The sequence below is a fragment of the Lampetra planeri genome, chromosome 63 (assembly GCF_965212315.1).
Source record: "Lampetra planeri chromosome 63, kcLamPlan1.2.h2, whole genome shotgun sequence".
NCBI lineage: Eukaryota > Metazoa > Chordata > Hyperoartia > Petromyzontiformes > Petromyzontidae > Lampetra > Lampetra planeri.
In genome coordinates, this window is record NC_136169.1 from 651,396 (window position 1) to 938,457 (window position 287,062).

Consider the following 287,062-nt stretch of genomic DNA (forward strand, 5'->3'; position numbering starts at 1 on the left):
CACTCGCTCACTCGCTCACTCACTCACGCGCTCACTCGCGCACTCGCGCACTCGCGCACTCGCGCACTCGCGCACTCACTCACTCACTCACGCACTCACTCACTCACGCACTCACTCACTCACGCACTCACTCACTCACGCACTCACTCACTCACGCACTCACGCACTCACGCACTCACGCACTCACTCACTCACTCACGCACTCACGCACTCACTCACTCACGCACTCACTCACGCACTCACTCACTCACTCACGCACTCGCGCACTCACTCGATCACTCGCGCGCTCGCTCGCTCGCTCGCTCGCTCGCTCGCGCGCTCGCTCGCTCGCTCGCTCGCTCGCTCGCTCGCTCGCTCGCTCGCTCGCTCGCTCGCTCGCTCGCTCGCGCGCGCGCTCGCTCACGCACTCACTCACTCACGCACTCACTCACTCACGCACTCACTCACTCACTCACTCACGCACTCACGCACTCACGCACTCACTCACTCACGCACTCACTCACTCACTCACGCACTCACGCACTCACTCACTCACGCACTCACTCACTCACGCACTCACGCACTCACTCACGCACTCACGCACTCACGCACTCACTCACTCACGCACTCACTCACTCAATCACGCACTCACTCAATCACGCACTCACTCACGCACTCACGCACTCACGCACTCACTCGCGCACTCGCTCACTCGCTCACGCGCTCACTCGCTCACGCGCTCACTCGCTCACTCGCTCACGCGCTCACGCGCTCACTCGCTCACTCGCGCACTCGCTCACTCGCTCACGCGCTCACTCGCGCACTCGCGCACCTCGCGCACTCACTCACTCACGCACTCACTCACTCACGCACTCACTCACTCACGCACTCACTCACTCACTCACTCACTCACGCACTCACTCACTCACTCACTCACTCACTCACTCACGCACTCACGCACTCACGCACTCACGCACTCACGCACTCACTCACTCACTCACGCACTCACGCACTCACTCACTCACGCACTCACTCACGCACTCACGCACTCACTCGCGCACTCGCGCACTCACTCGATCGCTCGCGCGCTCGCTCGCTCGCTCGCTCGCTCGCTCGCTCGCTCGCTCGCTCGCTCGCTCGCTCGCTCGCTCGCTCGCTCGCGCGCGCGCTCGCGCGCTCGCTCGCGCGCTCGCGCACTCACTCGCTCGCGCACTCACCCACTCACTCAAGCACCCACTCACTCAATCACCCACTCAATCACCCACTCAATCACCCACTCAATCACCCACTCAATCACCCACTCAATCACCCACTCAATCAATCACCCACTCACTCAATCACCCACCCACTCACGCACTAACTCAATAACTCACTCGTTCAATCACCCACTTACTCAATCAATCACCCACTCACCCACTGACCCACCACTCAATCACCCACTCACTCAATCACCCACTCACCCACCCACTCACCCACTCACTCACTCACCCACCCACTCACCCACTCACTCACCCACTCACTCAATCACCCACTCAATCACCCACTCAATCAATCACCCACTCACTCAATCACCCACCCACTCACGCACTAACTCAATAACCCACTCGTTCAATCACCCACTTACTCAATCAATCACCCACTCACCCACTGACCCACCACTCAATCACCCACTCAATCACCCACTCACCCACCCACTCACCCACTCACTCACTCACCCACCCACTCACTCACCCACTCACTCACTCACCCACTCACTCACCCACTCACTCACCCACTCACTCACCCACTCACTCACCCACTCACTCACCCACTCACTCAATCACCCCTCACTCTTCCACCCACGCAACTCACATGCTGGTGATGATTTTAATTGGCCATTGAGAATCCCCGGACGAACTGCATGTGCTAAGCACAAAGGACTGACCAAGCAGACCTCTTAGGGCACACTACGAAACTTGCTGATAGTTGTTGTTGTTGTTATTGTCATCATTCGTTACAAAGGGAAACCGGTGGCGAATGCGTTGCATATGAGCAAAAACTGATCCAACACTGTGTCCGTCCAGTGCTTGCCACAAACGAACCACAACACCACGTTGCTGATCTCATCAGCAAGGAGCGATAAAACCACCATCACGCGAACTCCGCTCATCCTCACAGCAGCGGTTTTTGGCCCAACTATCGAGCAAAGATGGTCACCGCATCGCGCAGAACTTTCAAATGCGCTTCTACGACCGTCTGGAACGCTCTTCCTTGCGATGTTAGGAAGCAGCTAGAGCTATGCACTTTCAATTCTCAATTGAAAACTCGTTTTTTTAACTGCTTATTGTTGTGTTTAGTTCGTTGTCCTTACCCCCGCACCTCCAATAACCAAGTTTGCCCACGGACAGTGGTGCCAAAGCAGTTCTACATACACACGTACATTCCGTTCTCCTGTAACGCATGTTTTCAGAACGCGAATTGGAGGTATAACGTGACGGACGTTTCCGGGAACGCATGTCTTTTTTGATGGCACGGGTGCTAATTGGATTGAGTGAACATAACTACGCACTTAATTCTAGATTTGAAGCTTTCGTGACTGCAATGATTCATCCTCTTAGGTTTTTTCGGTAAAGTCACGTAGGTAAAAATTTAAAGTAAAAGTTAATAAAAGTAATAATGGAAATAAAATAATAAATCACGACGTTTCGGAGGCAACACAAGTCTCCGTCATCAGGTGAGACCGTCACAGCTGTGACGGTCCCACCTGATGACGTCGTGATTTATTATTTTATTTTGTTTCCACTATTACTTTTATTAACTTTTAATTTTATTTCTTACCTACGTGACTTTACCGAAAAAACATAAGAGTATAACTACGTACGCAGAGCGAGTAGGAATAAGCAGTGGTTGTAATGGGGCGTAGCATCATCATCATCATCAATGCACGAGGCATTGGGATGCTGCTGGATCCTGCTTCTAGATTGCTAACCCACGCGCCATCAGCCTGGTTGTGTTCAGCCCTGCGTTACGCATCATCTCACGTGTGTGTGTGTATGTGTGTATCGTGGACTTGTGCTTTATACCCCACCTACATAATTACATTATTTATTATTACGCAATTTTAACTACCACCACCACCAGGGCAATATAGAACAGACTTGCGCTTCCCCCCTATATTATAGACGAGCTTTACTACCCGGCTTCGCCCGGGACTTGGATTCACCACGCCCGGCCGCCTTTGTCTCCCCAGTGGCGATGTTCACACAGCACAGCAGTTACTCGTTTGAGGCTGAGTCGACCTAGGGGAGGGCCCAGGACCGGTTCAAATAATCGTCACCGGTGGTGGCCGTGAGTGGGAATCGAACTCGGCTCGCCGGGTTCGTAGCGCGGCGCACTAACCACTACACTACAACGCGTCACGCTTCCACGTGCGCGGGTCACGTGACAGATGTGACGTCACAGCTCACTTGCCGTGCAAAAAAAGATGCATTATTGAACTCCCCCCCCCCCCCCCAAAAAAAATACTAAAATGTATTTTTATAATTTGTGCATGGTGTACTATCTGGAAAGTACCCACATGGCAAATTTCAGGTTTGTTGCATGTCGGGAAGCACGCTGAACATTTTGAACAGACCCACATAATCACAAATTTCCCTTTTATATATAGAGATGATTTGTTATGCCACCACCAGCGTTATAGAACGCACGGACTGTGTAATTGACCGTGGCCCATCCGCGATGTGCATGTCTTGTTACGTGTATATATTTGTTCTTGTTGTTGTTATACCAGGACCATGTCTACGATGCAGGCCAGATTCCCACCCACGAACGTAGCCTCCTCCCCACACGTGGTCTGCCCTGGTGCGGTTCACGGTCAATGCTCCGGCGTTCTGTCAAGGCAATACGGAGCTTACCAACAGCACCAGCAACAACATCAACAGCATCAACAGCATCCTCAAAGCCTCCTGCTGCATCACCACCACCACCAGCAGCAACACCATCAACAGCAGCAGCAGCAGCAGCAGCAGGAGCTTCATCAGCTTCATCATCATCAGCAGCAGCAGCAGCACAAAGATCTGGTGAAGCCCCCGTACAGCTACATAGCCCTGATCGCGATGGCCATCCAGAACTCGGCGGAGGGGCGGGCGACCCTGAGCGCCATCTACCAGTTCATAGCGGGGCGCTTCCCTTTCTACCGCGAGAACAAGCAGGGCTGGCAGAACTCCATCCGACACAACCTCAGCCTCAACGAGTGCTTCGTCAAGGTACGTGCACGTACGTACGTGTCTGTGTGTGTGTGTGTGTGCACTTGGCCTGGCACAAGCGTCGTGGTGACGTCACCGCCACTTAGTGGCGAATGGCGCTTGTTGATGTTGTTGTGCACGTGGCGCAGCGGTTAGCGCTCCGCTGCGCTATGAACCCGGCGACACGGGTTCGATTGCCGCTCACTGCCAACATCAGTGACGATTATCTGAACCGGTCCCGGGCCTCCCCTAGGTCGACTCAGCCTCAGATGAGTACCTGGTGCGGTGCGTAAACATTGCCACTAGGGAGACAAAGGCGGTCGGGCGTGGTGCTGGCCACCCACCCCCTCGTGTACCGTTCCGGCCTTCATAGGTGCTCGCTAACAGCACTTGCCCCTACAGTCTGTTAAGGCTATACAGGGGATCTTTGTCTTTGTATGCACGTAAATGTATGTTTAACTTATTTCGCACCACCCTACGTAGAAGCCAACCGTGTTAATCGGAGGTCTGTGGATCTCTGTGCGAGTCTATGGGTCTCCGTGTGGTGAGTCTATGGGTCTCTGTGTTAGTGTATGGGTACTCTATGTGAGTCTATGGGTCTCTGTGTGGTGAGTCTATGGGTCTCTATGCGTCTGTGGGTCTCTGTGTTAGTGTATGGGTACTCTATGTGAGTCTATGGGTCTCTGTGTGGTGAGTCTATGGGTCTCTATGCGTCTGTGGGTCTCTGTGTTAGTGTATGGGTACTCTATGTGAGTCTATGGGTCTCTGTGTGGTGAGTCTATGGGTCTCTATGCGTCTGTGGGTCTCTGTGTTAGTGTATGGGTACTCTATGTGAGTCTATGTGTCTCTATGTGAGTCTATGTATGTTGAACTTCTTTCACAATATGTAGCCAATAGTGCTAATCAGAGGTGCGGTGAAAGGACAGCAAACTAAACAAAACAAGCAGTTTTAAAAAATGCGTTTGTCAATCTAGATGATGATCTAAAAGTGCATCATAGCTCCATAGTGGCTTCATAATATCGGAAGGAAGTGTGTTCCAAACGGCCATAGAAGCGCATCTGAAAGCGCCGCGCGATGCAGTGACCATTTTCATTCGATGGTTAGCCAAAATCCGCCGCTGCGTCGATCCCGTGATGATGGTTTATGTTCCTTGACGAGATCAGTGAGGTATTGTGGTTAATTTGGGGCATGCACTTGGTATGTAATGAGCGCGACCGAATCATGTATTTGTCCAGCAACCGGAAGCAACCGACAAGGCTCGATTTTCTTGGTTCTTTCGGTAAAGTCACGTGGAAGGGAAATAATAAAATAATAAGAAATGAAACAGAGACGCCGCGACTCTAAGGTGCTCTTTTCCTCCCACCCAGCTTAAATACAGTACTCTGCCAAGCTTGGCGGTGTTCATTGGAGCGCTGTCTTTCCGACAGCTCTGTTTCTTCACCTGAGGACGGCTGCTTGTATTGTGGCCGAAACGTCGTGAGAATTTTATTTTATTTAGTTTTATTTTTATTATTTTATTATTTCCCTTCTACTTGACTTTACCGAAAGAACCAAGACAATGAATCCCTGCAGTCACGAAAGCTTTAAATCGAAAAAGGCTCGATTATTGAGTTGTAATCATCGCGGTTTGTCGACGATACGCTACACACCACCACAATGTTGGCCATGTCACGACTCAATAGTGGTCAAGTGTGTCGTAGAGCCCTGATATGATCAAATGACATGTTCTGGTCGAGTATGGTGCCGGGGCTCTTTAAATAAGTAGAGAACTGAATCCTGGAGTCCGCGACCACCACACCCGATCCTCCCACAATCTGTTTTTTGCCTGAGCCCGAGTGCCAACGAGCAGAACCTCAAATGTTTCTGGATTAAGCAGCATTTCTTTTCGTGCAAAGCGCACGTGTGCCACTCGCGTGCAATCTTAGCGGTTACTGAGGCTCTCCATAGCTAAACCTTGACTTCACTGCGGAGTACACTTGTGGTATCATCAGTATATTGATGGAACTTGATGTGATGCGATGAGAAGACATCGGCCAAGGGCCCGACTACGGACCCCCGTGGTACGCCGACTAGCTTGACGAAATGTCATCAACCATGTAGGTGCGACTCAATCCACCCCAATGCCATGCCCGATACACCGAACCTTGACCTTAGCCGCCCGATAAGTATCTTGTGGTGAATGGTGTCGAAGGGGCTGGGAGATTGAGGCCAACCACGGCTGCGTCACCCCGGTTATCCGTGATCTTGTGGAGGCCATCAGTGATCTTTAGTAGAGCCCTCTCAGTGTTGTGGAACTTCCGGTACGCTTCTAGATTTGAAGCTTTCGTGACTGCAAGGATTCATATTCTTAGGTTTTTTCGGTAAAGTCACGTAGGTAAAAAAATTTAATTTAAATTAATAAAAGTAAAATAAAATAAAAATAAAACAATAAAAATCACGACGTTTCGGAGGCAACACAAGCAAGCGGGCTGTGACGGTTCCACCTGAAGACGGAAGCTTGTGTTGCCTCCGAAACGTCGTGATTTTTATTATTTTATTTTTATTTTATTAATTTTAATTGAATTTTTTTACCTACGTGACTTTTCCGGTACGCTGACTGCAACGAATTAGATCTGCCTGTCGCAGCGACGTGGGGAAGTGACCGTTTCAGACGCATGCACTCCATGACCTTTGAAATCGCACTCAGGTTTGCGATCGGGCGATCGTTTGCGGGGTCACTGTGGCTCAAGCCAACTTTCTTCAGCAGCGGTGTTGCCTGCGCCATGTTGAACCGGTCTGGGTAACAGCCCCTCGCTGAATAAAAAAATTTCCAGGTGGACAATCAGCAGCGTGAGCACCGTTTGAGCACGGTTTGAGATGCGACGTGTAGATGTAGTCGGGCAGCGATGTCTTACTTGGCAGCCGTGCGATGAACATTGACACTAGATTTGAAGCTTTCGTGACTGCAAGGATTCATATTCTTAGGTTTTTTCGGTAAAGTCACGTAGGTAAAACATCAAAATTAATAAAAATAAAATAAAATAAAAATCACGACGTTTCGGAGGCAACACATGACGGAGACTTGTGTTGCCTCCGAAACGTCGTGATTTTTATTTTATTTTATTTTTATTAATTTTGATGTTTTAACTACGTAACTTTACCGAAAAAACCTAAGAATATGAACATTGACACCTCTGCCACCAACATTGGTACCGGGGTCTTGGAGTTTTGCATTGGCTCCAGGTCGGTCAAACTCAGACGGCAGACCGGGAGAATGCATTGTCTTCCAGTTAAACACACTGCCATCTCGATCGTCAACATTTATTGGCGAAGAACGTCACAAGTACTGTGCACAGACCATGTTGACTGGCTAATGGGTGTTTGGTGTGTAGCAGGACCCTTCATGACATGCCACAGAGCTACGGGGGTCGCGAACCGACTCATTGACACACAAAGCACAGAACGAACTGCTCGACTCAATAATGAGTCAGTTGGCACATCTGCAGGCGGCTCTGCAAGCGAGGAGCTGTACAGTCTCGAAGCCAGTTTTCTTCCAAAGACGCCTCCAGCCTCCGCCGTGTCTGCTTCGCAGCGATCGCCCCGGGTGACAGCCGGTCACTGCGCACTTTCCCCGTTATCTTTGTGCTTGTTGTTCGGATGGGCACTCGCACACACATACCCATAACTCTCACACACACACACTTCCCAAACACACTCACACGCCTGCCTGTCTGCCTTCTCCAATCTGCCAGGTGGCACGAGACGATCGCCGGCCTGGCAAGGGCAGCTTCTGGACGCTGGACCCGGACTCGCACAGCATGTTCGAGAACGGCAGCTTCCTGCGACGGAGGAGGAGGTTCAAGCGGAAGCGGCGGGCTGGTGGTGATGGTGGTGGTGATGGTGGTGATGGTGGTGGTGATGGCGGTGATGGTGGTGGAGGATTCAACGTGATGGATCATCGTTACACCGATGAGGAGGCCTCAGAATTGAAGCTCGCCCGGGCCTCAGTGGGGACTGCTGGTGGCCCGGATCGTCCGCTGTCATCGTGGTCATCATCATCATCATCCTCCTCCTCCACCTCGTTGTTATTGTCGTCGGCGTCTCCATCATCGTCATCAGCATCGTCAGCGTCATCAGCAGCGTCGTCATCGGCTTCGCTCGCTGTGCGCGAGCTCTCGCCACAGATGGCGACGACGACGATGGTGGCGCTGCTCGTGCCCAAAGTTGAGAGCCCTGACAGCGTCAACCTGAGCAGCGGTAGCAGCAGCAGCAGCAGCAGCGGCGGCGGCGGTGGTGGTGTTTGTGGTGGTGTTTGTGGTGTTGTTTGTGGTAGTGGTGTTTGTGGTAGTGGTGTTTGTGATGGTCGTGGTGGTGGTGGTGGTGGTGACAGCCTGAGACGAGAAGCAAGCCCAAGGAGTGCGGTGTCGACGTTTCCGATGCCGTCCACAAACTCGAAGCTTCACACGGGCGTCCCGTCACGTGGCCCGCATGGACACCACGTGGGTGGTGGTGGAGATGTTGTTGGAGTACGAGGAGGTGCTGGAGGATGTGGAGTAGGTTGTGGCGATGGCCGTGACGACCGCATGTCCCTAAGATATCAGCAGGCCCAGGGGATGCTGCCTGCCTATGATGGTATGCGGGACCAGCAGAGTGGATTGTACCTGGGCGGAGAGGGGAGTGAACAGCAGCAGCGACATCAACAGCAGCTGCGCGTGGAGGAGCAAGGGGTTGAAAGAGCATCGCTCGAATGCTCGCCGCAGATTCAAGGCGTCATCAATCTGAGCACCGGTCATAACCACCACCAACATCAACAACGTCATCATCACCATCAGCTGCAGTTCCACCACCACCACCATCAGCAAGATCAGCAGCAGGCTGATGGACAGCCTCAAGTCACAGCTGACGAGATGTCAGTTGATGAAGAAACCTGCTCACGATTATCTCTTTGGTATCAACACCACAACCACAACAACCACCACCACCATAACAGTCACCAGCACCATCACCAGCAGCAGCAGCAGCAAGAGTTGTCCACGTATGGCGTGAACATAAATTCTGACCACCATCATCAGCATCAGCTGTTGAGCGTTCGAAGCCATGCTGACAAGACACTTGGATTCCCGTACGCCGCTGCTGATGGCTCTGACAACTATCGCGTGGCGTTCAGATCAACGCCTGCTACATATCGGTCGTTTGCTTGCGACGTGAATAAGTACTGACGGTGGCTGGAGTCGCATCGGGTTTTATGGTTGAGCATGCAAGGACTTGCGTGTGGGTCTCTGTATGAATGGATGGGTCTCTCTGTGAGTGAGTCTATGTGTCTCTGTGTGCGTCTACGGGTCTCTGTGCGAGTCCGGTCTCAGTGTGAGTCTATGGATCTCTGTGTGAGTCTGTGGGTCTCTATGTGAGTATATGGGTCTCTATGTGAGTCTATGGGTCTCTGTGTGAGTCTGCGGGTCTCTGTGTGAGTCTATGCGTCTCTATGCGAGCGTATGAGTCTCTGTGTGGGTCTATGGTCTCTGTATGAGTCTATGGGTCTGGGGTGTGTGGGTAGGTGTTGGTGTTCGAGACAGCAAGCCTGGGGTGTTGGGGTCGACTTGAGGGTTTCTGGGTAACACCGCATTGCATTGTTCAGTGGGGCATCAGGAAGTGGAGTGGTGACTACTCCGGGTCCTCTTGACCTCGGCTGTGACACAGAACGTTCAATGTCTGGCGCATACGTTTTCTATATACAGGGACTCTTCTACTTATGAACACCCGACTTACGAACTTTCAGAGATACGAAAAAAAGCCGCCTGTATATCCAGTTGCCTGTTCGGACCGAGACTCATAAGTTCAAAATCCGCGCAATAGATTGCGGTGGTGGCATCTACATCTGCAGAACGTGAAGAATCGGTGGCATCTACAGCTACAGGAGATTATACAACGCTTAAAGCCATTCCCCGTGTTTAGTATACACACCGTACAACGCGTTTGGACTGACAAATAAATCGACTTACGACCAAATCGACTTACGAACAGACCCTTTGGAATCTTACTCGTTCGTAAGTAGAGGAGTCTCTGTAAACGCCCTGCGATGCGAGGGCGCAATCGGGGCACCACGGTGGCTAGGAGATGTTAACTACCTCGCCTGGTATACAGGAGGTCGTGGGTTCGATCCCAACCCTGACGATGCCTGCTTGTATATGTTTAGAGTCTGCGTCTCTCTCTCTCGCCCCGTGGTAGCGTAGATTTTTCTCCGGGTCCTCCGGTTTTTCTCCTCCACATTTAGAATCACGTGTTTAGATATTAATTCATTGGGCCATCATTTGTGATAGACAGATTCGCTTATAAAAAAAAAAGAGCTACATTGCTCAGTAAGCCTTACCTGGTAAAAGAAATAAAAGTTTAGTTTAGTTTTAGCTTATGTTCTCGAGTTTTATAGTTATACATTGTGGGGTCGAAAATGCCACTGTTCTCGCATTAAAAATCTTCTTACTTTGCTTTACCGAATAGAAAAAAAAGTAATACAATGCTGTATCTTTAACTGCACATGTTATCATTCACAAACCTGCAAGGCAAATACAAAGATCCCTGGATAGCCTTTATAAGACTGTTGGGGCAAGTGCTGTTAGTGAGCACCTCTGAAGACCGGCACTGTGGCACACGAGGGGGTAGGTGGTCAGCACCACGCCCGGCCGCCTTTGTATCCCCATATCAGGCCGAGTCGATCTAGGGAAGGTCCAGGACCGGTTCAGATATTTGACGTCAGTATTTGTCGGCCGTGAGTGGGTATTGAAGTCGGATCTCTGCCGGGTTTGTAGGGGAGTGAGCTAACCGCTGGCCCACCGCTCCCCACACACACATGCTCATTTGCGATTAGAACGGTTGGCTACGTACGGTGCAAAAGAAGTTCAACATATTCGCATACACAGACTCACTCAGAGATCCATAGACTCACACAGAGACACATAGACCCATCACACAGACCCATAGACTCACACAGAGACACATAGACTCACATAGAGATCCATAGACTCACACAGAGACCCACAGACTCACACAGAGACCCATAGACTCACACAGAGACCCATAGACTCACACAGAGACCCATAGACTCACACAGAGACCCATAGACTCACACAGAGACCCATAGACTCACACAGAGACCCATAGACTCACACAGAGACCCATTTATTCAGAACTGCTTGTTTGTGCTGTGTTTAGTTTGTTGTCCTTCCCCCGTACCTCAGATGAGCGTTGTTGGCTACGTACGGCCCAGAATAAGTTGAACACACACATACCACAGCCTTAATCTTGCAACTACATTCATGTGTAGAAAGTGCCATTTTTATAAAGTATTACAATAGCACGAACGATATTTTTCTAAAAACATTTTATATTAAGAAACGTTTGCTGTTGACAGTGTTGTTACAGGTATAAAATATGAGCGCCGTCGGTAAATACATTTGCTATTGCTGTACGATATCGAAGGGTGTTGAAAAAAACATTGATTAGAATTGCACAAAATACGTAGAATATATATTCTCCAGGTGTACATAACGAACGCATCCACGATTTAAAATCGCATTGTACAGACAAAATAAACGGCTTCTCTTCCAACCCTCTTTGGTTCTTTCTGTTAAAGTCACGTAGATAGAAAATGTATCGATCGCGACGTCTCGATCGCAACACAAGCAGTCGTCATCAGGAGAAAGAGATGCTTGAGGTGGGCAGAGCTAGAGATGGGATTTGCATGTAAATGTAAGAGATTAGGATGTCAATGTGAGACGGCTCCAGCAACCGGGGGCTGTGCCAAAGAGATGATTAGCATGTCAATGCCAGAGAAGAAACGGAAATAGCAACTACGAGGAGAGACACACATGGAGAGAGACACACATGGAGAGAGAGAGACACACAAAGAGACACCGAACCTCCGAGCAAAGGCTGCGGTAAGCCTCCTCATTCTCCGACGTGGGATGCTGTAGCCGATGAGAGTGGGCCTGTCGCTTTTTCTCAGCCAGCTTGAACACCTCCTCTGTCAGCCAGGTTCTCTGGGGAGGTCTGGACCGCGTACCCAAAGTAGCCATTGCAGCTGCATGAGCCACAGACCTAAACCTCGACCATTTCCCCTCGACATCAGGTGGAGTGGGGGACGATGCCAACCCCAGCCGCAAGCGATGATTACATTCTCGCTTGCAACTTTCATCAGCTAGCCGAGACCATGCCACTAAGGGTTTGAATGGGGTCCTGGGTGTAAACCCACCACTGGAGTTGAAGAATGGCAGGCGCATCTTACAGATGACTAGTCGATGGTCAGTTCTGTCACTATGTAGTCCAGCAGATGTTTTTGCTTGGACCCGGCATGCATCCATGATGTTGTGTGGATGGAACAGAGTGTTGGTAATTACAAGCCCATGGGCTGCACAAAATCTAGCAGCCTCCTGCCGTTGTTATTGAGCTGATCTGGCCAATGCCTTCCAATCACTCCAGACCAGGTGCCAGCATCATGACCAACTCGGGAATTGAAGTCACCCAACAAGATGACTCTATCCCCCGGGGCCACTTTAGCCAGCACCTATGATAGGAGGTCATAGAAGGCATCTGACTCATCGGCCTTGCCTGCATCCCTCGACAGATGTACGTCTTAAATGGGGGCATAATTAACCATGAGAGACACACAGAGAGACACAGAGAGAGAGACACACACCGATAGAGACAGAGAGAGGCACACACATAGAGAGACCTACACAGAGAGATACATACGGAGACACACACAGAGACACAACACAGAGAGACACAGAGAGAGAGAGAGACGCACACAGATATGCAACCCACACACAGAGAGAGACACAGAGAGAGAGACACACACACAGAGACAACAACAGAGAGAGAGACACACATAGAGAGACACATAAAGAGAGAGAGAGAGACACACACAGATGACCACAGAGAGAGACACACATAGAGAGACACATACACAGAGAGAGACACACACACAGAGACAACCACAGAGAGAGAGACACACATAGAGAGACACATACAGAGAGAGAGAGACACACACAGAGACATAGAGAGAGAGAGACACACCCAGAGAGACAAACAAACAGAGAGACACACACAGAGAGAGACACACACACAGAAACATCACAGCCAGATATACTGTAGTCTGTTTAAAAACGAGAGCTCCCGACACATCGAGGGACAGCGGCAACGGTAGCAGTGTTAGTGAGACACTTTGCCCGTTAGTGTGAAGACATTTAACCTGCTGATGTACTCATGGAGTCGGAAATAACTGCTGACAGGTAGAATGGAAACATCACAGTCAGTTACGACTTTATCTTCGCTTCAAACCCAGAATGCTTCCTTGCGGCGTGTTTTGTCCAAAGGCTAAATCAACATCGCGAAAGGCATTACACTGAACATCATCAAAATCATCCCTTCACCATCATCAAAAATAATTCCTCCACCATCATCCCAATCATCCCTCCATTATCATCCAATCAACCCTCCACAATAATCAACTTGTAGACAATGTCCCGCGCGTCCACAATCCCAATGTTTACATACTGCAGAAAGATTCCGATGAGCTTTGAAACTCTCTATCACAGATGTCTCAAATCTCCTCCATCGAGATCACTCCAGCTCACTCCTTCCTTCGATAATCCCTCTCATCACCACCACGCTCTCATTATCAACACCCTCTCATTATCACCTCGATCTCATCACCACCACTCTCTCATCACCACCCTCTCATCATCACCACCAACCACTCATCATCATGATCACTACCCTCTCATCTTCACGACCACCCTCTCACCACCACCACCCTCTCATCATCACCACCACCACCCTCTCATCATCACCACTACCACCACCTCATCACCACCACCGTCTCATCATCATCACACCCTCATTATCACGAACCTCTCATCATCACCACCCTCTCATCACCACCACCACCCTCCATTCACCACCCTCTCATCACCATCACCACCACCACCCTCTCACCATCATCATCACCACCCTCTCATCACCACCCTCTCGTCACCACTACCCTCTCATCACCACCACCACCCACTCATCACCACTACCCTCTCATCACCACCACCACCACCCTCTCATCAACACCACCACCACCACCACCCACTCATCATCACCACCCTCTCATCATCATCACCACCACCACCACCCTCTCATCATCATCACAACCACCCTTTCATAATCACCACCACCATCCTCTCATCACCACCACCACCACCACCACAACCCTCTCATTTTCTTGGTTCTTTCGGTAAAGTCACGTAGAAGGGAAATAATAAAATAAAATAAATAAAACATAATAAAATCAAATTCTCACGACGTTTCGGCCACAACGCAAACAGCCGTCCTCAGGTGAAGAACAGGTCTGTCGGAAAGACAGCGTCCGGACGCTGTCTTTCCGACAAACCTGTTCCAAGAACCAAGAAGATGAATCGAAATGTAACCCTCTCATTATCAAGCCGAGGTTCACACCCGAGACTTTATTGAAACACACAAACCCTTTCACTTGACATAAGGTTCCCAACAAATCGTACCAACTCCACACATTCACCCATCTCTAATAATCCTAAAGAACCCCATATTCACGCATTAAAAACAAGATTAAGTTCATCTTAAGACAGCCAGTCTTTTACGCGTAAAACAATATTACATTAATATTATGACAGTCCGTCTTTGCGTATAAAACAAACTTAAGTTGACATTAGAGCCATCTCCCTTGTGAGCAATAAACAATCGTAAGTTAATCTTACGACATCCCGTCTTCATGCGTACAACGATCTTAAGTTGATATTTGAACATCCCATCTTTGGCGCATCACACAATCTTAAGTTAAACTTAGAAGTGTCCGTCTTCTAAGCGTCTAAAACGATCTTCAGTTAAATCTTAGAACGGTTCATCTTCTAAGCGCATCAAGCTATCGCTCTTAAGGGCGGCACAGCAAACGAGGATCAATGCGGATCGTATCATCGCGATCGCGATGGTGATCGTTTTACTATCGTCGAGATTGGCTCACCGTTCCATCGCTAAAGGGGCCGTCCATAAATGACGTCACGCGATTTTGGACGATTTTTGACCACCCCCCCCCCCTCCTTCGTCACACGGCGTCACAAAAGTCAGACCCCCCCCCCCTCAAATATGACGTCACAAAGCTCTGCCCCTCCCTCCAAACAACACGCTTCAAATCGCTTTAAACTATTGTCATTGTAGTGCGCGTTTAATGTGGCGCTGCACTCTGATGTTGTAGGAGAAACCATTTATTAAAAAGTCTATTTAATCAAGTAGAACGTGTTGTCTATATTCATTTAAAGTTGCGCATTTTGATGTGACGTCACATTTCTCAAACCCCCCACCCCCCTCGTCACACATCGTCACAAATGTCTGACACCCCCCCCCCCCCCCTAGGTGGGTGACGTCATTTATGGACCGCCCCAAAGACACACAAACACAGTCTACCGTTGTACAGCCCTGCCGATTCCCTGTGGTGGAAATTCCACATTTCTATGCAGGGGGGGTTGGGTGCAGTGAACGCGTACATCCGTTGGGCACAAACACTGTTGAATTCCACAGCACACAATGTGGGTACTCGTTTTATCGCCCCTCTCCCCGGCGGGAAGGATGATGGGCTGAGTCAACAACCCAACATCCACCCAACTACCAAAACGATTGCGAGCCACCTGGGCAGTGTGTCTTCACCGTTACTGCAGCCCTGCACCCCGATGTTCCACAATCGTTCAACAATGTCGAATGTTAATAAACACGTAGGATTTTGATTTAAAGCTGTTCGTGACTGCAGGGATTCATCTTCTTGGTTCTTTCGGTAAAGTCACGTAGAAGGGAAATAATGAAATAATAAAATAAAACATAATAAAATGCAATTCTCACGACGTTTCGGCCACAACGCAAGCAGCCGTCCTCAGGTGAAGAACAGGTCTGTCAGACGCTGTCTTTCCGACATCCCTGTTTTTCACCTGAGGACGGCTGCTTGCGTTGTGGCCGAAACGTCGTGAGATAATTTGTTTAATTTTCTACCCACGTGACTTTTACCGGAAGAACCAAAAAGTATGGACCTTACCTGGTTTCGTACAAAAGAGTTTAGATCTCGTCTAACAGGCACTCGCCCCAAACGAAAGCTTGTGTTGCCTCCGAAACGTCGTGATTTTTATTTTACTTTTATTAATTGAAAAATTTTACCTACGTGACTTTACCGAAAAAAACCTAAGAATACGGTGTGTTGTGTTTGTTGAAGAGTAAACCGACAGCAACATTTACAATTCGAGTGGCTGTGACGTTGCGATTACAAAAAGCAGCAGCATCAGGCGACGGCCACAGAAGTGTGGTGAAATCCTCCTCCCCGCGTTGCAGTCTTAAATATAACGGGGAGTAAATGCGATGCCGTCACTTGTGAACCAATCAAGACCAGATGGGGCCGGTGTAATGTATTCATATAAATGACAATAGATATCTCTTCTTGCTTGGGCTGTTCACAGTTAATCAACAAAAGTTGACATTTACGCGATGTATACCCCCCCCCCCCCAAAAAACAACCTCTGTTATGGATAATAATGATCGCGAAAGCGCTCCAACGTGCTAATCTAGAGCTCCACATGCGTTATCACGTAAACGCACGGATGCATTCGACACAAAACCTAAGCCCACTATTGGATACAAATCTTAATTTCACCGCTACGCGTGCATCAGGCTCCCCCGACAAAGCAGGACTAAGATCACAAGTGATGAGTTTTAATAGATTTCCTCTGTGGCTTGGAGATGATCCTACTGGCCGTGTGGAGCTACAGGTGTAGATCTAGCGCGTGGTGGTGGTGCGTGGTGGTGGTGCGTGGTGGTGGTGATGGTGCGTGGTGGTGGTGCGTGGTGGTGGTGGTGGTGCGTGGTGGTGGTGGTGCGTGGTGGTGGTGGTGCGTGGTGGTAGTGGTGGTGCGTGGTGGTGGTGCGTGGTGGTGGTGGTGCGTGGTGGTGGTGGTGGTGGTGGTGGTGCGTGGTGGTAGTGGTGGTGCGTGGTGGTGGTGCGTGGTGGTGGTGCGTGGTGGTGATGGTGGTGCGTGGTGGTGGTGGTGGTGCGTGGTGGTGGTGCGTGGTGGTGGTGGTGGTGCGTGGTGGTGGTGCGTGGTGGTGGTGCGTGGTGGTAGTGGTGGTGCGTGGTGGTGGTGGTGGTGCGTGGTGGTGGTGGTGCGTGGTGGTGGTGCTAGTGCGTGGTGGTGCGTAGTGGTGCGTGGTGGTGCGTGGTGGTGGTGGTGATGCGTGGTGGAGGTGGTGGTGGTGCGTGGTGGTGGTGGTGGTGGTGCTGGTGCGTGGTGGTGCGTGGTGGTGCTGGTGGTGCTGGTGGTGGTGTTGGTGGTGGTGCTGGTGGTGGTGCTGGTGGTGGTGGTGCTAGCGCGTCGTGGTGGTGGTGCTAGTGCGTCGTGGTGGTGGTGCTGGTGGTGCTGGTGGTGCTGGTGGTGGTGGTGCTGGTGGTGGTGGTGCTGGTGGTGCTGGTGGTGCTGGTGGTGCTGGTGGTGGTGCTTGATTCTGCTGCTGCTGCTGCTGCTGATGCTTCAGCTGCTTGATAATGATGCTTACTGATGCTGCTGATGCAGCAGCTGACGACGCTGATGCTGCTGATTATGCTACTGAAGCTGCTGCTTAATGCTACTGCTGATCAGTTTAACACGTAGGAGGCTTTCGCGACAAATATCATCCATAACAGAGTGGTTTTGGGTTAGATCGCGTAAATATGTAAATGTGTCGTTAAAGCCCGCCACCACCCGACACAGCCGACGAGTAAAGGTTGTAGCAAACTGAACGTGGCCAATTCGTCACGAGTACAGCACACCGCTTGTGTGTTGGAGAGCCAAGCCACAACACTTACAAGAATGTACCTTGTACCAAGATTGTAAATGTTGAAGCTATCATGGCTGCTGATGATGTTGATGCTGCTGATGTTACTACTGTGCTTAATGATGCTGCTGCTGATGATGCTGCTGATCAATGCTTCTGATGATGTTGATGCTGCTGATGTTACTACTGTGCTTCATGATGCTGCTGATGATACCGCAGCTACTGCTTAATGATGCTGCTGCTGCTGATGATGATGCTGTTGATGCGCTGCTCATGCAGCAGATGATGATGATGCTGCTGATCATGCTGCTGAGGATGTTGATGATGTTGCTGCAGCTGATGATGCTGCTGATGATGATGTTGATGATGTTGATACTGCTGATGCTAGTGATGATGATGATGTTGATGCTGTTGATGATGTTGCTGCTGCTGATGATGTTGATGATGATGTTGATGTTGCTGATGCTGATGATGTTGATGATGATGTTGCTGATGATGTTGATGCTGCTGATGATGTTGCTGATGATGATGCTGCTGATAATAATATTGATGTTGATGCTGTTCCTGATGCTGCTAATGCTGATGATGATGTTGTTGCTACTGATGCTGCTGATGATTATGCTGCTGATGCTGCTGCTGATGATGTTGCTGCTGCTGATGCTGCTGATGATGATGTTGATGCTCCTGATGCTGCTGATGCTAGTGATGCTGCTGCTGCTGCTGATGATGATGATGCTGCTGCTGATGATGTTGATGATGTTGTTGCTACTGATGCTGCTGATGCTAGTAATGATGATGCTGCTGCTGATGATGTTGCTGCTGCTGATGCTGCTGATGATGTTGCTGCTGCTGATGCTGCTGATGCTAGTGATGCTGCTGCTGCCGCTGCTGCTGATGATGATGCTGGCCGTGTGGGTTGAGGGTTAGGGTCACGCTCCCCCCTGAGACGCCGCCTCCCGCGAGCGAGCGAGCGGCACGGAGAGCCCCTTGAGCGTCGCGAAGCACAGCAGGGCGCTCAGCACGTAGGCGATCGTGGTGAGGGCCGCGAAGAACTGCGGGAGAGAGGGAGACACGTGGGGAGCGTGAGACGGAGACGGAAAAACATAGACATGGCGTAGGGAGAGAGGGGGGTAGAGAGAGGGGGGGGGGTATAGAGAGGGGGTAGAGAGAGGGGGGTAGAGAGAGAGAGGGGGGGGGTAGAGAGAGAGGGGGGGGTAGAGAGGGGGGGGGTAGAGAGAGAGGGGGGGGTAGAGAGAGAGGGGTAGAGAGAGAGGGGGTAGAGAAAGAGAGAGGGTAGAGAGAGGGGGGTAGGGAGAGAGAGGGGGGATAGAGAGAGAAGGGGTAGAGAGAGAGGGGGTAGAGAGAGGGGGGTAGAGAGAGAGGGAAGGGGTAAGAAGGAGGAGAGCAGAGCGTGACGTTTTTTGTGAAATCTTTCATTTAAAAATGGGGGGGGGGGAGCACATAAAGCAAATCAATGAAAAAAACAAAAAACGAAATGATGAACGAAGCAAAGTTCCGACTACACCGAGCATCTTCTTGTTTCCTCTGATCGACACGGGAGAGAGGGAGAGATTAAACCAATTTTATTGCTGCCAGCAGGCAAAAGCACTGGAGCCGATTTCGATACAAGACCCATCGCCGACAATATTTCGTGCAGAAATGTGAAGAGGAGGAATCCTTCCATTCAGAAGTGATCCCCGTCAGCTACTGCTACCCCCCTCACCAGTGGCGGCTCCTGCAAAATCTCTCAGGGGGGGGCAAATGTCTGGATGATTTATAAGGATAAGGTCCACCCATGCAATGGATAAATTAACAGCTTAAGCATGTAAAGGCAACTTCACTTCTTTAATATTAATGAAAAATAAAGTGACTCTTACAATACATCTCCTTGTTTGTTTCTATACTCACTATTATTACACTACTTACATCACATTACTCGCTTAATACACTGCTTACTTATAGTGAAATTTTGCTCTTCTCTCTTTCAAAGTAGCAAAGTGATCAATTACTCTCTCATTGAAAGCAGGCATGTTCCTGACTAGTTCCCTCTCCATGGAAAGCATAGCCATTGCATTCAGACGTTCCTGTCCCATTACATTTCTCAGGAATGTCTTGATTCTCTTTAAGGTTGAGAAACACCACTCAGCTTCAGCAGTTGTCATGGGAGTGGTTATGAGGATGTTCAACAGAGCAACAGTCTCTGAAAAAGTATCCTGGAGGTTGTACTTCAGCAAAACCTGGTACAGCGCTAGTGCACCACAGCAGCCCTTGAATTCTGGACTCTCATAAATGACAGACAGTTCAGTCTTCAGCTTCGCCTTATTTAACATAGGGTATGCCCTGACAGTGATGTTCAGAGCCTCAACAGGGAATGTATGGCCATGCTGTTGAAACATCTCTCCTTGTAGCAGCGTGGCACTTACAAGGTGGTCGGTAAAGGAGAACCTTTCTTTGGTGTGCAATACAGTATATAATTTAATGTTGGGTTTGTCTATGGCAGTATATAGTAGGGTGTAGACTCGTGTGATGTAAGAGAATAAAGTTTAGATGGAAGCATATTATATTTTTTTACGACGTAGAATTGTAATGTATTACTTACTGTTAGTAACTCAACGTATTGTAGAGTATATTTAGTATACTGATGATAATATGTAGTTTATACTTTAGTTGTTTACGTGGTGGTTTTAGTTACTGCAGCTACATACTATTAACACTCCTTCCCTTCATTAATGCTACCCTTATCCCCTCCCTTTGATGCTGCTAATCCTGCATAATGCACGGGCATATGCAGTACTAGTCACATACCTGCATTTCCCATAAATATGCTAAATTCCTCTTGATATTTCATATTCTTTTGTTAAGGCTCCCCCTTTCTTCCCCCCTTCCAACCCAGCTTATATACATGCTCCAAGCACGTGTGCTGTTTCATTCAGACGCTGTCGCCTCGACAGACCTGGTTTTCACCTGAGGACGGCTACTTGCGTTGTGGCCGAAACGTCGTGAGAATTATTTTATTATGTTTTATTTTTATTATTTTATTACTTCCCTTCTACGTGACTTTACCGAAAGAACCAAGAAGATGAATTCCTGCAGTCACGAAAGCTTTAAATCGAAATTCTACTAGGTGGCGACAAATAAAATTGTTGACTGAAACGTGCTGACGTATGATGACGTAAGCACGTTAGTGCGAGCCCTCCCGGAAGCCATAGAGAATGCATTGCTGCGCCCGCCTTTCGAAAAAAAACATCTTTGAATGTAAGTCTATGGGACCACTCGGGGCGATTCTCAGCTGGAGTGAAATCGCCCAAAAAGAGGCGGTACTCCACAGAACGTGACATGACGCTGATTGGACTATATCCAGAGGCACAGTGACGGCTAGCATAGCTCTGTGGTTGAATGAGATTGTTAATTTGATTGAAAAAGTCCCTTTCACACATTGGTGGTGCGTCGCCCAATCGCCCTAATGAAGAAACCGCCCCTGCGTTTGGCTCCTGTATACAGGCACATTCAGTCTCATGGAAATTAACAAGCGGCTCAGTGGCCCTTTTTCCGTGACGTGGGGCAGCAGACAGAGATGCATTCTCTGGGCTGAAGTATGCCCTGTCTGTTGATCCACTCTTAAGCTGCCTGAGACAAACTCTGTCTGGTTTCAAGGTTCCAGGACCTGAAAATGCAGTCATCAGGGCCTCTGCATCCGCAGGCAACATATGCGTCATGGCGGCCTAGGTGTGTATTAGTCGTCTTGTGCCAGGGTGAACTGGGCCAAGTGTGAGGCTCTCTGTTTGGGGTCAGAGTGCAGCATGCATTCTGTGCTCCGCCCAGGAGAAGTCAGTTGGTAGCTGACTGATATAATTATGGGTAAATTTCTGGCATGGGCATGCCTCGCTCCGCAGATGTTCTTCAGGGGGCTTGCGCTCACCGCTAATAACCTGGCAGCATCTGTGCTGTGGCACAAGGCCAAAGTCCTCCAGCTTCCGGGCTGGCTACTCACCGGAGTGAACCGGTCACTTGCTCACTTTGTATGGCACGGGACGCACTGCTGAGGCCGGAGGTTCTCTGCTGCCGGTGGGTGAGGGTGGTCAAGGCTTGGTGGACGTCACCGCCAGGCTTCTGGCCGTGAGGCGGTTGTTGTAGGAACAGGAGGAGCTACCCTGGAAGTTGTCAGCCCTCAGCCTGCTGAGCGACGCAGGCAGGTAACTGGGGTATTGAAGGGAGCTCTTCCTGTTAGACCTGGGTCTAGTCGACTACACAATGCTGCCACGTTATTATTAGAGCGTGTTGGACGCGTAGTGGAGATGTAATTGTAGCAGTGCGCGCACGCACTATGACCTTAAACAATTTTTGAACGAGCCCTTGTTCTGTGATGGCCTCTTCAAAGGCATAGAGGATAGAGGACTTCTGGCTCGTGAATGGCCAGCGGTGTAAGTGGAAGACTGCAGCTGAGATTACCAGCACTGCGGGACTTTGCTCCATTCTCGCCAGGGAGAAGCTGCTGTGGGATGTGCTTCGAGCCATGCAGAAGCTGTGTCTGAAGCAGGAGGCACTAGAGGCCAGTGGCGGCCACCCCTCCTCCTCCTTCCCGGAGTTGTGCTTCGCCTGCACTCCAGGGCGCAATGACTCTGGGAAGCTTCTGAAGCTCGGAGGCTGCAGGGACGTGTCCCTAAAGAGCGGCCAATCAACTTCAAGGACAGTGCATATTATTATCATTATCAGAGTTGCTTCTTTTTGTTTGCTTTTTTGACTACTTGTGTTGTGGTTATTGCAAACATGATTCCTTGAATAAAGGTGTCAGTTTTGTACCAGTTTAAAAAGGGTAAAAACCTACTACTATATTTTGCAACTGGTAAAGGAGATGTCTCATAGTGCAAATGCTTACCCCGAGCTCTCAATACTCTGATATTGCACTGTGTTTGAGTTGTACGCCTTCTGGTGTCATCTGGTTCAACACCAATGGGGACTAGGCTCTAAAGAAAGCCGTCTCGGGTGTGGACCAATCAACTTCAAGGACAGTGCATATTATTATCAGAGTTGCTTCTTTTTGTTTGCTTTTTTGACTACTTGTGTTGTGGTTATTGCAAACATGATGCCTTTAATAAAGGTGTCAGTTTTGTACCAGTTTAAAAAGGGTAAAAACCTACTACTACTTGAAGAGCCTGCTCAAGGCACGGCTTCAGGGGGAACACGCGTACCACTCCAATGCCCGGGTGACACGCTCGTGTTTTTTGATCAGAGGGGGGCCGGTCAAGCCCTCTGCACCAGTGCAAACAGCATTCTTGATTTTACTTTTGAACGAGCTTATTTGTCGCGCGTGTAGTGCGTAACGACGTAGCGTTGTGACGTGCGTGGCACGTGCAGTTCATGTGTCGCGGGTAGTGTTTGTGACGTGCACACGTGATGCTGTAGTGAATGTGATTTGTATCGAAATTGGCACCGGTGCTTTTGCTGCTGGCAGCAATAAAATTGATTTTAAAACTCTCTCTCTCACTCCCTCTGTGTCTCTCTATCACTTGCTGTCTCTCTCTCTCTCACCGCGGACGCAGCCCGATTGTTGAAGTGTCTGGTGTTTCCTGTCACGCTCGCCGCGTTCGCGATGAAGGCCGACAAGTAGAGGACGCTGCCTATGGCGTTGATGGAGAACACCTGGGGGAGAGAGACACAAAGAGACACAGATCTCCCGTGCATCCTGTAACAGACTTTTGGGGCAAGTGTCGTTAGCGAGTAGCACCTACGAAGGCCGGCACTGTGAGTGAGTGGGAAGTCAGTGGGTGAGTGGGTGGGTGGGTGAGTGAGTGAATGGGTGGATAAGTGAGTGGTTGAGTGGGTGAGTGGGTGAGTGAGTGATTGGTTGAGTGCGGGAATGGGTGAGTCAGTGCGTGAGTGAATGGGTGGGTGAGTGCCTGGGTGAGTGGATGAGTGGGTGCCTGAGTGAGTGAGTGGGTGGATCAGTGAGTGGTTGAGTGCCCGAGTGGGTGAGTGGGTGATTGAGTGATTGGTTGGTTGAGTGCGGGAATGGGTGAGTTAGTGCGTGAGTGAATGGGTGTGTGAGTGTCTGGGTGAGTGGATGAGTGGGTGCCTGAGTGAGTGAGTGAGTGGATCAATGACTGGGTGAGTGCCCGAGTTGGTGAGTGGGTGAGTGAGTGATTGGTTGAGTGCGGGAATGGGTAAGTTAGTGCGTGAGTGAATGGGTGTGTGAGTACCTGGGTGAGTGGATGATTGGGTGCCTGAATTAGTGAGTGGGTGGATCAGTGAGTGGTTGAGTGCCCGAGTGGGTGAGTGGGTGAGTGAGTGATTGGTTGAGTGCGGGAATGGGTGAGTCAGTGCGTGAGTGCCTGGGTGAGTGGATGAGTGGGTGCCTGAGTGAGTGAGTGGGTGGATCAGTGAGTGTTTGAGTGGCCGAGTGGGTGCCTGAGCAAGTGGGTGAGTTTATACCCCAACCTGAACTCTTACAATGACGCGGAAGTGTGGTATTCGACAGTGGAAGGCGGTCAGCTCGAAGATGAAGAGCAGCGCGGTGAGGATCCAGAACAGCACGGCCACCAGCATGACCCAGATGTACTGCCCCATCCCCGAGAAGTTGGTGTCCGAAATCAGTGCCCACACCAGAAAGCCGCTCGCCTGCGGACGTCAGAGTTCAATGCGCAGAGACCACATCATAGCAGAGGTGGGACAAAGTCATTGTTATGCAAGTCCAAGTCGAGTCGCAAGTCATCAAATTCATGACTCGAGTCTGACTCGAGTCCAAGTCACATGACTCGAGTCCACATCTCATAGGTGGGACAAAGTCATTGTTATGCAAGTCCAAGTCGAGTCGCAAGTCATCAAATTCATGACTCGAGTCTGACTCGAGTCCAAGTCACATGACTCGAGTCCACATCTCATAGGTGGGACAAAGTCATTGTTATGCAAGTCCAAGTCGAGTCGCAAGTCATCAAATTCATGACTCGAGTCTGACTCGAGTCCAAGTCACATGACTCGAGTCCACATCTCATAGGTGGGACAAAGTCATTGTTATGCAAGTCCAAGTCGAGTCGCAAGTCATCAAATTCATGACTCGAGTCTGACTCGAGTCCAAGTCACATGACTCGAGTCCACACCTCTGCATCATAGACCCATCACGCAGAGAGCCATGGACGCACGTAGAGATATATAGAGACGAACACAGAGACACAGACTCATCACACACAGAGCCATAGACTCATCACACAGAGAAACTCATAGACTCATCACAGAGACACACAGACTCACATAGAGACACACAGACCAAGTACAGAGTTTAACAAGTAGAGACATATCGACTCATCAGAGTCAAATAGACTCATCACCGGGAGACCTTTTGACTCGCCACACAGATACCCATAGACGCATTACACAGAGATCCACAGACTCACACAGAAACACATAGACTCACGTAGAGACCCATATACTTGTGTAGAGACACATAGACTCACACAGAGACACATAGATTCACACAGAGATACAGAGACTCACGTAGAGACCAATAGACTCACACCGAGACACATAAACTCACACAGACGCACATAGACTCACATAAAGACACAAAGACTCATCACATCGAGGGACCATTCATAACACAGAAACCCATTGATGTTGAGACCCATAGGGTCTCTGTGTGAGTCTATGGGTCTCTGTGCGAGTCTATGGGTCTCTGTGTGAGTCTATGTGTCTCTGTGCGAGTCTATGGGTCTCTGTGCGAGTCTATGGGTCTCTGTGGGAGTCTATGTGTCTCTGTGTGAATCTATGGGTCTCTGTGTGAGTCTATGGGTCTCTGTGGGAGTCTATGTGTCTCTGTGTGAGTCTATGTGTCTCTGTGTGAGTCTATGTATTGTATGTATGTTGAACTTATTTCGCCCCACTGTACGTAGCCAACACAAACACTTATTGCTGAACTAGTAACTAAATCATTAGACCTCCTTAGAACATGTCAAAGCAGCTTCTGTTTGGCCGATTAGAGGGTGCTAAATGGGCCCGACACGGGCTAGAGATGAGATGGAGCTGATGCAGTACAGGAGGATGTGAAGCTGAGTGGACTTGCTGATGAACGGTAACAGCGGTGTCAAGATCGGCCACAATAGAGGAGGCTCGTGAAGACCGCTTCTGGCCAGTTGGAGGCAGTCACCCTACAGCTACAATGGAGGGCGGAGGAGCAACGCTCACAACAATGAGCGGAGCGCCGGGCGGCTAAAATGTGGCAAGTTGGCACAGTAGGGGGCACAGCTGGTGGTACATCGGTCAATCATCTCAGTCAGTCAACCCATGGCACCTGGGTCTGTCCCGTAACCTCCTGCCAGCAGCGATCCTTCAAGCGGCCTCAAAGTGCACCTTGCCTGGCACAAGCGCCGTGGTGAAGTCACCATCATTTAGTGGTGCATGGCGGGTATTGGTATTGGTGAGTGTACATAGTGGGGTTGGTGGTGGTGATGGTGGTGGTGTGTGTATACAGGGGGTTGAGTGGTTGGTGTAAGAGGCGTTACCAGCTCCACAATGGCCAGGATCCCGTCGGCCGAGCGCAGGTAGTTGAAGTTGCAGGTGCAGGTGACTGATGCGGTGCGCTGAGTCGTGGTGGCAGTGGTTGCGTGCGTGTTCACGCTCGCCATGGTGCTGGTGTCACCCCCTTTGCCTGCAACTGACACATAGACACGAAGACAAAGATCCACCTCCCCAGTATCGCTTTTAACAGACTGTTGGGACCAATCTAGATTTGAAGTTTCCGTGACTGCAGGGATCCATACTCTTTGGTTCTTTCGGTAAAGTCACGTGGGTAGAAAATAAAATGAATTAAATCACGACGTTTCGGGCGCAACACAAGCGTCCGTCATCAAGGTGGGACAACCACAGCAGGAAACAATTGCTGAAGTGGGCAAAAGGGCTGCTGTAACAGGAGGCTATATAGGTAAGAGAGAGGGAGGAGCAAGGGGGGGGGAGAGATAGAGAGGGGGGTAGGGGTAGGGGAGTTCTGCGAAAACGAAAGTGGTCGGGGCTGGGACTGGGGAGCTGAAGCAATGGAACAAAATGCGGGGGGGGGGGGGGAAGTGGGCGTGTTGTTAGGAACAAGTTCTGGAAGGAAGGAGGAGCAGAGAAAGAGAGATGACATACAGACTGCACATTTATAGCAGCCAAATAACTATCTAAACGCGTGACGTTGATTGTGTACATGGAGGGGGAAAACCGCAGGACCCGGAGAAAAATCCACGCGGCCACGGGGAAGAAAGAGGGACATGCACATTCCAAATATACAGCAGCAGGCATTGTCAGGGTCGGGGATCGAACCCACGACCTCCTCTAGACCAGGCGAGAGAGTTAGCATCTTGCCACACACACGGTAAGACAGCAAGACAGCCACAATGGAACTCTTAGAATCAGGCTAAGGGCACTATAGGGTTCAACGTTCACGGCCCAGGCTCACAGAGCCAGAATAAGAACCCTGTGCGGTTGTCAGGGTTCAGTTGCAATTGTCGAGGTGTTATTCCACACTCTCCGTGTTGTCAGCGGGTAGCGTCACTTGGGTCAACAGGGGGCGGAAGAGTGGCGACGCCGATGTTAAGGGGCTACGGCAAAAGGGGCCAACGGTGATTTCTGTGATGACGGATCCTGGGCAGAGGTCGCAAACGGGTTTTGATTCCTTACCCGTGCCCGGCCGCACCAGGGTCGCAAACGGGTACCCGTACCCTACCTGATACCCGGCTACCCGTACCCAGCCGGGTACGGGTAGGGTACCCGATTGCGACCTCTGGGATGAAGCCATGTTGCAGGCGCGGGTGGGTTGATTCTAGGAACTTGAATTGTTAGAAGAGACAAGACGTTGGGAAATGAGTGACAAACAGTTACTCACCAGTGACTCACGGCCTACCCGTACCCGTACCCGGCCACACCAGGGTCGCAAACGGGTACCCGTACCCTACCCGATACCCGGCTACCCGTACGCGGCCGGGTATTGGGTAGGGTACGGGTATCGGGTACCCGGTTGCGACCTCTGATCCTGGGACACAATCCACAACCCCGGGCGGGCGGATTGGGGGATGACGTCACCCTTCCAGGACCTGGTGGAAGATTCTGGAAGGGAGGCGGGGCCAGGGCGGAGCAAGCCCCGGACCTGTATAGAAGTCGGGCCTCTCAGCGATAGAGGGTCAGTCCCCTCCGCTCCCAAGACCCAAGACCTGGGCTGAAGCTAGGACCCTGGACCCCAAGCTCCACCGTCCTTCTAAGGGCCGGAGCTCAGTGAGGCCAGTGGTCAGGACCTGATGGTACGGTCAGGTCAGCGTAGCCTCCCCTAGAGCCCCAACGGAGGTCGGGGCATTAGCAGAGTCCCCAGTGTTCAAGTTCATTTATTAGGTATAGCCCTGTGAGCCATTCGGCTCTTGAATCGGGTGCAACCGCAACAAACAAAAAACAAAAACATGAACAAGAAAACATCTTAAAGTGAATATGTGACTGAGTGCAAACAGAAAATCAAAGAAAAGACAGCAAAATATAGGGCAGTGTAGCCTGGAGACCATACCTCCCCAGGTATCGGGTCAAGGGGCCGCTACCCCTTTGTGTTAGGGACCCTGTAGAAAAGAGTAATAAACATCGTGTTGCCTCAACCAGTGTCTCCCCTGGTTTCTGACCCACTACACAATGCCCACACATAGACACAAAGACAAAGATCACCCCGTATAGCCTTAGCAGACTGTTGGGGCAAGTGCTATTAGTAGCGAGTAGCAGCGCCTATGAAGGCCGGCAATCTGGCACACGAGGGGGGCAGGGGGGTGGGGGCTGGCTTACACCAGACCCGGCCGCCTTTGTCTCACCTAGAGGTGATGTGTACTATATTCCGCACCAGGCACTCATTTCAGGCCGAGTCGAGCTAGGGGTGGAGGAGACCCAGGGCTGGTTCAGATAAGTCGCTGCCGCTGGGTGTTGTTGGTGGCCGTGATTTGGGGATCGCACTCAGGTTCCCGGGTTTCCTGGCACAATGCGCTAACTGCTGCGCCACCACTCCCCACACACAAGTAAGCAAAGACGAAGATGTTAGTCTGTTTAACACGTAGGAGGCTTTCGCGACCAATATCATCCATATTAGAGTTTTTTTGGGGTTAGATCGCGTAAATATACAAATGTGTCATTAAACCCACCACCACCCAACACGGCCAACTAGTAAGGGTTGTCACGTAAACAGAACCTGTGACTTTACCTAAAGAACCAAAGAGTATGGATTCCTGCAGTCACGAAAGCTTCAAATCAAGACAGAACGTGGCCAATTCGTCACTAGTACAGCACTAGTGTATAGTGAAGTGTATAGTAGTGTAGTGTATAGTGTAGTGTATAGTAGTGTATAGTGTAGTGTATAGTAGTGTAGTGTATAGTGTAGTATACTAGTACAGCACTAGTGTATAGTGAAGTGTATAGTAGTGTAGTGTATAGTGTAGTGTATAGTAGTGTAGTGTATAGTGTAGTGTATAGTGTAGTGTATAGTGTATAGTAGTGTAGTCTATAGTAGTGTAGTGTATAGTGTAGTGTATAGTCAAGTGTATAGTCGTGTCGTGTATAGTGTAGTGTATAGTGTAGTGTATAGTAGTGTAGTGTATAGTGTAGTGTATAGTGTAGTGTATAGTGTAGTGTATAGTAGTGTAGTCTATAGTGTATAGTAGTGTAGTGTATAGTAGTGTAGTGTATAGTGTAGTGTATAGTAGTGTAGTGTATAGTGTAGTGTATAGTAGTGTCGTTTATAGTGTAGTGTATAGTAGTGTAGTGTATAGTGTAGTGTATAGTGTAGTGTATAGTGTAGTGTATAGTAGTGTAGTGTGTAGTAGTGTAGTGTATAGTGTAGTGTATAGTGAAGTGTATAGTAGTGTAGTGTATAGTGTAGTGTATAGTAGTGTAGTGTATAGTTTAGTGTATAGTGAAGTGTATAGTGTAGTGTATAGTGTAGTGTATAGTAGTGTAGTGTATAGTGTAGTGTATAGTGAAGTGTATAGTAGTGTAGTGTATAGTGTAGTGCATAGTGTAGTGTACTAGTACAGCACACCGGTTTATTGGAGAGCCAAGCCACAACATTTACCATCTGAGTTACGACGTTTCGCCAGTCATTACAACCAGCTTCATCAGGCGACAGCCAGATTTGTGAGAGAAGTCCACCTGTTTCGTTCCTTATGTAGTGGCTCAACTTGGAGACAGTAAGACCTGGATGGACTTCTTTATTTAGCGAGCACCATCGAGATAACACACAACACCCTACGTGGGTGTACACGGTTATTATTAAGACCATCTATTGTCGGCGGCACTACGTAGTTAGAACAGTCGGTGGGCTGTCTGCCTAGCGGCGCCCCGGGATGGTGACGATGGAGACGACGTCGATGAGAAGGTGACCACGATGAGATGGTGACGTCGATGAGATGGTGACGTCGATGAGATGGTGACGATGATGAGATGGTGACGTCGATGAGATGGTGACGATGATGAGATGGTGACGACGATGAGATGGTGACGATGATGAGATGGTGACGACGACGAGATGGTGACGACGATGAGATGGTGACGACGATGAGATGGTGACGTCGATGAGATGGTGACGACGATGAGATGGTGACGTCGATGAGATGGTGACGATGATGAGATGGTGACGACGATGAGATGGTGACGATGATGAGATGGTGACGTCGATGAGATGGTGACGACGATGAGATGGTGACGTCGATGAGATGGTGACGACGATGAGATGGTGACGATGATGAGATGGTGACGATGATGAGATGGTGACGATGATGAGATGGTGACGTCGATGAGATGGTGACGACGATGAGATGGTGACGTCGATGAGATGGTGACGACGATGAGATGGTGACGACGATGAGATGGTGACGATGATGAGATGGTGACGATGATGAGATGGTGACGACGATGAGATGGTGACGTTGATGAGATGGTGACGACGATGAGATGGTGACGACGATGAGATGGTGACGTCGATGAGATGGTGACGACGATGAGATGGTGACGACGATGAGATGGTGACGACGATGAGATGGTGACGTCGATGAGATGGTGACGATGATGAGATTGTGACGACGATGAGATGGTGACGACGATGAGATGGTGACGTCGATGAGATGGTGACGACGATGAGATTGTGACGACGATGAGATGGTGACGACGATGAGATGGTGACGATGATGAGATGGTGACGTCGATGAGATGGTGACGTCGATGAGATGGTGATGACGATGAGATGGTGATGACGATGAGATGGTGACGACGATGAGATGGTGACGACGATGAGATGGTGACGTCGATGAGATGGTGACGACGATGAGATGGTGACGACGATGAGATGGTGACGACGATGAGATGGTGACGATGATGAGATGGTGACGTCGATGAGATGGTGACGTCGATGAGATGGTGACGATGATGAGATGGTGACGTCGATGAGATGGTGACGATGATGAGATGGTGACGTCGATGAGATGGTGACGATGATGAGATGGTGATGTCGATGAGATGGTGACGACGATGAGATGGTGACGACGATGAGATGGTGACGTCGATGAGATGGTGACGATGATGAGATGGTGACGTCGATGAGATGGTGACGATGATGAGATGGTGACGTCGATGAGATGGTGACGACGATGAGATGGTGACGATTTTGGACGGTTTTTGACCCCCCCCCCCCTCATCGTCACACGGCGTCACAAAAAGTCAGCCCCCCCCACCTCAAATATGAGGTCACAAAGCTCTGCCCCTCCCCCCCCAAAAAAAATAAAACATGCTTCAAATCGCTTTAAACTATTGTCATTGTAGTGCGTATTTAATGTGGCGCTGCACTCTGATGTTGTAGGATAAAACGTTTATTTAAAAGTCCATTTAATCAAGTAGAACGTGTTGTCTACATTTATTTAAGGTTGCGCATTTTGATGTGACGTCACATTTCTCAAACACCCCCCCCTCGTCACACATCGTCACAAATGTCTGACCCCCCCCCCCCCCCCCCAGGTGCGTGACATCATTTATGGACGGCCCCTTATACTCCCAGCGTGGCCTTGCTCCGCTCTCGACCACGCCCCCTTTCTGGAATGTACTAGCGGGTTTCCGGGGTTTCTCGATGGGCCCCTTCTGTGACCTTTGCCCCCGAGATGTCCCCCTCTCGTGTATATCGTGGCCTGCTGAAGTAAGTACTGCCGTACGCGGCAGTTACCCTTTTCTGCCAGCAGCCGGCGCTATACCACTACACTTATATAGAGGCGAATATGTGCTGACCAAACTTATGCGCTCGTGAGTCAACGTGCATGGTGCGTGCGCATTATGCGGGCCAATTGATCGTGTCGTTCCTGTCCATTAAAATACCCGTACCAACGGTAATCCCTATTGAAGTTTGGTGGCCTGTATAGGCATGCATTTAAACGATGAATTATTTGATGATTCGCTTCCGTGTAGCACTAAGTTGGTAGCTATCCGAATGGTTACAATTATTTTTACTTCTTGAAATTTTGAGGGATTCTCTAATTAGTCTTGGCCAGTAGTCGATGGTTTTGCACAGAACTTCAACATCATCAAAAGCAATCGAGTGTTCTCGATGGCACGCGTGTTCTGCTACTGCTGACAGTTGTATTTGGGAGTATTTCATATTTCTCTGATGCTCTTTTCGTCTTGTGCTGATCATTCGTCCTGTTTGCCCAACATAACATTTACCACACATGCAGTTAATCCGATACCCACCTTCTGTTGATAGCTTCGGTAAAACATCTTTTGTACCAAATATTAATTAATGTATTTTATGTACCCTGCCAAATCTGACTCGGGTGTTTTGTTTTTCATGTTAAAGAAGCGCTGCAAATGAACGATTACATAGATGCACAAATCAACAGGACATTGAATGCCAAAACTAAATCAAATAACACGAGCATTGAAACTGCCCAAGTAATTAAAACGATCAAAATACCTTACATTGAGGGAGTAACTTATCAATTGGCCAGATGTTTGGAAAAACAAAACATCCGTGAAAGATTTGGCACGGTACATAAAATACAGAAAATTCATATCTGGTACAAAACAAAACGTCGTACTCAGATTGTAAATGTTGTGGCTTGACTCTCCAACACACCGACGTGCTGTACTAGTATACTACACTATACACTACTATACACTACACTATACACTACACTATACACTACTATACACTACACTATACACTACACTATACACTACACTACACTATACACTACACTATTATACACTACACTATACACTACTATACACTACTGTACACTACTATACACTACTATACACTACACTATACACTATACTATACACTGCACTACTATTCCCTACACTATACACTACACTATACACTAGTGCTGTACTCGTGACGAATTGGCCACGTTCTGTTTACGTGACAACCCTTACTAGTTGGCTGTGTCGGGTGGTGGCGAGTTTTATATATTTACGCGATCGAACCCAAAAAAACATCTACTATGAAAGACAAAGATCCCCGTTATAGCCTTAACAAGCGTTATTAGCGAGGAGGAACAGAGAGAGAGAGAGAGAGACACGCAGACTTCAAATAGATTTTTCTTTAATCCGGTAAGGCCCCACTGAGCTACGTAGCTTATCTTCAGAAGCGATCTGGTCATAATAAATTATAACCAACGAATTGGCATATTTTTTACTTCTTTCGGAAAGAACCAAAACTATGAAATGATATATCATCATCATCATCACGTGGAAAGCCATAGCAGCCACATACTTCTTGGTTCTTTCGGTAAAGTCACGTAGAAGGGAAGTAATAAAATAATAAAAATAAAACATAATAAAATAATCCTCACCTGAGGACGGCTGCTTGCGTTGTGGCCGAAACGTCGTGAGAATTATTTTATTATGTTTTATTTTTATTATTTTATTACTTCCCTTCTACGTGACTTTACCGAATAAACCAAGAAGATGAATCCCTGCAGTCACGAAAGCTTTAAATCAAAATTCAGCCACATACTCTAAACGCATGTTTTTACAGACTCATAGAGACCCATAATAGACCCACAGAGACACATTCTCATAGAAACCCATAGACCCAAAGCAACCCACAGAGACCCACACTAAAAGTTAACGAGTTTTATTTTACACCATTGGAACCTCATTTGCCAGAAGAAAAAATATGATAATTGGTTTTTTACCCTTTTAAATGGCAACAAAACTGCAGTCATAATGCAAACAAAAGTCATAACTCTGCACTGTGACGCCAAAAGGCGTTTTGGCGTCATCTGGTCCAACACCATGTGAGACTAGGCTCTAAGGATAGCTGTCTCGGGTGTGGATCAATCAACTTCAAGGACAGTGCATACATTATCAGAGTCATGTTTTTTTGTTTTCATTATGACTGCAGGTATTGTGGTCTATGCAAACTTGACTCCTCGTGAAAAAAAGGTGTCAGTTTTGTTGCCAGATAAAAGGGTAAAAACCCAATTGTCATATTTTTATTTTATGAAGTCCGGCACTCTGGCACATTCATTTCATTTCATTTATTTGGTATAACCCTGTGAGCCATTCGTCTCATGATGGGGGTTGGGTAACCGGCACCATGCCCCGGGCCCCCTTTGTCTCCCCGTAGTGGCGATGTTTACTACACACCTCACCAGCACGTACTCAATTTGAGGCTGAGTCGACCTAATGGGACGGATTCAATTACATCCGGCGCTGTTCTTTGGCCGTTGGCCGTGAGCTGGAATCGAACTCAGTCGCCCGGGTTTTGGAGAGCACCGCATGCCATCCGTAGCGTGACCGCTCCCAGCCTGCACACACATACACGTGTACATGAAGGCGCATACAGCCCCATAAATAGTTTAACACTATCCCAGAAGCGCACGTCTATGGGGTGTTGGGTGGTCAGAACCACGACCTTTGTTCCCCCAAAAAGCCAATGTTTATCCACAAAACACACACAACGTACATCGAACGCACTTGTGCACCGCTCACTGTTAGATTCGGCTGCTTCTGCTGCCGTCTGGAACGCTTCTTCCTTCCGACTTGATGGAAGCCACCGTGGGGCTGTACAACGTTTAAATAATCATCTAGATTGACTGACTCACATCTTTAGAACTGCTTCTTGTTGTTGTCGTTGTGTTTAGTTTGTTGTCCTTCCCTCCACACCTCCGATTAGCGCGGTTGGCTACGTACGGTGTGAAAGAAGTTCAAAATACACACATAGACTCACACAGAGACCCATAGACTCTCACAAAGAACCATAGACTCACGCAGAGACACATAGACTCACATAGAGACCCATAGACTCACACAGAGACCCATAGACTCACACAGAGATCCATAGACTCACGCAGAGATCCATTGACTCACGCAGAGACCCATAGACTCACACAGAGACCCATAGACTCACACAGAGATCCATTGACTCACGCAGAGACCCATAGACTCACACAGAGACCCATAGACTCACGCAGAGACCCGTAGACTCACACAGAAATGAGAGACCCATAGACTCACACAGAGATCCATAGACTCACACAGAGACCCATAGACTCACGCAGAGACCCGTAGACTCACACAAAAATGAGAGACCCATAGACTCACACAGAGACCCATAGACTCACATAGAGACACATGGACTCACATATAGACCCGTAGACTCACACAGAGATGAGAGACCCATAGACTCACACAGAGACCCATAGACTCACATAGAGACACATAGACTCACACAGAGACACATAGACTCACACAGAGACCTATAGACTCACATAGAGACACATATACTCACACAGAGACCCATAGACTCACGCAGAGACCAATAGACTCGCACAGAGACCCATAGACTCACACAGAGATGAGAGACCCATAGACTCAATAGAGACCCATCTCATTCGAACTGCTTGTTATTGCGTTCAGTTACAAATGCATACATCTCAGCGTGGCTTTCCTGAATAAATAAGTCAATCGTAAATATGTATTCTTATTAATTTTCTTAGGTTTTTTCGGTAAAGTCACGTAGGTAAAAAATTAAAATTAATAATAGTAAAATAAAATAAAAAATAAAAATCACGACGTTTCGGAGGCAACACAAGCTTCCGTCTTCAGGTGAAGTCGTGATTTTTATTTTATTTTACTTTTATTAATTTTAATTAGAATTTTTTACCTACGTGACTTTACAGAAAAAACCTAAGAATATGAATCCTTGCAGTCACGAAAGCTTCAAATCTAGAATTATTCTTATTAATTTATCTTGGTTCTGCGATGTAGCAACCCACACGCCACCTGCGCTCTCAGACGCGTTCCATTCCTTGGCCTCCCGTCGGTGGGTAGGAGACGTGAACTACTTCGCCTGGTATGGAGGATGGCGTGGGTGCGTTCCCAACCCTGTGTCTCTCTCGCTCTCTCTCTCTCTGTGGTCGCGTGGATTTTTCTCCAGATCACCACGCGTTTAGAGTATTTGGCATCTGCTATACATTTCCACGTGGTGACGACGATGATGATGATGATGAGACAATTTGTTGAGTGATCATTTGCAATAGCCGGGTCGCTTCTCACAAAGAGCGACACAGCTCAGTGAACCTTGCCTGGAAACATGAAGTCGTTTAGTTTTAGTTGCCTACCACCAGCGCGTTATAGCAGAACGGACTGTGGTTCAAGAATGCAGTTGCGCAGAGGTAAAATCGTGTTGCCCTCACAGCAAGAAGAGCCTGGGTTCGAACCCTGACTCGTGTGAATGATCCAAGGCCGTAATCTCCATCTCCTTATATATAAAAGGCAAAGTTGTGATTATGTGTGTCTGTTCAAAATGTTTAGCGTACTTCCCGACATGCAACGAACTTGAAATTTGCCATGTGGGTACTTTCCAGACTGTACAACATGCACAAATTATAAAAATACACTTTTGTGTTTTTATTTGGGGGGGAGGGAGCTCAAGAATGCAGAGATTTTTTGCACGGCAAGTGAGCTGTGACGTCACATCTTTCACGTGACCCGCGCACGTGGAAGCGTGACGCATTGTAGTGTAGTGGTTAGCGCGCCGCGCTACGAACCCGGCGACCCGAGTTCGATTCCCGCTCACGGTCACCACCGGTGACGATTATTTGAACCGGTCCTGGGCCCTCCCCTAGGTCGACTCAGCCTCAAACGAGTAACTGGTGTGCTGTGTGAACATCGCCACTGGGGAGACAAAGGCGGCCAGGCGTGGTGCTTTACTACCCGGGTGAAGCCGGGTAGTAAAGCTTTTCTATAATAAATATTAAAATATGCTCAAAATGTCCCCCCCAATATATTGCTATAAAATAGATTTATGTTTATATGATTGTGGTTATAGCTCTACTTTATTAATCCCTAATCTCTGCCATTACATACAATGAAACAAGAAAAGGTAAAAAAAACACATTCCTGCGGAAGGAGCTGGTAGGAACGTTGGGTTGCTCGGTCAATGGCCAGGGTCAACGGCGGCGTGGTGTATTCCGCAAATATGCCCGACTGTGAGAGCGGGCACAAGCCGGCGTGAGTAGGTTAAACGTTGAGTTTTATAAGGGCGCCACGGGGTGACCAGCCCCTCCCCACCCAGCCCCTCCCTGCACGACGGACGGACACAATAATCCCCTGTGGGCTGGTGTAACCAGGAGGTTCCTACCAGTAAAAAACAGATAAATGTGTTATAATACACTATTAGACATTATTGTAAAAATGAATAAAACGTCCATCCTACGTGTTAGTGAATGTTTTTATATTTTAGGCAGGAAAATAGTTTTCAAATTTAGAATTTTTTTCTGGGGGGGGACCCCCAGACCCCCTGGAAGATTTGGTCCCCCCCCAATGTTGACTCCATGGCTACGGTCTTGGTTTGATCTCCAGGTACCCTGCTTAGCTGCTCATAGCTAAAGACGAAAATTCCTCCAGTGTAGCCGGTAACAGACTGTCAAGGCAAGCGCTGCGAGGTTAGCGAGTAGTGCTAACTGCTGCGCCACCGCTCCCCACACACACACACATACAATGAGCTAACTACTGCGCCACCGCTCCCCACGCTCATACTCACACAGTGTGCTAACCACTGCGCCACCGCTCCCCACACACACACTCATGCAGTGCGCTAACCACTGCGCCACCGCTCCCCACACACACACACACACTCAGTGCGCTAACCACTGCGCCACCGCTCTCCACACACACTCAGTGCGCTAACCACTGCGCCACCGCTCCCCATACACACTCAGTGCGCTAACCACTGCGTCACCGCTCCCCACACACACACACTCATACAGTGCGCTAACCACTGCACCACCGCTCCCCACACACACTCAGTGCGCTAACCACTGCGCCACCGCTCCCCACACACACACACTCATACAGTGCGCTAACCACTGCACCACCGCTCCCCACACACACTCAGTGCGCTAACCACTGCGCCACCGCTCCCTACGCACACACACACAGTGCGCTAACCACTGCACCACCGCTCCCCACGCACATACACACACAGTGCGCTAATCACTGCGCCACCGCTCCCCACACACACACAGTGCGCTAACCACTGCACCACCGCTCCCCACACACACTCATACAGTGCGTTAACCACTGCACCATCGCTCCCCACGCACACCTCCAAAGACAAAGCTCCCCCGTATGGCGTGAACAGACTGTTGGGGCAAGTGCTGTTAGCGAGTAGCACCTATGAAGGCGGCATTGTGGCACACGAGGGGGTGTGTGGCCAGTAACCACGCACGCCTCGTCCGCCTGTGTCTCTCCCCCTCGTGGCGATGTTGACTCCACACACAACACACAACGCCAGGTTGTGTGTTCGTGTAGGCTAGGGGTGTCCAAACTTTTTGCAAAGAGGGGCAAATTTGATAAAGTGAAGATGCCCGGGGGCCAATAGTGCCTTCTGACATTTTTTAACCACAAAAGTTACGTGAAAACACACACTGTTATAAAACAATTGTTATTGTCACAATTACCTTTATTTTTCAAATGACAATGTAACCAAATATAAGCCACTCAGGCAGTCGTGAACAACTCTTAAAACACAATTCTGCCTTTCATTCAGTCAGATAACATTGAACAAACTGTATAGAATACCTTAAATTTCCATGAGTTAAATATCTTTGCCTCGTGAACATTTTAAACAGGAGTTATAAGTCATGCAAAGTGGTATGAAATCTGACCGCGGGCCGGACTTTGGACATGCCTGGTGTAGGCCCATGACCGTGTTCACATAACCGCGATCACTGAGTGGCGGTGTTGGTGGTGGCCGTGAGCGGGAATCCAACTCGGGCCTCTTGCCGTGTAGCGCGCTAATCACTGCGCCACCGCTCCCCCCCCCCCCCCCCCCAATATTATCTATGACCATTAGTAGCTAAACACTCATAAAGACACGCAAACTGTTCACCATATAACGGCTATTGTCTTAAAACATCATCCCGAAAGAGTGTTACGTGACTCAAGTTTTACTTTCCCGGAGAAGTCCTTATTAGATAACTGTTATAATTGTTACAATTATAATGTATATGTTGTTTAAGCAGCATGGAAACTCACTCTTACTGAAAGTTGAAAATCTTCGGTCGTTGTTGTTTCTCCACGTTGCTCCAGATAGTGCAGGGGCTGTCAGTGTGATGATGATGTGTATCTCTCTGTGTGTATCTCTCTGTGTGTGTATCTCTCTGTGTGTATCTCTCTCTGTGTGTATCTCTCTGTGTGTATCTCTCTGTGTGTATCTCTCTGTGTGTGTGTCTCTCTGTGTGTATCTCTCTGTGTGTGTCTCTCTGTGTGTATCTCTCTGTGTGTATCTCTCGCTGTGTCTGCGTATATGTGCGCGTTATATGGAGTCAGTGGACCAGTAGGTAAATAGTACAACGCGTCATGGACAGGTAAGGGGGCGTGTATTTGTAGACTGAAGGAGTGTACAGGTGAGTGGGGTGGGTGGGTGAGTGAGTGGGTCGGTGGGTGAGTGGGTGGGTGGATGAGGGGGTGGGTGGATGAGTGTGTGAGTGGGTGAGTGGGTGGGTGGGTGAATGAGTGGGTGAGTGGGTGAGCGGGTGGGTGGGTGAGTGGGTGGTTGAGCGAGTGGGTGAGCGAGTGGGTGGGTGGGTGAGCGGGTGGGTGAGTGGGTGAGTGAGTGGGCGCGTGAGTGAGTGGGTAGGTGGTTGGGTGAGTGCGTCGGTGGGTGAGTGAGTGGGTGGGTGGGTGAGTGGGTGGGTGGGTGAGTGGATGAGTGAGTGGGCGCGTGAGTGAGTGGGTAGGTGGTTGGGTGGATGGGTGAGCGGGTCGGTGGGTGAGTGAGTGGGTGGGTGGGTGAGTGAGTGAATGGGTGGGTGGGTGGGTGGGTGGGTGAGTGAGTGGGTGGGTGGGTGAGCGAGTGGGTGGGTGGGTGAGTGAGTGTGTGAGTGAGCGAGTGTGTGAGCGAGTGGGTGAGCGGGTGAGTGAGTGGGTGGGTGAGTGGGTGAGTGAGTGTGTGAGTGGGTGGGTGGGTGAGTGAGTGGGTGGATTAGTGGGTGAGTGGGTGGGTGGGTGAGTGAGTGTGCGAGTGAGTGAGTGAGTGAGTTAGTGAGTTGGTGGGTGAGTGGGTGGGTGAGTGGTTGAGTGGGTGGGTGAGTGGGTGAGAGAGTGAGTGTGCGAGTGAGTGGGTGAGTGGGTTGGTGGGTGGGTGAGTGGGTGGGTGGGTGAGTGGGTGGGTGAGTGGGTGAGAGAGTGAGTGTGCGAGTGAGTGGGTGAGTGGGTGGGTGGTTGAGTGGGTGGGTGGGTGAGTGAGTGGGTGGGTTAGTGGGTGAGTGAGTGGGTGGGTGGTTGGATGAGTGGGTGGTTGAGTGGGTGGGTGGGTGAGTGAGTGGGTGGGTTAGTGGGTGAGTGAGTGAGTGGGTGGGTGGGTAAGTGGGTGGGTGGGTGAGTGGGTGAGAGAGTGATTGTGCGAGTGAATGGGTGGGTGGCTGGGTGGATGAGTGGGTGGGTGGGTGGATGAGTGGGTGGGTGGGTGGATGAGTGGGTGGGTGGGTGGATGAGTGGGTGGGGTGGGTGGATGAGTGGGTGGGTGGGTGGATGAGTGGGTGGGTGGGTGGATGAGTGGGTGGGTGAGTAGATGGGAGCGAAGGTGGCAAAAGTCGCAGCCGTAAAGTCACCTCCTCTCGCCACTCCCTCTCACTCTAGGTGACCTCTAGAGTCGAGAGAGCCCACTCTAGATTGGTGAAATTGGCCTACTCTTCCAAAAAAAATAAAGTGGCGGTTTCAAATGTTCTCGCTGTGGGTTTTCACACCTGATGATGATTGCTTGGGTTGCAATCGAAACGTCGTGAGAATTGTTTTGTTTAATTATTTATTATTTTATTATTTCCCTTCTACGTGACTTTACGGAAAGAACCAAGAATATTAACCCCTGCAGTCACGAACGCTTTAAATCGAAAAGACACCCTCTCTCAGATCGATTTTCGCAACTTATCAACAAGACAACCCGATACGGGATCGATATTTTCTTCGTGTGCGTGTTTGTGAAGCCACTCAGGTCCCACGCACACCGCTTCTTTCAAAGGTACCGACAACCAAGTCCACTCGAATATCGCTACTCGATGTGCGTTGCCTTCCTAGTTCATGCGTCGGCTGTAAATTCACTCTTCAGTTTCATTTATTTGGTGTAGCCCTGTGAGCCATTCGGCTCTTGAATCGGGTGCAACCGCAACAAACAAAAAACATGACCAAGAAAACATCTTCAAGTGACAGAAAAATCTAGGAAAAAACTGCAAAGTCTTTCATAAAAAAAGCACCAACGCTGTGCAAAAATCCCAGTGGGATGCAAGTCAAACAACAACAACAACCACATGAAAACTTAGATTAAAGCCGTCATTCTAACTCCGTACTACAACAAACAAACATGGCCAAACCAAAACACTTTTCGAAATCACCAAAATAAAGCCATAATCAATGTAACAGTGATCATAGGAACTGTGACCGAAATTTCACAATAAACGACCAACATCTAAGGCTTCGATTTAAAGCTTTCGTGACTGCAGGGATTCATCTTCTTGGTTCTTTCGGTAAAGTCACGTAGAATAATAAAAATATTATTATGTTTTATTTTTTTTATTTTATTATTATGTTTTATTTTTTTTATTTTATTATTTCCATTCTACGTGTAATAAACATATTATTATGTTTAATTTTTATTATTTTATTATTTCCATTCTACGTGTAATAAAAATATTATTATGTTTTATTTTTATTACTTTATTATTTCCATTCTACGTGACTTTACCGAAAGAACCAAGAAGATCTAAGGCTTCCTCATCATCTTATCTTAACGTAATTTATATAGCGCCTTTACCAATGCCCGTTTATCGAGAATGAAAAACGGTACGACATCTGCGTATGAATGTAATTGTGGCGATGAGGTGAATGGGGGCGAATCTGTGATGATGCGTGAATTCGATTACATCGAAATTGATGACGGTAAATGATGATGAATGGATTGAATGCATGGGTGTTCATGAGTGATTGCCATGCAATGAGAATATTAAGAGGTGGTTATGACGGGGACATTAAGGGGGGGGTTGTGAGGGTGAGTTAGGGGCCGTCCATAAATGACGTCACGCACCTGGGGGGGGGGGTCAGACATTTGTAATGATGTGTGACGAGGGGGGGGGGTTTAAGAAATGTGACGTCACATCAAAATGTGTAACTTTAAATAAATATAGACAACACGTTCTACTTAATGAAATAGACTTTTTAATCAATGTTTTCTCCTACAACATCAGAGTGCAGCGCCACATTAAATACGCACTACAATGACAATAGTTTAAAGCGATTTGAAGCATGTTTTATTTTTGGGGGGGGGAGGGGGCAGAGCTTTGTGACGTCATATTTGAGGGGGGGGGGGGTCTGACTTTTTGTGGAGGGGGGGGGGGTCAAAAAGCGTCCAAAATCGCGTGACGTCATTTATGGACGGCCCCTTTAGGGAACAATAAGTGTGAGTTTTGAGTGAGGAGCGGAAACATAGCGAGCGAAGATGACTGCTTCATGTGGAGGGAGAACATTGTTCCGGTGAGGTGGATGGTCGAGAGGAGAGAGAGAGAGAGCGCGGATTGAGCACCAGGAGGAGAAGAAGGAACAGAGAGACAGCGAGCACGTTGTCCTGCGGAGGAACGTTGGGTTGCTCGGTCAATGGCCTGCAGGGTCAACGGCGGCGTGGTGTATTCCGCAAATATGCCCGACTGTGTGGGCGGGCACAAGCCGGCGTGAGTAGGTTAAACGTTGAGTTTTATAAGGGCACCACCGGGTGACCAGCCCCTCCCCACCCAGCCCCATCCCTCCCACCCCCTACCCAGCCCCACCCTCCCCACCCAGCCCCTCCCCACCCTCCCCACCCAGCCCCTCCCCTCCCACCCCCCCCACCCAGCCCCACCCTCCCCTCCCACCCCCCACCCAGCCCCACCCTCCCCAGCCCCTCCCCACCCTCCCCACCCAGCCCCTCACCTCCCACCCCCCCACCCAGCCCTACCCTCCCCACCCTCCCCTCTCCACCCAGCCCCACCCCATTTTTGGATGCACGACGGACGGACACAATAATCCCCTGTGGGCTGGTGTAACCAGGTGGTTCCTACCAGTAACAGCAGGAGTATGATGAGCAGTCGTTGACAGCTGTGTCCCCCCCCCCCTCACTTCCTTATAAGGAGCGAGATTCATGAGCAAACCACCACCAGCTCCTTGGGGTGTGGCGGACACAGATAGCGAAGGGTCCAGTTCAAACTCCACCGCAGGGGGAAGCGGGACTGTGGGCGAGGGCTGTTGTAATGACAGATTACGTCACGGCAGTAGGTGGAGCGGTGGCGCAGCGGTTAGCGCAGCGGCAGATCGATTACACCCTCGCGTGTAAGCTACAAAAAAAACTAATTTTGTCCATACTCTTTGGGTCTTTGGGTAAAGTCACGTCGGTGTAAAATAAAATAAATTAAATCTACCACGTTTCGATTGCAACACAAACAATCATTACCAGGTGGGAAAACACCAACACGAAAATTTTAAAAAAATGTTGCCGTGGTTTTCCCACCTGATGATGATTGATTGTGTTGCAATCGAAACGTCGTGATTTGATTAATTTTCTTTTACACCCCTACGTGACTTTACCGAAAGAACCGAGGAGTATGGATCCCTGCAGTCACGAACACTTCAAATCTAGATTCAACTTCAAATCGAGATTAATTTTGTTCATTTTACCAGGTAAGGACCCATTGAGTTCTGTAGCTCTTTTTCAGAAGCGCACCTGGCGATCACAATCGATAGTTCAATTAAGTGGCTTATCAACATCACCACGTGGAGATTCAAAGCCGGCCGTGGTGATGGCCACCAACCCCCTCGTGTGCCACAGTGCCGGCCTTCATAGGTGCTCGCTAAGAACAGCACAGGGGTTTCCACGGTGGCTAGGAGATGTTCACTAGCGCGCCTGCTATACGGGAGGTCGTGGGTTCGATCCCGACCATGACGACGCCTGCTGTAACACATTGTCCTGCGGAGGGAGCTGGTAGGAACGTTGGGTTGCTCGGTCAATGGCCAGGGTCAACGGCAGCGTGGTGTATTCCGCAAATATGCCCGATTGTGAGGGCGGGCACAAGCCGGCGTGAGTAGGTTAAACGTTGAGTTTTATAAGGGCACCACGGGGTGACCAGCCCCTCCCCACCCAGCCCCACCCCTCCCACTCCACACCCAGCCCCATCCTCCCCACCCAGCCCCTCCCCACCCTCCCCTCCCCACCCAGCCCAACCCTCCCCACCCAGCCCCTCCCCACCCTCCCCTCCCCACCCAGCCCCTCCCTCCCCACCCAGCCCCTCCCTGCACGACGGACGGACACAATAATCCCCTGTGGGCTGGTGTAACCAGGAGGTTCCTACCAGTATAATTTGGAGTCTGCGTCTCTCTCTCTCTCCGTGGTTGCGTGGATTTTTCTCCGCGTCCTGTCCGGTTTTTAGCTTCACATTTGGAATGAACATCACCACGCGTTTAGGGTATTTAGGTGCAGCTGTAAATGTCTACATGGTTCTAATGATGCTTAACCACTTGCTTGAGCTGTCAACGAAGTGGCTGATGAAGGGTGTGTGTATGGTGTGTGTATGTTGGGTGTGTGTATGTTGTGTGTATGTTGGGTGTGTATGGTGTGTGTTTATGGTGTGTGTGTGTACGTTGGGTGTGTGTACGTTGGGTGTGTGTATGGTGTGTGTATGTTGGGTGTGTGTATGTTGTGTGTGTATGGTGTGTGTGTATGGTGTGTGTATGTTGGGTGTGTGTATGGTGTGTGTATGTTGGGTGCGTGTATGGTGTGTGTATGTTGGGTGTGTGTATGGTGTGTGTGTGTACGTTGGGTGTGTGTATGGTGTGTGTATGTTGGGTGTGTGTATGGTGTGTGTATATTGGGTGTGTGTATGGTGTGTGTATGTTGGGTGTGTGTGTTGTGTGTGTATGCTGGGTGTGTGTATGGTGTGTGTGTGTACGTTGGGTGTGTGTATGGTGTGTGTGTATGGTGTGTGTGTGTATGGTGTGTGTGTGTATGGTGTGTGTATGGTGTGTGTATGGTGTGTGTGTAGGGTGGGTGTGTATGGTGGGTGTATGTTGGGTGTGTGTATGGTGTGGGTGTATATGGTGTGTGTGTAGGGTGTGTGTGTGTATGGTGGGTGTGTGTTTATGGTGTGGGTGCGTATGGTGTGTGTATGGTGTGTATGGTATGTGTGTGGTGTGTGTGTGTGTATGGTGGGTGTGTGTTTATGGTGTGGGTGTGTAGGGTGTGTGTGTGGTGTGTGTGTATGGTGTGTGTGTATGGTGTGTATAGTGGGTGTGTGGTGTGTGTGGTGTATGTGTGTGTGGTGTGTCTGTGTGTATGCTAAGGTTGGACCTTCAACCTTTGGAATTTAAAGGCGGATGAAGTTAATCTCCTGAACCTCAGACAACACACACACACACGTGTGCACACGCACACACACGTGTACACACACACGTGTACACACACACACACACACGTGTACACACACACGTGTGCACACGCACACACACGTGTGCCAACACACACAGGGTGGAGGCTGGCCACAACTCAGTGGCTATGCACCGGGGCAGAGAGACCCGAGTTCGAGTCCCGCTCACGGCCACCAACTCCAGTAACGATTATCTGTACCGGTCCTGGGCCTCCTCTAGGTCGACTCAGCCTCAAATGCTTACTAGCATCTTTGTCTTTGTTGTGTGTGTCTATCATTCCTGGCTTTATTGGTGCTACTCGCTAACAGCATTTACCCGAACAACCTGTTACAGGCTATATGGGGGGATATTTGTCTTTATGTGTGTGAACGTGTGTGAACGTTTGTGAGTGTACCGTGTGAGGAGCGGTGGCGCAGCGGTTAGCAAAGCGGCAGAAATATTATGCCGCAGTGTGTAAACTGAGCTCTGTAACTCTTTTCAAGAAGCGCACCTGGCGATCGCAATTGACAGCTCAATGTAGTGGCTCCTCATCATCATCATCACGTGGAAATTTAAAGCAGCAGCCAAACACTCTAAATGCATGTTTCTACAGACTTATAGAGACTCGTGGAGACCCACAGATACCCATACTCACAAAGACTCATAGACCCACAGATACCCATACACACAGAGACTCATAGACCCACAGACACCCATACTCACAGAGACTCATAGACCCACAGATAACCATACTCCCAGAGACTCATAGACCCACATATACCCATACTCACAGAGACTCATAGACCCACAGACACCCATACTCCCAGAGACTCATAGACCCACATATACCCATACTCACAGAGACTCATAGACCCACAGATACCCATACTCACAGAGACTCATAGACCCACAGACACCCATACTCACAGAGACTCATAGACCCACAGACACCCATACTCACAGAGACTCATAGACCCACATATACCCATACTCCCAGAGACTCATAGACCCACAGACACCCATACTCACAGAGACTCATAGACCCACATATACCCATACTCCCAGAGACTCATAGACCCACAGACACCCATACTCACAGAGACTCATAGACCCACAGACACCCATACTCACAGAGACTCATAGACCCACAGACACCCATACTCCCAGAGACTCATAGACCCACAGACACCCATACTCACAGAGACTCATAGACCCACATATACCCATACTCCCAGAGACTCATAGACCCACAGACACCCATACTCACAGAGACTCATAGACCCACATATACCCATACTCCCAGAGACTCATAGACCCACAGACACCCATACTCACAGAGACTCATAGACCCACATATACCCATACTCACATAGACTCATAGACCCACAGACACCCATACTCACGGAGACTCATAGACCCACATATACCCATACTCACAGAGACTCATAGACCCACAGACACCCATACTCACAGAGACTCATAGACCCACATATACCCATACTCACAGAGACTCATAGACCCACAGACACCCATACTCACAGAGACTCATAGACCCACATATACCCATACTCACAGAGACTCATAGACCCACAGACACCCATACTCACAGAGACTCATAGACCCACATATACCCATACTCACAGAGACTCATAGACCCACAGACACCCATACTCACAGAGACTCATAGACCCACATATACCCATACTCACAGAGACTCATAGACCCACAGACACCCATACTCACATAGACTCATAGACCCACATATACCCATACTCACAGAGACTCATAGACCCACAGACACCCATACTCACAGAGACTCATAGACCCACATATACCCATACTCACAGAGACTCATAGACCCACAGACACCCATACTCACAGAGACTCATAGACCCACATATACCCATACTCACAGAGACTCATAGACCCACAGATATCCATACTCACAGAGACTCATAGACCCACAGACACCCATACTCACAGAGACTCATAGACCCACAGACACCCATACTCACAGAGACTCATAGACCCACAGACACCCATACTCACAGAGACTCAAAGACCCACAGATACCCATACTCACAGAGACTCATAGACCCACAGACACCCATACTCACAGAGACTCATAGACCCACAGATACCCATACACACATAGACTCATAGACCCACAGACACCCATACTCACAGAGACTCATAGACCCACATATACCCATACTCCCAGAGACTCATAGACCCACAGACACCCATACTCACAGAGACTCATAGACCCACATATACCCATACTCACAGAGACTCATAGACCCACAGACACCCATACTCCCAGAGACTCATAGACCCATAGACACCCATACACACATAGACTCATAGACCCACAGACACCCATACTCACAGAGACTCATAGACCCACAGACACCCATACTCACAGAGACTCATAGACCCACAGACACCCATACTCACAGAGACTCATAGACCCACATAAACCCATACTCACAGAGACTCATAGACCCACATATACCCATACTCACAGAGACTCATAGACCCACAGACACCCATACTCACAGAGACTCATAGACCCACAGACACCCATACTCACATAGACTCATAGACCCACAGACACCCATACTCACAGAGACTCATAGACCCACAGATACCCATACTCACAGAGACTCATAGACCCACAGACACCCATACTCACAGAGACTCATAGACCCACAGACACCCATACTCACAGAGACTCATAGACCCACAGACACCCATACTCACAGAGACTCATAGACCCACATATACCCATACACACATAGACTCATAGACCCACAGACACCCATACTCACAGAGACTCATAAACCCACAGACACCCATACTCACAGAGACTCATAGACCCACAGACACCCATACTCACAGAGACTCATAGACCCACATATACCCATACTCACAGAGACTCATAGACCCACAGACACCCATACTCACAGAGACTCATAGACCCACATATACCCATACTCACAGAGACTCATAGACCCACAGACACCCATACTCACAGAGACTCATAGACCCACAGACACCCATACTCACAGAGACTCATAGACCCACAGACACCCATACTCACAGAGACTCATAGACCCACAGACACCCATACTCACAGAGACTCATAGACCCACATATACCCATACTCACAGAGACTCATAGACCCACAGACACCCATACTCACAGAGACTCATAGACCCACATATACCCATACTCACAGAGACTCATAGACCCACAGACACCCATACTCACAGAGACTCATAGACCCACAGACACCCATACTCACAGAGACTCATAGACCCACAGACACCCATACACACATAGACTCATAGACCCACAGACACCCATACTCACAGAGACTCATAGACCCACATATACCCATACACACATAGACTCATAGACCCACAGACACCCATACTCACAGAGACTCATAGACCCACAGACACCCATACTCACAGAGACTCATAGACCCACAGACACCCATACTCACAGAGACTCATAGACCCACATATACCCATACTCACAGAGACTCATAGACCCACAGACACCCATACTCACAGAGACTCATAGACCCGCAGACACCCATACTCACAGAGACTCATAGACCCACATATACCCATACTCACAGAGACTCATAGACCCACAGACACCCATACTCACAGAGACTCATAGACCCACAGACACCCATACTCACAGAGACTCATAGACCCACAGACACCCATACTCACAGAGACTCATAGACCCACAGATACCCATACTCACAGAGACTCATAGACCCACATATACCCATACTCACATAGACTCATAGACCCACAGACACCCATACTCACAGAGACTCATAGACCCACAGACACCCATACTCACAGAGACTCATAGACCCACAGATACCCATACTCCCAGAGACTCATAGACCCACAGACACCCATACTCACAGAGACTCATAGACCCACAGACACCCATACTCACAGAGACTCATAGACCCACAGACACCCATACTCACAAAGACTCATAGACCCACAGACACCCATACTCACAGAGACTCATAGACCCACATATACCCATACACACATAGACTCATAGACCCACAGACACCCATACTCACAGAGACTCATAGACCCACAGACACCCATACTCACAGAGACTCATAGACCCACAGATACCCATACGCATATAGACCCATACACCCACAGTGAACCACAACAACCCACAGAGTCCCATGCTAAAAGTTAACATGTTTTTATTTCATCAGATAAGGCGCAATTGAGCATTGTAGTTCTTTTTCAGAAGCGACCTGACCATCACAAATGATAGCCCAACCAAGTGGCTTATCATCATCACCATGTGAACATGTATAGCAGCAGCAACATAATCTAAATGTTGATGTGAAACCAGGAAGACCAAGAAAAATAAACACGCGACCACGGGGAGAGAGAGAGAGACGCAGACTCCAAATATACAGCAGCAGGCGTCAGGGTCGGGATCAAACCCACGACCTCCTGTATACCAGGCGAGGTAGTTAACATCTCCTAGCCACCGTGATGATGATGATAGAGAGAGACACACAGACTCCAAATATACAGCAGCAGGCGTCAGGGTCGGGATCAAACCCACGACCTCCTGTACACCAGGCGAGGTAGTTAAGATCTCCTAGCCACCGTGGTGATGATGAGAGAGGCACTCAAAACGCCAAATACACAGCAGGCGTCAGGGTCGGGATCAAACCCACGACCTCCTGTATACCAGGCGAGGTAGTTAACATCTCCTAGCCACCGTGATGATGATGATGATAGAGAGAGACACACAGACTCCAAATATACAGCAGCAGGCGTCAAGGTCGGGATCGAACCCACGACCTCCTGCACACCAGGCGAGGTAGTTAACAACTCCTAGCCACGGCAGCACTGATGGTGAGTCACGGCTCGCTCTTTATCTTGGCTCTGGTGTTGAATGAGTGGGCTCAGAGCCATCGTCAGCATCAGAGTCTCTATTTAGACAGCAGGAGGAGAAATCTGAAGAGCTGTGAAGCGATTTATCACGGATGTGGACATCCGTATGGGTGAGGTGTGCTGTCAGCGAGTTACAAAAACGAATAATACAACAACAACAACGATAGGTAGTGCAAAATAGTGAAAAGCGAAGAAAAGTCACTTAATAAATATAAAGCGGCATCCGCGGAGACACACACCAGAACGCGGAGGCGCCACGTTTATTACCACATCCCGACAGGGTAACTACATAAACGTACGGGATAACGACAAAGGTGGTAGTTAACTTCCACTAGCGACTAAACCACAACGGGCAACTACATAACCGGGTCAGGTCAGCAACGCGCTGCCTGACCCACAGCGCCGGACGTGACGACCGGAGACCGAGAAGACGTATCACGGCGGGTAGATTCCAGAAGACAGCCCTGATTGGCGCTCGGAACTTCCCTTTTATGCCCCTGAGCGTGGCCTGGTCCCGTCCTAGGCCACGCCCTCTTCTAGATCCTACCAGAGGGTTCTGGGCCTTGTCACGTGCCCCTCTCGCCACCCCTTGGCCCCCCTCGCTACCCTCTCCCGGTCACGTGCCCTCTCGGGTTCACCCAGACTGGCACGTCCTGAAGTGCCCTCTCTCTGGCCGTCACTAGAAGCATGCCGCCTAGGGCTCGCTTCTACGCCACACACGCTCTGGTGCCAGAGAGAGAGACGCCGACATGCACAGTGCCACTCTTGTTACAATAGCCGGCGCTAGACGCCATAGTGACTCAATATACATCACTGCATATATATACATAAATACATAACGTGTTTCAGTTAAATTTGCATAAGAACATAAGTTCCTGCAGATATTTTCAACAGTAAACGCAAGCTTGAGGCAAGGCAGCAAACACAACAACAACCACAACAGTCCCACACCACAGCAAAGACAACAACAACAGTCCCAGAGCACATCAAGACAACAACAACAACAGTCCCAGACCACACCAAGACAACAACAACAACAGTCCCACACCACAGCAAAGACAACAACAACAGTCCCAGAGCACATCAAGACAACAACAACAACAGTCCCAGACCACACCAAGACAACAACAACAGTCCCAGACCACACCAAGACAACAACAACAACAGTCCCAGACCACACCAAGACAACAACAACAGTCCCAGACCACACCAAGACAACAACAACAGTCCCAGACCACACCAAGACAACAACAACAGTCCCAGACCACACCAAGACAACAACAACAGTCCCAGAAAACACCAAGACAACAACAACAACAGTCCCAGACCACACCAAGACAACAACAACATTCCCAGACCACACGAAGACAACAACAACAACAGTCCCAGACCACACCAAGACAACAACAACAACAGTCCCAGACCACACCAAGACAACAACAACAACAGTCCCAGACCACACCAAGACACGCAAGAGCGCAGAAGCGTGGTCACCACATCTACGCCTCTGTATAAGGAACGAAACAGGTGGATTTCTCCACGAATCTGGCTGTCGCCTGATGAAGCTGGTTGTAATTACTGGCGAAACGTCGTAACTCAGATTGTAGATGTTGTGGCTTGGCTCTCCACCACACCGGTGTGCTGTACTAGGATACTACACTATACACTACACTACTATACACTACACTACTATACACTACTATACACTACTATACACTACACTACTATACACTACTATACACTACTATACACTACACTATACACTACTATACACTACACTATACAGTACACTACTATACACTTCACTATACACTACACTATACACTACTATACACTACACTATACACTACACTATACACTACACTATACACTACTATACACTACACTACTATACACTACACTATACACTACACTACTATACACTACACTACTATACACTACTATACACTACTATACACTACACTATACACTACTATACACTACACTATACAGTACACTACTATACACTTCACTATACACTACACTATACACTACTATACACTACACTATACACTACACTATACATTACACTACACACTAGTGCTGTACTAGTGACGAATTGGCCACGTTCTGTTTACGTGACAACCCTTACTAGTTGGCTGTGTTGGGTAGTGGCGGGTTTAAACGACACATTTATATATTTACGCGATCTCACCCCTATAAAAAACCTCTAGTATGGAAACAAATAATGTGATAAGACATCAATAAAGGAAATACATTGCAACGAAAACCGAAACAACTATTCAACAATCGCGTTATGAGAAGAAAAAAACGCCGCGCAAACATAAAACCAAATATAAAATGAATAAAAATCTATTTCCTGTCGGTTAGGTTGAGGTCGGAAAAATATATATATATATAAAATAAAAAAGGACATTGCATAGCGCCATAGGGGCCGTCCATAAATGACGTCACGCACCTAGGGGGGGGGGTCAGAAATTTGTGACGATGTGTGACGAGGGGGGTGGGGGTTTGAAAAATGTGACGTCACATCAAAATGCGCAACTTTAAATACATATAGACAACACGTTCTACTTAATTAAATAGACTTTCAAGTAAATGTTTTTTCCTACAACATCAGAGTGCAGCGCAGAGCTTTGTGAGGTCATATTTGAGGGGGGGTCTGACTTTTTGTGACGCCGTGTGACGAAGGGAGGGGGTGGGTCAAACATCGTCCCAAATCGCGTGACGTCATTTATGGACGGCCCCATAGACGTCATGGTACACCGACAACGCTGGATGTATATAAGGGAACCTTTTTGGCCAGTATCCAGTATGATGAAAAATGATAACAATAACGCGGGATTTACCCTTCTCTGGCAATACAACGGGAAGCTGTGTTAAAGATGTTCAAACACCAAATGAACACCTTTTGCAAGGCATCATCAAGGCTGCATTAACCAACACACTCGTACTTGTGGCAAAACATGCAAAGCAAAGATCTTCAACACCTGTTTTTATCTCTCATGAAAGTTAAAACCTTTAAAGAGATGTTAACTACCTCGCCCGGTATACAGGAGGTCGTGGGTCTAATCCCGACCCTGACGCCTGCTGTGTATTTGGAGTTTGCGTGTCTCTCTCATCATCATCACGGTGGCTAGGAGATGTTAACTACCTCGCCTGGTGTACAGGAGGTCGTGGGTTTAATCCCGACCCTAACGCCGTCTGCTGCTGTATATTTGGAGTCTGCGTCTCTCTCTCATCATCATCATCATCACGGTGGCTAGGAGATGTTAACTACTTCGCCCGGTATACAGGAGGTCGTGGGTTTAATCCCGACCCAGACGCCAGCTGCTGTATATTTGGAGGCTGCGTGTCTCCCTCATCATCATCATCACGGTGGCTAGGAGATGTTAACTACTTCACCCGGTATACAGGAGGTCGTGGGTTTAATCCCGACCCTAACGCCGTCTGCTGCTGTATATTTGGAGTCTGCGTCTCTCTCTCATCATCATCATCACGGTGGCTAGGAGATGTTAACTACTTCGCCCGGTATACAGGAGGTCGTGGGTTTAATCCCGACCCTAACGCCGTCTGCTGCTGTATATTTGGAGTCTGCGTCTCTCTCTCATCATCATCATCATCACGGTGGCTAGGAGATGTTAACTACTTCGCCCGGTATACAGGAGGTCGTGGGTTTAATCCCGACCCTAACGCCGTCTGCTGCTGTATATTTGGAGTCTGCGTCTCTCTCTCCCCGTGTTAGTTTGGATTTGTCTCCGGGTTCTCCGTTTTTTCACTCCACATTGAGAATTAACGCCACGCCTTTAACGTATTTGGCTGAATTTTGATTTAAAGCTTTCGTGACTGCAGGGATTCATCTTCTTGGTGCTTTCGGTAAAGTCACGTAGAAGGGAAGTAATAAAATAATAAAAATAAAACATAATAAAATAATTCTCACGACGTTTCGGCCACAACGCAAGCAGCCTCTGTCTTCAGACGCTGTCGCCTCGACAGACCTGGTTTCACCTGAGGACGGCTGCTTGCGTTGTGGCCGAAACGTCGTGAGAATTATTTTATTATGTTTTATTTGTATTATTTTATTATTTCCATTCTACGTGACTTTACCGAAAGAACCAGGAAGACGTATTTGGCTGCTTTAAATGTCCAGGTGATGATGCTGATGATGATAAGCCACTCAGTTGAGTTGTCATGTGTGACAGGCAGTTGCGGTTCTAAAAAAAAAATCTACGTAGCTCAGTGGGACTTTACCTGCTAAAAACAAAAAAAGTTTCGTTTTAGTTTGTTAATTGATTAGTTCAAAGACTCGCAGGGTGCCACGGGAAGAAAGTCGGAAGGGGTTACACGAAGCACTGGCCAAACTGCGTGCGTGGCGTAACATCCTGTGACTGACAGAACTGCCATGACTGCGTGTTTCATCACCGCCACCATCAGCACCACCGCCGTCACCACCGCCGTCACCACCACCACCACCACCGCCGTCACCACCACCGTCACGTTCTGTTTCACAGCTTCACGCGAAAACAACTCGTTCCATCGCTCCCTCTCTCCTGCCTCTCTCGTCTCACTCTCTCTCTCCTCGACTCGCAGAAGAGGTAAGTCCAAAAACTTGATACCTTCATAAAATGTGACAACGTTATTATGTATGGTAATGTCGTTACGTGTCTATGCAGTCCGTTCTCATGTAATGTTGGTCGTGGTGGTAGTCGCGTTCCTGAAGAACAGCGCGTTTTGCTGTAAAACATCGCGTTATAATAAATAATGTATAATTGTAGGTGAATATAAAGCACAAGTCTGTTCTTCTATAATGCGCTGGTGGTGGGGTTGTAGTAGTAAAAAAAACCGCGTTATAAATTTTTTTTGTAAATAATTATATCTATACCAGCGGGAAGTACCCAGCGTTGCCCGGGCAAAAAATATATTTCAAAACTTCTCTCTTAAAAACCTGACATATACATACACAGATGCTAAGCTACTGTGAAAGCCCGGTGGGCAGTTTGTCCATTTATCCACCAACAAAGTCCAAAAAGTTATAGAAAGTGGAGGGTAAATAGTTGATGTAAAAGGTATCCGAAAATTGTCGACCCCCCCCCCCCTCCTCAAAAAATATCTTTACCCACGCGTAGGTATACATACCTACACACCCTACATACAACAGAGTAAGTAGTATCTATTGACTCTGTAGTAGTATCTACTGACTGTACAGTAGTATCTACTGAGCCAGTAGTAGCCACTGACTGTGTAGTAGTATTTAGTGACTTTAGTAACGACCGACCGTAGTATGATTTACTGGCCCTACAGTAGTATCTACCGACTCTATAGTAGTACTGACTAACTGTATAGTAGTATCTGCTGACTCCATAGTAGTGTAATAATCCTTCTTGAGACGGCTTCGGAATCAGTCCTTTTATTTCCACTCCACAATACACTTTGCTCACTCACTCTCCGTTGCTGGCAGACAACGGAGAGAGGACAGACTTCGCACTAAGTCCCCGCCGCGCACGTGGCACCCAGAGCCCCCGTCCGCGCGTGACCCTGCTCTTGTCAGTTTCAGTCTGCTCCCGATCGTTCTCCCTCACTCGCTCTTAATCCCTTCGTCACGTGGTCCCCCCAGCCAATCGTCCATGGACAGCTTCGACCATTCTCGATGGTTCCCTGTCAATCCCGGGACCACGCCCCTCATCCGGCTCCCCATTAGCTGGGGCCCCGAATAGCTAGGCCAATCACTCCTGATGACATGCCGTGATCACGCCTGGGCCATGGTCCCTATCTCAACCCTTATTGGCTACAAGCAGGACCGGCAAGCCAATCCCCACGTGAACCCTCTATGGCTGTTATTACAGTAGTATCCACTGAATATAGTAGTAACTACTAACTCTATAGCAGTATCTACTCATTCTATAGTAGTATCTACTGACTCCAGTAGCTACTGACCGTAGTAGTATCTACCGACTCTATAGTAGTACTGACTAACTGTATAGGAGTATCTGCTGACTCTATAGTAGTATCCACTGACTATAGTAGTATCTACTAACTCTATAGCAGTATCTACCCACTCTATAGTAGTAACTACTAACTCTATAGCAGTATCTATTCACTCTATAGTAGTATCTACTGACTCTAGTAGCTACTGACCGTAGTAGTATCTACTGACTGTATCTACTGACTGTAGCAGTATTTACTGACTGTAGTGGTATATACTGACTGTTTTAGTATCTACTAACTCTATATAGCAGTATCTACCAACTCGATAGCAGTATCTACTATCACTACAGCAGTGCATACCGACTGTGTTGGTACCTGCTATGATTACAGCAGTGCATACTGTGGTGGTACCTGCTTTCACTACAGCAGTGTATACCAACTTTGGTGGTACCTGCTTTCACTACAGCAGTGCATACCAACTTTGGTGGTACCTGCTTTCATTACAGCAGTGCATACTGTGGTGGTACCTGCTATGATTACAACAGTGCATACTGTGGTGGTACCTGCTATGATTACAACAGTGAATACTGACTGTGGTGGTACCTGCTATGATTACAGCAGTGCATACCGACTGTGTTGGTACCTGCTATGATTACAGCAGTGCATACCGACTGTGGTGGTACCTGCTATGATTACAATAGTGCATACTGACTGTGGTGGTACCTGCTATGATTACAGCAGTGCATACCGACTGTGGTGGTACCTGCTATGATTACAGCAGTGCATACCAACTTTGGTGGTACCTGCTTTCATTACAGCAGTGCATACTGACTGTGGTGGTACCTGCTATGATTACAGCAGTACATACTGTGGTGGTACCTGCTATGATTACAGCAGTACATACTGTGGTGGTACCTGCTATGATTACAGCAGTACATACTGTGGTGGTACCTGCTATGATTACAACAGTGAATACTGACTGTGGTGGTACCTGCTATGATTACAGCAGTGCATACCGACTGTGTTGGTACCTGCTATGATTACAGCAGTGCATACTGTGGTGGTACCTGCTTTCACTACAGCAGTGCATACTGACTGTGGTGGTACGTTATATGATTACAGCAGTGCATACTGACTGTGGTGGTACCTGCTATCACCGCATCAGTACATACTGATTGTAGTGGTACCTGCTTTCACTACAGCAGTGCATACTGTGGTGGTACCTGCTATGATTACAGCAGTGAATACTGACTGTGGTGGCGCCTGCTATGATAACAGCAGTGCATACTGAGTGTGGTGGGACCTGCTATGATTACAGCAGTGCATACTGTGGTGGTACCTGGTTTCATTACAGCATTGCTTACCGACTGTGGTGGTACCTGTATGATTACAGCAGTACAAACTGACTATGGTGGTACCTGCTATCACTACAGTAGTACATGCTGACTCTATAGCAGTATATATCGACTCTATAGCACAAAGTAGTCACCTGACAGAGTGCCGTGGTGAGGCCTAGTCCCGTGCAGAGCCCCCGGCCTACAATAATACTATCTAAGCGCTATAATATTAGTTTCTACCGACCTTATAGTAGTAAGTGCACACATTGGCGTGGGGGGAGAGAGAAGAGGACATGACACTTGAATGAATTTACCTCAGTGTTGCGTGTATTTTTTTTGCATTTTGAACGCGAAGGAGAAATCCCCCCCACCATCCACCGATGACACGCGTGCATTGCCAGCGGCAACCCCCGTGCAGCTTGGGCGGAGAAATAAATAAATAAAGAGAAATCGCACAAACACGCTAATTTCACTCATTTAAAGTTGACGGATTGCAAAACGGAATAGCCTATGCCAAGCACGAGGCTTACAGCGTGGTATCCGGCTAATTTTTTTTTCACGTAAACCCCACGGTTCGCGAGCCAAATCCTTCGCAAGTGCGCGTAAGCAGACAGACAGACGGACAGACAACAAATGCCTTTTATAGGTTAGAAGACTACCTTTACTACCCGGCATCGCCCGAGACTTGGATTCTTGTCTTGGATTAATACACGGCCTACGCGGAGGGTGGTGGGGAGGGTTGCATGACGATCGCTTGTTTTGTGATGGAAACGTCGTAGCTTTTTGTTTATTTCATTTTTATTTATTTGAACCTATCTACGTGACTTTACTGAAAGACCCAAAGAATAGTCTACTGTATGTTCAGGTTTTGCCATGGGAAATAGTCGAATAAACCACCCACTCTCTGTGGTGCTATAAACGAGAGGGGAGCCACACCAATGCCTTTAAACACTAGCTCCCTGAAAACAATTGCTTAAGGGCTATTTATAAAGTAGTATTACTTTTGTTATTATCTGCGTTCATTGTGCTAATCCCACTTTGAAAGGGGAGACTTTCGTCTGATTTTCAGGAAGGTTGAAACAAAAATGGCCGACAACAATGGCGACGGCAGCACTCGGCCTGAGCACCAGGGCGCAGGCTCCGTGTTCCTTCCGAGCCTGAACTTCTCCTACCTACGTTCACTCCTCGGCACAATTGCTCTGGGCGAATTGGTGAGAGGTTTTTTTCACCTGTGCGTGTGTTTGTGTGTGTGCGAGTGAGTGAGTAAGTGGATGCATGCGCGTGTGTATGGGACCGAGCGTGTAAAAGTGAGTGTGTGTGTGTGCGTGTATAGGAGTGGAGCCAGTAGTGTTGGCCAGATAGATGGAGGCTAAACGGGCATTGCACGGGCTGGAGAAGAGATGGAGCTGATGCGGTACGGGAAGATGTGGAGCTAAGTGGACTTGCTGAAGACTAGTACCAGCGGTGTCAAAATCGGCATCTATGGAGGAGGCTCGTGAAGGATGCTACAAGGCAATTGAAGGCAGTCGCCCTCCAACAACAATGGAAGGCAGAGGAACGACGCTCACAACAGAGCAGGCTGATGGCACAGTAAGGGGGCACAGCTGGTGCATTTGGTCAACCTATGGCACCTGCTGGGTCTGTCCCGTGACCTTTTGCCAATGGTCGTTCGACACTTCACGTGGCCTTAAAGTGTGCATAGGTTGGCACAGCCGCTGTGTTGATGTCACCACCAATTAGTAGGGAATGGCAGTTGTTGTTATAAAAGAGCAGAGCAGTAAGTGTAGTGGTGCGCTCCTAACCGGGCGAACCGATTCCCTGCTCATGGCCACTAACACCAGTGACAATAATCTGAACCGGTCATAGGCCTCTCCTAGGTCGACTCAGCCTCATATGAGTACGTGGTTCTTTGTCTTTTTGTGTGTGTGTGTGTGTATGTACCGTCCCAGCCTTCATAGGTGCTCGCTAACAACACTTGCCCCCAAAAGTATTTTACAGATTAACACATAGGCTTTCCGAAGCAATGTTATCCTAATAGAGATGTTTTTTGGGTTAGATCGCGTAAATGTAAATGTGCCGTTAAACCCGCCAACACTCGACACTAATTACTGGCGAAACCTCGTACTCGAATTGTAATGTTGTGGGTTTACTCTCCAACACGCCGGTTAGTGCCGAACTCAGAAATAATTGGCATGATTTGCTTATGTGACAAACCTTACCAATTGGCTGTGTCGGGTGGTGGCGGGTTTAACGACATTCATATATACACGATCTAATGCAAAAACAAACCTTTACTATGGATAGTCTAAATTTCGATTTAAAGCTTTCGTGACTGCAGGGATTCATCTTCTTGGTTCTTTCGGTAAAGTCATTCTACGTGTTCATAATCAACGTTTTTGGGTTTAGATCACGTTACTTATAAATGTGTCGTAACCCACCACCACCCGACACGGCCAATCAGTAAAAAAGTGTCACGTTGCTGGATGCAATTACCAGCGAAACGTCGTACTCAAATTGTAAATGTTGTGGTTTCACGCTTCAACACACCGGTGGGCTAAAGCAGTGAACTATTTGTCTTTTGTCAACGTGACACTTTTTTACTGATTGGCCGTGTCGGGTGGTGGAGGGTTACGACACATTTATAAGTAACGCGATCTAAACCCAAAAACGTTGATTATGAATAACATTGGTCGCGAAAGCCTACGTGTTAAACTCATTCTACGTGACTTTACCGAAAGAACCAAGAATATGGATAGTCTGTTACAGGCTATACAACGGTGGGGGAAAACTTTGTGTTGTTTGTCCTCTGCTATCGTCCAGATCTGCGGACTGCTGGCATGGTCCCTCGTCGCCTCCACCCCCTACTCGGTCTTCGCCGCGTACAAGTGGGTGCTGTTCGTGACCGTCTTCTGCTGGGTCGTGACATTGCTCCTCGTTGCCTACCAGTCGTTCGCCTTGCCCGTGCACTGCCTCAGCGTGTCCTGGCCATTGTTTGTGAGTTACATGCAGTCCTCGACTTGCGAACAACAACACCCGCACTTACGAACACCACTCGCGTTTACGAACACCACTCGCGTTTATGAACAACATTCACATGAACGAACACCACTCGCACTTACGAACACCATTCACACTTACGAACACCATCCGCACTTACGAACAACCGCGCTTATGAACACCACCTGCACTTACGAACAACACCCGCGCTTATAAACACCCGTGCCTACGAACACCCATGCTTATGAACACCCACACTTACAAACACCCTCACTTATGAATTCCTGCACTTACGAACACCACTCGCACTTAAGAACAACACCCGCGCCTACGAACACCCACGCTTACAAACACCCTCACTTATGCACACCCTTGCTTAATAAAACACCACCCGCGCTTACGAACACCCATGCTTATGAATTCCTGCACTTACAAACACCACCCACACTTATGAACACCACCCACACTTACGAACACCCGTCCTTATGAACACCTGCACATATGAACACCCACACTTATGAAAACCCTCAACTGATGAACCAGCTTCCAAGACATTTTATTTACATCAACTGTGCGAACTCGCTCCTGCAAACTGAACCACGTCACTATTTTGTTCAGTGGAGCGATCCTCTGTGAGATTTCATGAGTCACAGCCTCCTGCAGGGCGTGTTCATGTGTGTGTGTGTGCTCGTGCGCACGTTTGTGTGTTTGTGTTTGAAAGTGAGCGTGCGTGTGTGCATGTGTAATGTAGTAACTCCACGGGAGACGACTTCACGGGTAACACACTCTTTATTTTATCAAACTTGGTTACAGGTGACTAACACCTACTTTGTATCTCGGGTGACAAACACCCACTTCGCTACTTGGCGACTAACGCCCACTGAGTTACTCGGATGACCAACATCCACTTAGTACTCGGGTGACAAACACCCACTTAGCTACTTGGCGACTAACGCCCACTGAGTTACTCGGATGACCAACATCCACTTAGTACTCGGGTGACAAACACCCACTTAGCTACTTGGCGACTAACGCCCACTGAGCTACTCCGATGACCAACATCCTCTTAGCTACTTGGCGACTAACGCCACTGAGCTACTCGGATGACCAACATCCACTTAGTACTCGGGTGACAAACACCCACTTAGCTACTTGGCGACTAACGCCCACTGAGCTACTCGGATGACCAACATCCACTTAGCTACTCGGCGACTAACGCCACTGAGCTACTCGGATGACCAACATCCACTTAGCTACTCGGCGACTAACGCCACTGAGCTACTCGGATGACCAACATCCACTTAGCTACTCGGCGACTAAGTCTTCAGCTCCGTCTTCGGGTCTTCAACTGGGTAACTCTCCTCGAGTGCTCTCGCGCGTCCCCCTTTATACCCCACCTGCGGACGTCGCTGCGAGCACCCACTTATTCGACCAATCGCCGGGTGCTGGCTACGATCCTCTTTTCCCACATCTCATCGTGCCTCACCACTCACTCCGCGCCGCCTCGTCATCTGTCACTCCCGGCGCGCGCGTTCACACCACGCCCACAACGCGTGCCCAACCCCGCACCCCGCGCCGCCCCGTGATCCATCACTGTCACAGTCGGCGCACGTCAATACCACCACTACACATGCACGCACATGCCCCCGTGTGTGTGTGGTGTCCTGGGCCTCCACTAGGTAGACTCAGCTTCAAATGTGTGCCTGGTGTGGTGACTAATAAATATCGCCACTGGCGTGGCGCTGGCCACCCAACCCTCACTCATTGCCTGCCCCTACAATCCGTTTAGGCTATACGGGGGATCTTTGTCATTGTTGCCTGTCTTTGTATACGTGGGCGCGCGTGTCCCCGTGTGTGTGTGTGTCTGTGTGTGTGTCTCTTTGTGTGTGTGTGTCTGTGTGTGTGTCTCTTTGTGTGTGTGTGTCTGTGTATGTGTCTCTTTGTGTGTGTGTGTCTGTGTGTGTCTCTTTGTGTGTGTGTGTCTGTGTGTGTGTGTCTGTGTGTGTGTCTCTTTGTGTGTGTGTATGTCTGTGTGTGTGTCTCTTTGTGTGTGTGTCTGTGTGTGTATCTCTTTGTGTGTGTGTGTGTCTGTGTGTGTGTCTCTTTGTGTGTGTGTGTCTGTGTCTCTTTGTGTGTGTGTCTGTGTGTGTGTCTCTTTGTGTGTGTGTCTGTGTGTGTGTCTCTTTGTGTGTGTGTGTCTGTGTGTGTGTCTCTTTGTGTGTGTGTGTCTCTTTGTGTGTGTGTGTGTATCTGTGTGTGTGTCTCTTTGTGTGTGTGTCTGTGTGTGTGTGTGTGTGTGTGTCTGTGTGTGTGTGTGTCTGTGTGTGTGTCTGTGTGTGTGTGTCTGTGTGTGTGTCTCTTTGTGTGTGTGTGTGTCTGTGTGTGTGTCTCTCTGTGTGTGTGTCTGTGTGTGTGTCTCTTTGTGTGTGTGTCTGTGTGTGTGTCTGTGTGTGTGTCTGTGTGTGTGTCTGTGTGTGTGTCTCTTTGTGTGTGTGTCTGTGTCTCTGTGTGTGTGTGTCTGTGTGTGTGTGTGTCTCTTTGTGTGTGTGTCTGTGTGTGTGTCTCTCTGTGTGTGTGTGCAATTGTGGTTACTCATTGCCCCCCTTCCGACAAGCAAACCAGCATCGGGACTCAAGGTAAGTTTGTTTTCACGTCACTTTATTTATTTTTGTTATTTACTACATAGTATTTATCGGAGTATTACATGGAAATGTACAATATTCATTGTTTATGAGTTTAACAATGCTTCCCTTTTTCATTGAACCGTAACACATTTCATAACACTGACTTTATGGACATTAAACTATAGTCGTGTATTATTGTTGTGTTCCGACTTACGAACTTTTCGACTTACGAACGGAGGTGTCTCATGATTGGAGCTCGTTCATAAGTCGAGGACTACTTGGACAGCAATACCCCGATTTGCGTCATCTTAAGCCAACACACACTTAGGGGCCGTCCATAAATGACGTCACGCACCTAGGGGGGGGGGGTGGGGGGGTCAGACATTTGTGACGATGTGTGACGATGGGGGGGGGGGGTTTGAGAAATGTGACGTCACGTAAAAATGCGCAACTTTAAACAAATATAGACAACACGTTCTACTTAATTAAATTTACTTTTTAATAAATGTTTTCTCCTACAATATCAGAGTGCAGCGCCACATTAAACACGCACTACAATGACAATAGTTTTTTTTTATAGTTGAACCTATCTACGTGACTTTACTGAAAGACCCAAACAATAGTCTACCGCATGTTCAGGTTTTGCCATGGGAAATAGTGTAATAAACCACCCACTCTCTGTGGTGCTATAAACTAACAGCACTTGCCCAAACAGTCTGTTACAGGCTACAGGGATGGATCTTTGTGCGTGCGCGTGTGCCTGTGTGTGTGGCTCGTACAGGTCCTGTGCCTGGATTCCCTGTCGGCTGTCATGTATCTGACGGCGTTCATCACGGACGCAGCCTCGGTGCAGTTGGCTTCGGGCGTTCCTTTCATCTACAACCGTTGGGCAGCGTCGACGGTAGATGTCGCGGGCGACACGGACCAGTCCCCTCGTCAGAGACAAAGACAAAGATCTCCCAACGTGTAGCCTGTGCCAGACTGTTGGGGGGCAAGTGCTGTTAGTGGCGACACATTAACATAGCCACTTCCGTGCCCTCGTTTAGGAGGCCGCTTTTCTTTCTTACAGTTACATGCTATTCTCTCGCATTAACATCACGCTAAGCTCTCACATTAACATCATGCTAATCTCTCACATTAACATCATGCTAATCTCTCACATTAACATCATGCTATTCTCTCACATTAACATCACGCTAAGCTCTCACATTAACATCATGCTAATCTCTCACATTAACATCATGCTAATCTCTCGCATTAACATGATGCTAATCTCTCACATTAACATCATGCTAATCTCTCACATTAACATCATGCTAATTTCTCACATTAACATCATGCTAATCTCTCACATTAACATCACGCTAAGCTCTCACATTAACATCATGCTAATCTCTCACATTAACATCATGCTAATCTCTCACATTAACATGATGCTAATCTCTCACATTAACATCATGCTAATTTCTCACATTAACATCATGCTATTCTCTCACATTAACATCACGCTAAGCTCTCACATTAACATCATGCTAATCTCTCACATTAACATCATGCTAATTTCTCACATTAACATCATGCTATTCTCTCACATTAACATCACGCTAAGCTCTCACATTAACATCATGCTAATCTCTCACATTAACATCATGCTAATCTCTCACATTAACATCATGCTAATCTCTCACATTAACATCATGCTAATCTCTCGCATTAACATCATGCTATTCTCTCGCATTAACATCATGCTAATCTCTCACATTAACATCATGCTAATCTCTCGCATTAACATCATGCTAATCTCTCGCATTAACATGATGCTAATCTCTCACATTAACATCATGCTAATTTCTCACGTTAACATCACTAGCCCCGGCCACTTCTTTACGACCCTTGGGCTACACCTATTCAAACATTTTACAACAGTCTGCCTCAGCAGCAGCAGACCATGCTTTCCCACCTGATGATGGACGCTTGTGTTGCGCCCGAAACGTCGTGATTTATTTTATTTTATACCCACGTGACTTTACCGAAAGAACCAAAGAGTAGAGATGTTAACTACCTCGCCTGGTCTACAGGAGGCCGTGGGTTCGATCCCGACCCTGACGCCTGCTGCTGTATATTTGGAGTTTGCGTGTCTCTCTCTCTCATCATCATCACGGTGGCTAGGAGATGTTAACTACCTCGCCTGGTCTACAGGAGGCCGTGGGTTCGATCCCGACCCTGACGCCTGCTGCTGTATATTTGGAGTTTGCGTGTCTCTCTCTCATCATCATCACGGTGGCTAGGAGATGTTGACTACCTCGCCTGGTGTACAGGAGGCCGTGGGTTCGATCCCGACCCTGACGCCTGCTGCTGTATATTTGGAGTTTGCGTGTCTCTCTCTCATCATCATCACGGTGGCTATGAGATGTTGACTACCTCGCCTGGTCTACAGGAGGCCGTGGGTTCGATCCCGACCTTGACTCCTGCTGCTGTGTATTTGGAGTCTGCGTCTCTCTCTCTCTCTCCCCGTGGTCGCGTGGATTTTTCTCCGGGTCTTCCGGTTTTTTCACTCCACATTTAGAATCAACATCATGCATTTAGAGAGCGTTTGGCTGCTATGAATGTCCACGTGATGATACGCCGCTTCGTTGAATTAGTGTGGCCAGGTCGCTTCTGAAAAAGAGTGGGAAGTGGGCCTTCAATAGTTTAGTTTTAGCATGGCTGTCTGTGGGTTGTTGTGGGTCTCTGTGGGTCTCTGTGGGTCTCTGTGGGTTGTTATGGGTGTCTGTGGGTTGTTGTGGGTCTCTGTGGGTCTCTGTGGGTTGTTGTGGGTCTCTGTGGGTTGTTGTGGGTCTCTATGGGTCTCTGTGGGTTGTTGTGGGTCTCTGTGGGTTGTTGTGGGTCTCTGTGGGTCTCTGTGGGTTGTTGTGGGTCTCTGTGGGTCTCTGTGGGTTGTTGTGGGTCTCTATGGGTCTCTGTGGGTTGTTGTGGGTCTCTGTGGGTCTCTGTGGGTCTCTGTGGGTCTATGGGTCTCTATGGGTTGTTGTGGGTCTCTGTGGGTTGTTGTGGGTCTCTGTGGGTTGTTGTGGGTCTCTGTGGGTTGTTGTGGGTCTCTGTGGGTTGTTGTGGGTCTCTGTGGGTTGTTGTGGGTCTCTGTGGGTTGTTGTGGGTCTCTGTGGGTTGTTGTGGGTCTCTGTGGGTCTATGGGTCTCTGTGGGTTGTTGTGGGTCTCTGTGGGTTGTTGTGGGTCTCTGTGGGTTGTTGTGGGTCTCTGTGGGTTGTTGTGGGTCTCTGTGGATTGTTATGGGTCTCTGTGGATTGTTGTGGGTCTCTGTGGGTCTATGGGTCTCTGTGGGTTGTTGTGGGTCTCTGTGGGTTGTTGTGGGTCTCTGTGGGTCTATGGGTCTCTGTGGGTCTATGGCTCTCTGTGGGTCTATGGGTCTCTGTGGGTTGTTGTGGGTCTCTGTGGGTCTATGGGTCTCTGTGGGTTGTTGTGGGTCTCTGTGGGTCTATGGGTCTCTGTGGGTTGTTGTGGGTCTCTGTGGGTTGTTGTGGGTCTCTGTGGGTCTATGGGTCTCTGTGGGTTGATGTGGGTCTCTGTGGGTCTATGGGTCTCTGTGGGTTGATGTGGGTCTCTGTGGATCTATGGGTCTCTGTGGGTTGTTGTGGGTCTCTGTGGGTTGTTGTGGGTCTCTGCGGGTCTATGGGTCTCTGTGGGTTGTTGTGGGTCTCTGTGGGTTGTTGTGGGTCTCTGTGGGTCTCTGTGGGTTGTTGTGGGTCTCTATGGGTCTCTGTGGGTTGTTGTGGGTCTCTGTGGGTCTCTGTGGGTCTCTGTGGGTCTATGGGTCTCTATGGGTTGTTGTGGGTCTCTGTGGGTCTCTGTGGGTCTATGGGTCTCTATGGGTTGTTGTGGGTCTCTGTGGGTCTATGTGGGTCTATGGGTCTCTGTGGGTCTCTGTGGGTCTCTGTGGGTCTCTGTGGGTCTATGGGTCTCTATGGGTTGTTGTGGGTCTATGTGGGTCTATGGGTCTCTGTGGGTCTATGGGTCTCTGTGGGTTGTTGTGGGTCTCTGTGGGTTGTTGTGGGTCTCTGTGGGTTGTTGTGGGTCTCTGTGGGTTGTTGTGGGTCTCTGTGGGTCTATGGGTCTCTGTGGGTTGTTGTGGGTCTCTATGGGTTGTTGTGGGTCTCTGTGGGTTGTTGTGGGTCTCTGTGGGTCTCTGTGGGTCTCTGTGGGTCTCTGTGGGTTGTTGTGGGTCTCTGTGGGTTGTTGTGGGTCTCTGTGGGTTGTTGTGGGTCTCTGTGGGTTGTTGTGGGTCTCTGTGGGTTGTTGTGGGCCTCTGTGGGTTGTTGTGGGTCTCTGTGGGTTGTTGTGGGTCTCTGTGGGTTGTTGTGGGTCTCTGTGGGTTGATGTGGGTCTCTGTGGGTTGTTGTGGGTCTCTGTGGGTCTATGGGTCTCTGTGGGTTGTTGTGGGTCTCTGTGGGTTGTTGTGGGTCTCTGTGGGTTGTTGTGGGTCTCTGTGGGTTGTTGTGGGTCTCTGTGGATTGTTGTGGGTCTCTGTGGATTGTTGTGGGTCTCTGTGGGTCTATGGGTCTCTGTGGGTTGTTGTGGGTCTCTGTGGGTTGTTGTGGGTCTCTGTGGGTCTATGGGTCTCTGTGGGTCTATGGCTCTCTGTGGGTCTATGGGTCTCTGTGGGTTGTTGTGGGTCTCTGTGGGTCTATGGGTCTCTGTGGGTTGTTGTGGGTCTCTGTGGGTCTATGGGTCTCTGTGGGTTGTTGTGGGTCTCTGTGGATTGTTGTGGGTCTCTGTGGGTCTATGGGTCTCTGTGGGTTGATGTGGGTCTCTGTGGGTCTATGGGTCTCTGTGGGTTTATGTGGGTCTCTGTGGGTCTATGGGTCTCTGTGGGTTGTTGTGGGTCTCTGTGGGTTGTTGTGGGTCTCTGCGGGTCTATGGGTCTCTGTGGGTTGTTGTGGGTCTCTGTGGGTCTATGGGTCTCTGTGGGTTGATGTGGGTCTCTGTGGGTCTATGGGTCTCTGTGGGTTGATGTGGGTCTCTGTGGGTCTATGGGTCTCTGTGGGTTGTTGTGGGTCTCTGTGGGTTGTTGTGGGTCTCTGCGGGTCTATGGGTCTCTGTGGGTTGATGTGGGTCTCTGTGGGTCTATGGGTCTCTGTGGGTTGTTGTGGGTCTCTGTGGATTGTTGAGGGTCTCTGCGGGTTTATGGGTCTCTGTGGGTTGTTGTGGGTCTCTGCGGGTCTATGGGTCTCTGTGGGTTGTTGTGGGTCTCTGTGGATTGTTGAGGGTCTCTGCGGGTCTATGGGTCTCTGTGGGTTGTTGTGGGTCTCTGTGGGTTGTTGTGGGTCTCTGTGGATTGTTGTGGGTCTCTGTGGATTGTTGTGGGTCTCTGTGGGTCTATGGGTCTCTGTGGGTTGTTGTGGGTCTCTGTGGGTTGTTGTGGGTCTCTGTGGGTCTATGGGTCTCTGTGGGTTGTTGTGGGTCTCTGTGGGTTGTTGTGGGTCTCTGTGGATTGTTGTGGGTCTCTGTGGATTGTTGTGGGTCTCTGTGGGTCTATGGGTCTCTGTGGGTTGTTGTGGGTCTCTGTGGGTTGTTGTGGGTCTCTGTGGGTCTATGGGTCTCTGTGGGTCTATGGCTCTCTGTGGGTCTATGGGTCTCTGTGGGTTGTTGTGGGTCTCTGTGGGTCTATGGGTCTCTGTGGGTTGTTGTGGGTCTCTGTGGGTCTATGGGTCTCTGTGGGTTGTTGTGGGTCTCTGTGGGTCTATGGGTCTCTGTGGGTTGTTGTGGGTCTCTGTGGGTTGTTGTGGGTCTCTGTGGGTTGTTGTGGGTCTCTGTGGGTCTATGGGTCTGTGTGAGTATGGCTCTCTGTGGGTTGTTGTGGGTCTCTGTGGTTTTATGGGTCTCGATGAGTATGGGTCTCTGTGGGTCTATGGGTCTGTATGAGTATGGGTCTCTGTGGGTCTATGGGTCTCTATGAGTATGGGTCTCTGTGGGTCTATGAGTCTCTATGAGTATGGGTCTCTGTGGGTCTATGGGTCTCTATGAGTATGGGTCTCTGTGGTTCTATGAGTCTCTATGAGTATGGGTCTCTGTGGGTCTATGGGTCTCTATGAGTATGGGTCTCTGTGAGTCTATGGGTCTCTATGAGTATGGGTCTCTGTGGGTCTATGAGTCTCTATTAGTATGGGTCTCTGTGGGTCTATGGGTCTCTATGAGTATGGGTCTCTGTGGGTCTATGAGTCTCTATGAGTATGGGTCTCTGTGGGTCTATGGGTCTCTGTGGGTTGTTGTGGGTCTCTGTGGGTCTATGAGTCTCTATTAGTATGGGTCTCTGTGGGTCTATGGGTCTCTATGAGTATGGGTCTCTGTGGTTCTATGAGTCTCTATGAGTATGGGTCTATGTGGGTCTATGGGTCTCTATGAGTATGGGTCTCTGTGGTTCTATGAGTCTCTATGAGTATGGGTCTCTGTGGGTCTATGGGTCTCTATGAGTATGGGTCTCTGTGGGTCTCTATGAGTCTCTATGAGTATGGGTCTCTGTGGGTCTATGAGTCTCTATGAGTATGGGTCTCTGTGGGTCTATGGGTCTCTGTGAGTATGGGTCTCTGTGGGTCTATGGGTCTCTATGAGTCTGAGTCTCTGTGGATCTATGGGTCTCTATTAGTATGGGTCTCTGTGGGTCTATGGGTCTCTATGAGTATGGGTCTCTGTGGGTCTATGGGTCTCTGTGAGTATGGGTCTCTGTGGGTCTATGGGTCTCTATGAGTATGAGTCTCTGTGGGTCTATGGGTCTCTATGAGTATGGGTCTCTGTGGGTCTATGGGTCTCTATGAGTATGGGTCTCTGTGGTTCTATGAGTCTCTATGAGTATGGGTCTCTGTGGGTCTATGGGTCTCTATGAGTATGAGTCTCTGTGGGTCTATGGGTCTTTATGAGTATGGGTCTCTGTGGGTCTATGGGTCTCTATGAGTATGGGTTTTTTTGGGTCTATGGGTCTCTGTGAGTGTCCAAGCAGCTTGTGTTTGGTCGGATAGAGGGTGCTAAACGAGCACGGCATGGGCTGGATGGAGCTGATGGGTGAGTGGGTTAGTGAGTGAGTGAGTGGCATGGGCTGGGGAAGAGATTAAGCTGATGGGTGAGTGAGTGAGTGGTATGGGCTGGAGAAGAGATTAATATGATGGGTGAGTGAGTGGCATGTGCTGGGGAAGAGATTGACTCATGTGGTAGAGAATGATGTGGAGCTGATTGGCTGACAACTAGCGTGTCAAGAGCCTCTGTTGAGGAGGAGGCTCGTGAAGGACGCTACTGGGCAGTTGGAGGCAGTCGCCCTCCGGCAACAGCCGAGGGCAGAGAGCGCGCCGCTCACAACAACGAGCGGGGCGCCGCGCGGATAAAACGCAGGGAGTTGGCACAGTGGGGAGGACAGCTGGTGGTGCATCTGCCGGTCATCTCAATCAGTCAACTCCATGGCACCTGCTGGGTCTGTCCCGTGACCTCCTGCCAGCGGGCTTTCGACACTTCACGTGGCCTCAAAGTGCATCGAGCCGGCATAAGCGCCATGTCGTAAAGATAGGAAGGGTCCTCATCTGTAGGATCGACAGTTCACCAGCAACGATTCAAGCGAGCAACTCTCTGGATGACGCACCGCGTGTCAAACCGGGTCCATAGTTGTGCTGTGAAATGATTCACTCCCAGAAGGCCATGGGGTAATGGGTTGTATTATTGGCTATGTGGACAGACGGATATGTGAAGGATACAGTGTTCAAACTTGATTTGGAGCGTTGTCTGGGTATTTATTTAATTTCCGCTTTTACGACTTGGAGAAGGTTAACATGTATCAAATATGTGTTATTAAAACTAACACTTAAAACTAAATTGAACAATTTTAATATTCCCAAGTAAGGCCCGACTGAGCTGTGTGTAGTTCTTTTTTAGAAGCGACGTGGCCCATCACAATTGAAAGCTCAACGAAGTGGCTTATCATCATCATCGTCATCATCACGTGGACATTCATTGCAGCAGCCAAATACTTTCGAAACGCGTAATGCCGATTCTAAATGTGGACTGAATAAGTAATATTTAAAAATACTTTTTTTTAAACACGCTTTCATGAAATGTACCGTACGAGTAATGGCAGAACTCCACGACTCCAGGAAGTGGCCCCGAAGCTTGCCATAACGTAATGGACTGTGGCCAATTACAGCCAACGTCAGTTGAGCGTGGACAAATTAGACCCAAGCCGAAACATAACATATAAAAAATAATGCTTAAAAAATATATATATTTTTTTTACGATAGAATATAGTATTGTCATCAGTATGACATAAGTATACCAAGTTTGCAGTCAATACCACATTGGGAAGTGGGTTATAATGGAGTTACAAGATTTGAGGATACAACGACAACAACAACGACAACAACAACGACAACAACAACGACAACAACAGACAGAGTTAAATAAAAGCGTGTAAAAAAGGAAGAGAGCCCAGAGAAAAATCCACGCGACCACGGGAAGAGAGAGAGACGCAGACTCCGAATATACAGCAGCAGGCATCGTCAGGGTCGGGATCGAACCTACGACCTTCTACATATCAGGCGAGGTAGCTAACATCTCCTAGCCACCGGGACTCCCACTCATTCATTCTCACGTTCCCCCTCCCTCCCGTGACGTCATCCTAAAAAGTGGACCACTCACTCATCCATTCGTCACTCATTCATTCACTCATTCGTTCACTCATTCATTCATTCACATTCCAACGCGCCCCCCACTCCCGTGATATCAGAATAAAAGAGTGGACCACTCACTCACCCATTCGTCACTCATTCATTCACTCGTTCATTCTAACGCCCCCCCACTCCCCTCCCTCCCGTCATTCTAAAACACATTGTCCTGCGGAGGGAGCTGGTAGGAACGTTGGGTTGCTCGGTCAATGGCCAGGGTCAACGGCGGCGTGGTGTATTCCGCAAAAATGCCCGACTGTGAGGGCGGGCACAAGCCGGCGTGAGTAGGTTAAACGTTGAGTTTTATAAGGGCACCACGGGGTGACCAGCCCCTCCCCACCCACCCCCCACCCAGCCCCACCCTCCCCACCCAGCCCCTCCGCCATCCTCCCAACCCAGCCCCTCCCCACCCTCCCCACACAGCCCCTCCCAACCCAGCCCCTCCCCACTCTCCCCTCCCTCCCCAGCCCCTCCCTCCCCACCCAGCCCCTCCCTGCACGACGGACGGACGGACACAATAATCCCCTGTGGGCTGGTGTAACCAGGAGGTTCCTACCATTAGGAGGGGACCCATACTCACCCACCCACCCACCAACTGACCCATTCATTCACTCCGCCTATTCATTCTAACGCTCTTTCACCCACCCCGCCCGTGCCACGCAGTTCTTCGCCCTGCTCTGCACGTTGCTGTACGCGGCTGGCTCCTACCTGGGCTGGCTCGAGTGGAAAAGTGGAGGCGACTCGGGTGCCACGGGCAGCAGCAGTGGCCACGGCATCAGCAACGAGCCAGCACCATACCAGCAGTGACCAGGGGGAGGAGGGGTGATGGTGATTGTTCCAGAGCCAGATGATGTGTGTGTGTGTGCTGTGTGTGCTGCGGTGATGATTTGTGATGTGTACTGTGCGCTCTGATGGTGTGTGCTGTGTGTGTTTGTGCTGTCTGTGCTATCATGATGTGTGAGTATTAGGGGTAACGTTCATATACGGTGTTTTAACAACAGTTGTGACTTTATTTCTTTCCTTCCCGCTGGCATTGGGGCTCGTGCTCGGGCTAGTCGAGGGTTGGTGTTGGAGCCAGTGTTGGGGCAATGCTCGGGCTAGTGCTAGTGGTAGGGTGGGGCTAGTGTTAGTGCTAGGGGATGGATAGTGTTAGGGCTATGCTAGCGCTAGTGCTCGGGTAGGGATAGTGTTAGGGCTAGGTTAGGGCTAGTGTAGGGTAGGGATAGTGTTAGGGCTATGCTAGCGCTAGTGCTAGGGTAGGGATAGTGTTAGGGCTAGGTTAGGGCTAGTGCTAGGGTAGGGATAGTGTTAGGGCTAGGTTAGGGCTAGTGTAGGGTAGGGATAGTGTTAGGGCTAGGGGATGGATAGTGTTAGGGCTAGGTTAGGGCTAGTGTAGGGTAGGGATAGTGTTAGGGCTAGGTTAGGGCTAGTGTAGGGTAGGGATAGTGTTAGGGCTAGGGGATGGATAGTGTTAGGGCTAGGTTAGGGCTAGTGCTAGGGTAGGGATAGTGTTAGGGCTAGGTTAGGGCTAGTGTAGGGTAGGGATAGTGTTAGGGCTAGGGGATGGATAGTGTTAGGGCTAGGTTAGGGCTAGTGCTAGGGGATGGATAGTGTTAGGGCTAGGTTAGGGCTAGTGCTAGGGTAGGGATAGTGTTGGGGCTAGGTTAGGGCTAGTGCTAGGGTAGGGATAGTGTTAGGGCTAGGTTAGCGCTAGTGCTAGGGTAGGGATAGTGTTAGGGCTAGGTTAGGGCTAGTGTAGGGTAGGGATAGTGTTAGGGCTATGCTAGCGCTAGTGCTAGGGTAGGGATAGTGTTAGGGCTAGGTTAGGGCTAATGTAGGGTAGGGATAGTGTTAGGGCTATGCTAGCGCTAGTGCTAGGGTAGGGATAGTGTTAGGGCTAGGTTAGCGCTAGTGTAGGGTAGGGATAGTGTTAGGGCTAGGTTAGGGCTAGTGTAGGGTAGGGATAGTGTTAGCGCTAGGTTAGGGCTAATGCTAGGGTAGGGATAGTGCTAGGGTAGGGCTAGGTTAGGGCTAGTGCTAGGGTAGGGCTAGGTTTGGGCTAGGTTTGGGCTAGGAAACACGTGTTGCGCCATTATTGAGGCGCTGTGTGTCTTCTGACTTGTCGCCACGCTCACAGGCCGATAGGGAGCAGCAGGGAGAGTGAGTGGGAGGTGGTTAACCTCAGGTAACCCCCCCCCCCCGAGCCACGTGACAGGAGGTAGAGACCCCAGACCCCCAAGGGGTGGGGGCTGTGGGCTAAAGGTTCATTCCCGACCCTTCGAGATCCGTCTGGAAGGTTCGATGGAAGGTGTGGCTAGGGGCGGGGTAAGCCCCAACTTAATTCTAGATTTGAAGCTTTCGTGACGGCAAAGATTCATACTCTTTGTTTTTTTCGGTAAAGTCACGTCGGTAAAAAAAATGAAAACGAAATTAAATCACGACGTTTCGGGCGCAACACAAGCGCCCTCCTTCAGGTGTGGACAACGTAGCGAAAGCACCACCGCTTAAGTGTGTCTAAGAGATGGCTGTGGCGAGGAAGCCCCAACTTGCGTATAAAATAAAAATTAATAAAAATAAAATAATAAAAATCACTTTTAAAATCAATTTCAATTTCATTTTTTTTTACCTACGTGACTTTACCGATAAAACTAATAGTATGAACCCTTGCAGTCACGAAAGCTTCAAATCTAGAATTGTGTATAAAAGTCGGTCTTCTCAAGACCCGAAGACATCATAAGACGAGACCAGCACCCTGGGGACCCTCAACCGAGGCTCTTGTAAGAGCCGGGTTGTAGCGGACCAGCGGTGAGACCCGTACCCTGGCTAGGTCGGGTCAGGCTAGGCCTCCCCTAGCTCCAGTAGCGGAGGACCCGAGAGAACGTAGCCCTGAGTGTGTAGGGCCCCGCTAGAAGTCATATTCTCAGGTTTTTTCGGTAAAGTCACGTAGGTTATTTTTATTCATTTTGATGTTTTACCTACGTGACTTTACCGAAAAAACCTGAGAATATGAATCCTTGCAGTCACGAAAGCTTCAAATCTAGAATCCCCGCTAGAAGGTTATCGAGTGAAGGGGCCGTACCCCCGTAGTGTTACAGGGGCCGTACCCCCGTAGTGTCACAGGGGCCGTACCCCCGTAGTGTCACAGGGGCCGTACCCCCGTAGTGTTACAGGGGCCCTACCCCCGTAGTGTTACAGGGGCCGTACCCCCGTAGTGTTACAGGGGCCCTACCCCCGTAGTGTTACAGGGGCCGTACCCCCGTAGTGTTACAGGGGCCCTACCCCCGTAGTGTTACAGGGGCCCTACCCCCGTAGTGTTACAGGGGCCGTACCCCCGTAGTGTTACAGGGGCCCTACCCCCGTAGTGTCACAGGGGCCCTACCCCCGTAGTGTTACAGGGGCCGTACCCCCGTAGTGTTACAGGGGCCCTACCCCCGTAGTGTTACAGGGGCCGTACCCCCGTAGTGTCACAGGGGCCCTACCCCCGTAGTGTTACAGGGGCCCTACCCCCGTAGTGTCACAGGGGCCCTACCCCCGTAGTGTTACAGGGGCCGTACCCCCGTAGTGTCACAGGGGCCCTACCCCCGTAGTGTTACAGGGGCCCTACCCCCGTAGTGTCACAGGGGCCGTACCCCCGTAGCGTTACAGCTATTGCTATCGTTGATCTGAATAAACGCGTTGCCTCTAAGAAGACGTCTCCTCGAAGTTTGTGACCACAACACACGCGTAATAAAAAAAATTCCTGTGCGTTTTTGTATTTCTGGAGATTTCATGATGTTGCAACTTCAGTAGAAGTCATAAAAAGGTTACATATTTAAATGTACTTCCATTCGAACAGTGTTGCTATTCAAATGTAACCCATTCTTCACGTGTCACCCGTCATTGAAGGGATATAACGTTACACTTGAATACGCATTTGCACTGAAACAAGAGACACCCAGAGCCAGGATTCGAACTCAGTCTCTCAGTATCTCAGGCTTTGTGTCTCTTGGCGTGGCCAATGTGAATCTCAATAGACGGAGACACCGAGACCCAGGGCTCGGACTCTTTCTCTCAGAGTCTCAGGCTCTGTTTCTCTTGACGTGGCCACTGTGGATCTCAATAGAGGGGAAACACCGAGACCCAGGGCTCGAACTCTGTCTCTCAGAGTCTCAGGCTCTGTTTCTCTTGGCGTGGCCACTGTGAATCTCAATAGACGGAGAAACACAGAGACCCAGGGCTCGAACTCTTGTCTCTCAGTGTCTCAGGCTCTGTGTTTCTTGACGTGGCCACTGTGGATCTCAATCGAGGGGAAACACCGAGACCCAGGGCTCGAACTCAGTCTCGCAGTGTCTCAGTCTTTGTGTTTCTTGGCGTGGCCAATGTGAATCTCAATAGACGGAGACACCGAGACCCAGGGCTCGGACTTTGTCTCTCAGTGTCTCAGGCTCTGTTTCTCTTGGCGTGGCCACTCTGGATCTCAATAGAGGGGAAACACCGAGACCCAGGGCTCGAACTCTGTCTGTCAGTGTCTCAGGCTCTGTGTTTCTTGATGTGGCCACTGTGAATCTCAATAGAGGGGAAACACCGAGACCCAGGGCTCGAACTCTGTCTCTCAGAGTCTCAGGCGTTGTGTCTCTTGACGTGGCCACTGTGGATTTTAATAGACGGAGGCACCCAGAGCCAGGGCTCGAACCCAGACCATGGTCTCGTCACAGTGGTTCTCATCCATAAAGTACGCGGACTCGCTGGGGGTATACGGCTTTGGTACATACCAAAGCCGCAATTATTATAATTATAATAAATATTGGGGGGGGGACACATCCCCCCCCCAATATTCAAATATGCTCAAAATGTCCCCCCCCCTAATATATAGCTATAAAAATGATTTTGCTAGCTATGTAAATAAAAACAAAATTTTCTAAACCTTGGCCACAATATCTGGACTTGTCTTCATATAAAGCAATGCATAGATTTATGTTTATATGATTGTGGTTATGGTTGTACTTTATTCATCCCTCATCTCTGCGATTACATACGATGAAACAAGAAATGGTAAAAAAGTCAAAACAGAGCAATGTAATACAATACACTATTAGACATTCTTGTAAAAAATTAGATGAAAAGTCCATCCCACGTGTTAGTGATTTTTTTTTTATTTTATTCAGGAAATTAGTTTTCAAATTTAGATTTTTTTTCTGGGGGGGGGGACCCCCAAACGCCCTGGAAGATTTGGTCCCCCCCAATGTTGACTCCGTGGCTACGGCCTTGCGCAACGCGCTGTACTCGATGAGCAGCGTCAGCGAGATGAGCTCATGGGAGTGCGCGTGGCTGAGTTACCCTTGGGACCCAGGCACGCGAAGATCATCCTTGAACCAGGTACCAGAGGTGGGACAAAGTCATTGTTATGCAAGTCCAAGTCGAGTCGCAAGTCATCAAATTCATGACTCGAGTCTGACTCGAGTCCAAGTCACATGACTCGAGTCCACATCTCAGAGGTGGGACAAAGTCATTGTTATGCAAGTCCAAGTCGAGTCGCAAGTCATCAAATTCATGACTCGAGTCTGACTCGAGTCCAAGTCACATGACTCGAGTCCACATCTCATAGGTGGGACAAAGTCATTGTTATGCAAGTCCAAGTCGAGTCGCAAGTCATCAAATTCATGACTCGAGTCTGACTCGAGTCCAAGTCACATGACCCGAGTCCACATCTCATAGGTGGGACAAAGTCATTGTTATGCAAGTCCAAGTCGAGTCGCAAGTCATCAAATTCATGACTCGAGTCTGACTCGAGTCCAAGTCACATGACTCGAGTCCACATCTCATAGGTGGGACAAAGTCATTGTTATGCAAGTCCAAGTCGAGTCGCAAGTCATCAAATTCATGACTCGAGTCTGACTCGAGTCCAAGTCACATGACTCGAGTCCACATCTCATAGGTGGGACAAAGTCATTGTTATGCAAGTCCAAGTCGAGTCGCAAGTCATCAAATTCATGACTCGAGTCTGACTCGAGTCCAAGTCACATGACTCGAGTCCACATCTCATAGGTGGGACAAAGTCATTGTTATGCAAGTCCAAGTCGAGTCGCAAGTCATCAAATTCATGACTCGAGTCTGACTCGAGTCCAAGTCACATGACTCGAGTCCACATCTCATAGGTGGGACAAAGTCATTGTTATGCAAGTCCAAGTCGAGTCGCAAGTCATCAAATTCATGACTCGAGTCTGACTCGAGTCCAAGTCACATGACTCGAGTCCACATCTCATAGGTGGGACAAAGTCATTGTTATGCAAGTCCAAGTCGAGTCGCAAGTCATCAAATTCATGACTCGAGTCTGACTCGAGTCCAAGTCACATGACTCGAGTCCACACCTCTGCCAGGTACCGAGTCTGGTCTCGTGGTTTGAAATGTGTCATCGTCCCCATTAACGCCCTCAGCGAAGTTGTGAAACGAAGAAATGTATTTGTGGAAATCGCATCACAGCCAGCAAAATATTGCACTTCCTCTGCACTGGAAGAGAGACACCACAAACTACCGACTATGATGGCAAATTGACAACATTTTATCTTTTCTCACACACACACTCGTTTTGTTTAACATGTCGGCTTTCGCGACCAATATTATTCACAAAGGAGTTCTTTTTTTGGGAAGGGGGGGGGTTAGGGGCCGTCCATAAATGACGTCACGCGAGTTTGGACGATTTCTGACCCCCCCCCCCCCCCATCGTCACACGGCGTCACAAAAATTCAGACCCCCCCCTCAAATATGACGTCACAAGGCTCTGCCCCCCCCCCCCAAAAAAAAATATAAAACATGCTTCAAATCGCTTTAAACTATTGTCATTGTAGTGCGCATTTAATGTGGCGCTGCACTCTGATGTTGTAGGAGAAAACATTTATTAATACGTCTATTTAATTAAGTAGAACGTGTTGTCTATATTTATTTAAAGTTGCGCATTTTGATATGACGTCACATTTCTCACCCCCCCCCCCCCCTCGTCACACATCGTCACAAATATCTGACCCCCCCCCCCAGGTGCGTGACGTCATTTATGGACGACCCCTTACGGGTTAACTACGTAAGGTGGTGGCCACCGTTCCTAACCACCGAATCACTTGAACGGAATCACGAAATGGTTGAGCCAGCACTGCCTTACCCGTACCCGTACCCGGCCGCACCAGGGTCGCAAATGGGTACCCGTACCCGTACCCGGCCGGGTACGGGTACCCGTTCCCTACCCGTACCCTACCCGAAATGAGTGACAAACGGTTACTCACCAGTGACTCACAGCCTACCCGTACCCGGCCGCACCAGGGTCGCAAACGGCTACCCGTACCCGGCCGGGTACGGGTAGCCGGGTATCGGGTAGGGTACGGGTATCGGGTACCCGGTTGCGACCTCTGCACGTCGAGTCGTCGTGTGCGGAGACTGAAGAGTGAGGATCGAAGGTGGCCTCAGTTCCGGCTCGAACAGCCCTGCTCCCTCCTGCGCTTTGGTTCTTTCGGTAAAGTCAAGTAGAGAAGAGAAAATGATCAATTAAATCATAGCGTTCCTCCAAAGATTGAAGTTAAGTTGTGAAATTTTCAGAGAGACAAGACACAGAGACGCAAAGACAGACACACGAGCAGAGAGAGAGAGACAACACAGAGAGAGACAAGACACAGAGACGCAAAGACAGACACACAAGCAGAGAGAGAGACAACACAGAGACACACACAGAGAGATAGAGACACACACTCAATAAAACACAAACTTAGTAAACATACTCTTTGGTTACATTTTGATTTAAATCTTTCGTGCCTGCAGTGATTCATATTCTTGGTTCTTTTGGTAAAGTCACGTAGAAGGGAAATAATAAAATAATAAAATTATAAAACAATAAAATTCTCACGACGTTTCGATTGCAACACAAGCAATCATCATCATCATGCGTGTAATCATCATCATGCTTGTGTTGCAATCGAAACGTCGTGATTTAATTTATTTTATTTTATACCTACGTGACTTTACCGAAAGAACCAAAGAGTATGGATCCCTGCAGTCACGAAAACTTCAAATCTAGATTAAACTTAGTAAAATTTAGAAATGTAATGCAATGCAACACAGAGATTCGGTCAACACAAAATTAACGCATGGCCTGGTTGATTACGTTCTTCCAACGAACGCTAATTTAGAAGTTAAGCGTGAAATTTGAGAGAGACAAGACACAGACACGGAGACACACAAGCAGAGAGAGACAACACAGAGACACACAGAGAGAGAGAGAAAACAAACTTAAAACCTCCCCGTAGAGGTGGTTCAAACTTGATTTGGAGCTTTCGTGGCTGCAAGAATGACTCTCTCCACGTGGCTTTACCGAAAGAACCAAAGAATGTTACACAGTGCAGCAATAGTGAAATCTCCAAATCAAATTTCGATTTAAAGCTCTGTCTACTTGACACACCTGTTCTCCACCTGAAGACGGCTGCTTGCGTTGTGGCCGAAACGTCGTGAGAATTATTTTATTATGTTTTATTTTTATTATTTTATTACTTCCCTTCTACGTGACTTTTACCGAAAGAACCAAGAAGATGAATCTCCAAATCAAGTTTTAGCCCAGCTTCCTCTCGGGACTGGGCTGATATCTGTTGTGGCGTGACCAGGAGCTCTACCCCTGGACACTTCTTCTTCTTCTTTAGTGCTGCCTAACGGCGTGTGCGACTTCACGATGATATTGGTCCCGGTCTAGCACGGCGTGTAGAGTTTGTGCTGTTGTTAATTGTAGCCATGTTTTGATGTTACTGAGCCATGTCGTTTTTGGCCGTCCTGGTCGTTTTTTCCCTTCGATTTTTCCTTCCAGGATTAGCTTTAATAGCCGGTATTTGTGGTCGTTTCAGGCAATGTGGCCTAGGTAGCAGAGGTGGGACAAAGTCATTGTTATGCAAGTCCAAGTCGAGTCCCAAGTCATCAAATTCATGACTCGAGTCTGACTCGAGTCCAAGTCACATGACTCGAGTCCACATCTCATAGGTGGGACAAAGTCATTGTTATGCAAGTCCAAGTCGAGTCGCAAGTCATCAAATTCATGACTCGAGTCTGACTCGAGTCCAAGTCACATGACTCGAGTCCACACCTCTGCTAGGTAGTAACACTTCCTGCTAATGACGGTCTTCAGCAGTTGCCTGTCAGTGCCCATATCTTGCAGAACTTGTGTATTGGTGGTTTTGGCTGTCCATGGGATTTTCAGCATTCTTCGATACAGCCACATCTCGAAAGCTTCGAGCCTTTTTGTTGCTGTTGTTGTCAATGTCCACGTCTCTACTCCGTACAGCAAAATTGACCAGATGTAGCATTTCAGTGTGCGCAGTTTCAGTGATGTACTCAAGTTGCGGTCTGCAAGGAGTGTTTTCCATTTAATAAATGCTTGCCTTGCTTGTTCAATTCTGCTCTTGATTTCGACTTCATGGTTCAACTGATCGTCAATGATTACACCAAGGTATTTAAATCGGTGTACTTGTTCCAATTTTTCGCTGCCAAGCTTGATTGTTATTTCGCTTGTAGTTCGGCTGACCTTCATAACCTTTGTTTTCTTTTTATTAATTCGTAAGCCCCATATTTGACTCTCTGTGGCAACCTCGTCCAAGATTTGTTGTAGGTCTTGTTCCGAATCGGCCAGCAGTGCAGTGTCGTCGGCATACCTGATGTTGTTGATGTATTGTCCATTGACTTTAATACCAATGTTTTTATCTGCTAGTGTTCGATCAAAAATCTGCTCCGAGTAGATGTTGAAAAGACTGGGTGAAAGTGGGCAGCCTTGTCGTACACCTTTTTGTATTGGTGTTTGATCTGTCAATTCGTTGTCATATCTGAGTTGGGCTGTTTGCTTCCAATAAAGAGCAATGATGAAGTTGATGTCGTTTTTATCTAGTCCCAGTTGTTTTAATAGAGCAGCTAGTCGGTCGTGGTCGACTGAGTCAAAGGCTTTCTCGTAATCTATGAAGCAGATGTACACTTCTTTCTGATGTTCGTAGCATCGCTGTAGTAGTATCTGTAGACAGAAGATTACTTCTCTTGTGCCTAGTCCTTTGCAGAAGCCAAACTGTGTGTTCTTCAATGCATTTTCGCATGTGGAGCGTATGCGCTGTTGGATCACCTTCAGGAAGACTTTCAGCACGTGGCTCATCAAGCTTATCAGTCTGTAGTCCTCGCATTTCTGGCTTATTGCTTTCTTTGGTATGGCCACAAAGATGGATTGTAGCCAGTCGGATGGAATTTTATTGCCATTGTATATTTGATTGTACCAATTAGTCAGTTGTCGTATGTTGTTACTGTCTAATAGTTTGAGCAATTCTACATGGATTGTGTCGGGCCCGCACGCTTTGCCTGACTTAGCTGTTTTGATTGCATGTTCTACTTCTGATGTTAAAATGTGTAGAGCGTCTTTCGACATCTGTTGGTCTTTTTCTGAAGATGTTCTCGCGGCGCCATAGAGCTTGTGTATATTGTTTGTCCAGGTGTCCATTTTTTCCTGTTTATTTAGGATTGGTTGGTTGTTGTTCGCATACAATGTAGCTGTTGAGGCTGGTCTGTAGATGTTACCAGCTTCTTTGAGCTTCTTGTGCAGAGTAAAATTGTCATGTTTTTTAATTAGTTCTTCAATCTCGGCGCATTGTTCTTCCATCCACTTTTCTTTTGCCTGTCGGATTGCTTCTCTGATCTTCTGTTGCATTTGTTTGTACTTCTCCAAGTTGTTATTTTTGTACATTCTTCGTTTGCTCATTAGATCGAGAATACAATGTGTCATCCATCGTTGTTTCTTTTTCGGTGGCTGATGTCCCAGCATGACTTCTGTTGTTTCTGTGATGCATTGTTTGAACGAGCGCCAGTACTCCTGAACATCTGCTGTTTCTGTTGTTATTGAGCGGATGCTATCGTTGAGATGTTGCTGTACTTGTCTTTTATCGGCGCTGTTCTTCAGTTTCTCCAGGTCTGCTTGTCTCGTCTTTGTACATTGTATTGATCGCAATTTGAGTCTTATTGTAGCTGTTACTGGGTTATGATCTGACGATATATCGGCCCCAGAGTAGGTTTTTGCTGTAATCACACTGGACTTAAACATGATGTTAATTAGGATATAATCGATTTGGTTCCTGACGATGTTGTTGTCGGAGTCTTGCGGCGAGGTCCACGTGTACAGTCGTCGAGGTGGTAATTGGAACCACGTGTTAGCAATACTGAAACGTTCTTCTTGGCAGAATTGAACCAGTCTGTCGCCTCGTTCATTCCGTGTTCCGAGTCCGTGTTCTCCGACAATGTTCTGCATTCGACCGTGGCCAACCTTGGCGTTGAAGTCGCCGAGGATTATAGTGATGTCTTGCTTCTTCAGCGGCTTCAGCGTGTTGGTTAGTTGCTCATAGAACGATTCGATTTCATGATCTTGTTTATCTGCTGTTGGAGCATAAACCTGTAGAATGTTCACGTTGACTTTGTTGCCTGCTAATTGTAGTAGTGCTATTCGTTCTGATACTGGGGTAAAGTTGTTGACTTTATTCGCTAATTTCTTGTGTACTATAAAGGCGACACCGTATGTTTGTTTGGTGTTTTCTTCTCCTCCGGAGCAGAAGATGTGGTGTTCGCTCGATATAAACTTTTTTGTTCCAGGCCATTTAGTTTCGCTTAGACCGATTATGTTGATTTTAAGTCGATCCATTTCTTGTATGACATTGGCTAGTTTTCCTGCTTTAAGTAAACTTCTAACGTTCCAAGTTGCTACTTTGAAAGGGTTCTTTGACACAAGCTCGGAGATTCTTAGCACCCCTGTCCTATTTAAAGGACGCCGATACTCAGGGCCTTTGTTGATTTTGCTTGTCATCATTGAAGTTTTCAAGGGAGAAATAATCCAAGTAGTTTCCCGTTGCTTTCTTGGATCACAATTTATTTGAAAAGGTCATGTGGAGACCTTTCGAAACGGGTTTTGTCTGACGTCTCCACTGAAGTCTTCCCGCCTTGGGTGACCCTTCTGAGAGCACTAGGCTCTCGACGGTATAGCGATCAGCTTCTCAGACGTACACAAACTCTCTCGCCGCATTAAGGCACCGTTTCTCGAGAGAGACCCCTGGACACACCTCCTTCTAAATCCTTCGTGGAGGCTCTAGGTCCATACCACGTGGCCCCCTCACCCCCTTCCGGGGGTCCCCGTGACATCTCTTCCGGTCACGTGCTCTCGCGGGTTTCACACAGGCTCTCATGTCCTGACCAGACCACCGTGACATCCGGGGCCTGCCCTCTAGTGAGCCCCTTAATGTATTACACCCAATCGAAATTTGGAGTTTTCGTGACTGCAGGGGACCCACACTCTTTGGTTCTTTCGGTAAAAGTCACGTGGGTATGAAATAAATTAAATCACGACGGTTTTGGGCGCAACACAAGCGTCCATCATCAGGTGGTGACAACCACAGCAAGACACATTTGCTGAAGTGGGCAGGGAGCCAGCCAGCCAGGGAGCCAGGCAGGCATGGAGCCAGGCATGGAGCTAGGCAGGCAGGCAGGCAGGGAGCCAGGCAGGCAGGGAGCCAGGCAGGGAGCCAGGCAGGGAACCAGGCAGGGAGGGAGCCAGGCAGGGAGGCAGGCAGGGGAGGGGAAGGGGGGAGGAGTACATCCTGTTATGTAACACTTCGTGTTTGCTTATTGGGCAGGGTCCGCTTACCTTTCGCTCCAGCCCAAGGTTTTTGCCGGTGAGGCTCTCTCCGTGTGGACACGCGCGCGCGTGTGTGTGAGCCTCAACTCGCAGCGCAGCTGACAACCCACACGCTTTACCCGATTTTCTTGTACAGGGAAATTTAGTTTTCAGGTCCATACGGTGTACAGCCGTTTCGATAGGGTCAATTTGTGTGCGTATTTGTTTGTGTTTCTCCCTCGTGATGGGACTTTGTCGGATGAACGTTGAGATTATTATTTGGTTCTTTCGGTTAAGTCACGTCTAAAGATAAAATAATAAATTAAATTAAATAAAAAAAAAATTTGAGATTTATCAGAGGCACGGGGTAACCGATAAGGTTTGAAAGTGGTCTGTAATAAGGTAGGGCACTGATAAGGAGTTGACAACTATGTATAGAAGTGTATAGTGTAGTGTATAGTGTAGTGTATAGTGTAGTGTAGAGTAATGTAGTGTATAGTAGTGTATAGTGTAGTGTATAGTGTAGTGTATAGTAGTGTAGTGTATAGTGTAGTGTATAGTGGAGTGTATAGTGTAGTGTATAGTGTAGTGTATAGTGTAATGTATAGTGGAGTGTATAGTGTAGTGCATAGTAGTGTATAGTGTAGTGTATAGTAGTGTAGTGTATAGTGTAGTGTATAGTGTAGTGCATAGTAGTGTATAGTGTAGTGTATAGTGTAGTGTATAGTAGTGTATAGTGTAGTGTATAGTGTAGTGTATAGTAGTGTAGTGTATAGTGTAGTGTATAGTAGTGTATAGTGGAGTGTATAGTGTAGTGTATAGTGTAGTGTATAGTGTAGTGTAGAGTGGAGTGTATAGTGTAGTGCATAGTAGTGTATAGTGTAGTGTATAGTAGTGTAGTGTATAGTGTAGTGTATAGTGTAGTGCATAGTAGTGTATAGTGTAGTGTAGTGTATAGTGTAGTGTATAGTGTATAGTAGTGTAGTGTATAGTGTAGTGTATAGTGGAGTGTATAGTGTAGTGTATAGTAATGTAGTGTATAGTGTAGTGTATAGTAGTGTATAGTGTAATGTATAGTGGAGTGTATAGTGTAGTGTATAGTGTAGTGTATAGTGTAATGTATAGTGGAGTGTATAGTGTAGTGTATAGTGTAGTGTATAGTAGTGTAGTGTATAGTGTAGTGCATAGTAGTGTATAGTGTAGTGTATAGTAGTGTAGTGTATAGTGGAGTGTATAGTGTAGTGTATAGTAGTGTAGTGTATAGTGTAGTGCATAGTAGTGTATAGTGTAGTGTATAGTAGTGTAGTGTATAGTGTAGTGTATAGTATAGTGTATAGTAGTGTAGTGTATAGTAGTGTAGTGTATAGTAGTGTAGTGTATAGTGTAGTGTATAGTAGTGTAGTGTATAGTGTAGTGTATAGTGTAGTGTATAGTAGTGTAGTGTATAGTAGTGTAGTGTATAGTGTAGTGTATAGTATAGTGTATAGTGTATAGTGAAGTATATAGGATGAACGTTGAGATCTATAAAGGGCATGGGGTGACCAACGAGATCTGAAATTGCTCTGTAATAAGGTAGGGCACTGATAAGGGGTTGTCCAGGTATGTCCCGGTGCCCCCGGGGGAAGACAAAGGTGGAAAGAGGGCGTGGAATTGCTCTGACCCAACCCCCACCCGTCCGTTCCACCCCGAGGACTCCGCGAAGCTAAGCAAGGGTTGAAACTTCCTTTTAAATTTCGATTTAAAGCTTTCGTGACTGCAGGGATTCGTCTTCTTGGTTCTTTCGGTAAGTCACGTAGAATGGAAATAATAAAATAATAAAAATAAAACATAATAAAATATTATCACGACATTTACATTACACTACAGGTCTGTCGAGAAGACAGAGTCATGTTCTCCACCTGAGGACGGCTGCTTGCGTTGTGGCCGAAACGTCGTGATAATTATTTTATTATGTTTTATTTTTATTATTTTATTATTTCCATTCTACGTGACTTACCGAAAGAACCAAGAAGATGAATCCCTGCAGTCACGAAAGCTTTAAATCGAAAAAGCAAGTAGCCTTTTGACATCAACCCGTGTGTAACTTTTGAGCGTTACCCCCCGAATATTGTGGGGGTTTCCCTCCAGGCTCGAACGTGAGATCAGAATTCTTCCGGAAAAGAGACAAAAAAAAAACTCTTATTGAGACTCAGCAAAACTTTGTGTTAACTGGGCAAAACACGAAGCATCGATTGAAATATATAGCCAGTAATTTTTTTTCAATAATTTGTATTTATTTATTACAGGTGTAATGTGAGGATATATCCGGGTTGCTGATGGATCACACCTCGTTACGATGATTGGCTCTGCCGGTCCTGGCCCATAGCCAATGGGGGGAAGTCTAGGGGCGTGGCCCTGACGTAATGGGAAGGTGACATCTGTAAGTAGAGGATTGGTTCTGCTGGCTTTAGCCACAGCCAATGGGGGGAGGAGTCAGGGGCGTGGTCCCGGGAGCCTACGATGGAGTCTAGAAGATTCCATAGAGGCTAACTAGGATTGGCGGAAAGGTACCACGTAACCCGGGTATTTAAAGGGGTGGAGACGGACAACACGTGGTCAGATCTGGAACGAACGGAGGGTGAGGCCACGCTGGAGCGTGGTCCAGGCTGCCACGTGGTCCAGGCTGCCACGTGGTCCAGGCTGCCACGTGGTCCAGGCTGCCACGTGGTTCAGGCTGCCACGTGGCCGCGCGTGTCTCTCTCTCCCTCTCACGCTGTCTGTCAGCAGCGTGAAGGAGTAAGATGGGAGTCTTGTGAACGAAAGACAAATAAAGACCGGATTCCAGAAGTCGCTTCCACAACCTTTATTACACAGCGCTCTTCGTCAATCCACTGCTGGTCGATAAGCCTCCCCACGCTGTTTTGGTTCGTTGGCCGTTGTTCGACCAAACCTCACCACGCCGGTGACAACAGCGGGACCCTCAGGGCCCCGTCATCAATGACTGCACGAAAAATGACACGGGACCGTCTGTCGGTATCTGCTGAAGCCCTCTCTCTCTCGTCATGGCCAGCAGCAGCAGCAGGAGGCCTCGACATTGGCATGAAGCTCCTGATCATCTCGCTGCTGCTGCTGCTGCTGCCATCATCGCGAGCAAGAACAGAATGGGATGACTGCACACACGCACGAAAGCAGACGCACCGCGACAATACATTTTGGTTTGGCAATTAATTTGGCGAACAAAAAATTCCAGCTCCGATAATTGAAAGGTGTGCCATGAAGCAGGGCCATTGCTTGAAACGTCACATACTTATTTTTCTTGTTGATCTTCTTTCGCACCGTACGTAGCCAACCGTGCTTATCGGAGGTGCGGGGAAAGGACAACAAACGATGGGTCTCTGTGTGAGTCTGTGTGAGTCTATGGGTCCTTGTGTGAGTCTATGGGTCTCTGTGTGAGTCTATGGGTCTCTGTGTGAGTCTATGGGTCTCTGTGTGAGTCTGTGTGAGTCTGTGGGTCTCTGTGTGAGTCTATGGGTCTCTGTGTGAGTCTATGGGTCCTTGTGTGAGTTTATGGGTCTCTGTGTGAGTCAATGGGTCTCTGTGTGAGTCTATGGGTCTCTGTGTGAGTCTGTGTGAGTCTGTGGGTCTCTGTGTGAGTCTATGGGTCTCTGTGTGAGTCTATGGGTCTCTGTGTGAGTCTGTGTGAGTCTGTGGGTCTCTGTGTGAGTCTATGGGATTCTCTGTGTGAGTCTATGGGTCCTTGTGTGAGTTTATGGGTCTCTGTGTGAGTCAATGGGTCTCTGTGTGAGTCTATGGGTCTCTGTGTGAGTCTGTGTGAGTCTGTGGGTCTCTGTGTGAGTCTATGGGTCTCTGTGTGAGTCTATGGGTCCTTGTGTGAGTCTATGGGTCTCTGTGTGAGTCAATGGGTCTCTGTGTGAGTCTATGGATCTCTGTGTGAGTCTATGGGTCTCTGTGTGAGTCTATGGGTCTCTGTGTGAGTCTATGGATCTATGTGTGAGTGTATGTGTCTCTGTGTGAGTCTATGGGTCTCTATGCCAGTCTATGGGTCTCTATGCGAGTCTATGTGTCTCTATGCGAGTCTATGGGTCTCTGTGTGGGTCTATGGGTCTCTGTATGAGTCTATGGGTCCCTGTGTGAGTCTATGGGTCTCTGTGTGAGTCTATGGATCTCTGTGTGAGTCTGTGGGTCTCTGTATGAGTCTATGGGTCCCTGTGTGAGTCTATGGGTCTCTGTGTGAGTCTATGGATCTCTGTGTGAGTCTGTGGGTCTCTGTGTGAGTCTGTGTGAGTCTGTGGGTCTCTGTGTGAGTCTATGGGTCTCTGTGTGAGTCTATGGGTCCTTGTGTGAGTTTATGGGTCTCTGTGTGAGTCAATGGGTCTCTGTGTGAGTCTATGGGTCTCTGTGTGAGTCTGTGTGAGTCTGTGGGTCTCTGTGTGAGTCTATGGGTCTCTGTGTGAGTCTATGGGTCTCTGTGTGAGTCTGTGTGAGTCTGTGGGTCTCTGTGTGAGTCTATGGGATTCTCTGTGTGAGTCTATGGGTCCTTGTGTGAGTTTATGGGTCTCTGTGTGAGTCAATGGGTCTCTGTGTGAGTCTATGGGTCTCTGTGTGAGTCTGTGTGAGTCTGTGGGTCTCTGTGTGAGTCTATGGGTCTCTGTGTGAGTCTATGGGTCCTTGTGTGAGTCTATGGGTCTCTGTGTGAGTCAATGGGTCTCTGTGTGAGTCTATGGATCTCTGTGTGAGTCTATGGGTCTCTGTGTGAGTCTATGGGTCTCTGTGTGAGTCTATGGATCTATGTGTGAGTGTATGTGTCTCTGTGTGAGTCTATGGGTCTCTATGCCAGTCTATGGGTCTCTATGCGAGTCTATGTGTCTCTATGCGAGTCTATGGGTCTCTGTGTGGGTCTATGGGTCTCTGTATGAGTCTATGGGTCCCTGTGTGAGTCTATGGGTCTCTGTGTGAGTCTATGGATCTCTGTGTGAGTCTGTGGGTCTCTGTATGAGTCTATGGGTCCCTGTGTGAGTCTATGGGTCTCTGTGTGAGTCTATGGATCTCTGTGTGAGTCTGTGGGTCTCTATATGAGTCTATGGGTCCCTGTGTGAGTCTATGGGTCCCTGTGTGAGTTTATGTGTCTCCGTGTGAGTCTATGGATCTCTGTGTGAGTCTATGGGTCCTTGTGTGAGTCTATGGGTCCTGGTGTGAGTCTATGGATCTCTGTGTGAGTCTGTGGGTCTCTATATGAGTCTATGGGTCTGTGTGAGTCTATGGGTCCCTGTGTGAGTCTATCTGTCTCCGTGTGAGTCTATGGATCTCTGTGAGTCTATGGGTCTCTGTGTGAGTATATGGGTCTCTGTGTGAGTATATGGGTCTCTGTGTGAGTCTATGTGTCTCCGTGTGAGTCTATGGATCTCTGTGTGAGTCTATGGGTCTCTGTGTGGGTCTATAGGTCTCTGTGTGAGTGTATGGGTCTCTGTGTGAGTCTATGAGTCTCTGTGTGAGTCTATGAGTCTCTGTGTGGGTCTATGGGTCTCTGTGTGAGTTTATGGGTCTCTGTGTGGGTCTATAGGTCTCTGTGTGAGTGTATGGGTCTCTGTGTGAGTCTATGAGTCTCTGTGTGAGTCTATGAGTCTCTGTGTGGGTCTATGGGTCTCTGTGTGAGTTTATGGGTCTCTGTGTGAGTCTTTGGATCACTGTGTGAGTCTATGGGTCTCTGTGTGAGTCTATGGGTCTCTGTATGAGTCTATGGGTCTCTGTGTGAGTATATGGGTCTCTGTGTGAGTCTATGGGTCTCTGTGTGAGTCTACGGGTCTCTGTGTGAGTATATGGGTCTCTATGTCAGTCCATGTGTGTATGTTGAGCTTCTTTCGCACCGTACGTAGCCAACCATGCTAATCGGAGGTGCGGGGGGAAGGAAAACAAACTGAGCACAAAAATCCGTTTCAAATAAATTCATTTTCAATGCAGATTATTTAAACGTGCACAGCTCCAGTGGCATCCCCAACGTCGAAAGGAAGAGCGTTCCAGACGGGCGCGGTGGCGCATCATGAAAGCGCGCGACACGGGGGATCGAGTGCCACGCGACATATACTTTACCACGTGGGCTGGAGCAAGGGACACCCCATAGGATGTGGAGATCAACAACAGAGGCAATTGTCAAATGATTGATGCAATGTCCCCTTCCGTGGGGCGATTCGCTCTCAGACACACAGGGTGGTGCACTGCTCACTGCGTGCATTCCGCAGCCTGGATACGTTGGCATCTCGTCTCGTGGCAGTCCGCTGACGTGATGGCGCAATTAGGAATAAAATATTGGCAACAACAAATAACAAAATCTATATTTAAAAAAAAACTTCCTGGCAATGATAGCGTTTTAAGAAACAAATATAAGGTCCGCAAATTAATTAGTCTGTTCCAGCCATCACATTAGGGGTAAGCGAATTAAATGTTTGACCAAATAAAACGGGCTAATTTTTAAGTTGATGTTTTTGTATGGCCCGCGAATGACGTTATATAAACATCCAAATGGCCCTTGGCAGAATAAAGGTTCCCTGCCAATGATTGTACAAGAACGAGAACGCCCGACTAATAATCTTTCCCATTCTAGATTTGAAGCTTTCGTGACTGCAAGGATTCATATTCTTAGGTTTTTTCGGTAAAGTCACGTAGGTAAAAAATTTAAATTTATAAAAGTAAAATTAAAATTACATAAAAATCACGACGTTTCGGAGGCAACACAGACGGAAGCTGGAAGACGGAAGCTTATGTTGCTTCCGAAACGTCGTGATTTTTATTTTATTAAATCCTTTATATTAAGTTCACTTGCTTGCTTGCTTAGGACCGTGCAAATCTTTCGGTCGTTTTTTAACCCACTTCCCGTGATTCAATCGAGCTGACATTTTGCACACAGACTCGTTGTGCGTGACAATTAATGTTCGTGAATTTTTTTCCAAAATTTTGCACTTCTTAGGACAAAAATGTAATATTTAATTACCAATTGCTTAATGCTGCCATGCAATCATCTGACCCATAGGTGGCAGCCATCTCAAGCCAGAGGACGAGAGGACTCTAGCCGCCACGCATATAAAGGATTTATAGTGAAAAACTTTGTTTTTACGGGTTATACTTGTTTTAATTTTACTTTTGTTAACTTTAATTTTTTACCTACGTGACTTTACCGAAAAAACCTAAGAATATGAATCTTTCCCATCCGCACGAACCACCACACGCTGCACGCGATGCCCGATGGTCTGAAATCGCTGGAATCTGCACCACGGCGGGGTCAAGAAGACCGGAGTTGAGATGCAGCGGTGGCAACGAATCGCCGACTCCCATGCACCGGAAGATTCCTGGGTTCGATCACAGACTCTAAGCGCCTTTTCCGCGTGGAGTTTGTATGTCCCCCACCCTCTTCCGCGTGGAGTTTGTATGTTCTACACCTCTTCCACGTGGAGTTTGTATGTTCTGCACCTCTTCCGCGTGGAGTTTGTATGTTCTACACCTCTTCCGCGTGGAGTTTGTATGTTCTACACCTCTTCCGCGTGGAGTTTGTATGTTCTGCCCCTCTTCCGCGTGGAGTTTGTATGTTCTACACCTCTTCCACGTGGAGTTTGTATGTTCTACACCTCTTCCGCGTGGAGTTTGTATGTTCTACACCTCTTCCGCATGAAGTTTGTATGTTCTGCCCCTCTTCCGCGTGGAGTTTGTATGTTCTACACCCTCTTCCGCGTGGAGTTTGTATGTTCTACACCTCTTCCGCGTGGAGTTTGTATGTTCTACACCTCTTCCGCGTGGAGTTTGTATGTTCTACACCTCTTCCACGTGGAGTTTGTATGTTCTACACCCTCTTCCGCGTGGAGTTTGTATGTTCTACACCTCTTCCGCGTGGAGTTTGTATGTTCTACACCTCTTCCGCGTGGAGTTTGTATGTTCTACACCTCTTCCACGTGGAGTTTGTATGTTCTGCACCTCTTCCACGTGGAGTTTGTATGTTCTGCACCTCTTCCGCGTGGAGTTTGTATGTTCTACACCTCTTCCGCGTGGAGTTTGTATGTTCTACACCTCTTCAGCGTGAAGTTTGTTTGTTCTGCCCCTCTTCCACGTGGAGTTTGTATGTTCTACACCTCTTCAGCGTGAAGTTTGTATGTTCTGCCCCTCTTCCGCGTGGAGTTTGTATGTTCTACACCTCTTCAGCGTGAAGTTTGTATGTTCTGCCCCTCTTCCACGTGGAGTTTGTATGTTCTGCCCCTCTTCCGCATGGAGTTTGTATGTTCTGCCCCTCTTCCACGTGGAGTTTGTATGTTCTACACCTCTTCCGCGTGGAGTTTGTATGTTCTGCCCCTCTTCCACGTGGAGTTTGTATGTTCTACACCTCTTCCGCGTGGAGTTTGTATGTTCTACACCTCTTCCGCGTGGAGTTTGTATGTTCTACACCTCTTCCGCGTGGAGTTTGTATGTTCTACACCTCTTCCACGTGGAGTTTGTATGTTCTACACCTCTTCCGCGTGGAGTTTGTATGTTCTACACCTCTTCCGCGTGGAGTTTGTATGTTCTACACCTCTTCCGCGTGGAGTTTGTATGTTCTACACCTCTTCCGCGTGGAGTTTGTATGTTCTACACCTCTTCCGCGTGGAGTTTGTATGTTCTACACTCTCTTCCGCGTGAAGTTTGTATGTTCTACACCTCTTCCGCGTGGAGTTTGTATGTTCTACACCTCTTCCGCGTGGAGTTTGTATGTTCTACACCTCTTCCACGTGGAGTTTGTATGTTCTACACCTCTTCCGCGTGGAGTTTGTATGTTCTACACCTCTTCCGCGTGGAGTTTGTATGTTCTACACCTCTTCCGCGTGGAGTTTGTATGTTCTACACTCTCTTCCGCGTGGAGTTTGAATGTTCTGCCCCTCTTCCACGTGGAGTTTGTATGTTCTACACCTCTTCTGCGTGACGTTTGTATGTTCTACACCTCTTCCACGTGGAGTTTGTATGTTCTACACCTCTTCCGCGTGGAGTTTGAATGTTCTGCCCCTCTTCCACGTGGAGTTTGTATGTTCTACACCTCTTCTGCGTGACGTTTGTATGTTCTACACCTCTTCCACGTGGAGTTTGTATGTTCTACACCTCTTCCGCGTGGAGTTTGTATGTTCTACACCTCTTCCGCGTGGAGTTTGTATGTTCTACACCTCTTCCGCGTGGAGTTTGTATGTTCTACACCTCTTCCGCGTGGAGTTTGTATGTTCTACACTCTCTTCCGCGTGGAGTTTGAATGTTCTGCCCCTCTTCCACGTGGAGTTTGTATGTTCTACACCTCTTCTGCGTGACGTTTGTATGTTCTACACCTCTTCCACGTGGAGTTTGTATGTTCTACACCTCTTCCGCGTGGAGTTTGAATGTTCTGCCCCTCTTCCACGTGGAGTTTGTATGTTCTACACCTCTTCTGCGTGACGTTTGTATGTTCTACACCTCTTCCACGTGGAGTTTGTATGTTCTACACCTCTTCCACGTGGAGTTTGTATGTTTTACACCTCTTCCACGTAGAGTTTGTATGTTCTGCCCCTCTTCCGCGTGGAGTTTGTATGTTCTACACCTCTTCCACGTGGAGTTTGTATGTTCTGCCCCTCTTCCACGTGGAGTTTGTATGTTCTACACCTCTTCCGCGTGAAGTTTGTATGTTCTACACCTCTTCCGCGTGGAGTTTGTATGTTCTACACCCTCTTCCACGTGGAGTTTGTATGTTCTACACCTCTTTCACGTGGAGTTTGTGTGTTCTACACCTCTTCCACGATGAGTTTGTGTGTTCTACACATCTTCCACGTGGAGTTTGTATGTTCTACACCCTCTTCCACGTGGAGTTTGTATGTTCTACACCTCTTCCACGTGGAGTTTGTGTGTTCTACACCTCTTCCACGTGGAGTTTGTGTGTTCTACACCTCTTCCACGTGGAGTTTGTGTGTTCTACACCTCTTTCACGTGGAGTTTGTATGTTCTACACCTTTTTCACGTGGAGTTTGTGTGTTCTACACCTCTTCCACGTGGAGTTTGTGTGTTCTACACCTCTTCCGTGTGAAGTTTGTATGTTCTACACCTCTTCCGCGTGGAGTTTGTATGTTCTACACCTCTTCCGCGTGGAGTTTGTATGTTCTACACCTCTTACGCGTGGAGTTTGTATGTTCTACACCTCTTCCGCGTGGAGTTTGTATGTTCTACACCTCTTCCGCGTGGAGTTTGTATGTTCTACACCTCTTCCACGTGGAGTTTGTATGTTCTACACCTCTTCCGCGTGGAGTTTGTATGTTCTACACCTCTTCCGCGTGGAGTTTGTATGTTCTACACCTCTTCCGCGTGAAGTTTGTATGTTCTACACCTCTTCCGCGTGGAGTTTGTATGTTCTACACCTCTTCCACGTGGAGTTTGTATGTTCTACACTCTCTTCCACGTGGAGTTTGTATGTTCTACACTTTCTTCCGCGTGAAGTTTGTATGTTCTACACCTCTTCCGCGTGGAGTTTGTATGTTCTACACCTCTTCCGCGTGGAGTTTGTATGTTCTACACCTCTTCCGCGTGGAGTTTGTATGTTCTACACTCTCTTCCACGTGGAGTTTGTATGTTCTACACTCTCTTCCGCGTGGAGTTTGTATGTTCTACACCTCTTCCGCGTGGAGTTTGTATGTTCTACACCTCTTCCACGTGGAGTTTGTATGTTCTACACTCTCTTCCACGTGGAGTTTGTATGTTCTACACCTCTTCCGCGTGGAGTTTGTATGTTCTACACTCTCTTCCACGTGGAGTTTGTATGTTCTACACTCTCTTCCGCGTGGAGTTTGTATGTTCTACACCTCTTCCGCGTGGAGTTTGTATGTTCTACACCTCTTCCACGTGGAGTTTGTATGTTCTACACCTCTTCCGCGTGGAGTTTGTATGTTCTACACTCTCTTCCGCGTGGAGTTTGTATGTTCTACACCTCTTCCGCGTGGAGTTTGTATGTTCTACACTCTCTTCCGCGTGGAGTTTGTATGTTCTACACCTCTTCCGCGTGGAGTTTGTATGTTCTACACTCTCTTCCGCGTGGAGTTTGTATGTTCTACACTCTCTTCCGCGTGGAGTTTGTATGTTCTACACCTCTTCCACGTGGAGTTTGTATGTTCTACACTCTCTTCCGCGTGGAGTTTGTATGTTCTACACTCTCTTCCGCGTGGAGTTTGTATGTTCTACACCTCTTCCACGTGGAGTTTGTATGTTCTACACCTCTTCCGCGTGGAGTTTGTATGTTCTACACCTCTTCCGCGTGGAGTTTGTATGTTCTGCCCCTCTTCCACGTGGAGTTTGTATGTTCTACACCTCTTCTGCGTGACGTTTGTATGTTCTACACCTCTTCCACGTGGAGTTTGTATGTTCTACACCTCTTCCACGTGGAGTTTGTATGTTTTACACCTCTTCCACGTAGAGTTTGTATGTTCTTCCGCGTAGAGTTTGTATGTTCTACACCTCTTCCACGTGGAGTTTGTATGTTCTGCCCCTCTTCCACGTGGAGTTTGTATGTTCTACACCTCTTCCGCGTGAAGTTTGTATGTTCTACACCTCTTCCGCGTGGAGTTTGTATGTTCTACACCCTCTTCCACGTGGAGTTTGTATGTTCTACACCTCTTCCGCGTGAAGTTTGTATGTTCTACACCTCTTCCACGTGGAGTTTGTATGTTCTACACCTCTTCCACGTGGAGTTTGTGTGTTCTACACCTCTTCCACGTGGAGTTTGTGTGTTCTACACCTCTTCCACGTGGAGTTTGTATGTTCTACACCCTCTTCCACGTGGAGTTTGTATGTTCTACACCTCTTCCACGTGGAGTTTGTGTGTTCTACACCTCTTCCACGTGGAGTTTGTGTGTTCTACACCTCTTCCACGTGGAGTTTGTGTGTTCTACACCTCTTTCACGTGGAGTTTGTATGTTCTACACCTCTTTCACGTGGAGTTTGTGTGTTCTACACCTCTTCCACGTGGAGTTTGTGTGTTCTACACCTCTTCCGTGTGAAGTTTGTATGTTCTACACCTCTTCCGCGTGGAGTTTGTATGTTCTACACCTCTTCCGCGTGGAGTTTGTATGTTCTACACCTCTTCCGCGTGGAGTTTGTATGTTCTACACTCTCTTCCGCGTGGAGTTTGTATGTTCTACACTCTCTTCCGCGTGGAGTTTGTATGTTCTACACTCTCTTCCTCGTGGAGTTTGTATGTTCTACACCTCTTCCACGTGGAGTTTGTATGTTCTACACCTCTTCCGCGTGGAGTTTGTATGTTCTACACCTCTTCCGCGTGGAGTTTGTATGTTCTGCCCCTCTTCCACGTGGAGTTTGTATGTTCTACACCTCTTCTGCGTGACGTTTGTATGTTCTACACCTCTTCCACGTGGAGTTTGTATGTTCTACACCTCTTCCACGTGGAGTTTGTATGTTTTACACCTCTTCCACGTAGAGTTTGTATGTTCTGCCCCTCTTCCGCGTAGAGTTTGTATGTTCTACACCTCTTCCACGTGGAGTTTGTATGTTCTGCCCCTCTTCCACGTGGAGTTTGTATGTTCTACACCTCTTCCGCGTGAAGTTTGTATGTTCTACACCTCTTCCGCGTGGAGTTTGTATGTTCTACACCCTCTTCCACGTGGAGTTTGTATGTTCTACACCTCTTCCGCGTGAAGTTTGTATGTTCTACACCTCTTCCGCGTGGAGTTTGTATGTTCTACACCCTCTTCCACGTGGAGTTTGTATGTTGTACACCTCTTTCACGTGGAGTTTGTGTGTTCTACACCTCTTCCACGTGGAGTTTGTGTGTTCTACACCTTTTCCACGTGGAGTTTGTATGTTCTACACCCTCTTCCACGTGGAGTTTGTATGTTCTACACCTCTTCCACGTGGAGTTTGTGTGTTCTACACCTCTTCCACGTGGAGTTTGTGTGTTCTACACCTCTTCCACGTGGAGTTTGTGTGTTCTACACCTCTTTCACGTGGAGTTTGTATGTTCTACACCTCTTTCACGTGGAGTTTGTGTGTTCTACACCTCTTCCACGTGGAGTTTGTGTGTTCTACACCTCTTCCGTGTGAAGTTTGTATGTTCTACACCTCTTCCGCGTGGAGTTTGTATGTTCTACACCTCTTCCGCGTGGAGTTTGTATGTTCTACACCTCTTACGCGTGGAGTTTGTATGTTCTACACCTCTTCCGCGTGGAGTTTGTATGTTCTACACCTCTTCCGCGTGAAGTTTGTATGTTCTACACCTCTTCCACGTGGAGTTTGTATGTTCTACACCTCTTCCACGTGGAGTTTGTGTGTTCTACACCTCTTCCACGTGGAGTTTGTGTGTTCTACACCTCTTCCACGTGGAGTTTGTATGTTCTACACCCTCTTCCACGTGGAGTTTGTATGTTCTACACCTCTTCCACGTGGAGTTTGTGTGTTCTACACCTCTTCCACGTGGAGTTTGTGTGTTCTACACCTCTTCCACGTGGAGTTTGTGTGTTCTACACCTCTTTCACGTGGAGTTTGTATGTTCTACACCTCTTTCACGTGGAGTTTGTGTGTTCTACACCTCTTCCACGTGGAGTTTGTGTGTTCTACACCTCTTCCGTGTGAAGTTTGTATGCTCTACACCTCTTCCGCGTGGAGTTTGTATGTTCTACACCTCTTCCGCGTGGAGTTTGTATGTTCTACACCTCTTCCGCGTGGAGTTTGTATGTTCTACACTCTCTTCCGCGTGGAGTTTGTATGTTCTACACTCTCTTCCGCGTGGAGTTTGTATGTTCTACACTCTCTTCCTCGTGGAGTTTGTATGTTCTACACCTCTTCCACGTGGAGTTTGTATGTTCTACACCTCTTCCGCGTGGAGTTTGTATGTTCTACACCTCTTCCGCGTGGAGTTTGTATGTTCTGCCCCTCTTCCACGTGGAGTTTGTATGTTCTACACCTCTTCTGCGTGACGTTTGTATGTTCTACACCTCTTCCACGTGGAGTTTGTATGTTCTACACCTCTTCCACGTGGAGTTTGTATGTTTTACACCTCTTCCACGTAGAGTTTGTATGTTCTGCCCCTCTTCCGCGTAGAGTTTGTATGTTCTACACCTCTTCCACGTGGAGTTTGTATGTTCTGCCCCTCTTCCACGTGGAGTTTGTATGTTCTACACCTCTTCCGCGTGAAGTTTGTATGTTCTACACCTCTTCCGCGTGGAGTTTGTATGTTCTACACCCTCTTCCACGTGGAGTTTGTATGTTCTACACCTCTTCCGCGTGAAGTTTGTATGTTCTACACCTCTTCCGCGTGGAGTTTGTATGTTCTACACCCTCTTCCACGTGGAGTTTGTATGTTGTACACCTCTTTCACGTGGAGTTTGTGTGTTCTACACCTCTTCCACGTGGAGTTTGTGTGTTCTACACCTTTTCCACGTGGAGTTTGTATGTTCTACACCCTCTTCCACGTGGAGTTTGTATGTTCTACACCTCTTCCACGTGGAGTTTGTGTGTTCTACACCTCTTCCACGTGGAGTTTGTGTGTTCTACACCTCTTCCACGTGGAGTTTGTGTGTTCTACACCTCTTTCACGTGGAGTTTGTATGTTCTACACCTCTTTCACGTGGAGTTTGTGTGTTCTACACCTCTTCCACGTGGAGTTTGTGTGTTCTACACCTCTTCCGTGTGAAGTTTGTATGTTCTACACCTCTTCCGCGTGGAGTTTGTATGTTCTACACCTCTTCCGCGTGGAGTTTGTATGTTCTACACCTCTTACGCGTGGAGTTTGTATGTTCTACACCTCTTCCGCGTGGAGTTTGTATGTTCTACACCTCTTCCGCGTGGAGTTTGTATGTTCTACACCTCTTCCGTGTGAAGTTTGTATGTTCTACACCTCTTCCGCGTGGAGTTTGTATGTTCTACACCTCTTCCGCGTGGAGTTTGTATGTTCTACACCTCTTCCGCGTGGAGTTTGTATGTTCTACACCTCTTACGCGTGGAGTTTGTATGTTCTACACCTCTTCCACGTGGAGTTTGTATGTTCTACACCTCTTCCGCGTGGAGTTTGTATGTTCTGCCCCTCTTCCGCGTGGAGTTTGTGTGTTCTACACCTCTTCCGCGTGAAGTTTGTATGTTCTGCCCCTCTTCCGCGTGGAGTTTGTATGTTCTACACCTCTTCCACTTGGAGTTTGTATGTTCTGCCCCTTTTCCGCGTGGAGTTTGTATGTTCTACACCTCTTCCACGTGGAGTTTGTATGTTCTGCCCCTTTTCCGCGTGGAGTTTGTATGTTCTGCCCCTCTTCCGCGTGGAGTTTGTATGTTCTACACCTCTTCCACGTGGAGTTTGTATGTTCTACACCTCTTCCACGTGGAGTTTGTGTGTTCTACACCTCTTCCACGTGGAGTTTGTATGTTCTACACCTCTTCCACGTGGAGTTTGTGTGTTCTACACCTCTTTCGCGTGGAGTTTGTATGTTCTACACCTCTTCCGCATGGAGTTTGTGTGTTCTACACCTCTTCCGCGTGGAGTTTGTATGTTCTACACCTCTTCCACGTGGAGTTTGTATGTTCTACACCCTCTTCCACGTGGAGTTTGTGTGTTCTACACCTCTTCCACGTGGAGTTTGTATGTTCTACACCTCTTCCGCGTGGAGTTTGTATGTTCTACACCTCTTCCGCGTGGAGTTTGTATGTTCTACACCTCTTCCGCGTGGAGTTTGTATGTTCTACACTCTCTTCCGCGTGGAGTTTGTATGTTCTACACCCTCTTCCGCGTGGAGTTTGTATGTTCTACACCCTCTTCCACGTGAAGTTTGTATGTTCTGCCCCACTTCCGCGTGAAGTTTGTATGTTCTACACCTCTTCCGCGTGGAGTTTGCATGTTCTACACCTCTTCCGCGTGGAGTTTGTATGTTCTACACTCTCTTCCGCGTGGAGTTTGTATGTTCTACACCTCTTCCGCGTGGAGTTTGTATGTTCTACACCTCTTCCACGTGAAGTTTGTATGTTCTACACCCTCTTCCACGTGAAGTTTGTATGTTCTGCCCCACTTCCGCGTGAAGTTTGTATGTTCTACACCTCTTCCGCGTGGAGTTTGTATGTTCTGCCCCTCTTCCGCGTGGAGTTTGTATGTTCTGCCCCTCTTCCGCGTGGAGTTTGTTTGTTCTGCCCCTCTTCCGCGTGGAGTTTGTATGTTCTACACCTCTTCCGCGTGGAGTTTGTATGTCCCAACGATTAGCAGTGAACAGACGCACTCATGTCTGACACGGCTGCCGTTGACGATTTGCACTCCAATAAAACTAAAAATCATAGCAACAAATGTAGATTCATACTAATAAAGGTGTTTTTTTCATGTTCGCGAAAGCCTACGTGTTAAACTTAAAATGCAGATACATTTTTTTATCGTTGATTTTTTTTTTATTCCACACAATCCCCCCCCCCCCTCCCCACGCCGCCCGCTCCCCAATCCTCGTGTTCATCCCTGTTGACACCGGAGCACCGCCACCGTTGCCCGCGGCACCTTCGCTTCCATGGCCGGTGACCGTGAAGACGCGGCAGGAGTTGAACATCACCCCCCGCGCCGGTTGCTGTTTGGCCGCCCTCCGTCACATCTTCTTGCGAAAGCTGAAGGGGTTGTCCTTGATGGGCAGCACTTGCACCGGCTCCGTCTGCGTTGCGACCGTCGCAGTCCTCTTGCCTCCCTGCGCACGCGAGGTCAACACCCCCCCCACCCACCCCGCACACAAAGATAAAGTAGTCTTAGTTCTTTCGGTAAAGTCACGTAGGTAAAAAAATGAAATTATTTGTTATTATTTATTATAAATTTTCTATATAGTTCTTTATAAAATAGTTATTATTTATTTATTTGTTTTTCCATTTTTTTTTTTTTTTTTTTACTTTTTTTTTTTTATTAATTTTAATTTCATTTTTTTACCTACGTGACTTTACCGAAATAACTAAGAGTATGAATCCTTGCAGTCACGAAAGCTTCAAATCTAGAAATAAAGATAAAGATCCCCCGTATAGCCTCAACAGGCTGTTTAACAGGCTGTAGGAGGCTTTCACGACCAATACCAACACAGGTTTTTTTGGGGCGTTTGATCGAGTAAATATATGAATGTTGTGTCGTTAAACCCGCCACCACCCAACACAGCCAATTAGTAAGGGTTGTCACGTAAACAGAACGTGCCAATTCGTCACTAGTACAAAACTAGTGTATAGTGTAGTATATAGTGTAGTGTATAGTGTAGTGTATAGTGTAGTGTATAGTAGTGTAGTGTATAGTAGTGTAGTGTATAGTAGTGTAGTGTATAGTGTAGTATACTAGTACAGCACACGGAGAGCGCTCGAGTTTTGTCGTCACATCTACGCCTCTATATGAGGAACGAAACAGGTGGACTTCTCCACACATCTGACTGTCGCCTGATGAAGCTGGTTGTAATTACTGGCGAAACGTCGTACTCAGATTGTAAATGTTGAGGCTTGGCTCTCCAACACACCAGTGTGCTGTACTAATAATATACTACACTACACACTACACTATACACTACACTACTATACACTTCACTACTATACACTACTTTACACTACACTATACACTTCACTATACACTACACTACTATACACTACACTATACACTTCACTATACACTACACTACTATACACTACACTACACACTAGTGCTGTACTAGTGACGAATTGGCCACGTTCTGTTTACGTGACAACCCTTACTAGTTGGCCGTGTCGGGAGGTGGCGAGTTTTAACGACGCATTTATATCTTTACGCGATCTCACCCAGCACCTACGAAGGCCGGCACGGCACACGAGGGGGTGGGTGGCCAGCACCACGGCCGGCCGCCTTTGTCTCCCCAGTGGAGATGTTCACTCTCTCTCCCTGCCGCTCATCTTGAGCCTCCTTCTCCGTCCGTCTCGGGGGGCTTCTGTCCAGGCCCCCCTGCCCTTCCCTCCCCGCTCACCCTGCCCCCCCCACCCCGCCCTGCCCCCACGTCTGCTGCCCTTTGGAAGATTTGCTGGTGTATCCAGGATGTTTCTGTTGCACGTCGTCGCTTTAAGGTGTTCGCAGTTCATATTTAGTTTGTTGCGGTTGCACCCGACTCAAGAGCCGCATGGCTCACAGGGCTTATACCTAATAAACGAAACTTGAAAACTTGAAACAACCGACTCTACCCCCCCCCTCCCCCGTCCGGCGGTGCGCGTGGCCCGGACTTGACGTCGAATCGACACGAAAAGTAAAATAAGCAAACGGCTCCCACGGCAGGATTTTCCCGCGCCCTCCGATGAGCACGGCCGGCTACGTACGGTGCGAAAGAATCTTCTTGGTTCTTTCGGTAAAGTCACGTAGAAGGGAAGTAATAAAATAATAAAAACAAAACATAACAAAATATATGCAAATATATGTTGTTAAGGCGCTCTTCTTCCCACCTCCCCCCCTCCAACCCAGCTTATATATACGCTCCTAGCTTGGTGGTGTTTCATTTTTCACCTGAGGACGGCTGCTTGCGTTGTGGCCGAAACGTCGTGAGAATTATATTATTTTGTTATGTTTTGTTTTTATTATTTTATTACTTCCCTTCTACGTGATTACTTTACCGAAAGAACCAAGAAGATGAATCCCTGCAGTCACGAAAACTTTAAATCGGTGCGAAAGAAGTTCCACGCATGCACGTACGCACGTGGGCACGCACGCGGGCACGCACGCACGCACACACGCACGCACGCGGGCACACACACACACGCACGCACACACGGACACGCACGCGGGCACGCACGCACGCACGCACACACGCACGCACGCGGGCACACACACACACGCACGCACACACGGACACGCACGCGGGCACACACACACACGCACGAACACACGGACACGCACGCGGGCACGCACGCATGCACGCACACACGCACGCACGCGGGCACACACACACACGCACGCACACACGGACACGCACGCGGGCACGCACGCACGCGGACACGCACGCACGCACGCGGACACGCACGCACGCACACACGGACACGCACGCACGTCCTCACGCGCTCACCATGGACCTGAAGAAGCCCCCGAAGGCCGCAGCTGACGCGGACGAAGAGGAGCGAGCGTCGGAGAGGGACGCGGAGTCGGAGGGGAGCCCCTCGTCCGCCGGCTCCTGCAGGCTCACCGACTGCAACCTCAGCAGCCCGCCGCTGTGGCCCGCCCCGTCTGTCATGTCGCTGGGACCCTGGGGGTGGAGGGGGGGGTGGAGGGGGGGTGGAGGGGGGGGTGCATGAGGGGGCGGTGCACGGGGGAGGGAGGGGAGGCACGGGGGGAGGGGGGCCAAGGAGGGAGGTGGGGGACGCATGGGAGAGGGGGGGGTGTAAGGGTAGGTGGGGGGCGCATGGGGGAGGGAGGGGGGCACAGGGGGTGGGGGAGCGCATGGGGGAGGGAAAGTCACACGGGGGGAGCGGGGGGGCACGGGGCAGGGGGGGCACAAGGAGAGGGGGGGGGGTCACACGGGGGGAGGGAGGAGGGTACAGGAGAGGGGGGGCACATGGGGAGGGAGGTCACAGGGGGGGAGGGAGGGGGGCACAGGGGGGGAGGGGGGCACAGGGGGGGAGGGGGGGCACAGGGGGGGAGGGGGGGCACAGGGGGGAGGGGGGGCACAGGGGGGGAGGGGGGGCACAGGGGGAGGGGGGAAGCGAAGCGACGTGAAGCAGGAAGAGAGCAGCGGCGGCCGTTGTGTGGAGGAGGGGGGGGGGGTACGGGGGGGAGGGGGGGGGCCGTTGTAGAGGCGGTGGCATCCATTCGGGTTGCCACCGTCCTGGTTCTCCCAGGAGGTCTGCGTCTTCCAGGGACGTCACAAGCCCCGGTCTTGTTTTTGTCAGTGGCGTTGACAACGACAACGGCAGTGGTGGTAGCGACGATGATCCAAACAATCACGAGCAGATTTGTGCCGCGGAGTGTCACACCACGGGAATAGGAGGAGAGCCAAGCCTATAATAATAGTGTCATGTGCCGACCATATTCCTTGGGGTCTTTCGGTAAAGTCACGTAGATAGGTTCAAAGAAAATAACAAAACAAAAAACTACGACGTTTCGATCGCAACACAAGCGCGCAGTAATGTCTGTCCTTAACGCTCGTGACGTCGCTCCACGTCGACCAGCCCCCCTCATTAATATTCATGAGCAGCTGACGTCTTACAAATGGACACCCTCCCACCCATCCTCCTTATTAATAATCATGAGTGGGTGACGTCACTCATTAGAGTACTCCCCCCCCCTCACTAATAATCATGCGCAAGTGACGTCGCTCCACATCGAACAGCCCCCCTCATTAATATTCATGAGCAGGTGACGTCTTACAAATGGACACCCCCCCCCACCATTCATAATAATTAGCGGGTGACGTCACTCCACATGGGGGGGGGGGGCCGAGGCGTCTCCTCCCCCCTCCTCAGCGTCAACTTACAACCCTCGCTACAAAGGCAGAACCCTCACGTCACGCGATCTCCGTCACGCTGTTGAGACATCGAAGTAAAAAGGACGTCGTGACGAACAAGGGATTATAACCTTAAAATAAAAGAGGTCTGTGTCACCGCGCCGCTTACAAATTGCACACGAATTGATGCGATGAATATATCACGTCGCGGTCTGCTTTTCGCTTGCAAGTTTCACTGCAATACACCCGTCCTTGGACAGGCAAAAGGCGAGTTTATATAACACGCACCTTCTTCAGGAAGCTGAAGAAGCCCTGCGGCTCCTTCCCGCTCGCGTCCGCCTCTCCCACCGCTTCGTGGACGTCCGCTCCGACTTCTGCCGCCGGCTGCGGTGCGACACGCCGTGGTTGGTTACCCTTGCAGCGGTAGTAGTAGCGATGGCAGCAGCGGCAGCGGCAGTAGCAGCGGTAGTAGCAGCAGCAGTAGCAGCGGCAGTAGCAGCGGTAGTAGTAGCAGTAGTAGCAGCAGTAGTAGTAGCAGCGGCAGTAGCAGCGGTAGTAGTAGCAGTAGTAGCAGCAGTAGTAGTAGCAGCGGCAGTAGCAGCGGTAGTAGCAGCAGCAGTAGCAGCAGTAGCAGCGGGAGTAGCAGCAGTAGTAGTAGTAGCAGCGGTAGTAGTAGCAGCAGCAGTAGTAGTAGCAGCGGTAGTAGCAGCAGCAGTAGCAGCGGCAGTAGCAGCGGTAGTAGTAGCAGTAGTAGCAGCAGTAGTAGTAGCAGCGGCAGTAGCAGCGGTAGTAGTAGCAGTAGTAGCAGCAGTAGTAGTAGCAGCGGCAGTAGCAGCGGTAGTAGTAGCAGCAGCGGCAGCAGTAGCAGCGGTAGTAGCAGTAGTAGTAGTAACAGCAGTAGTAGCAGTAGCAGCAGTAGTAGTAGCAGCAGCAGTAGCAGCAGTACTAGCAGCGGTAGCAGCAGCGGTAGCGGCGGCGGCAGCAGTAAGGTTCAGTTTCAGTTCAATCTGAAGAGCCCTGTGAGCTAAGATGCTGTGAAGTCGCGTGTCACACACCGTGTCCGTGACGGACGTAACGCATCAGAGAAAAAAAAGATAAGAAGTTTAGCACGTGGTGGTAGTAGTAGTAGGAGGCGTTCATGACCAATGTAATACACAACAGAGGTTGTTTTGGGTTAGATCGCGTAAATATGAATGTGTCGTTAAACCCGCCACAACCCGACACGGCCACTTAGTAAGGTTTGTTGCGTAAACAGAACGTGCCGATTCGTCACTAGTTGAGAACACACCGGTGTGCTGGAAAGTAAACCCACTACGACGTTTTACAATTCGAGTATTATGGGGGGGAAATGGTAAGAAATCATATCAATGAAAACATATTTTAAAAGAACAAAAATACCTTAAATTTTGATTTAAAGCTTTCGTGACTGCAGGGATTCATATTATTGGTTCTTTCGGTAAAGTCACATAGAAGGGAAATAAAATAATATAAAACAATAAAAATTCTCACGACGTTTCGACTGCAACACAAGCAATTATCATCAAGAGTGAAATCCATGGAAAGAAAATCTGAAAAAAGTTTCAAATTTTCTTTACCGAAAGAACCAAGAATATAAAAAAATACACTAATAAATCACGACGTTTCGATAGGCACACAAGCAATCATCATCAGGTGACACACCACAGCAGACGGACTGCCGAGGAGGAAATGTTTGTGGTGGGTACAACCCAAGGGTAGGTGGGCGGGGCTAGGGATGGAATTTGCAAGTGAATGTAAGATCGCAGAGAGGGTAGGGGTAGGCGACCTCGGTTGTTTTTACACGCTTATATTTAACTCACTCTGTCTGTTGTCGTTGTTGTTGTTTTCGTCGTTGTTGTCGTTGTTGTTGTATCCTCAAATCTTGTAACTCGATTTTTACACACTTCCCAATGTGGTATCGACTGCAAACTTGGTATACTTATGTCGTACTGATGACAATACTATATTCTATCATAAAAAATTAAAATAAAATATTTTGAAACATTATTTTTTACATGTTATGTTTCGGCTTGGGTCTATTTGTCCACGCTCAACTGACGTTGGCTGTAATTGACCACTGCCCCTTACGTTTGGACAAGCCTCGGGGCCACTTCCTGGAGTCGTGGAGTTCTTCCATTACTAGTACGGTACATTTCATTAAAGCGTGTTTTTTTAAGTTGTTTTAAATATTACTTATTTTTCTACCTACGTGACTTTACTGAAAGAACCAAAGAGTATGAGTTCCTGCAGTCACGAAAGCTTCAAATCAAGATCTTTTAAAAGTTTTAGCCAACGAAGGAACCAAAAAAAGTGCAAGATTCGGCATAACAAGTGCCGGTGGTGAACCACGCCGTTTCCCAAGAAATACTAAATTGAAATCTCCAATAAAAATAAGAAGTACAGATGCGCCATCCATCAACGACGACATGGCTCGGAGGTCAGGGGTCTGTGCCGCTGAGAGCCTGGGATTGAGCCCCGGGTTTCAGCCGCTGCCCGTGATGAGACACCGGCTTCTCTCGTCTAGTGAGTCCATGGTCTCGGCCCGGTCACCGGTGGCTCACGTAGAGACCCACAGGTTCGCACACAGACCCACGGACTCACATAGAGACCCACAGACTCACGTAGAGAACCACAGGCTAGCATACAGACCCACAGCACCACACAGAGACCCACGCACTCACGTAGAGACCCACAGGTTCGCACACAGACCCACTGACTCACATAGAGACCCACAGACTCACATAGAGACCCACAGGTTCGCACACAGACACACGGACTCACATCGAGACCCACAGACTCACGTAGAGAACCACAGGCTCGCATACAGACCCACAGCACCACACAGAGACCCACGCACTCACGTAGAGACCCACAGGTTCACACACAGACACACGGACTCACATAGAGACCCACGGACTCACGTAGAGACCCACAGGTTCGCACACAGACTCACGGACTCACATCGAAACCAACAGACTCACATAGAGATCCATAGACTCATAGAGGCCTACAGACTTACATAGGGACCCGTAGACTCACAGAGAGTGCCATAGAGACCCATAGACTCACAGAGGCCTACAGACTTACATAGGGACCTGTAGACTCACAGAGAGTGCCATAGAGACCCATAGACTCACAGAGGCCTACAGACTTACATAGGGACCTGTAGACTCACAGAGAGTGCCATAGAGACCCATAGACTCACAGAGGCCTACATACTTAGGGACCGATATATACTCGCTTAGGCTGCTTTGTGATGTAACTGGCTTCTCTCACATGGTGAGTTGGTCATCTCAGCCCGCTCAACAATTTGGTTGCCAGCTCTGAGAATTCCATACATCAGTTTGACCATCGTGTGATTAACTAGCGAGTGAGCGAGGAAGTGAGCGAGTGAGAGCGAAAGAGAGCGAGCGAGCGGGGTGGCCGACGACTGTGGGGTCACCTGCGCCGCGCGTAGCTTCTCTGCGGATCTTCCCCGAGCGGCGGGCAGCGTCGTTTTGGCGACGGGGCCGTTCATCGCCGGCTCGGCTTTCCCCGCCGCGTTCTGCGCCGCCTCCTCGTCGGCCGCCGGTGCCGCCGAGTCCTTCCCGCCGAACATCTGCTTCAACGAGAAGGACCCTCCGCTCTCCTTCTGCTGTTGCTGCTGCCACGCCGTGCCGCCCCCCGTTGCAGCCGCCGCCGTGTCGCGTCTCCCGGCCGGCTCGCGGGAGCCGTCCTCCCCCCTGTCGTTCTTCCCATCGGCGGCTCCCGTCGCCTCTTTCCCAGAGAACATTTTGAAAAAGGAACCTTCCTGTTGCTTCGTCTCCTGCTGCTGCTGCTGCTTCTCCCCCTCGACGGCAACGCCGCCGGGCTTGGTGGACCCGGCATCGTCGTCGCCCTTTGCCTTGCCAAAGTCCCACATCGCCCGCTTAGGCTTCTCGGCCTGCTGATTCGCTGCGGAGGGGCGCACGGAAAAAGCGAGAATGCGGCAAGCAAAAGAAGAACGAACGTGGACTCGGTGTAAGAAATGGGAAGCAGAATGGCCGAGCGCGGCCGGTCTCCGCGTCGCCCATCGTACAAGCGCAAGGGGCGGTCGTCACGGAGGAAGAAGTTCACAATCAGAAGTTTATATCGCATCCGTTGCAGTGCTGGACTAAGCTAGTGCAGAGCCTGCAGCACATGTTAAAACTCGCATAGTGAAGTAATTGTTTCTAGATTTGAAGCTTTCGTGACTGCAAGGATTCATACTCTTAGGTTTTTTCGGTAAAGTCACGTAGGTAAAAAATACAATAAAAAGTTAATAAAAGTAATAATGAAAATAAAATAAAATAATAAATCACGACGTTTCGGAGGCAACACAAGTCTCTGTCATCAGGTGGGACCGTCACAGCTAAAATTATGTTTTACCTACGTGACTTTACCGAAAAAACCTAAGAGTATGAAGTAATTGTGTTTCTTCTTTTGCTATACAGCCAGTAAACATGACAATCTCGTCGGATGGTGGTGGGATTATCATCACCATCACGTGGACATTTGTAGCAGTCAAATAGTCGAAACACGTGATGTTGATTCTAAATGTGGAGGGAAAAACCGAAGGACCCTGGAGAAAATCCAGGCGACCACGGGGAGAGAGAGAGACACGCAAACTCCAAATATGCATAGAGGCTTTATTGGGTTAGATCGCGTAAATATAAAAATGTGTCGTTAAACCCGCCACCAGCCGACACAGCCAATTAGTAAGGTTTGTCGCGTAAACAACGTGCCAATTCGTGACTAGTTCAGCACTCACTGGTTGTGTGTTCGCAGAGTAAACCCACAACAACATTTACAATTCGAGGGTTGTGACATTTCACCGGTAATTACAACAACCAGCCTCATCAGGCGACAGCCACAGAATTGTGGATACATCCTCCTCCAAATATACAGCAGCAGGCGTCAGGGTCGGGATCGAACCCATGACCTCCTGTAGACAAGGCGAGGTAGTTAACAACTCCTAGCCACCGTGATGATGATGAGAGAGAGACACGCAGACTCCAAATATACAGCAGCAGGCGTCAGGGTCGGGATCGTACCCACGACCTCCTGTAGACCAGGCGAGGTAGTTAACATCTCCTAGCCACTGTGGTGATGATGATGAGAGAGAGAGAAACGCAAACTCCAAAAATACAGCAGCAGGCGTCAGGGTCGGGATCGAACCCACGACCTCCTGTATACCAGGCGAGGTAGTCAACATCTCCTAGCCACCGTGATGATGATGAGAGAGAGAGACACGCAAACTCCAAATATACAGCAGCAGGTGTCAGGGTCGGGATCGAACCCACGACCTCCTGTAGACCAGGCGAGGTAGTTAACATCTCCTAGCCACTGTGGTGATGATGATGAGAGAGAGAGAAACGCAAACTCCAAAAATACAGCAGCAGGCGTCAGGGTCGGGATCGAACCCACGACCTCCTGTATACCAGGCGAGGTAGTCAACATCTCCTAGCCACCGTGATGATGATGAGAGAGAGAGACACGCAAACTCCAAATATACAGCAGCAGGTGTCAGGGTCGGGATCGAACCCACGACCTCCTGTAGACCAGGCGAGGTAGTCAACATCTCCTAGCCACCGTGATGATGATGATGAGAGAGAGACACGCAAACTCCAAATATACAGCAGGAGTCAAGGTCGGGATCAAACCCGTTTGTTTGTACACTACTGTACGCACAATGCTGAACCTCTTTCACACCATACGTAGCCAACCGCCGCTCATCGGAGGTGCGGGGAAGGCACAGTACAGTAATATGATAACATCGTACACCCGACAAAAGCACCGATCAAAAGAGATTTGCCCATATATTTGTAATAAACGACTGGACCACGATGTCTGGCTCAGTGTCCTTTATTATTCGGTTCGTGCTGTACACCCACACGGCTGTCTTTACTCTGTAGCTTCTCCACGGTGCTGACTCCAATGTCGGCCCGATCCACAACAGCAGCTCCGCTGCTGTTTCTCTCACACAGCCCCCCTTGGCTGTACTCGCTGCTGCTCTTCTCCCTCCGCAGCTCTGACAGCTTCTTGCTCTCTCTCTCTCTCTCCGCAGCTCCTCCTGGCAGCCACACCGCTGCCTCTAACACGCAGCCCTCCTGGCTGTCTCCTCTGCAGCTGCACACCACTCCGCAGCTTCCTCTTATCTTCGGGGTTGGCTCCCGATGGCCGTCGGCGCCCCCCCTCTCCACACTCGCCCGCGTGGCCTCACCCTTTTCCGCTCACACCCCGACTGCCTTCCCCTTCCGGTTTACCCGCTTAAGGCCCCGAACCTTCCCCCCACGTCACATGACTCCACCCCCCGTGACGTCACATCCGGAAGGTCGCTTACGCCCGCATTACACCACCCTCCCCCGTAGAAAAATCCCAGCCGACCTCGGCTGACCAATAGCAAATCGTAATGCGGCGAACCGAGCTTCCCCCCTTAAAGGACACTAAGCATACAATGTAACAGCAAGAACAACAACAACAACGCAATTAACATCAACGAACGTACAAAAAGCATGCAATAAATACAACTGTAAGAAAAAAATAACAAGACAACAACAATCAACGAAAAGAGTTAGTCTTGGGCTTGTCCTGTGACCGTGCCCGCAGCTGGGTCGGAAGGGCTGCAGGGCTCGAAGGTCCCGCAGACCTGGCAGGCGTCCTCCGAGCAGGGCCCCTCGTCCCCCGCAATGTCACGGCCGGCCTGTCTGGAACAGGTACGACAGGCGCTCTAGCAAAATCAATGGACGCAGGCAGGGGAGAGTCAGCAGCAACAGACCCCGGCAAGGCAACATTGGGGGATGACGCATCATGTAAGGGAGCAACATATGGTTTCAAGCGCGACGTATGCACAACCCAGCGACGAGACCCAATCTGGACGCGTGCTGACTGTGGGTTGGGAACCGCAATGAGGCGTACGGGACCATGCCAGGGTTTGTGCAATTTCGGCGAGGTCCCCGGACGTACCTGTGGACAATGAAGCCAGGCTAGGTCCCCAACCTTCCAAGGGCACTCCCCCTCAGACCGTCGCGCATATCGCTCGTTCCGGGCCTGGGCTTTGGCCGTAGCCACGCGGGCATTCTCCCGCGCCTCCGTGACTCGGCGAACCGTGTCCTGAATGTATTCAGGAAGTGGTTTCCGAGGTCCCTTCACCCCAGTTCCCAATTGCACATCCACCGGCGGCACGTTTTCCCGACCATACATAAGGTAAAACGGCGAATATCCTGTAGCCGCATGAGGCGTCATCCTGTACGCCGAAAGCACCCCGGGGATGTGCAGATCCCAATCTGATTGTTGTTCACTCACGGTATGGCAAAGCATGGCAGACAATGTCCTGTTCAGCCGTTCAACCATACCATCCGTCTGCGGATGGTATGGGGATGTCCGTACTTTCTTAGTCCCAAGGCCCGCGCACACTTCCGCCAATAATTTAGAAGAGAAATTCCTGCCCTGGTCCGTGAGGAGTCTCTCAGGCGCCCCCTTATCCATAATATACCCAAACAAAAAGGCGTCGGTAATGGCCGCGGCCGACTGATCGGCCAACGGCCAGGCCATCGGCCAACGGGAGAGGTACTCAACCCCTACCAGCAAATATTTATTACCCCTCGCCGATGGTGGAAAAGGTCCCAATATGTCCAGTGCCACCAATTCATTGACTCGAGACACCTGAATCGACTGGAGAGGCGGCACGTAAGGATGTTTCGGCGGCTTACGTTGTGCACACGCAGGGCACGCGCGCACGTGCCCTACGACATCTGTCGCCATGCCGTGCCAAAAATAATGACGTTGCAACGTCAACAAGGTCTTCTGCACCCCTAAATGTAAGAGAGTGTCACAATGGAGGGTTCTAATCAACTCGAACCGCAAGGACGTTGGTACCACCAGGCGCCAACGTTCCTGGAACCCCTCCCGCCACATAAGCAGACCATCTCGGAGAGCGGTTTGCGGCCCCACAGCCGTACTCGGACTCCCATTGTCCTTAGCAGACCGCTTCCGCAAGGACACCAATGACTCATCCATCATCTGTTCCCGGATCCAGACAGACCGCGGCAGATTCAAAACCCCGTCAGCCGGTCCCGGTTCCATCGGAGTGTCCGACTTCTCGACGGCCAACGTGAGCGGCTGAGGGGGGTTTGGAATCGGCGAACACCTATGCGTCCCCGACTCACATTTACAAGGGGCGCGCCGCGGTAATCTAGAAAGTGCGTCAGCGTTCGCATGGCGCACTCCCTTCCGATGTTGAATTTGGAAGGAAAATTCCTGTAGCGTGTCCAACCAACGTGCCAACTGTCCGGATGGCTGGTCAATTTTAAGGGCATATTGCAAGGCCGCATGATCCGTACGCACAACAAAAGAACGACCGTAGAGGTATGGTCGAAATTGCCGTAGGAAAAAAACAACCGCCAATAGTTCTCTGCGAGTGACACAGTAGCGGGTTTCCGCAGGAGACAAGACTCGGCTACCATACGCCACGACACGCTCTACACCCCCTTTAGACTGTGATAACACCGCCCCAATACCTGTGTCACTCGCGTCCGTATCAAGAATGAATGGGTGATCGAAATCGGGATAATCCAATGTTGGGGCCGTGGCCAATAGATCACGCAGACTCCGAAAGGCCGCCTCCTCCGGCTGTCCCCAAACAAACTTCCGTCCTTTACCCGTAAGGAGATGCAAAGGCCTCGCAATCGTCGCAAAACCCGGCACGAATCTTCGGTAATACGAGGCAAATCCCAAAAACCGCCGAACATCCCCCACGGTGGCCGGAGTCGGCCAATCCCGGACGCACGCCGTCTTTTCCGGATCCGTGGACACTCCCTCAGCGCTCACAATGTGCCCCAAATAGCGGACGGACCGTTGCAGTAGGTGACATTTCTTTGGTTTGAATTTCAATTTGGCAGAACGCATCCTCGTGAACACTGTCTCCAGCCGCGTCAAATGTTCATCGAATGTGCGGCTGAAGACAATGATATCGTCCAAATATATAAGACATGTCTCCCACTGCAACCCCGTCAAAACGAGCTCCATCAATCTTTGAAATGTAGCAGGGGCCGCATTCAATCCCATCGGGAGACAGTTGAATTGAAATAACCCCTGCGGCGTACGGAATGCGGTTTTCTCCCGTGAGGACTCGTCAAGGGGAAGCTGCCAAAATCCCGAAGAGAGGTCCAGTGTGGAAAAGAACTTAGCCCCCGACAATGCGTCGAGGGAGTCATCCATACGCGGCAGGGGGTACGCATCTGCCACCGATATCTTATTCAATTTGCGGAAATCAACACAAAATCGCAATTTGCCATCCTTCTTCTTAACCAAGACGACTGGAGCGCCCCATGGGCTGTTAGATGGCGATATAATGTCCGCAGCCAACATGTCTTCCACTGCCCCCCGTACGTGTTCTCGCTCCGCAGGACTCATCCGATGCGAATTTAATCGAATAGGGGCAGCATCGCCCGTCTCAATGTGATGGTAAAGCAAGGAAGTGCGGCCCAAATCCAAATCATCGGAGCTGAACACATCGGAATATGTCAACAACAATTTACGCAGCGCACCACGTTGCTCCATGGACAGGGAAGAATTTTCGTCACATAAATGAGCAACCCAACGATCATCCGAACTCCTTGGCTCGGAAACCCCAGCAACAACTCCCCGGCTATGTGGACAATCATGGGTCGCAAACGCCGTAGTGGCATGTGCCACAACCGTACCGGCCGGGACACGGACGTTTTCTCCCCCCGCATTAAGCACCTGTAAAAACGGTAATTGATCCGGCCGGACGATGGTCTGTGCCCCCACTAACGCCAACCCGGTTGTTATCGTGGCGGACGGTGACAACAAGACCCCTACTGCTCCTAGCCGATCAGGCAGGGGCTTCCGATACCGCAAGGGTATAAGCATCTGTGTACCAGGTGGGATGTCCACAGATGCGACGGACAGCGCCTGCACTTGTACGGCCGAAGCAGGTCGCCCCCAGGGCGACGGCAGAAACGAGATTTGACGGCCCCCCGGCAGTTCAATACAATTCTCATTGATTTTGATCAAAATGGGCATCTTAGCCAAAAAATCGGTGCCTAACAAACAAGGAACCGCCAAAGATCTCGATATCAACACAACACCCGAGGCCGACACATCCCCAATAGATATCTTAGCATCCACCTGACCCACGATACCCATGCTACCCCCGTTCGCAGCGACGCACGACCCATAAACCGGACGCACAGCCCCCGACGGAATGCCCAACAGATGGAAAATGACATCCGATATAATAGTCGCAGACGCCCCCGAGTCGACCAAAATGCGCACGTCCACACCTTGTATGGACCCCGGTACAGTGGACGAACCCGTAGCGGCCGCGACAACTCTCCGTGCCAATTTGCGCCACTGCGTAACTGAATGACAAGGCCCCGTCGATGGCCCTTCTTTAACAACAACAATAGGATCGCGCAACACAGGTGGTGGGTGAGGTGGAAAGCCTTGCCGAGTGTCTGGTGCGTGCCGACATGCCTGTTTCGGAGGATCTTTAGCCGACTTGACCGGTGCCGAGGCCTCCTGCTGCGGCGGAGCCGGGAAGCGGGCCCAGCAGTCTCTGGCGTAGTGGCCCCTACGCCCGCAGCGGAAACATTCGGCCTCGTTGCGCCGAAGCGCAGGCCTCGCCTCCTGACGGCCCCGTTCTGGTAGCACCGCACGCGGTCTCGGCCCGCCGCGTCCCGTCCATGGAGCGGAGGCGGCCGTCAGTTGTTGAGGGCCCCGGTCATCCGGAACATAGACGGCCTGCGCAGGGTTCCACCCCAGCGCATCCCCTTCTTTGACGGGCCCCCCCGTCCACGCCGTCACTTGTTTCCAGCGACGGAGGTTGAATTGCGCATCGAGACACTTAGCAGCCGTCCGGGAAGTTAGCTTCTCATGCCCACACACAGGCATGGGGATCCCTAGATCCCGAGACAGCTCCAACATTTTCCCTAATATGAGAGGCTCGAGCAGGTCCTGTGGCGTCTCAGGATAAGCTGCCATGGCCAGCTCCAGCACCGCACCCCTGAACGCCACGGGCGACTCCTCTGGTGCTCGTTGTCGTTGAGCGAATCGCCGATGCGCATCATCTGGTGGCTCATAAGCATCGGCCATTTCTTGAAAAACACCACATAAAGTTCCCTTCTTATCGGTCGTTATGGAACGGAAGAATCGGACAGATTCGTCGTCCAGGAGAGTCGGCAACACCTCCAAAGCCTCCGCATCGGTCCATCTTGCTGTGCGTACCGCCGCCAAGAAGCGGCAGGCGAACGCGCTCCAGTCCCCACCGACGGAAAATTCTTTAACCGTTGTAAGGTGGCGACTCCGACTCCTCTTCCCGCCGTCTTCCAATGGTGGTGGTTGTGATGGCAAATTCAAAATGGCGTCGGCCCGCGGCATGGCCAAGATGGCGGTTTGGCGCCACGGAGCGCGCAAAATGGCGGCCTCTTGCCGCGTGGGCAATGGCGGCGGCAGGACAGGCAACGTGGCGGCCCGCGGAGCACCACTTGCATCATCCATCGTCCCTGGCGCGACGAGATGGCATAGATGCGCCAGGACGTCCTTAAGTGCCTCCAGTTGTACCGCCATCGCTTGCCATCGTTGATCCGCGTCTGATGATGTCGACGGACCCGCCACCGCGCCAACATCCTCCACTCCCGTTCCCGTGGTCGCCTCAGCCGGGCTCTCCTCCACCACCCCAACAGGATCCGTGGTTGGAGGGAGTTCGTCGTCGTCGGACGAAGAAGCCGATGCAGGCGCCGGATTAACTTTCTTCCTCACTTGTTTCGACATGCCGTTGCACTTCCGACACCAGTGTAATAAACGACTGGACCACGATGTCTGGCTCAGTGTCCTTTATTATTCGGTTCGTGCTGTACACCCACACGGCTGTCTTTACTCTGTAGCTTCTCCACGGTGCTGACTCCAATGTCGGCCCGATCCACAACAGCAGCTCCGCTGCTGTTTCTCTCACACAGCCCCCCTTGGCTGTACTCGCTGCTGCTCTTCTCCCTCCGCAGCTCTGACAGCTTCTTGCTCTCTCTCTCTCTCTCCGCAGCTCCTCCTGGCAGCCACACCGCTGCCTCTAACACGCAGCCCTCCTGGCTGTCTCCTCTGCAGCTGCACACCACTCCGCAGCTTCCTCTTATCTTCGGGGTTGGCTCCCGATGGCCGTCGGCGCCCCCCCTCTCCACACTCGCCCGCGTGGCCTCACCCTTTTCCGCTCACACCCCGACTGCCTTCCCCTTCCGGTTTACCCGCTTAAGGCCCCGAACCTTCCCCCCACGTCACATGACTCCACCCCCCGTGACGTCACATCCGGAAGGTCGCTTACGCCCGCATTACATATTGAAGAAAGTGGATGCGGCTTTGGCCAAAAGGGGCGTGTCTTTGCCCATATATGGTCACCGTGCATCGTTAATCGAGAGATTAATTGTGATAAATTACTTGACATCCCTTCATTTAATCGACTAATACCTTTGTGAGTCTACGGATCTCTATATGAGTCTTTGGGTCTCTATGTGAGTCTATTGGTCTCTATATGAGTCTATTGGTCTCTATATGAGTCTACGGATCTCTATATGAGTCTATGGATCTCTATATGAGTCTATGGGTCTCTATAGGAGTCTATGGGTCTCTATGTGAGTCTATTGGTCTCTATATGAGTCTATGGGTCTCTATATGAGTCTATGGGTCTCTATATGAGTCTATGGGTCTCTATATGAGTCTATGGATATATATATGAGTCTTTGGGTCTCTATTTCAGTTTATGGCTCTCTATGTGAGTTTCTATTCGAGCCTATGGGTTTCGATTTAAAGCTTTCGTGACTGCATGGATTCGTATTCTTGGTTCTTTCGGTAAAGTCACGTAGAAGGGAAATAATAAAATAATAATAAAACATAATAAGATAAAATTCTCACGACGTTTTGGTCGAAACGTTTTGGCCGAAACCTCGTGAGAATTTTATCTTATTATGTTTTATTATTATTTTATTATTTGCCTTCTACGTGACTTTTACCGAAAGAACCAAGAAGATGAGTCTATGCGTCTCTATGCGATGCAATGAGTTTCTATTCGAGCCTATGAGTCTTAATGTGAGTCTATCACTATACGTGAGTCTATGGCTATATATCAGTCTTTTAGTCTCTATATGCAAGTCTGCGAGTCTCTGTGCGAGTCTACGAGTCTCTATGCGAGTATATTGTCTCTGTGCGAGTCTATTGTCTCTGTGCGAGTCTATTGTCTCTGTGCGAGTCTATTGTCTCTGTGCGAGTCTATTGTCTCTGTGCGAGTCTATTGTCTCTGTGCGAGTCTATTGTCTCTGTGCGAGTCTATTGTCTCTGTGCGAGTCTATTGTCTCTGTGCGAGTCTATTGTCTCTGTGCGAGTCTATTGTCTCTGTGCGAGTCTATTGTCTCTGTGCAAGTCTATTGTCTCTGTGCGAGTCTATTGTCTCTGTGCGAGTCTACGAGTCTCTGTGCGAGTATATTGTCTCTGTGCGAGTCTATTGTCTCTGTGCGAGTCTATTGTCTCTGTGCGAGTCTATTGTCTCTGTGCGAGTCTATTGTCTCTGTGCGAGTCTATTGTCCCTGTGCGAGTCTATTGTCTATGTATGCGAGGCCTTGGTGACCGGGTTAAGTCACAGGCAGTGGCCCGAAACCCGGATTCGAACCCAGGTGGAGCCCTCCGTGGCGCCCGAGCCGCTCCCCGCCGCTCTTTCGCAATCATCTCTCTCGCTCGCACGACCCGGCGACCACTCCACACTCCGAACAAAACACTCGCACGAGGCCGCGTACTACGGACGGACACCGTGGGGCAAAGCAGCCCAATGGAGACACGACCCCTGAATTCAGACACGACCCCAAATGGAGACGTGACCCCAAATGGAGACGTGACCCCAAATGGAGACACGACCCCAAATGGATTCACGACCCCAAATGGAGACGTGACCCCAAATGGAGACACGACCCCAAATGGATTCACGACCCCAAATGGAGACGTGACCCCAAATGGAGACGTGACCCCAAATGGAGACACGACCCCAAATGAAGACACGACCCCAAATGGAGACGTGACCCCAAATGGAGACGTGACCCCAAATGGAGACACGACCCCAAATGGAGACGTGACCCCAAATGGAGACACGACCCCAAATGGATTCACGACCCCAAATGGAGACGTGACCCCAAATGGAGACGTGACCCCAAATGGATTCACGACCCCAAATGGAGACGTGACCCCAAATGGAGACACGACCCCAAATGGAGACACGACCCCAAATGGATTCACGACCCCAAATGGAGACGTGACCCCGAATGGAGACGTGACCCCAAATGGAGACACGACCCCAAATGGATTCACGACCCCAAATGGAGACGTGACCCCAAATGGAGACGTGACCCCAAATGGATTCACGACCCCAAATGAAGACACGACCCCAAATGGAGAAGGGAACCTCGCTCCTAAGAGTCTGTGGGCAGTTTTTGTCTGTTTTCAACTGCGCCTTGAAACCTATCCACACGCTTCCGCTCATTCGTCTTCATCTTAATTCAATTCATAAAGCGCTCTGACCCAAGCGCCGCAACAGCTAACTGGTGATGGCACGGACGCGTTCCACGCGGGATGGCACGTGCGCAATGACTGTTCGAATAAATACGATGACGAAGAACGATGATGATGCTGGTGGTTGATGGTGGTGGTTGATGATTGATGATGATGCGTCGGGAGGAAACGGAGGTGAAGATGACGCCGATGGATGAGTACGAGGGGGAGGATGGCCGTGGGGGAAGTTGGGGGGTGGGGGATATCGGTGGGGACGTGGGGGAGGGGTAGACGAGGAAGGGAACAGGGGGGTGAGAACAGGGGGGTGAGAACAGGGGGGTGAGAACAGGGGGGTGAGAACAGGGGGATGAGAACAGGAGGATGAGAACAGGGGGGTGAGAACAGGCGGGCGAGAACAGGCGGGCGAGAACAGGGGGGCGAGAACAGGGGGTGAGAACAGGGGGGTGAGAACAAGCGGGTGAGAACAGGCGGGCGAGAACAGGCGGGCGAGAACAGGGGGTGAGAACAGGGGGGTGAGAACAGGGGGTGAGAACAGGGGGGTGAGAACAGGCGGGTGAGAACAGGCGGGCGAGAACAGGCGGGCGAGAACAGGGGGGCGAGAACAGGCGGGCGAGAACAGGGGGGCGAGAACAGGGGGGCGAGAACAGGGGGGCGAGAACAGGGGGGCGAGAACAGGGGGGCGAGAACAGGAGGGCGAGAACAGGGGGGCGAGAACAGGGGGGTGACAACAGGGGGGTGAGTACAGGGGGGCGAGAACAGGGGGGCGAGAACAGGGGGGTGAGAACAGGCGGGCGAGAACAGGCGGGCGAGAACAGGGGGGCGAGAACAGGGGGTGAGAACAGGGGGGTGAGAACAGGCGGGTGAGAACAGGCGGGCGAGAACAGGCGGGCGAGAACAGGGGGTGAGAACAGGGGGGTGAGAACAGGGGGTGAGAACAGGGGGGTGAGAACAGGCGGGTGAGAACAGGCGGGCGAGAACAGGCGGGCGAGAACAGGGGGGCGAGAACAGGCGGGCGAGAACAGGGGGGCGAGAACAGGGGGGCGAGAACAGGGGGGCGAGAACAGGGGGGCGAGAACAGGGGGGCGAGAACAGGGGGGCGAGAACAGGGGGGCGAGAACAGGGGGGTGAGAACAGGGGGGTGAGGACAGGGGGGTGACAACAGGGGGGTGAGTACAGGGGGGCGAGAACAGGGGGGCGAGAACAGGGGGGCGGGAACAGGGGGGCGGGAACAGGGGGGCGGGAACAGGAGGGCGAGAACAGGGGGGCGAGAACAAGCGGGTGAGAACAGGGGGGTGAGAACAGGGGGGTGAGAACAGGGGGGTGAGAACAGGGGGTGAGAACAGGGGGGCGAGAACAGGCGGGCGAGAACAGGGGGGTGAGAACAGGGGGATGAGAACAGGCGGGTGAGAACAAGGGGGTTGTGTTAGACTTTGAGGTCATTTGGTGAATGGTAGTAGGTGGTAGTAGTGGTTGGTAGTCGTAGTGGAAGTAGTGGTGGTGGTAGTGGTGGTGTTGGTGGGAGTGGTGGTAGTGTTGATAGTGGTGGTGTTGGTGGTGGTGTTGGTGGTAGTGGCGGTGGTGATAGTGGTGGTGGTGTTGGTAGTAGTTGTGATCGGAGTGGAAGTAGTGGTGGTGGTAGTGGTGGTGTTGGTGGTGGTGGTGGTAGTAGTGGTGGTGGTGGTTGGAGTGGTGGTGGTCGTGGTGGTGGTCGTGGTGGTGTTGTTAGTGGTGTTTTTAGTGGTGGTGTTGGTGGTGGTGTTGGTGGTGGTGTTGGTGGTGTTGTTAGTGGTGGTGGTGGTGTTGGTGGTGGTGTTGTTAGTGGTGGTGTTGTTAGTGGTGGTGTTGGTGGTGGTGTTGGTGGTGGTGTTGGTGGTGTTGGTGGTGGTGTTGGTGGTGGTGTTGGTGGTGGTGGTGGTGTTGGTGGTGGTGTTGGTGGTGGTGGTGTTGTTGGTGGTGGTGTTGGTGGTGTTGGTGGTGGTGTTGGTGGTGGTGTTGGTGGTGTTGGTGGTGGTGTTGGTGGTGGTGGTGTTGGTGGTGGTGGTGGTGTTGGTGGTGGTGTTGGTGGTGGTGGTGTTGGTGGTGGTGGTGGTGGTGTTGGTGGTGTTGGTGGTGGTGTTGGTGGTGGTGGTGTTGGTGGTGGTGGTGGTGTTGGTGGTGGTGTTGGTGGTGGTGGTGTTGTTGGTGGTGGTGTTGGTGGTGGTGTTGGTGGTGGTGTTGGTGGTGGCTTTCGCACTGTGAACGTGGACTGGTTATACCGGTGTCACGCGATGCCCCCACACACACACAGGAGACCAGGATGTGGTCTCCTGTGTGTGTGTGGACACACAAACACACAAAGACAAAGCTCCCCCCCCCACCACCACCGTGAAGACTTTGAACAGGCTGATGGAGCAAGTGCTGTTAGCGAGCACCACCTATGAAGGTCGGCACGAGGAGTCGGGGGAGTGGGGGGAGTGGGGGGGGGCTATCACCATCACCACGTCCGGCCGCCTTTGTCTCACCAGCGGTGATCTTTAAACACCGCACAAGCGTCAGCTGACTTGGATCGGAAAGCGACAATGCCCTAAGAGGGGCAGGGTGGGTGGGGGGGGTCGTCCCCCTCAAATCGTATAATAAATAAATAACTTCTACCTACGGAGCGGTGGCGCAGCGGTTAGCGCGCTGCGCCGACGGACCCAACGACCCACGTGTTCAATTCCCGCCAATGATACATCTGAACCCGGCTCCTGGGCCTCCCCTAGGTCGACTCGGCCTCAAATGAGTACCTGGTGCTGTGTAAAACGTCGCCACTGGGGAGACAAAGGCGGCCGGGGCAACCCGCACATAGTTGTGCAGTACCAACCTTCATAGGTGCTCGCGAACAGCACTTGCCCCGATAGCCTGTCAGAGACTATACGGGGGATCTTTGTCTTTGGTACTCGCTAACAGCACTTGCCCCAAAAGTCTGATAGAGGCTATACGGGGGATCTTTGTCTTTAGTATTCGCTAACAGCACTTGCCCCAACAGTCTGTTAGAGGCTATACGGGGGATCTTTGTCTTTGGTACTCGCTCACAGCACTTGCCCCAACAGTCTGTTAGAGCATATACGGGGGATCTTTATCTTTGGTCCACGCTAACAGCACTTGCCCCAATAGCCTGTTAGAGCCTATACGGGGGATCTTTGTCTTTGATACTCGCTAGCAGCACTTGCCCCAACAGTCTGTTAGAGGCTATACGGGGGATCTTTGTCTTTGGTACTCGCTCACAGCCCTTGTCCCAACAGCCTGTTAGAGGCTATACGGGGGATCTTTGTCTTTGTGGGTCACATCGGTGCGCAAGTTGACACATTTCAGGTGACAATTCCGGTTTGTAACAAATTACCAACTCAGGAATTTACATTTATTTATATATAAAATATATAAATATTATGTTATTGATTTAAAGCTTTCGTGACTGCAGGGATTCATATTCATGGTTCTTTCGGTAAAGTCACGTAGAAGGGAAATAATAAAATGATAAAAATAAAACAATAAAATTCTCACTGAGTGAGAAAATTCTCACTGAGTGAGAATTGTGTTTTTAATTTTTATTATTTTATTATTTCCCTTCTACGTGACTTTACCTAAATAAACCAAGAATATAATTTTGATCAATATATATTTATACTTTTTTATATAAATATATATATAAGATAAATGAATCTGAAAGCTTTCGTGACTGCAGGGATTCATCTTCTTGGTTCTTTCGGTAAAGTCACGTAGAAGGGAAGTAATCAAATAATAAAAATAAAACATAAAATAATTCTCACGACGTTTCGGCCACAACGCAAGCAGCCGTCCTCAGGTGAAGACCAGGTCTGTTCAGATGCTGTCTCCCCGACAGACCTGGTCTTCACCTGAGGACGGCTGCTTGCGTTGTGGCCGAAAGTCGTGAGAATTATTTTATTATGTTTTATTTTTATTATTTTATCATTTCCATTCTACGTGACTTTACCGAAAGAACCAAGAAGATGAACCCAAGAATTCTCACATCCACCCACCAGCACATCCAACACAACCGCCAATACTCAGGATGTGCGTGTGCCGCCTTCAAAGGCAAACACATCTCCAGCTATGCTACTTGTTTTATTTTACCAGCGTAAGGCCACACCGAACTATTCAAAAGCGACCTCGCAAATCACAGCTCAGCGAAAGCGGCTTAGGGGCCGTCCATAAATGACGTCACGAGATTTTGGACGATTTTTGACCCCGCCCCCCTCGTCACACGGCGTCACAAAAAGTCAGACCCCCCCCCTCTTCAAATATGACGTCACAAAGCTCTGCCCCCCCCCCAAACCCATATTTCCATTTTGAAAATAAAAATGCTTCATATCGCTTTAAACTATTGTCATTGTAGTGCGTATTTAACGTGGCGCTGCACTCTGATGTTGTAGGAGAAAACATTGAAAAGTCTATTTAATTAAGTAGAACGTGTTGTCTATATTTATTTAAAGTTGCGCATTTTGATGTGACGTCACATTTCTCAAACCCTCTCTCCTCGTCACACATCGTCACAAATGTCTGACCCCCCCCCCCCCAGGTGCGTGACGTCATTTATGGACGGCCCCTTATCACCGTGTGGGCAATTACAGCAGACCCGCTCTCTTAACGCGTGCTTATAAATGTGTAGGGGGAAACCCGGTGGAGCCAAGTTGAAAATCCACGGGGAGAGAGAGACACGCAAACTCCAAATATACAGCAGGCGTCAGGGTCGGGATCGAACCCACGACCTCCTGTAGACCAGGCGAGGTAGTTAACATCTCCTAGCCACCGTGATGATGATGAGAGAGAGACACGCAAACTCCAGATATACAGCAGCAGGTGTCAGGGTCGGGATGGAACCCACGACCTCCTGCACACCAGGCGAGGTAGTTAACATCTCCTAGCCACCGTGATGATGATGAGAGAGAAAGACACGCAAACTCCAAATATACAGCAGCAGGCGTCAGGTTCGGGATGGAACCCACGACCTCCTGTAGACCAGCCAGGCGAGGGAGTTAACATCTGGCCACCATGGCGCCAACACACAAAGGCGACGTTTCAGGCAATGTCCCTTCTTCATGGAACTTAAACAAATCTTCAGAAGACACACACATACATCTCTATGCCAAGAAGAAGGGTCATTGCCCGAAACGTCGCCTATGAAATATTTGTTTTTACCCTTGGAAGGCCCCACCGTGTTACATTATTTGACATGGGACGTGTTGGGTTTCATTTGTTTTATGTTGTTTGTGCTGTTGCGCCACTGCCAACGCAGCAGCGTCACCAAATAATGTATGGATGTTGAACTTTTTTCGCACCGTACGTAGCCGACTGTGCTAATTGGAGGTGCGGAGAGGGGCGGGGGGCAGGATAACAAACTAAACAGACGCACAAATCAGCTCTAAATAAACGAGCTTTCACTCTACGTTCCTTGAAAGTGCCATAAGCTCCGAGTTGCTTCCTAATGTCGCAACGTGTTGTATGTCTCATCGTGCAGAAAGGTTGGGGGAGATGCCGATTGAATTCCGTCGTGCGCGTGTGCACACGTGTTGGTGGATGGCGAGTGAATTCGATCGTGCCCACAATGCACAAGGAGCGTCACCCCCATCACCCACCCAGCCCTTTCCCCCTCCCACCCAGCCCCTCCCCGCACCCACCCAGCCCATCCCCGCACCCACCCAGCCCCCCCCACCCAGCCCTTCCCACCCCACTGCGAACCCTTTCTGAGTTTGCACAACGCCGTGAAAATCCGGGGGCGTTTGACGGAACATTCAAGGGACCTCGTTTGATTTTTTTAGAGCCCCGGTCTGTCCAGTTTGGCAACCCCAGACAATATTTGAATGTGGTGGATTGGCAGTGTGGATGGCCGGCTCGATGTGGGTGATGCTTCACAATGTACAGGGGTGGTGTAATATATAATTGGTGGTATATGTTACACTATCATAAACTACGCTGTACACTACATTATACACTACTATACGCTACAACTACGATGCACTACTATACACTAGTAGTCACCGGTGCCTGGAGGCGCGTGTGTGTGTGGGGAGCGACTCGCGTTGAACGTCGCTCAACAAGTCGAGCGATTTGCTGGGGGGTGGTGTTGGTGCCACGGTGGGCACGAGTGAACATACGGCAGCGAATGAACACAGTACCAGTGAGCAGAGGTGTGGACTCGAGTCATGTGACTTGGACTCGAGTCAGACTCGAGTCATGAATTTGATGACTTGCGACTCGACTTGGACTTGCATAACAATGACTTTGTCCCACCTATGAGATGTGGACTCGAGTCATGTGACTTGGACTCGAGTCAGACTCGAGTCATGAATTTGATGACTTGCGACTCGACTTGGACTTGCATAACAATGACTTTGTCCCACCTATGAGATGTGGACTCGAGTCATGTGACTTGGACTCGAGTCAGACTCGAGTCATAAATTTGATGACTTGCGACTCGACTTGGACTTGCATAACAATGACTTTGTCCCACCTCTGCCAGTGAGTGAACACAGCCGCAGTGAGTGAGTTCAGGGCTCACCTGCACTGCCGGCATGAGCTGGAGACTTTGAATTGGAGTCGGCTTTGTGCGCCACGTCCTGAAACGAGCAACAGAGACGCACGGGCAATCAGGGATTGTCGTGATCATCATCATCATCACTGCCCCCCACCACGGTCATCGTCAACAGTCACGCTCGATCCACTGCTGGATTAAGGCCTCCCCCCCCCCTCATCGATGGGGGGAGGAATCATCGATGGGGGAGGAATTCCAAGCATTCAATGGAGGAACGCCCCCTCCCCCCCCATCGATGTGTGTCCTGTGTGTGTGTTCTGTGTGTGTGTACTGTGCGTGTGTACGTGTGCGTGTGTACTGTGTGTGTGTGTATTGTGTGTACTGTGTGTGTGTACTGTGCGTGTGTACGTGTGCGTGTGTACTGTGCGTGTGTACTGTGCGTGTGTACTGTGTATGTGTACTGTGTGTGTACTGTGTGTATGTACTTTGTGTGTACTGTGTGTGTACTTTGTGTGTACTGTGTGTGTACTGTTTGTGTGTACTGTGTGTGTACTGTACGTGTGTACTTTGTGTGTACTGTTTGTGTGTACTGTGTGTGTACTGTACGTGTGTACTTTGTGTGTACTGTGTGTGTACTGTTTGTGTGTACTGTGTGTGTACTGTGTTTGTACTGTGTGTGTGTACTGTCTGTGTGTACTGTCTGTGTGTACGGTGTGTGTACTGTGTGCGTGTGTACTGTGTGTACTGTGTGTGTGTGTACTGTGTGTGTGTACTGTGTGTGTGTACTTTGTGTGTACTGTGTGTGCGTGTATACTGTGTGTGTGTACTGTGTGTAGTGTACCGTGTGTGTGTGTACTGTGTGTGTACTGTTTGTGTGTACTGTGTGTGTGTACTGTGTGTGTGTACCGTGTGTGTACTGTATGTGTACTGTGTGTGTACTGTATGTGTGTACTGTGTGTGTGTACTGTATGTGTGTACTGTGTGTGTGTGTACTGTGTGTAGTGTACTGTGTGTAGTGTACCGTGTGTGTGTACTGTATGTGTGTACTGTATGTGAGTGTACGGTGTGCGTGTACGTGTGGCCACGTAGAATGTTCGAACGCTCACTGCGGAGGAGAGGCTGCCACTCCTCTGTCGGGAGCTGGACCGGTACCGCCTAGATCTCTGTGGCATTCAGGAGGTCCGGTGGACCGGCTCTGGCTCCTGTCACCATGAGGAGTGGACAGTCCTCTACTCGGGCAGGAGACTACCAAACAACAGGGTGTGGCTCTTCTTCTGAACAAAAGAATGAGGGGGGCATTGGAGCGTGGCGGTGAGGTGTGGGAAGCTGTAAGCGCCAGGCTACTTTGGGCTCGCCTTCCTATCAACCAGAGGCGAGAAGTGGTGGGCGTGGTTACTTATGTACACCTTGGGGTGCGACAGGGATGTCCTCTGCCTCCCACATTATTTAACATATATTTCGACCACGTAGTTCATGAAGCCTTCAATAGCTGTACCGGAGGAATTTCCATCTGGTACAGATACAATGGGAGGCTGTTCGATGCCCGGGTGCGATCAAGGGTTGGCTCCCTATTGCTCAACCAAGTTATGTAATGCCGATGATCAGGTGATTGCTGCTAACTCAGAGGAGGAGTTGGAGGCGCTGTTGCTGAACCTGGAGCTTGCCACTAAGAGGTGGGGCCTTACCATCAGCCCCACCAAAACTAAGCACCTGCCTGGGTATTTTGTACCATCGGACACTCCACCCCCACATCTCCCAATTGGTGATAGGGCAGTTGTGGAGAGAGTGGAGAGTTTCCCATACCTGGGCAGTGTGCTCATGACCGGCTCCGGTTTAACAGCAGAGGTCTTACTCCGAATCAGTCGAGCGGCATTATCTTTTCATCGGTTGTGTAATGCTGTGTGGAAGCTACATGGTCTGTCGCTCCGCACGAAGCTTCAAGTCTTCTCGGCCACAGTCATTCCCTCCCTTCTCTACGCTTGCGAAACGTGGACCACCCTTATGGAACATCTTCGCCGGAAACATTTAGGCTGGCCTGCCTATGATCCATCCTGGGTTTAACCAGGCTGGATTGTCTGAGGAGCTCACAAATCCTTGAAAGATCTGGACAAAGTACCATCAGTGAGCTACTCCGGCAGGCAAGGCTGCGTTGGTTGGGCAATGTAGCCCGCATGCCCAGCCACCACATGCCTAAACAGCTTTTGTTCGGCCGGATCGAGGGGGCTAAATGGGCACGGCATGGGCTAGAGAAGAGATAGAGTGATGTGGTACAGAAGGATGTGGAGCTGAGTGGACTTGCCGATGACTGGTACCAGTGGTGTCAAGGTCGGCCTTTGTGGAGGAGGCTCGTGAAGGACGCTACTGGGCAGTTAGAGGCAGTCACCCTCCAACAACAACAGAGGACGGAGGAGTGACGCTCACAACAACGAGCGGAGCACCGGGTGGCTAAAGCACAGCAAGTTGGCACAGTAGGGGGCACAGGTGGTGCATCAGCCAGTCGTCTCGGTCAGTCGACCCGTGGCAACTGGGTCTGCCCCATGACCTCCTGCCAGCGGTCGTTCGACATTTCACGTGGCCTCAAGGTGCACATAGCCTAGCACAAGCGTCGTGGTGACGTCACCGCCACTTAGTGGCGAATGGCGGCTGTTGTTGGTAGTGATGATGGTGGGGTGGTGATGATGATGATGATCCTGGCGGTGGTGGTGATGATGTTGATGATAGTGGTGATGGTGGTGGTGGTGATGATGATAGTGGTGGTAATGATGCTGATGATCGTGGTGGTGGTGGTGGTGGTGGTAATGATGATCATGGTGGTGGTGGTGATGATGATGATGATGGATGTTGATGATGATAGTGGTGACAGTGGTGATAATGATGATCACGGTGGTAGTGGTGATGATGATGATGATGGATGTTGATGATCGTGGTGGTGATGGTGGTGGTGATGGTGGTGGTGATAATGATGATCACGGTGGTGGTGATGATGATGATGATTGATGTTGATGATCGTGGTGGTGATGGTGGTGATAATGATGATCACGGTGGTGGTGGTGATGATGGATGTTGATGATGATAGTGGTCACGGTGGTGGTGGTGATGATGATGATGATGCATGTTGATGATGACAGTGGTGACGGCGAGCATCTGACCAGATGCTTGCGGTTCTCGCTGTGCTGGTACGAGTTGAGAACGATGCCCGGCGGCTGCTCCTGCACATCCTCTTCCGGCTTCGCCTCCGTGTTGCCCATCGTGGGGCCCAGGGGTAGATGGGGATGAGGAGGAGCCCAGGGGTCGACGGGAGATGAGCAGGGCCCAGGGGTCGTCGTGGATGAGGAGGAGCCCAGGGGTAGATGGGGATGAGCAGGGCCCAGGGGTAGACGGAGATGAGCAGGGCCCAGGGGTAGATGGGGGATGAGGAGGAGCCCAGGGGTCGACGGGGATGCGGAGGAGCCCAGGGGTCGACGGGAGATGAGCAGGGCCCAGGGGTAGATGGGGGATGCGGAGGAGCCCAGGGGTCGACGGGGATGAGAAGGGCAGCAGCGGCCGCGTTCCGCCACGTGCAGTGTGCGACTCGCTCCTGGGAGGAAGAAGACAAATGACATCATCGACTCCTTCTCGTCGTCGTCGTCGACTCATCATCGTCGCCATCGAGCAAAGTTGACTCTCGCGCTCTCGACCACACACGTCCAACCGTGCGTCGGAGAATCAATTGTTACCATCACCACCGGATTATGTTGGGGGGACTTCAACAAGGTTGTACGAGCGTCGAATTAACAAGCGAAGTCCACCCATCGGCGATGGCGCCGTCACCTTTCACGAATCGTGGACATGATCTGGAAGAACGATGTGCCGACAAACGGGGTGGAACAACGCGGGCGCACGAAATAATATAACGCCTCGATGGAGACCCTCCAAACATTCTCGCATGGACATTCCTCCTCGTAGACACTGCCGGAGGCGGTGTGACCATCAACAGCATCATTGGGACGTCAACAGCAGGCAGTGAGCGCACTCCTCCTTGATAAATGTGGACAATTAAAGAGCGGAGCCACAATCTGCTCTTTGGTTCTTTCGGTAAAGTCACGTGGGTAGAAATAAAATAAAATAAAACAATTCACGACGTTTCGATCGCAACACAAGCAATGTTTTTTTTAAAGCTTTCGTGACTGCAGCGATTCATCTTCTTGGTTCTTTCGGTAAAGTCACGTAGAAGGGAAATAATAAAATAATAAAAACATCAAACAATAAAAAATTCTCACGACGTTTCGACTGCAACACAAGCAATCATCATCAGGTGTGAAATCTGTGGATGATGATTGCTTGTGTTACAGTCGAAACGTCGTGAAAATTTTGTGTTTGTTTTATATTTCTATTATTTTATCATTTCCCTTCTACGTGACTTTACCGAAAGAACCAAGAAGATGAATAAGCAATCTTTTGTTTTATTTTATTTCTACCTACGTGACTTTACCGAAAGGAGAGTATGGATTCCTGCAGACACGAAAGCTTCAAATCAAGATTGAACCGGAGCCACAGTGGAGCGCGATTGTGGCCACGCGACCCAAACTGTGGACCCATATCGTAAACCCATAAGAGACACAAATCGATGCACAGAGACTCGTAGAGATGCAGACTCATCGAGATGCATATTGATACTCACAGAGACCCGTAGAGATACATCAAAGACCCGAGTCACAGTGTTGTGATTGTCGCCATGCAACCCAAACTATGCACCGTACAGTGAACCCATAGAGACCCCACAGAGACACATGAAGATGCATTAAAGACACATGAAGATGCAATCGACATCACTGCGGTCTGCGCTCCTTCAACGGAGGAGAGACAGCGAACACGATCTCTGTCTCTTTCTCTCTGCTGAAGCCCTCTAGTCGTGACCAGCAGAAGCAGCAGGAGACCTCCACATTGGCATCATCGAGCTCCCGAACCACATTGCCATACACAGAGACACATTGCCATACACAGAGACACATATACATACACAGTGACTCGTAGAGATACACAGAGACACACAGACATACACAGAGACACACAGACATACACAGAGACACACAGACATACACAGAGACACACAGACATACACAGAGACACACAGACATACACAGAGACACACAGACACACATAGAGACACATAGAGATGCATTAAATGCGAGCCACAGTGGTGTGACTGTGACCATGCAACCCAAGATTTGCACCATACACAGTGAACCCATACAGAACCCATAGAGACCCCACAGAGACACATGGAGACACATTAAAGAGAGGCCAGTCAACACCGCTGTGGTGTTCATATTCTTGGTTCTTTCGGTAAAGTCACGTAGAAGGGAAATATTATTTCTTCTACGTGACTTTACCGAAAGAACCAAAAATATGAATCCTTGCAGTCACGAAAGATTTAAATCTAAATTTAACCGCTGTGGTGGTCTGTGCTCCTGCAACGGAGGAACGACACGACACGAACTCTCTCTCTCTCTACTGAAACCGTCTCGTCTTGGCTAGCAGCAGTGGATCTCGATATCGGCATCGAGCTCATGAACATTTTGCTGTTGTTGCTGCTGCTGCTGCCACCATATGCAAGAATAGAACGGAGATCTTGCCAGTCTCCCCCATACTTCGGGAATGCGCTCGTGTTGTTCTTGTTGTTCCAAACGCCAAGCCGGCGGTGGAAATTCCACATTCCTGCGGCAGGAAACCCCGCCGTGTCGCCACCACAATGTTTCGTTTCGGAATGTTGAAGTGAATGTGTGAAGGATCGTAGCTTCGTTTCCGTGCCCCCTGGGCGTATCGCATCGCCCGACTCTTGTGTGTGTGAGCTGTAACTCTTAAAATAGAATCGGAGGCATACGCCCATCGCACTACTATTTCTATATATATGACAACATCAAAGCCTCGGGCTTTCTGGCTGGCTACTGGCCGGACTTCTCTGCAGCCCACCTGTAAGTCTGTTGTTAGTTGTGGGTCGTTGGAATCCCAACTAGCTGTCATTTGTGGCCAGCTCGCTTCTGAAAAAAATATGTTAACGCCTCGCCGAAGCGCCCTGTTTTCACAACCAAGTGCGCCGTAGTTTGCCGTCATCATCACGTGGACATCTATAGCAGCCACATTCTCTCAACGCGTGATGTTGATTCCAAATGCGGAGGGGAAAACTGGAGCACCCGGAGAAAAATCCAGAGATATGCAAACCTATTCTTAGGTTTTTTCGGTAAAGTCACGTAGGTAAAACATTAACATTAATAAAAGTAAATTAAATTAAAATCACGACGTTTCGGAGGCAACACAAGCTTCCGTCTCCAGGTGGAACCGTCACAGCCACGACAGCTGTATCAAGTAAATGAGAGATTGCAAGAGCTACCACTCCGTATATATAATGGTTGGAGAGGGGAAGGGCCAAGTAAGGCACACTTTTTATTAACCTAAGAATATGAATCCTTGCAGTCACGAAAGCTTCAAATCTAGAATATATGCAAACCTGCATTGTGATGTTTGGCCAATGCCACTGTGCACAGCTACGCCCTGTTTTCACATCCAAGTGCGCCGTAGTTTGCTGTGATGTTGCCGTGCCGAATCCCAAGCGAGTCATTTTGCAGGTACAAATGTTTCGAATGTTGGCCGCATTTGGACCCGGGACCCCGACCCACGGTGGCCTCCCCGTTTCGAGTGAACCAGACGAAGCATTGTACGATTAATCCCCCCCCCACCTCGCATTGAGATAATTTACATTACTTTGGGTGCTATAACACGTAACACTTTAGTGGGCTCTGCCTGGTAGGATGGGGGGGGAGGGTTCGTTGTTGTACGTGTGTGGATGGTTTGTTTACCTTTCCTCTACGTTACATTCCTATCGTGTTTGTGTCACTGTTGTTGTATTATGGGGAGCGGTAGTGTAGCGGTTAGCGCGCTGCGCTATGAACCTGGCGACCCGGGTTCGATTCCCGCTCACGGCTAACACCAGTGACGATTATCTGGGCCTCCCCTAGGTCGACTTAGCCTTAAAGGAGTACCTGGTGCGGTGTGTAAACATCGCCACTGGGGAGACAAAGGCGCACTTCCCCCCTACAGTCTGTTAAGGCTATACGGGGGATCTTTGTCTTTGTAACGCGCTTACCCCGTGCCCCGACTGGACATCTGTGACAAAAAAGCTTTATAGCTCATCGGATTCCTCCTGCAGTCGAACTATAAGTCAAACATATTCTGAACTGGCGAGAATGGATTTTCCGTGTGATGAAAATAAAACGAAACATTTCTCAGTCGGCCGAAGTCTGTTACCAAAAGTGTGCACACTGCTGCATGTTGGCACCGCCAGTGCCGGCCTAAGCTAGTGCGTGGCCTGTAATATGACGTTAAAAAGGAGCCCTAAATAAATAAAAACACACGAAAATATTAAAACACAAATTTTTTACTTGCGAAGTAAAGTTATTGGGTTTTTTTTTCACTTGCTATACAGCCAGATACTACGACAAATCGCTCACCTTAAACACCCGGTCGTTCGTAAAAGTCGAAGGCGGTATAGTACTATAGTAATAGAGCAAGTGCAGAATCACTGAACCAGAATTGACAGCTTGAAAGCATTTAGCGCGGGGCCCTTGAAAGTGCGTGGCCCGTAGCATATGCAGCTACCTTTGCTACGAGGATCATCCGCCACTGCCTGCTACAGCGATAATGGAGTTGGGCACAGCCAACGCCAGGCGCCGGATCTCCACACACATCGCCGCCAAAAAACCGCGGCGCAAACGTTGTCCCGTACTGTCCCGGATCAAACCCCAGGGCACCTGGGACCCCCAGGGCACCTGGGACCCCCAGGGCACCTGGGACCCCCAGGGCACCTGGGACCCCCAGGGCACCTGGGACCCCCAGGGGCGGAATCTCGACTCGGGGCTTCCAGCAACTGGGCGTCCGAGGTCGAACCGTCCCCGACCACCCCCAGACCCACAAGGGCAGATCTCGGATGAGGTTTTTTTTTTTGGTAAACTGGGAAATATTTCGCGTCCTATTTTTTCCGTTTAATGTGTTTTGAAGGCGTGTTTTTTTTCAACGGAGGCATGATTATTCGGTATTCTTAGGTTTTTTCGGTAAAGTCACGTAGGTAAAACATTAAAATTAATAAAAGTAAAATAAAATAAAAATCACGACGTTTCGGAGGCAACACAAACTTCCGTCTTCAGGTGGAACCGTCACAGCCACGACAGCTGTATCAAGTAAATGAGAGATTGCAAGAGCTACCACTCCGTATATATAATGACGAAAGCTTCAAATCTAGAATAAATGATTATTCCGGTTTGTCGGTACGTCTGTCCCAATTAATGGTTCTGAGATAAAATAGAGGCGACGTGTTTCAGAAATATATATTTGTCCACGACAGCTAGATGATATTTGAGTCCTATTTACGATAAAAAAAATTGCGGGAAATAAAATATTTTACTTTAATAGATTCTCAAAAATCTTAAGAAAATATGAATTATAATTTATATTCCCTCTGTACGCGCACGGGAATTGAAATAATGACATTCTTTTTTTTTTACCCCCCCCTTGATGCACCACCACCAACAACAACGACAACAAGCGCCATTCGCCACTAAGTGGCGGTGACGTCACCACGACGCTTGTGCCAGGCTAGGTGCACGTTGAGGCCACGTGAAGTGTCGAACGCCCGCTGGCACGAGGTCACGGAGCAGACCCAGCAGGTGCCACGGGTCGAATAACTGAGACGAGTGGCCGATGCACCACCTGTGCCCCCCCCTACTGTGCCAACTCGCTGTGCTTTAACCGCCCGACGATCCGTTCGGTGTTGTGAGCGTCGCTCCTCCGCCCTCCGTTGTTCGAGGGCGACTGCCTCCAACTGCCCAGTAGAGTCCTTCACGAGCCTCCTCCACTGAGGCCGATCTTGACACCGCTGGTACCGGTCATCGGCAAGTCCACTCAGCCCCACATCCTCCTGTACCACATCACTCCATCACCAGCACCACCCCCTCTACCCCCCCCCGATCCGGGTCGAACATCTCAGCCGTGATTCACTTCAAACAGCGGGTGACTTAATCGGTCGTTGCAAGCGCGAGAGACAGGGAGTGGTTGGTGAATGGTTGCGACACGCATGCTGCAACTCTCCTTGTCACGTGGGGCGATGATTTTTTGACAGAAACTGACTCGTGACATAAGAATAGGTTTTATCCTTTCTGGCAATAAAGCAGTTGTGTTAATGTGTTAAGGTACCAGCATGTAGCTGCTCACCCCGAGCTCTCAATGTCCTCACAGTGACATTGTCTCTGTGCTGTTCGCCTGTTTGGCGTCGTCCTCTGGTCTAACGCCGTTTGAGACGAGGCTCTAAAGAAAGCTGTCTCTGGTGTGGACCAATCAGTTTCAAAGACAATGCAAAATAAATTTAAACAACAAATTTATTAATTTATTTATTTTTGATTTTAAGCTTTCGTGACTGCAGGGATTCATCTTCTTGGTTCTTTCGGTAAAGTCACGTAGAATGGAAATAATAAAATAATAAAAATAAAACATACTTTATATTTATATTTAAAGCTTTCGTGACTGCAGGGATTCATCTTCTTGGTTCTTTCGGTAAAGTCACGTAGAATGGATATAATAAAATAATATTAAGAAAACATAATAAAATAATTCTCACGACGTTTCGGCCACAACGCAAGCAGCCGTCCTCAGGTGAAGAACAGGTCTGTCGATAAGACAGAGTCATTCAGACTCCTCACCTCCCCCCCACCTGAGGACGGCTGCTTGCGTTGTGGCCGAAACGTCGTGAGAATAATTTTATTATGTTTTATTTTTATTATTTTATTATTTCCATGCTACGTGACTTTTCCGAAAGAACCAAGAAGATTATTTATTTTCATTTATTTTGTTTTATTGTATCTTTTACCTACGTGACTTTACCTAAAACAAAGAGTATGAATTCTTGCAGTGACGAAAGCTTTAAATCTAAAACAATGCATCATCATCATACACTATCAGAGCATGTTGTTTTGTGTTTGCATGTTCACCACAATTACGTGGTTAATGCAGACGTGATTCCCTGCAAAAGGTTTCAGTTTGGTGTTTTAACATCTTAACACAACTGCTGTACTGCCGGAAAAAGGTTAAAACCCTCTTCTTATAACTCCCCTTGATGTCTGATATTTTTTGTCGCCCTTTTGGTATTTCTGACCACAGCACGCTGACACTCGAGGCTAACTGGAAGTGTTCTATCGAGATTTGAAGTTTTCGTGACTACAGGAATCGATACTCTTGGTTCTTTCGGTAAAATGAAATAAATTATAGCCTCTTGTCACGGCAGCCCTTTTGCCCACTTCAGCAATTGCTTCTTGCTGTGGTTGTCCCACCTGATGACGGACGCTTGTGTTGCGCCCGAAACGTCGTGAATTAATACACATTCCTGCGGAGGGAGCTGGTAGGAACGTTGGGTTGCTCGGTCAATGGCCAGGGTCAACGGCGGCGTGGTGTATTCCGCAAATATGGCCGACTGTGAGGGCGGGCACAAGCCGGCGTGAGTAGGTGAAACGTTGAGTTTTATAAGGGCACCACGGGGTGACCAGCCCCTCCCCACCCTCCCCACCCAGCCCCTCCCCACCCTCCCCACCCAGCCCCTCCCCACCCTCCCCACCCAGCCCCACCCTCCCCACCCAGCCCCACCCTCCCCACCCAGCCCCTCCCCACCCTCCCTTCCCCACCCAGCCCCTCCCCACCCAGCCCCTCCCCACCCTCCCCACCCAGCCCCTCCCCACCCTCCCCACTCAGCCCCTCCCTCCACACCCAGCCCCTCCCTGCACGACGGACACAATAATCCCCTGTGGGCTGGCGTAACCAGGAGGTTCCTACCAGTATAATTTTATTTTTACCTACGTGACTTTACCGAAAGATCCAACGAGTATGCAAGTGACCTCTTCTTTGTGTGATTCGCGTTGTCCCTCGCGCGCCCGCACCTCCGTCGAGCAAGGGTTGGCTTGCTTAGGGTTGCGAAATAAGTTCACCGTGCATAAGTCCACACGTGGCATTCATTAAAAATAAATCAAACACGTTCATATTTACTGCTGCTGCTGTGGCTGCTGCGGCTTCATTGGCAATCGTGCACAGGCAGCGTTTGACAATGAAGATGTATAATCACAACACCGCCGATTACAACAGCGCGCGTGAGTGTGCGCCCTTAAAAATAGATATTTAATCGGCGACATTTCGTCAAATGTCCTTTAATCGTAACGCGTGTATTGATGTGTGCGCTCTGAAGAAGGGCCAGTGGCACAAAGAAAAAAGGTCGATAGTGATATTTTATTTGTTTCGCCTTTTTACGGCAGTGTTATTGAGAGAATGTGCCGAGTCATTCATAAAACCGAATGATTTCTTCGGCGCTATCATCCGTATGCATTGGCAGACCGCGCTATTAATCGGAGGTGCGGAGCGGGTAGGATAAGCATGGGCATAATATGACTTTTACCCCCCCCCCGCCCACCTCCTACGCATTATCCATGAATATGCTAAATTCCTCTTGATATGCACATTATTTTTGTTAAGGCGCTCTTCTTCCACCTCCAACCCAGCTTATATATAAGCTCCTAGCTTGGCAGTGTCTCATTCTTCACCTGAAGACGGCTGCTTGCGTTGTAGCCGAAACGTCGTGAGAATTATTTTATTTTATTATGTTTTATTTTTATTGTTTTATTACTTCCCTTCTACGTGACTTTACCGAAAGAACCAAGAAGATGAAACTAAACACAATTTAACACGTAGGCTTTCGCGACCAATATTATTCATAATATAGGTTTTTGGGTTTAGATCGCGTTATTTATAAATGTGTCGTAACCCTCCACCACCCGACACGGCCAAACAGTAAAAAAATGTGTCACGTTTTCAAAGGACAAATTAATTGACTTCTTTAGCCCACAGCAGATCTGTGATGCAGGAAGACGCGGGGTCTTATCACAGACAGTCTGCAGCATCGCAGAACGATGCGGTGTTGTTCCCTGTGATTAGTCTGCTTCTGATTCTGTGACTCATCTCAAAGTGACATCAAACCACAAGACGCAGTTCTAGCGCAGGGCTGTGATGGAGAAAGACGCGGGGGGGGATCACAGACAGCCTGCGGCATCGCATACCGAGGCGGCGTTGCGCCCTGTTGTGCTGCTTCTGTGACTCATCTCGATCCACCACCGCGTCTTCAACCCTCTGTCCGCCTCGACTGCTTTCCAAACCCAACGCGGGGTGATCATCACCACGGTCCTTCTCAGACCACAATGTTGAAACAAGAACCTATACGGCACGTAGAAGGGAAATAATAAAATAATAAAAATATAACATTACAAAATACTATTATATAATAAAATAATAAAATAACAATATAATATTATAATATTTATTTTTATTATTTTATTATTTCCCTTCTACGTGACTTTACCGAAAGAACCAAGAAGATGAATCCCTGCAGTCACGAAAGTTTTAAATCGGAACACAACGCCGTACGTTGCGAGTGAAGGGGCCGTAGATTTTCATGCGAAAGAGAGACAGCCTGAAAGCCCGGCTAACAGTCTTGCCCGCGTGAACTACACTATTAATGCGGTACAGGTGTAGAGGAGTAAAATGGGGACGTGACGTCAGGTGTGCCGTTCAGTGCGATGGCGTCACGTCTCCTAGGCTACTTAAGGGAGACCCCGTGACGTAAGCGGGGTCACTGTGGGAACGGGTAGAGTGAGCAGGGTGAAGAGGGAACCAGGGGTAGAGAGAGGGATCGAGTGGTGAGTCTGGGGAGAAGCCGGTGGTAGCCGTAGAGGTGTTTCTCTCTCCGCTCGGTGGAGTCGGCAGAGTCCACGATCCGACACGAGAGAGAGAGACCGGAGCTAGCCGGCAGGGACCCGGACTCAGAGTAGGAGCCCTAGCCCCTGGGAGTTGTGTACCCTGCTGTGTAATATTGCAACAGCTTTAATAAACCCTGGCGAAGGCCCGTAACTTACCTGCGTCTACGAGTACGTCCGTTGGAACTTCTCTACACAGGTAAAGGGACGATTAATCATTTGTAAGGCACAACGATACTCGCTCTCTCTCTCTCTCTCGGACAGAGACGACGACTCGAAGGTGCCCGTAGGACAGAACCACGGGCGAGTGAGGAGGCCGATGCCAAATTCCTCCCCAAGCTCTGCGATCCTCTAGATTATCGTGAAGGTGTTGCCGGCCGACTAACGAGAGTAAAAAATGAAATAAAAATTAATAAAAAATAAAATAATAAAAATCACGACGTTTCGGAGGCAACACAAGTCTCCGTCATCAGGTGGGACCGTCACACCTGATGACGGAGACTTGTGTTGCCTCCGAAACGTCGTGATTTTTATTATTTTATTTTTATTAATTTTAATTTCATTTTTTACCTACGTGACTTTACCGAAAAAACTAAGAGTATGAATCCTTGCAGTCACGAAAGCTTCAAATCTATGACTAACGAGTGCTTACACGTGGGAGGAAATCGGAGCACCCGGAGAAAACCCAACGCGTGCGAGGGGGCAACGCTCTATCCCCATCGTACAGATGGAACAAGTGGAGTGGAAATATTTGCTGTACCGCCTTCTCCCGGCGAGCCAGGGGCTATGATATCTCCTAGGACGCACGGTGACAACTTTGCTTGAATGACCACGAAGAGAGAGAGAAAAAGTAGAGAAAACAGCTCGCGAATTTAAAAAAAACATCAACAGGTTTGGGTGTTACGACTTAAATAAAGTGATGAGTAACATTAGTCAGATTGTTAACAACACATACACGTTCAAAGCACAGCAACACCAATATCACGTTAGCGTCTGTTCCACACCAATGATTTGGTTTTGATAAAACGATGGCTTTTTTATCAGTTGGGTGAATGTCCCCGGCGTTACAACTTCCACATGAATGCCAACACCCACCCAAAGTGGTAACAAATTAGGAAATGTACAGTGGACACCTAAGGGCATTCTGTCCATGGATCGTGATGATGACCCACCCAGAGACGGCCTGCACAACGGCGACCTTAGAAAAAGTTGAACGCAGAGGAAAGGTTCCGAACGCAATCGAGTAACCGGTACCTTGGGTTCAAGATGCCGGCTCTGTTGGTTCAGGTGACCGGCGGGTCGCACACCTTGGATGGGATGACTCTCAACACCTGATGGGGTCGGTGGCCACGGAGAAACTCGCTCGCTCGCTCGCAATCGGTGCCAAAACTCGAGTGACGAAGCTTGTGCCTCGCCCCTTCGTGTGTAGAGAGAGAGAGAACACGTGGCCAGCTATCCTTACACACCCCCGACGCCACCGCCTTTCGTCACAGCCGCACCCAGTGTCACCTCCACCCACCTGCCCTCCTACACCCACACTCCTCTTCACCCTCCACCACCACCCACCCACCCACACCATCCACCCACCCACCCAGCTCTTCTTCCCCACTACCACCACCCACCCAACCAACCAACCTCCCTCACCATCCACCCACCCACTCACTCTCCTCCACCCACACACCTCCTCCTCATCCTCCACCACCACCTACCCACCCACCCACCCTCACCATCCACCCACCCACTCCCCTCCACCACTCATCCACCCTCCACCACCCACCCTCCTCCACCACCCACCCTCCTCCACCACCCACCACCACTCACCCACCCTCCTGCACCCACCCACTCTCCTCCACCACCTACCACCCTTCACCCACCACCCTCCACCACCCACCTCCACTCACCCTCCACCACCCACCACCCACCTCCATTCACCCTCCACCACCCACCCACCCTCCCCCTCCACGCTTGAACCCAGGTCAGTACAGTATTGCCAAATCCTCAAAGTGGAAAGTTGCCCAAACAAAAGCTCAAAGTTTCCGAAATAAAAAAAAAAGTTTTGCCAAAAGTCACCGGGTGACTCTGACACGGCGCTAGGCGGCGCGTTTCGTCACTCGTTGCAAAAGGGGGTTCCCGGTTCGAATCGGCCAGGCCGCCCTGATTAATCAGAATATTTATTTAGACTGCAGGAGGAATCCGATGAGCTATCAAGCTCTTTTGTCACCGATGTCCAGTCGGGGCACGGGGTAAGAACGTTACAATAACAAGTGACACAAACACGATAGGAATGCAACGTAGAAGAAAGGTAAACAAACCACCCAAACACGTACACCCCCCCATCCTACCAGGCAGAGCCCACTAAGGTGTCAACTTATTGTTCAGAAGCGACCTGGCCACAAATGCCAGCTCTAGTTTCGATGGCAAGGACCCGCACCCACAACAAAGTGGCCCATCCGTTTTTGACATTTATAGCACCCAAAGTAATGTAAATTATCTCAATGCGACGAAGAGGGGGTTAGTGTAATCGTAGAATACTGCGTCTGGTTTACTCGAAACGAGGCCACCGTGGGTCGGGGTCCTTGGTCAAAATGCGGCCAACATTGGAAACATTTGTACCTGCAAAATGACTCACTTGGGATTCGGCACGGCAACATCACAGCAAACTACCGCGGGCTTGGATGTGAAAACAGGGCGTAGCTGTGCACAGTAGCATTGGCCAAACATCACAATGCAGGTTTGCATATCTCTCTGGATTTTTCTCCGGGTGCTCCGGTTTTTCCCCTCCACATTCAGAATGAACATCACGCGTTGAGAGAATGTGGCTGCTATAGATGTCCACGTGATGATGATGATGATGACGACGAGCCCACTTCGTTGAGCTGTCGTTCGTGATGGGCAGGTCCGCTCTGAAAAGAAACCCAGCTACGTAGCTCAGCGTGCCTTAACCTGGTGAAATAATTCAGTTGTTTACACGCTTTTATTTCACTCACTCCGTCTGTTGTCGTATCCTTAAAAAAATATTGTAACTCAAGTTTTACCCACCTCCCAATGTGCTATCGACTGCAAACTTGGTATACTGTCATACTGATGACAATACCATATTCTATCATTAAAAAATGTAACTATCTTTTTACACGCTTTTATTTAACTCACTCTGTCTGTTGTTGTCGTATCCTCAAATCTTGTAACTCAATTTTAACCCACTTCCCAATGTGCTATCGACTGCAAACTTTGGTATACTTATGTCATACTGATGACAATACTATATTCTATCATAAAAAATTAAACTATCTTTTTACACACTTTCTATGAACTCACTCTGTCTGTTGTCATATCCTCAAATCTTGTAACTCAATTTTAACCCACTCGCCAATGTGGTATCGACTGCAAACTTGGTATACTTATGTCTTACTGATGACAATACTATATTCTATCATAAAAAATAAAATAAAATATTTTTTTACATTATTTTTACACGCTTTTTATTAACTCACTCTGTTGTTGTTGTCATATCCTCAAATCTTGTAACTTAATTTTAACCCACTTCCCAATGTGGTATCGACTGCAAACTTGGTATATATTTTAAACATTATTTTTTATATGTTATGTTTCGGCTTGGCTCGAATTGTCCACGCTCAACTGACGTTGGCTGTAAATCACCAGTCCCTTACGTTGTGGCAAGCTTCGGGGCCACTTCCTAGAGTCGTGGAGTTCTTCCATTACTAGAACATTTCATGAAAGCGTGTTTAACAAAAGTATTTTTTTAATATTACTTATTTTAGTTTATAAGCAGGCTGACATGGGGGAACACCGAGTTAGTGTGGCCAGTAACCACGCCAGGCCACCTTTGTCTTCCCCAAAGTGCCGATGTGGTGGACACACGACCACCAGACGCTCATCTAAAGGCCGACTCAAGGCCCCATGACCGCACCTGCTATCACGTTCGCCGTGGGGCCGTGCAGCACGCAACCTCCGACTCGCACGGCTGGCTACGTACGGCGCGAAAGAAGTTGAACGTGCACCGGACGTGCCATTCGCGTGACCCGCGCCTCGGTTCGAAATCGTTCGGATTGCGAAAAAATTCAGACGAGCACAAAGCAGGAACATCGTGATTAAAAAGGAGGCGTCTTTTATTAGCTAAGTTTACACGCGCGAACCGGTTACCCCCGAATATTTGCGGACGCACTTTTAAGACCGAAAAACACCGATTCGTCGCGGCCAACTACACCGCCGTTGGCCACTGCACTCGTGTCAAGACGAATCGCACCGTCGTTATTGACAAAGTCATTTGCTTTACAACTGCTTTGTTGTTATTGTTGAGTTCGTTGTCCTTCCCCCGCAACCTCCGATGAGCACCGTTGGTTACGTACGGTGCGACAGAAGTTCAACTTACATACGTGTCGAGGTGGTGGTAGCTGCATGATGAGGAAGTGGGGGGGGGGGCGTGTGACGTTGATGATGTGGCCGTCTGGAACGTTCTTCCTTCCGATATTATGAAGCCACTGGAGCTATGAAAACTTGCTGCTTTGAGTTTAGTGGGTTGTCCTCCTCCCCCCACCTCTACGTATAGTCCAACAGATGTTCAACTTACATAGTGGTGGTGGTGCTGAGGTGGTACCTTCATGGGGATGTGGAGGTCAATGGTGGTGGTGATGATGGTAGTTATGTTGATGATGCGGCCGTCTGGAACGCCCTTCCTTCCGATATTATGAAGCAAGTGGAGACTACGTCCAGATTGAAAAACACGGAGCTTTGCGTGTCCAGTTTGTTGACCTTCGCACGCAACCTCCGATGAGCATGGTTGACTCCGTACGGTGCGAAATAAGTTAAACATACGCACATGATGGTGATGGTGGTGATGGTGGCGATGTTGAGGAGGCACCTGCATGATTTGGAAGTGGGGGTGTGACGTTGATAGTGGTGATTATGATGAGGCGGCCGTCTGGAACGCTCTTCCTTCCGATATTAGGAAGCCACTGGAGGCTATGCACTTGCACATCCAGACTGAAAAACACAGAGCTTTGCGTGTCCAGTGTGTTGTCCTTCCCCCGCAACCTCCGATTAGCGCGGTTGGCTACGTACGGCTGTGCGAAAGAAGTTCAACACACGTCCACGGCGTCGCTGCGACCAAAGGGACTCCACACGCCACCTCAATGCCATCACAACGCGTGGACACGGGCACAAGCGCAGCCCTGTCAGCCGCGGGCTCGTCAAATGCAAAGCAGACGTAGATGCGGGCGAACGGAGGTGCAGTACAACAAATAATTTGGCTGCAATGCCCACAACGACGTAGCTCCCCCTCCTATTATCCCGAGCGCGACCCCAGGCCCTTTGACATCCGGCTTTAGGTTGCCGGAGATCGTCCCGACGGCATCGGCCGTAGGTTCAGCAGACGGGCACCACGACGCGCGACAACGACCGGCTCTCAATTCACGCAATCCGATGGGCCCGTATCAACGGAGGCCACGCGAACATCTGGCAAACGGTGCAACGGGCCCCCCAAAAAAATGAATAAAAAATAAACCGGCGCTACACAAGACGCGCCCCGCACAGGAGCGTGACAGCTAAAACACAAAGCAGCCGATAATTGTTTTTTACCCTTCTATCTGGCAACAAAACTGACACCTTTTTACAAGGAGTCATGTTTGCATAGACCGCAATACCTGCAGTCATAATGCAAACAAAAAATATAACTCTGATAATGTATGCACTGTCCTTGAAGTTGATTGGTCCACACCCGAGACAGCTTTCCTTAGAGCCTAGTCTCACATGGGTATGCAAACATGACTCCTTGTAAAAAGGTGTCAGTTTTGTTGCCAGATAGAAGGGTAAAAAACCAATTATCATATTTTTACTGGCAAATGAGGTTCCCATAACAAAGCAGCCGATCGCGTACACAAAAACCACGATGACCCCCCCCCGGTGCAATGCCCCGACCACGCGCGCTCCACGTACCCACGCCGATTCTCGGTCCGCGGTTCCCAGCGGACGTAGACCGGAGCTGGAACAGACACCCGCGTATAGGAGAAGCGAAACTCTTCGGCCGTGCCGACTTGCTCGCGACCGCTAATCTCGGCAGCCCCGCTCGCTTCTTGACGGTCACCACGGATGTGCTGTTAAGTTAGTTGTGATCAGTTGGTTGTGATTAGTTAGTTGTAATTACTGGCAAAAAGGTCACGGTAATCGGATTGCAAATGTTGCAGTGGGTTTACTCTCCAACACACATGCAGTGTGCTGTACTAGTGACGAATTGGCCACGTTCTGTTTACGTGACAAACCTTACTAGTTGTCAATGTCGGGCGGTGGCGGGTTTAACGACACATTTATATTTACGCGATCTAACGCAAATAAAACCTCGATTATGGAGCCCTACCACGTGTTAAACCAAATTTACTGTTGCTGGCCACCCCAATGACTTTGGAATCACGAAAGCGATGCCTACTCTGGTGGTAACAAGCGGATGGATGCCCCCCCCCCCGACTCGGATCCCGCGAGGACATTTCCCACGCGAGAGGCAACAACGCAAACACCGCCTCTCGCGTACAACAACAACAGCAACAAACAACAATCGTTGCGTGAACTGTAAGAATATTCGTACACCCATTTTCGTGTAAAAACCACCGACGAAGTCTGGTCAAACAAACCTTCCATGGGCCACCCACGTGGGGAGACCCTTTATCCAGCAGCGAATTGACAAGGGCCTATCTATATTTGAAGCTTTCGTGACTGCAGGAATCCATACCCTTTGGGTCTTTCGGTTCAGCCACGTGGGTAGAAAAATAATGGATCGCGACGTTTCGAACGCAACGCAAGCGTCCGTCATCAGGCGAAAAATGGTGATAAAGCTGCTGCAAGCAAGGGGTTATGTAAGTAACTAAGGCTAGCATGTAGAGCGGGTGGGGATGCAATTTACAGAAGGATCGGTGGCATCCCCACCCGCTCGCTCGTTATGGCAGCCTCTCCCATCCCATCCCCCCCTCGGATTTGCTGACGCTTGCTCGCCTTCTGTTTGCTAGCCTTACAATTTACTTATACAACCTCTTGCTTTTTTTCCGATTTAAAGCTTTCATGACTGCAGGGATTCATCTTCTTGGTTCTTTATTGTTTTATTTTTATTATTTTATTATTTCCCTTCTACGTGACTTGACCGAAAGAACCAAGAAGATGAACCTCTTGCTTGTAGCAGATTTCTCACCATTTTTCGCCTGATGATGGACGCTTGCGTTGCGTTCGAAACGTCACGATCTATTACTTTTCTACCCACGTGGCTTAACCGAAAGACCCAAAGAGTATGACAAGAGGCTGTTGATTACACTGGTCAACAAAAAAAACATTTTTTTCTGGCCTGGGCTTTTGCAGCTGTTTTAGACTAATTTCAGGGTGCCGATTCCAAATCTGATCTCAGATTTGCTCTATCACATCTCATTTTTATGCTATCGGCATACCCCATTTTCATTGATTTTACCCGAAATTAACTCTGTCACTTATGATTGCAAGTTGTTGCGAGTCAGTGACTGCTTTAGTGTTAACATATGGTGCTGTATTTTTAGGATACTGTGTTTATAATATAATTTTATGTAGATATCCACATTTACTTAATATATTTCTTCTGCAGTTTTTATTGAAAATGCAATATATCTCAAAAACCAGATTTGGAATCAGCACCCCAAAATTACCTTAAAACCGTTGGAATACCTTATGCCAGAAAAAGTGTGTTGACCAGTGTTATTATTGTTGTTGTTGGAGTTGTAACCTTTTACGGTTTAGTGACCCGATGCAAATATTGCCAAGCGTAAAAAATTGACGACGACGACAAAGCGAGGTGTGGGTTGAGGCCAAGACGTCTTGGGGGCCACCGCCGCCGCCCATACCGGACCTCACTCCGCTTGACCCTTCCCCGTTTCTTGGACGCAAGTCGGTTCGGACCGGTGGCACCGTCTCCCCAACGCGCCGAACAAAAGGCTGTGAAACCACAACGCATCGTCCCCAACACGCGAGCCGACACGCCGCGGGGAACTCCAACCTGGGTGACACAAACACAGAGAAATGTGGGAACTTATACCGGGGGGGGGAGGGTGCCAGAGGTTGCAAACGGGTTTTGATTCCTCACCCGTACCTGGCCGCACCAGGGTCGAACCCGGCCGGATACGGGTAGCCGGGCATCGGGTAGGGTACGGGTATCGGGTACTCGGTTACGACCTCTGGTGGGTGCCCAATTGCTAACAAAATCGCGCGATCGTGACGATGGTGGCTTCGTAACGTAATTGCAACGCGATTGGTCGTGGCGAGGATACATGTGGTTTAAGCAGGCGATGCTGCTGCTGCAATCGTAACAACGGTGGAGCCGACCCAACGACCCACCCCGGTCTGACAAGAGGGGGTCTCAGCTGGACCCGCTCGCCGGCACGACGACTTGCATCGCTGGGCGACTCTGGCGAGCGCCACGGCATTTGCCGAGGGGCGTTTGTGGGGGGAGGGTGTTTGTGTTAAAGAGAGCCGCTCTGGAGAAGCGCGCAACTCGCTGGGAGCGACACGTTTGGGTTGGGTGGGGCGAGCAGCAATTCGCTGCACGCGGCGGTAACAGCGGCAGCTCCACGCAGTGTCGCCCCCCCCACCCCTCACCCCTGCGGCCTAAACGAACGGCGCCAAATGCTTCAATGGGATGGGATGCTGCGAGTCCAACGCCCCCCTCCCCTCCCACTCCCCTCCCACTCCCCCCTCTGCTCGCCTCTCCCTGCCCAGCTGTGTATGGACAGCGTGCAGTCACACGCTCGTTTAGCAGGATTTGCCAAAGCAACCCGATGCAGCGGGACCCCAAAAGAATGCGTCTCGAGACCCGGGGAAGGCTTTGCTTGGTAAATAACGACACGCTACTTTTTGTTCACGATAACAAGACCATCCCCCGCCTCCCCCGCCCCCCGACTTCAGAGCGGATCACGTTAAATTTAAAAACCAGTCGGGCGAAGATCATGCACAAACGCGTGGCTAATACAACGCTTTCCTACATACGCCTCGTCTTCGAAAGTAACTTGCGGATACACAGGCCAGGAGGCAGCGGTCACGGGAGAATTCATGAGCAAAGTTTTATTCCTATCCAAGCACCCCACCCCGCCACCGCCCCCCCGGCAATTATAAAGCGTAGGAAAAAAAATCCCAAATGACGTTTACAGCGACGTCATGCGGCCAATTCGACTTGCGCACGCACGATGGGTTGGAAGCGGGAGCAGTCCGGTGGAGCGGTGGGGGGCGGTGGAGGGGGTAGGGGGGGGCGAGGGGATGCGGTGGAGGGGGTAGGGGGGGTTGGAGAGCCAAAGCATGCTCACCCACTCCCCCAACGCCGGATTGCGAGCGAGCGAGAACCTGGGCGACGCCGTGCCGGACCCGTCAAGCCGCGGTGCGAACCAGGGCTGCTCAAGGGCGATCGCTGGCAAGTCGTCACTGGCAGAAGACAGTTTCACCGCCGTTTCATATTCGCGAAGAATAGTTTTAGTTTTTATTGTGCCCAAAAGCTGACTGTGAATGTGATTTTGGGGGGAGGGCGGTGGGTGGGGGGGCCCTGGTGAACGACTGTGGGAATGGCGACTTCCAATCGGTTTACAAGAGCGTGGCGCTAACGTCAGTAGCACCCGGGTCAAAACTATTCTGCGCTCCAAGGCCACCGAGTGCAAAGCGGCCTTCGGTGGCGGATGTCGTCTGCGGGCCGTTTCCAAGCGGTGGGCCCGACGCACCGCACGTGGCCAAAGCGTACTAATCGGAGAGGTGCGGGGGTGGGGGGGGAGGAAGGGAAAATCGGGAGGTGCGGGTGAAACAGCCACAAGCCGGATACACAGCCCCGCGCGCTACGCCGTGCAGGTTTCACGCACGCCTGCCATAGACCAATCGTTTCTCACCATCACACTAAATTCCACAAAACCCCGGATTTTATTCGGCAGGACATCAACTCCCCATCGCTCGACGCCACCGCCTCGTACAAACGGCCGCACGACAATGATCGAATTTTCCGGTAAATACGCCGACCGACGACCGACTGCCTTAAAAACCCCCCCCCCTCAACTCCAGTCCTCCACCACCCCCCGCTCACCCCCCTCCCGCAGTGGTAAAATCAATCCGGTGAATGGTGCGCGCGCACACACACACGTGGATGGGTGGGTGAAGTGAAAGAGATACAAAAAAATGGCAAACGTGGGCTCGGTGGAGTGGGGTGGGGTGTCAAGGAGCGGAGTTGAAAAGCACCGCCACCTCCACCCGTGGCACGCCGTGGCACAGATGGCTGCACGCCGACGGAAATTCAACACGGCTGACGCCACGGGGGGATTAGCGAGCGTGCCGTCACGTGGCCTCTCTCTCTCTCGCTCCGAAGCGTTCTTCCGGGTGGTGCCGCGCATTGGTCGTAGGGCACGGTGCCTCCCACATTCCCCCCTTCCCGTGGCCGGGGGAGGGGGGAAAAAGGGGGGGGGGGAGGGATCTTTCTTCAGGAACTTCGGTTCCGGACATCCTGCTGGACAACAACAACACGCGGCACGACCCGGCCAACAAACACGTGGCAGAGGCCAGGTGGGTGGGTGGGTGCGAGTGGGGGGCGGGCGGGGAGTTTAAGGTGGAACCCTGAGATAGCGCGACCGTACGGAACCGACGAGACCGGCGGCGGCGGGTGACAGCGTCGGCACGCGGCGACCGAGCTCAGTGCTTGCGCCGCTTGTGCGCCAGCTGCTCCTGCCCGTTGGTGTTCTCCAGGGGGGCGAGCGGCGGCTGCTGCGGGTACGCGTCGTAGGCGGCGCGGTTGGCAATGTCGTCGTCTTCCTCCTCCTCCTCCTCGTCTTCCTCCTCCTCCTCGTCCTCCTCCTCCTCGTTCTCGTCGTCCTCGCCGTCGTCGTGGTTGACCTGGCCGCCGGCTCCGGCTCCGTGGCCGCCACCGGCCGCGCTGCCGGCATCGCCGCCGCGCTCGTACACGGCGATGCCCTGGTGGTTGATGACGACCGAGGGCAGCTCCTCGTCCTCGTAGCGCTCGCTCGCGCCGCCTGTCACGCGAGGCGGAGCAGTGGGGGGGGGGGGGGGCGAGCGCCGACAGCGTTAGGCCCCGAGTCGAACAAACGGCAAAAAAACGTTGCCGTGGTGCGCGGTGACCGGCACGGGACCGCGACGGCATTGGCGGGTGCCGGAGCGCGAAGCCGGCACCGCCGAGTTTTCCCGAGTTCGAATCCGGGTTTCGGGCGCCCAACCGTTATGTAAGCAGGCTCTCGCGAGTGGGTCTCAGTCTGGTTGTCCACTACTCGGATAGCTCTACACGGAGAGCCATAGACTCGCGTAAAATGGGCTGTGATTAAACCAGGTTGTCAAGTGTAATCACTTAGTGGTCTGAGCCCGATCACCAATGAATGCACACCAGAGGTCGCAAACGGGTTTTGATTCCTTACCCGTACCCGGCCGCACCAGGGTCGCAAATGGGTACCCGTACCCTACCCGATACCCGGCTACCCGTACCTAGCCGGGTATCGGGTAGGGTACGGGTACGGGTACCCGATTGCGACCTCTGGGATGAAGCCATGTTGCAGGCGCGGGTGGGTTGATTCTAGGAACTTCAATTGTAAGAGACAAGACGTTGGGAAATGAGTGACAAACAGTTACCAGTGACTCCGGTCTACCCGTGCCAGGCCGCACCAGGGTCGCAAACGGGTACCCGTACCCCCGTACCCGGCCAGGTACGGGTAGCCGGGTAGGGTACGGGTATCGGGTACCCGGTTGCGACCTCTGCAGCACACAAAACCTATAACATTCAATTTGGTGATGTACTTAATTTGGCTATATTCCAACCCTCAGAATAAAACATGTTGGCATTCAATTAGAGAGAATTAAGTGCATCTCATCATCCAGAGAATAAGATATATTGACGTCCTTGTTTGATGTTGCGTGTGCGCAGCAGCTGTAGGCTCCAGATCATCTTTCCTCTCGTTAACCCAGGAAATACTCACCGAGTCTCAACTCGCTTTCAGGAGGATCCTGCCACGTTTTAGCCGTCGGGGACAATGTTGCGACATGCAATTCCAATTGAGTAATTTGTAGGCAATGTTTAAGAATTGTGACGTTTGGGCAATACTGGTAACTTTTTACGCATAATTATTTTTGTAGATACGGTAGGAAATCAGTTCAACACGTAGGCTTTTGCGAACAATATCATCCATAGGTAGGAAACCACACGCACAAAGGCACCCCGAGAGGGGAATAAAACCAAGGGCCTATTTGCTGCGAGGCACGAGTGGAAATTACTGCGCCACTTTGCCGCCGAGATGGAGATGATCAAGTTTTCCAGTCTCGTGTAACACGCAAAGGTGGCTTAGGCTCGTGGCTGGAATGCATAGGCAGAGTTGCGAGACTAGGTGTGGAGAGCAACGCCGTCAATCAACCAAAACTCGCCAGGGTTTTGGTCACAACGCACGGGTGGAACCGCACGTGTGAGAATAGACTTGTTATTTAATCGAACGATGTGAAGATAATATGCTAAATCAACGAATGATCGCCGTACAAATCGCATTCATACAGCGACTAAATGCAAGACGCTGTAAAACCAAACTTTTCCAAAAAAAAATCAATGCAAATGAACATGTCGTAAGCTTGATTGGTAACAATTTATCAGATTGCTGGTGGGATTGCTGCTGATAATTACACACCTCATGATAAAATATAAACTATATTTATTTTACCGGGTAAGGCCCGCTGAGCCATGTAGCTCCTTGTCAGAAGCGACTTGGCTATCACAAGTAATACCTCAAGTGGCTCACATCACGTGGAAATTTATAGCAGCCAAATACTCTCAACGCGTGATCTTGATTCTAAACGTGGAGGGAAAACCGGAGGACCCGGAGAAAAAATCACGCGAGCACGGGGAGAGAGAGAGCCACGTAACGTATAATTATAAAACAGCCGTGAGGGTCTGCGGTTCGCACCCATGACCTCCTGCGTACCAGGGCGAGGGAGTTAACATCTCGCCGCCGCCGCCGCCACGAGACATTAAGCGATAACGGACTTGACGCGCCCGTCTGGCGGAGAGAAATTCCCCCGACGACGACGAAAAAGAAGAAGAAGCCGCTGCCGCCGCATTCCAGTTACTCGGCGAAATCCACCAGCGGCGTGTTACCTGACACAGGATAACGGGAGGCGCGAGCTGCCAACTGTTGCGCGCACTGCCGCCGCATCATCACGGTCGCCGTGCCTGTGCTGGAGCCGGCCTTGCGCTTGCTGCTGGCGCGGCCGTGCGTGCTGGCGCTCAGCGAGTTGAGGAAGGCCTCGGGGGAGGTGAGCCTCTGCACGGACAGAACCAGCTCCGTCAGCTGCTGCACCGTGCCCAGCGTGCGCCGGATGTCTGCCTCGCTCGTCGCGCTAGCGCCCTGCAAGACGCAGCAGCAGCAGCAGCAGACGTGCACGCTCACCCCTCCCCCGCACTTGTGCAGCTCGGGTTTGCTTTGTGTGTTTGTTTTGTTGTCCTTCCCCCGCACCTCCGCCGAGCGCAGTTGGCTAACGTACGGTGCGGAAGAAGTTCAACGTGCGTACAGACAGGATTGTTTTCACATGTCGTGCTCTGGGCGATCTGCGAGCATGCTTACACGCCAGATGTGGAACAAACCAGCGCATGCGTGAGTTAGGGACGAGCATTATATTTAAGAATTTCAGATTTTGGAATTTTAAGCGAAATATTGGAGTTTCGGAACATTTACAAGTAATTTAACGAAGTCTCTGTGCCAACGAAAGCCAGGTTAGACGATGCCATGCGACACCGCTGGACAGGATAAGCGCAGACGCGATGCCATTGTAGTGACATTACCTCTCGTGATTTAATATTCCAATCGAAAATTAGTTTTTCTAGTAATCCAAAATGTCCTATTGCGGCCAGATTCAAATTTTTCAGATTAACCTTAACATCGGAAACACAACAATCGTGTCTTTGCCGTGTGTATGCATGCATATGTATATGAATATCTTACAAAGAGGTACCGACTGCTAAACGTCATGAACACGAGCAGCTGCACTGCTCTGCGAGGGATCGGAGCGGAGAATTCCGTCTCTCGACATGATGCCAATAGCGCAGGGATTCGCACCTCTGATCGAGCACGGTCGGCTACGTGCGGTGCGAAAAAAGGTCAAAATGCAGAAATGCAAGGAGTAAAAAAACAACAGAAAAATTACAAAAAACTACAATATTACAGAGCTATAAAACTAAAAACTAAACTTTTTTTATTTTACCAGGTAAGGCCCATTGAGCTTTTTCAGAAGTGACCTGGTTATTACAAATGATAACGAAGTGGCTTACCATGTGGAAATGTACAGCAGCCGCCAAATTCTCTAAACACAAGTTGATTCTAAATATAGAGGGAAAAACCAAAGGATCCGGAGAAAAATCTACATGACCACAGGGAGAGAGAGAGAAAGACATGCAAACTGCAAATACGCAGCAGGCGTCAGTGTCGGGATCAAACCCACGACCTCCTGTACACCAGGCGAGGGAGTCAACGTCCCGCTAGCCAGCACGGCTCCCCACAAGCTATGCACGGGGGGGGGGGGGCGGGGCTCGCCAACACACCGACGAGACTACCGTCGCTCCGTACCCTCGCGGCCGGGTGCGGTTGGCGCCGTGGTGGCACCCCGTTGACGACGCGGCGGAAGATGGCGTAGTGCGCGAAGGGCAGCCGCTCCTTGGCGACGGCGAGTAGCTCGGAGCGCACCTCCGCGTCCTCGGTGCACGCCAGCAGGCAGTCGTAGTCTGCGATGCCCAGGTCCGTGGCGAGGGTGCGCGCCAGACCAGGCTTGACGCCCTGCGCGCCCAGCCAGCCCGTAAAGTCTCCGCGCGGGTCCACGTCCACCGTAGGTGGCAGCTCCTCTTCCGCCGGCGCCGCCATGGTTTGTTGCTGTGGTGTCGCTGTAGCAGAGGGTCAAGGGAGTCAGTCGGTGATATCGTGCAGCGTGTCCGCGATCATCCAAGCGCCCGCCGCTCGGTTTGAAATCGTGAACGTTTGTGTTAATGAGCTTTGGGTGGACTGGTGGTGAGCACACTGCACCGTGATAATTAACTTATCTTAAAGGGAATTTATAAAGCGCATTAACCAAGGCGCTTTACAAACAATTCACAACAGTACAACGTATGAATGCAATGGTGAAGATGAGATGAAATAGATGAGAGGAAGCGCGATGGGTGCAAATCTGTGTTGATGCGTCAATTTGGTGAAAGCGAAATTGATGACAGTGAATGATGATGATGAACGGATTAAATGAATGGAGTTAACGAGTGAAAGCCACGCAATGACAATATGAAGAGGGAACGGTAACGGTGGAGGTTATGAGGGGGAAACGAAGGGGTCGTCGAGTGAGATAGGGAAAAAGAAGTGAGTCTTGAGTGAGCAGCGTGAACTAGCGAGCAAAGGCGAAGTTTGTTCCGACGAAAAGGCCACCTCCGTTCGATTCCCAGCCACGGTTAACATCGTTTGGCGAGTTGTTTTCTTTTATCACAAGCGGACGTTCACTTCCTTCTTGTCACATCAAACCAGTGACAGCAAGGTCAAGTACAGTACGGGCAAGGCCCCTACGTGTTCAGTTCCTGGGGCCAGTTCGTAAGACGAACGCAAGTCGGAACACAACCATGTACAGTATTTAAACGTGCATCCGGTCAGTGTTTTACCGTTCGACAAAGGGAAGCATTGTTAAACGCGTAAGAAGATATGCTGTACACATTTGCACGTGACGCTGTAAACAGTGGGCTCGCAAATTGGATGGTTAAAAAAAATAAAACACCTCGTGGTAAACTCGTTCGTCAGTGCGAATATTCGCAAGTCGTACGTTCGTAAGCCGGGGGGGGGGCTGGCTGCCTGTATTATCAAATAACCCCCCAGGACGGACACGGCGTACAAAGGCCTGGATCCAAACGTGCTGAAAATAACTGTACAGCAGCATAATAGTAGTTTTTTACCATTTTTTCTGGCAACAAAACTGAAACCTTTTTTTACAAGGAATCGTGTCTGCATTAACCACAATACCTGCAGTCAGAATGCAAACAAAAAACACACTCTGATAATGTGTGCATTGTCCTTGAAATTGATTGGTCCACACCAGACAGCTTTCCTTAGAACCTAGTCTCATACGGTGTTCGACCAGAAGACGCCAAAAGGCGCACAACTCAAAGACAACGCACTATCAGAGTAATGAGGGCTTAGGGTAAGCATTCAAGGACAATCCATACATTATCAAATTGTGTGTTTTGTTTGCATTCTGACTGCAGGTATTGTGGTTAATGCAAACATGATTCCTCGTAAAAAAAGGTTTCAGTTTTGTTGCCAGAAAAAAGGGTAAAAAACCTATTATTAAATATTGCTACTGGCAAAGGAGGTTTCATGATGTAAATAACTGCACAGCCTTGATGCTTGCAAGCACCGCTGTGGAAATTGGTGGCTATCAGAATGTATGCAGCCTGGGGGAAAAATCGAACTTTCTCCGGCGTGTCGATACTTCGATGCGGAATCTCTCTGCGTCAAAGTCGAGGGCCAAATCAGAACTCAAAGCGGATGGCCATTCCTGCCCCAACGCCTTATGCAACAAGGGTCTTCGTACAGCTCCAAAGGTGCTATACTGGTAGGAACCTCCTGGTTACACCAGCCCACAGGGGATTATTGTGTCCGTCGTGCAGGGAGGGGCTGGGTGGGGAGGGGCTGGGTGGGGAGGGTAGGGCTGGGTGGGGCTGGGTGGGGAGGGGCTGGTCACCCCGTGGTGCCCTTATAAAACTCAACGTTTAACCTACTCACGCCGGCTTGTGCCCGCCCTCACAGTCGGGAATATTTGCGGAATACACCACGCCGCCGTTGACCCTGGCCATTGACCGAGCAACCCAACGTTTCTACCAGCTCCCTCCGCAGGAATGTGTTAAATCACATCAACTTTGTTCATGAAAACCACTGTCGTCTCTACACAATCCACTTGTCTACGAGGGACCCTCCCCCCCCACGACTTTGCGCGTCCGTGGGCTATTGTTTTTGTCACCACATTGCCCCAACACATGCGCGGTAAAAGAAGTACCATACAACGCAGTGGGTATTGTGCTCTACAGTACTCCCCTCCGCTACCCACACGGTGGCCGTACATCCAAACACAACTTAAGTTTGTTTCGAGATCTGTGCGCGTCTCTACGAAGGTTCCCGATTTATATTGTGATGGTTAAACCCAAGGAAAGCCTCTCTCTTCTCCAGGTAGATTCCTGCCAAAAAAAATGTCGAAGTACGTTTTGGGGGGGGGGGGGCGATGACCGCCACTGCTTCTGCTATCAACGAAATTAATCATCACCGCCACCACCGTCGATTTTGCACGATATTTATCTTTCAAATAATCATGCTGAAGATAATCATGCCGATGATCGACGGATCGATACATCGCTACACAGCGCAGTGTTTACAGCTTTTACATAATCGTCAGTATGATTATCATCTGAATAATTATATGAACGCAATCATCATGCTGATAATAGCTTTCATATTATACTCATCATGCGGACATCGATAATCATGCTGAATATAGAAAAGCTGTAAACGCTGTGCATTGTGGCGATAACATCATTGCTGATGAGAATCTTCATGCTGATGATCATAATCATATTTGCTGATGATAGCTTTCATACAATCTTTCATATTATCAGCATGATGATTTTAATCGACGGATCGATACATCGCTACACAATGCAGAGCGTTTATAGCGTTTATATAATCAATCATCCTACTGAGTTTGTGGCTCGGGCATTGCACGTTGTAGGGTCTCTACATTATGGGACCTCCTTTGCCAGTTTCAAGATATGATAACAGCTTTTTCCCCATTTATCTGGCAACAAAACAGGTGTTTAGATGTTAAAATGCCTTTTAGAAGGCGTCCTCTGGTCGAACACCGTTTGAGACGAGGCTCAAAAGAAAGCGGTCTCTAGTGTGGACCAATCAGTTTCAAGGACAATTCTAGATTTGAAGATTTCGTGACTGCAAGGATTCATACTCTTAGGTTTTTCGGTCAAGAATAATATAAATATTATTTCAATTATATTTTTTTATTATTTATTTTTTACCTACGTGACTTCAAGGACAATGCCAATACATTACCAGAGTTTGTTTTGTGTGCATTATGACCACAAGTATTGTGGTCAATGTAGACATTATTCCTTGTAAAAGGTTTCAGTTTGGTGTTTTAACATCTAAACAAAGCCGTTTTGTTGCCAGATAAAAGGGGAAACCCCTATTATCGTTGTAGGGTCTGTTTATGGCTTTTATATACTCGTCAAGCTGATGATAGCTTACATATAATCATCATCGCTGATGATTATATGGAAACTATGTACTCGTTACGCTGATGATAGCTTCCATATAATCTTCAGCATGCTCATGATTTTACGGAAGCTATCATCATGCTGAAGCCATCATGCTGATGATTTTATTGAAGCAATCAGCGTAACGGGTATATAGCGTCAATATAGTCATCAGCATAAGGAGTATATGGAAGCCATCATCATGCTTATTATTATATTGAAGCTATCAGCGTGAAGAGTATATAGCTTCATATAGTCATCAGCATAAGGATCATATGGAAGCTATCATCATGCTTATTATTATATTGAAGCTATCATCAGCGTGAAGAGTATATAGCTTCATATAGTCATCAGCATAAGGATCATATGGAAGCGATCATCATGCTTATTATTATATTGAAGCTATCATCAGCGTAACGAGTATATGAAGCTACCATGCCGATGATTACATTGAAGCCATCGTCAGCGTAACGATTTTATAAAAAAAGCTCTGATGATGAAGAGACCGTTCTCAACGACGCAAGGCCCGACCCACAAACACCGAGGAGACGTCGCCTGGCCCGGCCACATGAACGCGAGATTCTAATTCGACGACATCGGCCACACGAAAGACGAAGAAACAACAGCAGCAGCAGGGGCCATGCTCTTTCCATTGCTGGATGAAGGCCTCCTTCCTCCCCTCCGAGCGGCCACCATCCTTCGCGATTTGCCGCGCGCTCGCAACGATTCCTCACAGCTCACGCTCACCCCCCACACCACATCCATCCCCTTCTCTTCCTAAGCGAAGCAACGAGGGGGGGGTTCGAGTCGAGGTACCCGCGTAGGTTGAGTCGAGGCGGAGGGGGGTTGGGGGTTGAATTTGAACCGCGAGACGAGAGCGGCCGCCTCGGAGCGAGCGAGCGAGCGCCGTTACCTGCGAGAAGCCTTCGCCTCGCCTGACTCGCGCGATATGGCGCCAGAGACGGAGCCGCCGGTTGGTTGGAGAAACCCCCCCCCCACAACCCCCCACCAAGCCCCTCCCCCATCCCCCACGAACCACCCCACCCCCACCAACCGCCACCAACCACCCCCACCAACCCCCACCCCCAACAAGCCCCTCCCTAACCCCCCACTAACCACCCCCACCAACCCCCACCGACTCCCCCACCAAGCCCCTCCCTAACCCCCCACCAACCCCCACCAACCCCCCCACCCCCACCAAGCCCCTCCCTAACCCCCCACTAACCACCCCCACCAACCCCACCAACCCCACCAACCCCCCCCACCAACCACCCCCCACCAACCCCCCCCACCCTCCACAACCCCCCACCATCCCCCTCCCTAACCCCCCAACCCCAACAATCCCCCCGACCCCCCCACCAATCCTCCCAATCCCCCCCACCAATCTCCGCCAACCCCACCACCCGCAACCACCCCACCCCACCAAATCGGCGATTATCGAAAGGCGGCGCCACCCCATTGGTTGAACGTGGAGAGGCACATCGGCAATGAAAGGCGCTTGCCGATTGGTTGATAGGTCGACATGAGGGGGGTGGGGGGAGAGGGGGGGCAACGACGATGAACCGACGACGCTGATTGGCGCTAAAGATCTGCGTACGTTTGAAAGGAAATCGCTGATTGGTTGGCGGAGATTAGTACGTGATATGAAGAAGGGTCTTTTCCCGAAACGTTGAGGCGGCAGCAGCAGCAGCGAGCGTTGGTGGATCACACGCGGATTGGTGCCCATACCCCTGGCTCGCCACGGGATGGCGCTACTGGACTGGACTTATTCTTTGGTTCTTTCGGTAAAGTCACGGAGATAGAAAATTAAAAAATAACAATTTTACATTGAAAATTAATCCATTCAAAACATTATAAATTAATCATGGGCTTTGATTGTTTCTGAAAATTATTAACTTAAAAAAACTGGTAATTTTTTGTAATAACAGAAATCAAATACAGTTACATCCACTAAAAAAATGAATACAGCGTGACGCGTCACAAGAGCCGAGACGATATCCATAAATCTTGACTTAAAGCTTTCGTGACTGCAGGAATTCATATTCTTGGGTCTTTCGGTAAAGTCACGTAAATAGATAGGTTCAAAGACTAAAAATAACAAACAAAAAATTACGACGTTTAGATTGCAACACAAGTGGTCGTCTTCAGGAAAAAAAGCATTTCTCCCTCGCCTTTCCCACGGACAGAAGAATATGATATCCATAAATGCATTTGTCGCAAGAGTCAAAACGCAGTTAACCAAAAAAAGCTGTACCCATATTTTTTATTGTTTTATATTTTTATTATTTTATTATTTCCCTTCTACGTGACTTTACCGAAAGAACCAAGAATATGAATCCCTGCAGTCACGAAAGCTTTAAATCAAAATATCCCCATATTCTTGGTTCTTTCGCTAAAGCTGTACCGCTAACATGACGTCATGCAGTGCGTGACGTCAAACCTCCGGGAACCAATTAAGTTCCCGCCCTCCTCCCACAATCCTGCGCGCGGCTGCCCGGGGGCAACAGCGAAGAGCCGGCGCCATTAGAGGCGCGTCCCCTGCCCGGGCTTTGCCTCATTCGCCCGCGACTCTCATCGAGGAAGAATCCGCGCTCGCGGGGCGCCATCCGCACCGCCACCATGGTGAGAGGCGGCTCTTCGCATCGCCGCCGTTGTGCGCTGCCGTTCGGCGCTGTTATTTCGCGCCGTCGATTTGCCGCGCCTCTCCCCGCCGCACAGAAGGCGATGATAGCACGAAGCTAGGCCTAACGTCCCGGGCTTAGCGAATGCGGCCGCGACTTTAAATGATGCGGTGATCCGTGTCGCGCGCTTTCTCCATTTTTTTAAGATGTTCAAAGATTTTAAACAACTTGCGTCTACGCGTTGCGGAGGTTTTATACCTTTGGCATTTTTAAAACCGCGGGGTTTTTTGTTTAAACTTTCGTTGGCTCGTATTGCTTGGGCCTAATTCAGGCTTTTTAAGCGATGCCTCCCCAATGAATGAGGGCACCGTTGTGTTGAAAGTTTTATTTGAATCGATAAATTCGGACAGGGTTTAGCACTTGAACGCTACCTCTTTAACGTCGTCGATGAAGAACTGGGCGTCGTAAAATGGTGTTGGAACGTTGCGGGCGATGGCACTTGTACAAAGCGCGTGATGGCGCCAATTTTCTCCGATTTTTTTTGTTAAAAAAATCTCCGAGCTCGTTTAGAACAACGCCTGCCGCTGCCGCCTTTGTCAATTCACTGCTAAATCCTCACCGCCACCACCACGAGGGATGGTGAAGCAAAAAGATGCAACGAATAATTGGTGTTGCTACCCCCCCCCCCAGCAATTTAAACGACGTGGCCTAAAACGGCGTTGGGTTACCCATCGGAGCGTTATGGAGGCTCAATAAAAAAAATCCTGCTTCGCTACGATCAGGCGATGTAGTAGTGTGGGAGAGCATAGGAAGCTATCGGAATACGGCGTGGTTATGTGTACCGCGTTGATTAGTGCCAGAGACGAGGTGAAAACCCATGTCGATTGATTACGATATCGTGTACAGTCTTTGACTTTTACCAATGTTCTCGAAAACTATTCTGTAAAAAAGGCGAAACTATTATGTAAAAAATGTACCTTTTTGCCAGTATCAAAATATGAAAAAATAAGAATAGGTCTTTACCCTTTCTGGAAATAAAACAGGTGTTAAGATGGTCAAACGCCAAATAGAAGCATGCACTGATAATATATGCATCGTCTTTTAAACTGATTTTCATACTTTGATACTGGAAAAAAGGCCTGTTTTGTAGCTGCTCACCCCGAACATGTGACACGTGTATTGATTGTATTTGTGTTGTTCGCCTTGTGGTGTTCTTTGGTCTGACACTGGTGATACCAGATCATAAAGAAGGCCAATCAGTTTCAAAGACATTGTATCGATAATTATCAGAGCATGTTTGTTCACATGTTCAACACAAGTTGCGTGTGGTTAATGCAGACGTGATTCCTTGCAAATGGTTTCTATTTGCCGTTTGAACGTCTTAACACCAGTTTTATTGCCATAAAGGGTCAAACCTATTGTTATTCTGTTATCTACATTTGATTTATAGGCGCGTTGCTTGCTAATGCCACCTTCATTGGAGCACAGGGCGGCAGCTGGTTCAATGATGACTTAAATTTGGCATGTATTATCCGATCACGGTGACGACTTGTAAGGTTAACCTGAGAACCATGCTGGCCAAGCCACTCGCAGATGTGCGACGTTGCATTAAATCCGCGTTAGTTTTTTTTGTGTAACAGCGGTCCAGAGGAATATGGCCAAATAATGGATCGCGGAAGCTAACAACAATGTGACTGCGCTTGCATAGTGCATGCATACATACATTTTTTTCTTCTTGGTTCTTTCGGTAAAGTCACGTAGAAGGGAAATAATACAAATTAAACATAATAAAATAATTCTCACGACGTTTCGGCCACAACGCAAGCAGCCGTCCTCGGGTGAAGAACAGTTCTTCAACGCAAGCAGCCGTCCTCAGCTGAAGAACAGTTCTTCACCTGAGGACGGCTGCATGCGTTGTGGCCGAAACGTCGTGAGAATTGTATTTTATTATGTTTTAATTTTATTATTTCCCTTCTACGTGACTTTACCGAAAGAACCAAGAAGATGAATCCCTGCAGTCACGAAAGCTTTAAATCGAAATTTATACATTTTTGTTTAAACGTGTGCTGCTGCAGGGTTAGGTTGTGAGCAGCAGAGGGCAGTGGAGCGAATCCCCATTTGTACCCTGTACTGTGTGGAGGCTTTTCATCCATCAGTGAATTGACAGAAGGGCCGTACGCGTACAAGTGCACGTTGTCGGACCCAGTACTATCATTGTGTTCTTGTGGTCATTAACGCAGACGGATGTTTATGAAGATGGACGGTGCACGAACGACGGGGTGTGTTTGGCTGGATTTAGTTGAAAGCGTTTCGTTATCCACGCGTGTTTACTGTTAACACCGTGCGCCTTGCTCGTTCTGTTTGTGCCTGGCCCCTCTTAAGACGGTGGGACGCAGCAGCAAGATGCTGCAGCACATCGACTACAGGATGCGCTGCACCCTGCAGGACGGGCGCATCTTCATCGGCACTTTCAAGGCGTTCGACAAACACATGAACCTCATCCTGTGCGACTGTGACGAGTTCAGAAAGATAAGGTGTGAGACTCGCCGCGTTGTTGTCTGGTTGTATTTTCTCGCCCACCGTAGTCTTCTTCTTCTTGATTCTTTCGGTAAAGTCACGTGGAAGGGAAGTAATAAAATAATAAAAATAAAACATAATAAAATAATTCTCACGACGTTTCGGCCACAACGCAAGCAGCCGTCCACCGTAGTCTTGGCTGCAGGCGGCTGTGGTTGGCCAATAGGCATGTGACAACTCTTGCCTCCTTGCGGTTCTTGAAAATTGTCACGAGTTGGTGGGTGGGAGTGTTTCGATTGAAGAAAATATTTTGTTTACGGTTTTTTAAAATGTATTTAAGTTGGCTTGGGCAGTCCTTGTTAGCCCTTGGGCGAGACACATTACTGGGAGTGGCAGCTGTGGTGGATGTTGAAGCGACAATTGGCGTTGGTGCAAGAAACTCGGTGGTTTCTCTGGCGGAACCATGAATTGACGATGGCTTGGAGGTCTTTATCAATCGGTGGCTGCACTGGGCACAAACACGGAGTCATTTAATCTATTCTTACTGCCACGAAGGTGATGCGTGTATCATAGAACGTAATCCACTTTAAATGACGAGTTGCTTGTCTGATGGCGTAGTGCTCGTCTTATAAGTTTGGGATTTCATATCCCCTTGTGGGTGGACTGGGTTCGTCATCCCAGATGTGGAGTTCTGGGTTGGGCACAGTGGTGGGCATTCTTCTCTTTCCCCAAGCATTCCCTACGCTTGACAGCGGAAACGCATCAAGAGTTGAAACGAGGAATCCCAGCTGGTCCTTCACAATTATTAACTTGTCTGGTTCATCCTGCTTGTGCGATTGGACAACGACTGACTGGTCACCGTCCCAGGCATACCCAGTTGCCTGTGTGGGCCTGTCCAGGCATGCCCAGTTGCATGTCTAATGACCTCTGGAAGGGCTCTTTCCAAATTTTAACTTTGCTTTTATCCGTCGTCTTTTAAAACATTTACTGGTTGTGGCTTTGACTGGCTTCTGTGATCCCATAGCACTCGGTGTCAAATATCACTGGTGTGTTACACTCGCTACGAGCGCACGTACAAGTCTGTCCCGGTTGCGGAGCACACATAGACGGGCAACGGCACGCAACGAACAGCGCAGAGGCCCTGGCAGGAACGGAGAATAATTTGGCTCGTCAGATGCAAATGATATTAAAAATAATTGGTAAGAGTCCACGGCACAAATGGATGGGTGAAGGGAATAGGGGCAGCAGAGGAGAGCAGTCTCTTAATTTTGATTGCGAGTTGATATTGAATAGAGGGGAGAAATCTATTATTAAATCGTAGCAATTAAGCAAGTCCCCCAGGAGGGGGAGTGAGTGTTACTTGCCTGCTTGCCTTGAGAATCTTGCTTTACGTGCAACGATTTTCTTAGTCACCCTTTGCATGCCAGTGTTGTTTCAGGTCCAGTGATGATTGACCTTGGCTAAAAGCTCCGTGTTGAAACATTGTGTACAAAGCAGGATTACTCTGAGGACCTTGAGACAACACCAAAAACATACGTTTTTTAACGTCAAATCGTTTGGTAGTAAAAGTCTGCGCCCGTGCATAAATGATGCCGCAAACCATATTGAGTTGGGATTTTTTTCCGCTCTCCCCTTCCCCCATCTAATTTCATTGTCCGAGTTTGGGGATGGTTGGGGTGCCAAGTGGTCGGGGTCGGTCGCGTTTGCTGAGCTTGCTCGTCCTGACACGCCGCTTCTAGGCCCAAGAACTCCAAGGCTGGGGAGCGTGAGGAGAAGCGTGTGCTGGGTCTGGTGCTGCTCCGTGGAGAGTCTCTGGTCTCCATGACGGTGGAGGGGCCTCCACCTAAAGATGTGAGTTGGTTCTCAAAGGGGACCCTACTTTGCACATTTCAACAAACAATAATAAATGTGATTTTTAAATCCTTTATATTAAGTTCGCTTGCTTGCTTACGACCGTGCAAACCTTTCGGTCGTTTTTTAACCCACTTCCCGTGATCCAATCGAGCTGACATTTTCCACACAGACTCGTTGTGCGTGACAATTAATGTTCGTGAAATTTTTTTTCTAAATTTTACACTTTTTAGGACAAAAATATTATATTTAATTACCAATTGCTTAATGGTGCAATGTAATCATCTGACCCATAGGTGGCAGCCATCTCAAGCCAGAGGACTCTAGCCGCCACGCATAAAGGATTTTTGAGCTATTAAATTAAGTGGTCTGTGATCAATTTAAATCGTAGGGCTGTCTTAATGGGCAGGGACTGTAAAAGCACCTCTCATCCACCATCAGTAGTGGTGTCTCGTTACAGAAAAACTATAGAATCCCTGTTCTCTGACCTTACAATAACCCTATTCATACTCTTTGGTTCTTTCGGGAAAGTCACGTAGGTGAAAATAATAAAATGTAATAAAAAATGAAAACGACTAAATTAAATCGCGACGTTTCGGGCGCAACACAAGCGTCCTTCATCAGGTGGGAACCACCACAGCGAAAACGCCTTTACCGAAAGAATCATTGCAGTCACGAAAACTTCACATCTAGAAATAACCCTATTCTACGAAGGTACAAAACGCTGACTTCTATTGCCTAATGTATGTTTCCTTTTTCATTCAACTTACATTTGTTTTGTATTCTGTGTTTTTTGTTTGGTTCAGGCCACCCATTTCCCCAGACAATCTCGAGTTGACTGTATAGTCCACTTTACCCTGGTAATTGTCACAGTCGACGACGACGATGATGTTGTGGGTGTGTGTGTGCCACAGCGTTGACCTGTGTACCCCCCTCCTGCGTTGTTCCGCGTGTGCAGTCTGGCATCGCGCGCGTACCGGTGCCCGGGGCGATGGGAGGGCCGGGCATGGGCCGTGCGGCCGGGCGCGGCGTCCCCGCTGGTGCCCCCGTGGCACAGGCCCCCGCCGGCCTGGCCGGGCCGGTGCGTGGCGTCGGAGGCCCTTCCCAGCAGGTAAACGGCCGCGTGGTGTTTGCCGTCACACCGCCTATGTCCCTTACATTGTCCGTCACACACACGTCGGATCTTGCGCCTGTGAGAATGGTGATTCGTGAAAGTGATGTGCTCATTTCACTAAGGTTGCCAATAGCACGGTTGGCTGCATACGGTGCAAAAGGAATTGCTGCGTACAAACAAGGCAGTGCTTGGCAACAATGCATTTATGTAAAGTGAGAGTTAGTTTAAAATTCTCTGTTTCGGATGAATTTGGACGTTGATGGGCGGCAGCTGGTTCAATGATGACCTAAGTTTAGCATGTATTATCCGATTTCTGTGAGGACCTCTTTTTACCCTGAGAACCAAGCTGCCAGCCACTTGGGAATGTGTGACATTGTTTAAAATGTTTTGTCAGTGGGCCGCAGCAGAAATGAATGGAAAAATAACTTAAAATCAATATTTTTATGAAATCGGTGTTCTTGGTGAAATTCGGTTTTGTCGTTCACCTAACAAATTGCCGAGTAATCTTTGCAACATTCGTAGAACGAGTATTTAACATCCGACCTGCTTGTGCTAGGAAGTGGCTGAGCAAAGTGCCACTTCCTCATTAGCCGCACAATCACCCGCATCTTTCAAAGTGAAACGTGCATCACAAGTCGGTGGACTTGCCCCGGCAATGCACACTAAAATCTTATCGAAGCATCGTTTCCCGGAAGCTGCCCCTATTTATTTGCGTTGGTTACCTGTATTCCAGAGGTCGCAAATGGGTTTTGATTCATCTTCTTGGTTCTTTCGATTCCTTACCCGTACCCGGCCGCACCAGGGTCGCAAACGGGTACCCGATACCCGGCTACCCGTACCCGATTGCGACCTCTGGGATGAAGCCATGTTTCAGGCACGGGTGGGTTGATTCTAGGAACTTGAATTGTGAGAAGAGACAAGATGTTGGGAAATGAGTGACAAACGGTTACTCACCAGTGACTCACGGCCTACCCGTACCCGGCCGCACCAGGGTCGCAAACGGCTACCCGGCCGGGTACGGGTAGCCGGGTATCGGGTATCCGATTGCGACCTCTGCTGTAAACTTATTTTTGCCGAGGGCTCGCCCGCGACGTGTTTTGTGACGATGCGTCGTGTTGCGCGCGTGCCAGGTGATGACCCCGCAGGGCCGCGGAATTCTGGGCCCCACCATCAGCGGATCGCCACAGCAGTACCCGGGCCCGCCACCTCCTGGCGGGCGCGGAGGCCCCATGCCCATGGGGCGTGGAGGTCCCCCAATGGGTGAGTAACGGCGGTGGAAGATAAAACGCCCGGTTCCCGACCAGCGGTGTAGCGACGCATCGGCGGTTTTTGTACCGATTGTTGAGCTCTTTGTTTCACGCGTTGGATCTCGCGCCTGGTGAGAATGGTGATTCGTGAAAGTGATGTGCTCATTTGACTTTGAGGTTGGTAATAGAACGATTGGCTGCGTACATACAAGACTGCAAACAAGGCAGTGCTTGGCAACAATGCATTTACGTAAAGTGAGAGTTAATTTTAAATTCTCTTAATCTTTCGGATAAATTTGGACGTTGATAGGCGGCAGCCAGTTCAATGATGACCTAAGTTTAGCATGTATTATCCGATCTCTGTGAGGACCTCTTTTTACCCTGAGAACCAAGCTGCCAGCCACTTGTAAATGTGACATTGTTTAAAATGTTCGAGTCGACGGGACGCGGCAGAAATTGCTGGGAAAAAAAACTCTTCAAATCAATATTTTTATTAAATCGGTGAAATTAGTTTTTCCGTTCTCGTATTAACAAATTGCCGAGTAATCTGTGCAACATTCGTCGAACGAGTGTTTCACTTCTGACCTGTTTATGCGAGCGCATCAGTTAAATTATTTTGTGACTCTGCCCCCGTTAGTGGTGGGAGGGGGGATTATTTCCCACGTTGCTAACCAGCAGTTCCTGTCGTGGCTTGTCTGCACGTGTGCCCAGGGATGATGGGCCCCCCGATGGGCATGCGTCCACCCATGGGCCCTCCAATGGGTATGCCTCCCGGCCGGGGCCCCATGGGAATGATGCCCCCGGGAATGAGACCCCCGCCGCCCGGCATGAGAGGTGAGTTTTCCATGCCTTGCACACGCGGCCAGTGCCCGGCAGAATTTTCCTCGTGAAAATATGCCTTTGTACGGTGTATATGACTTCACGTTCTAAGCTTGTGTATTTTAAAGAGCTGATATTTTGGACTGTGCCAGTCCGAGTGAAGAGCACACACAACAAGGGCGATTTGCCTAAAACCGAATTGTCTATATATATACACACAAGGTTGATTTTAGCACACCGTTGTCCGAGCACAAACTATTTGGTGACGCTGCAATGTCGGCGATGTTACGAGCGCGACTCGCAGCGACTCGGCACATTGGTCAATAACACCGGCCTTAGAAAATAAAAATACAGGTGACAGTCTTGGGCAAATGGTCCTTTAGCAGCACACGGGGTGGACGGGGAGAGGCGCACCGTTCTCTTGATGGCCTCTGTTATGTGAAAAGCCTTTAGGGGCCATCCATTTTGTACGTACGCAAAAATCTTGTCAACTTGACCCCCTCCCTGTACGTACGCGTGACGCACGCCCCCTCCCTGCCCGAATCCTATAGAACGGCTGATATTTAATCCATGCAGAAACGATCAAGGATTAATAACATTAACGTGTTTAAGCAAACATATAGTCCACCACCGAACTAACTCATTTGAAGGCCAATGGAGACATTATCCAGGTTCCACCCCCCCCCCCGTTTCCTATGCGTACATTGTCAGTAGACCCCCCCCCCCCATACGCAAGCGTACGCATTTGGGTAACCCCCTCCATGCGTAAGTACTACATGGATGGCCCCTTACTTGGAACCTCCTCTATCATGTGCCTTGTTTTCGTCCAAGCACAGTTCTGATATAAGCGACTGTTCCCGTTAGACTGGTAGGGGGTGGTCACATTCGTGTGATCGAGGCACACAGATATAACAACATATGGGAGTCTACGGAAAGCCATCGTACTATGTTTAAAAGCTTACAAGGCAATATTTGACTGCGACCAATAGCAGTAGCGTGTTAATACATTTCGGCATCTGCTTGACAACCACATATTCTGAAATACTGTGGCCTGGAAGTCGACTGGATGTTTTTTTAAATCCTTTATATTAAGTTCGCTTGCTTGCTTGCGCGCTTACAACCGTGCAAATCTTTCGGTCGTTTTTTACCCCACTTCCCGTGATCCAATTGAGCTGACATTTTGCACGCAGACTCGTTTTGCGGGACAATTTATTTTCGTGAAAAAATTTTTCCATAACTTTACACTTTTTAGGAAAATGTTTTTTATATTTAATTACCAATTGCTTAATGGTAGCAGGCAATCATCTGACCCATAGGTGGCAGCCATCTCAAGCCAGAGGAAGAGAGGACTCTAGCCGCCACGCATATAAAGGATTTATAGTGAAAAACTTTGTTTTTACGGGTTAATTTTTTTCTTCCACATGTTGTTGTGTGTGCGTGAGGAGAGCGGCCCTGAGCCTCGCTCCGCTGACTGTGCACGTGGTGCCCGTCGTTCTCTCTGTTGCAGGGCCCCCGCCTGGCATGAGGCCTCCACGGCCGTAAGGATGCAGCGGAGGGAGAGAATCCTGCTTGTTGTTTATATAAAGAGCCGCGTTGGGCTGGGCGGGTGTGAGAAGAAAGTCGTTGATTTGTGGGCTGTGAAAGACGACGGGGGGTGGGGGGGGGGGTAACCACAATTGCAACTTTTCGCTCCGTTTCGGACAAGCTGACGAGTGGTGAGAGGTAAATGTCATTGTGCCCGAGGACAAAAAACGCGTCCTCTTGCTCCAAAAAAATTACGGGGGCAATGTTGTTGTAAGCGATCCGCGGGGACGACGCTTTTGAGAATTTCTTGGCCGTCTGCGACGTTGTTACCCCTTAACGTTGAGTCGTCTGCGTTTGGCTCTGTGTGGGGCTACTGGGTCGCAAAAAGTTTGTCTCGTCTCCGTTGGCTCGTGCGATCCTGCGAGTTTTATATTTTGTTCCCGTGGCCCGAGTTTTTAAAAAAATTAAATCACAAGTGTGTCCTGGAAAACCTGGTCTCAGCTGTTACTCTTCATGCGTTGTTGTTTTCTCCCCCGGGCAAGTTCTTCGACTTTGCAAGCAACGTCTGAGGCATCTACTGCCATATCTCTTGACTTGTCTCTGTGACGTGGGGGAACAATAACTGAAACAATGTGAAAAAGGCTTCCCCATAAAAACGACAGCACTCAAGGATAATTCCACCCCTGTGGCCCCCAGGCCAAGACCTTCCAGGTGAGGTGGTGGTCATGTGACCTCATGGCTTGTAACGTCACTACTAATACTGACGAGGGCAAAACCACGACATTTGCAATGACGATACTTTTTAAATTTCGATTTGAAGCTTTTGTGACTGCAGGGATTCATATTCTTGGTTCTTTTGGTAATGTCACGTAGAAGGGAAATAAAATAATATTTCCCTTATTCTTAGGTTTTTTTTTGTAAAGTCACGTAGGTAAAAACATTAAAAAGTAAAATAAAAATCACGACGTTTCGGAGGCAACACAAGCTTCCATCTTCAGGTGGTACCGTCACAGCCACGACAGCTGTATCAAGTGAATGAGAGATTGCAGGAGTTACCACTGCGTTTATATAATGGTTGGAGAAGGTGGTGGGGCAAGGGCCGCATACTTTTTATTAATATGGTAAGGTGAGGCTTAAGACTAAGAATAGAATGCATAACAAAGGCTGAGCCTTTGTTATGGAGAGGTGCGGTTTGTGACTACCTGTAACAGGGAGCCCACCACTAAACATGGTAAAACAGTAATGGTTGTCTGTCAAATAAGATTGGCAAATAAGTGTAGTTAAATCTTTTTTGCATGGTTAATCACATCTTTCCAATGATTACTCAGTTTATAACCGTCATCACGGTTGAAATTATGTTTGTGTTTGTATATTTGTATGGCTTCGTGTACAAACCTTTGATGGTAGCCAGGAGGTTTGCAGAGAACCTTGGTCTCGGAAAATACAATTTCATGAGAGCCCACCGAGTTGTAGCAATGATCGGCAACGGCCGAAGAATCAGTTCTGCCGTGTTTCAGATCTGACTTGTGTTCGCGGACACGATCAGAAACATGACGTCTCGTTTCTCCAATGTAGCAATCACCACAAATGCAACTCAATTTGTAGACTCCAGGATACTGTAAGTCAGGAACGACATCCTTCACAGATGGAATCAAATCACGGATTTTATACACTACTGAATCGGACTTGGATCTTATGTTTGTTTAGAATTTTGGAGATCTTTTTGGTCCTTGTGGAAGAGGTATGTGTATAATAGTGTAGAAGTAGTGTGTAATAGTGTAGTCGTGCTGAAGTTTTGTGACCAGGCTAAGGAGGTCTGGACCGCCACGACTCTACACGCTGCCGCCGCGACCCTCGCCAGGACAAGCAGATTGAGAAACGAACGGAGGCCGCTGGGCTGAACTCATAACGAATTGCAATGTTTTTACGTGACGGACCTTACTAATTGTTGGGTGGTGGTGGGTTTAACGACATTTCCACAATCTATAATTGCATTTTATAAAGCGTCGTTCGTGTGATTGCATCCCACAATGCTGCACATCAATTCGCCAGTTTGTCACGTGGTACAAAATACAAAACCCGCGCACTGCTTGGCAAGTCAGGAACTAAAGAACGAACAGACGTAACGAGAAAAAAGTTATATTTAAAACAAACTTTATAAAACACGCTATTATGAAATGTACTAGTAATGGCAACTCCCAAGAAGTGGCCCCGAAACTTGCCATAACGTAAGGGACCGTGGGCAATTGCAGCCAATGTCTGTTGACCGTGGATAATTAGACCCAAGCTGAAACATAACGTAAAAAAAAGTTTAAAAATATTTTTTATGATAGAATCTAGTATTGTCATCCGTATGACAAGTATACCAAGTTTGCAGTCGATACCATGTTGGGAAGTGGGTTAAAATTGAGTACAAGGTTGGAGGATACAATAACAGACCGAGTGAGTTAAAAGAAAGCGTGTAAAAAATACACAAACCAAATTATCATCACAACCCAAAACACCTGAATTATATTGGTCGCGAAAGCCGTATTGCTTCGTGTTGAGCTCGCAATCCCTAACTTTTAGTTTTTACAGGTAGGAACAACGGGTTCCACACTGCCCACCAGGGATTATTTGTCTGTCGTGCATATCCGGAATTCCGCCCACCCATGCACCTCCCCACCGAACACTGAGCTACGATGCGATTGGTTGACGATGTCGGGGAGGGTGGGGTGGGCCAACACGCCCACTCATCCAACTGCCCCCGCCCTGAACGCCGCGCTGTCCAACTAAGTTCCTACCTGCCCACTCCCAAGGAACGTTTAACCTACTCACGCCGGCTTGTGCCCGATGGGAAGGGTGGGGAGGGGCTGGGTGGGGCTAGGTGGGAGGGGTGGGGCTGGGTGGGGAGGGGCTGGTCACCCCGTGGTGCCCTTATAAAACTCAACGTTTAACCTACTCACGCCGGCTTGTGCCCGATGGGAAGGGTGGGGAGGGGCTGGGTGGGGAGGGTGGGGCTAGGTGGGAGGGGTGGGGCTGGGTGGGGAGTGGCTGGTCACCCCGTGGTGCCCTTATAAAACTCAACGTTTAACCTACTCACGCCGGCTTGTGCCCGCCCTCACAGTCGGGCATATTTGCGGAATACACCACGCCGCCGTTGACCCTGGCCATTGACCGAGCAACCCAACGTTCCGACCAGCTCCCTCCACACAAATGTGTTACCAATACCAGCCATTCGCCACTAAGTGGTGAATGGCACCTGGCCTGTATTAGACCCAGGTGCACTTTGAGGTCACGTAACAGACCCAGCAGGTGTCATGGGCTGGCTGGCTGAGATGGCTGGTCGATGAACCAGCTGTGCCCCCTACGGTGCTAACTTCAATATTCGCCACTAAGTGACGGTGAGGTCACCACGGCGCTTGTGCCAGGCCAAGTGCACTTTGAGGCCACGTGAAGTGTCTTAGGCTCGCTGATGGGAGGTCTCGGGACAGACCCAGGTGCCATGGGTCGGCTGACTTGAGATAACCGATAGATGCACCACCTGTACCCCCTTACTGTGCCAACTTGCGTATTGGGGGGAAGTCCATAAATGACGTCACGCAACTAGGGGGGGGGTTGAGAAATGTGACGTCACATCAAAATGCGCAACTTTCAATAAATATAGACAACACGATCTACTTAATTAAATAGACTTTTTAATAAATGTTTTCTCCTACAACAGAGTGCAGCGCCACATTAAATACGCACTACAATGACAATAGTTTAAAGCGATATGAAGCATGTTTTATTTTCAAAATGGAAATATGGTTTGGGGGGGGCAGAGCTTTGTGACGTCATATTTGAGGGGGGGTCTGACTTATTGTAACGAGGGGGGGGGGGTCAAAAATCGTTCAAAATCGCGTGACGTCATTTATGGACGGCCCCTTAGCCGTCCGGCTGTCCGCTCGTTGTGAACGTCACCACGGCGCTTGTGCCAGGCCAAGTGCACCTTGAGGCCACGTGAAGTGTCGAACGCCCGCTGGCAGGAGGTCACGGGGCAGACCCAGCAGGTGCCACGGGTCGACTGACTGAGATGACTGAGATGACTGGCTGATGCACCACCTGTGCCCACTACTGTGCCAACTTGCTGTGCTTTAGCCACCCGGCGCTCCGCTCGCTGTTGTGAGCGTCGCTCCTCCGCCCTCCGTTGTTGCTGGAGGGCGACTGCCTCCAACTGCCCAGTAGCGTCCTTCACGAGCCTCCTGCATAGCATGCACGTTTATGAAACTGCTGCACACAGTGTTGGTGTACACGGTGCTTTTTCTGCAATATTTTGCTGTCTTTTCTTGGATTTTATGTTTGCACTTAGTCACATATTAACTTTCAGATGTTTTCATGTTTGTGTTTTTTGTTTGTTTCGGTTGCACCCGATTCAAGAGCCGAATGGCTCACAGGGCTATACCTCTCGATTTAAAGCTTTCGTGACTGCAGGGATCCATCTTCTTGGTTCTTTCGGTAAAGTCACGTAGAATGGAAATAATAAAAATAAAACATAATAAAATAATTCTCACGACGTTTCGGCCACAACGCAAGCAGCCGTCCTCATTCAGACTTTGTCTTCTCGACAGACCTGTTCTTCACCTGAGGACGGCTGCTTGCGTTGTGGCCAAAACGTCGTGAGAATTGTATTTTATTATGTTTTATTTTTATTATTTTATTATATCCATTCTACGTGACTTTACCGAAAGAACCAAGAAGAGGGCAATACCTAATACTTGAACTTGAACCGCCCCGAAACGTTGGCAGCTCGCATGCGTGCCCGGCTTGAAGTCGCCCAACGTGAAACCGTTTTGAAACGGGCGTGGAAATACAGCGAGCACACAAACATTTTTATTGTATTTTTTTGCAAAACGTTAATTGGGCCGCACCGTTGTCACGAGAATGTGGTGGGGATTTCCCACACCCCCTTTGAGTCGTGGCCGGTTGTTTTTTTCTTCTTTTGCTTCCTCCGCAAGACGACCATCGGCGACGATAAAGAAAGTTGCAGATGTTCGGAGTTGCGTGCAAGTAAAATAAAAAGAAAGCGAGCGAGACTTTTTTTTTATTTACGGGAGATTTCACACCACCCAGTGCCGGACTAAGCTAGTGTATAATATGTTGTACTGGTAGGAACCTCCTGATTACACCAGCCCAAAGGGGATTATTGTGTCCGTCCGTCGTGCAGGGAAGGGCTGGGTGGGGAGGGGCTGGGTGGGAGGGGTGGGGAGGGGCTGGTCACCCCGTGGTGCCCTTATAAAACTCAAAGTTTAACCTACTCACGCCGGCTTGTGCCCACCCTCACAGTCGGCCATATTTGCGGAATACACCACGCCGCCGTTGACCCTGGCCATTGACCGAACAACCCAACGTTCCTACCAGCTCCCTCTGCGGGAATGTGTTAAAGGGGCCCTAATTGAACCAACAACACGTAAATATTAAAACACACATTTTTAACTTGCAGAGTAAAGTTATTTTTTATTTGCTATGCAGCCAGATAATACGACAAATCGCTAACCTTAAACACCCGGTCGTTCATAAAAGTTTTAAGGCAGTATAGTACTATAGTAATAGAGCAAGCACAGAATCACTGAACCGGAATTGATAGCTTGAAAGTTGGTGGGAACGTTGGGTTGCTCGGTCAATGGCCAGGGTCAACGGCGGCGTGGTGTATTCCGCAAATATGGCCGACTGTGAGGGCGGGCACAAGCCGGCGTGAGTAGGTTAAACGTTGAGTTTTATAAGGGCACCACGGGGTGACCAGCCCCTCCCCACCCAGCCCCACCCCTCCCTCCCCTCTCCACCCAGCCCCACCCCTCCCATTTTTGGATGCACGACGGACGGACGGACACAATAATCCCCTGTGGGCTGGTGGAACCAGGTGGTTCCTCCCAGTAAGAGCAGAGCAGGTAAATGAAGACAGGAGGGTGGAACTCACGCCGCGACCTCTACTGGATGGCAACTCGTGTTGCGATGATTCAACTCTTCCGATAATCCAGATGTGTTTTTTTCCCAAAGCAATTCCAAGAATCGGGTTGGGCCAGCCGTCTGCAAATACATTTGCATGTCTGCTAATTAAACTATTTACGTGCAAAAAAATATATGTATATATATAAAGTGGCTCTTGCAATTATTTCAGATTATGTTTTTTTTAATCGTAAATTTCGCGATGTGACTTTTGTGGCTGAATGTGAAAAACGGAATCGAGGTCTCGTGGATTTTTCTTCGGGATCCTCCGATTTTTTTTTTTCTCCCTCCACATTTAAAGTCAACATCACGCGTTCAGAGTACATCGGCTACCATGCACATCGACGTGATGATGATGATGAGAAGCTAGATTTGAAGCTTTCGTGACTGCAAGGATTCATATTCTTAGGTTTTTTCGGTAAAGTCACGTAGGTAAAACATCAAAATTAATGAAAATAAAATAAAACAAAAATCACGACGTTTCGGAGGCAACACAAGTCTCCGTCATCAGGTGGGACCGTCACAGCCGAATTAGCTGCATCAAGCTAATTCGGCTGTGACGGTCCCACCTGATGACGGAGACTTGTGTTGCCTCCGAAACGTCGTGATTTTTGTTTTATTTTATTTTCATTAATTTTGATGTTTTACCTACGTGACTTTACCGAAAAAACCTAAGAATATGATGAGAAGCCACTTTGTTGGGCTATCATTTGGGCCCAGGTCGCTTCTGATATAAAAATACAAATCTCTCCAGCTCAAGCGGGCCTTACCTGGTAAAATACAAAATTGTTTAGTCATAGTTTAATTTTACATGGCCCAATTCTTTTTTCATCACACATATTATGTTTAACACGTGAGGCTTTCGCGCCCGATATTATTCATAATAAAGGTTTATAGATTTCGATTTAAAGCTTTCGTGACTGCAGGGATTCATCTTCTTGGTTCTTTCGGTAAAGTCACGTAGAAGGGAAGTAATAAAATAATAAAAATAAAACATAATAAAATAATTCTCACGACGTTTCGGCCACAACGCTGTCTCCCCGACAGACCTGGTCTTCACCCGAGGACGGCTGCTTGCGTTGTGGCCGAAACGTCGTGAGAATTATTTTATTATGTTTTATTTTTATTATTTTATTACTTCCCTTCTACGTGACTTTACCGAACGAACCAAGAAGATGAATCCCTGCAGTCACGAAAGCTTTAAATCGAAATTTTAAAGAATCATCGCACACGTGTGCATTGAGAAAAAGTGACAGGCCTATTGGGAGGGTCACAGAGCCCCACGGCTCTGTGAGGATGAGTGGTAGTCGCGTCGCTCCCGAGGAAATGGAATCTGCCCCAGGTAGCTGCCCGCAATCACTCACTCTTTCATCCCACCACAAACGTGACTTTGCAGCGCAGTTGGAGGCAGTCGCCCTCCAGCAACAACGGAGGGCAGAGGAGCGACGCTCACAACAACGAGCGGAGCGCCGGGTGGCTAAAGCACAGCAAGTTGGCGCAGTAGGAGGGCACAGGTAGTGCCATGAGCCAGTCATCTCGGTCAGTCGACCCGTGGCGCCTGCTGGGTCTGTCCCCGTGGCCTCCTGCCAGCGGGTGTTCGACACTTGTCGTGATCTCAAGGTGCACCTAGCCTGGCACAAGCGCCGTGGTAACATCACCGCCAATGAGTGGCTAAAGGCGGTGGTTGTTGTGGTTATTATTATTGTGATCTGCAAAGTTTTCAAAGAGTTAGACAAACGTTTAAAGACGCAATAAACCAGCGCTCAACGGAGTTAGGCTCGGGCGATAATGTTATTTAATGTATTATCGCTAATTACACATTCCTGCGGAGGGAGCTGGTAGGAACGTTGGGTTGCTCGGTCAATGGCCAGGGTCAACGGCGGCGTGGTGTATTCCGCAAATATGCCCGACTGTGAGGGCGGGCACAAGCCGGCGTGAGTAGGTTAAACGTTGAGTTTTACAAGGGCACCACGGGGTGACCAGCCCCTCCCCACCCAGCCCCACCCTCCCACCCCCATCCCCTCCCCACCAAGCCCCTCCCTGCACGACGGACGGACGGACACAATAATCCCCTGTGGGCTGGTGTAACCAGAGGTTCCTACCAGTATAACACTGGTCTCCAATGTTCTAGACGTCGTCTGCTTCAGAGATGAAATGTGCTGATTATTATGGATTTTTACGTGCTGAATTCAAATATGACCATGAAAACAACTGATTGGCTACTGTTCCCAAGATATTTAAGTTTTTTACATTTTACGTCTATGTATATTGTGTAGATAGCAGAGTTTTACTCATAAATTGTAAACCCAGGTCTTTTATGTGTTTATGGTTGCTTTACATGATAATATGTCACCTGTCCTGTTCATGTAACACTTTAAAAATCAGTAAAAGGGTTGAATAAATAATATTTATTATGAAACAAAAGGCTAAAAAATATTATGTATATACAAGTACATAGTTTATTCCTTATACTGGTAGGAACCTCCTGGTTACACCAGCCCACAGGGGATTATTGTGTGCAGGGAGGGGCTGGGTGGGGAGGGAGGGGCTGGGTGGGGAGGGAAGGGGCTGGGTGGGGAGGGTGGGGCTGGATGGGGAGGGGAGGGTGGGGAGGAGCTGGGTGGGGAGGGGAGGGTGGGGAGGGGCTGGGTTGGGAGGGAGGGGTGGGGCTGGGTGGGGAGGGCCTGGACACCCCGTGGTGCCCTTATAAAACTCAACGTTTAACCTACTCACGCCGGCTTGTGCCCGCCCTCACAGTCGGGCATATTTGCGGAATACACCACGCCGCCGTTGACCCTGCAGGCCATTGACCGAGCAACCCAACGTTCCTACCAGCTCCCTCCGCAGGAATGTGTTTTAGTGTCTTGGCTTGTCTCTTGTATTCATTAAATGGAGCATCTCTTGTCAATGTCCAGCAATAAATCATTAGCGAGTTTAAACACAACGTGGGAGAGCTTTCGAGAATCCAATGCGTGTTGCACGATTTTTCCTCCCTGCTTTTTTTAAAAAAAATCGCATTCTAATTGTTTTTACTTCATCCGAGGAAGACTCTACAGCTCGCTACTCTCCCCGCATGTCGGCGTCACGCCGCCCTGCCCTAAGAGAAACGGCCCGCGAAAGCAGACGCCAAAGAGCTACCCCCTGAGATCCCTTCACACGTTGACCTCCGATCCACGCGGTGTGTGTGGTGGGGGCGGGGCTCTGTCACGTGAGCATAATGTTTGTGACGTAACAACCACAAGCATGGCTGCCGAGGGCACGTATAGTGATGTGCATTGGTCGTTCGCTCGCTCCCGTGTGGATTGTTAGAAGTCTACACGGATGTATGAGTGTCTGCGTGGTGTGTGTGGTGTGTATGGTGTGTGTGTGGTGTGTGTGTGTGGTGTGTGTGTGGTGTGGGTGTGTGTTGTGTGTGTGGTGTGTGTGTGTGGTGTGGGTGTGGTGTGTGTTGTGTGTGTGGTGTGTGTGTGTGGTGTGTGTGTCCGTGGTGGGGGTGTGGTGTGTGGTGTGTGTGTGTGGTGTGGGTGTGGTGTGTGTGATGTGTGTGTGGTGTGTGGTGTGTGTGGTATGTGTTGTGTGTTGTGTGTGTGTGTACGTGGGGAGTGGTGGTGTGTGTGTGTGTGTGGTGTGTGTGTGGTATGTGTGTGGTGTGTGTGTGTGGTGTGTGTGTGGTGTGTGTGTGTGTGTGTTGTGTGTGTGTGTGTGGTGTGTGTGTGTGGTGTGTGTGTGGTGTTTGTGTGTGTGTTGTGTGTGTGTTGTGTGTTTGTGTGGTGTGTGTGTGTGTTGTGTGTGTGTTGTGTGTGTGTTGTGTGTGTGTGTGTGGTGTGTGTGTAGTGGTCAGCGCTGCGCTGCGCTATGAACCCGGCGACCCGAGTTCGATTTTTGCTCACGGCCACCACCAGTGACGATCATCTGAACCCGCCCTAGGCCTCCCCTAGGTCGACTCAGCCTCAAACGAGTACCTGGTGCGGTGTGTAGTAAACATGGCCACTGGGGAGACAAAGGCGGTCGGGCGTGGTGCTGGCCACCCACCCCCTCGTGTGCCGTTCCGGCCTTCATAGGTGCTGCTCGCTAACGGCACTTGCCCCTCCAGCCTGTCACAGGCTACACGGGGGATCTTTGCTCGTGTGCCCAAGTCGGTGTGGCTAGTGTTCGCCAAGTCGGTATTGAATTCGTAGAGCCGTAATTTTGCCACGTGAATGAAATCAATTCTCAGTACCGTTTCATTGTTTGTTTTGTTTCACGGAGCTTATTACTTTGGTTTTTCTTCTGCATTTCCCATAAATATGCTAAAATTCCTCTGGATATGCAAATTATTTTGTCAAGGCGCTCTTCCTCCTCATTCTCCCAGCTTAAATAGACGCTCCAAGCCTGGGGTGTGTCATTCAGACTCTGTCGTCTCGACAGACCTGTTCTTCACCTGAGGACGGCTGCTTGCGTTGTGGCCGAAACGTCGTGAGAATTCGTTTATTATGTTTTATTTTTATTATTTTATTATTTCCATTCTACGTGACTTTACCGAAAGAACCAAGAAGATGAATCCCTGCAGTCACGAAAGCTTTAAATATAAATATAAAGTATGTTTTATTTTTATTATTTTATTATTTCCATTCTACGTGACTTTACCGAAAGAACCAAGAAGATGAATCCCTGCAGTCACGAAAGCTTTAAATATAAAGTATGTTTTATTTTTATTATTTTATTATTTCCATTCTACGTGACTTTACCGAAAGAACCAAGAAGATGAATCCCTGCAGTCACGAAAGCTTTAAATATAAAGTATGTTTTATTTTTATTATTTTATTATTTCCATTCTACGTGACTTTACCGAAAGAACCAAGAAGATGAATCCCTGCAGTCACGAAAGCTTTAAATATAAAGTATGTTTTATTTTTATTATTTTATTATTTCCATTCTACGTGACTTTACCGAAAGAACCAAGAAGATGAATCCCTGCAGTCACGAAAGCTTTAAATATAAAGTATGTTTTATTTTTATTATTTTATTATTTCCATTCTACGTGACTTTACCGAAAGAACCAAGAAGATGAATCCCTGCAGTCACGAAAGCTTTAAATCGAAACTTTGGTGTTTTTTTAAAGCCACCGTCGGCCGGGCTGAGTCCATGGACTCACCGCCCTTGAGACGCGGGTTTAGTCGCGGGCACTGGACTCGAACTGAGACTCCCAGCGGCGTCGCTGAGATCTGAGTCACGTGACCACCGCTGGTCTGTCATCGTAGCGGGGTGGTGTGTGGTGTGGTGTGTGTGGTATGTGTGTGTGGTGTGTGTGTGGTGTGTAGTGTGGTGTGTGGTGTGGTGTAGTGTGGTGTGGTGTGTGGTGTGTGTAGTGTAGTGTGGTGTGTGGTGTGGTGGTGTGTGGTGTGGGGTGTGGTGTGTGGTGTGGTGTGTAGTGTGGTGTGTGGTGTGTGGTGTGTGTGTGTAGTGTGTGGTGTGGTGTGTAGTGTGGTGTGTGGTGTGGTGTGTAGTGTGTGGTGGTGTATGTGGTGTGTGGTGTGGTGTGTGGTGTGGTGTGGTGTGGGGTTTGTGTGTGTGGTGTGTAGTGTGTGTGTTGTGGTGTGTGGGTTGTGGTGTGTGTGGTGTGTGGTGTGGTGTGTAGTGTGGTGTGTAGTGTGTGTGTGGTGTGTGGTGTGGTGTGTAGTGTGTAGTATGTGTGGTGTGTAGTGTGTGGTGTGTAGTGTGTGGTGTGTAGTGTGTGGTGTGGTGTGTGGTATGTGTGGTGTGTAGTGTGGTGTAAGGGGCGTGGTGTAGAGGTGTAAGGGGCGTGGTGTAGTGGTGTAAGGGGCGTGGTGTAGAGGTGTAAGGGGCGTGGTGTAGTGGTGTAAGGGGCGTGGTGTAGTGGTGTAAGGGGCGTGGTGTAGAGGTGTAAGGGGCGTGGTGTAGTGGTGTAAGGGGCGTGGTGTAGTGGTGTAAGGGGCGTGGTGTAGAGGTGTAAGGGGCGTGGTGTAGAGGTGTAAGGGGCGTGGTGTAGTGGTGTAAGGGGCGTGGTGTAGAGGTGTAAGGGGCGTGGTGTAGTGGTGTAAGGGGCGTGGTGTAGTGGTGTAAGGGGCGTGGTGTAGAGGTGTAAGGGGCGTGGTGTAGAGGTGTAAGGGGCGTGGTGTAGAGGTGTAAGGGGCGTGGTGTAGTGGTGTAAGGGGCGTGGTGTAGAGGTGTAAGGGGCGTGGTGTAGTGGTGTAAGGGGCGTGGTGTAGAGGTGTAAGGGGCGTGGTGTAGAGGTGTAAGGGGCGTGGTGTAGAGGTGTAAGGGGCGTGGTGTAGAGGTGTAAGGGGCGTGGTGTAGAGGTGTAAGGGGCGTGGTGTAGAGGTGTAAGAGGCGTGGTGTAGAGGTGTAAGAGGCGTGGTGTAGAGGTGTAAGGGGCGTGGTGTAGAGGTGTAAGAGGCGTGGTGTAGAGGTGTAAGGGGCGTGGTGTAGAGGTGTAAGGGGCGTGGTGTAGAGGTGTAAGGGGCGTGGTGTAGTGGTGTAAGGGGCGTGGTGTAGTGGTGTAAGGGGCGTGGTGTAGTGGTGTCAGGGGCGTGGTGTAGAGGTGTAAGGGGCGTGGTGTAGAGGTGTAAGGGGCGTGGTGTAGTGGTGTAAGGGGCGTGGTGTAGTGGTGTCAGGGGCGTGGTGTAGTGGTGTCAGGGGCGTGGTGTAGAGGTGTAAGGGGCGTGGTGTAGAGGTGTAAGGGGCGTGGTGTAGTGGTGTAAGGGGCGTGGTGTAGAGGTGTAAGGGGCGTGGTGTAGAGGTGTAAGGGGCGTGATGTAGTGGTGTAAGGGGCGTGGTGTAGTGGTGTAAGGGGCGTGGTGTAGTGGTGTAAGGGGCGTGGTGTAGTGGTGTAAGGGGCGTGGTGTATTCGTGGTGTTGTTTCCTGCGGGGCTGCGCTGCGAGATTTCGCCAAAGTTGTTCAGTTGATGGATCTGAGCAGGCAGACTGAGCAGAAGCATTAACTCACTCACTCATTCACTCACTCACCCATTCACCAACTCACTCATTCACTCCCTCACTCATTCACCAACTCACTCATTCACTCCCTCACTCATTTACCCACTCACTCATTCACCCACTCACTCATTCACCCACTCATTCATTCACTCACTCACTCATTCACCCACTCACTCAGTCACTCCCTCACTCATTCACCCACTCACTCATTCACTCCCTCACTCATTCACCCACTCACTCATTCACTCACTCACCCATTCACCAACTCACTCATTCACTCCCTCACTCATTCACCAACTCACTCATTCACTCCCTCACTCATTTACCCACTCACTCATTCACCCACTCACTCATTCACCCACTCATTCATTCACTCACTCACTCATTCACCCACTCACTCAGTCACTCCCTCACTCATTCACCCACTCACTCATTCACTCCCTCACTCATTCACCCACTCACTCATTCACTCACTCACTCATTCACCCACTCACTCATTCACCCACTCATTCATTCACTCACTCACTCATTCACCAACTCACTTATTCACCCACTCACTCATTCACCCACTCATTCATTCACTCACTCATTCACCCACTCACTCATTCACCCACTCACTCATTCACCCACTCACTCATTCACTCACTCACCCATTCACCCACTCATTCATTCACCCACTCATTCACCCACTCACTCACTCATTCACCAACTCACTCATTCACTCACTCATTCACCAACTCACTCATTCACCCACTCACTTATTCACCACTCATTCACCCACTCATTCACTCACTCACTCATTCACCCACTCACTCATTCACCAACTAATTCATTAGTTCATTACGTGTCGTTCCTCCGAGGGTCTGCTCCGTCCTGAAGATCGCGTGGGCTGGGTCGAGCGAGAAGAAACTCGTGGAAGGTGGGTCCGTGAGTGAGTGAGTGACCAGGTGAGTGAGTGAATGACCAGGTGAGTGAGTGACCAGGTGAGTGAGTGAGTGAGTGAGTGAATGACCAGGTGTGTGAGTGACCAGGTGAGTGAGTGAGTGAGTGAGTGACCAGGTGAGTGAGTGACCAGGTGAGTGAATGACCAGGTGTGTGAGTGACCAGGTGGGTGAGTGAGTGAGTGACCAGGTGAGTGAGTGACCAGGTGAGTGAGTGAGTGAGTGACCAGGTGAGTGAGTGACCAGGTGAGTGAGTGAGTGAGTGACCAGGTGAGTGAATGACCAGGTGTGTGAGTGACCAGGTGGGTGAGTGAGTGAGTGACCAGGTGAGTGAGTGACCAGGTGAGTTAGTGATCCAGGTGAGTGAATCCGTGACCCAGACTGGTTTGTACGTAGTAAGTTGTATGCAGTTCATAATGTAGAGTATATAGTATTAATGTAGTGTATAATGTAGTGTATATAGTATTAATGTAGTGTATAATGTAGTGTATAATGTAGTGTATAATGTAGTGTATATAGTATTAATGCAGTGTATAATGTAGTGTATAATGTAGTGTATAATGTAGTGTATAATGTAGTGTATGTAATGTTTATGTATTGTATAATGTAGTGTTTACAATATTTAAGTAGTGTATAATGTAGTGTATATAGTATTAATGTAGTGTATAATGTAGTGTATATAATATGTATGTAGTGTATAATGTAGTGTATATAATATGAATGTAGTGTATAATGTAGTGTATACAATAATTATGTAGTGTATAATGTAGTGTATACAATATTTATTTAGTGTATAATGTAGTATATAATGTAGTGTATACAATATTTATGTAGTGTATAATGTAGTGTATAATGTCGTGTATACGATAGTTACGTGGTGTATAATGTAGTGTATAATGTAGTGTATAATTTATAATGTAGTGTAGATAATATGTATGTAGTGTATAATGTAGTGTAGATAATATGTATGTAGTGTATAATGTAGTGTAGATAATATGTATGTAGTGTATAATGTAGTGTAGATAATATGTATGTAGTGTATAATGTAGTGTAGATAATATGAATGTAGTGTATAATGTAGTGTATACAATATGAATGTAGTGTATAATGTAGTGTACAATGTAGTGTATACAATATTCATGTAGTGTATAATGTAGTGTATAATGTAGTGTATATAATATGTATGTAGTGTATAATGTAGTGTAGATAATATGAATGTAGTGTATAATGTAGTGTATAATGTAGTGTATACAATATGTATGTAGTGTATAATGTAGTGTAGATAATATGAATGTAGTGTATAATGTAGTGTATACAATATGAATGTAGTGTATAATGTAGTGTACAATGTAGTGTATACAATATTCATGTAGTGTATAATGTAGTGTATAATGTAGTGTATATAATATGTATGTAGTGTATAATGTAGTGTATATAATATTTATGTAGTGTATAATGTAGTGTATAATGTAGTGTATAATGTAGTGTAGATAATATGAATGTAGTGTATAATGTAGTGTATACAATATTCATGTAGTGTATAATGTAGTGTATATAATATGTATGTAGTGTATAACGTAGTGTATACAATATGAATGTAGTGTATAATGTGGTGTATAATGTAGTGTATATAATATTTATGTAGTGTATAATGTAGTGTATAATGTAGTGTATAATGTAGTGTATAATGTAGTGTATACAATATTAATGTAGTGTATAATGTAGTGTATAATGTAGTGTATAATGTAGTGTATACAATATTAATGTAGTGTATAATGTAGTGTATAATGTAGTGTATACAATATTTATGTAGTGTATAATGTAGTGTATATAATATGTATGTAGTGTATAATGTAGTGTATACAATATTAATGTAGTGTATAATGTAGTGTATAATGTAGTGTATACAATATTTATGTAGTGTATAATGTAGTGTATATAATATGTATGTAGTGTATAATGTTGTGTATACAATATTAATGTAGTGTATAATGTGGTGTATAATGTAGTGTATACAATATTCATGTAGTGTATAATGTAGTGTATACAATATCAATCTAGTGTATAATGTAGTGTATATTGTATTTATGTAGTGTATAATGTAGTGTATACAATATTTATGTAGTGTATAATGTAGTGTATACAGTATCAATGTAGTGTATAATGTAGTGTATATTATATTTAACACTGAACTCAAGAAAAAGCTGCTTTTATTGTCACGCTACACGGTGCCGATCGCCGGCAGCAGCCGGATAATCGCGCGGTGCCGGATAACTTATGATCGGCTGTGTATAGCGGGTGACGTTTTAGGCAATGTCCCTTCTTCATGCCCAAACGAAGAAGGCTTTAGAAAGAAAGCCCATTGCCCAAAAGGACTTTTTATTTGAAGGCCATACACACACACACAGTGCTATTGACGAGCACGCGGACCTTACTTATCGTATGGAGCAGGTCACTACGATGTCTGTAACGGGGGCGTCGTCCTCTCTACCCCGTGTCTCTGGGTGCGATCCCACGACTCCGTTCGTGCAGCCTTTATCAGACTGCTGTTCGTTCCAATGCCTCTCAGACTGCTGTTCGTTCCAATGCCTCTCAGACTGCTGTTCGTTCCCTTTTGCGAACAGAACTCAAATTTCACTCTCATAATCCCCGATTCACCTATCGAAAAAAGAAAAATATATATAGATCTGACACAGCCGTCAAACAAACAAATCCACGAGAACTTTCGTCTGTCTCCGACATATATCATCGCGCATATAGATACATAGATATATGGGCATATCGTTAAATAAGTTGTGCAGAGACTCTTCTACTTACGAACGAGGTAGGTTCCAGAGGTCTGTTCGTAAGTCGAATTGTTCGTATGTCCAACTTTACTCTCTGTCGATTCCAAACATGTTGGACGGCATGCACACTAAAACACGGGGGGTGGCTTTAAAGTTGTAAATATCCTGTAGATGTAGATGCCACTGGTTCTTCGCGTTCTGCAGATGTAGATGCCACTGGTTCTTCATGTTCTGTAGATGTAAATGCCACTGGTTCTTCGTGTTCTGTAGATGTAGATGCCACTGGTTCTTCACGTTCTGTAGTAGCGGATGCTACTGGTTCTTCATGTTTTCCAGATGTAGATGCCACTGGTTCTTCACGTTCTGTAGATGTAGATGCCACTGGTTCTTCACGTTCTGCAGATGCCACTGGTTCTTCATGTTCTGCAGATGTAGATGCCACTGGTTCTTAACGTCACTGGTTCTTCATGTTCTGCAGATGTAGATGCCACTGGTTCTTCACGTTCTGCAGATGCCACTGGTTCTTCACGTTCTGCAGATGTAGATGCCACTGGTTCTTTATGTTCTGCAGATGTAAATGCCACTGGTTCTTCATTTTCTACAGATGCAGATGCCACCACCGCCATCTATTGCGCGGCAATTTAACTTACGACTTTCGGTTCGAACAGCTGCCACTAGACACACGGGACGGGTTTGTTCGTATCTCTGAATATTCGTAAGTAGAGAAATCCGTTTACAACATTCGTGTGTATCATTTTAATCGGGGAATGATCGTTGTAGTGGTTAGCACGCACAGCGCTTCGAACCCGTCGACCCGAGTTCGTTTCCCCTCTCGCGACAAATTACAGTGACGGATTATAATTTTTTTCAACCGGGCCTCCTCTAGGTCGACTCAGCCTTGAACGTGTAAAAAATCCGCACTGGGTAGACAAAGGCGGCCGGGCGTGGAACTTGGCTTGCGTTGTGGCCGAAACGTCGTGAGAATTATTTTATTATGTTTTATTTTTATTATTTCCCTTCTACGTGACTTTACCGAAAGAACCAAGAAGAGTTGGCCTCAACACTTAAGGGCTATACGGGGTGGTGGTGGGGGGGTCTGCATCTTTTGTGTAAGTCGCCTATCGTATCGGCGGCTTTGGAGGGAACGGCATTCATCGAGCAGTGGATTGTCCCGTAGCTGGGTCCGTGACCCGGCTGGTGATGATAATGATGATGATTATTTGAGCGTATTTTTTGTAATAATGGAACAACGTGGAGATGGACCATTATCAACCCGCAGCATCATCCCCACCATCATCATCATCATCAGTCATGATCTATCCACTGCTGAACGAGGGCCTCCCCTGCATGCCACTGCGGGTCTCGTTGTGGGGAAATAGGAGTGTGTGGGTGTGGGTGTGTGTGTGTTATTTATTGTGGGGAGCGGTGGTGTAGCGGTTAGCGCGCTGCGCTATGAATCTAGCGACCCGGGTTCGATTCCCGCTCACGGCCAACCCCATTGACGATTATCTGAACCGGTCCTGGGCCTCCCCTAGGTCGAGTCAGCCTGAAATGATTACCTGGTGTGGTGTGTAAATATCGCCACTGGGCGTGGTGCTGGCCACCCACCCCCTCGTGTACCGTTCCAGCCTTCATAGGTGCTCGCTAACAGCACTTGCCCCTACAGTCTGATAAGGCTTTCCGGGGGATCTTTGTCTTTGTTATTTCTTATCGTCTTGATCTTAATTTGTTCAAGCCTCGAGCAAGGCGCCGAACAAAGAATTCGCTACTCTTTGGTTCTTTCGGTAAAGTCACGTCGGTATAAAATAAAAAAACAAATACATCGACGTTTCGGGCGCAACACAAGCGTCCGTCATTGTGTTGCGCCCGAAACGTCGCAATTGATTTTGTTTTATTTTTCTACCCACGTGACTTTACCGACAGAACCAAAGCGCTTGGATTCCCCTGCATTCACGAAAGCTTCAAAAATCAGGAAAGAATTCGCTACTTGCACGGCGGAATAGTGGTAGCGAGATGAGAGGCACGGCACGTGAGTGTGATGAGTGAAGTTAACGACGATGAGAGTGACGATGTGTGGTTAATGACACGAGCGAGTGAGGGGGGGGGGGCGAGTGGGGGGGGGCGATTGGGGGGGGACGAGTAGGGGGGGGGGGGCGAGTGGGGGGGGGCGAAGGGGGGGGGGGGCGAGTGGGGGGCCGGAAGTGACGCGCATCCGATGATTTGACCATACTTCACCACGCTGGGCCACTGCGGGTCTACAGCCTGAGGTGCAATATGAGTCCTGTTGCAGTGCAGTACAACCAGTGGCGGCTCCTGCAAAATCTCTCAGGGGGGGGCAAATGTCTGGATGATTGATAAGGATAAGGTCCACCCATGCAATGGATAAATTAACAGCTTAAGCATGTAAAGGCAACTTCACTTCTTTAATATTAATGAAACATAAAGTGACTCTTACAATACATCTTGTTTGTTTCTATACTCACTATTAAAACAAACCACTCAAGTTTATTTTATTAAAGATTCCACTAGGTGGCGACAAATTATATTGTTGGAGGAAACGTGCTTACGTATGATGACGTAAGCACGTTACGGCGAGCCCTCCCGGAAGCCATAGAGAATGCATTGCAGCGCCCCCGTTCGAAAAAAAACATCTTTGAATGTAAGTCTGTGGGACCACTCGGGGCGATTCTCAGCCATAGTGAAATCGCCCAAAAAGAGGCGGTACTCCACAGAACGTAGCATGACGCTGATTGGACTATATCCAGAGGCACAGTGACGGCTAGCGTGACTCTGTGGTTGAATGACATTGGTGGTGCGTCGCCCAATCGCCCTAATGAAGAAACCGCCCCTGAGTACAACGGTGTCGTTTGCTGCACGCGTGAGCAGCCCCACGTGACGAGGCGATGCTGGGAACCGGGACGTATGCAGTGCGGAAGAGGAGGCGGCCGATTTCCAAGCGGTATTCATTCAGTCGCCTCGTTCATTCACTCAGTCATTCGGCTATTCGTTCACTCAGTCAATCGTTCACTCAGTCATTCGTTCACTGCGTTGTTCGTTCAATCAGTTATTCGTTCACTTTGTCGCTCATTCAATCAATAATTCATTCACTCAATTATTCAATCACTCAGTCATTCGTTCACTGAGTCGTTTACTAATTTACTCATTCGCTCATACATGCATTCACTACACTCAGTCATTAATTCAGTCATTTGTTCACTTAGTCATTCACTCAGTAAGTCATTCACTCAGTAAACCAGTCATTCAGTAAGTCATTCACTCAGTAAGTCAGTCACTCAGTAAGTGATTTACTCAGTAAGTCAATCACTCAATAAGTCATTCAGTAAGTCATTCACTCAGTAAGTCAGTCACTCAGTAAGTGATTTACTCAGTAAGTCATTCACTCAATAAGTCACTCAGTCAGTCATTCACTCAGTAAGTCAATCACTCAGTAAGTCATTCACTCAGTAAGTCATTCACTCAGTAAGTCATTCACTCAGTAAGTCATTCACTCAGTAAGCCAGTCATTCAGTAAGTCATTCACTCAGTAAGTCATTCACTCAGTAAGTCAGCCATTCACTCAGTAATTCACTCAGTAAGTCCTTTACTCTGGAATTCACTCAGTAAGTCATTCACTTAGTAAGTCCTTCACTCAGTAATTCACTCAGTAAGTCAGCCATTCACTCAGTAATTCACTCACTCAGTAAGCCATTCACTCAGTAATTCACTCAGTAAGTCACTCACTCAGTAAGCCACTCACTCAGTAAGCCACTCACTCAGTAAGTCCTTCACTCAGTAACCCACTCACTCAGTAATTCACTCACTCAGTAAGCCATTCACCCAGTAATTCACTCACTCAGCAATTCACTCACTCACCACCCCCCACCGCACCCCCACCAGGCCGGCCCCTTCCCCGCCCGACGATCCGGGCAGCGGAGGCGCCTCGAAGCGCCACCGCCAGCGGCTGAACGCGGAGCTGGAGCGGCTGGCGGCCGCGTTGCCCCTGCCCCGCTCGCTGTCGTGCAAGCTCGACAAGCTGTCCGTGCTGCGGCTCTGCGTCGGATTCCTTCGAGCCAAGCGACACCTGCAAGGTGGCACCGCGCACGGCAGCAGATCGGAGTGCAGATAGCCACCAGCAGCGCCACTCTGCACACACACACACCCACACACCACCCTGCACCCACCCTGCACCCACCCACCAACCACCCACCACCCTCCACCCACTAACCACCCACCCTCCACCCACTAACCACCCACCCTCCACCCACTAACCACCCACCCTCCACCCACTAACCACCCACCCTCCACCCACTAACCACCCACCCTCCACCCACCCATCAACCACCCTCCACCCACCCATCAACCACCCTCCACCCACCCACCACCCACCCTCCACCCACCCACCACCCACCCTCCACCCACCCACCACCCTCCACCCACCCACCACCCTCCACCCACCCACCACCCTCCACCCACCAACCATCCACCCACCACCCTCCACCCACCCTCATAGCGTCCACCCAGTAGGATTACTTCATAGCCTCCACCTATTACGTGTTAAGAATTTACATTTCCTGTGGTTCATTTGTACATAGTTTGGTTGAACAAGTCCCCCAACCCTCACCGTATAGGCAATCTTGAATTTATCATCTTTGCTATTTGTAATATTTTTATTTCCCAATTTTATCCCTATTGGTCAATTAATTAATTCGTTAATTGGCTAACTGATTAACTGCCCGATTGGTTATTTGATTGCTTAGTTTTGCAGACACATGGCTTAATTATGTACTCATTCGCTAAGTGGTCGATGCATAAGTTCACTGGCTGATTGCTTGGTTTGGTTGCTTGATTGGTAAATTAGTTAATAAATTAATAAATGATCTCCGAAGTAAATTTGTTGTTAACCAATCGGCTGGCTTCGGTCGCTTTACGTGGCTTACGGTTTTGGTCGGTTGGTGGTTCATCGATGGACCGACCCATACGACGATCGATTGCTTGTTACTGGTCAATCGCGGTCAATCGGTGACTTGCTTGAGAGATTCCCAGCCGCTGCATCTCACCACGGCCCCCCCCGCACCACGCCCCCCCCCCCGCCCGCACCACGGCCTCCGAGACCTCCTGGCAAGGGGGGGAGGGGGAGAGAAACGACCGTGGTGACTTCACCCGCAGATGGCGAAGATGGGGGAAAGTTGGGGGGGTGGGGGAGGGGGGGAAAACCCGCGCTGGATTTGAGCCAGAACGGAGAGGAGGGCGGGGGGGGTGTGGAGAGAGGGGGGGATGGAGAGGCGGGGATGGAGAGGGGGGGGATGGAGAGGGGGGGGATGGAGAGGGGTGGGATGGAGAGGGGTGGATGGAGAGGGGGGATGGAGAGGGGGGGATGGAGAGGGGGGGGGGATGGAGAGGGGGGGATGGAGAGGGGGGGGGATGGAGAGGGGGGATGGAGAGGGGGGATGGAGAGGGGGGGGGATGGAGAGGGGGGGGATGGAGAGGGGGGGATGGAGAGGGGGGGGGATGGAGAGGGGGGGGGGATGGAGAGGGGGGGATGGAGAGGGGGGGGGGATGGAGAGGGGGGATGGAGAGGGGGGATGGAGAGGGGGGATGGAGAGGGGGGGGGGATGGAGAGGGGGGGGATGGAGAGGGGGGGATGGAGAGGGGGGGGGATGGAGAGGGGGGGGGGATGAAGAGGGGGGGGATGGAGAGGGGGGGGGATGGAGAGGGGGGGGGATGGAGAGGGGGGGGGGATGGAGAGGGGGGGGGGATGGAGAGGGGGGGATGGAGAGGGGATGGAGAGGGGGGGGATGGAGAGGGGGGCGAGGAGAGGAGGTAGTGGAGAGGGGAGGATGGAGAGGGGGGGGGTAGTGTAGATGGGGTGCGAGGAGAGGGGGGGGCGCGTGGCGACTGCGCCCCACGGCGTGAGTCATCGCGGCGGGATTTCCACTGGGCGCCCAGCAGCTGGTGCCAGCCGTGCGCGCAGCACCTGCAGATGCCGCGTCTCGATAGCGCGTCACGATTCTCACGCGTCCCGACTTACGCAAGTCCCGACTTACGCAAGCCCCGACTTACGCAAGCCCCGACTTACGCAAGTCCCGACCTACGCACGCACAGCGACGGTGCAGCGGTCGGCACCACCACTTGCTGTCGAACCGAGATGAATGTCCGAGCGCTGAGCTCACGGGAAAGGCGAGTAGGAGGAGGAGGAAGGGGGGGTAACGCCAGAAGGGGGAGGCGGATTTGCTCTTGGGCGAGAGTTTCAGGGGTTGCAGTCCTGCTCGGGGTGCATCCCCGTCAAGCCCCTTATCAGTCAGTGCCCTACCTCACCACAGACCAACTCAGGACACTATTGGTCAACCCGCGCCCCTTATACATCTCAACGTTCATTCTATACACTACACTATACACTACACTATACACTACTATACACTACTATACACTACACTATACACTACACTATACACTACACTATACACTACTATACACTACACTATACAATACACTATACACTACACTATACACTACTATACACTACACTATACACTACACTATACACTACACTATACAATACACTATACACTACACTATACACTACTATACACTACACTATACACTACGCTACTATACACCACTATACACTACACTATACACTACACTATACACTACTATACACTACACTATACACTACGCTACTATACACTACTATACACTACACTATACAATACACTATACACTACACTATACACTACTATACACTACACTATACAATACACTATACACTACACTATACACTACACTATACACTACACTATACACTACACTATACACTACACTATACACTACTATACACTACACTATACACTACGCTACTATACACCACTATACACTACACTATACACTACACTATACACTACACTATACACTATACACTACACTATACACTACTATATACACTACACTGTACACTACACTATACACTACACTATACACTACACTATACACTACACTATACACTACTATACATCCCTGTCAACCCCTTTATCAGTGCCCTACCTTATTACAGACAAATTCAGGACCTTATTGATCAACTCGTGCCCCTTCTAAATCTCAACGTTCATCCTACAAAGTGCCATCACAAGGGAGACACACAACTAGACAACACTTTTGCCCCGATTGAAACGGCTGTACGCTAGATCTGAGAACTCATTTCCCACGTGCAAGAACACGGGGTTACTGCCCTTATGGGTTAACGCGGTTTGAGGGGCGTGAATTCAAATAAGGTTTTTTTTTTACTTTGGTTAGTAGTTGTTAATACAGCTCTCACACTTCAAAATGGGAAGGTTACATTTGTTTTGTTTATCGCGAACCGCATCGCCAAAGAAAGAGAGGGGGGGAGGGAACACACACACACGCGCTCACACACACACACGCTCACACACATGCGCTCACACACACACACGCTCACACGCTCACACTCACACACACACACGCTCACACACACATTCACACACGCACGCGCTCACGCACACGCGCTCACGCACACACACGCACGCACTCACACACACGCTCACACACACGCTCACACACGCACACGCGCTCACACACACACACTCTCACACACACACGCGCTCTCACACACACACGCTCACACACACACACGCTCACACACACACGCTCTCACACACACACACGCTCACACACACACACGCTCTCACACACGCTCACACACGCGCTCACACATACACACACGCGCTCACACAACCGCCATTCGCCACATAGTGGCGGTGACGTCACCACGGCGCTTGTGCCAGGCCATGTGCACCTTGAGGCCACGTGAAGTGTCGAACGCCAGCTGGCAGGAGGTCACGGTGCAGACCCAGGTGCCACGGGTCGACTGACTGAGATGACTGGCTGATGCACCACCTGTGCCCCCTACTGTGCCAACTTGCTGTGCTTTAGCCACCCGGCGCTCCGCTCGTTGTTGTGAGCGTCGCTCCTCCGCCCTCCGTTGTTGGAGGGCGACTGCCTCCAACTGCCCAGTAGCGTCCTTCACGAGCCTCTTACACAGAGGCCGATCTTGACACCGCTGGTACCAGTCATCGGCAAGTCCACTCAGCTCCACGTCCTCCTGTACCACATCACTCCATCTCTTCTCTAGCCCGCGCCGCGTCCGTTTAGCCTCCTCGATCCGGCCGAACAAAAGCTGTTTAGGCATGCGGTGGCTGGGCATGCGGGCTACATGACCCAGCCAACGCAGCCTTGCCTGCCGGAGGAGCTCACCGATGGGACTTTGCCCAGATCTTTCAAGGATTTGTGAGCTGCTCACACAATCCAGCCTGGTTAAACCCAAGATGGATCGTAAATGTTTCCAACCCGGCGAAGATGCTCCATTAGAGGGGTCCACGTTTCGCAAGCGTAGATAATGGAAGGAATGACTGTGGCCGAGAAGACTTGAAGCTTCGTGCGGAGCGACAGACCAGGCGGCTTCCACACAGCAGCGTTACGCAACCGATGAAAAGATAATGCCGCTCGACTGATTCGGAGTGAGACCTCTGCTGTTAAACCGGAGCCGGTTATGAGCACACTGCACAGGTATGGGAAACTCTCCACTATCTCCACACACACACGCGCGCTCACACACACACCGCCGCCCCAATCGTGAGTTGCGACTTGGAGACGGTGTTTCTTTGAGATTAAGACGAGTCTTGACTTTCGTCCGCATTTTTTTTGCTTTGTTCCAGGAAGTACAACGACGCACATTTATTATTATTTTGCCACACACTCGCCGTGCGCCTGCTTTGGAGGTTAAGTTTAAAATAACCGCAAACGGGTCGGTTACTTTACACTCCGCTGCCTCGCTACCCACCGCGCCAGCTGCGCAGAGGTTGTGAGACCGCGTGGTGGTGGTGAGGTGGTGGTGGTGAGGTGGTGGTGGCGAGGTGGTGGTGGCGAGGTGGTCGCGTGGTGGTGGTGGTGAGGTGGTGGCGAGGTTATACAGCAGGTGTCAGGGTCGGGATCGAACCCACGACCTCCTGTACACCAGGCGAGGTAGTTAACATCTCCTAGCCACCGTGATGATGATGAGAGAGAGACACGCAAACTCCAAATATACAGCAGCAGGCGTCAGGGTCGGGATCGAACCCACGACCTCCTGTACACCAGGCGAGGTAGTTAACATCTCCTAGCCACCGTGATGATGATGAGAGAGAGACACGCAAACTCCAAATATACAGCAGCAGGCGTCAGGGTCGGGATCGAACCCACGACCTCCTGCACACCAGGCGAGGTAGTTAACATCTAGCCACTGTGATGATGATGAGAGAGAGAGACACGCAAACTCCAAATACACAGCAGCAGGCGTCAGGGTCGGAATTAAACTCACGACCTCCTGTACACCAGGCGAGGTATTTAACATCTCCTAGCCACCGTGATGATGATGATGAGAGAGAGACACTCAAACTCCAAATATACAGCAGGCGTCAGGGTCGGGATCGAATCCACGACCTCCTGTACACCAGGCGAGGTAGTTAACATCTCATAGCCACCGTGATGATGATGAGAGAGAGAGACACGCAAACTCCAAATATACAGCAGCAGGCGTCAGGGTCGGGATCGAACCCACGACCTCCTGTACACCTGGCGAGGGAGTTAACATCTCCTAGCCACTGAGTCAAGGCGGACAGCGCCCAGCACTTTGTCATTCGCATGCACAGCAGTGATAACCAGGGCGATCGCCGGGATCGAACCGGGAATCTCTCTACTCTGCCAATCCACGCCGCCCTCTCTCACATCTCCCTCCCACCTCCCACGTGACGGAATGCAAATGGCCGCGGGTGCAAATGTGTTGGCATCTCTCCCCAGCGCGTGAGGATTCGTGTTGTTGTTGTTGTTGTTGTAGTTGTTGTCGTTGTTGTTGTTGTAGTTGTTGTAGTTGTCGTTGTTGTAGTTGTTGTTGTTGTCGTTGTTGTAGTTGTTGTTGTCGTTGTTGTTGTAGTTGTTGTTGTTGTAGTTGTTGTTGTTGTCGTTGTTGTAGTTGTTGTTGTCGCTGTCGTTGTTGTTGTTGTTGTTATTGTTGTCGTCGTCGTCGTCGTTGTTGTTGTTGCCATCTGTTGTATTTAAACGTCGACATTGTGCATCACATGTGTCCGCATACATCGGCGGGGTTGTTTTTTTTCACTCCCATGACAACCGTGAACCCGGTTCATTGACCCGGAAAATTGATTTCCGCACCCGGCACACCGCATCCAGGATGCCCCCTCGCGCTCCGGCTGTGGGCGACTCCGTGAGTCACGTGACACCTACTCCTCTAGTCACGTGACACCTTCACTAGTCATGTGGCACCTACTCCACTAGTCACGTGGCACCTACTCCACTAGTCACGTGACACCTTTACTAGTCACGTGACACCTGCATTAGTCACGTGACACCTTCATTAGTCACGTGACACCTTCACTAGTCACGTGACATCTTCTCCACTAGTCACGTGGCACCTTCTCCTCTAGTCACGTGACACATTCTCTAGTCACTTGACACCTTCTCCTCTGGTCACGTGACACCTTCTCTAGTCACGTGGCACCTCCACTAGTCACGTGACACCTTCTCTAGTCACGTGGCACCTTCTCCTCTAGTCACGTGACACCTTCTCTAGTCACGTGACACCTTCTCTAGTCACGTGACACCTTCTCCACTAGTCACGTGACACCTTCACTAGTCACGTGACACCTTCTCCACTAGTCACGTGACACCTCCTCTAGTCACGTGACACCTCCTCCTCTAGTCACGTGGCACCTTCTCCTCTAGTCACGTGACACCTTCACTAGTCACGTGACACCTTCTCCAGAACGACGCGAGGACTTGGAGGTCGCGAAGTGAGAAACGAAGACCCTCCCCCCCCTCATCGCCCCGCCTCTTGCCATCGGAAGGCCTCCGAAGGCGTCTCTCTCCCTGTCGGCCTCCAATCCACACATTCCGGCCATCGCCATTGCAGCAATACCTCGCTTTACGTCCAGAGGGGAGGGGGGATGCGTTCCTGAAATGCGCAGACGACGAATATCGAAACGACGTAACATGGAAGCGATCCACAGTGGTAGTAGTGGGTGGTGGGCCGTGGTGGTGGTGGTGGTGGTAGTGGAGGCGAAGGTTGAGAGGTCACAGATAAAGAGGGAAAGTGACGGGACGGATGCTGTCAGCCGACGCGAGTGTGTGGTGGTGGTGGGGGTGGTGGTGGTGTTGGGGAGCGGTAGTGTCGTGGTTAGTGCTACGCTGCGCTACGAACCCGGTGACGATTATCTAAACCGGTCCTGGGCCTCTCCTAGGTCGACTCAGCGTCAATTGAGTATCTGGTGCGGTGTGTAAACATCGCCACTGGGGAGACAAAGGCGGTCGGGCGTGGTGTTGGCCACCCACCCCGCATGTGCTGTGCCGGCCTTCATCGGTGCTATTCGCTAACAGCACTTGCCCCAACAGTCTATTGAGGCTATACGGGGGATCTCAGTCCTTTTGATCTTTGGTGGTGGTGGTGGTGGAGGCGACGCTAATAGGGTGGCGGGGTTGGTGATGGAGTGACGACGTATTTACGAAACGACGAAAATCTGGGTATTTGCGACACTCACGACTCTGTATTCTATTTCAAACACGCGTCAAAGTTGGCCTCGTGCTCACAGCAACTTCCTTACTAGCGTCGAAAATCATGCGCCGTCAAACGACATTGACCAGTATTCTTAGGTTTTTGTCGGTAAAGTCACGTAGGTAAAAAAATCAAATTAATAAAAGTAAAATAAAATAAAAATGGTAATTTTTTACCTACGTGACTTTACCGAAAAAAACCTAAGAATATGAATCCTTGCAGTCACGAAAGCTTCAAATCTAGACATTGACCAGGTGAAATCTTACAAAGTGGGCGACATTTTTGACTTGGTATTTACTAGATAGGGTTGAACCCCATCGATGTTATGTGCCCACGCGCGCAGGTGTACGATCCCACCATCGCGGTGAGCGGCTAGCACCTTGTGGCTCGCACAGCAAGAAGATAGGGACCCTGGGTTCGATCCCCAACTCGGGCACCTTGTTTTTTCGTGCGTGGAGTTTGGCTCGTAGAAATGTCCACGTGATCAAAGCCACTCCCGTTGAGCTTTCATTTGTGGTGGCCACGTCGCTTGTGTTAAAGAGCCACGTAGCTGCTCAGTGGGGCGTTACTTGGCAAAATAAAAACAAGTTTAGTATCTCCAAACAACTCGTTACGCCCGTTACATGTATCTCGGCGTGTCTAAACGTGCGGCAACACGGTTTTTACCGTTTTTTTCCATTCGGTTACAAATTTTCGAGAGAAAATGTTTCTATTTTAGTTTAGCCCATCTCTCTCTCGATACCCTGTTCACATCCCAACGGTGGCCCAACGTTCCATGCTCACTGGGCATAGTTTGAGTTGCAGCGTCGTTAAAATTGGCATCATTCTGCCATTGATGACAGAACGATGATTGCATCACCATCATTGTCGTCATCATCATCGTCATAATCATCATCGTCATCGTTATCATCGTCGTCATAATCGTCGTCGTCATCGTCGTCGTAATCATCGTCATCATCGTTATCGTCATCATAATCGTCGTCATCATCACCATCATCGTCGTCGTCGTTTTCTACGCCATCATGCGAATCTCCCATGATGAACCACAGAACTACAAAATGGGGGGAGTTTAAGGAGGGAGGGCCGTCAGCTGCGATGAGACAATGGCGCCTCGTGGCGTAGCGGCCTTGTAAGGGAGGCCTCGTAGCGTAGCGGCCTTGTCAGGGAGGCCTCGTGGCGTAGCGGCCTTGTCAGGGAGGCCTCGTGGCGTAGCGGCCTTGTCAGGGAGGGCCTCGTAGCGTAGCGGCCTTGTCAGGGAGGCCTCGTGGCGTAGCGGCCTTGTCAGGGAGACCTCGTAGCGTAGCGGCCTTGTCAGGGAGGCCTCGTGGCGTAGCGGCCTTGTCAGGGAGGCCTCGTAGCGTAGCGGCCTTGTCAGGGAGGCCTCGTAGCGTAGCGGCCTTGTCAGGGAGGGCCTCGTAGCGTAGCGGCCTTGTCAGGGAGGCCTCGTGGCGTAGCGGCCTTGTCAGGGAGGCCTCGTAGCGTAGCGGCCTTGTCAGGGAGGCCTCGTGGCGTAGCGGCCTTGTCAGGGAGGGCCTCGTAGCGTAGCGGCCTTGTCAGGGAGGCCTCGTGGCGTAGCGGCCTTGTCAGGGAGGCCTCGTGGCGTAGCGGCCTTGTCAGGGAGGGCCTCGTAGCGTAGCGGCCTTGTCAGGGAGGCCTCGTGGCGTAGCAGCCTTGTCAGGGAGGCCTCGTAGCGTAGCGGCCTTGTAAGGGAGGCCTCGTAGCGTAGCGGCCTTGTCAGGGAGGCCTCGTGGCGTAGCAGCCTTGTCAGGGAGGCCTCGTGGCGTAGCGGCCTTGTCAGGGAGGTCTCGCCTCGCCCGGCAGGCCCCACCGAGGCTGAGCCGAGCCGGGGTACTTCTAGCGTCGGTTCAGTCTTCTGAGATTTGGGCAGTCACCCTTTCGTCAATTCTCTGCCCGCTCTTCTCCAGGGCAAGTCACCAACTAGCAACACGACCTCATACCGAAGTCCTTTGCTGATATCAAGATGGTATTCCATACCCATCAACCCCTTATTAGAGACCAACTCAGACCTTAATGGTCACCCCGTGCCCCTTATTAATCTCAACGTTCATCCTACAAAGTCCCATCACAAGGGAGAGAAACACAAACAAGTAGACAACATTTATGTTTTTGCCCGCAATGAAACGGCTGTTACGCCGTATGGACCTGAAAACTCAATTTCCCTGTACAAGAATACGGGCTTGGTCCACCGTGTTGGTTCACAGCTATAGACTTTTGCTCGACAGAGAGAGTTATACGCTTAACCCACGTTCGTTTACAGGCGTGCGGACCCCAGTACACGTGGGGCGTTGGGGTAACATTGCCCCAATGGTTACAACGCACACGCCAACGTTGGCGGGACGTGCACTGGGATAGAGAGAGAGACCAAACGGATGGAGCCAACGCATCAACAACTTTTGGAGAAAAAAATTGTTTAAATATCTAAACCACATTTTTTTTTTCTCGTGAGCACGGTTCGGGCGGCTCTAACTTCTCTAACACGTGACACTTTTCCTTTTGCCTCCCGCAGCCGTTGTGCCCGCCGTGTGGCAAGACCCGGTCCCGTCAGAGTCGCCGCCTCATCCCTGCCACTCGGAGGGAGAACTCATGCTGCAGGTTTGGATGGCCCCGCGTGTGCGTGTGTGCGTACGTGCACGCGTGTGCGCGTACACACGCGTATCTGTGTACGTGCGCGTGTGCGCGTACACACGCGTGTCTGCGTACATGCGCGTGTGCGCGTATGCACGCGTGTGTGCGTACGCGCACGCGTGTGTGCGTATGCCCCGCGTGTGTGCGTCACGGGGCAGATCCAGGTGCCTCAGTAGACCCGTGGCACCTGGGTCTGCCCCATGACCAGAGGTCGCAAACGGGTTTTGATTCCTTACCCGTACCCGTACCCGGCCGCACCAGGGTCGAAAACGGGTACCCGTACCCATACCCTACCCGATACCCGGCTACCCGTACCCGGCCGGGTATCGGGTAGGGTACAGGTACCCGATTGCGACCTCTGGGATGAAGCCATGTTGCAGGCGCGGGTGGGTTGATTCTAGGAACTTGAATTGTGAGAAGAGACAAGACGTTGGGAGATGAGTGACAAACGGTGACTCACCAGTGACTCACGGTCTACCCGTACCCGTACCCGGCCGCACCAGGGTAGCAAACGGGTACCCGTACCCGGCCGGGTACGGGTAGCCGGGTATCGGGTAGGGTATCGGGTACCCGGTTGCGACCTCTGCCCATGACCTCCTGCCAGCGGGCGTTCGACACTTCACGTGGCCTCGAAGTGCAAATGGCCTGGCACAAGCGTCGTGGTGACGTCACCGCCACTTAATGGCGAATGGCGGTTGTTGTTGTGTTGTTGTGTGTGCATACGCGCGCGTATGTGTGTACACACTAAAAGCAATACTAAAGAATTCTAGTTTCCAATCTAGATTTGTGTATCAAGATGATAACTCAGGACAGGGGAGTCTCATTTGCAGAAGATGAGGAGCCTTATTTATTGGACATCTGTGGACAAGAGTTTAAATCATTATTCTAATTCTGCAAGAGTGGCCTGGGTAGTAACCAAAAAATAATAATCACAAAATCAAAACGAATAAAATCAAATGCAGCAGTGCAGCATGAATGTGTAAACAGCAGACCAACTTTCCTGACATGATGCACGTGCAAAGCGGAGATTCGGAAAGCGCGCCAAGGCCTCTGATTGGTGCAGGGAAGCCTCAAAGAGGATTGGTTGGGGTCAGAGCAGCGTGCTTCAGCCGCACCGAAACTCACAATGGCTCCTCCCACCCTCAACCAGTATATATACAAGTGTAATGCGGGCGTAAGCGACCTTCCGGATGTGACGTCACGGGGGGTGGAGTCATGTGACGTGGGGGGAAGGTTCGGGGCCTTAAGCGGGTAAACCGGAAGGGGAAGGCAGTCGGGGTGTGAGCGGAAAAGAGTGAGGCCACGCGGGCGAGTGTGGAGAGGGGGGGGCGCCGACGGCCATCGGGAGCCAACCCCGAAGATAAGAGGAAGCTGCGGAGTGGTGTGCAGCTGCAGAGGAGACAGCCAGGAGGGCTGCGTGTTAGAGGCAGCGGGGTGGCTGCCAGGAGGAGCTGCGGAGAGAGAGAGAGAGCAAGAAGCTGTCAGAGCTGCGGAGGGAGAAGAGCAGCAGCGAGTACAGCCAAGGGGGGCTGTGTGAGAGAAACAGCAGCGGAGCTGCTGTTGTGGATCGGGCCGACATTGGAGTCAGCACCGTGGAGAAGCTACAGAGTAAAGACAGCCGTGTGGGTGTACAGCACGAACCGAATAATAAAGGACACTGAGCCAGACATCGTGGTCCAGTCATTTATTACACTGGTGTCGGAAGTGCAACGGCATGTCGAAACAAGTGAGGAAGAAAGTTAATCCGGCGCCTGCATCGGCTTCTTCGTCCGACGACGACGAACTCCCTCCAACCACGGATCCTGTTGGGGTGGTGGAGGAGAGCCCGGCTGAGGCGACCACGGGAACGGGAGTGGAGGATGTTGGCGCGGTGGCGGGTCCGTCGACATCATCAGACGCGGATCAACGATGGCAAGCGATGGCGGTACAACTGGAGGCACTTAAGGACGTCCTGGCGCATCTATGCCATCTCGTCGCGCCAGGGACGATGGATGATGCAAGTGGTGCTCCGCGGGCCGCCACGTTGCCTGTCCTGCCGCCGCCATTGCCCACGCGGCAAGAGGCCGCCATTTTGCGCGCTCCGTGGCGCCAAACCGCCATCTTGGCCACGCCGCGGGCCGACGCCATTTTGAATTTTCCATCACAACCACCACCATTGGAAGACGGCGGGAAGAGGAGTCGGAGTCGCCACCTTACAACGGTTAAAGAATTTTCCGTCGGTGGGGACTGGAGCGCGTTCGCCTGCCGCTTCTTGGCGGCGGTACGCACAGCAAGATGGACCGATGCGGAGGCTTTGGAGGTGTTGCCGACTCTCCTGGACGACGAATCTGTCCGATTCTTCCGTTCCATAACGACCGATAAGAAGGCAACTTTATGTGGTGTTTTTCAAGAAATGGCCGATGCTTATGAGCCACCAGATGATGCGCATCGGCGATTCGCTCAACGACAACGAGCACCAGAGGAGTCGCCCGTGGCGTTCAGGGGTGCGGTGCTGGAGCTGGCCATGGCAGCTTATCCTGAGACGCCACAGGACCTGCTCGAGCCTCTCATATTAGGGAAAATGTTGGAGCTGTCTCGGGATCTAGGGATCCCCATGCCTGTGTGTGGGCATGAGAAGCTAACTTCCCGGACGGCTGCTAAGTGTCTCGATGCGCAATTCAACCTCCGTCGCTGGAAACAAGTGACGGCGTGGACGGGGGGGCCCGTCAAAGAAGGGGATGCGCTGGGGTGGAACCCTGCGCAGGCCGTCTATGTTCCGGATGACCGGGGCCCTCAACAACTGACGGCCGCCTCCGCTCCATGGACGGGACGCGGCGGGCCGAGACCGCGCGCGGTGCTACCAGAACGGGGCCGTCAGGAGGCGAGGCCTGCGCTTCGGCGCAACGAGGCCGAATGTTTCCGCTGCGGGCGTAGGGGCCACTACGCCAGAGACTGCTGGGCCCGCTTCCCGGCTCCGCCGCAGCAGGAGGCCTCGGCACCGGTCAAGTCGGCTAAAGATCCTCCGAAACAGGCATGTCGGCACGCACCAGACACTCGGCAAGGCTTTCCACCTCACCCACCACCTGTGTTGCGCGATCCTATTGTTGTTGTTAAAGAAAGGCCATCGACGGGGCCTTGTCATTCAGTTACGCAGTGGCGCAAATTGGCACGGAGAGTTGTCGCGGCCGCTACGGGTTCGTCCACTGTACCGGGGTCCATACAAGGTGTGGACGTGCGCATTTTGGTCGACTCGGGGGCGTCTGCGACTATTATATCGGATGTCATTTTCCATCTGTTGGGCATTCCGTCGGGGGCTGTGCGTCCGGTTTATGGGTCGTGCGTCGCTGCGAACGGGGGTAGCATGGGTATCGTGGGTCAGGTGGATGCTAAGATATCTATTGGGGATGTGTCGGCCTCGGGTGTTGTGTTGATATCGAGATCTTTGGCGGTTCCTTGTTTGTTAGGCACCGATTTTTTGGCTAAGATGCCCATTTTGATCAAAGTCAATGAGAATTGTATTGAACTGCCGGGGGGCCGTCAAATCTCGTTTCTGCCGTCGCCCTGGGGGCGACCTGCTTCGGCCGTACAAGTGCAGGCGCTGTCCGTCGCATCTGTGGACATCCCACCTGGTACACAGATGCTTATACCCTTGCGGTATCGGAAGCCCCTGCCTGATCGGCTAGGAGCAGTAGGGGTCTTGTTGTCACCGTCCGCCACGATAACAACCGGGTTGGCGTTAGTGGGGGCACAGACCATCGTCCGGCCGGATCAATTACCGTTTTTACAGGTGCTTAATGCGGGGGGAGAAAACGTCCGTGTCCCGGCCGGTACGGTTGTGGCACATGCCACTACGGCGTTTGCGACCCATGATTGTCCACATAGCCGGGGAGTTGTTGCTGGGGTTTCCGAGCCAAGGAGTTCGGATGATCGTTGGGTTGCTCATTTATGTGACGAAAATTCTTCCCTGTCCATGGAGCAACGTGGTGCGCTGCGTAAATTGTTGTTGACATATTCCGATGTGTTCAGCTCCGATGATTTGGATTTGGGCCGCACTTCCTTGCTTTACCATCACATTGAGACGGGCGATGCTGCCCCTATTCGATTAAATTCGCATCGGATGAGTCCTGCGGAGCGAGAACACGTACGGGGGGCAGTGGAAGACATGTTGGCTGCGGACATTATATCGCCATCTAACAGCCCATGGGGCGCTCCAGTCGTCTTGGTTAAGAAGAAGGATGGCAAATTGCGATTTTGTGTTGATTTCCGCAAATTGAATAAGATATCGGTGGCAGATGCGTACCCCCTGCCGCGTATGGATGACTCCCTCGACGCATTGTCGGGGGCTAAGTTCTTTTCCACACTGGACCTCTCTTCGGGATTTTGGCAGCTTCCCCTTGACGAGTCCTCACGGGAGAAAACCGCATTCCGTACGCCGCAGGGGTTATTTCAATTCAACTGTCTCCCGATGGGATTGAATGCGGCCCCTGCTACATTTCAAAGATTGATGGAGCTCGTTTTGACGGGGTTGCAGTGGGAGACATGTCTTATATATTTGGACGATATCATTGTCTTCAGCCGCACATTCGATGAACATCTGACGCGGCTGGAGACAGTGTTCACGAGGATGCGTTCTGCCAAATTGAAATTCAAACCAAAGAAATGTCACCTACTGCAACGGTCCGTCCGCTATTTGGGGCACATTGTGAGCGCTGAGGGAGTGTCCACGGATCCGGAAAAGACGGCGTGCGTCCGGGATTGGCCGACTCCGGCCACCGTGGGGGATGTTCGGCGGTTTTTGGGATTTGCCTCGTATTACCGAAGATTCGTGCTGGGTTTTGCGACGATTGCGAGGCCTTTGCATCTCCTTACGGGTAAAGGACGGAAGTTTGTTTGGGGACAGCCGGAGGAGGCGGCCTTTCGGAGTCTGCGTGATCTATTGGCCACGGCCCCAACATTGGATTATCCCGATTTCGATCACCCATTCATTCTTGATACGGACGCGAGTGACACAGGTATTGGGGCGGTGTTATCACAGTCTAAAGGGGGTGTAGAGCGTGTCGTGGCGTATGGTAGCCGAGTCTTGTCTCCTGCGGAAACCCGCTACTGTGTCACTCGCAGAGAACTATTGGCGGTTGTTTTTTTCCTACGGCAATTTCGACCATACCTCTACGGTCGTTCTTTTATTGTGCGTACGGATCATGCGGCCTTGCAATATGCCCTTAAAATTGACCAGCCATCCGGACAGTTGGCACGTTGGTTGGACACGCTACAGGAATTTTCCTTCCAAATTCAACATCGGAAGGGAGTGCGCCATGCGAACGCTGACGCACTTTCCAGATTACCGCGGCGCGCCCCTTGTAAATGTGAGTCGGGGACGCATAGGTGTTCGCCGATTCCAAACCCCCCTCAGCCGCTCACGTTGGCCGTCGAGAAGTCGGACACTCCGATGGAACCGGGACCGGCTGACGGGGTTTTGAATCTGCCGCGGTCTGTCTGGATCCGGGAACAGATGATGGATGAGTCATTGGTGTCCTTGCGGAAGCGGTCTGCTAAGGACAATGGGAGTCCGAGTACGGCTGTGGGGCCGCAAACCGCTCTCCGAGATGGTCTGCTTATGTGGCGGGAGGGGTTCCAGGAACGTTGGCGCCTGGTGGTACCAATGTCCTTGCGGTTCGAGTTGATTAGAACCCTCCATTGTGACACTCTCTTACATTTAGGGGTGCAGAAGACCTTGTTGACGTTGCAACGTCATTATTTTTGGCACGGCATGGCGACAGATGTCGTAGGGCACGTGCGCGCGTGCCCTGCGTGTGCACAACGTAAGCCGCCGAAACATCCTTACGTGCCGCCTCTCCAGTCGATTCAGGTGTCTCGAGTCAATGAATTGGTGGCACTGGACATATTGGGACCTTTTCCACCATCGGCGAGGGGTAATAAATATTTGCTGGTAGGGGTTGAGTACCTCTCCCGTTGGCCGATGGCCTGGCCGTTGCCCGATCAGTCGGCCGCGGCCATTACCGACGCCTTTTTGTTTGGGTATATTATGGATAAGGGGGCGCCTGAGAGACTCCTCACGGACCAGGGCAGGAATTTCTCTTCTAAATTATTGGCGGAAGTGTGCGCGGGCCTTGGGACTAAGAAAGTACGGACATCCCCATACCATCCGCAGACGGATGGTATGGTTGAACGGCTGAACAGGACATTGTCTGCCATGCTTTGCCATACCGTGAGTGAACAACAATCAGATTGGGATCTGCACATCCCCGGGGTGCTTTCGGCGTACAGGATGACGCCTCATGCGGCTACAGGATATTCGCCGTTTTACCTTATGTATGGTCGGGAAAACGTGCCGCCGGTGGATGTGCAATTGGGAACTGGGGTGAAGGGACCTCGGAAACCACTTCCTGAATACATTCAGGACACGGTTCGCCGAGTCACGGAGGCGCGGGAGAATGCTCGCGTGGCTACGGCCAAAGCCCAGGCCCGGAACGAGCGATATGCGCGACGGTCTGAGGGGGAGTGCCCTTGGAAGGTTGGGGACCTAGCCTGGCTTCATTGTCCACAGGTACGTCCGGGGACCTCGCCGAAATTGCACAAACCCTGGCATGGTCCCGTACGCCTCATTGCGGTTCCCAACCCACAGTCAGCACGCGTCCAGATTGGGTCTCGTCGCTGGGTTGTGCATACGTCGCGCTTGAAACCATATGTTGCTCCCTTACATGATGCGTCATCCCCCAATGTTGCCTTGCCGGGGTCTGTTGCTGCTGACTCTCCCCTGCCTGCGTCCATTGATTTTGCTAGAGAGCCTGTCGTACCTGTTCCAGACAGGCCGGCCGTGACATTGCGGGGGACGAGGGGCCCTGCTCGGAGGACGCCTGCCAGGTCTGCGGGACCTTCGAGCCCTGCAGCCCTTCCGACCCAGCTGCGGGCACGGTCACAGGACAAGCCCAAGACTAACTCTTTAGAGACACGGGACGGCGGTGGACTTCCAGCTGCGACAGGGGGATTACCCCCTGTCGTTCCTCGACTTTCATCGTGTTCCCGTTCTGCGAGTGGGCCGCCGACCGTCCGGGACGGGCCGGCGACCCGCACACGTTCCAAATCGCTTACGTTTCGTTGATTGTTGTTGTCTTGTTATTTTTTTCTTACAGTTGTATTTATTGCATGCTTTTTGTACGATCGTTGATGTTAATTGCGTTGTTGTTGTTGTTCTTGCTGTTACATTGTATGCTTAGTGTCCTTTAGGGGGGGAAGCTCGGTTCGCCGCATTACGATTTGCTATTGGTCAGCCGAGGTCGGCTGGGATTTTTCTACGGGGGAGGGTGGTGTAATGCGGGCGTAAGCGACCTTCCGGATGTGACGTCACGGGGGGTGGAGTCATGTGACGTGGGGGGAAGGTTCGGGGCCTTAAGCGGGTAAACCGGAAGGGGAAGGCAGTCGGGGTGTGAGCGGAAAAGAGTGAGGCCACGCGGGCGAGTGTGGAGAGGGGGGGGCGCCGACGGCCATCGGGAGCCAACCCCGAAGATAAGAGGAAGCTGCGGAGTGGTGTGCAGCTGCAGAGGAGACAGCCAGGAGGGCTGCGTGTTAGAGGCAGCGGGGTGGCTGCCAGGAGGAGCTGCGGAGAGAGAGAGAGAGCAAGAAGCTGTCAGAGCTGCGGAGGGAGAAGAGCAGCAGCGAGTACAGCCAAGGGGGGCTGTGTGAGAGAAACAGCAGCGGAGCTGCTGTTGTGGATCGGGCCGACATTGGAGTCAGCACCGTGGAGAAGCTACAGAGTAAAGACAGCCGTGTGGGTGTACAGCACGAACCGAATAATAAAGGACACTGAGCCAGACATCGTGGTCCAGTCATTTATTACACAAGGACTGTTTTCTTGGAATTTCTCTCACTTGATACAGCTATCGTGCTGTGACGGTTCCACCTGAAGACGGAAGCTTGTGTTGCCTCCGAAACGTCGTGATTTTTATTTTATTTTTATGTAACTTTTATTAATTTAAATTTTTCACCTACGTGACTTTACCGAAAAAAACCTAAGAATATGGGGTCAGAGAATTGAACTGATTGGTGGAGAGAAATTCAAACGTAAAGGGCGGGAAGCGAGGGTTGACTGTGGGGGGTGGGGGGTGGGTGTGACGGTTGACGACCGTTGGGGAAGGAGGGCGGGGATTGGCTGAGGGGAAATGACGTGAGCCGTCCATAAATGACGTCACGCACCGGGGGGGGGGGGGGGCAGACATTTGTGACGATGTATGACGAGGGGGGGGGCGGGGTTTGAGAAATGTGACGTCACATCAAAATGCGCAACTTTAAATAAATATAGAATTGTTATAACAACACTAATTGTTATAACAACACTCCTACAACATCAGAGTGCAGCGCCACATTAAATACGCACTACAATGACAATAGTTTAAAGAGCTTTGTGACGTCATATTTGAGGGGGGGTCTGACTTTTTGTGACGCCGCGTGACGAGGGGGGGTTAAAAATCGTCCAAAATCGCGTGACGTCATTTATGGACGGCCCCATACCTATTTAACACCTAGCAGGCTTTCGCGACCAATATCATCCATAATATGGTTTGGGTTAGATCACCTGAATATAAATGTTGTGTCGTTAAATCCGCCACCACCCAACACAGCCAGTTAGTAAGGGTTGTGTCACATAAACAGAACGTGCCAATTCGTCACTAGTACAGCACCAGTGTATAGTGTAGTATATAGTGTAGTGTATAGTGTATAGTGAAGTGTATAGTGTATAGTAGTGTGTAGTGTATAGTGTTGTGTATAGTGTTGTGTATAGTGTAGTGATAGTGTAGTGTATAGTAGTGTAGTGTATAGTAGTGTAGTGTATAGTGTATAGTAGTGTATATTGGAGTGTATATTGTAGTGTATATTGGAGTGTATATTGTAGTGTATAGTGTAGTGTATAGTGAAGTGTATAGTAGTGTATAGTGTAGTGTATAGTAGTATATAGTGTAGTGTATAGTGAAGTGTTTAGTAGTGTAGTTTATAGTGAAGTGTATAGTAGTGTAGTGTATAGTAGTGTATAGTGAAGTTTATAGTAGTGTATAGTGTAGTGTATAGTGTAATGTATAGTAGTGTATAGTAGTGTATAGTGTAGTGTATAGTGTAATGTATAGTGAAGTGTATAGTGTAGTGTATAGTGAAGTGTTTAGTAGTGTAGTTTATAGTGAAGTGTATAGTAGTGTGGTGTATAGTAGTGTATAGTGAAGTGTATAGTAGTGTATAGTGTAGTGTATAGTGTAGTGTATAGTAGTGTGTAGTGTAGTGTATAGTGTAGTATACTAGTACAGCACACCGGTGTGTTGGAGAGAAAATCCACAAGATTTACAATCTGAGTACGACGTTTTGCTAATAATTACAACTAGCTTCATCAGTGCCCTACCTTATTACAGACCAATTTAGACCTTACTGGTCACCCCGTGCCCTTTATAAATCTCAACGTTCATCCTACAAAGTCCCATCACAAGGGAGAAACACAAATAGACAAAAATAGATGATAATTTTTTGTTACCCGTATTCAAACGTACAAGAATAGGGATATAAACCGTATGAGTTGACATGGTATTGTATGGTGTAGTGTATAGTGTAGTATATAGTATTGTGTATAGTGTCGTGTATAATAGTGTATAGTGCATTTTATAGCAAACCTATCAACCCTCTATCACTGCCCTACCTTATTACAGACCAATTCAGACTGTATTGATCACCCCGTGCCCTTTATACATCTCAAAGTTAATCCTATACACTGCACTATACACTACACTACTATAGACTACACTACTATACACTACACTACTATACACTACACTACTATACACTACACTACTATACACTACACTATACACTACACTATACACTACACTATACATTACTATACACTACACTATCCACTACACTATACACTACTATACACTACACTATACACTACACTACTATACACTACACTGTACACTACACTACTATACACTTCACTGTACACAACACTACTATACACTACACTATACACTACTATACACTACACTATACACTACACTATACACTCCAATATACACTACACTATACACTACACTATACACTACCATACACTACACTATACACTACACTATACACTACTGTACACTACTGTACACTACTATACACTACACTATACACTACACTATACACTACTATACACTACACTATACACTACACTATACACTCCAATATACACTACACTATACACTACACTATTCACTACTATACACTACACTATACACTACACTATACACTCCAATATACACTACACTATACACTACACTATACACTACCATACACTACACTATACACTACACTATACACTACTGTACACTACTATATACTCCACTATACACTACACACTACACTATACACTACACTATACACTACTATACACTACATTACTATATACTACACTACTATACACTACTCTACACTACACTACTATACACTACACTATACACTACACTATACACTACACTACTACACACGACACTATACACTACACTATACACTACTATACACGACACTATACACTGCACTATACACTACACTACAATACTATATTCTACACTATACACTACTATACACTACACTACCATACACTACACTATACACTACTATACACTACACTACTATACACTCCACTACTATACACTACACTATACACTACACTACACTACTATACACTACACTATACACTACTTTACACTACACTACTATACACTACACTATACACTACACTATACACTACACTACTATACACTACACTATACACTACACTACTATACACTACACTACTATACACTACACTATACACTACACTATACACTACTTTACACTACACTACTATACACTACACTACTATACACTACACTACTGTAGTAACGCTCACGACTCGTTCACACCGGAGTTGGAGGCACACTTGTTTATTTAACACCAACGTTGTGACATACACATTTGAGGGGGTATCGGCCCCCTCACCCGTCTATCTGAGGACACACCTCTCTAGCTAACCCTAGCCTGCCTCTGAGTCCTCCACTAATGGGCTAGGGGAGGCTATCTTGGCCCGACACTGGTCAGTCGGGCCCGGTACCCAGAGTCCAGACCAGCACTGGCTCTGGCTCTGGTACCACGCCACTGGCTCGAGCCTGCGCGGTCCTGATAAGGACGGCGTACCAGGGGGAGTCCAGGGCTCTATCTCAGACGTCTTCCGCCTCCTCTTCTTTAGCTAAACATCACTCCCCAGCCCTTCGATACATTCCCCTTTTTATACCCAACCCCTCCCTGAGGGGTGGGGCCCCGGGGGATCATAACGACCGAATCGACCCCCCAGGGTGTCTGGCGCGGACGTCGCAGAGGGCACCTGCTTGTGCACACATGTAGCCCCGCCTACTGTGTTTGTTTACCATAGGCTGCCATGCATAACGGGCTCTCTCTCTAACACCCCTACATCACTCCCCCCCGCATAGCATGCAGCCGTCCCGGCTGCCAACATACAAAAATTTGACAATAAAGGTGCCTTCACCCCCTGACCGCACGTGTGCCTCACTATTTTTGAACAATAACAGGAACCAGAACAAGAACGCAACAACAAGATGAGAAACAACCCGACGCACCCCCCCCCCGAATAAATACGAATTCCGTAAAAAAAAACAGCCTATATACAATCAGCAGGGAACCCACCACGCACACACAACACACGGTGAACCCAACATATGTACATCCGAGGAGCGGGGAACACACCACCCACACAACACCCAATAAACACAACAGCTATGTACACATTTTCCGGCCTCACAACAGTTTGCGCATTTTAGCGCGCGTCCTTGCAGCGGGCCCCTCGCACGGGGTAACCCCGCGTGGCGGACCATCAGGTGGCGACTGTCCGTCTTGGGGTGAGCATTCATCCGACTCCGCGTGACCCTCGGTATCCGCAGGAGGGGTGATCGGGCGTGAGCCCGTCACTCCCGATGCTCCTGAAGGTGGCACAGCCGGCAAGGCATTAGGTGAGAGCGACGGAGACGGACCCAGAGAGTCGGCCGACCCCCCACACGTTTGGCCACGCGCGTGTGAAGTGGGATTGTGTACCGCTGCGAAGGGTTTCAACCTAGAGGGGTGCACGAACCATCTCCGCTTCCCCCACTTTATGCGCACGCACTGCGGACGTAACACCTCCACCACTTCCACAGGGCCCCGCCACGGCCGCACCAGTTTAGAGGAGGTTGCCAGTGGCACCTGGGGGCAGTGCAACCATGCCTTGTCCCCCGGCTTCCACTGCAGTATGTGCGCTCGACTCAATCTGAGGCGCTCATTCGCCTTCTGACGGAGGTCAGAGTTTTGCATTGCAGCATCCCGTGCCTCGGTCAATTTGTCCAGATTAAATTTAACATGGTCAGCCAGATTAGTTTTTCCCTGCGGCACGGGGATCCGCAACTGGGCACGAACAGGCGGGTCTGGTTCTCGGCCGTACATGAGGTAAAAGGGAGAAAACCCCGTAGCTGCATGGGGTGCCATCCGGTACGCCGCCAAGACCCCCTGAATTTGTAGGTCCCAATCCGTTTGCGAGTCCGAAACTTGTTGTGATAACATGGACGAGATGGTGCGATGCAAACGTTCGACCATCCCGTCAGTTTGTGGGTGATATGGGGAGGTCCGAATTTTCTTTGTGCCCAGGAGATCGCAGACTTGTCTGAGTAGTTTACCGGAAAAATTTCTGCCCTGGTCGGTCAGCAACCTCTCCGGAGCACCTTTGTCCAGGACATAACCCTGAACAAAGGCCTCCACGATGGCTGCTGCCGACTGGTTGGCCAGAGGCCAGGCCATAGGCCAGCGTGTAAAATACTCGACACCAGTCAACAAATATCTATTCCCCCTGGGGGTGGCGGGGAATGGTCCCAAAATGTCCAGAGCGACCAGCTCGTTTATCCTGGACACTTTGATCGATTGCAAAGGCGGGTTAGACTCCCGTGCCGGCGGTTTGCGTTGTGCACATTGAGGGCATGATCCCAACAAATCCCCAACATCCCTCGTCATGCCAGGCCAATAAAAATCAAGTTGCAACAAGGCGAGAGTCTTTTGGGTCCCCAGGTGTAGGAGGCGCTCATGAGCGGCCCATACCACCCTACCCCGCAACCCCGTAGGGACCACCAGCCGATGTCGGCGTGACTTCCCGTCCCAATGCATCAGCAGACCTTGGCACATTTCCCATGCGTCGGAACCACCTCTTTTTCCCCCCGCCGCACCGCCAACGCGACGTCGCCACCCGAGGAGGGAGACATCCTCCATCTGGAGGCGCCCCCATTCAATGACGGGCAACCCCAACAGGGAATCTTTGCCCTGTTGTTCGATCGAATTAGGAACCACTGCATCGTCGTCGTTGGCGGCCGCCAAGACAGGTAGCGATGTGTCCCCTGGAGGCCTGCAACGTCCAGACCCCAGGAGGCATGCACACTCGGAGGCGGTTGGCAAGCGTGACAGAGCGTCCGCGTTGGTGTGGCGAACGCCCTTACGGTATGTGGTTTGGAAATCGTAATCCTGGAGGACCTCCAACCATCGGGACAATTGTCCCGATGGCTGTTGAACCCTCAGGGCGTACTGCAGTGCCGCATGATCTGTGCGGACGGTGAAACGCCGACCGTACAGATATGGGCGATACTGTTGGATGAAATGGACAATTGCCAACAGTTCCCTACGGGTGACACAATATCGTTGCTCCGCTGGAGACAACACCCGACTGCCGTACGCAACCACATGTTCCACGCCGTCAACCACCTGGGAGAGCACGCCCCCAATACCCGTGTTGCTCGCATCGGTGTCGAGCAAGAACGGTTTTGAAAAATCAGGGTAAATCAGGGGAGGAGCGTTTACCAAAGCATCCCGAAGGGAGCAAAAAGCAGCCTCCTCCTCCTGACCCCAGCAAAACCGAACCCCTTTAGATGTTAAAGCATGTAGGGGTTTGGCGATAGTCGCAAAATTAGCGACGAAGCGTCTATAATACGACGCAAACCCAATAAAACTCCTAACCTCTCCCACTGAGGTGGGAGTCGGCCAGGAGCTTACACACTGCGTTTTGGCGGGATCGGTAGAAATACCTGAGCGCCCCACGATGTGCCCCAAATAACGCACCGACTCGCGTAACAAATGGCATTTTTGGGGCTTAAATTTCAAATTAGCAGCCCGCATCTTTAGGAAAACCGCCCGCAACCTCTGGAGATGTTCCTCAAAAGTTTTGCCAAAGACAATGACGTCATCCAAATAAATCAGGCACGACTCCCATTGCAATCCAGCCAAAACCAATTCCATCAACCGCTGGAAAGTTGCCGGCGCTGAGTGTAAGCCCATCGGCAACCGGTTGAATTGAAACAGGCCGTGCGGAGTACGGAAAGCAGTTTTAGGCTTTGAATCATCGTCCAGAGGAAGCTGCCAGAATCCCGAAAGTAAGTCCAATGTGGAGAAGAATCGCGCTCCCGCCAAGGCGTCAAGCGATTCGTCCATCCGTGGGAGCGGGTATGCGTCGGCAACCGTAATTTTATTAAGGCGCCGAAAGTCAACGCAAAACCGCAACGAACCGTCCTGCTTCTTAACCAGGACGATCGGCGCTCCCCAAGGGCTGTTGGAGGGAGAAATTATGTCGGCGGCTAGCATGTCATCAACAGCCGATTTGACATGGTCCTTTTCGGCGGGACTCAACCGAAAAGGATTTTGGCGTATTGGCGCGCTGTCACCCGTATCAATATGGTGACGCAGCAGATGAGTGCAGCCCAAATCGTATTTATCCCGACTGAAAACGTCGGAAAATTCCCTCAGTAGTGTCTTAAGACGTTGGCGCTCTAAATTTGACAGGTCCGTCGATCCCGCGCAAAGCGCCTCGAGCCACCCTTCATCGCTGTCTGAATGTGGTCGCGGTGCAGGGGCAGCGCCGACATGACTCGCGACGGGTTCCTCACAGGGCACCGGCGTTGCGTGAGCAAGCACGGTCCCCTGTGGGACCACCACCGTCTGCGAGCCCACATTGAGGACCGCGATGAAGGGTTCTCCATCCCCTCTCACTATGGTCTGGGCCGGGAGTAAATTAGGTCCACTGACCCCGGCCCTAGACGGTCCCAGCAAAACCCCTTGAGCCCCAATGCCCTTAGCGAAGGGCCGCCGAAGTCTCAAAGGAATTAACATTTGCGCCCCCGGAGGAACGCGCACCGTTCTATCTACGAACGCCGGCACCGTCGCGAACGCCGTCCGGCTCGTAGCGGGGGATGGCAAAAACGCCATGCGTCGGCCCGATGGGAGCTCAATGCATCCCTGGTCGATTAATATCCTAATCGGCATTTTGGCCAGGAAATCCGTCCCCAGCAGGCACGGAACCGCCAGCGAGGAGGAAACAAAAATCGGCCCAGATAATTTAATATCCCCGACACAAATTTGGGCTCGAATTTGTCCGATGATGCCAAGTGAACCCCCGTTAGCAGCAAAGAATGGCACGTTAACAGGCATCAAAGGACGGCTTTGGGCAGGGAGAATGTTATAAATCAACTCCGAAATAATGGTCGCCGATGCTCCTGCATCGACCAGGATGCGCACCTCGACCCCATCGATGTGACCCACAACGGCCGACGACCCTGACGACGCGGCTACAACCCGATGGGCCAACACGGACCACTGGCTGGGTTCAATCTGAGTACCCAGAGCGGTGCGTGTTGGTGCCATGGTACGCGATATTGGCCCCCCCTTCGCTGCGGTGTTTAAGTGTGCGACGGGCGTGTGCGTGGGCCAAACGTGAGGGGTGCCGCGACTCGCCGGATTATGATGGTGGAGCTTGTGACGAGGGCCGGCGTCCCGTTGAGGTGTCGTCCTGCGCTGCCCAGGAGAGCGGCACCCCGAGGCGACGTGGCCCCGGATGCCGCAGTTGTAACAGCGTGGAAGCGCTGGTGACGACGATGGATGTTGTAGACGGCTTGAACCGGCCCGGTCCTCCCGTACTCCCGCTCCATGCTGCCGTTGATGGTCGATGGCGCAAACCTCTTCCGCCGGGAGGGTGGCTGCAGCGACGGCACGCCCGCTCGCCGCCTTGCTGGCCTTCCGTCGTTGAGAGGACAGGTTTGCGTGGAGAAGACGGGCCGCTTGGAGGGAGCACATCTCTGCATCGTCCTGTGCGACAATGACGATGTCTAAGTCGTCCGCCAGCAAAAGTATCTTCTCTGTCACCATGGCGTCGACACCCTCGTCATCCATTCGTGGAAAGGCCTCCTTCGCCAGTGCCAGGAGGCTTGTGCGGTACGCCAGGGGCGACTCCTTCGTCCCCCGCTGGCGATCGTAAAAGAGTTGGCGACAGTCCGATGGTGGACCATATACCGCCGACAGCACCTGCATCGCCTTCCGCAGCGTGGAGCGCCTCTCCTTCGAAGCCGATGTTAGAGTGGCGAGGGCGTCGCTGTCGAGAAGTGCTGGCAGCGCGCGGAGAGCCTCGGCGTCTGTCCACTGTGCCATCTCCTGGTGAGCGAGGAAGCGCCGCTGGAAGCCGCCCCAGTCGCCATCCTCGCCCACAAATTCCTTGAGTGGAGGTAGCCGCTGATGTAAGGCAGCGGCTGCAGAGGAAGAACGCACTCCCTCGTCCGCCTCACTCAACTCAGCGTCGGCACGAACCAGCGATGGCATCGCCGGTCGCACCCGTGGTGACGTTCCGCCCGTTGGTGGTGACGCGGCAGGTACTGTACTCCCGCCGTTGGACGCGATGCTTAGAGCGGCCACGCCCTCAACAGCAGCTGCAGCGATGGCGGGAGTTTCAAAATGTTGCTCCGTGGAAATGGCGGGAAGGCGCTGTGATCGTCGGCTGCCGTTGCCCCGTGGCGGTCCCGCAGCCCCCAGCTGCGTGATGGTGTCGAGCATGGCGGCTGCGGCGTACAGCAGCTCGGTCAGCTTCGCGTGCGCCTCCCTCAGCCCCTCCATCGACGGCTCCCCTTCCTCCAGCTGCTGTGGCGTGGATGCGCCCAGCCCCGGCTGGTCGATGGCATCTTCAGCCGTCTCGGGCCCTCCGACTGCAGTGGTGTCTTCTGCCTCTGGTACCCCGACTCGAGTCGTCCGGCGTGTATCCATGTTCGTACTTTGTTTCACTTCTGACGCCAGATGTAGTAACGCTCACGACTCGTTCACACCGGAGTTGGAGGCACACTTGTTTATTTAACACCAACGTTGTGACATACACATTTGAGGGGGTATCGGCCCCCTCACCCGTCTATCTGAGGACACACCTCTCTAGCTAACCCTAGCCTGCCTCTGAGTCCTCCACTAATGGGCTAGGGGAGGCTATCTTGGCCCGACACTGGTCAGTCGGGCCCGGTACCCAGAGTCCAGACCAGCACTGGCTCTGGCTCTGGTACCACGCCACTGGCTCGAGCCTGCGCGGTCCTGATAAGGACGGCGTACCAGGGGGAGTCCAGGGCTCTATCTCAGACGTCTTCCGCCTCCTCTTCTTTAGCTAAACATCACTCCCCAGCCCTTCGATACATTCCCCTTTTTATACCCAACCCCTCCCTGAGGGGTGGGGCCCCGGGGGATCATAACGACCGAATCGACCCCCCAGGGTGTCTGGCGCGGACGTCGCAGAGGGCACCTGCTTGTGCACACATGTAGCCCCGCCTACTGTGTTTGTTTACCATAGGCTGCCATGCATAACGGGCTCTCTCTCTAACACCCCTACACTACTATACACTACACTATACACTACTATACACTACACTACTATACACTCCACTACTATACACTACACTATACACTACACTACACACTACACTACTATACACTACACTATACACTACTCTACACTACACTACTATACACTACACTATACACTACACTACACACTACACTACTATACACTACACTATACACTACTATACACTACACTACTATACATACCTATCAACCCTTTATCAGTGCCCTACATTGTTACAGACCAATTCAGACCTTATTGATCACCCCGTGCCCTTTATAAATCTCAACGCCATATGGACCCGAAAGCTCAAGTTCCTTGTCCAAGAAAATGGGGTACAGAGCGTCTGGGTTGACACGGTTAAACGCGTCGGTGTCCACCAACAGTGGTTCTTGAGTAAAAACAAAAGTCCTATAGCGCTAGGAACTCACTGCTAAGATGACCAAAGAGGCCACGAGTGGGTTTATTGGCGAGAGTGAACCCTGAGCTCCACCTGGGCCCGTGCTTCAAGTGACAGACGGAAGAAAAAAATATGTAGATCCAGCGAGGTATACTTACAACGTGTTACCTTATTTGTATTTTTGTATTCTAAGATTGTATATTATGGCTAATTCACATTTTACATTTCACATTTTATATGGTCTATTCATAATTTTAAATACTTTAGCCCGTTAGTATTAGTTATACTTTGTAACGTTAGTATAGTTAGATTCTATATCACTTATTCGAGTTTTTAAGATTCCTGCATGTTGAATGTATGCACCTTCCGGCCATAGTAAATTCCGTGTATGTGTAGGGGTTATTACGGGAGAAACGGCGGACGAGAAACACAGGGGTGTGTGCACTCACACGGGTGGTCGCACCGACGTCCGCATCCGTGATCCCCCACGCCCCCAGCCCTCTGAGGGGATCCCTATAAAAGGCGGGGAGCCAGAGAGCTCGAGGCAGTACGACACGAAGCTGACCAGTGAAGATCGAAGACTCGGAGATTAGGCCCTGGGACTCCCCTGTCTCGCTGCCCTTGTCAGGGCCGAGCTGGGTAAGCCAGCGGCGCGGCCCAAAAGCTCCCGGACCTCTGCCTTTGTCAGGCAAGGCCGGCTTAGCTGGTGCCGAGATCTGTGCTTGCCAGGGCCAGATCAGTCAGCCTCCCGTAGCCCAGTAGAGGAGGACTGGGGGACAGGACAGAGGGCATAGTACTAGGGTGGGGTTCCCATAGTACGGGTGAAGGGGCCGTTACCCCTTCAACTATTGTGCCTGTCACTGAGTTAATAAACAGAGTGTGCCTCAACTCCGACCTCGTCTCCTCGAACTTACTACATATGTGTAAACTTTCATGGCGATTAAAACCGTTTCTGATTCTGATTCTGAAGCATGGAGGAGAGAAAAGCTGTCACCACGCGAGACATCTGCAGCGCGAGGCAAATAAGCGGAGTTCTTTCTTTGTTTGTAAATAGAGAGGATGAATATCATATTCTTGGTTCTTTCGGTAAAGTCACGTTGGAGGGAAACAATAAAATAATAAAAATATAAAACGATAAAATTCTCACGACGTTTCGACTGCAGGGTTGAGAAACACAGCAAGGAAATGTGATTTTTATTATTTTATTATTTCCCTTCTACGTGACTTTACCGAAAGAACCAAGAATATGAATCCCTGCAGTCACGAAAGCTTTCAATCAAAATTTACGATGAGCATCGTTGTATTTGATACATTAATTATTGTATCGTCTTGATTGGAAGTTTTCGTGACTGCAGGAATCCATACTCTTTGGTAGGTTTAATTTATTTTATTTATTTTATTTACTTATTGTATAGTTGCATTTTATACTTCGTATGAGTTTGGTAATTAGTAATTAGTATTTTACACAAGTTGGTTCGTTTATTTCTCCAATCCGTGTTTTAATACACCCCAGCAAGGCCGTACACACCCCCCCAAATATTCAAATATGCTCAAAATGCCCCCCCCCCCTCCCCCCAATATATTGCTATAAAATAGATTTCTGTTTACATGATTGTGGTTATGGTTGTACTTTATGAATCCATAATCTCTGCCATTACGTACAATGAAACAAGAAAAGGTAAACAAGAACAAACAGAGCAATGTAATACAATACACTATTAGACATTATTGTAAAAAAAATAATAATAATAATAATAAGTCCATCCCGTGTGTTAGTGAATTTTTTAATATTTTAGGCAGGAAATTCGTTTTCAAATTAAGAATTTTTTTTCTGGGGGGGGGGGGGGCCCAGACCCCCTGGAAGATTTGCCCCCCCCCCCAATGTTGACTCCATGGCTACGGCCTTGCACCCCAGTAAAGTAATGACTATGACTGCTGCAGTTATTGTGTTTTGTTTAAGTGTGTATATACTGTATATATACTTGGTTTTATCCGCATTCGAAGCACCGTTTAATAGTGACTGCGTCCACCCGATTATAAGACGCACAGCGCACATTTTTCTCACGATTTATAAACGCAGCGTGGGTGGAGAGGGGGGGGGATAAAAGGTTACGTCTTATAATCTGTAGCGCGATGTCAAACATGTCATAAGTTATTTTTACTATTGATACTTACACGAATGAACGAACGGGTCTGTAGAATGTGAACAAGAATTCTAATGTCGTTGATTGTAATATACACTGCACTGCTAGAGAAGCCAATCGGATTGTTATAAGATAAAATAATAAATTAAATTAAATACTAGCATACGACGTTTCGATTGCAACACAAGCAATCATCATCAGGTATAAATTAAATAGAAAGGCAAATCTAGTGTACTTAGAAATGTAATGTAATACAACAGAGAGTCGGATAACATAACAGTCAACGTAATCAACCAGGTATAGGGTGTTGACTGTTATGTTATCCGACTCTCTGTTGTATTACATTACATTTCTAAGTATACTAGATTTGTGTTTCTGTTTAATTTATACCTGATGATGATTGCTTGTGTTGCAATAGAAACGTCGTATGCTAGTATTTAATTTAATTTATTATTTTATCTTTATACGTGACTTTACCGAAAGAACCAAAGAATAATTCCTGCAGTCACGAAAGCTCCAAATTAAGATTGTTATAAGAGTTTGATATTACCGCTACAATCATTAAAAGTCGCTTCTTAGTACCATCTATGCAGTATCTACACACACACAGTACGCATACTCTGTGTGTGTATATACACAGAGCACATTTGCTGTATATGCAATGTGTGTAGAGTATATTATATTTAACACAAAGTGTACACATATTGCTTATGCAGTACAGTATACAATTTTATTTTAGGCGCCGTTAATACTAATATACAAATAGTATAATATTTTCTACAGGCTATTTGAAGTTATCTTAATCGTTTACTAATAGTCTTAATATAAATATCAGCATTGTACTGTATTAATTAGACTAAAATATTAATTAAACTATGGTGGTCAAATTATATATAATATACACATGTATAAACATTAACATATACACATTCCACCATATAGGCTAATTACAAGATTAATAGTGGAATCAGTTAAAATTGGGCTGTATTTTTTTGATATGAGTATTACACAAACAAATATATTGTTAATGTCTACACAATAACGTGCGTTTGAATGATAATGCAATTAAAATTGTAAAAAATGTAAAAGTATATATTTATAGGAGTACATTTCAGTGGCATTAACTTAATGAAACAATTACATTTTTACAAGTTAGGACATGAATTCAACACGGTAATTTACATTACCTAATCAGATATATTACGTATGTAAATTCAACGACTGCACTGAAACTGAGCGAAAATAATTTTGCTATGATTTGCAAAATTTAATTGGAAATGCATTAAAATCGTGTGGTTTAACACATATTTACATATATAAGGGGAGCGGTGGCGCAGTGGTTAGCACGCCGCGCTACGAAACCAGCAATCTAAGTTCAAATCCCGCTCGCGGCCACCACCACCAGTGACGATTATCTGAACCGGTCCTGGGCCTCCCCTAGGTCGACTCGGCCTCAAATGAGTACCCGGTGTGTAAACATTATCACTGGGGGAGAGACAAAGGCGGCCGGGGGTGGTTCAGTCCCCCACCGTCCCACCCCCTCGTGTGCCGTGCCGGCCTTCATAGGTGCTACTCACTAACAGCACTTGCTCCAAATCTGTTAAGACTATACGGGTGTGTTTGTTTTTTTGTATGTTTATATGTGTATAAAATAAAACTTACAGACGTTCTTGCCTGTCGAAAACAATCATCACTAGAATATTACGAGTCACATAAATAAATGCGTTCTTTGATACATTGAATCCAATTAATTCGGCTGATCTTTTCTAAATTCCCAACAGCGTTTTTGTAAAATTAAATTCCAGTCAAATGTACGTGGCAGCTGGCACGTGCTCTGGGCGTGTCCATCCGTCCGTTCCTCCAGCCAGTAAAACTTTTTTTATATACATATATATAACAGAGTACTGTACTGTACGTATTTAAGGCTTACAAACAATTGTTGATACATCTTATTGGTTCTTTCGGTAAAGTCACGTAGAATGGAAATAATAAAATAATAAAAATAAAACATAATAAAATAATTCTCACGACGTTTCGGCCACAACGCAAGCAGCCGTCCTCAGTTGGAGAGTAGGTCTGTCGAGTAGACAGAGTCATTCAGACTCTGTCTAATCGACACGTCGTGAGAATTATTTTATTATGTTTTATTTTTATTATTTTATTACTTCCCTTCTACGTGACTTTACCGAAAGAACCAAGAAGATGAATCCCTGCAGTCACGAAAACTTTAAATCGAAATTTAATTGTTGATACAATTATTACGCTATTTAAAAAAAAAAATTTTTAAAGCCATCACGGTCCTGTGATGTTTATTTTTAACGCAATGAAACAAAAGAGTATGTAATCAAGCGTAGTTTTCCAACTCGTATCGTCCACACTCTCTCTCTCAGCTGGCTCCTCGATTTATGTTGCCACTCAGTAGGGCCATTGCCCGAAACGTCGCTAATTATATCTTTATTCCAATTACATCAAGAATAATGTCATCAACCTCAAGCTCACACACCGCATCGACTAACGTACAACACAGCCATTGAGATACCATCACCAGCATCACCACCACCATCAGCATCATCATCAAGCAGGTCTCCCTCCCCTCCTAACCTCCAAGGCGTCACGAGCTCGCGATGTTAATCATCCACCCAGCACCTGGCAGCAGCCCGCGAGCTGAATCATCACCATCGCTCCATCTCCCTCTGTGGTGCGTCCTCACTTGACGTCAGTTTAACACGTAGCAGGCTATCGCGACCAATATTATTCATAATCAACGTTTTTGGGTTTAGATCGCGTTATTTATAAATGTGTCGTAACCCTCCACCACCCGACACGGCCAATCAGTAAAAAAGTGTCACGTTGACAAAAGACAAATAGTTCACTGCTTTAGCCCACCGGTGTGTTGAAGCGTGAAACCACAACATTTACAATTTGAGTTGTACGACGTTTCGCTGGTAATTGCATCCAGCATCATCGGGCAATTCGCCAGAATGGTGAGGCTCTGCTCTGGCTCCCGTTCTTATATAGAGCAGCAGCAGCAGGGTGACGTCATCATTAACTCATTAACTCACTTGACGTGTTTTACTTTCACCCTCCATCAAGCTGCCAGCACTTGATCGTCGTCTTTGTGCACATTGGGGGACTTCGATTTTACGCGTCTCGGGGCCAACAGCGGCGGCGATTATCGGAAGCCGGTCCCGGGTTTCCCCTGCGTAGACTCGGGCTTTGCTTAAGCCAGGCATGTCCAAAGTCCGGCCCGCGGGCAGATTTCATACGGTCCGCGGGCAGATTTCATACGGCCCGCAGCTTCGGTCTTATAATGTGTTAGTTATGGCTCGCCAGCTCTGTCAGAATAAATACATCATATAAAACTCATGGAAATGTAAGGTATTCTATACAGTTTGTTCAATGTTATCTGACTGAATGAAAGGCAGAATTGCGTTTTTAGAGTTGTTCCCGTCTGCCTGAGTGGCTTATATTTGGTTACATTATCATTTGAAAAATAAAGGTAATTGTGACAATGAAAATTGTTTTATAACAATGTGTATTTCCACGTAACTTTGGTGGTTAAAACAATGTCAAAAGGAACTATTGGCCCCCGGGCATCTTCACTTTATCAAATGTGGCCCTCTTTGCAAAAAGTTTGGACACCCCTGGCTTAAGCGGAGCGCGGTAAACATCGCCACTGGCGGAGAGACAAAGGCGGCCGGGCGTGTAGCCCTTCCGACCTTCATAGGTGCTCGCTCGCAGCACTTGCCCCTACAGTCGGTCGAGACTACACGGGGGATCTTTGTCTTTATATGTATACGCATTGCTGTATCCATAATATATGTTTTTTTTTCTTGGTTAGATCGCGTAAACAGAAATATTTTTATTTTACTTTTATTAATTTTAATTTTTTTTTACCTACGTGACTTTACCGAAAAAACCTAAGAATATGAATCCTTGCAGTCACGAACGATTCAAATCTAGAAAGAAATATCACCGTACGTGACACAAACCTTAACAATTGGCTGCGTCGGGTGGTGGCGGGTTTAACGACACATTTATATTCGTCGCGAAAGCCTGCTCCTACTACGTGTTAAACTGACGGTACTTGCGTGTATAGATGCGGGTGTGTGTGCACACGTGTCTGTGTTATCGCGTGGTGACTACTCTGTGTGTATTTAGCACCGCTGTGTGTATGTATATCGTCTTTGGCAATGTGCTTGGATGTGTGCGACGTTGACAATGCACCGCACACGGCGTAAATCTACTGCTGCTTTTTTTAATTACTTACCATTAGCTCATCAACGCGCCCGTCTAGACATTATCAGTATTTACATTTTCCGTGAAATGTCACGAATTCAAGGGGCCCCTTCCCGTATGTTCTACACAGACAATGACAAAGATCTCCCGTGTAGCCTCACCCAGACTGTAGGGGCAAGTGCTGTTAGCGAGCAGCACCTATGAAGGCCGGCACGGCACACGAGGGGGGTGGGTGGCCAGCACCACGCCCGGCCGCCTTTGTCTCCCCGAGTGTTTTTGGGATCGAAACGTCGTAGTTTTTCGTTCTTTTTTTGTTATTTTCTTTTAACCTATCTACGTGACTTTACCGAAAGACCCAAAAAATATCACTTCCTGCAGTCACGAAATATTTAAGTCAAGATTTTAAAACAGTTTAGTTTGGAGTGACAATTTTGCGCTTTTCTTTGATTATATTTTCCACGGTGGACTCAGCGCCACTCCCCAATTTACAGCGCTGGAAATTCCCAGGGCTTTATCTGGCTCAGGGCTGCGGTCCCTAGCGTTTCCTCCTCGGTGTGCAGAGGCATTGCCGGAATCAAACGACTGCCACACGAATGTTTGAAGTGCGGGCTACGGCGGCGGTGGTGGTGGGGGGAGGGGAATAGGAAAATGATGTTATTTAATTTTTTTCTGAATTTATCGTAAATTGAAATATTTTGAATCATTCTAGATTTGAAGTTTTCGTGACTGCAAGGATCCATATTATTTGGTTCTTTTGGTAAAGTCACGTAGGTGAAAATAAAAAATACAAGTCATTTTCTATGTTCTTTTTTATTTAAAATAAAATAAAAATAAATGTACTTATTATGTAAAATAAAAATTAAAATATGTTTATTTCTTATTTTCACCTTATTTGGAATCGTTTGAGGGTTGCGTATGGAGCCGATAGCTTTGCGAGACGGTGAAGGGTTGATAACGTCGTCATCCAGTAGTGGATTGATCCTGGCTGATTGTGGTGGTGGTGGTGGTGATGAGGCACTGCTCATGGGAAATTCCCTGCGTTGTTGTTGATGTATTTTATTGATGTGTCTATTATGGTTTGCGGTGTTGATTAGTTCGGTGGTGTTTGTTTACTTGCTGGTTGTTGATTCGTGTTGGTCTATTGTTTGTGTTGAATGATGTTGTGGTGTTTGCTGCTGCTGTTGTTGGTTGTTGTTGTTGTTTATTGTTGTTGTTGTTGTTTCGCAGGCGCTTGACGGGTTTGTCATTGCAGTTGCGAGCGACGGTCAGATTTTCTACGTGTCACCCAACGTGCTGCATTACCTGGGCTTCCCGCAGGCAAGTCCGGTGCCCCTATCCGCCTTGGTCAATCCACTGCTGGATGGAGACCTCCCTTACCCCCACCACCCCCACGTCACCCCCCACACGTAGCAGCTTCATTCTTGAGTCACTGGCACGGGACGAGGTCCGACTGACGCGAATCGGGCAACGGGGCGCGTGGCCACGGAGTGATCCAATGTCTGTCTCGTTGCTGTGATGGCCGTCGTCAAATGTAGCAAACACGTTCACCGTTTACGTCTCATCTTATCATCTCACCTGGTCTCTCGTCTCGATATAGAGGGGTTGGGGTTGTCATAGGGGTAGTGATAGTGATTGGGGTAGTGATATAGGGGTTAGGGTAGTGATAGGGGTTGGGGTAGTGATGTAGGGGTTAGGGTAGTGATAGGGGTTGGGGTAGTGATAGGGGTTGGGGTAATGATGTAGGGGTTGGGGTAGTGATAGGGGTAGTGATGTAGGGGTTGGGGTAGTGATAGGGGTTGGGGTAATGATGTAGGGGTTAGGGTAGTGGTCGGGGTAGTGATGTAGGGGTTGGGGTAGTGATGTAGGGGTTGGGGTAGTGATAGGGGTAGTGATGTAGGGGTTAGGGTAGTAATAGGGGTAGTGATAGGGGTTAGGGTAGTGATAGGGGTAGTGATGTAGGGGTTGGGGTAGTGATAGGGGTAGTGATGTAGGGGTTAGGGTAGTGATAGGGGTTAGGGTAGTAATAGGGGTTAGGGTAGTGATAGGGGTAGTGATGTAGGGGTTGGGGTAGTGATAGGGGTAGTGATGTAGGGGTTAGGGTAGTGATAGGGGTAGTGATGTAGGGGTTGGGGTAGTGATGTAGGGGTTAGGGTAGTGATAGGGGTTAGGGTAGTGATAGGGGTAGTGATGTAGGGGTTGGGGTAGTGATGTAGGGGTTAGGGTAGTGATGTAGGGGTTAGGGTAGTGATAGGGGTAGTGATAGGGGTTAGGGTAGTGATGTAGGGGTTAGGGTAGTGATAGGGGTTAGGGTAGTGATAGGGGTAGTGATAGGGGTTAGGGTAGTGATGTAGGGGTTAGGGTAGTGATAGGGGTTAGGGTAGTGATAGGGGTAGTGATAGGGGTTCAGGTAGTGATAGGGGTAGTGATGTAGGGGTTAGGGTAGTGATGTAGGGGTTAGGGTAGTGATAGGGGTAGTGATGTAGGGGTTAGGGTAGTGATCAGGGTAGTGATGTAGGGGTTAGGGTAGTGATGTAGGGGTTAGGGTAGTGATAGGAGTAGTGATGTAGGGGTTAGGGTAGTGATGTAGGGGTTATGGTAGTGATGTAGGGGTTGGGGTAGTGATAGGGGTTGGGGTAGTGATGTAGGGGTTAGGGTAGTGATTGGGGTAGTGATGTAGTGGTTAGGGTAATGATGTAGGGGCTAGGGTAGTGATAGGGGTAGTGATGTAGGGGTTAGGGTAATGATGTTGGGGTAGTGATGTAGGGGTTGGGGTAGTGATGTAGGGGTTGGCGTAGTGATAGGGGTAGTGATGTAGGGGTTGGGGTAGTGATGTAGGGGTTGGGATAGTGATGTAGGGGTAGTGATAGGGGTTAGGGTAGTGATCGGGGTAGTGATGTAGGAGTTGGGGTAGTGATGTAGGGGTTGGGATAGTGATGTAGGGGTAGTGATAGGGGTTAGGGTAGTGATCGGGGTAGTGATGTAGGGGTTGGGGTAGTGATGTAGGGGTTGGGATAGTGATGTAGGGGTAGTGATGTAGGGGTTGGGGTAGTGATGTAGGGGTTAGGGTAGTGATTGGGGTTAGGGTAGTGATAGGGGTAGTGATGTAGGGGTTGGGGTAGTGATGTAGGGGTTAGGGTAGTGATAGGGGTTAGGGTAGTGATAGGGGTAGTGATGTAGGGGTTGGGGTAGTGATGTAGGGGTTAGGGTAGTGATAGGGGTAGTGATGTAGGGGTTGGGGTAGTGATGTAGGGGTTAGGGTAGTGATTGGGGTTAGGGTAGTGATAGGGGTAGTGATGTAGGGGTTGGGGTAGTGATGTAGGGGTTAGGGTAGTGATAGGGGTTAGGGTAGTGATAGGGGTAGTGATGTAGGGGTTGGGGTAGTGATGTAGGGGTTAGGGTAGTGATAGGGGTAGTGATAGGGGTTGGGGTAGTGATGTAGGGGTTGGGGTAGTGATTGGGGTAGTGATGTAGGGGTTGGGGTAGTGATGTAGTGCTCAGGGTAGTGATGTAGGGGTTAGGGATCGAACTGGGTCTGTTCGTCACTGGGGGCCGGTGGCAAGGGGCAGGAATGGGCTCGACAAAGCGACGACCACCAGCAAACTGCAACAAGAAGCGCCATTTATTTAGAATTTTGTTGAAAAAATACTCAATATTTGAAGAGCCACAAAGCGTGTGAATACGAGAGACGGCGGTTGCTTAATCGATAATTATCAAAACATCCATTTAGACTGCGGGAGGAATCCGATGAGCTGCGAAGCTGATTTTTTTTTTTTCACAGATGCCCAATAGACGTCACGTAGACATTTGGGATGGGCAGTAAGAGACGGGGAGGGGGGGGTGTTCGTGTTGTAAGTGAGGAAGGGACTCACATTTGTGCAACGCACGAGCGCACAAGCGAGCGGAGACGTCAAAATCCACCCACCCCCCCCATTAACCAATTAATTTTAAATTGGCCCAAGACGTCACCTTGGCGTTTCCCCCCCCCCCAACCATCGCCGATTGAAAGCGCGCCCACTCGCCCGCTCGCTATCTCGCCGCAAGTCGGCTGTGATGAAGAGGGGAATTTTCCTTGCGGGTCTCTCTCTGCGGTCTCGCGAAAAGAGTGACCCCCTCCCCCATCGCATCGGCCGGTGGCGCTGATGCTGCTGATGCTACTGTTGCTGCTGCTGCTGGTGGCGCTGCTGCTGCTGCTGCTTCTGCTGCTGGCGCTGCTGGTGCTGGTGCTGCTGCTGCTGGTGCCGCTGCTGCTGCTGCTGGTGCTGCTGCTGCTGCTGGTGGCGCTGCTGCTGCTGCTGGTGCTGCTGCTGGCGCCGCTGCTGCTGCTACTGCCGCTGCTGCTGCCGCTGCTGGTGCCGCTGCTGCTGCTGCTGGTGCTGCTGCTGGCGCCGCTGCTGCTGCTACTGCTGGTGCTGCTGCTGCTGCTGGTGGCGCTGCTGCTGCTGCCACCGCCGGCCACCGCTGCCACCGCCGGCCACCGCTGCCTGGATGAAAGTCATGCCAGTTTTTTTATTTTATTTCTTTCATTCTTTCTTTCATTCATAATTCATTATTTCTGTCATAAATTATTTCAATCTTTCTTTCGCTCGTTTTTCCATTAATTCTTTCATTAATTATTTCTTTCTTTCGTTCGTTTTTTGTTCATTCTTTCATTCTTTCTTTAATTTTTCATTCGTTCTTTCATTCATTCCGCCATTATTTATTTCATTATGTATTTCCTTCTTTCATTCATTCTGTCATTCTTTTTTTCATTCTTTCATTCATTCCCCTGGCTGTCACCGGCGGCGCGGCAGTGAGGCCGCGTGGAGTGCGGCGACATCCAGCAGCGAGGGGGGGAGGGGGCGCCACGAGGCAGTCAGGAGTCTGCACAACGATAACACGACAAGAGACGCGTTCTGGTCGAATTCGGTCAAACAAAAACAACAACAGCAAGTTGGCACACTCAGCCAACCCATGGCACCTCCTGAGGTCTGTAACGTGACCTCCTGCACCTAGCCTGGCACGGTAAGGCGGGTTGCAGGTGGTGCCATCTTTCGGTCATCTCAGTCAGCCAACCCATGGCACCTTCTGGGGTCTGTCACGTGACCTCCTGCACCTAGCCTGGCACGGTAAGGCGGGTTGCAGGTGGTGCCATCTTTCGGTCATCTCAGTCAGCCAACCCATGGCACCTGCTAGGGTCTGTCACGTGATCTCCTGCACCTAGCCTGGCACGGTAAGGCGTGTTGCAGGTGGTGCCATCTTTTGGTCATCTCAGTCAGCCAACCCATGGCACCTTCTGGGGTCTGTCACGTGACCTCCTGCACCTAGCCTGGCACGGTAAGGCATGTTGCAGGTGGTGCCATCTTTCGGTCATCTCAGTCAGCCAACCCATGGCACCTGCTGGGGTCTGTCACGTGACCTCCTGCACCTAGCCTGGCACGGTAAGGCGTGTTGCAGGTGGTGCCATCTGTCGGTCGTCTCAGTCAGCCAACCCATGGCACCTTCTGGGGTCTGTCACGTGACCTCCTGCACCTAGCCTGGCACGGTAAGGCGTGTTGCAGGTGGTGCCATCTTTCGGTCATCTCAGTCAGGCAACCCATGGCACCTGCTGAGGTCTGTCACGTGATCTCCTGCACCTAGCCTGGCACGGTAAGGCGGGTTGCAGGTGGTGCCATCTGTCGGTCGTCTCAGTCAGCCAACCCATGGCACCTTCTGGGATCTGTCACGTGACCTGCTGGGTCAGCGAGCCATCGACACTTCACGTGGCCTCAAAGTGCACCTAGCCTGGCACAGGCGCCGCGGTGACGTCACCGACACATAGTGGCGAATGGCGGGGTGTTATTATATTATTTAGATGTATGTTGAACTTCTTTCGCAACCTACGTAGCCAATCGGAGGTGCGACATGTAGGTAACGTCACGAAGCGCTCCACCCAGCGGTGGCTAGGAGATGTTAACTACCTCGCCTGGTACACAGGAGGTCGTGGGTCCGATCCCGACTCTGACGCCTGCTGTGTATTTGGAGTTTGCGTGTCTCTCTCTCTCTCTCTCATCATCATCACGGTGGCTAGGAGATGTTAACTACCTCGCTTGGTACACAGGAGGTCGTGGGTTCGATCCCGACTCTGACGCCTGCTGTGTATTTGGAGTTTGCGTGTCTCTCTCTCATCATCATCACGGTGGCTAGAAGATGTTAACTACTTCACCTGGTAGACAGGAGGTCATGGGTTCGATCCCGGCCCTGAAGTCTGCTGCTGTATATTTGGAGTTTGCGTCTCTCTCTCTCTCTCATCACGGTGGCTCGGAGATGTTAACTACCTCGCCTGGTACACAGGAGGTCGTGGGTTCAATCCGGACCCTGACGCCTGCTGCTGTGTATTTGAAGTTTGCGTGTCTCTCTCATCATCATCACAGTGGCTAGGAGATGTTAACTACCTCGCCTGGTGTACAGGAGGTCGTGGGTTCGATCCCGACCCTGACGCCTGCTGTATATTTGAAGTTTGCATGTCTCTTTCCCATCATCATGACGTTGGCTAGGAGATGTTAACTACTTCGCCTGGTGTACAGGAGGTCATGGGTTCGATCCCGACCCTGACGCCTCCTGTATATTTGAAGTTTGCGTGTCTCTGTCTCTCTCTTCCCGCAGCTGCGTGAGATTTTTCTCCGGGTCCTCCGGCTTTTGGCCAATCACATTTAGAATCAACGTCGCGCATTTGTAGAATTTAGCTGCTGCTCTAAATGCCCACGTGATGAAGATGACAACCCCCCTTCGTTGAGCTGTCATTTGTGACATCCAGGTCATTTGTGACATCCAGGTCATTTGTGACATCCAGGTCATTTGTGATATCCAGGTCATTTGTGACATCCAGGTCATTTGTGACATCCGGGTCATTTGTGACATCCAGGTCATTTGTGATATCCAGGTCATTTGTGACATCCAGGTCATTTGTGACATCCAGGTCATTTGTGACATCCAGGTCATTTGTGACATCCGGGTCATTTGTGACATCCAGGTCATTTGTGACATCCAGGTCATTTGTGACATCCGGGTCATTTGTGACATCCAGGTCATTTGTGACATCCAGGTCATTTGTGACATCCAGGTCATTTGTGACATCCAGGTCATTTGTGATATCCAGGTCATTTGTGATATCCAGGTCATTTGTGACATCCAGGTCATTTGTGACATTCAGGTCATTTGTGACATCCAGGTCATTTGTGACATCCGGGTCATTTGTGACATCCAGGTCATTTGTGATATCCAGGTCATTTGTGACATCCAGGTCATTTGTGACATCCAGGTCATTTGTGACATCCAGGTCATTTGTGACATCCAGGTCATTTGTGACATCCGGGTCATTTGTGACATCCAGGTCATTTGTGACATCCAGGTCATTTGTGATATCCAGGTCATTTGTGACATCCAGGTCATTTGTGACATTCAGGTCATTTGTGACATCCAGGTCATTTGTGACATCCAGGTCATTTGTGACATCCAGGTCATTTGTGATATCCAGGTCATTTGTGACATCCAGGTCATTTGTGACATCCAGGTCATTTGTGACATCCAGGTCATTTGTGACATCCAGGTCATTTGTGACATCCAGGTCATTTGTGATATCCAGGTCCGCTTCTGGAAAAAGAGCTACCTAGCTCAGTGTAGTCCTTACCCTGGTAAAAATAAAATAGTTTAATAGTTTAGTTTAAGTTCATCACGTAGGCTTTCGCGACCAATATTATTCATACTAAAGGTTTTTGGGTTAGATCGCTGTATGTATAAATGTGTCGTAACCCTCCACCACCCAACACAGCCAGTAAGGTTTGTTACTAAACAATGCACCAATTAGTTACTAATATAGTGTATTGTGTAGTGTACAGTAGTGTAGTGTATAGTGTATTGTATTGTATAGTAGTGTATAGTGTAGTGTACTGTAGAGTGTAGTGTATATTAGTGTGTAGTGTATAGTGTACACATCCAGCATCAGCGGGCGATTTGCCAGAATAGTGAAGAAATCGCCCGCTGATGCTGGATGTGTCATTACCAGCGAAACGTCGTACTACTCAAATTGTAAACGTTGTGGATTTAGTCTCCAACATTCCGGTGGGCTGAAGAAGCATACTACGCCATACACGACTATAAACTACACCATAAACTACACTATACACTACTATAAACTACACAATACACTACACTATACAATACTATAAACTACACTATACACTACTATAAACTACACTATACACTACTATAAACTACACAATACACTACACTATACACTACTATAAACTACACCATACACTACTATTAATTACACCATACACTACTATAAACTACACTACTATAAACTACACTATACACTACACTATACACTACTATAAACTACATCATACACTACTATTAACTACACCATACACTACTATAAACTACACTACTATAAACTACACTATAAACTACACTATACACTACTATAAACTACACTATACACTACTATAAACTACACTATACACTACTATAAACTACACTATACACTACTATAAACTACACTATACACTACTATAAACTACACTATACACTACTATAAACTACACTATACACTACACTATACACTACTATAAACTACACTATACACTACACTATACACTACTATAAACTACACTATACACTACAATACACTATACGAGTAACTAATATGGTGCGTCGTTCACGTGACAAACCTTACCGGCCGTGTCGGGTGGTGGAGGGTTACCGACACAACATTTATACTTACAGCGATCTAACCCGCAAAAAAAGCTCCCCACCTTGATCATGAGTTTAGTTTAATCTATCCTTGAGCTGCTGCCGAGCCGGGCGACCCTCTGCGAGTCGGACACTCTGGTTTGACCCCGAGTCGATTTCCCTGCGGCGTTGCAGACCGACCTTGTCCAGCAGAGCGTGTACGACCTCGTCCACGTGGAGGACAGGGAGGGCGTTCATCGTGAGCTCAGCTGGGCGCTGAGCGGAAACGACGCATCGCAGGTCACCGGTACGTCGGCCATTTTTTTAAATCCGTTATATTAAGTTCGCTTGCTTGCTTGCGTGCTTGCGTGCTTGCTTGCTTGCTTACGACCGTGCAAATCTTTCGGTCGTTTTTTAACCCACTTCCCGTGATCCAATCGAGCTGACATTTTCCACACAGACTCGTTGTGCGTGACAATTAATTTTCGTGAAAATTTTTTTTTCAAAATTTTACACTGTTTAGGGAAATTTTTTTAAATATTTAATTACCAATTGCTTAATGCTGGCAGACAATCATCTGACCCATAGGTGACAGCCATCTCAAGCCAGAGGACAAGAGGACTCTAGCCGCCACGCATATAAAGGATTTAGAGTGAAAAACTTTGTTTTTATGGGTTAATTTTTTTATCCTTTATATTAAGTTCGCTTGCTTGCTTAGGACCGTGCAAATCTTTCGGTCGTTTTTTAACCCACTTCCCGTGTTCCAATCGAGCTGACATTTTGCACACAGACTCGTTGTGCGTGACAATTAATGTTCGTGAAATTTTTTTTCCAAAATTTTACACTGTTCAGGACAAAAATATTATATTTAATTACCAATTGCTTAATGGTGGCAGGCAATCATCTGACCCATAGGTGGCAGCCATCTCAAGCCAGAAGACGAGAGGACTCTAGCCGCCACGCATATAAAGGATTTATAGTGAAAAACTTTGTTTTTACGGGTTAATTTTTACTAATTATTTTTATTTTTATTTCTTTTGTTTTTTTTCTTCACCCGGCACTCACCTCTCCCCACTCTCCTCTTACATCTCCCCCATTCCCCGCTCACCTCTCACCTGCCCCCTCACCTCTCCCCACTCCCCTCTTACATCTCCCCATTCCCCTCTCACCTCTCACCCTCACCTCTCCCCACTCTCCTTTCACATTTCCCCCTCTCACCTCTCACCCTCACCTCTCCCCACTCTCCTCTCACATTTCCCCCTCTCACCTCTCACCCTCACCTCTCCCCACTCTCCTCTTACATCTCCCCCATTCCCCTCTCACCTCTCACCCTCACCTCTTACATCTCCCCACTCTCCTCTCACCCTCACCTCTCCCCACTCTCCTCTCACATCTCCCCCTCTCACCTCTCACCTGCACCCTCACCTCTCCCCACACTCCTCGGTGCACTTTTCCCCCTACGATTCGAACGCAGTCCACTCTGTGTCTGCTTGTGGACCCGCATGCGCCCTTTTGAGTGCGTGTCGAGCGAACGACGCCACGAACCCAGCGACCTGGATTCCATTCCCGCTCACAGATAACGCCAGTGACGATTACGGGAACCGGTTCTGGACCTCCCCTAGGTCGACCCAGCCTCAAATGAGTACCTGGTGCGGTGTGTAGTAAACGTCGCCGTTGGGGAGACAAAGGCGGCCGGGCGTGGTGTTGGCCACTCACCCACTTCGTCTGCCATGCCGACTTTCATTGATGGTACTCGTTTACAGCACTTGCCCCAACAGTCTTTGAAGGCTACACGGGGGATCTTTGCCTTTTGCCACTTAACACCCATGAAAATCCTTGCCAACAAGATGTCCCATCTCCAGGGATTTTCAAGGTGATTTAAACTAAAACTATTTTTGGTTTATTTTACCAGCTAAGGACCCGCTGAGCTGTCTATCTCTTTTTTCAGAAGCGACTTATCCATCACAAATGATAGCCCAACGAAGTGGCATATCATCATCATCACCCCCACGTGGACATTTACAGCAGCTAAATACTCTAAACGCGTGACGTTGATTCTAAATGGAGGGGAAACTCAGAGGACCCGGAGAAAAATCCACGCGACCACGGGGGGAGAGACACCACAAATTCCAAATATACAGCAGCAGGCGTCAGGGTCGGGATCGAACCCACGACCTCCTGTAGACCAGGCGAGGTAGTTAACATCTCCTAGCCACCGTGATGATGATGACAGAGAGACACACAAACTCAAAATATACAGCAGCAGGCGTCAGGGGTTGGGATCGAACCCACGACCTCCTGTAGACCAGGCGAGGTAGTTAACATCTCCTAGCCACCGTGATGATGATGACAGAGAGACACACAAACTCAAAATATACAGCAGCAGGCGTCAGGGGTTGGGATCGAACCCACGACCTCCTGTAGACCAGGCGAGGTAGTTAACATCTCCTAGCCACCGTGATGATGATGACAGAGAGACACACAAACTTAAAATATACAGCAGCAGGCGTCAGTGGTTGGGATCGAACCCAAGAACTCCTGCACACCAGGCGAGGTAGTCAACATCTCCTAGCCACTGTGATGATGATGACAGAGAGGCATACAGACTCAAAATATACAGCAGCAGGCGTCAGGGGTTGGGATCGAACCCACGACCTCCTGCACACCAGGCGAGGTAGTTAACATCTCCTAGCCACCGCGGCGTTTTTTTCTTTTTTTAGCAATTCAAGTAAATACAAAATTTAAATCAGCGGGCTCACTTCTCCTCCCCCCCCTCCCTTCCTTCGGTTCCGAATGTTCGACCTCAACGAGTGAGTCACCACCGGCCCCCACTCCCGCCACTCTGAAGCCAGAGCTGGGACGATTCGTCACTCGCACCGCTCCGGGTTTTCCCGAACGACCCGAGGTGCGGTCGGAGAGACTGGAAGGCGTCCTCTGGTCTAACGCCGCTTTGAGACGAGGCTCGAAAGAAAGATGCCTCTGGTGTGGACCAATCAGTTTCGAAGACAATGCATTATATACTATCAGAGTGTGCTTTTTGTTTGCATTCTGACCACAAGCATTGTGGTTGATGCAGACACGATTTCCTTTTAAAAGTTTCAGTTTGGTGTTTTAACATCTTAACACAGCTGTTTTGTTGCCAGAAAATGGGGGATAATCCTATTGTCATGGATGGCGGTTATTTTTATTTGTTTTTATTTGTTCGTGTTGGTTGCGAATCGACGCGCGGCGTCTCGCGACAAATGACAGTGGAGAGTTGGGGGGGAGGGGGGGGTCCACGTGTCTTGTTCAGTCACTCGTGAACCCCCGGGTTGAGGACTCACGGGGTCAAAGTTGAGTCTCTTTGGGTGACCCCCTTGGCGGCGGCGGTGGGAGGGGGGTCAAAGGGCCCCCACCACCACCACCCCCACCGCCCCCACCACCGCTCCCCCACCACTCAAACACCACCACCACCCCAACCAACAACCCCACCGCCCCGACCACCACCACCCCCACCACTCCCCCACCACCACCGCCCCCACCACTCCCCCACCACCACATTTTAATAATCCGAAACACTTTTGTGTGCTAAGAGTTGTCCACCCGTGTAAAATTGTGAACACGGCGTAATGATCAAGAAAATGCTCGGTGTAGTCGGCGCTTTGCTGCGTTCTTCATTTCGTTTTTTTGTTGTCATGCTTCGCTTTATGTAACCTCTCCCCCTTAAGGTAAGGAGAGCAGAGCGTGACGTTTCTTGGATTTTCTGTTTGCACATAGTCACTTTAAGATGTTTTCTTGGTCATGTTTTTGTTTTTTTGTTTGTTGCGGTTGCACCCGATTCAAGAGCCGAATGGCTCACAGGGCTACACCTAATAAATAAACTTTGAACTTTGATCTATTGTGACCTCTGCCTCTGTGCGAGCCTCTAGGCGCCCTGCCGGAGGAGACGTCTCCCCTGCTGGAGCGCAGCTTCGTGTGCCGCTGCCGTTGCCTCCTGCAGTGCGCCGCGGGGTTCCTGGTGGGCGCCAACACGCGACGGCGAAATAGTCACTCCCCTCACTCTCACTCCCCTCACTCCCTTCACTCACTCTCACTCCCCTCACCCCCACCCTTCACTCCCTCCCCTCACTCCCTTCCTCCCTCCCCCTCACTTTCCTCCCCCTCACTCCCTCCCCTCACTCCCTCCCCCTCACTCCCCTCACTCCCTTCCCACCCCTCACTCCCTCCCCTCACTCCCTCCCCTCCCCCTCACTCCCCTCACTCCCTTCCCTCCCCTCACTCCCCTCCCTCCCCTCACTCCCTCCCCTCTTTCCCCTCACTCCCTCCCCTCCCTCCCTTCCCCTCACTCTCTCACCTCCCTCCCCTCCCCCTCACTCCTTCCCCTCCCTCCCTTCCCCTCCCTCCCTGCCCTCACTCCCCTCACTCCCTCCCCTCACTCCCTCCCCTCCCTCCCTCCCCTCGCTCCCTCCCTTCACTCACTCCCTCCGCCCCTCACTCCCTCCCTCCCCTCGCTCCCTCCCTTCACTCACTCCCTCCCCCCCTCACTCCCTCCCTCCCCTCACTCCCTCCCCTCACTCACTCCCTCCCTCCCCTCGCTCCCTCCCTTCACTCACTCCCTCCCCCCCTCACTCCCTCCCTCCCCTCACTCCCTCCCCTCACTCACTCCCTCTGCCCCTCACTCCCTCCCTCCCCTCACTCACCCTCCCCTCGCTCCCTCCCTTCACTCCCCTCCCCCTCCCTCCCTCCCCTGACTCCCTCCCCTCCCTCCCTCCCTCCCCTCACTCCCATCCCCACCCTCCCTCCACTCACTCACTCACTCACCCCCTTCCCTCCTCCCCTTCCCTCCCTTCCCTCCCTCCAAAGGCCGTACATTGAACATTCTTATCGTTTGCTAGAACGTTGCATGCTATTTAGTTATCCTGTTCACGGACTAACTCTGCCGTTGCGTATGATGGCAGCAGCCGCGTTGTGGTTCAGGAGCTCGATGATGCCGATGTGGATGTCTCCTGCTGCTTCTGGTCACGACGAGAGGGCTTCAGCAGAGAGAGAGTTATTACAAATATTACATAGAAAACAGAGGGAACATAGACATGGAGTAGGGAGAGGGGGGGAGTAGAGAGAGAGGGGGGGTAGAGAGAGAGGGGGTAGAGAGAGAGAGAGGGAAGGGGTATGGAGAGCAGAGCGTGAAATCTTTTGTGAAATCTTTAATTTAAAAAGGAGGAGGAGGGGGGGTTTACATAAAGCAAAGCATTAAAACAAAACCGAAATGATGAACGAAGCAAAGTGCCGACTACACCGAGCATCTTCTTGTTTCCTCTGATCGTAAAAAAACAAGAGAGAAAGTTCGTGTCGTGTCGCTCCTCCTCCTCCGCTCAGGCAGCGCGGGCCACAGCGGTGGTTCACGAGCCGGTCCGCAGTTTCGCCGCGGTGCTGTTGTCGAATGCGCGGAGTCGTTTCGTCGTTTTTGTTTTCTTGCGCGCCACGGCCAACGCAGCAGCGACAGCGATATCACCAAATCATCAGTTCCAGCCAGGGGCTGCCTCAGGTGTGCCCTGGGGGCTTGCTCAGGGGTGCCCTGGGAGCTTGCTCAGGGGTGCCCTGGGGGCTGGCTCAGGGGTGCCCTGGGGGCTTGCTCAGGGGTGCCCTGGGGGCTTGCTCAGGGGTGCCCTGGGGGCTTGCTCAGGGGGGCCCTGGGGGCTTGCTCAGGGGTGCCCTGGGGGCTTGCTCAGGGGGGCCCTGGGGGCTTGCTCAGGGGTGCCCTGGGGGCTTGCTCAGGTGTGCCCTGGGGGCTTGCTCAGGGGGGCCCTGGGGGCTTGCTCAGGGGGCTCTGGGGGCTTCCTCAGGGGTGCCCTGGAGGCTGCCTCAGGTGTGCCTTGGGGGCTGCCTCAGGGGGGGGGGTCCCTGAGGCTTGCTTGGGGTGCCCCCGGGGCTTCCTCGGGGGGCGGCACTTCGCCAAAAAACAACCCCCCCTCCCCCCCCCCCACTTGCTCCCCGTGTGAGGGTGCAGAAGCTGCACGTGAGGGGACGTCTGCGGCTCCTGCACGGACAGACGCCGCCCCCCAGCGCGCGCCCCCCGGGCTCCCGCAGGCTCTCCCGCCAGCCCGCCAGGCCCCGGAGGCAGCCTCACCTCATCCTCGTTGCCGTGGCGACGCCCGCGGCCCCCTCCGAGTCCTCGCCCGTTGCCGCCGGCGACGGAGGAGGAGGAGCGGAGTCGGTACCCGGCGGCCGCGTGACGCAGGGACCGGACGCGCGAGTCAGGTGACCGCCGTCCGAGTGTTCGTTGCGCGGCGTGGGGCAGAGGTCGCAAACGGGTTTTGATTCCTTACCCATACCCGTACCCGGCCGCACAAGGGTCGCAAATGGGTACCCGTACCCGGCCGGGTAGGGTACGGGTAGGGAACGGATACCCGTACCCGGCCGGGTATCGGGTAAGGTACGGGTATCGGGTACCCGGTTGCGACCTCTGGTGTGGGGACGGGTAGGGAACGGGTACCCGTACCCAGCCGGGTCTCCTCTGGTGTGGGGACGGGTAGGGCACGGGTACCCGTACCCGGCCGGGTACGGGTATCTGTTCTCTACCTGTACCCGTTCCCTAGCCGTACCCGCACCCTACCCGAAATGAGTGACAAACGGTTACTCACGGCCTACCCGTACCCGGCCGCACCAGGGTCGCAAACGGCTACCCGTACCCGGCTGGGTACGGGTAGCCGGGTATCGGATAGGGTACGAGTATCGGGTACCCGGTTGCGACCTCTGGTGTGGGGATCGTCGTGCGAAAGGCGCAGTCCCTGCAACCGCCTGCTTCACGCCACTGCTGGCGGAAGGGGCCTTAGCCAGTGGGAGCTCTGGAAAGCCCCGCTGGGCCGGGTATGTGCGTGCCGACTCTTTCACGCTAATATGAATAAGTATTTATATTGTTATTTTTCTAAAATTCTAGATTTGAAGCTTTCGTGACTGCAAGGATTCATACTCTTAGGTTTCTTCGGTGAAGTCACGTAGGTAAAAAATAAAATTAATAAAAGTAATAAAAGAAGTAATTATTTTATTTCTATTATTACTTTTATTAATTTTATTTTTTTTAATTAATAAAAGTAATGATATAAATAATTAGTTTCTTTCTATTATTACTTTTATTATTTTAATTTTATGTTTTACCGCCGACGAAATAATTATTTTATTTCTATTATTACTTTTATTAATTGTAATTTTATTTTACCTACGTGACTTTACCGAAGAAATCTAAGAGTAATTTTTCTAAAAGTTTATCCCAAGTCGGGTTTGCACGGTTGGCTACGTACGGTGCGAAAGAGGTTCAGCGCACATCCATGCCCTGCACGCACACGGGCCGCGGGACTAAGATTCCACTTGGATCTCTCGCAGAGCATTGCCGCTCTTGGCGCCGGAGAGCGGCCCACGGAAGTGGATACTGTAGAACTACCTCCCGAGATGTTTTCACCTGACCACTGGGCCACACGCAGCACCCCACCGCTGCCACCACCAGTGATGTTCTTCGCTTGACAGAGATCGGGAAATTCAGGCAAATTTGGTCTCGAACCAAATCTTCACGTGAATGTTTCTCGTTTTGATCGGTGATTTGTGACCGGGCCGAGACCATCAACTCCGCTGCACTAGAGAACCCGTTTTAATCAAAAACTCGATCTATGCACGTCCATGGATCTCTACGCGAGTCCATGGGTATCTGTGCGAGTCAATGGTGACCGGGCTGAGACCATCAACTCCGGTGCACTCGTGAACCCGCTATCATCACAACTCACTCTACGCACGAGTCTACGCGGTCTGTATCCACGCTAGTCCGTGGGTCTCCACGCGAGCTCTATGGGTCTCGGTCTAATCGATCGGTGAGCACGCCACGTTTGTCGAACCCAGGTTCTCAGCGGCGTTGGCGCGGCGCTCTGATGTTCGCGTACGGCCGCCGATAACCACGCGGTTCACCGTCCCTCTGCGGCAGCGGCGCGGACGGGGGCGGCAGGCGTCGGCGCGGACTCGCCCGTAGCTCCTGCGGCTCCTCCTCCTCCTCCTCGTCCTCCTCCTCCTGCTCGTTGTCGTCCCTCGAGGCGGCTCCCCGCGGACCCCGCGAGGTCTTCCCGGCCGCGCCGCGTGCTCCCCTCGCCGGCCCGCGCATCCACGGCTCGGCCGCTCCCCACGCGGGAGGCCTCGGCGCTGCCACCGGCGAGGACGTCGGGAGCTCGCGCGCTCGCGGCAGCCCTCGTCACCCGTCGCCGCCGATCTCCGGCGCCGACTGCGGCCACCACGACGATGACCTGGGCCCGACGTGCGGCGGCGGCGCCGCGTGGGCCGCGGGCTCCGAGGACGACGGCATCTCCGACATGCTGCAGAGGTACGGCCTCGACCGCGACGACATCCGCAGCGCCCTGGCCCACGACATGTTCGCGCCCGTCGACCTAAGCCTCGTCAAGTCGGAGGGCGCGGAGGACCCCCCGCCGGGCTGCTGGCAGGAGGCCGGAGGCCGCGCGGTCGTCGGACCGCAGCGGCCGCCGCCGCCGTCGCCGCCGCGCCGGGGAGAGCTCGTCGTGAAACGCGAGCGGGGATTTGCGTTCCCGCCGGAAGAGTCGTCGCCCTCCCCCCCGTCGTTCCCACGTGGGCCCGGTTGCCCGGCCCCGCCGGACGGGCGACGGGAACGGCACGGAGGCCCCGCGCCGGCACGCCCGGGCGAGGCCTCGGCGTTCGGCCGGCAGCAGGAGGCGGCAACCATTTCGCGAGCGGCCCCCGGGGGGGGCGGTGGGGGGTGGCACGCGCCGCGGCCGTGCCAGCGGGGCGGGCACTGGGAGAGACGCCGCTGCATCCTCAAGTGGGAGGCCCACGACTGCGCGGTTCAACTCAGAGCGGACGGTTTCTATGCAGACTTGTAGCGGGGTGCCGGGCAGGCGGACGCCAGTGACTGGCTCTAACCACCACACACACACGTATAAGAATAGGTTTTCCCCTTTCTGGCAATTAAACTGTTGTGATAAGATGTTCAAACACCAAACTAAAACCTTTTGCAAGGAATCATGTCTTTGTGATGAAAATACAAAAAAAACTTGCTCTGACAGTATGATGCATTGTCTTTGAAACTGATTGGTCCACGCCAGAGACAGCTTTCTTTAGAGCCTTGTCTCAAACAGTGTTAGACCAGAGGACGCCAAAAGACAATGCATATACTCATCTTCTTGGTTCTTTCGGTAAAGTCACGTAGAAGGGAAGTAATACAATAATAAAAATAAAACATAATAAAATAATTCTCACGACGTTTCGGCCACAACGCAAGCAGCCGTCCTCAGGTGAAGAATGAAACACCACCAAGCTTGGAGCGTATATTTAAGCTGGGTTGGAGGGGGGGAAATCGAAATTTAATGCATATACTGTCAGAGCATGTCATTTGTTTGTATTTTCACCACAAGTATCTGTGGTTATCTTCTTGGTTCTTTCGGTAAAGTCACGTGACTTTACCGAAAGAACCAAGAAGATGAATCCCTGCAGTCACGAAAGCTTTAAATCGAAATTTATCTGTGGTTAATGCAGACATGATTCCTTGCAAAAGGTTACAGTTTGGTGTTTTAACATCTTAACACAACTGCTGTATTGCCAGAAAGGAGAAAACCTATTCTTATATTTTGATACTGGCAAAGGAGGTCCCATGACACACACACACACACGTGTTCACGAACGCCATCGCCGGCTGTGATCTCTCCACTGTTGGCCGAAGGTCTCCAGCCGTCGCCATTCATTGCAGTCGCACCGTTCTCTCTCTCCCTCCGAGAATTCGCTGCGAGGAGCGATTTGAACCGAGACCCATTTGTTCGCAAAACGAGCTCAATGTTCACATAACGAGTGGAGACTGATCAATCAAATGCGTTGCGTGGCGGCAGGGGATGCACCGCGGCCCGCCGCAGCTGTTTGTTGCTTGCATCGTTGTGCGGCGCTTTCAGATGCGCTTCTGCGACCGTCTGGTACCGTAACGCTTTCTTCCAATATTGGGAAACCATGAGCTTTGCACTTTTAAATCTAAAACTTGTTTCTTTAGAACTGCTTTGTGTTCAGTTTGTTGTTCTTCCCCCGCACATCCGTTTAGCGCGGTTGTCTACGTAGTGCCAAAGACGTTCAACATACGTACGTACAAGCCATCGAACAAAGACGTGCCACTGCACCGCGCGACACTTTCAGATTCTAGATTTGAAGCTTTCGTGACTGCAAGGATTCATACTCTTACTTCTTTCGGTAAAGTGACCTAGGTAGAAAATGATTTTATTTTATTTTTATTAATTTTAATTTCATTTTTTACCTAAAAAATGATTTTTATTAATTTTTATTTCATTTTTTACCTACGTGACTTTACCGAAAGAACTAAGAGTATACTTTCAGATTCGCTTTTGTGGCCGCCTGGAACGTTCTGCCTTAATCTTAGGAAGCCACTGGAGCTATGCACTTTTAAATCATCGTCTTGATTGATAAACTCATTTCTTTAGAACTGCTTTTCGTGTTTAGTTTATTTTGTTCTTCCCCGCACCTCCGATTAGCGAGGTTGGCTACGCACGATGTGGGAGAAGGGTGACGCTGAGGACAGGCACCTGCAGAAACTGCGGCTCTCCATGTGTGATGTTACACTTGATTTTTTATTGCTTTATTTAAAAATCTGAATTAGCATTTCTCACGTTAAAAAGGTTGTCCAAGAGTGGAACATTTTGGGGCCGAAACGCAACTCGACGTTTTAACATGGCAGTCGATGGGAAAACGACTTATCGTTTAACGAGTTTTCCCTTAACACGCCTGCATCATGATTATTATTATTCATAGCCAAGGCAAGTTTATTTGTTTAGGCCGGTGGGAACTCAAGAGAGCGGATTGGTCTCATTTGCAAGTCATCTTCATCACAATGGTAAAATCGATTAAATTAAATACAGCCACTAGCAAGATAAAGGGGTACAGGTGTGTGTACGATTAGTACTTGAAATCAGGTCTTCAAATTCCTGCGTACAACCTAGACAAAATCTTCACTTTTGGACATTGACACTTTACATGAAGTCAGTGGTTCTTCTTAACCTGTGCTGCACGCTGCACCCCCTGGGGGTGCGAAATGCCCTTTCTGGGAGGGGGGGGGGAGGTGGCGAGACGTGGCCAGATTTTTTTTAGAAGGCAAATATTAGATACCACAAATTTAACACGGACACGTTAAGTTACAACAAACTTTGTCATCAAACGCTATGTATGAACAAACATACATTAATTTACCGATTGAGAATCAAAAGGGGTGCAAGGCTGCAGTAACGGCTAGGAACCACTGCTTTAATGGGACCGGACATGGTATAGCAGCAAGGTAATACTGTTAATATGGGTTGCCTTCACTTCACTTGCAACACGTGACACATTTCACGACCCTATACAAACAGAAGGGACACGTGCAATTATAAGGTTTTGGAGGGAGCGGGGAGATTTGAATATATTTATAATTGGACAGTTGTGTAGGATTTTCTGATGAACGTTGATTGGTATACGTTGTACGAATGGTTCGCGCCTTTGATTTTGTTTTCCTAGTCAGCATTGTTGATTTTGTAGCATTGTTGATTTCTCAGTTCACTGCTGGAATATGGACCTTCCTTTGTTCCAGCATGTGGGGCCTATTTGACCATACCTCATAACACTGGTCAGGGCAGGTTGGTGAAGACGTGGAAGCATAGAGGTACAGCACAATGGGTGTTGCTGCATTGCGATCTACTGCCCACTGTGTAACCCTGTAGCATTGTTTACTGTGATTACGTCTTAAAAATGCAATATTTTGCTTACGACTAGTGACAATCATCTTGCGGTTGCTATGAAATGTTTTCTCCATACGTAGTAAATACCTGTAATTTCTGCATCACTTTGTTTACGTGTTATTTTTAACAATGACTCGTGTGCGCGCGTGCACGCGCGTGCACGTGCGGTGTGTGGACGAGTGGGCGAGGTGACTCAATACCATTTTATTCATTTATTAAGCGACCGACACATTACAATTCACAAAGTATTCACGGCAGAATCTGGAATTTCCAGAACACCGTGGCATGCCATTCAACCGCCCTCCCTGTACCCCCCCCCCCGCCCAAATATTACGTATCACTTGCAATGAGGGTCCACTGCACACCCCAACTTGACTGCCTTGACACGAATGCAAGCTACTAAATGCAAGTCCCACATTTAATTTTCATATCGTATACTACAGAAACTCTCTCAATTGCCCCCCCACCCCCCCATCTAAATATCGAACCTATATACATTTCTAAAGATCCGGATTTAGTTTTGCTCCGGATTAACCTGAAAACATTACATCACTTTCGTGCTACTCCCCCCCCGAACAAAAAGTAACGTCACGTGGCACTATTGTGGGAAGGGAGATATTTAAAACAGTACACAAAGTAAATTATATATTTTTTAAAACAGCGCAAATGGTCGTCACATATATCTTTTACATCGTCCGTTCACTCCGTTAGCCTAAAACGTAACGCGAGTGTCATTTCCACGAATGTTAAACAATTAATATTACGGGTGTAATTATTCTCCGCGTTTCACGTCGAGTGGAAGAATCAATTTTAATCGATGAATCGTCACATGGCCCTGGGTCGTGGCCTGCGATGCCTCCGACCGGTTGTGTCTTCAGACCACGGCGCCCTCGCCCACTTGTGGATCTAACCGTTGGGGCCCTTCCGATCGCCTGAGGCGGCATTTTTGTAACTGGCTGCATTTCGAACATGGAAACCTTCCAAAACATCTGGCACACAATGCCAACAAATACGATTTTTGGTGGTGGCGTCAATCCATTCTCAAAAGCCGCCACTCAGGCGCTGCTTCCTAAACACGCTGAAAACCGCTGGGTAACAGGCAGCACCAAACCGTGTTAGCCTGCCGACAACCAATACTCCTTTCCACTGCCAGGGTTTATTGAACAGTTACTTTCGTGAAAATCCACCGCTGTACGACAGCAACAGCAGTGCAATCAATCCATTCCGGGCCCGAAACTTCCCATAAGCATATGGGGAATCGAGTGAGTGGCTTAATTTCAGCCGGGCCCGCGACCTGGCACACCACATCCAGTATACCACCCCTCGCTACGGCTGTGGCTATTACTAGTCACGCGCACACAACACACTCCGGTCCTGGCCAGCGACCCGCGATACATTCGGTGAGAAAATCAGCCCTGGTAACGACGGCAACGAGAGCAACGCCACGCATCACTCCGCTGGTGGCGCCGCTGGTGGCGCTGCCGCCGCCGTGGGCTCCTGCACGAGCGACCGTTGCCCCCGCACGGCGCCCGCCCGCTCGCACAGCTGCTGGGCACGCTGCAGGCAGAAGCGGAGCGCCTGCGCCGCGTCCGTGCCCACGCGCTCGCGCCAAACCCGCTCCAGCTCGTCAAAACGGCGTAGCGTGGCCTCCAGCGCCTCCTGCACCGCGCGCTGCTCCTCCAGCTCGGCCTGCAAGCGAGCCCTGCGGGGTGGGTGGGTGGGCAGGGCGGTAGCTTGTTCAGAGCATCGGAGGGTGACGTCGGTTCGTCTACGGACATTTTCACCGGTTGGCGATAACGCGCAGATCTGCCGGCCGTGCTGGTCTTCTTCCTTACACCCGCTCCTGTCCTGGGCCATGATTTTTTTACCAAGTGAGAGCCTAGTGAGCCAATTCGTGTCCAAATGCAGGAATGACATTTCACAACTTTTAATTATGGAGGGTAATGAATGGGGTGGAGGCATAGCCCCGGATAAAACAAAAGCACGGCAGCGTGCGAGCGTGGCGTGCGTGGCGTGCGTGGCGTGCGTGGCGTGCGTGGCGTGCGTGGATAACGGGCAGCGCGTACTGGATGGCCATCTCCTGCCGGTGCCGACTGCGCATCTCGGCAAGCTCGGCGTCGAGCTGGCGCTCCTCGTCTGCGTCGTTGGCGAGGGGCGCGGCGTGCAGCTGGTCCTCGGGCAGCAGCACGCCGGGCGGCACCGTGAAGACGCGCTCCGCCATGTAGATCTCAATCAGCTCGAACGTCATGTCCAGCTGCGACTGTTGGCGAGGTAGAATGAGAATCGTTGAACCTACGCGTGTTCTCCTCCCTCGCTCTCTCGCTCACGCACGCAAGCACGCGAGGTCTTCTCTCCCCCAGGCACTCTCGGGATTTTCCTCGCAAACCGAACAAAATCTTTCGGTTTCCTGCAGAAGCTCCCAAGCACGTGAAGCGAAACGTCGGACATCGTGCTAAACAACCCACAGCAAGCACATCGGAGCTGCTAAATAGCACGACCACCAAAATGTGCGCAGTAGTGTTTGTCGAATGCAAACAAAGTAAATCGAGTATGCACGAACATTTGTTATTCTGCACTGTTACGAGTCCAGTCCATCATGGATGCGTGCCGATCGCGCGTCGTAAGCTCTTCGGAATAACACGGTTTTTCTGCCCGTTGTAAAAAGCTGGCTCGGAAACTCCCAAGGGGTGGGATGTTGAACATCCGCCCGTGGCCGACGCGCACCTTCATGTGGTCGATGAGCAGCTGGGTGCCTTGGCGGACCTTCTCCACGGAGGAGGATTGGCTCCCTCCGCGCGCCACGTTCTCCAGCACGCAGTCCTCCACCGCCTTGAGCACGCTGTAGATGTATTCCTGCACCGCGTTGTACATGCCGTCCAGGCACGACTGCGGCGTGAAGCCAAAGTGCTGCGTCTCGTACATCATCAGATTGCCGTCCGACATCGCGAACGCGTCTGAGAGAGAGACACGGGCGATCAGAAAGGGGGCGGGTAAGATTATTAACGATTTCCCAACAAACTCAGATTCGTCAACACACAATATACACCATTTATACACTTTTTATGTTACCAGTTTAGGCCCACTGAGCTATACAGCTGATAGCTCAACGAAGTGGCTTATCATGTGGAAATTGAATACAGCCAAATACTCTAAACGCATGTTTCTAAACGTAGATGGAAATATCGGAGAGAAATCCACGTGACCACGGGGAGAGAGAGCATGTAAACTCCAAATATACAACAGGTGTCAGGGTCGGGATCGAACCCACAACCTCGTGTACACCAAGACACATTTTTTATAAGCGACGTTTCAGGCAATGCAATGTCTCCACGGCATATTTTCAAGGAAGGATGAACGCGTTTGTGCATTTAGTGTCTGTCAATGCAAGGAGCTACACGCCTTTGAGAGCAACGCCACCTTTTTCCAGAAATTGAGGGCAAAGTAAGCTCGGATGGGCAACGACCACCAGGCATAAAGTACAGAAAAGCTCAACACACTTGTCAATATATGCGACGTTTCGTCCTCTCTTTAGGTGAGAGTGAGTGAATACTTTGCGGCGGTACATTCAAAAGTTGACTGATTATTTCCCCTTATTATTAGCTCTGTCCGTGTGGTCAACAATTCACTGCTCCATAATATATTTTTTGGGTTAGATCACGTAAATATATTAACGTCATTAAAACCCGCCACCACCCAACACAGCCAACTAGTAAGGGTTGTCACGTAAACAGAAGATGCCAATTCGTCACCAGTACAGCACACCGGTGTTGGAGAGCCAAGCCACAACATTTACACTGCTGTCCATAATTTAGGTTTTTGGGTTAGATCGCGTAAATATAAATGCGTCGTTAAAGTCGCCACCACCTGGCACAACCAATTAGTAAAGTTTGTCACGTAAACAAAAACATGCCAATTCGTTACTAGTTCAGCACAACGGTATGTTGGAGAGTAAACCCACATTTACAATTAGAGTAACGAATCAGAACGTTTTATTTACGTGACAAACCTTACTGCAGTAATTGGCTGTGTCGGATGGTGGCGGGTTTAACGACACATTTATATATACGTAATCTAACCAAAAAACCTCTATTGTGGATAATATTGGTCGCAAAAGCCCGACTACTAAGTGTTCAACTAATCCACTGCTGCACAGTGATGCCATCTCCTGGCCACTTCGCTCACGGCTACCACAATTAGGTCCTGGAACAGACCAGGCGCATTCTTAGCTGAGCTTTGGCGACTCTGCAAAATGCCACTTCACCATCACCAACACCACTGTGTCTGTCTGTTCAACAATCCACTGCTGCACAGTGATGCCATCTCCTGGCCACTTCGCTCACGACTACCACAATCAGGTCCTGGAACAGACCAGGCGCCTTCTTAGCTGAGCTTTGGCGATTCTGCAAATGATACTTTATCATCACCAACACCACTGTGTCTGTCTGTTCAACAATCCACTGCTGCACATTGACGCCATCTCCTGACCACTTCGCTCACGAATACCACAATTCAGAACTGGAACAAACCAGGCACATTCTTAGCCGAGCTTTGGCAACTCTGCAAATGCCACTTCACAATCACCACCACTGTGTCTGTCTGTTCAACAATCCACTGCTGCACAGTAAATGCCATCTCCTGGCCACTTAGCTCACGACTACCACAATTAGGTCCTGGAACAAACCAGGCGCATTCTTAGCTGAGCTTTGGCGATTCTGCAAATGCCACTTTACCATCACCAACACTGTGTCTGTCTGTTCAACAATCCACTGCTGCACATTGATGCCATCTCCTGGCCACTTCGCTCACGACTACCACAATTCAGAACTGGAAGAGTCCATACTCTTTGGTTCTTTCGGTAAAGTCACGCAGGTATAAAATAAATAAATCACGACGTTTCGATTGCAACACAAGCAATCATCATCAGGTGGGAAAACCACAGCAAGAAGATACCAGGCGCTTTATTAGCCGAGCTGACTGCAAATGCCACATCACCATTACCGCCCCCCCCCCTTGTTCTGAAGAAGGGCCGTTGCCAGAAACGTCAGTAAGTTATACTTAATTTAGCTTATAAGGTGACTTTGGTTACACATAACAGAAGCATGGAACGTGTGTATGTACTACAGTACGTTGGACTTCTTTCGCACCGTACGTAGCCAAGCGCACGAATCGGGAGCTGGGGGGGGGGTAAGAACAAACTAAAGACACACAAAACAGCTTTAAAAACATGAATTTGTCCAATCTTGATTTAAAAGTGCTTAGATCCTGTGGCGAACTAATATCTGAAGTTAGTGAACGACGAATCGATGCCCCGATTCGGCAAAATACCACCTCCACCACTCATTTGGCTCATCAAACTCCCCGATGTTAACGCTGCTGCTGCTGTTGCTCGACAGCTAACGGAACAAAGAAGTAGACAAACTCTTTGGTTCTTTCGGTAAAGTCACGTAGGTATAAAAATAAAATAACTTTAATCACGAAGTTTCGAGCGCAACACAAGCGGTCGTCATCTGATCATCAGATGACGGAAGCTTGTGTTGCGCCCGAAACGTCGTATTTTATTTTATACCTACGTGACTTTACCGAAAGAACCAATAAATAAATTAAAGCTTCAAATCAATAAATAAGTAGACGTTTATAGAGTTGGGGGGGGGGGGCTAGCGACGATTTGCGATATTATTCAAACCTGGCGCGCTGTTTCTACACACCCGAGTTTTACGAGAAGTATCCCCTCATCGCGCCCCTCTCCTAACCCCCACCAAGCTGCTGATGCTTTTAAAACACAAGGGAATCAAGCTGCGTCTTTACAATCCCGAGAATTCGGCGAGCGCGAAGTGTATATAAGCTTCAAATCTAGAATTAAGTGTATACAGTGTTGAAGTGATCGACAGAGGTAGGCCCGTGAAGGGCTCTGGCACGGGTCAACGTGGCTTAAACTCATCTAAAGCAGGGGGGACGCCCCGTAACGCATCGGCTAATCTGAGGCGAGAGTAAAATCGCCTCAGTTTAGTCGATAAATTGCCGCCGCCAGCTGTAATCGTCGAGGAATCAACTCACTTGGGTCGCGTGGAACTTGAAGCCTGCGAGTCGTCGGTAACTTTTTCCCGCCAAATTTACGAACGGGTTTAAATAATTAAATAATCGGCGTCCAGCTTAACCTTACGGAAAGCTAGCGGGGCCAAGTGTCTGCTGTTATAAACGAAACGCGTTTTATTTAATATAAACTATAATAAATTTCTCTTTTACCAATGAATCGCATTAGAGTATTTGTTGATCTACGTACCTAAGAACAGGGGTCCTTGTATAGCTCTCAAAGTGTGTAAAAAGGGACTCACCCTGATTATTGTTGTTATTATTATATTTCCCAAGAGCTTGGGGTAAGGAACAACTTTAACAATGATTCGTAGCTTTCGTGACTGCAGGAATTACTCTTTGGTTCTTTCGGTAAAGTCACGTTGAAAATAAAATCTAATTATACTTGTAGGAACCTGGTTACACCAGCCCACAGGGGATTATTGTGTCCGTCCGTCGTGCAGGGAAGGGCTGGGTGGGGACGGTGGGGAGGGGCTTGGTGGGGAGGGGCTGGGTGGGGGGTGGGAGGGGTGGGGCTGGGTGGGGTGGGTGGGGAGGGGCTGGGTGGGGTGGGTGGGGAGGGGCTGGATGGGGGGTGGGAGGGGTGGGGCTGGGTGGGGAGGGGAGGGGCTGGGTGGGGAGGGTGGGAGGGGTGGGGCTGGGTGGGGAGGGGCTGGGTGGGAGGGGTGGGGTGGGTGGGGAGGGGCTGGATGGGGGGTGGGAGGGGTGGGGCTGGGTGGGGAGGGGAGGGGCTGGGTGGGGAGGGTGGGAGGGGTGGGGCTGGGTGGGGAGGGGCTGGGTGGGAGGGGTGGGGTGGGTGGGGAGGGGCTGGATGGGGGGGTGGGAGGGGTGGGGCTGGGTGGGGAGGGGCTGGGTGGGGAGGGTGGGAGGGGTGGGGTGGGTGGGGAGGGGCTGGGTGGGGGGTGGGAGGGGTGGGGTGGGTGGGGAGGGGCTGGGTGGGGGGTTGGAGGGATGGGGCTGGGTGGGGAGGGGCTGGGTGGGGAGGGTGGGGCTGTGTGGGGGGTGGGAGAGGTGGGGCTGGGTGGGGAGGGGCTGGTCACCCCGTGGTGCCCTTATAAAACTCAACGTTTCACCTACTCACGCCGGCTTGTGCCCGCCCTCACAGTCGGGCATATTATTTGGTTCTTTCGGTTAAGTCACGTCTAAAGATAAAATAATAAATTAAATTAAATAATAGAATACGACGTTTCGATTGCAACACAAGCAATCATCATCAGGTATAATGAAATAGCGACATAATATCTAACCAGAAAACTATAGACAGACATATTAGCAGACAGATATCACAAGATACATACATAGCGAGAGCAACACAGGTGACAGAGAGGGGTGATCGTCTCTGTGGGGTGGCCTTAAATAGACAGAGGGTGGGCGGAGGCAGAGAGAGGGAGGGGGGTTAGAAAAAAATAGCATATCAATGAGTGGTCCAAAAGAAAACGTGGTGATGCGAGTACGATGGCACAGCAAGCAAGCCTGAAAATCAGGAGAAAGACACACTAAAATTAAATAACCTAGTAAAATATCGTCGGGCATATTTGCGGAATACACCACGCCGCCGTTGACCCTGGCCATTGACCGAGCAACCCAACTTTCCTACCAGCTCCCTCCGCAGGAATGTGTTAATATAATACGACGTTTCGATTGCAACACAAGCAACCATAATCAGGTAAGAATGAATGAGAAAAACAAACATAGTAAACTTAGAAACACAATGCTGTTGTGTTGGCTGGTTCTCTGTGTTGTGTTGCATTGTGTAGTGTAGAGTAGTGTATAGTGTAGTGTATAGCAGTGTATAGTGTAGTGTATAGTAGTGTATAGTGTAGTTTAACACGTAGGCTTTCGCGACCAATATTGTTCATAATCAACGATTTTTGGGTTTAGATCGCGTTATTTATAAATGTGTCGTAACCCTCCACCACCCGACACGGCCAATCAGTAAAAAAAAAAGTGTCACGTTGACAAAAGACAAATAGTTCACTGCTTTAGCCCACCGGTGTGTTGAAGCGTGAAACCACAACATTTACAATTTGAGTACGACGTTTCGCTGGTAGCCTTATTACTAATCAAGTATATAATTACAATAACCCCCCCCCCTCAAATCTTTGCACCTGATGAGTTAATGAGTTAATGATGACGTCACCCTGCTGCTGCTCTATATAAGAACGGGAGACACAGCAGAGCCTCACCATTCTGGCGAATTGCCCGATGATGCTGGATGCAATTACCAGCGAAACGTCGTACTCAAATTGTAAATGTTGTGGTTTCACGCTTCAACACACCGGTGGGCTAAAGCAGTGAACTATTTGTCTTTTGTCAACGTGACACTTTTTTTTTTACTGATTGGCCGTGTCGGGTGGTGGAGGGTTACGACACATTTATAAATAACGCGATCTAAACCCAAAAATCGTTGATTATGAAGTGTATAGTGTAGTTTATAGCAGTGTAGTGTGTAGTGTATAGTGTAGTGTATAGTGTTGTAGTGTGTAGTGTATAGTAGTGTATAGTGTAGTGTATAGTAGTGTAGTGTATAGTAGTGTAGTGTATAGTAGTGTAGTGTATAGTAGTGTATAGTGTAGTGTATAGTAGTGTCTAGTAGTGTATAGTGTAGTTTATAGTAGTGTACAGTGTAGTATATAGTAGTGTATAGTGTAGTTTATAGTAGTGTATAGTGTAGTGTATAGTGTAGTAGTGTATAGTGTTGTAGTGTATAGTGTAGTGTACAGTAGTGTATAGTGTATAGTAGTTTATAGTAGTGTATAGTGTAGTGTATAGTAGTGTATAGTGTAGTGTATAGTAATGTATAGTGTAGTGTATAGTAGTGTATAGTGTAGTGTATAGTAGTGTATAATAGTGTATAGTGTAGTGTATAGTAATGTATAGTGTATAGTAGTGTATAGTGTAGTGTATTGTAGTGTATAGTAGTGTATAGTGTAGTGTATTGTAGTGTATAGTAGTGTAGTGTAAAGTGTGGTGTATAGTGTAGTGTATAGTGTAGTGTATAGTAGTGTATAGTAGTGTATAGTGTAGTGTATAGTGTAGTGTATAGTGTAGTGTATAGTAGTGTAAAGTGTGGTGTATAGTGTAGTGTATAGTAGTGTATAGCAGAGGTGGGACAAAGTCATTGTTATGCAAGTCCAAGTCGAGTCGCAAGTCATCAAATTCATGACTCGAGTCTGACTCGAGTCCAAGTCACATGACTCGAGTCCACACCTCTGGTGTATAGTGTAGTGTATAGTGTAGTGTATCGTGTCGTGGCGGCTTGCGGAGGGCATCATCCAGCAGTAGACTGTAGCTGACGATGACCACAGCCGGACACGTGGGGGCAGAGTTGAGTACAAACATTCTGCCAACGCATTGAAGGCGATGATTGTAAAAAAAACGTCATGGGACCTCAGCCCTCCACTTACAGCTGACCGCACAACTTGTGACAATTCATTGTGTTTTTTACTTTAAGCCGGATGGAGAGCTTATTTGTTTTGTGTAGTTTCTTGACAACGACGATGCTTCGGTTTTAATGTGTAATCTTCGTTGCATTCGGGGTAAGTAAATAAATAAAAACCCGCACAAAGAAAACTTCCGGGCCCATCCCTGCCGCGGTCTTCTCGGCGATTGCGATGCTCACGGAGGACACCAAACAGGCGGGTACGTCCAGGGGTTTCAAGACCAGCCTCTCACGACCAGGGTCCCAAGACCAGGGGTTTCAAAACCAGGGGTCTCAAGACCAGCCTCTCACGACCAGGGTCTCACGTGCAGGGCCCGGGGTCGTGGGTTCGATCCACGACCCTGATACCTGCTGCTGTAGATTTGGAGTTTGCGTGTCTCTCTCTCTCGCTCATCATCATCACGGTGGCTAGGAGATGTTAACTACCTCGCCTGGTGTACATGAGGTCGTGGGTTAGATCCGACCCTGATACCTGCTGTATATGTGGAGTTTGCGTGTCTCTCTTATCATCACGGTGGCTAGGAGATGTTAACTACCTCGCCTGGTGTGCAGGAGGTCGTGGGTTCGATCCACGACCCTGATACCTGCTGTATATGTGGAGTTTGCGTGTCTCTCTTATCATCACGGTGGCTGGGAGATGTTAACTACCTCGCCTGGTGTACAGGAGGTCGTGGGTTCGATCCACGACCCTGATACCTGCTGCTGTAGATTTGGAGTTTGCGTGTCTCTCTCCACGTGGTGGTCGCGTGGATGTATTCTCCCGTTTGTTCCCTCCACATTTAGAATCAACATCACGCGTTTAGAATATTTGGCTGCCGTAAATTTCCACGTGATGATTAGCCACCTAGTTTAGAGTATTTTTGGCAGCTGTGTATTGCTCGGTGATGAAAAGCCACCTAGTTTAGAGTATTTGGCAACTATACATTTCTCCGTGATGATTAGCCACCTAGTTTAGAATATTTGGCTGCTATAAATTTCTACACGATTACGATGATGATTATAAGCCCACGATTCGTGGAAAATATCTAATTGCGACTTTTCTGACAGATATTGCAATTTGATTTGCGATTAAAATTTTTAAAGTCAAGCTTCAGTTCTATATTCACTGAGTAATCGATTTAAAACATGTGATGGAGCATTACCACACGATACCATCAAAATATAAACTGCTCGAAATATTTTAATGCAAGGATGAGAACTTAAATATATATTCATTAAAAAAAATAATTGAAATAGAACAATCAAACAGAACAATTGTTAAGTTAAATACATTAAGTTATAAAAATAATAGAAAATCAAACAATTCCAATAAGAAATATGACTTTTCAAATCGCCAAAAATCGCAGCTTTTGCGATTTGCTAATCGTATTGTTTCTAATTTCGATTTGAAATCGATTAATCGTTCAGCCCTACTATATAGGCATCTCAGTGGGGCCATAAAACCTGGATAAAATGAAAACATGAACATGTAGTTGTTTAAAGTGTCTCAACGTAGTATTTCAATTCGTGAGTTTCTCAACCCCGGCGAGATACGCCGCCTCTGCTGGTTCTGTCACCCGGGGGTCGGGGCCACCTTTTCCCCGCGGGCGCTCAGGAAAGAGCGCAGGGTACGTGGAACGTGTAGGCCGCGTTGGGTTAACGATCGCGGTTACAATTTTAAGTTAGGCGGTCAGTATATTCTTGGTGCTTTCGGTAAAGTCACGTAGAAGGGAAATAATAAAATAAGTATTTTTATTATTTACCTTCGGTAAAGTCACGTAGAAATAATAAAAATAATTATTTTATAAAAAAAAATGTATTTTATATATCGATTTGAAATCGATTAATCGTTCAGCCCTACTATATAGGCAGCTCGGTGGGGCCATAAAACCTGGATAAAATGAAAACATGAACATGTAGTTGTTTAAAGTGTCTCAACGTGGTATTTCAATTCGTGAGTTTCTCAACCCCGGCGAGATACGCCGCCTCTGCTGGTTCTGTCACCCGGGGGTCGGGGCCACATTTTCCCCGCGGGCGCTCAGGAAAGAGCGCAGGGTACGTGGAACGTGTAGGCCGCGTTGGGTTAACGATCGCGGTTACAATTTTAAGTTAGGCGATCGGTATATTCTTGGTTCTTTCGGTAAAGTCACGTAGAAGGGAAATAATAAAATTAAAGAAATTTTTCTTTTTATTATTTCCCTTCTACGTGACTTTACCGAAAGAACCAATAATATGAATCACTGTAGTCACGAAAGCTTTACATCGAATTTTAGGCGGTCAGTGTTTGTTTTCCTAAAGCGTGTTACGTTACGACTGCTGCGTTGATGCTCAAGTGTGGTTCTAACATGTTGCATGATATTTTTTTTGGGGGGTAATCTTTGCAGAGTTGAAGATATCAGTGTGAATTGCGGGCGGCGCTAAGTTTGGCTCTTTTGTGAGCACGGTGTATCTGCTAAACATAATATTACACATTTAATGTTAAATAGAACACATTATGAAAGGCATTCAACAGTACATGTCATCTTTACTTTATCGTACGTCAACAGTGGTTGTGCCAAGGTTGGATCGACTGCGGCCAAAGTAACGTGGAATTTCCACCACTGTGCTCAGGGCTGCAAACGGGATATGAATTTAATTTTCAGTTTTAATAACGCGTAGGCTTTTGTTTTCATTTTTTTATGTCATTTTCGTTTGCACAGAAATCCACTTTGATGTTGTAACCATAAACATTGAAGTTAAGTCCTTTTGGTCTTAAGTGGATCACTTGACACGGCTGACCGGGGGAATCATCATTATTTGTTGACACTTTTGACCATTTGCTGAAGACTATAAATGCAATACAGTACTGCAAGTGATGGCACTTCATGTTTTGCATAATCGGCTAAACAATGACGTTCATTGTTTACCCACATAGAATGAGGTGGAGGATACAGCCCGAGAATTAGCTTAAACACATTCCTGCGGAGGGAGCTGGTAGGAACGTTGGGTTGCTCGGTCAATGGCCAGGGCCAACGGCGGCGTGGTGTATTCTGCAAATATGCCCGATTGTGAGGGCGGGCACAAGCCGGCGTGAGTAGGTTAAACGTTGAGTTTTATAAGGGCACCACGGGGTGACCAGCCCCTCCCCACCCAGCCCCACCCAGCCCCTCCCTCCCCACCCAGCCCCTCCCTGCACGACGGATGGACACAATAATCCCCTGTGGGCTAGGTGTAACCAGGAGGTTCCTTCCAGTATAATGTAACCGTTGAACTTGCTGACGTGTGTTCTTTCGGTCACGTGGGCAGCACGTCACTGACCCTCAACGCGTGAGGAGCAGCTCGTAATTTAAAACGGCGTGCTGTGCGAAATACAGTAGAAAGTTACGCGCGAAAGTGACCTGGCCAACGTCTTGGTCGGCATCGTCGACTGTGGTCCGTTCCCTTGCGTTTCCAGCGACGGTGGGAGGGATCGGCAAAGCAGAGATGGAGAGGACGGATCGCGAGGCGATGGAGACGGCGGTGCAGCGCGTAGCCAGCATGCTGCAGCGGCCCGACCAGCTGGACAAGGCGGAGCAGTACCGGCGGAGAGAGGCGCGCAAGAAGGCGTCCGTGGAGGCCCGCCTCAAGGTGCGGTCGCTGTGCATGCAGGGAGGGGTTGAACCTTTTCCTTTCCGAGGCCCGAATCTTGATCATCATCATCATGAGCCGTAATCGAGCCACCCTTGGGTTACGTGAAGAAGGGATCGAAAGTACGTCTTGAAAGGGCCGACTAGGACTTTCAACACCCCGGATCGTTTGTACCTCTTTTTCCATTGCACAACAGGGCCATGCGACTGACGTCACGCGCGATTAACGATGAGTCGGTGTCCAGACATTGTGCTGACGTCACATTCGATGAATGCGTTGAGATAATAAATAATTATAATTTACAATTGTAAGGCGCGTTTCATCCGTAGATCCCAATTCGCTGTGATGCATGTTGATGACGCATTGACGTGTTCTCGTAGTGTAGTGACTGACGTCACATGCAATCGGCATGTCATTAGTCCCCACCCCTCGCCCTGCTTGGCCCTGCGCTCGATTCCATTGTCTTGTGAGGCCTGCATATCACCGTTTGGTTCTGGCTTAACACAGCAAATAGCCAACAGAAAAACCACCTATACCGTGATGCCCTCCGCTGATCCGGCTTGGATGGATGTGCCGATGGGAACTGGGTAATAGTGGTCGGCGTCCGCTATACCCGCCCGGCGCAGGCGGCGATCCAGTCGCAGCTCGACGGCGTGCGCACGGGGCTGTCGCAGCTGCACACGGCGCTGAGCGACTCGTGCGAGGTGCGCGGGTCGCTTGCGGACGTCGGCCGCGACTGGCAGAGCAGCATCGCCGCCATCGAGGGCCTGCGCGACGTCAAGGACGCCGTGGTGCAGCACAGCCAGCTGGCGGCCGCGGTCGAGAACCTCAAGAACATCTTCTCGGGTGAGCGGCAGTAGCGGCGGTAGCAGCAGGTGCGTCGGGGGACCCATCCCCCCCTTCCCCCATCGTTTTGTTGTGGCAAGCAGGGTTCTGGGAAAGGTTTTTCTACAATCGTTATTTCTATTTAAAGCTTTCGTGACTGCAGGGATTCATCTTCTTGGTTCTTTCGTGACTTTACCGAAAAAAACAAGAAGTGACTTTACCGAAAGAACCAAGAAGATGAATCGTTATTTATGTTCTGCAGTATGCAGAAATGGGCCATATCCTTAGGATAGAAATTCAACTAGGCTAATTCAACAGCTGTTACTAGGGACAGCAATGATATTAAATATTAGGATTAGGGATGGTAGAGAAAGATATCTTAAGAAAGCCTCGGGTACAAATTGAATACCCTATAATATTTGTTGTAAGTGCAATTCATATTATTTACATAGCCATATTGAACATGTTGTAAAAAAAACTGTTAAATCCAATCTGGATATGTTACATTTAAAACTTTTATAATATTCTTTTAAAATATTTTTTGTACTTAAAATGTCTTGATGGGTTTATTTAAAAATACAGGTTAATGAATTAACCTGAGCGCACTGCGTGCGATTCCTACTCACAGTGGCGGATGTCTGAACCAGCTCAGTGCCTCCCCTAGGTCGACTCAGCCTGGTGCGGTGTGTGAACATTGGGGAGGCAAAGGCGGCCGGGCGTAGCGTTGACCACGCACCCCGTCGTGTGCTGTCGCCGGCCTTCATCGCAGCTTGTTAGCAGCGCTTGCATCCGACGGTCTGTCGACGGCTTATACGAGGAGGGGATCTTTGCGGCTTTTGTTGACGCGCGCACGTTGTTCCCCCCGTGCCCGTCTCAGTGCCGGAGATCGTGCGCAACACGCACTCGCTGATCGAGCAAGGCCAGCTGCTGGAGGCGCACACGGCGCTGATGGAGCTGGAGAGCTCGCGCGATGAGCTCCTCTACGAGCAGTACCGCATGGACCCGCGCAACACGGCCGACATGAGCCTCATCAAGGCCTACTTCTCCGCCACCAGCGAGCTGTCGCACGCCCTCGCCAAGCAGCTGTGGCTCGTGCTGGAGAGGGCGCTGTCCACCGTACGCAGGTACAGCCTCATACTCGTCCTTGCTGGCATTCCCCCCCCCCCCAATCTTTTCTGATGATGATAATTGTTTTTTTACCCTTTTATCTGGCAACAAAACTGACACCTTTTTTACGAGCAGTCCTGTTGCATAGACCACAATACCTGCAGTCGGAATGCAAACAAAAAACATAACTCTGATAATGTATGCACTGTCCTTAAAGTTGATTGGTCCACACCCGAGACAGCTTTTCTTAAAAGCCTAGTCTCACATGGTGTTGGACCAGATGACGCCAAAAGCCGCACAACTCAAAGAGAATGCACCATCAGAGTATGAGAGCTCGGGGTTATGCATTTACACCATTGGAACCTCCTTTGCCAGAGTTGTGTTTTTGTTTGCATTCCGACTGCAGGTATTGTGGTCTATGCAAACATGACTCCTTGTAAAAAAGGTGTCAGTTTTGTTGCCAGATAAGAGGGTAAAAAAACAATTATCATATTTTTTACTGGCAAATGAGGTTCTATTGGTGTTTTCTAATGATGATTATTTTCTCCGATAAGCACGGTTGGCAACGTACGGTGCGAAAGAAGTTCAGCATACATACATACGTAAAGCTTGTTCATCCAGAAAAGCCTCGGTGAGTCTCAAGACAACTTTTTTTTTCTGGAGGGTCCTGCCAAGTTTTTGGTGTTGGGGTTGAGGTTCTAGATTTGAAGCTTTCGTGACTGCAAGGATTCATACTCTTAGTTCTTTCGGTAAAGTCACGTAGGTAAAAAATGAAATAAAAATGAATAAAAATAAAACAATTCAATCACGACGTTTCGGAAGCAACACAAGTCTCCGTCATCAGGTGGGACCGTCACAGCCAGATTTGCTGCATCAAGTGAGGCAAAGGCTTGCATCTTGAATCCCTGCCTCACTTGATGCAGAAAATATGGCTGTGACGGTCCCACCTGATGACAGAGACTTGTGTTGCCTCCGAAACGTCGTGATTTTTATTGTTTTATTTTTATTAATATTAATTTCATTTTTTACCTACGTGACTTTACCGAAAGAACTAAGAGTATGGGGTTGAGGTTCATTCGTATAATCCCAATTGAGTCATTGGGATGCTCTTGCACCTACTCGTGTCCGCCACTGCTGGTGGAATGGGGAGCTCTTAGAGCCACGGTCCCCAACCTTTTTGGCACCAGGGACTGGTTTCGTGGAAGACAATTTTTTCAAGGACCGGGGGTGGGGGGTCATCATTGGGTCTTTCCCCCTTTTCAAAGAAGCTCTCCGGCGACGTTTGTTTTTTACTCATTCTGGCTACTAGGGGTTAGCAGCTTGTGGGCTTTACCAACACTGTGTGGCTGAGACAAGTGCGCAGTGCGGGAAAGAGGCGCGGGCGGAAGTGGTAAATAATAAAATAATGGGAGCAGGTTCCACGCGCGGACTCACCGCTCTCACTGCTGCTGTGCGGCCCGGTTCCTAACAGGCCACGGAACGGTACCGGTCCGCGGCCCGGGGGTTGGGGATCCCTGTCTTAGAGCGCCTCTGCAGGGTATTTATTATCTCAATTTATGTAGCGCCTCAATCAAGGTGCTTTACGCAGAATTAACAACGGTACAACTTGTGTGAATGTAATGGTGGAGATGACGAGAATGAAATGGACGAGAGGAAGCAATGGGCAAATCTGTAATGCGTGAATTCGATGAAAGCAAATGACAGTAAATGATGATGAATGAATTGATTGAATGGGGATTTAGTGATAGCCATGTAATGAGACTGTGAAGAGGGAACAGAAACGGTGGTGGTGGTGGTGGTGGTTATGAGGTGGAGATTAAGGGGTCGTGGGGAGAGCTAGGGAACAATAAGTGAACTTTCGGTGAGGAGCTACGAGAACGACTCCACTAATCGCGGCTTCTGTACCCTCTCGCTCTGTAACCGACACTCGGCGAGCAGAGACCCCTCCTTGCTGGTGTCGGTGCTGCGCATCATCGAGCGTGAGGAGAAGCTGGATCAGCGCGCCCTCGACAGGGAGAAGCAGTCCAGCTTCCTGCCTCCGGGGCGGCCCAAGGTAATGGAGCGTGTTTAACGGTTGACTCGGCGTTATTTCGCGGGCAGATTATCCGGATTGCGGATTCAACGGTGCCCTTTTACACGCTCGCTGGTTCTGCCGTTAGCTGCTGCTCACTCTTCAAGGTTTATTCATGGTCTAGCTGGACGGATAAGTGAAGTTGCTTAATCGGCTAAATAAAAAAAAATTGTAGTTATTCAACATCCTGCCTCGCAAAGGCAGGAAACCCATTACAAGCCACGCCCACTGTGATTTGGCGAATTATGTTGATGATGTCACCGAGCCCCATGCAGCGCCACACTTGTTTAATCGCGAATTAAAAATGTTTGAGGATACACGTGTGCACAAACACACACACACGCGTGCACGTTGGAAAGCGTGACAGAATCCTGACCTCTCTCCCTCTTTGCACACGCACACACAAACACGTCGTCGTCGTCATCCAATCTCGCCAGGCGTGGAGGAAGAAGTGCATGGACGTGATGGAGAGCACGGCGCGCACGCGCATCGAGGCCAACCAGCCGGACGAGCGCGGCTCCGACCGCATGTGGCTGGTGCGCCACCTGGAGATTTCGCGTCAGTACTTGCTGGAGGACCTGACCGTGGCACGCCACATGCTCGCCTGCTGCTTTCCGCCCAGCTACGAGGTGCTGCCCGCGCCCCCCTTTGACCCCGCGCGCAACACGCACGCACGCACGCACGCACGCCCCAGCCCGGGTTGAAACAACGATTTGGGTTTCGTGTTGATTTTGTTGAACCGGCTGAGAACTCGGGGAGGAATGCCCCAGGATGGCTGACCATCGAACATTTGGCTGGCCTTTTCGATTTAAAGCTTTCGTGACTGCAGGGATTCATCTTCTTGGTTCTTTCGGTAAAGTCGTCACGTAGAAGGGAAATAATAAAATTATAAAAATAAAACATAATAAAATAATTATCACGACGTTTCGGCCACAACGCAAGCAGCCGTCCTCAGGTGAAGAACAGGTCTGTCGGAAAGACAGCGTCTTTATTATTTCCCTTCTACGTGACTTTACCGAAAGAACCAAGAAGATTTGGCTGGCCATCGAGCAAACACGGCCACCGCATCACGCGTTTCGAGATGCGCTTCTGCAGGCCGTCTGGAACGCTCTTCCTTCTGATATTAGGAAGCCACTGGAGCTATGCACTTTTACATCATCTAGATTGAAAACTCATTGTTTGAGAACTGCTTTTTGTGTGTAGCTTGTTGTCTTTCCCCCACACCTCCGATTAACACGGTTGGCTACGTACGGTGCGAAAAACGTTCAACATACATACATGCCCACCCGTCGCGTGTCTGCCCCGACCGAATAACCACCCCGTGACACGGCGCAGTGTTTGTGCGGTTTGTTTGTTTGGGTGGCAGCGGTAACACTCGGGCCTTCACGGCAAGAAGTGACCTGGGTTCGATTCCCGACGCGGGAACTCCCTCCTCTGTGTGTAGTTTGTGTGTTCTACTCTCCCCCGTTCGGCATGGCTTTCCTCCAGGTGCTCCAGCTTCCTCCCAGCGCTACAAAGAAAACAAAAAATGACCTTGTAGCTGTTGTTGTTGTTCGTACGTATGTTGAACTTTCGCACCCTACATAGCCAGCCGTGCAAATCAGAGGTACGGGTGGAAGAACAACAAACTAAACGCAACACATGGCAACATCGCCCGCCACCGTGCAAACTTGGCAGGACCCACCTGCAAGAAAGTGTTGAGACTCGGCGAGGCTTTCCTGGGTATACAAGCAAGATAATGTTCAATGGAGGCACCCTTTGTGGCTTAACCGCAAACTCTGGCTTACTCGAGGCTTAACCGTGACGTGAATTGTGTGACGCTGGCAGGTGTTCAACTTGTACCTGAGGCTGTACCACAGCGCGCTGTCCACACACCTGCAAGAGATGGTGTCGGACGAGCTGGAGGGGAACGAGATCGTGTCTCTCCTCACCTGGGTGCTCAACACCTATCCCAGGTGACGCACAACAGCCACCATTCGCCACTCGGTGGCGGTGACGTCACCACGGCGCTTGTGCCAGGCTAAGTGCACTTGAGGGCCACGTGAGAAATTTGGAACGAAAACATAGGTTGAAGGTGAAGCACGGATACGCACACACACCTACACTGGACGCAAGGGTAAACAATGACAAAGGTCCGCTATATAATAGCCTGTTGGAGCAGGTGCTGTTAGCGAGCACCTATGAAGTCTTGCACCGTACATCGCGAGGGATTGGTGGCCAGAATCATGCCCGCCCGCCTGTGTCCCCAGTGCTGATGGTTACACGCCGCACCAGGAACTAATTAGAGGCTGATTCGACTTTGTAGAGGACCCAGGACCATTTTAAATATTCGCTGCTGTTATTGGCCTTGAGCGGGAATCGAACTGATGTCACCAGTTTCGTAGGGCAGCACGCTAACCGCTGGGAGAGATGGCGACGGTTTGGGGGAGACACTTTCACCCGGTAGTGGATTGGTCAGGGCTGACGATGACGATGATGGTGGTAGTTATTGACGATGAATGTCCATGTAGAGGAGCAGCGGCGCAGTGGTTAACACACCGCGTTAAGCACGCATCTAAAATAATCGATTATCACACGCACAATGCAATGCATGCATCGTGAGCAAAGGAATCGATTTAAATTTATGAATGGATGCATCGTTACAATCCCCCCACTCCCGGTAAGATGCCGGGTGGGAATGTTGAGCAATGCAAGCCATACCAACACCTGTGTGTGTGCATCCACACGTGCTTGTGTGTGTGTGCGTGTGCGTGTGCGTGTGCCCGTGGGGAGCGGTAGTGTAGCGGTTAGCGCGCTGCGCTATGAACCTGGCGACCCGGGTTCGATTCCCGCTCACGGCTAACACCGGTGACGATTATCTGAACCGGTCCTGGGCCTCCCCTAGGTCGACTCAGCCTTAAATGAGTACCTGGTGCGGTGTGTAAACATCGCCAGTGGGGAGACAAAGGCGGTCGGGTGTGGTGCTGGCCACCCACCCCCTCGTGTACCGTTCCGGCCTTCATAGGTGCTCGCTAACAGCACTTGCCCCTACAGTCTGTTAAGGCTACACGGGGGATCTTTGTCTTGTGCCCGTGTCATCATTGTGACCGACAGTGAGGAGCTCATGGCCCACCCTGACCTGGCTGAGGACGTGGACTTGAAGGCCCTCGGTCCCTTGCTCTCCAACGACATAATCAACCAACTGCTGAGCAAATACATCACCACCATGAAGGTGTGAACTTTTGACCCTTGCCTTGGGGGGGGGTGAACCTCACGTTGAGGCGGCTGGTTCGCCCCGGAGGTCGGAGCGCTGAGTTGGCACCGCCGCTGAGATCCGGGGTTCGAATTCTGGCAGCTGTCTGTGATTAAACGGGTAGGTTCATTGATAATTGTTTTTTTTACCCTTTTATCTGGCAGCAAAACTGACACCTTTTTTTACAAGGAGTCATGTTTGCATTGAGCACAATACCTGCGGTCGGAATGCAAACAAAAAACACAACTCTGGTAATGTATGCACTGTCCTTGAAGTTGATTGGTCCACACCCGAGACAGCTTTTCTTAGAGCCTAGTCTCACATGGTGTTGGACCAAATGACGCCAAAAGGCACAAAAAGGTGTCAGTTTTGTTGCCAGATAAAAGGGTAACAAAAACAATGATCATATTTTGCTACTGGCAAAGGAGGTTCCAATGGGGTAGGTTCATTGTTGCACTGTTTGTCTGTATTCCCATACCTATGCCTGCCACCTTCACCATCCTGCAGTGACCAGCGTGGTGAAGTATGGTCAAATACCCCACCATGACCCACCCGGCATGGGGAGGCGCTCATCCAGCAGTGGATTGACAGAGGCCTCTGCATAGGCGTATATACATTTTCATCGCCAGCTTAGCTCCGGCTGAACTGGCATGATGTCCAACGTTCCGCTATACGTGCCTGGAGATTTTTAAATTCATATCTGGATGGCTTCATGAACAAATCTCTGAAGGTAGCCGGTAGGTTTGCAGAGTACCTCCGTCTTGGAAAAATCTATTTCGTGTGAGCCCACAGCCTTAAAACAATGATCGTCAACGGCAGAGGTATTGGTCCTACCGTGTTTCAGATCCGCCTTGTGTTCACGGACGCGGTCGTTTCGTTTCCTACCGGCTACCTTCAAAGATTTGTTCATGAAGCCATCCAGATATATAAACACAGACACAACTTCAACCGAGAGGATGGGTACAAACTGAGCAATCATTGGAAGGACGTTATTAACCAGGTAAAGTCTTAACTGACTGTCATGTTTCCATCCAACCTGCATATGTCAGCTGTTATTTCGACTCTCTGTCTCTCTCTCTATGCCTCTCTCTTAGATCTCGCATGCTCACATGTCTGTTGCAATGCACTCTCTTGGCTTTGGATTGCAAATTAAAACACAAAGCAAAATTGCAATGGAAACACGGCAAAATTGAGTCTTCCGCCGTTGCCGATCATTGCTACAACGCTGTGGGCTCTCATGATATTGTTTTTTCCGAGGTGCTCTGCAAACCCTCTGGCTACCATCAAAGGTTTGTACACGAAGCCATCCAGATATACAAACACAGACATAATTTCAACCGTGATGATGGGTACAAACTGAGTAATCATTGTAAAGATATTATTAACCATGCAAAAAAGATTTAACTACATATTTTTGGACCATCTTATTTGACAGGTACTATTCTACTTTACCGAGTGTTAACATCCCCAACGTTTAACAGCACTCTCCTTTTTTGTATTTGGGTTGTCACCAACACTGGGTTAAACAACATGCACAGTGTCGTTCTCTTTTAGCATGTGCACCTTTAGCATGTGCACCCTTAGCATGTGCGCCTTTAGCATGTGCGCCTTTAGCATGTGCACCTTTAGCATGTGCGCCTTTAGCATGTGCACCTTTAGCATGTGCGCCTTTAGCATGTGCGCCTTTAGCATGTGCACCCTTAGCATGTGCGCCTTTAGCATGTGCACCTTTAGCATGTGCACCCTTAGCATGTGCACCCTTAGCATGTGCACCTTTAGCATGTGCACCTTTAGCATGTGCACCCTTAGCATGTGCACCCTTAACATGTGCGCCTTTAGCATGTGCACCTTTAGCATGTGCACCCTTAGCATGTGCACCCTTAGCATGTGCACCCTTAGCATGTGTACCTGTTGTGCTCTTTTAGCCCCCCCCCCCCCAATACGTTCCATTCATTGGCTACCACACTCAGATAAGCTCCTCCCCCCCCTCCTCCCCCCCTTAAATTTTTTGTCTCACTTGATACAGTAAATCTAGCTGTGACGGTCCCACCTGATGACGGAGACTTGTGTTGCCTCCGAAACGTCGTGATTTATTATTTTATTTCTATTATTACTTTTATTAATTTTATTTTTTACCTACGTGACTTTGCCCAAAAAAAACTAAGAGTATGAATCCTTGCAGTCACGAAAGCTTCAAATCTAGAATTTGTATTGCACTTTCATGCTCACATGTCTTTTGGATTGCACTCTCATACTCACATGCCCTTCGGATTACACCCGGTGGGTTGCACTACCTCGTCGTGGAGGCCGCTCTTTCTACAGTTACATGCTTATCTTGTTCTGTTGCCCTCTCTGTCACCCCTCCCTCGACTCCCTCTCTCCACTTCCTCCACTTCCTCCCACCCCTGCAGTCGAACATCGTTGGGTGGCTCAGGAAGGCATTGGAGACAGACTCTAAAGACTGGTCGAAGGAACAGGAGCCCGAGGCCGACCACGACGGGTTCTTCCAGACGACGCTGCCTTCCATCGTTTTCCAGGTGCCCCCTTTCAGCGGCGTTGGGACTACTAAGTCATGGCGCCTCTCCGGCGAGTCATTGGGTCGTACCGCGTTTGTCTGTGAAAAAGAGAGCTTCGTTAGCTCATCGGACTCCTCCAGTGCAAGTAAATGTTCTGATCTTGGTCGTTCGTCACGACGTCCCCACGGTTTCGCTCCACGTGCCGGGGAGCTTCCACCTTGGCCCGCAGTGTTAAACAAACATCGGCATCGGCGAGAGCGAGACGGCCGGGCGTGGTGCTAGCCATCCAGTTCGTTCGTATGCTGTGCAGGCCTTCATGCGTGCCTCACAGTGACAGCACTTGCCCCAACAGTCGGTTAAAGGTCTACGGCGGATCTTTGTCTACGGATGCACGCCCACCGCGAATACAGGGTGCCCTCTAAGTAACGCGGGCAAGCGTCTGCGTCCGGCACGAAACAAAGTGTTTTACGCCGAGAAATGCCTGAACGTTGAAAAATCATTTTGGGGAAAATTTTTTAAATCGCACTCTCGAAGCAAGAAAATGTGGACAGCGTGCAAAGCAATGTTGCGTTTCCACGCTGCACGGAAAACTACGCGCGAAATAGTCCTTGTTTGGTACTCTACTGTGCAGCAGCAGCCCGCAGCGCTGGATTGTGCATTTCACAATTGGCTTGTGAATTTCGTTGGTTTCACTGTTCTTGTATTTTCTTCCCTTGTATCTGGCTTTTTATATATTTTCACGAGACCACAAGTGATAGGCAGAGGTGGGACAAAGTCATTGTTATGCAAGTCCAAGTCGAGTCGCAAGTCATCAAATTCATGACTCGAGTCTGACTCGAGTCCAAGTCACATGACTCGAGTCCACATCTCATAGGTGGGACAAAGTCATTGTTATGCAAGTCCAAGTCGAGTCGCAAGTCATCAAATTCATGACTCGAGTCTGACTCGAGTCCAAGTCACATGACTCGAGTCCACATCTCATAGGTGGGACAAAGTCATTGTTATGCAAGTCCAAGTCGAGTCGCAAGTCATCAAATTCATGACTCGAGTCTGACTCGAGTCCAAGTCACATGACTCGAGTCCACACCTCTGGTGATAGGTTTGCTTGCTGCCATGTTTGCGGGTCACGTGACCACTTGAGTCAGAGGTTGAGCAGGTGATTATCAATCCGTGTCTGTAGTGGTAAGCGCACTGCGCCAATTCCCGCTCCTGATCAATAACAGTGGCAAATATCTTACCCGGTTCTGGGTAGAACTCACCCTTACATGAGTACCTGGTACAGTATCTAAAAACATCTCCACTGGGGAGACAAAAGCGGCCAGGCATGGTGCTGGCCACCCACCCCCTTTTGTGTGCCATGCCGGCCTTCATAGGTGCTGCTCGCTAACAGCACTCGCATTAACGTTTTCGTTGAAGGCGACACGGGGGGGGATCTTTTCCTTTTGCATATTTTAAAAATCCTTTATATTAAGTTCACTTGCTTGCTTGCTTACGACCGTGCAAATCTTTCGGTCGTTCTTTAACCCACTTCCTGTGATCCAATCGAGCTGACATTTTGCACACAGACTCGTTTTTTCCAAAATTGTACACTTTTTAGGAAAACATTCTTTATATTTAATTACCAATTGCTTAATGGTGCCAGCCATTCATCTGACCCATAGTTGGCAGCCATCTCAAGCCAGAGGACGAGAGGACTCTAGCCGCCACGCATATAAAGGATTTATAGTGAAAAACTTTGTTTTTACGGGTTAATTTTTTTTACTTATCTCTCTGCGAGTCGGGCTTACCGGTAATCCGGAATGATCCTTCGCCGACATTACTGTTCTCAGATGATGGAGCAGAACTTGCAGGTGGCCACGCAAATCAACGAGGACCTCAAAATCAAGGTCCTGCAGCTGTGCCTCCAGGAAATGAACACCTTCCTGCGCCGGTGACTGCCCTACACAATGGAGCGCCCGGCTCTGCCCGCCCCGCGCCGTTCTTTGGTTTCCCCCCCTCCACCCCCCCCCCCCACACGTCCCCTCCTCCTGGTTACTCACAGAGAAGGGGGGGACGAGCGGGGACTTGATAGCACGGGAGAGTTCCATCGCAGGGCGCGCACAAGGGCGCGTGTGCGTTGCGTGTGACCTGATCGTGTGGGGAGCGGTGGTGCAGTGGTTAGCGCGCTACGCTTCGAACCAGAACCTCGGGTTCAAGAAATAGAAAAAGGCCCTCGACGATAGGTGCCCCTTTCGGTAAAGTCACGTAGAAGGGAAATAATAAAAATAAAACAATAAAATTCTCACGATAAGTGCCCCCTCGAGGCAGCGGACGTTGGAAATCCCGTGACGTCGTTTGGAATAGAGAAGAGCGCACGCACGCCGGCGTCACTGTCCAAACTTGCCAAGATTTGAAAATTTCCCCGCGGAAAAAATATTTCGCGATAGGTTTGACGCACGGCAACATCGTCATCTGCTGCTGAAACTCCTTCAGACGGCAGGCTGCGTGGAACGTGGGCGCCCATTGCTTTCCGATAGCCCTGCTGCGATAAGAGCGATGGCTGGCGCGAAGACCTCGTGTACTAAACTATCGTTGTACGTTTTTGTTGATGTATCGCGAAGTATTGGCTCGCGGTGAGTTGAGTGCGCGGCTGATCGCTGGCGGGGTGTGACGTGGGTGTTACGTGGGTGTGACGTGAGTGTTACGTGGGTGTGACGTGGGTGTGACGTGGGTGTGACGTGGGTGTGACGTGGTTGTGACGTGGGTGTGACGTGGGTGTGACGTGGGTGTGGCGTGGGTGTGACGTGGGTGTGACGTGGGTGTGACGTGGGTGTGACGTGGGTGTGACGTGGGTGTTACGTGGGTGTTACGTGGGTGTTACGTGGGTGTGACGTGGTTGTGGCGTGGGTGTGGCGTGGGTGTGACGTGGGTGTGACGTGGGTGTGACGTGGGTGTTACGTGGGTGTGACGTGGGTGTGACGTGGGTGTGACGTGGGTGTTACGTGGGTGTTACGTGGGTGTGACGTGAGTGTTACGTGGGTGTGACGTGGGTGTGACGTGGGTGTGACGTGGGTGTGACGTGGGTGTGACGTGGGTGTTACGTGGGTGTGACGTGGGTGTTACGTGGGTGTTACGTGGGTGTGACGTGGTTGTGACGTGGGTGTGACGTGGGTGTGACGTGGTTGTGACGTGGGTGTGGCCTGGGTGTGGCCTGGGTGTGGCGTGAGTGTGACTTGGGTGTGGCCTGGGTGTGACGTGGGTGTGGCCTGGGTGTGACGTGGGTGTGACGTGAGTGTGACGTGGGTGTGGCGTGGGTGTGACGTGGGTGTGACGGTGTGACGTGGGTGTGGAGTGGGTGTGGAGTGGGTGTGACGTGGGTGTGACGTGACTGTGATGTGGGTGTGAAGTGGGTGTGACGTGGGTGTGTCGTGGGTGTGACGTGGGTGTGACGTGGGTGTGACGTGGGTGTGACGTGGGTGTGACGTGGGTGTGACGTGGGTGTGTCGTGGGTGTGACGTGGGTGTGACGTGGGTGTGACGTGGGTGTGACGTGGGTGTGACGTGGGTGTGACGTGGGTGTGACGTGACTGTGACGTGGGTGCGAAGTGGGTGCGACGTGGGTGCGACGTGGGTGCGACGTGGGTGCGACGTGGGTGCGAAGTGGGTGTGACGTGGGTGTGACGTGGGTGTGACGTGGGTGTGACGTGGGTGTGACGTGGGTGTGACGTGGGTGTGACTTGGGTATACAGGGGGTTCCCCAATATACGTCGGGGTTAGGGACCCGAATGTTGCAAGCGAAACGACGCGTAATGGAGAATTCCTTTACCCCGTTAAGCATAATGGGGAATGGTGGGGGGGATAAGAAACTTAAGAGCATGAACATGTCCTGCGCGACGCAAGATGGGGCGATTTTCTCCCGTGAGAAACAATGGAAACAAAGCCGAGCTGGGGCTCGCAAGCGGCGTAAACGACGCGTGCGCGGGGGAAATTTCACGTCGGGTTGCTCGCGTATATCGGGGCGACGTATATTGGGGGACCCCTCCTCCCCTCCGTTACCCCCGTGTCCAGGTACCGCGATGCGATTTTGGGGTACAGAGAAGAGCACCTGAAGGACAGGAACAAGCCTCCCTTCTTCGTGCACTACATGATCGCCCTCGTCAACAACTGCCAGACGTTCAAGTGAGCTCCGCTCCCCCCCCCCCACCACCCTCACCGCCACCGCCGCCGCCGCCAAATTTGTAACTTTTAACGGATGTGTATTTTGTTCCAGACAAAAACGGCCGTGCCGAAGCGAGCCTAGCCGCTTGCACTTAACCCTCTTGGGGGATTGGAAAGGAATGCGTCTGGCCTAGGTCTGCGCGCGCATGCACGCGTGCTAATCGATGCCAAGTTTCTAACGATCCGATTGTGCTTCCAGTTTCGACTGCCGGACAAGCGCGCAGCATTAGGGCCGAGCCGTGGCCTCCGCGTGCCGGCCGCTTGCGCGAAACGTCATCGTCCGATCCGTAACGAATTTTCGTCATCGTAACGCAATCGCGGAAATAACATCGGCCAACGGCGTCGCTCTCGCCGTATCCCTTGACCCCGCCGTCATCGTCGTCGTCGTCATCACGAACATCTTTTTCGATTTAAAGCTTTCGTGACTGCAGGGATTCATCTTCTTGGCTCTTTCGGTAAAGTCACGTAGAAGGGAAATAATAAAATAATAAAAATAAAACATAATAAAATAATTCTCACGACGTTTCGGCCACAACGCAAGCAGCCGTCCTCAGGTGAAGAACAGGTCTGTCGGAAAGACAGCGTCTGAATGAGCACCACCATGCTTGGCAGCGTATATTTAAGCTGGGTTGGAGGGGGAAGAGCGCCTTAGAGTCGCGACTCTAAGGCGTGGTGTTCATTCAGACGCTGTCTTTCTGACAGACCTGTTCTTCACCTGAGGACGGCTGCTTGCGTTGTGGCCGAAACGTTGTGAGAATAATTTTATTATGTTTTATTTTTATTATTTTATTATTTCCCTTCTACGTGACTTTACCGAAAGAACCAAGAAGATGAATCACGAACATCGTTGTAGATCGTCATCAGCCGTCGTCATCAGAACGACTGAGAATATATTTTGCGTTCAAAACGCTGGAGGTGGTGAAATGATTCACCTGTTCCCCCCCCCCCCCTCTCTCACCACCCCTTCCAACGGGGGGGGGGCGGGGGGGAATGTGATCAACTGTCACTGTTCAGAGTTGCGACTCGATTAAAAAATCACTTCGGTAACATTTCAGCAATTTCGATTTAAAGCTTTCGTGACTGCAGGGATTCATCTTCTTGGTTCTTTCGGTAAAGTCACGTAGAATGGAAATAATAAAATAATAAAAATAAAACTTAAATAATTCTCACGACGTTTCGGCCACAACGCAAGCAGCCGTCCTCAGGTGAAGAACATTCTACGTGACTTTACCGAAAGAACCAAGAAGATTTCAGCAATTCTCGCGGTTTCCGTGGGTAACGTGAATCCGTTAAGCACAAAGTCTACGAATCGATCCCATCCTCCGCCCCTTGGCGGTTGTGATGCATGAATTGTGATCTCGTGAAGATGCAGTCGACAGTCGATTCTACGAAGGATAAACATGACACAGTGCCCATAACTTTGTTCCTAACGCTCACCCCTAACGCTTACACCTGATGCTCACCCCTGACGCTCACCCCTAATGCTCACTCCGGATACTCACCACTGACGCTCACCCCCTAATGCTCACCACTGACACTCACCCCCTGACGCTCACCCCTGACGCTCACCCCTGACGCTCACCCCTGACGCTCACCCCTGATGCTCACCACTGACGCTCACCCCTAACGCTCACCGTCGCCCGTAACCCTAACGTGGCGTGTGGCGGCGTGCGTGTCCCTGCTTGCGCCGGTGACTGGGGCAGGGACTCGATCGCGAGCCTCAAGCGCAAGTACACAAAGTATGACGACGACGACGACGAGGTGTCGGGGGGAGGCTCCTCCTCCTCCTCGCCCGACATGAGCCCCGAACTGGACCGCATCGCACGCGAGGGCTGCCACCTGCTGCTCAAGGAGGTCTTCCTCGACCTGGAGGTGAGGGGCGTCGCCACGGCGACCCCGGCGACCTTCACGCGGCTCGTGAGGTCACGGAGCGTGGATGACGCGGTGACTACCAGAGCTCGCAACCGGGTACCCGATACCCGTACCCTACCCGATACCCGGCTACCCGTACACGGCCGGGTACGGGTAGCTGTTTGCGACCCTGGTGCGGCCGGGTACGGGTACGGGTAGGCCGTGAGTCACTGGTGAGTCACCGTTTGTCACTCATTTCCCAACGTCTTGTCTCTTCTCACAAAAAGTTCCTAGAATCAACCCACCCGCGCCTGCAACATGGCTTCATCCCAGAGGTCGCAATCGGGTAGCCGTACCCTACCCAATACCCGGCCGGGTACGGGTAGCCGGGTACGGGTAGGGTACGGGTACGGCTGGGTACGGGTACCCGTTTGCGACCCTGGTGCGGCCGGGTACGGGTACAGGTAAGGAATCAAAACCCGTTTGCGACCTCTGGTGACTACTCCTGAGCTGCGCGACTGAGCGGTGTGGGGATTCTGGGTATAAATGATGCGGTACACGGTGGCGTGCCCTAAACTCAGTTCTTTGTCCCGCCATCTCACCGCGTGAGCGCACACCATAGCTCGCCAAACCTGCCAAACTTACCGTCGCGTTGTTCCTCGCGGGGAAATTGTTTTGGCTGAACGCGTTCTGGACCAACGCGTCACCTTTCAAATAACGCTTCTACCGCGTTCCCACGAGGAAATTCCGTCGATAGAATTCAGACAAACTGCGATAAGAGCCGGTAATCATAAATTACAGTACGGGTAACGTCCAATCAGGCGACGGGAAAAATGTCATCTTGAACCTTTATTTAGTTCTCCAGTCCGCCCTCATTCATCGGCCCTGGGCGTACGCACTCCTCCGTTGCATTGTCCAGAGGTGTCGCCTCTCCCGACGAATATGTTGCTCATTTATTTTATTTCGCAAACATCGGCGACGCGCCGGGGGTTGAACCCCGATGGCCGCGCGGCAAAGGCCGGGACAGACCGGATGGCGCGCTGGTCTGACTCCGGGAAAACAAATCCCTCCTTTTGGAAGACGCCGAGGCGAGGAGGAGGAGGGGGAGGGCGGCTCGCTAATGTGGAAAGTAACGAATTGATCTTGATGCGTGTGCATTGTTTAGTCAAGATTAGCAGGCAACAATGGGTGCTCAAAATCATCACACGCTGCCATTGTGTGTCAGGAGGGACATGGATAGGGGTGGGCGGCCTACGCAGAGCGAGAAGCTTTGGCTTCCGTACACGCCGCAGGATTTGGATTTGTGCGTCAATGTTGCCCGTTGTTGTGTGTGTACATGTTTGTGTGTGTGCGTGTGTGTGTGCGTGTGTGTGTGCGTGTGTGTGCGTGCGCGTGTGTGTGTGCTCAGCCCGGCGACGTAGCGGGTAGCGCACCGCACTTAGTAACCCGGCCGCCCGAGTTCGATACCCGCTCACGGCCAACATCGTTGACGAATATCTGAGCCGGTCCTGGGCCTCCTGTAGGTCGACTCGGCCACGAATAAGTACCTGGTGCGGTGTGTAATACACATCGGCACTGGGGAGACGAAGGCGACCGGGCGTGGTGCTATCCAAACCCCCCCCCCCCCCCCCTCCGTGTGCCTTTCTGGCCTTTGCTGCTCGCTAACAGAACTTGCAACGGAAGTCTCTAGAAGGTTGCACGGGGCATCTTTGTCTTGATGCTCACGCCCTAAAACAGACTGCATCTTCTTCACTTATCTCCGCATCTACGTTTGACCCCCACGAACGTGCTAATCGCACCCCCGATTAGCACGTTTGGCTACGTACGGTACGAAAGAAGTTCACAATACTTACGTACGCGACGACGCTGCATTTTGCTCGCGGTCCCGCGGAAACAAACACACCCACATCGTACAACTTCGCCAGTGACGCTCGTTTGCTCGCTCACCGCTCACCCGCTCACCGCTCACCGCTCACCCGCTCACCACTCACCGCTCACCCGCCCCCCCCACCTCGCCGCAGCCTCACCTGCAGGAGCTGCTCACCCGCAAGTGGCTCACGGACTCCAACGCCATGGACACCATCTGTGTGACGGTGGTCGACTACTTCCATGACTTCTGCAAGATCAAGAGGCCGTACAACAAGGTTCGCGGCGACGCTCGCGCTACGTCCGTCCGTCTGTATGTTCGTCAGTCCATCCTTGCGTCCGTCCGTCTGGCCCACCGTCCGTGCGTCCGTCCGTGCGTGCCTCCGTCCATCCGTATGTCCGTGCGTGCCTCCGTTCATCCATATGTCCGTGTGTCCTTGCGTGCCTCCATCCATCCGTGCGTGCGTGCGTGCCTCCGTCCATCCATATGTCCGTGTGTCCGTGCGTGCCTCCGTCCATCCGTGTGTCCGTGCGTGCCTCCGTCCATCCATATGTCCGTGTGTCCGTGCGTGCCTCCGTCCATCCGTATGTCCGTATGTCCGTGCGTGCGTGCCTCCGTCCATCCATTCAGGTGCGCTTCTGCGGCCGTCTGGAAAACGGCCCTTCCGACATTAGGAATCTGAATCAGAATATTTATTTATACCGGTGGAATCTGATGAGCTATGAAGCTCTTTCTCACAGACGTCAGCAGAAGCCACTGGAGCTATGCACTTTTAAATGTAGATCTGACACGTTTCTTTAGAAATGTTTTGTGTTTAGTTTGTGGTCCTTCCCACGCACCTCCAATTATCACGGTTGGCTACGTACGGTGCGAAAGAAGTTCAGTATACAAGCATGTATAAAACTAATTATTATAGCATTGCTAAGCCTTCGTCTGTGTGGTGGTGACTGCATTTGGGGTTCTTACGTGTGTCACGTCTATAAGCATACGTCCGCACATGTTGGTATGTGCATTGTGTGTGTGTATATGCCTGCCTGTGTATGCACACACTGTGCATGTGTTTAAGTTTGTTAGCGTGTGAGTATGTGCGTATATTAGTTCCCCGACGTCGACACAGCCTCAGATGAGTAGCTGGTGCGGTGTGTAAACATCACCGCTGGGGGAGACAAAGGCGGCCGGGCGTGGTGCTGGCCACCCACCCCCCTCGTGTGCCGTGCCGGCCTTCATAGGTGCTACCATATGAATAAAAAGTGTGCTGTACTTGGAGTGGTAGCTCCTGCAATCTCTCATTTACTTGATACAGCTGTCGCAGCTGTTACTTGATACAGCTGTCGTGGCTGTGACGGTTCCACCTGAAGACGGAAGCTTGTGTTGCCTCCGAAACGTCGTGATTTTTATTTTATTTTACTTTTATTAATTTTAATGTTTTACCTACGTGACTTTACCGAGAAAAAACCTAAGAATATTCATAGGTGCTGCTCGCTAACGGCACTTGCCCCAACAGTCTGTAAAGTCCATACGGCGGCGGGGGTGGGGGGGGGTGTTTGTCTGCGCTGCAGGAGATGACGACGCAGGCCCACCTGTGGGTGGTGAGCGAGTACGTGAAGGCGCTCATGCAGAAGCGCGTCTCCTTCAAGAGCTACGAGGAGCGCAAGGAGGCGGCCGAGAGGATGAGCCGCGAGGCGACGCAGATCAAGCAGCTCTTCCTCAAACTCGTAGGTGGCCTCGAGACGACATCGGCGCTGTTCGCCACCAAGTGGCGTTGTTGTCGCCTCTAAGGCTCGTTGACAGGAGGTCACGGGACATACCCAGGTGCCTTGGCTTGACTGACTCGCTGAGATGATTTGGCTGATGCGCACACCACCTGTGCTCCCCACCTCGCCAGCCCACTGCGTTGTATCCTCCCCGGCGCTCCTTGCTGCGAGCATCACTCCTCTGCCCTCCGTTGTTGTTGGAGGTCCTCCTTCACGAGCCTCCTCCGCATGCCCTGCCACCGCTTAACCAAGCGGCTTCTGTTTGGCAGGAGAGAGGGGCGGGGGGGGGAGCGATGGGTTTGCAATATGGTCCGTAGTTTCAGTTGCATGGCCACAGTCTCACCACTGTGGCTCGTGTCTTCCATTCATCAAGGGAGATGCGTACATCGGCCTGCTGTTGATGATGTTGGGATGCCGGTTTATGGCTGCACCAACCAGGGTTAGCACCGGCCTTGTTGACTCGGCACCGCGCACGGACAACGGCGATGGGTTTCAGCGCGAGTTTCCCCGCAGGGCTCAGAGGAAGGTGAGAAGCCCACGGATGTCATCCCAGCGCTGGCCGAGGTCCTCAAGCTCAAGGACTCGTCCTTGGTCTGCCTGGAGGTCACGGGTCTCGCCAACAACTTTCCCGACATCCGGTGAGTCGGCTAGTCGGTCGGTCTTCCTTCCACCACTAACCGAGGTTCAATTTTCCTGCTTAGCTTCCAAAATCATCGGATGAGGTCGGACGCTCGCAGGATGATTTAACTCTTGGCTAAGTCCGTGTCACCCCCGCCCAAGCAAAGGGGGGCTTTGTGCTCATGTTCGTGACGGCTTTTGAACACAGTGATGGAAATTCCACATTCTCGTGGCGGCGGGGGGGGGGCAGGATAATGTAGAAGATAACCAACTTGGACTTGAGATGGTGGGCCGAGTGATCCTCGACCGGGATTTGAACTTGAAACGTTCCGATTACGAATTTGGTTTCACGTTTGGCAATTTTGTGATCTCTGATTGTTAACGACGATTTTGGATCTTGTGTTTCAGACTTTCGGGTAATTTTCCGGGCTACGTGCCCCGCGCGAAATGTGGTCGCGCTAACGACAGCGACATCACCCGTCGACACAACTTTTGTCGAGAAATCCGCGCGAGTGAATGACGTCACTTCCGGCTCGCCGATAAACACCCGACACGAAAACATTCTCAGCGGCGTCCAAATCTTTAATACCTGGTCGCCCGTCTCTGATGTCTCTGGTTAATCAGAAACATCGGGAAGACACGGCCCCAATGAACACGCACGAACAATGTTTGTCAACAAACACTGGCTGTGATTTTGTCGCCACCGGGGAGACAAAGGCGGCCGGGCGTGGTGCTGGCCACCCACCCCCTCGTGTGCCGTGCCGGCCTTCACAGGTGCTACTCACTAACAGCGCTTGCCCCAACAGCCTGTTAAGCCTGTACGGGGGATCTTTGTCTTTTGTGCGTGCCAGGGAGGAGCACATCTTGGTGCTGCTGGCGCTGCGCGGCGACGCGACGCGCGAGATGAGACAGACGGTGGTGGAGACGCTGGCGCAGAGTTCCCGGCAGGTCCCCGTCGGGTACCGGCCGGTGTTCGCAGACATCGCCGTGCCCACGTCTACGCTGCCCAAGCTCGTCAAGTAGCGGCGGACGCACGGTGTCCCGTCCCCCCCCCCCCCCCCCCCGACCGAAACTCCAGATTCCGGCCGGTTCACGTGGAAGCGTTGTGCCGGGGTCCGTTGGTTTGCGTGGCCCCCCACCCCACCGGCTTGTTTAGAGAACGGCGAAATCGCGGAGAGAGCGAGCGAGCGGCCGTCGTTTCGCTCCCCCTCCCTCTCCCTCCCTCTCTCTCTCTCTCTCCGTCTCGCTCGCCCTTCGCGAGAGAGCGGCGAACGCTCGTCGAGACGTTTGGACGCCCGCAACGAAACGCCATTTAAGGCGCGAGGCCGAAGTGAGCCGGTGCCGAGCGTCTCGACTGCTCCGCCGAGAAGACACCGGATGCTGTTGAGGTCTCGCCTCCGTTGGAAATTAAAAAGGAGGGAACGGCGACGCTTCCTCCTCCACCTCTCAAGTGCCGGCGGCAGTCGCTCCTCAAGGGGAGCGGTGGCGGTGGGGTGTGGTGGGGGGAGGGGTCGGGGGTCGGTGGGGGTGTGTTGACCTCTCGTCAGGGTGACTTCCTGTTTACACGCACGCACGCTCCCCCCCCCCCATCCCTCCCTCCCCCGCGCAAGCTAAACAGGGGTTAGAGCGACAGCGCCGGTGAACCGCCACAGAATTAACAATAACATCTCGGGCCTGACGGCATCCTTCAGGGACGTCTCGACGAACGTTTTCCAGCGGCATCAATCTGTCGAAGATGTCACAACCACCTACCCCCACCACCCCCGGTTGGGGTTTTGACTCTAGCTGAGTTTCATCGGCACGGCGTGCCCCAATAGACAAAGGCGTGTCGCTGGCTCGCCCCGACGGTAGTCGACGGCGTTCCACCGGACGCGGTCGGTCGAGGTGCGAGCGCCCACGCTTGACCCCCACCAGCACACGCCACCTGCCGATCGACCCCGCCTTGGCCGCCCAGTGGGGCAGAGGGAGGCCGGTGGGATTTGGGAATCTTGGTGACCGTTTCAACTGGGGGGGGTGGGTGGTTGGGGGGCAGGAGCCGGCATCGAAAACTGACGACCTCTTGATCGCGAGCGCAGGGCGCTAACCACGGCAGCTACCCCGCCCCCCCCACTCCCCATCTTGGCTCGTGCGCCCCGCTCTGTTTACTGCAGCAATAAGGACGACGGCATCGCGAGCAAACGGGTTTTGGGGGAAGCGTTCGCCGTGGCCGCGAGCGTAGTCGATGTTTCGTGCCGACGCCGAGCTGCGGAGCCCTAGGCCCCTGTGCAGAGAATCGCACCGCGAGCCCCCCCCCCGCCTCGTCACGTGGGAACAAAGCGACCGCTGTGGCTTGCCCCCCCACCTCCCCCCCCTCCGTCCCCCACGTAAGTGAAACGCCGCACGTGGCCTACGACTGAACACTTGCCTTTTCCGGGCTGCCTTCGAATATCAGTCTCGTGCGCTTTTCTTGCACAGACAAAAACATTTCCTTCGCGAGGTTCGACTTTAATTCGGGGCTTAACTTCGACCCGGGTCTCTCCGCATCGGCGAGTGGGAACGCATCTACGACGCCCGGCACACCGCATCCAGGATGTACCCTCTCCTCGAGTCACGTGCCTATTTGCCGCCTGCCGGCGATGAGAGGGTTCAAGTCCCTGGGGGGTACACAGGTGATGCTGACCTCTCTGTGTTGATCGCACCGCAAGTGGCTACTCTCTTTTGTAACGAGGCTTCCTTCGGCGGGCCGTGCGTGCGTCTCTCTCTCTCTCTGTCGTGAAACCTTCTCGCGCTGTTGCACACGCCGCAATGCTTTTTTCACGCGGTGCTCAAGCAATAAAGTTCTCCACGCCTTAACTTGCGCAAGCGTTGTGTGTGTGTGTGGTGCGTGTGTGCTGCGTGTGTGTGTGGCTGTGTGTGTGCTGCGTGTGTGCTGCGCGTGTTGGTACAGCAGGGGGCACAGGTGGCGCATCGGCCAGTGATGTCAGTCAACCCATGGCACCTAGGTCTGTCCCGTGACTTCCTGCCAGCGGGCGTTCGACACTTGACGTGGCCTCAAAGTGCACTTGGCCTGTCACAAGCGCCGTGGTGACGTCACCGCCACTTAGTGGCTAATGGCGGTTGTTGTTGTTGCTGTGTGTGTGACACTCCTTTGACCTGCAGTGCCACCTCAGACACAGATACATTCTCGCACCCCGCGAATCCGAGACGCAATGTCCGAAGCACGCTGCACGGTAGTTTGACGAGCGATTCCGCGGAGCGAGAATGATCCAACTGGACCGTTATCCGTGGCTGATGATGCGTGTGTGTTGAACTTCTTCTCTCGCACCGTACGTAGCCAACCGCGATAATCGGAGGTGCGCGGGAAGGACAACAAACTCAGCACAAAAATAAATTCTGAAGTTTATGTTCGTGTGATGATAATCATCATATCTGATCTGATCCTGGGCACACCCCTCCTTTTACCATCCCGGAATGGCTTTGTGCGGTGAAGTATGGTCAATGCCCATGAACCTAGAAGGTGTAGGGAAAGCCTTCGGTGACGGGAAGCCTTCGTTCAAAAGTGACTTTGCAAAGGGGGCTGTATTTTGTTATTATCGTGCATTAAGTTACCTGCTAAACAATGGTCCATGCTGTGCAATGTTGTTTCCGACCATATGGTAGTATTTGACATCTTCTTGGTTCTTTCGGTAAAGTCACGTAGAAGGGAAATAATAAAATAATAAAAATATCTTTTTTTTTTAAGTTCTCACGACGTTTCGGCCACAACACAAGCAGCCGTCCTCAGGTGAAGAAACGGCTGTTGCATTCAATGTTTCTTCACCTGAGGACGGCTGCTTGTGTTGTGGCCGAAACGTGAGAATTTTTATTTTATTATGTTTTATTATTTCCCTTCTACGTGACTTTACCGAAAGAACCAAGAAGATGAATCCCTGCAGTCACGAAAGCTTTAAATCGAGTATTTGACAGGTTCCCCGGTCTTGCAGGCTGATGTGTTCGCCGCGTTACCGCGTGTCACCCCCAGCCTTTTCGCTCGCCACGCGCTCCGGAGCGTCGTTCGAGAAGCCAATATTCCTAAAAGGTGCAGCTTTCACGAACAATTCCGGACGCCGTGCCCGAAGAAACGTCGGACATCGTAACCACGACGGCGCGCGCCAAACGCAATCTAACGAGGACGACGACGACATCGTCGCGGAGATCCGTCCGGCGCGAACACGAGGGAAGGAAGTAAAAAAAATTAACCCGTAAAAACAAAGTTTTTCACTATAAATCCTTTATATGCGTGGCATCGGTTTTCGGGCGGCTAGAGTCCTCTCGTCCTCTGGCTTGAGATGGCTGCCACCTATGGGTCAGATGATTGCCTGCCACCATTAAGCAATTGGTAATTAAATATAATTTATTTTTTCCTAAAATGTGGAAAATTTAGGAAAAAATTTTCACGAAAATAAATTGTCACGCACAACGAGTCTGTGTGCAAAATGTCAGCTCGATTGGATCACGGGAAGTGGGTTAAAAAAACAACCAAAAGATTTGCACGGTCGTAAGCAAGCAAGCGAACTTAATATAAAGGATTTAATAAGTAATTTTTTTTTTTACTTTTTTTTTTAAACACGCTTTTATGAAATGTACTGGTAATGGCAGAACTCCACGACTCCAGAAAGTGGCCCCGAAGCCAACGTCAGTTGAGCGTGGACAATTAGAGCCAAGCCGAAACATAACATATAAAAAATTATGTTTAAAAATAGTTTTTTTTTATGATAGCATATAGTATTGTCATCAGTATGACATAAGTATACCAAGTTTGCAGTAAATACCACATTGGGAAGTGGGTTCAAATTGAGTTACAAGATTTGAGGATACGACAACAACAGACAGAGTTAATAGAAAGCATGTAAAAAAGTTGTTTAAAAATCTATTTTATAGTTTTTATGATAGAATATAGTATTGTCATCAGTATGACATAAGTATACCAAGTTTGCAGTCGATACCACATTGGGAAGTGGGTTAAAATTGAGTTACAAGATTTGAGGATACGACAACAACAGACAGTGAGTTAAAAGAAAGCGTGTAAAAAGATGGTTTCAATTTTTTATTTGTTTATTTTTTGATAGAATATGGTTTTGTCATCAGTATGACATACGTATACCAAATTTGCAGTGGATACCACATTGGGAAGTGGGTTAAAATTGAGTTACAAGATTTGAGGATACAACAACAGACAGTGAGTTAAAAGAAAGCGTGTAAAAAGATCGTTTAAAAATGTTTATTTTTTATTTTAATGATAATGACATAAGTATACCAAATTTGCAGTGGATACCACATTGGGAAGTGGGTTAAAATTGAGTTACAAGATTTGAGGATACAACAACAACAACAGACAGAGTGAGTTAAAAGAAAGCGTAAAAAATAAAAAATAAACCCAAACCACTCGGTCTCGGTGACCCCGTCCATCGCGTCTCCACGCCGTTATTTCGGCTGTCGAATCGGTAGCATCCTCAAGTGTCAAATCTCAGCTCGAGCCTCGTACGCCATCGGTTGCAAGCGGCAGCACCGGCTCTGGGTTGACCTGCCACGATGGGGGTGACGGACGCGGTGGAGGTTTTTGTTTTTCCTCGACCCCGACCGCCGCACCCCAAATCATCGCGGCGCGCAGTGGGGAGAAGTGGTGGAAACGCATCGCCCCATCAGAGATTTCCGGGCTGAAGTCCGGGAATTCCTGCAGCTGCCACCACTAGCTCCCTCCCCTCCCCTCACTCCCCCATCTCCCTCTCCTCCATCCATCCCTCCCCTCTCAACTGTGCTGCATTTTTTTTGTCCTGGGTTTATAAACCCCGTGGCTGCCCGACAAATGTAAATGCGTTGTTTGTTGTTGCTGCTGCTGCTGGGGGTGGTGCCGGTTGGTGCCGTGGAAGTCAAAACTTGGGGCCATGGACTCGTCCCGACGTTGATTCCACGTGGAGGGAGAACATCTTGCAGACTCAACGTTTTACCGTGGGGGAGAGGGGGGGGTGGAGAGGGGGGTGGGTGGAGGGGGGGGGTGGAGAGGGGGGGATGGAGAGGGGGGGTGGAGAGGGGGGGTGGGTGGAGGGGGGGGGTGGAGAGGGGGGGGGTGGAGAGGTGGGGGTGGAGGGGGGAGAGGAGGGGGTGGAGGGGGGGAGAGGAGGGGGGTGGAGAGGTGGGGGTGGAGGGGGGAGAGGAGGGGGTGGAGGGGGGGAGAGGGGGGATAGGGGGGGGTGGAGAGGGGGGGTGGAGAAGGGGGGGGTGGAGAGGTGGAGGGGGGAGAGGAGGGGGTGGAGGGGGGGAGAGGGGGGAGAGGAGGGGGGTGGAGATGGGGGGAGGAGGGGGGTGGAGGGAGAGGAGGGGGGTGGAGAGGTGGGGGTGGAGGGGGGTGGAGAGGTGGGGGAGAGGTGGGGGTGGAGGGGGGTGGAGAGGGGGGAGGGGAGAGGTGGGGGGTGGAGAGGAGGGGGTGGGGGGAGAGGTGGGGGTGGAGGGGGGTGGAGAGGAGGGGGTGGAGAGGGGGGGGTGGAGAGGGAGGCGAGAGGAGGGGGTGGAGAGGGGGGAGAGGAGGGGGTGGAGAGGGGTGGAGAGGGAGGGGGGTGGAGGGAGGGGAGAGGGAGGGGGGTGGAGAGGGAGGGGGGTGGAGAGGGAGGCGAGAGGAGGGGGTGGAGAGGGAGGGGGGTGGAGAGGTGGGGGAGAGGTGGGGGGAGAGGAGGGGGGTGGAGAGGTGGGGGTTTGAGAGTGGGTGGATTGGAGAGGGGGGTGGAGAGGGGGAGGTGGAGAGGGGGGGTGGAGAAGGGGTGGAGAGGGGGAGGTTGGAGTGGAGGGGGGGTGGTTATGGCTGCAAGGGAGCACGGCGTTGCCTGTGTTCTTGTGCTCGACATGAATTCCAGAGTTTGTGCGAATGAAACAAACAAAATGTCTATTGACGCTCGCACCCAACCTCCACCCTCACGGTTGGACACACAACCCCTGACCCACAACCCCTGACCTACAACCTCTGACCCACAACCCCTGACCCACAACCCCTGATCTACAACCCCTGACCTACAACCCCTGACCCACAACCCCTGACCCACATCGCCAAGGGCATTTGGCCGTCTGTAAAATTTTGAGGAATTCATCTTCTTGGTTCTTTCGGTAAAGTCGCGTAGATAGGAAATAAAATGAAAATAAAAACATTTCTGAAATAAAAAATGTAAAAGAATAAATTGAACAAAAACTAAAAGCGAAAAAAAACCCCGCGACGTTTCGATCGCGACGCAAGCGGCCTTCATCAGGCAGCCGTCCGCGGCGGAGGGGATGTTTGTGTGTGGATGTGTGTGTGTGGATGTGTGTGTGTGTGCGTGCATGTGTGTGTTCGTGTACGTGTGTGTGTGTGCGTGTGTTCGTGTGTGGATGTGTGTGTGTGAGGATGTGTGTGTGTGGATGTGTGTGTGTGGGGATGTGTGTATGTGTGTATGCGTGTGCGTGCGTGTTGTTCGTGTGCGTGCGTGGATGTGTGTGTGTGGATGTGTGTGTGTGTGGATGTGTGTGTGGATGTGTGTGTGGATGTGTGTGTGGATGTTTGTGTGTGGATGTGTGTGCGTGCGTGTGTGTGTTCGTGTGTGTGTGGATGTATGTGTGTGGATGTGTGTGTGTGGATGTGTGTGGATGTATGTGTGTGGGGATGTGTGTGTGTGAATGTGTGTGCGTGCGTGTGTGTGTTCGTGTACGTGGACGTGTGTGTATGTGTGTGTGTGGATGTGTGGGTGTGGATGTGTGTGTGTGGATGTGTGTGTGTGGATGTGTGTGTGTGGATGTCTGTGTGTGGGGATGTGTGTGTGTGGATGTGTGAGTGTGGGTGTGTGTGTATGTATATTAATGTGTGTGTGTGGATGTGTGTGTGTGTATGTGTGTATGTGTGTGTGTATGTGTGAATGTGTGTATGTGTGTGTATGTGTGTGTGTATGTGTGAGTGTGTGTATGTGTGTGTATGTGTGAGTGTGTGTATGTATGTATGTGTGAGTGTGTGTATGTGTGTGTGTATGAGTGTGTGTGTATGTGTGAGTGTGTGTATGAGTGAGTGTGTGTATCTGTGTGAATGTGTGTATGTGAGTGTGTGTATGTGTGTGTGTATGTGAGTGTGTGAATGTGTGTGTGTATGTGAGTGTGTGTATGTGTGTGTGTATATGAATGTGTGTATGTGAGTGTGTATGTGTGTATGTGTGTGTGAATGGTGTGTGTGTATGTGTATATATGTATGTGTGTATATGAATGTGTGTATATGAATGTGTATGTGAGTGTGTGTATGTGTGTGTGTATGTGAGTGTGTGAATGTGTGTGTGTATGTGAGTGTGTGTATGTGTGTATATGAATGTGTGTATGTGAGTGTGTATGTGTGTATGTGTGTGTGAATGTGTGTGTATGTGTGTGTGTATATGTGTGTATATGAATGTGTGTATATGAATGTGTGTATGTGTGTGTGTATATGTGTGTGTGTATATGTGTGTGTGTATATGAATGTGTGTATATGAATGTGTGTATGTGTGTGTGTATGTGTGTGTGTATGTGTGTGTGTATATGAATGTGTGTATATGAATGTGTGTATGTGTGTGTGTATGTGTGTGTGTATATGTGTGTGTGTATATGAATGTGTGTATATGAATG

The 287,062-nt window shown here is 49.9% G+C and overlaps 8 protein-coding genes across 24 annotated transcripts; 4 read left to right on the top strand and 4 right to left on the bottom strand.

Annotated features, from left to right (window-relative positions):
- The first annotated feature begins 3,751 nt into the window (after positions 1-3,751).
- LOC144736765 (uncharacterized) lies at positions 3,752-11,784 on the top strand. The gene is made up of 2 exons (XM_078619379.1): positions 3,752-4,223; positions 7,935-11,784. The coding sequence occupies exons 1-2, from the start codon at positions 3,753-3,755 to the stop codon at positions 9,399-9,401; spliced, it is 1,938 nt and encodes a 645-aa protein (XP_078475505.1). The 5' UTR covers position 3,752; the 3' UTR covers positions 9,402-11,784.
- Positions 11,785-14,652: 2,868 nt separating this feature from the next.
- Positions 14,653-39,869, bottom strand: LOC144736767 (plasmolipin-like). 3 transcript variants are annotated; one of them, XM_078619381.1, is made up of 6 exons: positions 39,556-39,869; positions 34,660-34,820; positions 26,532-26,683; positions 24,487-24,654; positions 23,569-23,679; positions 14,653-19,091 (listed from the first exon to the last, which is right to left on the bottom strand). In XM_078619381.1, the coding sequence occupies exons 3-6, from the start codon at positions 26,652-26,654 to the stop codon at positions 18,969-18,971; spliced, it is 525 nt and encodes a 174-aa protein (XP_078475507.1). In that variant the 5' UTR covers positions 26,655-26,683; positions 34,660-34,820; positions 39,556-39,869; the 3' UTR covers positions 14,653-18,968. The 3 variants fall into 3 exon arrangements, with proteins under 3 accessions (XP_078475507.1, XP_078475508.1, XP_078475506.1); XM_078619382.1 differs by lacking the exon at positions 34,660-34,820 and having other exon boundaries at positions 39,562-39,869; XM_078619380.1 differs by lacking the exon at positions 34,660-34,820 and having other exon boundaries at positions 39,556-39,868.
- A 15,354-nt stretch (positions 39,870-55,223) lies between these two features.
- Positions 55,224-76,201, top strand: LOC144736786 (plasmolipin-like). 11 transcript variants are annotated; one of them, XR_013588823.1, is made up of 6 exons: positions 55,224-55,501; positions 59,238-59,379; positions 60,989-61,162; positions 64,571-64,690; positions 73,169-74,445; positions 74,530-76,201. XR_013588823.1 is itself a non-coding variant. In XM_078619420.1 (5 exons), the coding sequence occupies exons 2-5, from the start codon at positions 59,254-59,256 to the stop codon at positions 73,310-73,312; spliced, it is 564 nt and encodes a 187-aa protein (XP_078475546.1). In that variant the 5' UTR covers positions 55,224-55,501; positions 59,214-59,253; the 3' UTR covers positions 73,313-74,523. The 11 variants fall into 11 exon arrangements, 3 of the variants coding, with proteins under 3 accessions (XP_078475546.1, XP_078475544.1, XP_078475545.1); XR_013588825.1 differs by having other exon boundaries at positions 73,169-74,406; XR_013588826.1 differs by having other exon boundaries at positions 73,169-74,327.
- Positions 76,202-101,502: 25,301 nt separating this feature from the next.
- Positions 101,503-140,874, bottom strand: LOC144736817 (uncharacterized). The gene is made up of 7 exons (XM_078619460.1): positions 140,702-140,874; positions 129,782-130,209; positions 126,660-126,717; positions 109,002-109,492; positions 105,830-105,925; positions 104,168-104,344; positions 101,503-101,809 (listed from the first exon to the last, which is right to left on the bottom strand). Exons 2-7 carry the CDS (start codon positions 129,878-129,880, stop codon positions 101,714-101,716), a joined length of 1,017 nt encoding a protein of 338 aa, XP_078475586.1. The 5' UTR covers positions 129,881-130,209; positions 140,702-140,874; the 3' UTR covers positions 101,503-101,713.
- An 8,472-nt stretch (positions 140,875-149,346) lies between these two features.
- LOC144736764 (uncharacterized) lies at positions 149,347-158,747 on the bottom strand. The gene is made up of 4 exons (XM_078619378.1): positions 158,674-158,747; positions 154,042-154,352; positions 152,577-152,826; positions 149,347-150,462 (listed from the first exon to the last, which is right to left on the bottom strand). The coding sequence occupies exons 2-4, from the start codon at positions 154,330-154,332 to the stop codon at positions 150,125-150,127; spliced, it is 879 nt and encodes a 292-aa protein (XP_078475504.1). The 5' UTR covers positions 154,333-154,352; positions 158,674-158,747; the 3' UTR covers positions 149,347-150,124.
- Positions 158,748-160,204: 1,457 nt separating this feature from the next.
- Positions 160,205-169,943, top strand: SNRPB (small nuclear ribonucleoprotein polypeptides B and B1). Its single transcript, XM_078619526.1, has 7 exons — positions 160,205-160,382; positions 162,764-162,915; positions 164,638-164,749; positions 165,708-165,860; positions 166,994-167,123; positions 167,822-167,944; positions 169,437-169,943. The coding sequence occupies exons 1-7, from the start codon at positions 160,380-160,382 to the stop codon at positions 169,469-169,471; spliced, it is 708 nt and encodes a 235-aa protein (XP_078475652.1). The 5' UTR covers positions 160,205-160,379; the 3' UTR covers positions 169,472-169,943.
- A 75,532-nt stretch (positions 169,944-245,475) lies between these two features.
- MIS12 (MIS12 kinetochore complex component) lies at positions 245,476-251,430 on the bottom strand. Its single transcript, XM_078619489.1, has 4 exons — positions 251,341-251,430; positions 248,011-248,240; positions 247,353-247,546; positions 245,476-246,988 (listed from the first exon to the last, which is right to left on the bottom strand). Exons 2-4 carry the CDS (start codon positions 248,227-248,229, stop codon positions 246,736-246,738), a joined length of 666 nt encoding a protein of 221 aa, XP_078475615.1. The 5' UTR covers positions 248,230-248,240; positions 251,341-251,430; the 3' UTR covers positions 245,476-246,735.
- A 1,476-nt stretch (positions 251,431-252,906) lies between these two features.
- On the top strand, positions 252,907-281,272 carry EXOC3 (exocyst complex component 3). 5 transcript variants are annotated; one of them, XM_078619605.1, is made up of 16 exons: positions 252,907-253,042; positions 258,231-258,403; positions 259,030-259,249; positions 260,106-260,352; positions 262,274-262,388; positions 262,844-263,035; positions 264,234-264,361; positions 265,500-265,617; positions 268,050-268,175; positions 269,984-270,084; positions 272,201-272,311; positions 274,054-274,222; positions 276,223-276,345; positions 277,628-277,783; positions 278,336-278,460; positions 279,292-281,272. In XM_078619605.1, exons 2-16 carry the CDS (start codon positions 258,260-258,262, stop codon positions 279,461-279,463), a joined length of 2,247 nt encoding a protein of 748 aa, XP_078475731.1. In that variant the 5' UTR covers positions 252,907-253,042; positions 258,231-258,259; the 3' UTR covers positions 279,464-281,272. The 5 variants fall into 5 exon arrangements, with proteins under 5 accessions (XP_078475731.1, XP_078475730.1, XP_078475733.1 ...); XM_078619604.1 differs by lacking the exon at positions 252,907-253,042 and adding an exon at positions 254,728-255,018; XM_078619608.1 differs by lacking the exon at positions 252,907-253,042 and adding an exon at positions 256,406-256,425.
- Positions 281,273-287,062: the final 5,790 nt, after the last annotated feature.

What these genes read in the sequence shown, in the direction of transcription:
- LOC144736786 (XM_078619420.1), top strand. Translation starts at nt 59,254, where the DNA reads ATGGCCGACAACAATGGCGACGGCAGCACTCGGCCTGAGCACCAGGGC. An exon ending in CAATTGCTCTGGGCGAATTG is followed by an intron (nt 59,380 to 60,988) that starts GTGAGAGGTTTT and finishes GCTATCGTCCAG; the next exon opens with ATCTGCGGACTGCTGGCATG. An exon ending in ACCGTTGGGCAGCGTCGACG is followed by an intron (nt 64,691 to 73,168) that starts GTAGATGTCGCG and finishes CGTGCCACGCAG; the next exon opens with TTCTTCGCCCTGCTCTGCAC.
- MIS12 (XM_078619489.1), bottom strand. Translation starts at nt 248,229, where the DNA reads ATGTCGGACGGCAATCTGATGATGTACGAGACGCAGCACTTTGGCTTC. An exon ending in TGCTCATCGACCACATGAAG is followed by an intron (nt 247,547 to 248,010) that starts GTGCGCGTCGGC and finishes CCTCGCCAACAG; the next exon opens with TCGCAGCTGGACATGACGTT. An exon ending in CGGCAGGAGATGGCCATCCA is followed by an intron (nt 246,989 to 247,352) that starts GTACGCGCTGCC and finishes CCCACCCCGCAG; the next exon opens with GGCTCGCTTGCAGGCCGAGC.
- SNRPB (XM_078619526.1), top strand. An exon ending in GCGTGGAGGTCCCCCAATGG is followed by an intron (nt 167,124 to 167,821) that starts GTGAGTAACGGC and finishes ACGTGTGCCCAG; the next exon opens with GGATGATGGGCCCCCCGATG. An exon ending in CCCGCCGCCCGGCATGAGAG is followed by an intron (nt 167,945 to 169,436) that starts GTGAGTTTTCCA and finishes TCTCTGTTGCAG; the next exon opens with GGCCCCCGCCTGGCATGAGG.
- LOC144736764 (XM_078619378.1), bottom strand. Translation starts at nt 154,332, where the DNA reads ATGGCGGCGCCGGCGGAAGAGGAGCTGCCACCTACGGTGGACGTGGAC. An exon ending in AACCGCACCCGGCCGCGAGG is followed by an intron (nt 152,827 to 154,041) that starts GTACGGAGCGAC and finishes TGCGTCTTGCAG; the next exon opens with GGCGCTAGCGCGACGAGCGA. An exon ending in CTCCCGTTATCCTGTGTCAG is followed by an intron (nt 150,463 to 152,576) that starts GTAACACGCCGC and finishes CTCGCGTGACAG; the next exon opens with GCGGCGCGAGCGAGCGCTAC.
- LOC144736817 (XM_078619460.1), bottom strand. Translation starts at nt 129,880, where the DNA reads ATGGGCAACACGGAGGCGAAGCCGGAAGAGGATGTGCAGGAGCAGCCG. An exon ending in AGCTCATGCCGGCAGTGCAG is followed by an intron (nt 109,493 to 126,659) that starts GTGAGCCCTGAA and finishes GCCCCTCCGCAG; the next exon opens with CGAATCAGCAGGCCGAGAAG. An exon ending in TCTTCAGCTTCCTGAAGAAG is followed by an intron (nt 104,345 to 105,829) that starts GTGCGTGTTATA and finishes CTCCACCCCCAG; the next exon opens with GGTCCCAGCGACATGACAGA.
- LOC144736765 (XM_078619379.1), top strand. Translation starts at nt 3,753, where the DNA reads ATGTCTACGATGCAGGCCAGATTCCCACCCACGAACGTAGCCTCCTCC. An exon ending in TCAACGAGTGCTTCGTCAAG is followed by an intron (nt 4,224 to 7,934) that starts GTACGTGCACGT and finishes CCAATCTGCCAG; the next exon opens with GTGGCACGAGACGATCGCCG.
- LOC144736767 (XM_078619382.1), bottom strand. Translation starts at nt 26,654, where the DNA reads ATGGCGAGCGTGAACACGCACGCAACCACTGCCACCACGACTCAGCGC. An exon ending in TACCACACTTCCGCGTCATT is followed by an intron (nt 23,680 to 24,486) that starts GTAAGAGTTCAG and finishes TCTCTCCCCCAG; the next exon opens with GTGTTCTCCATCAACGCCAT. An exon ending in ACAATCGGGCTGCGTCCGCG is followed by an intron (nt 19,092 to 23,568) that starts GTGAGAGAGAGA and finishes TCTCTCCCGCAG; the next exon opens with TTCTTCGCGGCCCTCACCAC.
- EXOC3 (XM_078619604.1), top strand. Translation starts at nt 254,991, where the DNA reads ATGCTCACGGAGGACACCAAACAGGCGG. An exon ending in TGCCTCCGGGGCGGCCCAAG is followed by an intron (nt 262,389 to 262,843) that starts GTAATGGAGCGT and finishes CAATCTCGCCAG; the next exon opens with GCGTGGAGGAAGAAGTGCAT. An exon ending in GTGCTCAACACCTATCCCAG is followed by an intron (nt 264,362 to 265,499) that starts GTGACGCACAAC and finishes TGTGACCGACAG; the next exon opens with TGAGGAGCTCATGGCCCACC.